We start from the raw sequence: 250,949 nt of genomic DNA, 5'->3' as shown, positions 1-250,949 counted from the left end.
TAAACTGAAGACATTAGCCCTTGTCCTATCACTGCACTCCCAGATAAGTAGTCCTTTCCTAGCTTTAGAATCATAGAATCACCAAGGTTGGAACAGACCTAAAAGCTCATCCAGTCCAACTGTTCACCTATTCCCAATAGCTCCCACTAAACCATGTCCCTCAACACAACATCCAGTCTTTCCTTGAACACCCCCAGGCTCGGTGACTCCACCACCTCCCTGGGCAGTCCATTCCAGTGCCTGACCACCCTTTCTGAACAGTAATACTTCCTAATGTATTATAGCTAATAGTTTAATACTAATAGCTTTCCTGTAGGTCTACCTTTAGGCACAGGAAGGCTGCAGTAAGGTCTCCCCGAAACCTTCTGTGCTGAACGAACCCAGCTCTTGAATTGTCCTTACAGCAGAGGTGCTCCAGCCCTCAGAATATATGTATATTTTTTTCTTAAAAATGATGTTGTATCTTCATGTATCTGTTCCGCTTCTCACCTAGAAAATTATTTTATGCAACATTTCTCATGTTTGATGTGGTTATAAGGAAAGCGATTTTCTTTGATGTTCTGCATCTTTTGAATGTTCCACGAGGTACTTGAAATACTCAACATAGAGGAAACATTTTCATGTGGACTGTGGAGGTGAGAAATTACTTGTACTTGTGGCTGGGCCCTATGGGGACCATTAGAAGACATGCCTTCTTATAAAATAGTAGTAAAATGTTAATGGGATAAATTGCCTTTTAAAGACCAATGGCAGTCCTTCTATGTATTTTTAAAGAAAAAATAGTTTGTTAAAATATTTTTACAAGAAGTAGTCTAACAAACATTGAAAAGTGTTTGGATTTTCACAAGTGCATTTTTAAAAATTACAGCGTTTACAAGATAAGTAAAATGGAGGAAGTCACTTGAACTTAAGTGGGTTTACTGAAATAATGACAAGATATTAATAAAGATACTGAATGTAACTTAAAGAATCAGATAAACTGTCTTGAAGGAGTAACTTTTGACTGACAGTTGATTTGTTTCCAAATTATGCCCACTGATGTCTTAAGAACAGTAACTTCAATGTGATCAGTGGTGCTTACATATTAAATAGAATTCGCAAGCTCTTACCTTGATTTCTCTTGGCATTCCATCCTGTTTAGACAGCCCATGTCGGCCACTGGCAGCTGCTGTGAAACCTGAAAGGAAAGAATACAGGTGGAAGTGAAATACTGTGGCAATAAGAAATATGGCATGAAAAAAAAATAAAATACAGGCTATTCAATTAGAACATACCCAGTTCTTCTAGAACCAGTAGCCCTGAGCCAGGTACAATGTACATTTGTAGATGAAGATAGTCTGTGGATGTATTTATAAGGGATGTTTTTAGATTCAACAGAAACAAAAAGCAAACAAAATTTATCATTCTTATGGTTTCTGTGCAAATTATCCATCAAGATATGCCCAGTAATGACAGAAAGACTGGATTTATTTTTCCAGTGCTGAAATAATAATCACAAACGTCCATTGCCATGAAAGCATCCTTCAGTAATAATTATCTTATTCGGTTAGAAATTTAATAGCCTTAGTAATAGGATTTAAGTTTAAATTGCTCCTACTGCTGCCTACAAAATGACTTTGAAAATATAATTATATATTAATATTGTATCACTGTAATATCACTCTATGTTCTAACTTTAAAAACAAACAAACATAAAGGGCTTTTGTATCTCCTTGTTAATTACATGTGTATGAAAATGGGTGAAGGAGAAAAAGATGTGTGACTTTTCAAACTAACTGATGTTTCCAATGGGAAGGTGATAGTAATCATGAAACTGCAAAATGAACTCGTAAGTTTTTTGGCTGCTGTATATATGAAGTAACAGCTCATCAGAGGTGGGTTCTGAAGAGCATAATTAACCTAACAATGACTTCAGTCATACAGCAGGCTTGATAAATAGCTAACCAATTTAATTACTGTTTACAGCTTTTATTACAGTTCTTGTTTACCAGTGAGTGAACAAGAAATTATATCCCTAGATCTTACTCTTAAGTTAGACTCTTTGGTTCTATCTGAAATGATAAAATTCTCTTTGAAACAGATAAGCAAATATTGAAAAACAAATAAATACCGTGGGGAAAAAAAAAAAGAAAAATGTAAGATCTTGATGACTTTACACTCAAAACTAGTGATTTTCATTTAAAATTCTGGTTTTATAGGGGGGAAAAAAGCATACAGCATAAGTTCTAGCAGTACTCTTTTATCTAGAAAACTTCAATATTACTGTGCATGTTTTATATGGATGTTATTGACTTCATAGGGAGTTACAAAACTGAAACATCTAAATTCATGCCTTGACCACCAGACCAGTTCACATACTATTAATATAGATGTGTTAAATAAGGAAATACTGGGACTGAAGGAGAAAATCAAGCCAAACTTGAAAGCTGTACTGGCCAGCGGTATTTCTACTGGCCTTAAGCTGTTTCCAAATGCTGCATGGAAAAGAAAAGCGGATAATGCTTTTCACTGGAACAGGCTGCCCAGGGAGGTGGTGGAGTCTCTTTCTCTGGAGATGTTCAAGACCTGCCTGGATGCCGGCCTGTGCGACCTGCTGTAGGGAACCTGCTTTGGTAGGGGGTTGGACTCGATGATCTCTGGAGGTCCCTTCCAACCCCTACAATTCTGTGATTCTGTGATAATGCACGTTTTCCTAAAGAGTAAACAATTGTTATTGTAGAGAGTAATGCTGTTTTGATATTTCTCACCCTTTGGCAGTAAGTATGTTTCCAGTTATGGTAAGAAAAGGAAAAAATCAGATGTCTTCTTTCTGCGCACAACTTCCCTTATTCCATCTTGTTGCCGTTGCTTCTTAAAGGAGATAAATTACTTTGTCCTTGCCTTGCACATGACTGTTATCTCAAGCAATGGCATGCATGGGACTGCCCATGAAAGTAAAGACTGCTCTGCTTGTATCAGGTAGTAGAAGTGGAATTCCTTCATCTTAAAATGAGGCTTACTCAGAAGAATGAATATATAAACAAGCCGATATGAGAGACAGAAGACGACCAAAGTTGAGACAATGAGTAGCAAACATCAGAAACTTAATGCAGCACTTCTGTAGGTTGATACTGCTTTTCAAGGTATCTTTTTTTCTGTTGTTTTTTTAATCTTGATATAGCACACCTTATGAGCTGCCTGACTGTTCAGGCAAGAAACTATTGAAAGACAAGTCTGCCCGTGATCTTATGAGGAGACTCATGGAAAGAAGGCTAAAGGCTAAACCTTTTTGCTATGCTTGAGTACTTCTGGAGATTTGTCATTTTTCAGCTCTATTAGGTCAAATCTGGGAAGATCACTTAAAGCGTCTTGATCTGAGAAATGGATTGAAGGTCTGGTGTTTTGGCACTGGCACATTTTAGAGGAGTGTGTTTAGCACAACTTCTCTGGGAGATGAAAAAGCAGCTTAGTTCTGCTAATCAAAAGTTGTTTGAGACCAATGCCTTCAGGCAGAAGTTGAACAAAAGACCGATGCTTTGGTGCCCCTCAGTTTGGGAAACCCGGAGTCACTCAATCTGCTTGCAGTACAAGTGGTTTTCTCAAGCATCCTTGAGAGTCCTTGGTCATCCTTGGTCTATGACTTTTCAACAGCCATACTACATTCTCTAGGGATGGGGCAGACACTAGACACTCTTTCTTTTCTTAAGTTTTCCTTTTGTTTTCTTGAGGGTGAATTTATGATGAGCAGTGAATGTGGTTTTTGCTTAAATTTTTTTGCACAAAATAATACCTGGAGGAAACTGGCTAAAAATGTTCTGCCATTCTGTGTGAAATTTGTCAAAACCAGAACTAACAATGTTCACTATATGGGCTGCACGAATTCTCCATTAAAGAGAAGACGTTCCCATTGCTAATAACATGGTTAGCTATGCTACAGATCTATTAATTTAGGCTTTAGAAATAGCCCTGTTTCCTTGGGATCCGTGAAACAATTGTACTTGCATTTCAAGTGGCCTACAAAGCTGATGAGTGCTCGTTGTCACTACTTGAATTCCAGCTTCTATTGTCTTCTAAGGAGCACATTTGCACAGGAGACTGCGAGACTTGCATGCTTAGCATTGTGTTGCTGCAATGTAATGGCACTACTTGCATTCTTACTGCACTGATATAGGAGGGAAATGAGGTGCTGGGAAGAGATTCAGATGCAAATACAGGCCAACGCACACAAAAAAAAACTGGTACTGAGATGAGAATGCCTGTTGCTGTTAGAACTGACTGCCACCCTTCCCTTAGCTTCTCAAAGAACAGCAGTCCTAAAACTCATGAGCATCATACTGGAGTGCTAGAAGAGCTTTAGGTAACTCTAAGGGCACAATTTCTAACATCTGCAAGGTTTCCAGGAGCAAGATTTTTACAGGTATTACAGTGCAAGAAACTAAGAGAAACACCCATTGTCAAGTGCTATCCACTGTAAGAATTAATAGCTTAAGTAGAAGCAGAATGGAAACACCAATGTTAGGACACAGTGCAAGTCTAGGAATGGAGTTTTAGAGCTGCAAGCTGAGTTATTACATCTTGACTGATCTCAAAAAAAAAAATAATAATTCAGACATCACTAGGGGGCACTGCTCTCCTAAATACATTAGGAAAAAGGAACTTGAAGTGCAATCGTATCAGGTTTTCTCAGTGTTAGGGACATGCCCGTGGGTCTGCTTGGAGTTCTCTGTTTCTTGAAGTAAATACTGAAAAGGTAAAAGACACTGGTAACTGCCTGCGTGTCACATTCCCCTGACTGTTTGATCTGAATGAGTTCTATTTAAAATTGATTTTAGAAATTCTGGTTTCTCCTTTAAAAAAAAAAAAGTTTTTCTTGAGGAAATTGGATGTTTAATATCTTCTTCTTGATTTCTTGTCAGTCCAGGAAGGTTGTTATTAAAAATCTTATTCCTGCTTAGAGTTCTGTGATGCCCTAGGCCTGCCACATTCTTACTCTTCATCGTCAGAATTAATAATTAATTTTAGTCAATCCTTGTCGAATTTATTATCCATATCTTTTTGAAGAAAATTATGTACTATTCTTTGACTTAAAGAAACAAAGTATAAAACTGTTGCAAATATTCAATGTACGTTCATTGCTAACTCTTCAGATCCTAACTCAAACATGTACTTTAATTCTCTGCAAGGACCTTGGCACTCTTTGTAGGTCAAAATATTCTTAGTTTATAGTCCATAAAGCAATTGGGAAGGCAGTTCACATAGGGTTAGGGAAAGGGAGGAGTGAAGAAGGGGGGAGTGTTGACACTACAAAGCACGAAATGATATTGTAAGTCAAAAGTAGTTGATTGCAGTATTCATGTTTCGGTTTAGTTTGCTATCACCTCTTAGCAAAACTCATCCTATAACACAACATAGGATTAGAACAACTATCACTTCAGTCAATATACTCATGCTTTTTCAGGCTGGGAAAAACACAGAGAACAAGTTATATTTCGACTACCAAGTTCTGTTACAAGAAAAGCATTAACTGTGTGTTCTATAGCTGCCTGTTTCTTTATACCTGTTCTGCACATGGCCTAGGATCAGGGATAATCAGATTCAAAAATAATTCAAGTCCTTAATGATTAGTGCAGGCTGCTAGCATATTTAACATAGCCTGGCATACATCAATCGATGTACCAGTTCCTTTAATGTTCTATGTGGAAGTTCTAATTTGATTCAGTTACTCCAATTCTATGAACTCTTTTCAGAACAATTTCTGGACAGGAAATGTCAAGATGAAAATTTTATACGCACGAGCTCTATGACACTGTCTGAAAATGTCTGCACGGTGTCCATCAAAATATTTCCTATCACCCTGGCTTCCATTTCGGTCTGAGAACCGATGTCAATTAAAAAACCGTGCAGCTAATTTTCATGCTCCTGAGATAGTTTCAGCAAAATGTCAAAAATTAGAAAGCTCTATGTCATTCCCCCTGCCAAGAGCACTTCAGATGACAGCATGGTTGTTTGAGTCTCTCACAAAAAGGAAAGGACGGGCTCATCTCAGCATCGGCACCCTGTTGACCACACACAGTGCTGGTTCATGTCAGTGTAACGTGATGGAAGTGACCAAAAGTGGGGCTGTTCCTCATTCTTGGTTAAAACGAGGTCTTGTGTCTTGTGACCAAACTGTTCCTATCCTGTAATTCTTGAAAATAACCTTGTTGTTAGGAGCAGAAGGCTCTTTGATAGAGTGCTCATAAACACAAGGCTAGATGCTATGCAGTATTTTGGAAAAACCAGGTGTTTTCTTAGAGTTTGGCAGTATTTGTATAATTTAATAAATGTAGCATAATCCCTCCTTCAAGGATGTTCATAACTCGGGGGTTGGATTCTCAAAGATGCAGACAATTATTAAACTCCTAAGTTCTTAAGTCTTCCTTCTGCTATGAGTCAGAGTTGCATGTGAATACTGAATATCCACAGAAACCAGAGCTGTGCGTGTACCAGCCAGTGAAAAAGCCTTGGAGAATCATTGTGGGTTTTTTTTCTCCCTCTCTTATAGTTCCATTTTAACTTTTGGTATTTGGAGGGACTGGGCTGCGTATCTTAAATCTCTCTGAAACACCAGCAGCCTCCTGGAGGTGCACACTGGACCTTGTGGGAGGCCCTGTATGTTACAGATTGTAATTTCTATACAGGGAAGATCTGTGGCCTGTGCCAGGTCTGAAGATAGAAGTCTGAGATCCTTGGTATTTATTTTGTGACATGAAATACAGAAACTTAAAAAACAAATGCCCACATGTAATATTGAGGGATCAGCCTTACTACATGTGAGTTATAACAACTGATTTTGGTGACGTAGATATGGGAAAATTACAATTCAAGTAATTTAAATATTTGAAAGTGCTGTGTTGTTTATTAGCTAGTATTTTACAATAATAAAATAGAAAACTATTGGGCATTAAATAAAATATCCATACAAGAACACTTCCAGCTATTAATTGCTGATTAACCTACAGTCTGCTGTATAGCCTAACTGCATATGGAGGGAGAGGTCAACAGAGGAAGGAAGGTTTGTTGACTGGGTTCTTAAATATCTGCACTTCTGTTTAGTTTTGATAGTGTTTTTTGGAGGAAATGGGATCCTGTGGGTTGGGCTGTGCCTGCTGAATCTGGTCTGTGGCTCAGTGTATTACCAGAAATGTGACACAACTTCACTGCTGTTTGGGGCAACATCTCACCGTACAAAACATGCTGTGGAGAAACTATAGCATCCCTATTCTAGACCACAGACTTTAGCAGAAACATTAAACTTGTTAGCTTATTCATCTAGTCAAATCTACTTGGATTAAAGTCTGAATAAATTACTAACTTTGAAGGACTGTGCTCATTCACATGTATATGTGAAAGGGGGAGAGCTGAGTAATGCCTGCTAGTTTTTTACTGATTTTTTTTTTTTTTTTTTTTCCATTCATGACTATGGAATTTTTTAAAGGCAGCATTTATTTTTAACAACTTTGAACACTAAAGCAGAATTGAAACAGTACAATTGATTTATAAAATCAAGCCCAGAACAAGGACTTGAGCCAATTTTAAGTCTGTAGTCTTTTTTTTTTTTTTTTTTACTGACAAACAGCTTTAATCCACCTTTTTAAAGCACACATTTCACAAACATTTATTCACGAACTACATGTGCACAGCTATTTGGTATAGTATGGGTCTATGTTAAGAAGACATGGTTTCCTAAATATGTGGATAAGTCACTGCATTAGAAATATAGATTTGAGGTTGGATTTGTGGTAATTCTCCCCATAGTGTCTTGTGCCCTTTGAGCCATGTTACCCTGAAGGAAAATCAACATTATGTAAAGGGCGTGCAAGTTTCTAACAGATTTTAAACTGCCTTCCAGTCTCCTCATTATGTGTTTAAAAAAACAAACAAACAAAAAAAGCATTTCATTTATTACTTCATGTCTAATCTACATGGAAAGTCTGTGTCCTGACAGTTTCTGTAGGAATTTCTAGGTCTCTAGGCTCTGTGGCTGAACTACAGCTTCTACAATCCATCACGATCTTCTTTGAGGTATGGACGTACACCTGGACCATAGAGACTGGAAATCTGATTAGCTTGGTCTTTGAAATATAGCAACTATATATTGCAGACAATTAATTCTGACCAACCTGGAAACTTACTGCTCAGTTACTTTTTGACAAAATGGAATCTTTCAATTCGTTTAATTAAAGTGATTAATTTTTATTATGCTATATGAAAATCCACATGACATAAGCAGAACTAGTATCCCATAGGAGAAAAAAACAAGCAGATTTTACTGACAAAAAAGCCCTAGCAACATCTAACTGGATTGTCCATAGCATGTCCTGTAGCTAGGTCACCCTTTCCTAAATTCCCTATGTTTTATTTTTTTTCTCCTTTTGACTGTCATGTTTCAGACTTGTCCATGTATTGAAGGAGCTGAAAAAGTTGAAATAGTAACAAGAATGATCATATAGCAAAATATTGCCTTAGTTCCTAAGTGTCTGATTAAAAGATTAATTGTGAAACGCTGCTGCCTATTCAAGATGAGCAAAGGACAGGCTGGATACAGAGAGATTTGGCTGAATGCTGCAGTAATTTGCAAATGGGTGCCAATATGTTCCCTTTGGTTTTACCAACCCTGGTAATCTGGAAGAAGAGATCAGTCTACAGCAGTGTTGTTTGTGTTGTATCCTTCTCATTTCACAGCCATTTTCCACTTCTGAAATAGATCAAATACACGATTGATTATTTATTATGTTAAAGATACAGCCAGAGCAGTCAGCTGGGAAAAAAAAAAAAGGGAGGAAAGAAGAAATCAAAATAAATAAAAGAATGACCAGATATACAGAGGGCAATGAATTGGAATGATTTCACTATTTCTGAAAGACAAAAAGTGGCAAAGATGAGAAAGGAGTAAGTGGTTTTAATATGTGAGATTTCTGTAAGCAGGGCCCATGAGGCAATAAGTTATTGAGAAGGTTTTTGTCCTGCAGTGACATATTTTAAAAATATTTTAAGATCAGATGCAAGTGCCCAGAAATTTTTGAGTTATATCATAAAAATCCAAACTTAATATTTGCGATGATCCATTTCATCTAAAATCATGTCGTAAGTTAAAATGGTGCAGCACATACTTGTGGAAAAAAAAATAAGACAGCTTCAAAGACCTAGACTTTGTATCACAGTAGATAGATCCACAAGACAGACTTTGTATCACAGTAAAGGAATTGCACACAATAGCCCTGTCTTGACTCTAAATGATTTAGTATCAAGCTAAGATACACAGCATGTGCAATAGTGCCTACAGGACCAAAGCATAATAATGTAATGGATTCCAATGAGTACTCTCATCAAATTATGTGTTTTATTAGAAATGGACTTGGCTCCAACTGGTTTTGAAGAAGAAAAATAGGCCAGTAAAGTACAATCATGTAATTATGAAATATGTTCTGAAAATATAGAAGCAAAGCCAAAGAATAGATGTGGTTTGTGATCTGACTGTGAAAGTGAGTAGGATTCATCTTCCTCTGTTGCAGTACAAGTTCCTTTAATGCTTACGCTCGCTCTTAAGTATAATATAAAAGAAAATGGTGATTATTATTAAAATACGGTTGTATCATTTAATCTTCATAATAGAACTCCCTAAATTCCAGTAAATTTTAGAGCAGACATCTCTTGAATACATGTAGTCCTCCATACATGCATCAAGGTAAAGATTAGTTTTAAGTGGATGATGAATAGTGGGTTCAACCAGACTGTAAACTGCATCACCGTTGCTAGCTAATTCCAAAGTTTAACTAACCAGCCTACAGTTGATTAGTTAAATGGTTAGTCAAAATAAAGCATGTCAGGTCAACCCATCATCTTTACAATGCACAAGGTACTTGTTGGGGAAGGCCTCTGTGCTGTTGTTAGCACAAGGAAATGTGCTTTTGTTTGAGCAACTAACACTTTCTTTTCTCTTTTTTCATTACCTTAAATCTTCATGTTATTTAAATTTGGGAAGATTTCCTTCTTTCACGGGCACGAAGCTAGGACAAACTAGTATCTATTTTCTGTAGCTATTTTTGTTCTCCAAGAATATTTTCCTAGTTTATTTTATTTAAATACGTGTAACTTTCAGTTCATAAATAGAATCGTGCAGAATGTTGGAGAAAGACACGCTGCAATGTTAGAATTTTATTTGGCATTTAATCATTGCGGTGTTTGTCACCTCATGTGTAGGCTAGAGCCATTGTTAAGAGAGACATTTAAGGATTTTAAGAACCCAGTCTCTCCAAAATAAGATGTAAAAGCAGACAATGGCTTGTGGTCAGGGAGAGTAAACATTAGAGAGGAGATTAATTAGCATGCCAAAAGAACTTTGCTAAAATGAGGAGACTACAATGGGGCTGAAAATCTCCAGCTGTGAGAAACTATCAGGAAGGAGGAAAAAGTAGTAAATGCGGAATCCAAAAGGACCCCCACCTGTTTAACCAACCGCGGTGATTAGAATAATTCATGGCTTTTTCGAATTGTGTGATGAGCAGGCATGTCTTAAGAGATGCCAGTGAGATCCTTAGTGAGTAAGGAAAAGCAGGAGAGGTGGTTTTGGAGCAGATCAGAGGAGAGAAAACAGAGAAAAAAAGTTTTCTGCGGGTATGTCACGTGCATTTTCCATTTTTATTTTCACTGTTATTCAAAATTGGGAAGACCCAGCTTGTGTAGTAACTACTTGGCATGGGATTTGTCAAAAAGTGTTTCATTATATACTTTATCCTCAAGGTTTGGTTGTAATAGAAACAGTCACCCAGATAAGTTACAGAAGTGGATTTTCAGTAGCATTGCTCAACTCCATGCTTCATTTCCTAGCAATTTTATATTTCAGACCCAAACATCACAATTAAAGGACTTTTTTTTTTTTTTTTTTCCTAATGAATCTGGCAACAATTAACTTTTCATGTCATAGTTTCATCCACAGTATCAAATTATCATTTCCTATGTATTATTTCCTATTATGTCCTACCTCTGATTAGGAAAGGTTTCTGTTTTTTTACAGAACTACTGGAATGGATAGGTGAGAAGACTTCTCAGTTTATAATGAATAAACATCATCAAAAGAAATTTGACGTGCAAGATCAGTCTTGCCAGTGGGACACCATCTGTTACTATGCTCTAAATTCTAAAACACAATAAATTGTTTGCAGGATATGAAGAGCATTTTACATTTTTGAATATCTGGAAATAAAAAATGTCATTACAGATTTTTCTGTAGATTTAACCTTAGCTTTCACTGACAATAACTGAAAATACTCATTAGTTGAAGTAGAAAATGGAGATCCGGAGGAGATATTATCTTGAATAGGTTCTGGTCACAACTGCTAGGTTCTGGCTAGGTTGAATAGGTTCTAAACTAAATGCTGAAGTTAGTGTAGAAATTCAAGGATAAGTTAATGCATTTTGTATTATATAGAAAGTGAGATCCTTCTGTGTTTAAAAGCCCTGGATGTTGAACTCAAACTCGAAAACTCTTCTGTTTGTGTAAGCTTGAGTTCCATTCCAGTACGCAGCTATGTGAGGCACTAATTCATCCATTGATGGGGCTGTACAGAGTTGCAGAACGATGACATAAGATATCAGGCAGGGTTGACATGTCCATGAGCAGCTATTCTCCTTTCCATTTCTAAACTTGTGAGGAATTAGCCCAGCCATTCTTGAGATGGTCTTGTGCCCCTATCCTGGATAGCCTGTCCATCAGTGCCTTATTCTGATGGGTACATAAACTGTCAATAATACTGTATGGATGTGTACTTCTTGCTAATCACCTGAGTTCTTGTGGTGCCCGGATCCTCATTTGTGCTTTCTGACAGTAGTTGTGTCAGTAGAGGTGCACAGACGGTTAGTTTTCTAATTACATTCCTGAAGAATGGGGATCAGTGAGCATCTCAGAGCATTTACTCAAAAGGGTAAATATTAAGGATTAGTTTGCAATAAAAGCAAAAGGATAGGGGAAGTCATAGAAGTCTAAATGTATTAAATTCTTGAGGTCTGCCTCGGTCTGAAATTGAAGATGTAAGTCAAAGAATATTACTGGAGATGAATATTTCACACAGTTCGAGACAAGTATCACAAGCCAAGGTGAAGCTGAGGTGTAGCTGGTAACCTTGATTTCTCATCAAGGTTGATGAGAAATCATTATGAACACTGTATTAATACAAAAAGGGCCAAAGAATGAGAAGTGCCCTTTGTGCAGAAGGAACGAAGCAAGCAGAAAACTGAAGAAACAGTTATTTAAAACCTGGATACCGAAGGTCAAAGCCATGTGGCTGGTTAGCTCAGCTGTCACAGCAATGACAAGGAAAAAGGAGGAGTTTAAGGCTTTGTAACCATTCTGTTTTACTATTTTTTATTAAAATGTGATCATCTTTATCATTTTATGAACTCTTGCACTGATTGTTTACACAACTCTTTGGAAGAGTCTCAGATTTGCTAGCGTTTGCTTTTGAGAAGCTGTGGAGAACAAGTAGGGTACTGGACAACTGTCAAAAAAGCAAATTAAAAGGGTTCTTTAAAAAGTGCCTTCAAATGAGGCTGGGTCAAAAAGGGACAAGAAAATTCAACTCCTGTTTTCCAACTCTCAGTTTCTAGAAAACACAGGACCAGATAATTCAGTGCACCTCTTCTAAGCATTTGGATGATAACAAGAAGATGCGTAGCAGACTGCATAGATTTGACACAAGCAATCATATGAAGCCAAACTATGTTTAGGAAGCAATCCTTCTGCTGTAATCAACAGTGGGTAGGTGTAAGAGAGGTATTCCAGTCTTCAGAGCACCGATGACGAAGAAACAGGAAGGACTGATTTGAAAGGTGGAACAGAACAGTAGAGAAGTGAACAGAGATCTCAGTACCATGGCGTAAAATTGAAAGAATAGGGTAAAAATATGGTTTAATAAATAAATAAATACATTACAGGGAGGAGATGCTTGATGAGAATCAAATAGCTTCTAATATGGAAAAAAAATATGGAACAAAGGAAGATAGCAATTTGTTTTTCGTGTTTACAGTGAAGAGGATTCACTGTAAGAAATTACAAGCTTGAACTGCAATAAGAAAAGCTAATTTCAAGTATCGAAAACATGTCCTAAAGTTAGACTAGTAAAGTCACTGAGATAGATTAAGTGTGCAGTTTCCATCACTGACAGACTCTGCTGACGGTCTAAGAATGGATTTAGATCGACATATGCCAGGATTGACAAGTTAAAGTTGGTTTTGCTTGTGGGCTGTGGGATGGCTAGATGTTCCCTTGAGATTTTCTCCAGCAGGAGATTTTTACATCATTTTTATTGTCTGCAAGGGCCACATCATTATGTTTGCATGAGCTTCAGGCATTAGCACCTTTCATTTGCAGGAGGGGGGTCAAGCACTTCTGAAACAGTTTTCCAGGGTGCAGGTTTCTTTGCATTTCTTAATTTCTCAGCACGTTTCATGGAGATGTACATATAAACTTTTCTTCCAGTGCAGCTCTTGGCATCCCAATTACAGATTCCAGCACCCTTTTAGGTATTGTGTGTATTCTCCCCCTTTTTCCACTCTCCATCATTTTCCACATATGTTTATGACCATCACTGAATTTTGGATGTGTTCATTGCCAGTGACAGCGTCTCCCCTGCCATCCCTCCATAGACTCTACCAAGTAGCCAGCTTTAATATTTGAAAAATCTGTCTTTCTGAACACTAGGAAAATATATGTTGAATTTTGAAATTGAGAAGGCTTTTTTTTTTTTTTTTCTGATAACAGTGATATTTCTTAACAGTACAGTGATGAAAAGAGCTGTAACTCAGAGTTTCTATGATCTTAGCTTAACATTATGTAACTGTTACCATTAGTATGATTCTCTTATCGCTGCTGCAGAACTGGATTCCCTGTCATATCTTCAAGATACCATTGTTAGGCACATCAGTATGTAACAACGCAGATATACTTTCTGTGAGAATTGTACTTACATTTGAAGTACAGGAAAGAATAACTCTCGAGATACAAAAATTAGATCTTGGAAGAGCAGTGAAATTATTAAGAAGGAAACTTCTTAGTTCTGCATCTTCAAAATGCCATTTCAATCAAGCATCATTTTTTGTGCGCTCGAAGCAATGGAATTACCAACTTGTCTTAAGTCCTTGATCAGAATGAGGCTCTTAAACCAATTATGTGAAGATCAGAGTGCTTAAAATTGTAAGGAATACGTTTAGAATTATTAAAGGCTTCAAATATCTTGGTTCAGGCAAAATTACATATAATTGATCATTTAGTATGTGTCGTCAGGAGAAGCTGCAGTCATAGGTGTGGAAGAGCGCTTTCTAGATAAATCACAACTAAACTCTTGTAAAACCCAAACTGTATCAGAGCTTCCTCTTCTTAATGAAAATAAATCCCAACCACTTTTATTCCTGTTGTTCAAAAAGATCTACAGAAAGATGCACCGTAAGTTAAAGAACTGAATAACATTGCCCTAGCTGATGAAGTGGAATGCAGATGAAGGAAAACCAAAATGGATTACCTGGATTGCTAAGTAAATGAAGGCACAAAATAAGGGGTTGGGATCTTCTTTAAAAGTTTTAATAGTTAAAAAAAAATAAAAATGAGAGAGGATAAATCATCAGTAAAGAAATCTTTGCCAAAGGGCAAAGGGACTTACAGGAAATTAACATTAAGATTGACAAACACAAACTGGATTGTCAGAAAATGATTGTATAAGGGACTGACTCTATAACCCCCCTGAGAACAACACGACTGTTTTATTGATTCTTATTTAGCCTCTGTCCAGTCCTTCCATCCCTTTGCTTTGAACTTTATGATTCATTTATTAGAAAATATAATATTATTCTGGGTAGGTTGCATTTTCAGTCAGGCACATAAATCCTAATCTTGCAGTCATCCTCTGCATCTCTCCGGTGATAAGATTCTCATTGATTTCAGTGACACAGGTTTAGGAACGGAATGGTACGTATTACGTAGTGTAAGATGCATGCTAGTGGGTTCAATTCATACTTCACTACCAGATGAGGACCAAACTAAAAACTTGGTAGGCTCAATGACAATCTCATATTCACACCTCTTCACATAAAGTGGCATTATTTCTGCTTATCAAATCTAAGAATGTCTTGATGGACGTGGAGATAGTTTCAGGTCTGAAAGTAGCTACTTTTACTGTGAAGGATACTTTCAGATGCTGTGCTAGGAGTGCTGTGTTCCAGTCATGTAGCTCTAGCAGCCTTGACTTGCACCCAGTCTCTTATGCATCCCATCAGCAGGACCAGGAGGGAACAAGGATATGCAGGGATGAGACAGTTCCTGGATTAAGGCGAAGTCAGGGAGGCTTGCCAATTGCTTTTTGCAGACAAAAAAAGGCCTGAAGAAAAACAATTTGCTGCTAGTTAAAAATGTTAATTGCTAATCTGGATAGTGAGAAACAAGAAGATAAATGTTGGTAAGGATGTTTCTTTCTTCCCTTAGCTAGGCTCTACCTCATTGGAAACAAAGCCCCAACCAGCAGAATGGGAATGGAGAAGAGCGCAGTCAGTCGTGGTTTCTCCCCGTGGTTCTCACACAGCCCTTCTGATCCAGCATGGCTTCTCCAATGGCCACTGTTCTCCAGCAAGAGGTACTCTACCATGGGTTCTCCATAGGCCACAGTTCCTCTGGATATGACCTCTGTCATCTGTGGGCTGCAGTGAGTATCACAGTGCCTCCTCCTTTCTCTGCCCTCGCATTCACTCCTTCCTCACCCTGTTTCCACCTTTTGGTTCTATCCATGTGCTCCCAGACACCCCATCAGCGGCAGCTGGCTTGGTGCTGGGATGTGGGAAGGCCCAGACAGCCAGATACTGCTGCAGAACCCATTGCTGATGTGAAGAGAGGAGCTCTGCTTGGACCTGGGAATAGAACAAATGCGGGGAAGTCGGTGAAATAGGTCAACGGGCTGCAGATTGAACTCGAAATTAAACGTGGAGTGAGCCACACTGCGGAGGGAACTGAACTAGTTATGCAGCTGGCTCATTTCTAAATTAGGTTTAACTAGTTCGGGAAGAAAAAGAGACGTCCCTGCAGTCCAAGTCCAGGCACGGCTCCAGCGCGAAGTCCACGCGGGCAGGGAAGAACGCACAGAGGATAACAACACGGATAGCACAGGCAGCGCTCAGAGTCGACCGGCGAGCCCCAACCACGGGAAGCGTTATCCCGAAATCACTTAAAGTTTATCATGACCGTAAGCCGTCCAAGGATTGTCGCAGCCTTAATTTGGGAAGCGAGGTACCGCCACAGCTGGAGAAAACTTCCAGCGGCGCAAACCCGAAGACGCCGACGGAGGACAGGGGGCCGGGCCCCCCTCAGGACCCCCCTCGGAGCCGGGAGCCGCGCGAGCCGCCCTGCTCAGCGCCCTCCCGCAGACCGTTAGCCCGGGCGCGGGGCGGGGAGGCGCGGGGCGGGGCCGGAGGCGGGCGGAGCGCGCGACGCGGCGCGGGGCTGCAGACGGCGGCGCGGGCAGGGAGCGGGGCCGCCTTTCCGGCCGCGGCGAGGAGCGCAGTTGCGGGGCTTGCGGCAAGGTGACGGGCTGGGCGGCTGCCGCGGCCTCTCCCTCCGTCTCTCCCGCTTCCCGGCGGATTCGGGCTCCCTTTCCCCGCTTCCCCTCCCGCATCTCTGCCCCTCTCGGGTGGGCGCGCCGTTCCCGTCCCCGCCGGCCGCCCGCGGGTGGCTAACCGACCGCTCCTCGTGTCTCCTCTCGCCCAGATGCTGAAGGCAGCGGCCCTGGTGTGCGTGTACGCGGCAGCCTGGTGCAGCCCGGCGCTGGCGGCGGCGGCGGCGGCCGGGGGCAGAGCGGACAACGGCAATTTTCTGGACGATAAACAATGGCTCACCACCATCTCCCAGTACGACAAGGAGGTCGGGCAGTGGAACAAATTCCGAGACGTAAGTTTAGCCTTTGCCGCGGCCCGAGGGCAGCGGCGAGGGCTGGGGACTACCGCAACTTTCTCCCCCCCAGTTCCCAGTGTTATTTTTGCGCCTTTAATTCCCGCTGATGCCCGGGCACGGGGGCGGTAGGGGGGAGCCCTGGCCGCCCAGCTCCGGGTGCGCCGCCGCCGCCGCTGCTGAGCGGGATGCGCCGTGCGGGGCGCCGCGCTCGGAACGGGGCTGCGTGCTGCGTTCGCCGCGTCCTCCGCCCCGTACCGGGGCTGCTCTCGGGCGGGGCTGACGCGAACCCCCTCCCGCCGCCGCCGTGCTCACCTTGCAGAGGAGCGCAGAGCCCCGCGGGCGACCCGGGGTGTGAGAACAGCGAAGTCCGGCGAGCGACTTGCTAGAATCGGTGTCCGGAGCGTGTGTGTGGAGCCTCTCTGACCCGCTGCTCCTCGGTTACGAAAGCCGGAGCCTGCAGGTGGCCGTCGTCCTTGAGGATGCCTCGCTGCCGTGCGTGGTTTGTGGCGAGTTTAGTAAAATGGAACGGATTTTCAAAAGTCCGTCTCTCTTTTTATGGTGAAAAACGTTTTCCCTTCCTCTTCCAGTGCTCTGTGCTCATGTCTGCTTTGGATATCCGAATTCCAAGTGGGAGAAGTAATTTTCTTCTCAGCCTCTCTGTGTTGCTTACTGGGATCCTTGGGTTTGGTTTGCAACTTCTGTGTCAACAGGTTTCTCGTGCTGCGGCTGCCGGTGGCCGCGGTTTGCTGCAGGGAACTGAAGGCAGCAGCTCTGAGAAGCAGCAGCTCTGCTCATAGGGCTGGAACACGCCTGTAGTGTTCTTGTTCGACAGCTCTGTAGGTATCCCACGTGTGGGATGCAAACTTGGCTATTTGTGTTAAGTAACAGGGGAAGAAGAGTTACTACTGGAGTTGTGGGAGAGCTATTTCCACAACAGTTCCCATTAAACAGAATAATTTCAGTGTTTGGGAACACTCGCGCTAGCTGTCTGATATTTCTGTTTACATCAAGTAGCTTAAAATCTGGAAATGCGTGTGAAAAATGGTCAGCACAGCATGCTTTGGGACCATCGTTTTTGGAAAGAAGGAAAAACTACGCAGCTACGTAAATATTTTAGGGCGAAACGGTGCTGCTGAAAAGCACCAAAATCAGTGCCTGAGTTACGTTTTATAATTGGGTGAAGTCATTGATGCAAGGACTGCCCTGCAAGGCTGAAGAGGCTAAGTGCTGTCTAATGCCTGTCTCCCGGGTGCCCGCTGAGGTACACTGTAATGCTGGATATTAGCCAGATAATTTATTCTGTGACAAGTAGGTGTCCCCAAGGGCTTTGGGAGTGACTGCTCTGAGGAAGTGCTGCATACTGATTCTTCGGAAGCCCCTTACAAATAGGCAGCCTTCTTTATTACTGCGCTGTGGAAGTTTTGTTAGGCTGGTGCTTCAGAGAGGAGTCAGCTGGTACTTAGCAGGATGCTTATATCCTATTGATTACTACTTGAGGTGGAATGTTTACAGGTGATCCTCATATTGCACGAGGTGATCCCTTTTACAGCATGGATGATTTTCAGTAATTCATAGCTGTAAAAAAATAAATGAAAATTATGAGTTAGTCTGCCTGCACAAGCATTTGCTCAAGAAAAAATGTATTTCAAGATGTGCCGATTAGTTATCATCTGTAGATATAAGATGGTGGAGACATTTTCTTAGTTCTCTGGTTTAGGCAGTTAGTAAATCTTCAAGTATGGCTGTAATTTGTTGGTTTTGAATTAGTGGGGAAGTAGCTGCCCTGCGGAGTTACAACAAATGTACGCCAGGCCCGTGTCCGTAATTTATTCTCTATTCGCTGAACAGGGTGTTTTGTGGGCTGTAAGTACCCTGCAGATGCATGGGTGAGATGGAATTCTGGTGTGAAAAGAAGTGTTTAACGGCTTAACTTCAGGCTTAGCTGACAAGACTGATTAATGTGGAAGATAATGACCCTGACTTCTGGCTCATTGGCTCAGTTTCTTAAGAGTTTTAGGTCACAATGAGAAAGAGTATAGTTATTGAGAAAGGGAATCCCTACAAAAACTAAGCCGCAGTATGATTACTTATTATGTTAAATTTAGAGCAAAACTAGAACCCAACAGCCTTAACATTCCATAAAATGTCAGACTTGCCAGCGAAGTTTGGTATTAACGTGATGCTAATATTAGCAGACATCTCTTCAGTACTTTGTTCAGGCGAAACTGTAATGACTCTTCAGCTCTTTTGAAAGATCTTGATCATTCTGACAAATCTTTTGAAAATAATAGAACAAATCTAGGCAAGGATTTTGCTTTGCTTTGCCTAAATATGGATCAGTGGGAAGCTGGGCGCTCGTTAGAGACTGTCTTTTCACATCTTGAGACTTGGTGGGATGAGCACAGGGGAAGTGTATTCATCATGTCAGAGATCGGCTCCTCCAACTTGTACCTGTGAAGTTAACGCTTTGAGTCACGAGTCCTGCTCATTTTTTGCCCATAGGTGCTCGGTAGGAAGATAATTTAACCCTATCTGCTTGTTCCTGTAGTGCAGTTGCTGAGTACCAGCAGCTCTTTAGTCTGTCACTAAGTGAGTAAGTCTCGGAGTTGATGGATTTTCTTTATGACTTTTCAGACTGCCTGGTAAGGCTGCCTCAGCTGCCAGTAGGATGTCCTGCCTACCCCCTGTGCTTACGTTCCTTGTTGGGATTTGAGGTTCTGTAATAAATGCTGTGGTGAGGGAGTCTGATTTCACATTTTGTTGTATCGGTAGTTCTTTGTGGCCTCATCTACGAAGGCTGGACTAGATACATGTTTTATATTGAAAAACTGTGGTTTTTCTAAAGTGAAGATTATTTCTCCTATTTTAATACAACTGGTTAATGGTGTCACGTGGTCCTGTTCATGTGTTCTTTAGGAAGATTGCATAATAAATGTCTTATGTACTAGACTTCACTTGCTGCTGAAGAGCACCATTCTTTTTTATTTGGCGGGCTTATTAGTGATTTATTTGCTCGTTTCAGTGGGGTGATAATTTAAACTTGTGAATCAAAGATGTGCGAGGTATTTTGAAAGGCAACGTGCTTGTCAGATACAAACTCCAAAGAAATCCACCATGGCACAGTTACACAGGGTGACTGGTACATGCTTTGTTATTTATTTGACCGGTGAAAACTGGAAGCTTATTTACGTTTATCCCTTAAAGAAATTGCTTTTCTTTCATAGTAATGAATGAAGAAAAGCTTATTAGGAAATTTGTGATTCTTGTGGCTGTGGTAAAATTCTTTTCTCTTGTGTAATCCAGAGGTCTCCAATCTGGCTGAATGCTGGCCCTCAGTTTTCTTCTATTGTGGACAGTATTTACTGTTTCTTACATATTACTTAGTGATTCTTTATATATTACTTGTGAGTATTGACCTCATTTGCTGCCTGTGCTTTTGTGCAGGTCTGTTTTTTGTCTATGTTTTTTTTTCTTTTCTTATTGATCTTTTCCAGTCTGTCTATGAGAAGGTAATGGTCTGTTAGCTTTTGATGCCAGTATGCAATTAGTGCAAAAGGGGTTATGTCATGATATAGAAATGTTAGTTTCTTTAAAGGTACAAACTGCTGAACTTAGTTGTGAAACTAGCTGCTCTACAATCTGTTCACTGATAGGCTTTTTTCTTTTTCAGTTGAAAGTAATTTCAGAAAGTAGTTTTGCTGCTTCTGTCATCTAGAACTAAAATATAGCCAGCAGCCAGTTGTAGTCTTAAAATGAGCTTTTGCTTGAAAATAAAAGGATTGCAGATAGTATGTAGGTCACTAATATGCACATGATAGAAGGGAAAGGAATGAAAAAGGGATCATGAAAGTATTTTAGAGAAGGTCAAACTTCAGGATTGGGTAGTACAGCACTCATCAGTCTTTCATTGCTAATGTTAACTTGTTCATTTGCTGTCGAAATTGGTTCATGAAGATATCTCTTCCTCGGTTAGTGGGGGGGTGAGCTCTTATGCTACATCTTATGCTGTATATTTATAGAAACATGGAAAAGAAATGAGTTGCAGAGCAGGAATGATCAACTTCTTCATTAAGTTGCCATAGAGTTAAGTTAGAGGAAGGGTAAAAGGATGAGCAGTAAAACACCTCAAATTCCTTTTTGTGTAAGGGCACTGAGTCTTAGTACCTATTTTTTTCTCCACAAGCCAGTTGGTTATTGGACAAGTGGTTATCAGCTATTCTGAAATGGTGTCCATCTTTGTGGGGTTTTGTTTTTTTATTTGCTTTCTCCTTGAATTGACTTGGTATAATCTTTTATTTTTATTAATGTGGCAAAGGATGAAAAACTTCAGCAACCTTAGCGATCTTATAGGAAGAATGAGTGTTTTATACCTTCAGCAATGATAGCTACTTTTGAAATGGAACTCATAGAGTAAGAATTGACCCTGGTTTTCTTAACGGTGAAATACAGGAACATACTAGGAATTTGCATGAAAGTTAAGGGAGTTTTAAGAAGCTTTATAATTGTTGACCACTTGTTAACCGAACGTGGAAAGTTGTATTGGAAATCTTAACTTTTGGTTCCTTAAGTATTTTGGATAAAGGCTTCTAATTTTTCTGTGTGTAGCTTTTGCTTGATTTCAAATACAGGTTGCTTTTTGTTTGTTTGTTCATTTTTTTCCTCTAGTCTTTTTTTGCTGCTTGTTTCTGGTAATGAGTGTTGTTTGTCTGTAGAGTTTGCTGGCCTCAAACTATTGCTAATACTGAGCTCTGTCTCTTGGAAGGCATTAGCTTGGAAGCTCTTTATATAGCTAACATGAGGAGTTAAGTAAACTGTAATGTGCTTTTCCTTAGACTGGCCTCATAATCTAAGGGAAAGCTGATAACATCGTTTCATCTTATCTTTATCTCCTTTCTGTGAAGAATAATCTTTATTTTATTTGCGATAGGTTGTTTAGTGGGTATGGATACCCACTGTTCTCTTGTCTTACCGTTAAATCTTATTGGGATTGACTGTATCCATCTGTGCTTATTATGGTGTAGTATAAATAGATTTGTAATACACTAATAGGTGGTAGCAGTAATAGCAACTGCCTTTGCTTTATAATCAGGATGGAAAGATGGCTGGAGCAAGAGGTATATTATTAGAGGAAGATGAATGTAGAAAACAGCAGAACCTGAGTGCAATTAGAGTATCTTTGCTTTTAGAAAACATCTATTCTTTATTTTTTTATGTTTTTCCATGTCCTGTTACTTCATAATCATGGAAGCATTTGAACCAACTAGCTGTGGAAGGGAAGAGTAATGTTTGGTTCAATTTCTTTGCAGTTCTTGGCCACTTCTCAAGTTTAACTCTTTCCTTTACTAGCTGCTTAAATTTAAACTAACACCCACCGAGAGCTGCTGGATACCTACAGTTCCCATTCATGAAATAAGGAAAGCAATCTCCTTCCAGTTAGTAGCTGGTTATTTTTTTCATAGGTAGTTTTAGAACGACTCCTGAATTTTCAAGCGTAAGGAGACTTGAATTCTAGGGAATATATATATTTTATTTTCCTTATCGGTACATGAAATACACTTTTTTGTTAAATAGTTTCAATTATGCTTTATGGATATCCTCCTATTGTAGGTATTTTTAAAAATACTGAGTTGACAAACGGGTCTGTGCCGTTGTATAGATATATGTTTTAATCTGATGTAACTACCCTCCTTGGAGATATTCAAAAGGTGCCTGGATGTGGTCCTGCTTGAGCTGGGGTTGGCTCAGGTGACTTCCATAGGGCCTTGCCTTATGAGCATGCATATCACACTTGTAACAATCTATGCCAGCGGAGGTGTTTCCACAGCTGCTATGACGCCCTCACTGCCCACCACCTCACTGTGGTAATATGGAATCCAGTTTTGGTCACCATAAATGTTCAGCAAGCATTGATGAGTGTCAGTGGGTGCAGTTTTTTCCTCGTTTCAAGTGTGCTTCCATGTCAGGCACGAATTTGTCAGACTGCCCCTTTGCTGCCATCTGTAACAGGGCAAGAAAATGGATTGGAATGCTATTGGGAAGGTTCAGCCTCTACTGCTGTACCACCAACATTCACCTCTGGCGTTGCAGGCCAGCGTAATAAATTAAGAGACATTCCTTTCAGAGCAGCCCTCATACTACATGGTATTTAAGTGTTGTTTTTGTACGTGTTTTGTATTAAATCTCTTGAAGAGAGACTTGTGCTAGTAATTTCGGTGATCAAACGCTCTACTGAACAGCCTTTAGTTACTTGTTAGATTTTTTTTTTGATGATTTTTTTGCTCTTGCTTTTTCATTTCTCTTCATTTCATACGGGTACCTTACAATAGTGAGAATTACTAGTAGAATCAATGGTTTACCTGAGAAAGGTGGTGCAGTGTGTGCTGGGAGTTAGGGACAGAACATGAAGGTCTGATGTGGAATTGCAACCTGTGACAAAACCTTTACATTTCAGTAAGAATATTTTCACTCTGTTGATAACTTCACAAGTTAAGAGAATGGGTTTAAAAGGTACCAGAAATTTTGGATGGCTTGCGTTTTCCTAAATTATGGAAAAACTTCTCTTGATACACTGTATACTGAAGGCTGTCCAGGCTTTGTTGATTTTTCTCTTGCAGAAAAAAAAGCTTTTTGTTTATTTTCTCAAGTGATGTGTAATCATTGATTCAAAGTGGACTGTTTATTTCAGTCTGTTCATCATCTCTCTAATAAAAGTCTGCAAGTCATCAAATAATTCTGTATATTGCACTTATCCTTAAGCTTGCCTGCAGCTGAAAGTAAACTCCTTTGACATTTGTTGAGTTTGCACTGATGGCGAATTTCATTCTGTTGCTAGACCTGTGTAGCAGTGATAAGGGCAGAACTTACTCCTCTGTGTATGCTTCTGAGCATGGAAAATACCCTGTGTTTTAACAGCTATTTGTTGAAATTGGGGAAATTTATCAATATGCAAAGTGTAGATGTATTTATTGATGCTTGTCTCTTTGAGGATTTGATGGTAGTGTTCATGACTATAAGATCACTGTTGCAGAAAACCCAAACAGTGGTTCTTGTAAACAGAATCAGTCCATTGGTATGCAAAGCTTCAACACCAGGAATCCACTGTATAATGTGCCCTTCCAGAAGAATACATTAGCCAATTTGGTCACCTTTAGGAAGCCAGTCTGGAACACTGAGAGCCCTTTTCATTCATAAAATGTAGGGCCGAAAGGGGCTATTGGATCTGATAACATGCTTATGTCTGAATATAGTAGCTCGTTAACTCATATCCAGACATTGTATTAAACCTGGAAATTCTAGTTGGGCGAAAGTGTTTTAGGCCTTAGGAGGCTGTGTGCCACTGGAATAGAATAAGAAAGACTTGACTTCTAAGGGAAGTAGTGATCTAAGCAGCATATCTATGATGTTTTACAGTAGGATAAGGGAGAATGACATTTAAATTCGTGCCAGTTGCATCTGAGGTGTTTCCTGCTTAGGCCCAAATATGACAGTGACTAGAAATGGTGCTTCATTTGTCGTTCTCACACTTCACTTTCCTACCACCTTCATGTCGTTATCTTGTGTATATTGTCAGTAATTGATGTGAAATGATGCTAGTGAAAAAAAATCACAAAAAATGGAGTACAAACTAGTTTAAATCCTAAGGAAGAAGGTGAAATTTCTATCAGATTGCTCAAGGTACTGCAAATGGGATGTGTTTTCTCATGTGAACTGGATTAAAGCACGCTAACTGCGTATCTGTTTTTCAAAACCTTAGTACATCTTGCATTTCCCTCCTAAGCTGTTAAACTTTTAAGTTTTTCATCTTTGTCCTTATTTCAATTTACTTTTGAAGTTGAATATATCTAACTTAACTCAGAAATTTTGGGCAGGAAGTTACAGTGTTGGTACTTGGGGAATGTGTGAACAGGATTACTTCACACTGTTAAGAAAAAGACTCAGTTTTGCTAGGAAAACAGAGTAAGGGATTCTACCTGCGGTGTGATATTCCAGGCCTGCTCAAAAGAAAACATTCTCTCAAAGAATGGCGAGATGTATGGCCTCAACTTCATTGAATTTGTCACAAGCAATGCCTCAATGAAGTTAAAACATAACATGATGGTGGGACTTTGCTCTCAGATTTACAGTTGTAGTCTCATAACAGAAGGAGAAATTACATCTGGAATTAGACTGATCTGTGTACTATGTTTTGTACTATGGACTAAAGTAATACAGATGTAGAAAACTTCAAAGCGTTTCCAAGTTGTTTGTTGGAACAGAATGTGACCTAATGTATATGATGGAACAGACTGGGATTCCATACTGCCTTAATCTCCAGGGACCTCCACATTGTGTTTAGACCAAAGCTGTGGCACCTTTCTGTCTCTTTTTTCATATTTTGAATGCTTACAGTTCTATTTTTAATGTTCCTGCATAAAGCTGATAGTTTCCTAGGGTGTGTGACGCTCTTGTTCCTTTTCCTCAGATTTCCTGGGTTAGAGTTGCAGTATGACTTCTGTAAGTTAAAGGCATGAGTAACATTTTTTCCCCAGAAGATTTCAAGTACAAACTTGAAATACGGAATATTTGGAGTTTAGCAAGTGGAGGATTGAGCTCTCATGTTTTTAAAAATAAATAGGAATGCATGCCTTGTGCTTGTTCACGTGCCCTCACATAAGCTCTCAGGCCAGATTGGTGACAATTGGTAGGAATTTTACTCTGTGTCTCATAGTTGAGGAGCAAAATACTCAATATTAGAAGTGTTTTGTAGATCAGCCTCATCGTGTCTGCTGTTCTTATCTTACTCTCAAGTTTTCTGTTGGTCATGGAGTATTTGCTGTACACTGAGAGTGATGTGTATTTAACTATGCTTGTGAAGGGCAGAATAAAATGGTAATTATTGGTTAATATCTTTGTTATGTGTCACAGTTGTCTGAAGTGACTTATTAGTTGGCGGGAAGAAATACTTGATTTCTTTACATGTCTTTATGTATCTCATAAGAACATGACAAGTATGACTGCAAATAGCTAGAGATTTACTAGAAAACGTTTGTGTCAAACTCCAGTTTTCACAGATAGGTAGTAGAAGGTATCAAATATGTCCTAAGGAAATTCATCACATTATTCTGTGAAGCAAAACTGGAGACACCAGCAGTGCTTACCTGTTGTAAAATGTGATACTGTCTTACATAGTTCCTGTGAAGCAGGTCGGCTTTTAATTTGAACGTGAGGGGATCTAAAAGTTTTAGGAAGAGTTAGACTGTGACTTTCCCTGTTCAGCTACAGTCAAACAATTCAACAGCATGAATGTCAGGAAGCATTTGTCTTAAAACATAGCAAGCTGCTATCATATGTTAATGGTAATAAAGTTCAACGTGCAAATAACACCCTTTTAAGATTTATTTTCACAACTATTTCTGCTTTAAAAATATTATTTTAGTGCAGGCAAAGGATAGTAACTCACACTCGTTTAAAGATCTGAAACGTTTCTAGTATACTTCTAGTGGCAGCTAAAATTCCTATGGATGTAAAGTTATGCACATCCTTTATACAACTGATTTGAAATATACCAGTGTTCAGCTTTTACTTATGCTGGTATAAAACATAACTGAGCTTGAAAATCAAGTAGATGTATTTTCAGTTTTGACAAGTGATTTTTTTCAGTTGCTTTAGCCAAACAGCTTGCTCATTAGACCAAAAAACCTGCCAAGAGTAATCAAGCATAGGGATGAAACAAAAGACATTGTGATTTACTGTTTTATGCTTGGCATTTATCAAGAGAAGTGCTTGAATGAAGGGAAGAAAAAAAAGGAGAAAAGCAGGAAAAAGTCTTCATAATGCAGAATTAATGACTATCATAAAATTTGAATACCTCAGCGACGTGCAGTCAGCTAACCATGTAGTTCATGAGTTGTTGTAGGAATTCTTTCAAATAGCATGTTTTTAAGGAATTTTGCAGAATGTCCTATTAAATTGGACTACAGTTTAGTTTGTGTGGAGTCTTTCCTTTTTCATTTGAGGTCACTGAGAAATCTCACCAGTGTTTGTGAGAGGTGGTGTATATCTTTCATTATGCCAGCGTGTTTGTTTAAAATCTTTGTATGCAAACTAAGGCTACAAAATAGACTTCTGAATATATTATGCCACTTTGAAAAATAGAAATTGAATCATAGAGTCGCAGAATAATCCGAGTTGGATGGGGTCCGTAAGGATCGTTGAGGCCAACTCCTGGCTCTGTCTAGGACCACCCAAAAAACAGGCCATATGGCCAAGAGCTTTGTCCAGATGCTTTTTGAGCTCCGGCAGCTTGGGGCTATGCCTGCTCCCCTGCAGAGCCTATTGCAGTGCCTGACCACCCTCTGATGAAGAACCTGTCAATCTGACCCTCCCTTGATACAGCTCTGTGCTGTTCTTCGGGCCCTGATGCTGTCACACAGAGCCGAGCTCTGTGGTGCTTTACTGTGGTGCCCTAAACTGCAAGCGGTATTGATGGTGAGGCCACACTAGTACACTGTAGATAGGAGCAATCCCTTCCTCAGCTGGCTGGCAGCGTTGTGCTTGATGCTCCTTCATGCTGTGGTTGGCCTTCCTGGCTGCCTGGGCACACTGGGAAGACTTAAATTTGTTGCTACTTCTTGGAGCACAGTGAAAACAGTCCCATTTTAATTCCTTAAGCTACTTTGTTTGACTGGGGATGCGGAGTTCTTTTTTTAAAGCAAATAACTTTCATGAATAAATTCCTCACTTGGTTGTTCATTTAATAGGAAACAATCCTTCGATTTCGCTGACCTGCATCAAAATATTTTGTTTGGGGGCAGTTTGTCTGATATGGTTTCTGCATGCGTGTTTATAGCCCGTGTCCACTGGTTTGCTGCCTTGCTTCCTGGAGGTGTAGGTATGTGCCTCTGCACTGCCTTATGCCTGGGTGCAGGCTTCTCCACTGAGATGCATATTGTATGACGCACTCTGCTTACCCCTCTAGCTGAATCATGTGCTGCAGTGTGCAAAACAGTGCCGAGATTCAATTAAATGAGAGGGTGGCAATTATTAAGGAGAAGGAAAATCAGACAAACTCCAAAAAAAAAAAAAAAAAGAAAAGAAAGCTCTGGCATGCTTTGCAAGATAATGTTACTGAGACTAGATTTTCAGGCTGGGTTAGGAAGACCATTTATATAGATAATATTATTAAAACTAAAGCTGAATAACCTATTTTGTGAGAGGTATTAAGGTATTTGCCGCATGGCTTAATTCTGTGGGAAATTAGTAGAGTTCATGGTAAAGCTAAGCAGTGGGAAGGATTTACCTACTTTTTTTTTTTTTAATCTGCAACAGATTTGTTTGAATTTTTTTTAGAGATCTGATTCTCGTTTAGATTAATCATCTAACATAGTAATTCTGAGATGCCTGAAGCAAGGCACAAAACTATGGGCAGTGCTTTATTATGGATTGAGGAGTGTATTACTTGTTGTGTCAAAAATCTCTTGTGAGCATGCTGGAATGTATCAAGAAATCAGAAGTCGAGATTCAAATTGGAACCTTGACTAAATAAGAAATATCATATTGTAATTCAGAGAGTTAAGTTCTTGGAAATCTGCAGTTTATTTGCTGTTCTTATGATGATGCGCTTAGTCCGCTTGTCTTACGAATTCTGAAGTTCTGTTATACTTGTCCTGGGTTTATTTTCATACAAAATAACTGGGTCTCTTGATGTTTCCAGTGTTTGTGGTTTAAACTTCAAGGAAGAATTCAGAACTGGAATATTTTTCTCCTTTCTGTCAGTAGAAAGTGTAAATCTTGAGGTCTTGTTTCTTGCCTCTGCAAGTTTAAGTTCCTTAAAGGACTTCAGTGAGCGTTGTGCTTAATTTAAGTCCAGCACCCATAAGAAGAAAGTGTTCTTTTCCATTGCTTGTGTGTATGTAGCCTTTTATGAAAAACAAACATTTTTGGCTTCTTTGTGTGTTTTTTCTTGTGGTTTTTTTTTGTTTGTTTGTTTGATTGTTTTTTTTAGGAGTTGAATTGTTACAAACTTCTGTTACAACATGCAGGGAAAACATCCTAAGGACAATGCAGGTTATTCAATGGGAAAAGGGTTTAAGAACTGATCCAGTTACATGGGATTAAGAAGGGGTTAAGGGCTCTGCTCCAGTGGTATAAAATTAGTTAAGGACCTAATAGTATGATTTAGCTGTGTGATGTTTAAATGATTTTGGCTTGAGCTACTTAGGAACAAGCGTTTGAAACGACTGACATCTCTGCTGCCACTAGATTTATGTGACCAGGGAGAATCCTCAGATGATCTGCAAATACTATGTCCTAGTTTTCTAAGAACAATGACGTGTTTTATTTGTTGAATATAAAATAGTTTTACCACACCTAAATAACCTTGGCTTTAAAGTTAAAAATAGATGCCACAAATATGAAGGAAGTAACCGGTGTTGCCGTTTGATGTACCGTTTCTCTACTGATCTGATACACATATTCAGTTTACTCTTTTTTTAATTTTTATTTTTTAATACAAACAGCAATTAAATCAACACACTGGGAAAAGACTTTGAGAATAGAGGTCTCTTAGAGGAAAAGGTCTGTGTGGTTTTACGATTACATGAGAAGAACAGAATACCATGTTTCAGGATTTCTTGCTGTGAGTATGCAACAGCACAGGTTTGTGAGAACAAGTTTACCCGAAGGCCTGTGGGTACCCTGAGTTCTTATCACATCTATGTCTGGTTTTCCTAACTAGACAAGCTACTGTGCGTGCTTATTTAGGGAAAGAAAATTTACTTGACAGATTTCAGGTTTGTTTCCAGGAGTCCATGAAAGCTTTTCCTTGAAAGCTTTGAGTAATCTAGTGAAAACCAGACTGAGATGTTCATAAACTCCAACTCTTAGTTTTTACAATGGTCATTAATGCATGATTGTCACATCCTTAGCCACGAAGGAAGAAGAGATCTAGATGATTGTTAATATAGCAGTTAAACATTAAGGTTCATTTGTAGTCCAGTGTCATTGATCTATGTAATTGATGTCAATCCTAGTTCTGCCACTTGGTTTTCTGAGATGAACCAAGCTATCAGTGTAATCATACTTGCTATTCTACACTACAAATTTGATTCTCTCATGTCCTGAGTAATCTGTTTTTCATCCAGCAAGAAGGCTAGGCTTGTGGTTATCGTAAGGTGTAGGGTTTGAAACCCGTTGCTGTGACTCCTTTTTGTCAAGACTTATTGTCTGGCCTGTGGTTTTGTTGTTGTTGACTTCATTTGCGTCTAGTATAGATAAAGCTGCTGTTGGTGATCTTCATATTTATGTCTTGTTACTTTCCATAAAGCCTTTAATGAAATCAACTTTTTTCAAGATAGATGATGTTTAATTAAAAAAAAAAGTATATTTTCAAGTGCCAACATATTATGAGAATACATGTGAATGTTTGCACATACTGTTGGAGAAAGATGTACTGAAGTGCTCATTAACTGAACACTTCTGTTAAGACTTGGGTAGTGAATTCTGTGCTTGGAAGCTGGAAAGAAGGTAATATTGTGTAGTCAGCAGCACTTAATTTTCCTATTGGTATTTTTAAGGGTTTGCTGGTTTTAGGTGGTATTCTCATCTCACAGCCGAAGGTTTTATTAGGTATTTTGGTGATACTACCAAGGTATGTGAAGTTTTGAAACTTGGTGTGATGACTAAAATCCAACCTTTTTAGTTTTCTGTTTTAGGTTAAAAATGTATCGTTTATTTTGGTCAGAGCATTGATTAGCAGAGCTCTGCGCAATATGTAATGACTTACTGTTTCTTATGTAAATATAATTTACTGTGAAGATTGAAACATTCTGTGACTTATGCTTATGGAAATATTTTAGAGTGATTTAGTTTGATTACTCACGTTTTGTGTTGTTGAACATAAATTTTAGAGCAGAAAGAAAACAAAAGTTGGAGGCAGTGATCATGAGGTTGTCAAGCAAGCTAAGCCATTCTATTTTGGTGGTAGCAAAGATTGGTGTATTGCTATATCTGTCCAATTATGCCACTACTTTAATGTAATCTACATGGTTTTGAAATAACTTTCCTGAGATCAGCTCTAAATTAGCATTTAGAAGAAATGGTTGCATTTCTTTGACTTCCACAGTAATTTCATTTACTGAAGAACAACTGGTTTTATCCGTAATTGTTAGTTGTGTGGGAAGTCAGATATTAAATTTAATTGAAGAAGCAGAAGTATTCAGAATTATGTTTTTGGTCTGATTTTGCAGGGCTTAAGATTATTTTTTTTTTCTGCACTGCTTGATGTGTATGTGTGCATAGTGTTATTTGTTACAAGATGACTCTGGACACTTCAGAAAGGTAAAATTTCCCTGCTTTGGAAAGATTAATTGTTGTGCCATTTTCTTTGACAACCTAGTTTATGGTTTAATATGCTACAATAAGGGAAATAAGCTACTTGAAAAGCAGTGTCTGAAATCAGTTTTTTTTTCCTTCTGGAAAATAATAGTATCACTGCTTGTGAGGATCAGTGGAACTTGCAAATTTCTTTTAGTTCAGTTATATATGTAATATAACTATCCCAAACGTGATTTGTGGAGGAATTTGCTGTGCAGGAAAAATATTGCTCCAGTGCTTGGTGATGTGTGATCAACTGTTTAGAAACTAGCAGATTAAATTATAGGTAACTATTTGTAGATATACTCTTCCTGGGCAAACAATAATTTTTCAATATTACAAACTTTATTCAAGAGGAATATACAAAAACAAACTGAAAACATATGCCTTTTCAGTAGTTGGTATGGTCGTCTTATTTGGGACAGCTTTGAGAATTTCATGTTTAAAAAGAAACCAGAAAGGAAGATGATATTCAATTTTTTTACATATGCTCCCCTCTCATATTTAACATAAAACAGCAATTTGTGGTTTAATACAGAAATCTTTAAGTTCTCTTAAAGCTTGCAGAACTGTATGGGAACAGCTGAGTCAGGGCCTGAACCTCTGATTGATCACCTGAGGCGAGCCATGAGTCAGCCAGAGGAGCACAGGTGATGGCAATTCCTAGACCTATTGAAGAGCTGGCTACCAGTGGGGAAAGATCTCTGCTGGAAATCTGCTCTGCTGGAGTTTTGTGAGTGAGCCCAGATAGGGGTAAGCTTTCTATCTAGTCTCTTTTTGTTATCCTTATCTGCTTCGTCCAACTCTCTACTTCATTTTGTAATTATGACATCTTAATATTCATGGATTATACAGTGGATGTTAGTTAATAGTTAAAAGCGATCTGATTGATCACCTGAGGCGAGCAACGAGTCAGGCAGAGGAGCACAGGTGAAGGCAATTCAGCTGTGCTGCCGGAACCTTCTAGACCTATTTAAGAGCTGGCTACCAGTGGGGAAGGTTCTCTTCTGGAGATCGCCGCTGCTTGTGTTTTGTGAGTGAGCCCAGGATAGGGGTAAGCTTTTTATTTATCCTTTTTTTGTTATTGTAGTCTGCTTTGCCTAACTTTCTTGTTTGTTTTGTGATTATAACATCCTAATATTCTTTGATTATGCAAGGAAATAAACTTTTAATAACTTCCCTTACTTATGAGCCAGCTTAAGCAGTTATTACTTTAGCAAGAGCTAGAGGTTCCTTAGACAGCATTAGCTGTCTGTTGATATATAAAGAGAGCAGGCATTCCTTGACCTTAGAAGAGTGTACTACTAATACAAAAATAATGCACAAAACCAGTCATTTGGGGAAAATCATAGTGGTTTTAAGTATGTGGGCCTCCTTGGAAAGAAGGTTCTTTCTATAGGGAGACTGGCTTGAAAGAACAGAATTAGAGACTTGTGCAATATTTGAATTAATTTTTTTTTAATCTTAAAACAGTATTTTTCTGCATAGTTTTTGGCATTTTAGAGAGAATGATGAAACGAAATGACGTCAAGGAACCATTCTTGGTGATGTGGTTGCTAACTTCTATTTGCAAGATGTGAAAGGAGAGCTGAGGTAGTTGTGGAATTGTGGTGTCAAAAACAGGTCTGCCTAGGAACGTAATGATAAGAATGAGAAACATAAGGGGGAAGTATTCCAATGAAAATTAGTTGGAAGAGACAGCTTCAGAATAATAGTGTTCCACAGACTGCAACTGTGCCCACCCAAAACCTGCACTTCCAGTGGAGGTGAGATGTTGTGGAATCTGGATGATTGACTGAGTTAGGGAGTTGTGTTCTGAATGCAGTCCTGCTGGGCATTCCCATCTGGAAGAAGAAAGAAATGGCTGAAACCCTTTTCAGTCTCTCTTTGTTTTCCTGCAAAAGGTGTTAAGGATACAAAAACGGTGCAAGTACAATGCAAACACAAATTTGACGCCTGTGTGCATTTGACGTCAGTGTGCATTTTTCAAGTCATGTATTCACCATGTGTTAAACTTTTGCTTTCCTAAAGGTAGACTTTGGTGTTTCTCATTCCTTAGGTCTATTGATGAATTCACCTGAAGATGAAAATTAACTTAAAGGCTTGTAGGAAACAGTTGGTTTTCAGAAAAGAAGCTTATCCTATAGGATTTGTTTTGTCTGGTTATTTTTATTTAAAAAAAAAAAGCCAGACGTGTGTGAAATCTGCACTGTAAAAAGGTGATCTACACAGAAATATTTGAGACTGTAAAGAGTCATTTATTTTATTGGTCATAAACAGTAGATATACTTGGTAGGAAAAGTTGCATGTTCAGAGGCTTAAGTGTGCAGCAGCATCTGGAAAAATATCATCAGATCCACTGTTTGTACCCTGAACGGTTGTCATGGGTCATGTGGTAAATTCAAGGCAGAATGGAAATGATGTGTTTGATCAACTGACTGAAAAAATAGTGAAAGATACACGATGAGAGCTGTTGAGTGAATACGACATGTGTGATATATAGCTATTTATGCTTCACTAGTGTTACGTGCTCCCAACTCTTACAGTTTTCTATTGAAGTTAAAATTTATTTGTAGTTGATGCATTTTGTAGTTGTTTCTGTCAGTGTGCTTGTTCCTCCACCCTTCCCCAAGTATCATTGATTCAGTGATAGTATATTTCTGGCTGCATTTTTGAAGTCAATATCATGTGCTAGATTTACTGAGGAGTGGAACAGGAATGCGAGCACGTGGCTGCAGCAGGAGCAGGGTGTATATGTGTGAACATGATGAATTTTTTTCAACATAGAGGTCCTGTGACTGCTAATTATAGAACTGGGTAATTATTATTCTTCTGTAAACTAGAAGAGAGAACAGATGAGACCAGCTGATTTACTTTTTCTTCAGTTCTCATTGTGGAGCTAAGTTTGAAGAAGGAATGTTCTGGATTCTCTTTATTGGATGGGAAGTATAGATGAAGCTTGTAGGAAAGTTAAAAGCATTTTTGATGTTATTTTTTCTTTTGCAGTTAAAATTCCTGTAACATGTTACTATAGATCTACTTATAAGGACTTTTGCTTATATAAATAATTCTTATTCCTTTAATTTGGGCAAGTTATTAATGCTTAAATGAGCTTGTGATAAATGGATGGTGCGTCATCTTTTCCATCTAATTTTTAGTAAGAGGAGAGAGAAGTTTGGAATGACTTGTCTCCTTAAATTAAAATGGAAGCTCTTATTACAAGTCTTTGTCATTTGCTCAGAGAAGTATTTGTCAGCAGAACATGAGTCACTCCTGTGGGTATTAATTTCTACTGAGCACTTCTGTTAGTGATGGACTTTTACTTCCAAGAGTGAAATGAGCAACTGATTGAGATAACATTTTGTTGGAATCACAAACCATCTACTGATTCAAATTGTGATGATAAAATGGCTGTCAACAGTATGTGTATGAGAACATTAGTGTAGAATAAGTAGTGATGAGGAGCGAAGTACAATGCTGTAGCAATTCCTTCTGATATCTTCCCTTTGGAAGGACTTACAGTGTATCTGTGCAGCAAATCTGTCAGGAGCTGGATTATGAATGGTGGTAAAAATGGAGATGTAGAAATGGTGTAGCTCTAGTAATGCAGAATTGTAAGCAGGCCAATTAATACTTCTGAGCAAAGCCTCCAAAAAGCACTGCATACCTACACCTTTGTGGCTGTGGTACTTGAACTTGTATGCAGAAATGAGATATCTGTGGTACTTTGCTTGAAATATGTGGTTGCATAACAGTATTTTATGTGCAATGGCATAATGTGAAGATAATGGTCAGTATCTCTTCTTGAGGTGTCCTTGCACAACAGTTAATGCACTTGCTTGTATGCAGCAGTTAGTTAATTCCACCACAGTCATTAAAGAAAAAGAACAGCTGTCTGTTATGCTGTCAGAACGTTTTTGATGTAGCTTCCTGAAACAAAAATTCCATGACAGTACTGTAAAAAATTGTTGGTGTTGAGTGACTGTGAGGCAAGACGCTGTTCTTATCTGTAAGGTGTGTAATTAGCTCATGAATTTTGAATCCCCAAACTTGAAAATTATTTCAGTTGCTCATGTACCTATTTTCTTTAGTTGGTAACTATGTTTCTTACTCAACTAAAGAAGACAGTGGTATTTTATTGAAAACAAAAAAAATACAACAAAGCAAAACAAACATGGCAAGTTTCATGAATTTCGCTTTCTCTTTCGAGAATGCTTCAGAGTGTCCGAATGCTTATGGCACCAGTGAAAGACCCCATGGAGATCAGTGTTCATAAATCAACTGTGCTGCTGTAGCATTTCTGTTGTTTCAGCTGAGACTCAATTCAGGACTCCCAAGGTTTAGAAGTGATTTTTATTCTTATTTCTCCTTTATTCCCTGAGTACATTCTTTCTTGAATTACTTTTTTTTATATATATAGACCAAGTAAATTAGATAAGAGAAAAAGGATCCATAGGACAAATTCCTTTCAGCCGTGGTTAACCTGAGTATTAACTTCAGGAGTAAGAACAATAAGAAGATTTAGATTGAGACAGGAAAATAAAAGAATATGTTAATTGAATGACAGAGCAGAGAGATGGGTTTTTTCTAATCCATTTCAGACCGCGACAAGAGACATGAGAAAACTTCAGACAAACTAAGGGGAGGCACTGTCTGAGTTGCTGCTTATGTCCTCTGCTATGTATGCATGTAGTATTTAAGTACCCATTAACAGCAAAGTGAGAGAAGCCTCTTTCCATCCATATGGTGCTTCAAGGTTTTCAAAGGAAAAAACAAACAATCTCTGGGAAATAAAGAGCTGAGTTAAAATTCCTTTCACAAGTATAATTTTTTTGTAACTACTGCGTCTTCTTTTTTCCTGTAGAGGCATTGACTCCAAAGTATTGAAACAAGATCATGCTCACTTGGAAATGCTTGTGACTGGACATACCTATCACTGCTGCATGACAGCTTTATGAAAATATTTAAGACAAGCTTCAGGTCTTTTAAGTATTTTATCATTCTTGTAATAGAATTACAGTAATAGGAATTACCCGTTAATGTTATAGTTATCTTTGTGTTTTGTTAAACATGCTTCTGGATGTTACTTTTTTCCTCCTTCTCCACTGTGGCACTGACTGGAAACTGAGAAATTAAGTAAGACATTTATCATTTGAGCCTTTCAACTTTGATTAATGTGACAATTGAAAAGGGAGAAATTTTTGCAGAAGTTTCTGTCTCCTGAAAGGTCATCCCTTTTCTACGTGATTTGCATTGTAATTAGAAGCAAGAGCTCTTTAAAAGGAGAGTGAGCTTAATGGGTACTACTCGTGATTAAAAGACTGATATCAGTACAAATTCTGCTACCCACATCTCGGCTTCCTTCTCAAGAGACCTTTTTCCTTTCTTCTTTCCTTTGTTTTTGTTTTGTTTTGTTTTTGTTTCCCTTCCCATTTGGGCCTTTTAGATCCTTGTGTAAGTTGCTTTTTCCTTCTATCCTAATTGACAATGCAATCCAGGCAGGGGTAGATTGCTAACATGATTGTCAGAGGAGTGAAAAGCCTTCAAGCTGTGTGGATGACCATGCTGGTTTTGCTGACCAGCTGTTACTCTATCTGTCTTAATTCAGAAGCTCTGGGTTTTGCAGGGTCTGTAGTAGCAGTGTTGTGTAAAAACTTTTCCCAGGCTGAATAACTGTAGGTAAGGTTTCCTACATTTTCACTGTAGGTTGTTGTTGAAATTCTAGAGTTTTCTGTTTTCATTTTAATTGTTTCAGTGGATAAATTTCTCTGTGATCTACACCTCAAGTACTTGCAAACTTCATTAGATGGCTCTGTGTTAGGAAGAAACTGTCGAGGGGTAGGGCAAGAGGAATTTTCTCTAAAGAATGTCAGGAAAGATGCCTTTTTATTCCTTGTGACATGTAAATCTATCGCCTTAAGAATCAGACAGCAGTGGAAGAAGTTTGAGGAAGGAGGAAGGATCTGTCTTGTACATTCCATGTATCTTTATATATTCATGGCTTTGACTAGACTGGGAAGACCTTTTAAGGCCAGAGCGTTTATTGTGATTCCTTTAAGCATCAGAAACTTCTTTCCCGTTATTTCCCTCACCCAATTCCTTTCATTACAATTTCAACATAGAATCACAGAATGGCCTGGGTTGGAAAGGACCACAATGACCTAGTTCCAACCCCCTGCTATGAGCAGGTCACCAGCCACCAGACCATTTTTGCTGCCCAGAGCCACATCCAGCCTGGCCTTGAATGCCTCCAGGGATGAGGCATCCACAGCCTCCTTGGGCAACCTGTTCCAGTGCCTCACCACCCTCTGGGTGAAAATTGGTTATTTCTCTTCTCTAAGGCTTCTAAGTTGAGTGACGTTTACACCAGACCAATGGAAAATAAACCTTTAATGCAGGATTTGAGACTAGATATGTAAACTGGCTTTCCTTAGGATCGGCGGGTAATTTGAATTAGCTCTTGCTGTATTGCAAGTGAATATGTTGATGTGTTTTGCCTTGATCACTCTTGTTTAAAACAAACTATTTTTGCAAAAATCTGATTCTGGTGGAGTTGGAATTACTGTGATACTGCTCACCCACCTCTGTTCTCCATGTACGTAGATTTGGAAAAGTTTGGTTCTCTTAGGGTAAATTTTGTAAGTGAAGAAAACCTTTACTGTTTTATTACTGTCATTACTTACTGTCATTACTGTCCGTCAAGAATTACTTGCTTTATGTATCTTGCGAATAATGAAGGCTGCATTTCTTAACTGAATAATTGGATGCAAAACAGAGATACCGAGAAAGTTGTAATTTTTTCTTTACCAGTAATGGTTGAGAAGTTAGAAGCTCAGCATAAACTGCTTTTCTTTATCCTTCTTCCGATATAAGTGGAGACAGATCTCTGATTTTAAAAGTTTGTTGTTCTGCTGTTGCGTTTGAGTTGCCCTTTTAAGGTGGCCCCCCCTTTTCCCATCAGGAAAGCTGTTTGCCCTAGATGCTCTGTTTAGATCAAACATGTTTAGATGACTTAAGTTATGTGTAGTTTTTCTGGGTTAGATTAGTTTATGCAAGAGACCAACATGGAGATTATAGATGTTTTATACAAGTTGAGGTAGAAATAACTTTGATTTTTTTGTGAATTAAGACTGTAATAAAGTATAGAACCTATGTGCTTATAGACTATTTTAGATATTGCAATGAGGCATGATACTTTAGGGGAAAAACTAAAAGCCTGGTATGTCATGTTATTCTGTACTTAGCTGACCTTTCTCTAAAGCCTGTTATTCCAGAGATCTACTGAGGCATGAAAGTAAAAACTGTTTGTTTGTTCCTCCACTAGGTGTAAGGTTTTTCACTAAGAATAAGGTAAACATTGAAAGTTAGACTCTGCAGGGCCATTTCAAAATTGGTATTTCTTTTCTGCTTTCTACTCTTGGTAAGATTACTGATAAACTGTACTCTTTTATGACCACATCTGTGTTGGAGAAGATGCGTTGTGTACTTCTGATTTAATGTTTTTTTCTAATTATTTAATAATTTGCAGATCTAAATGTGGAATGTTGCATCCTGTTTTCTGTTCAGTGTAGAATTGATAGAGGAAGAGTATTGCTTGAAATTCTTGGGAATCTGTGGGGTGCCTCTGCAGGCTTTAGATTGGACTTTGAAAATGAAGTGCTATTCAGCGCATGCAGTTGATAGGAAAGTCTCCTATTAAACCCCTCACTCCCCATGCTATTACAGTACTTTCTCTGAAGTATGTTTATGCATATATATGCATAGGCAAGAACTCTGTTCTTGTAGTATTGCTGCAATATCTGCTGACCTGGTGCTGCTTTCTCCAGGGAGATAAGCAGTGACATTTTCAGGGCAATATAATTTAGGGAAGTGTAGCTGTATAACCCTGAATTGTTCTCCTATTGCTCAGCTAACTACATCCATTCATCCATTCATGTACTGTAGTTTCAGGGAGTAACAGACTGCGAGATCAGATGTAAATTCTATAGAAAACAAGGCAATGAAAATAGATAATGAAGGGAAAATGACAAAAATAGTAGTAAGATGCGTGCATGTCCATGTATAGGTAAAGCTGTTCAGCAAAAACAAGAAGTTGAAGGTAAATTAAGCAAGCAAAACATTTTCTTATGACATATAAAATGCCATATTTGTTTATTTATGAATGCTGAGATATTTTTTAAAATAAAGTTGCTGCTCTGTATACAAATTAAAAATGTAAATCTCGTGACTTTGCACCAGAACTGTTTATTTTTGAGTGTGGAGGAAAAGACCCTGGCATTGTTTGTGCTCATGCCTGCATAGAGACAAGGGTTGGGAGTTCCCCAAATGCTTAAAAACACTGAGGAGATGAATGTGATGACTATTTTCAGCCTGTTTTCCAAAATGAACCATCTTTTATGCTAATAATACTTTTTTTTTTCCTTACATAACCTTTTGTGAGAGGCAGTGACAGTTGAAAAGGAAAAACGTTCTGACTGTAGGATGCTACCTAAAATGCTTTGTTGTGGAATGAAGCATTAGACTTGAAAGGGTTTTTGCTGACTCATCAACACCTGAAACTTCTGGACATTCTTTATCTGTCAGCCAGAAAGAAGAGGCAGCTCTCTCTGAGTGTAACTAAAGTTGTCATCCCAACATACATTGAATTTGTTTCTTCTAGTTGGTCAAAACGTATTTGATTACGCGCTATGAGAACCTGTCCTCACTTTCGAACACAGGATAGATTCGGGAAAATATTCTTAGAAATAAGAGTCATAGATGATTTTATATGAATGGTCTGTGTAAAACACCTTTTAAAAATCATTTAAGTACACTTAATGGAAGCTCTGTCTGATTTAATAGTTGATGAAACAGAGCAAGGAAAGAAATTTTGAGCAGTTGGGAATAACTAAGTGCTGGTGGGAATGAAAAACATTGCTGTGCTTTGTGCAGAGGAATTAAGGTAATGATTAGCACTTACTCAGAATTCCAAAGAATAACTGGTAGTGTACATTGGAAAAAAATTTTAGAGTTTAAATTGTTTTTTTCTTTAATATTCCTTCAGACAAGTCAGGCACCTTCCATTATTTTCAGTGTCCCAGCAACATTTTAGGTTCTACTGCACATTAACACCAGAAAGTGTTAAGTGTGTATGAGGTTCTATTGCAGCTGATAGTTTTAAGTTGCAACCAGCTTGCTTTTTAATGCTGTTGGAACATCACTTGTTGAGAACAAGTATAGAATAGGTTCTGAGTAGATTTATTCCCATCCTCCTATTCTTTCCAGACAAATTGAAAAACATGCTGTGTTGGTTGGCAGTGTTTCTTTCAGAACTCATGTTTATTGTTTTAAAAAACATCTGGTACATTTTCATAGTAATGTACAAATAATTGAAAGTGCAATTGTTTGATTTTTGGTATAGTTAACCCACCCTAACAAGAGGACTGTTCTTGTGTTTATCTGTTGTGTTCTAGAACTCTGCTGCAAAATAGTTCTACTCTCAAGTCTGACTACTGTGTATTGATTGCAACTTCGGGCCTTGGACTTAGACTTCACCTTTGTCAGCACAGTCTAATGTTAAGTTGGCTAACTTTTGACAAGCCTTCAGCTCTTCTTGCCGTCCATTTTGACACATAAAGCTCAGGCATTCTGTTTTTCCAGAAGTGTATTTTGTCCACTGAGGTTTTAATTATTCTCTAATGCTTTTGGAAGTGTTTAACTCTGTTCTGAAGACTTCTGGCAGTAACTTTTATCTGGAATGCTCGCATCCTCTTAACAGCAACCTGGAAAATGAAGTTTGCTTTGTTAAAATGGGAAGTTCTCCTTCCTTTCTGCATTCCGAACAGAAACTGCCTTTGTGTATTTCTGTTTTGTCTTCACTGCTTTGGATGAAAAACATATCCTGTATCCTCATTACAGCCAGAAGTCTAGTATGGTTACTTTGCTGCTCATGAAAGCTTTGTTCGAATTAAGCCACTTAGTACCAGTCTTCTTTTCTTTCTTGCTTTTCTAGGGAGCCTCTTGTAAAGACAATATAATTATGCAGAAAGTACGCTAATGACTGGGCTGGTATAAAACTATTAAAGGGCAACCTCAAATTTCTAAATGATCATAAACAGGACTAATTCCCTAATTATTCTAGACATAATTACTCCTCTGTAATGCAGAGCTAAATTATTTCTCTTCTTTGTAAATGTTTCAACTGTTGCTGCTTAGAAAGGACAAAGGGGTTCTGAAGTATCTCCAGTTTTATTGACACAGATTAGAAGTTTAATGATTAAGGACACGCAATGTGCCTGTACTGTTTACAGTTGTTTCATTATATTGAGATTTTTTGTTAGAGGATAATCTTTGTACGCATGCAGTGGCTTATCAGTTGAAGTAAGATCTTCACAGAATCCACCCGGGTTGGAAGGGACCTCAAGGATCATGTAGTTCCAACCCCCCTGCCTGGCAGGGCCACCAAACATAAACATTCAGATCAGATTGCCCAGGACCCCGTCCAACCTGGCCTTAAACACGTCCAAGGACGGGGCATCCACAACCTCCCTGGGCAGCCCGTTCCAGGGCCTAACCACTCTCCTTGTAAAGAACTTCCCCCTAACATCCAACCTAAATCTTCCCTCCTTCAACTTGGATCCATTTCCCCTAGTCCTGCTGTTGTCAGCCCTTTTGAAGAGTTTACTCCCCTCCTGGGTGTAGGTTCCCTTCAGGTATTGATAGGCTGCAATGAGGTCACCCCGCAGCCTTCTCTTCTCCAGGCTGAACAAGCCCAACTCCCTCAGCCTGTCCTCATAGGGGAGGTGCTCCAGCCCCCTGATCATCTTAGTCGCCCTCCTCTGGACCCTTTCCAAAATCTCAATGTCTTTCTTGTACTGAGGGCTCCACACCTGGACACAGTACTCCAGATGGGGCCTCACAAGAGCCGAGTAGAGAGGGACAATCACCTCCCTGTCCCTGCTGGCCACCCCTCTCCTGATGGAGCCCAGGATCCCATTTGCCTTTCGAGCTGCCAGAGCGCACTGCTGGCTCATATTCAGTCTCTCGTCCATCAGGACCCCCAGGTCCTTCTCTGCCGAGCTGCTCTCAAGGACCACTCCTCCCAGCCTGTACAGGTGCCTGGGGTTCTTCCGGCCCAAATGCACTTTGCCTTGCACTTTGCCGTGTTGAACCTCATCAGGTTCACCCGAGCCCAGCCCTCCAGCCTGTCGAGGTCCCTCTGAATGGCATCCCTTCCTTCCACCGTATCAACCGCGCCACTCGGCTTGGTGTCATCAGCAAACTTGCTGAGGGTGCACTCAATTCCCTCATCGATGTCATTAATAAAGATGTTCAAGAGCACCGGTCCCAAGACAGACCCTTGGGGGACACCACTTGTTACCAGCCTCCACCTGGACATAGAGCCATTGACCACCACCCTCTGTCTGCGGCCTTTCAACCAATTGCTTATCCATCGGGTCGTCCACCCATCAAATCCACTTCCCTCCAATTTGGAGATGAGGATGTGGTGGGGGACCATGTCAAAGGCCTTGCTCAGGTCCAGGTAAATGACATCGGTCGCCTTCCCTTCGTCCACCAGTGCCGTCACTCCATCATCTTGCTGGCATTAGTGGCTGCGTTTACTGTTAAACTGGACTTTTTACTTATGGGTAGCAGAATTGAGAGTGCTCCAACCATGTCAATATAATTTCTTCATATTTCTTTAATTACTGCAGAGAAGTTTTCTAGGGGGGAAACCTCTGAAATTTATGAAATAAATACTTGGGAAAATGCCTCTTTTGAGAAAATTTGCAGTGATGTGGGACTTAGTGCTTTGCACTCTTCTCTAAAATGTATGCAGATAATCAGTAATGCTAAGATGAACTCAGTACTACTTCTGTATCTCACATCATGGGCCTATTTACTACTCCATATTGTTGTGAATGAGTATGAATTTTAAAGAACAGATTACTTTTGGTTCTGTGTGGAGGTTTCGTTTATTTTCTTCAGAAATTTGTATCTGTTCAGGAAGAAAATTATTTTTTAAGACCATGACAAGCTCCTATGCAAAGGAAGGAAAACAGTGCTGAATTTCTCTTGAAGTCAGAGAAATGTACAGATATTTCAGCATGCAGTTTAAAAAATTCAATGCCAGAATTCATGGCACATTCAAAGAAGCCTTGAATTCAGGACTACTTGAACAGTCTGTCCACTGATCATCTGTTAGGCATTTACAGTATGGAGTTCTGTGTCTATAGATATGGGTATTTCCATACCTATAGATAATCTGTATCGATAGTATGGAATTCTGAAGAAGGAGTTGGTGATGTATTTATTTATTTATTTATTTTGGTTGTTTCCTTTTTTTGTTTGTCAGTTTTTCCTCTCGGTATCTTTTATACACATATTTTTGCTGCATGGATGCAAGATGCATTTTATGTATTAAAAAAATACTACATGGAAAAGAAAGGCACTGTCAAACTTTGGTATCCAAAATCTGTTTTTCTTATGACTAAAGACTGTTTATTTATTACAACATATACGAGGGGATCAAAACTTGTCGAAATAAAAAAGCAAAATCCACAAAGGCAATTCTCCTGTCATTTCAAAAATGAGAATAAGTCACATAAGCACAGCAGATTATATTACAGGCTTTATCAACATTGCATCAGTTCTTTCCTTTGTAAATATTTTAATCGAAATAATTGCACACTGGTAAAAGTGATATAAGTCAAAAGATGCTATTTATCTCCGATATACATGAGATGACTGCAGCTAAAGATAATTAGTTCACTGCTCTATTGACAATTCCCCAGTTCGTCTATAAAACATATTCAGGAAGACTTTTGGCAATATACTCATTGCAGGCTGTATTAAACTAAGTAATTGGCTCAGTGCAGTACTAGTCCTGTTGCACTTAAGTTGCTGCAAATCCTATTTTTTCACTTAGTTGCGTGGGAAGTCCCTTTCCTTGGCTATGTTATAAAGAATATAACAAGCAAATATTTAGAATTATGACTTCAGTTGGTAAGTGAACATTAGAGAGTTACAGACATTCTCATCTTGCTTTTAGTCTTTTTCAAAAGCTCAGGCAGCTGCCTCTGTGTATTTGCTTTGTGTGCCAGGCAGAATTGGCAGCTCGAGTGTTTGCAATCAGAATACTTTTTTTGTCAGACGTGGAAAGAATAGGGCTGTGGGATTGCTAGAATATTCGCTGGATAAACTGCTAAGGTTAATGTCATTTACTGAAAATACAAGCTTTATTTGCTGACTCTTGAAGTCTTGAGTCCTTTTCAGTTTTGCAGTACTAGGAACTCTCTGTACTGAAGAAAGCCCCTTTGAGACTGTGAAGCTAATTGGTCTCAAAAAGGGGCAGTGTGCTCATGGGTTTGAGGAGAAGTACCCAGTTGCTGCATATATTTGTTTTTTTACCTCTGGAGAAAATACATGTACATACATGCACGTCTTGTTGCATGCTGGTCAGCTTGATGTGCCATTTTTCTGTATCTGAGAACCGTATCATCAAATAATGCTTAGTAGACCGGTGAATGTCTAAAACAGAAAATGAGATTTGGTACTCTGTGTGGTGTTTCTGTGCAGCGCAGTATGACCTGATTCATTGTCGAGATACGAAAATGCTTCCTTCTTCATTTGATAATCCAGTAGCTATCGTTTTTAATCTTTGTTCTGTCCTGCTGTGTGTTTGTTCCATCAAACCCTACCAAAAAACAAAAACAAAAACAAAAAACAAACAAACAAAAAAAAAAAAACAGAAAAACCACAAACACCATACTGAATCAAGTTCTCTGCACTTAGAAATGTACAGGTGGAACAGTCTGCTTTGGAAAAGTAGCCATCAATTATTGGTACGAACAAGTACTTCTGAGAAATTCCAGGCATCTTCCTTGGAGTTGTGTTTTGCTTTGCTCTGACTTGCTGAAGTTCAGCGGTTAAAACCAGCCTGTTATGTCTTGCAAAACTGTCAGTCTTCCTTCCTCCTCCTTTTTTTTCTCTTTGTAGAATATTAAAGAAGTTACGTTCTTAGGGTTTGTAAAAGTGTCTTCCCTCTGGCCTAATTCTGGACCTGTTCCAGTGGTTTACAAAGATATTCTATGTAACTGTGGGAACAGCAACATGAGAACAGCTGTAGTTGTGTGTCACGATGTGTGTGAGGGATGAAGAACTGAAAAAATATTAGTAATGTGAACCTAATGTGTTTTAATTTTACTCATGGCCGTGTCTTCTTGTTCCGTCCTGTAAACATAGCTGAGGCTGGAGTTGACCACCAGGGGGCAAAACAAACATACTTACTCCCCTTTTTATGTTCTTGAAGATCAACTACAATTGCTCAACTTACTTCTTCCCGTTAGTAATTGAAAACAGGTTTTCAAAACAAATATTTATTTTTGCTGAGGAAGCTTAATTGTCTTTATTTATCATGTGGCCACAATAATCAGAAATACCCACTCTGAAACAGCAAATAATTGCTTTCAAGCAATAATACAAAATGTGAACAAGCTAGTTGTACATCTTAGTGCTTGCTGGGTTTCAGTGGCACTTGTAATCAAATCCATAATGTCTTACCTATTTCTTAAGGGGACAATTGGTGTAGTCACCATTTAGTAGTTTAAATTACCTCCTGTCATATTGTATTAACAGATATATTTTAATTTTTAACTTGGTTTTCCTTTAAAGAGATTATTTCCTATTTCCTAGAATCAGATGATCAAATGATGTGTGTAATATGTAATGAAACACCTTCAATGTTGGAATGGAAACTTACAGTGATATACAGTTTTCTGTATACCTATTATTTGCAGTAGGAATTTGTTAACAGTTTACATTCCTGTTTTAGAATACGTGCATCTACGTTCTTGTTCATGTTTATGTTTAACTTTGGGATTTTTGTATGTAGTCATTTTTTTTAATCAGACCTTCAGTATGGCCTGGATCAAACCACTGAGAATAGATTAGATGCTGCAGGAAATGTTTTGACAGGCTCTGTACTGAGTAACCTCTGACAAGCAGAAATCTTGGCATTGTAGTGCTTTCTGCAAAAAAATGATTAACGTAGTCAGTATTCTTGTCATACAATTTTTATGTCATTACTTGTCAACGTTTCTAAAATGATTATATCTCTTGTGTTTTCTTGGAGATTCATTTGATCTTGTAGAAAAATCTGAGCTGGGTTCATTTAGAATTACCATTTTTTAATAATGAAACCACTAAATTGAAACACTAAGTTGAAGAATGATCCTGACAGTAAACTAAGTATTAGACATCTTAAACTGGATGTATTCTATAGGCTCTTTGTTGTAACGTAACTATGTTTTCGTTCCATCTGGTGGAGGGAGACTTTGAACTTTTACATCAGAGGCTGTGAATTTTATTTTGAACGATATGTACATGTGCTTACTAATGAGGCTTATAAGACCATTTTTTGACCAATAACTTTGTATTTTAGGATTGGCAGTTGAATTAGAAGACCTTGAATGTCTGTTAATTTAAAGCAGATTGAATGCAAGCTTGAAAATTATATGCAATGCATTTATTACTGAGGTTTTTTTTGTGTGTTTTTGGGTTTTTTTGTTGTTTTTTTTGGTGGGAGTTTGATACTTTTTCATAACATCTTTACCGTATCATGTAAGTTTCACAAAGCTTTTATTTTGAAAGATTGAGCACGCTAAATGAATGTGTCATTTTGTGGAGATACAGTTCTGAGTAATTAAAAGAACATGGTGTCGTCTGCAGACTTACTGGAGAATGAGTGCACACTTAGTAAGTTAGCAGAAGGCGAAAGTTGGGAGGGAGTGTTGAGCCGTCAGAGGGGAGAAAAGCACAACAGAGGGACCTGGGTGACTGGACCAATGGGCCAAGGTAAACTGAGTGAGTTTCAGTAGAGCCAAGTGTCAGGTCCTGTATTTAGGCCATAACAACCCCAGGCAATCCTACAGGCTTGGGAAAGGGTGTCTGCAAAACTGCCTGATGGAGAGGGACCTTGGTGTACTGCTGGACAGTGGGCTGAATATGAGCCAGCAGTGTGCCCAGGTGGCTAAGAAGGCCAATGGCATCCTGGTTTGGATCAGCAATGGTGTGGTGAGCAGGACCAGGGAAGTCATCCTGCCCTGTACTCAGCACTGGTGAGGCCTCACCTCGAGTGCTGTGTTCAGTTTTGGGCACCTGAGTACAGAAAGGACATGGAGGTGCTGCAGCAGGTCCAGAGAAGGGCCAAAGGGCTGGTGAAGGGCTTGGAGAATATGGCCTGTGAGGAGAGAGTGGAGGAACTGGGGCTGTTCAGTCTGGGGAAGAGGAGGCTGAGGGGAGACATTTTGCTGTCTCCAAATACCTGAAAGGTGCCTACACTGAGAGTGGGATTGGTCTCTTCTCACTGGTGACAGGTGACAGGATGAGAGGAAATGGCCTTAAGTAGTGCCAGGGGAGGTTTAGGTTGAATGTCAGGAAACACTTTTCTTACAGAAAGAGTTGTGAAGCACTGGAATGGGCTGCCCAGGGAGGTGGTTGAGTCCCCATCCCTGGATGTGTTTAAGAACCGTTTGGATGTGGTGCTCAGGGACATGATTTAGCAGAGGGTTGTTAGAGTTAGGGTAGCATGGTTAGGTTATGGTTAGACTCGATGATCTTTAAGGTCTTTTCCAACCTGAGCGGTTCTGTAATTCTATGAAGAAATCCAGCAAAGCAAAATACTGAGATCCTTTTCAACAGGCAAAATTACAAGCTTCAAGAATTTATTTCATGAAGAAAAGATGTGTATTCTCATATGTTCAAAACTGACTCTAAGGCTATTTCAGATGCTCTTCTGCATTTCCTTTATTATGTGACTCAGGAGATTGACATGTGTTCTGGAGCAGGTCAATTTAATGCTCAGGGGAGGAACGCTGTGATAAGCCTATAAACCTTAAGCAGAGGAAAGAAAATAAAAATCTGTATTGTGTAACATTTATAGATTGGCTGCACTGCATCTTGTATGACAAATCTAATCAATAAGTGTAATTCAAGACTTAGTTACTGTTTGAAAGAAGTAGAATACTGCTCAGTCATTTGCTTTCCACTTTTTTCTTGGGAAGTCTGTCTGTTTACTGGCATGCAAGTGAGGTGAAGTTATCTTACAGATAACTACAGATACACTGTGCTTATCTAAGCACAGTGGCTTCACACTCATAAACAGCTGAAGTCTACCATACTGCTCTTCTACACTCCCTCCTCACCCCCCTTCCAACAGAGCAGAGGGAGAAAATGAGATGAGGAAAGGTTGACTGAAATAAGGACCAAAGGTCCATCACAAGTTACCATCTCAGGCCAGGCAGGCTTGGTGTGTTAAGTGTAATTAATTACCTACTGCTGTTAACAAACTAAAGCAGTGAGAAACGAGCAGCAAATTAAAAACACTTCACCCCATCCACTGGCCTTGCCAGGGCAGAGTAGAGGGGCAAGATCACCATCCTTGACTTGCTGGCCATGCTTCGTATGATATGGCCCAGGATATAGTTAGTATTCTGAGCTGTGAGGGCCCATTGCTGGCTCACATCCAACTTGTCATCCACAAGTACCCTAAGTTCTTTTCAGCAGGGTTGCGCTCAGTCCTTAGATCCCCCGGCATCCACTGACTGTGGAGGTTGCGGCACTTGGATTTGTGGAACCTCATGAGAGTCTCCTGGGCTTGGTGCTTGAGCTTGTCTAGATCTCTCTGGATGACATCCTGTCGGTCAGACATTTTGTCTGCACCACAGTTTAGTGTCATCTGCAAACTTGCTCAGGTTGCACGCAATCCCACTACCAGTGAAGATAATAAAGTAGACTGGTGCCAGTACTGACCCCTGAGGAACACCACTTGTAACTGATCTCCATCTGAACACTGAGACATTGACAACGACTCTCTGGGTATGATCTTGCAACCAATTCTTCATCCATCAAACACTGTACACATCTAAAACATATCTTTCCAATTCGGAAAGAAGAATGTTGTGGGGGACCATGTCAAAGGCCTTACTGAAGTCCAGATTGATGATGTCAATGGCTCCAATGCAGTTATACCAACGTAGAAGGCCACTAGGTTGGTCAAGCAAGACTTGCACTTGATGAAACCGTGCTGGTTGTCCCTTATCACCTCCCAGTCTTCCACATGCTTTAGCATAGCTTCCAGGAGAAGTAGGTGTCAGGATGGTTGAAGTTCCCCACCAGGATGAGAAACTGTGATCGTCTTGCCTCCCGTAGCTGGAAGAAGAAGGGTTCATCAACAGGCTTTGCTTGACCAGGCGGCCTCTAGTAGAAACCAACCGTAGTGCTCAGTTTGTTGCCTCAGTCTCTAACTCTCACCCTTAAGGTTTTGCCTTGCTTGTGGCCTTTCTTCAAAGGCAGCTCTTCACACACTGTTTCTTGATTTAGGAGGTAAGGCGTCTCCTGCACTCCTGCCTTGCTTGTCCCTTGTGAACAGCTTGCAACTTACAATAGCAACACTCCAGTCGTGGGAATCATCCCACCCAGTTTCAAATTTGGCAGCTGTATCATGGTTTTCTACTAGCATGATGTCTTTTAACTTCTCATTTGTTTTTCAACCTGTGTGTGTTGGTGTAGAGCCCCTTCAGCTGGGCAGCTGGCCTTCTTGCAGGATAACTCAATTCCTTTTAAGTTTCCCTGTTCCCTTCTCTTGCTGCCCTGTGGTAAATGGCAGATGTGGTAAATGGCAGTGGTAAATGTTCTGTTCACACACCATCAGAAGAATTGATGCAGATGGGTTTCTTATTCTATTCCAAATAAGAATTCTCACTGCAACTGGGTAAGGTAAATGGCTGCTCAAGGAGTGGGGCAGGAGGAAAAAGGCGAAAGCTTTTCAGTAATCTAATTCCTTGTGAGATTAGTCTAGTTTATAGCAAATCGAAACTGCTTTGAATATAATATTGACAACTTGACCCTGGATGACTCAGAATGTGTATTTTCTCTCTGTGGTAGAAATCTTTCAAAAACATGATATTTTCAGATAATTCTGAGCTATTTAGTCTTCTGTCATTATGAACATATGTTTATGTGACATGGCATTTCTTCTGAAGGTAGTTTGGTTTGTTTAACAAGCTGTCTTGTGTTCAGCGTTATTTTGGTAATAGGCAATTAGTGCATTATAGACTGCGCCTTAATGAATTATTATGGGGAAAAGAGTCTTCATTAAATTCACAACTGTCTTTTGCTTCTTAATGGAATTATATTTGCAGTTACACTTGTTCAGCTGTTGTCTCTACAGTCTTCAAAGTGGGTCGTTTGTCATAAAATCTGGTTGGCCTATTTGATCTCATAGATCAAACAGGGGATTTAAAGTTTCAGATCTTACAGAAGACAAAAAAAATCCCATCATTGATGGACAAACACATACATGGGGTTGCCTGTTAGTTTACAGTGCTGGCTATTGGCAGACTGTTTTGCAATTCTTCTACTCCAATCTGGACCTTTTCAAGAGTCACTTGCAACTCATCTTCTAATAAAATGCTATGGCACCCGATACTTATGCAGAATAGTAGCTAAAGTAACTGTAGTGATGTCTTTGGCAAATTTTCTCTAAAAGTAGCACAGAGTTGAGTGGAGAAGAAAGATTAATTTTGTATCCAGCCTTATTCTTGCCTGTTAAAGAAAGATATTCGATCCCAGTATTAAAGATTATGTCTATATGTAATGTTTACATTCTCATCAGATTGCTTGCAAGCTTTTGTATTTTGGTTTGTTCTTTCAGAATTATCTTCATTTTATAATCAAATTGTTAAGAGTTAGAAGAGGAGTGAGATAAAAGGCATTTAACAGATAAACTATGTGACTTACATATGTCATATTGAAGGGCTCTGGAAACATAGCAGTACAAGACATCAGTGTTGAGAAATGGCTTTACTTGATGTTCATTACATGCACCTTATAAAGCTGCTTACTGGTGTATATGTAAGAAGAAATTTATGTTAGGCAAACAGTATATGAATGCAGGTAAGATACTTAGCAATACTCAGCTAAGCACAAACATCTAGTTTCAGTTCAGTTGTGGTAAATTATTCTGTTCTATCTCACAGTGCAGGAGTAGAGAATTCCTTTAGATGCTCTGTCGTATGTGACAGTGCTGTGCAGATGTCTGGAATCTCCTAGGTAACACAGTGTTTAGGCAGCTACATCTCACCTCAAGTGCTAATGTGAACTTTTTAATAAGGAAAGCGACAGAAGTCTGAAAAGCAGTTTTTAAATAGCGGGGGGAAATCTGGGTATCGTTTGTGCTTCTGTATCTAATGCCAGATGTACAGACAGAATTAAAAATAGGTAGTCACTAGTACTTTTTCCTTGAAACGTTCTGACTGGTTAGAAATTTCTTGTATCTTAGGACACCATTAACTAACAGTCTTGTGGCTCGACTTACAGCCTTCGTTAGTCTGTTATTGAGTTTACAGAGGCATTTAATAGCCATCAGTCAGAGGTTTTTCTCCTTCCACGGTCCTCAAAATCAGCTCCTGGTATCAGTGGTGTAAAACAAATTACGAATCTTCTGTTGCTGCTTTGCTTATGGAATTTCTTCTGTTTTATCAATGTACTCCTGAATCTCAAGTCTGCTAGTTCTGTTGTTTTCTTATTACAAATGAACAAGTTATGTTGAGGCCTCTATCCTACAGTGTCATCTCCCTCTTGTTATATATTCATTGATAGCTATCCCATTTGACTAGAGGTGCACTTCTTGTTCATAGGTTCATGGCTTTGAATGTGACTTGATTGAACTAGACGCTGTCTGTTTGCACCCAGCTTACACTATTTCCATCTCTGTAGATGTGCATCACTGACTTGTCTTCTACATTAGTTCTGTCTTACTCTTGCTTCAGCTTCTTGTTTTATTGGTTTATAGATATTGAAAAGACAATAATTGTTTATGGACAGGAACATAATATCCATAACATCTTGCAAAAAAATTGGATGGCTTCCTGAACGTAATTCTATTTCTATATCATCGCTTCATTGTTTGCTGTGTCACTTCTGTTCTGTTGTAGTACCTCAATTAAAACTTTGTTTCTCATATCATGTGCGTTATAATAATTGAGATAATTGAGATTGTATGAAAAATGAGGAAATGATACATAAGTCAAGCCAAACATTTAACTATCTCAGCAACTTATTACAAAAGGCTGATAGTTACAACACCTAGAACAGTAGATATGTGCACAGAAGTAAGTAGAAATAGCTTTTCCATACTTTTGATTCATAAATTTTTAAAAAATGTATATTGTAGTAACTTTTCTATATTTGTATATCATAAATATAGATGCTTTTATGAAAACACACACACACACAAAGTAGGCTGTAGTAGATTGGACTGGATATAGTTTGCTCTTCTGCTTACAAGTCTCCTTTATGTTTTTTCTTGGTTCACTCTTGTTTGAATTGCTACTTACTATTGTAGCTATTGTAGCATTGTACTTGTACATTGTATTGTAGCATATTTCAGCTTACTGTTGTAGCTTTGTAGCTATTGCTGTTACAATGATCAGGATAGACATATGCAGTAAATCAGGTTAAAAAATGAGATGAATTCCTGTAGTACATTCTACATTGATCTTGTCCATTATACTCAAGGGTGTATTTCATTTTTTCCTTTCATGACCATAATTTGAGCTGAAATTTTAAACACTTGCATGTTTTTAAGTGTTTTACTGTAGCTAAATGCTGTTTGTTCTCTTCACAGTTTCGTGGCCTTCAAAAAAAAAACCAAAAATGAAGTGCTAGGAAACTTTCCGATAATGTTGGGAGGGAGCAGTGAACTCAGAAGGGAAAGAAAGATGAAAAAATGCCAAACGACTTAATTAAAACTGGAATTGTGATAGCTGTTCCTCCAGTTAACAGATTAACCTGCTGCTGCGTGTTTTTCACATTTAAGCGTGAAAACCAAATCTGAATTTGCCCCAATTTAGGCAGATGACGAAAGATTAAACCCCAGAGGCATACTCACAAATCAGTCATATGTCAGAGCTATCTTGGACTCTAGTCTATATTCACATACTTGGTCAGAGGTTGTTTGTGATAAATGTCAGTTTAACAACGTTGGAAAGGGAACCACCTGGTACACTGCCGGCTTTTCTCCCCTGCCTCCTCCCAGAAAGGGTACCATAGCTGGAAGTAGAGGGACAGCAAAGCAATACAGGTCACCCTCCTGCTTGTAATAATGCCACGAGAGGTAGAAGTATGACCAAAGTGGTGATACAGCATGCAAAGCGTTAATTCCACCTAATCTGGGCCACAGAACAACAAAATACCTCCTGGATGATAATTCAGTTGTTTCATAAGAACACTGAACAACAGAGGGAAACTCAAGTCCCTGAGCGGGCTACTACAATGATATTGTGCTTTGATATAGTTTAATTTTTAGCTAGTCCTGTGTGGAGCACGGAGTTGGGTTCAGTGATCCCTGTGGGTCCCTTCCAACTCTGTTTATGATTTTATGACTTTCCTCAACAACCCTGAGCTTAAGTGTGATCTTTTAAAAATGTCGTTATCCTTTTTCTGTTGCAAAATAAGCACTTGGATTTGGTAAAGTGGTGAAATGAAAATGTCTGAGTTGTGTTTTGAATTCCAGTGTGTCAAGATATGTAAAAAACCATTGTGAAGTAATGTGATTTGTAACAAGTATAGGAACTTGCTGAATTCTTGAAGATGCTGAATTGAGAACGGTTGTCTAAACTCTTCCAGAAGTTCTGAAATTATGCTGTTGGATAGGACCAGACATTTTTTCCTTCATTTTTTTGATAATTAATGTATAATTATACCACATTTACAATTAGGTTTCAATGCTCTTTACTGCACAGCAGAGTATAGGGGGAAACTTCACATTGTTTGCAGTACTTGGCAGATTCTTACTTGACATAAACTTTATCATTACAGAGCTTGAGCTATGAAACTTCCACCATGATGAATGGCGTGTTGCAGTCGTGTGTCTGACCAGGTTCAGGAATCCTTCCTTGCTGTGTATTTAGCTATTAAGGTTACTGTGCACCCGTGTTCTTTTGCCAGGAGTACAATCCTAGTAAAAATCCTGCAATTTTAGAGATGTCATTCTTTTCACTGTTAGTTGTGATTTAGGTATTTCTTTGTTTATTTCGATGCTGTGTATTCATAATTCTAGTTTCAGTTTCTGTTTGTCAGTGAACTGAAAACACTGGAGATTCAAGGCTTTTGTTTATAACTGCAATTGCAGTGTAATGCTGTTGAAATTACATCTGAGCATTCTCTTGTATTTGCACTCTTCTTTCTCTTGGTTATAACTTTGTGGGATAATTCCACTGAATGCGAAGAGAGGGCAAAATAATGGAACTGCTTATTGCTGTGAACAAAGTTTCAGTTCATTTTGTTGAATATGTTTTGTTTTTTTCCCTGCAAGTAGTCCAATTAACATGCATCCAAAATTCAGATTATGAGTTACAGAACATAGCCACTACTATCTCCTGCATCTCACGTGTTCATTGCATTGTTATGAAAGTAACTTGTCTCAAAGCTATGATGTTCTTAAAAAGTAAGCATAGGTACTGATTTCTATTTCTTCCCTTTAGAAAAAAACAAACAAGAAACTGTTTGACAAGCAAGATGTTAGTCTTTCAAGGGCACAGTGAAACTAGTTCTTTGTGAAGAGACTGTGATGCTGAAGTTGTTTATGAAGAGACTAATGTGATGCTGAAGATAAAAGTTTTACATTTTTTTTTCTCTGCTTCTTTTGTTGATTAGTGGTCCTGCTCCAAGTAAAAGAAAAGTAAAAGTTTTTCCACCAACTGTGGTTTTGGTATTGGGCAGGCATCTTCCAAAAGAAATAAATTAAGGTTGCTATAAAAATTTTATGTTAATTTACATCTTAGATGCTGGCCGACAGGAGAGAAAAAAGAAAAAAAAAAAAAAGTCAAATTATATGTTAGCAACTATTAAAAAGCAGGAAAAAAAAAGGTAGAAAATAAATTAAAACGCATAGTTTCTGTGTAATTCTATATGGTACCTTGTTCATATTGTCAGTCTTCTTTCCTCTCATCAAGATATAGTAGAAAGAGAAGAAATACTCAGAACAGAAAAATTAGTAGCCCACTATATGAAAAAGGTGGATTCTCAAAAGAAGCTGCTTAATATTTTAGGACTCTCCATCTGAAGGAAGAAACAGTGAAGAAGGGTCATTGGTCTGCCTTCTTTCACTTCTGAAAAACTGAGTGTGTATCTGTCTGTGTAGCTATCTGTTCTTGGGTCTGATTGGAGATGGAGCCAGAAAACCATGATTTTGTAAGGATGTCTTTTTGAAGTTTAATGTTACAGTCTTTATTTTATAATAATGATCATCCTCTGTAGAAACATGATCAGTTTCCAGTGCAAAGTATGCACGTTCTGCCCTTACAAGGACTGCATTGCCAGAGGAAGTTTGACCGACAGCCCTCAACTGTCAGCTATGGCAGTAAGGTGAATTCACTAAACCCACGTAGGATGGCAGAAAGGATCTCAGAGCATGGAGTGTTATGAGTTTTTATAAAGCAAGTTTTTATAAAGTGATAAGAAATAAAATGTAACCTTTCTTGTGGCTGTAAAAATTCCACAGTTGGTGGCGTATATTAAAAAATTACTATATAAATTAAGATGCGTATCAGAAAATTAATTAGGTTGGAAAAGACCCATAAGGTCGTCGAGTCCAAACATCATTGCCACTACCATGTCCACTACTGCAGCGTGTCTATAAATGCCACATCCACATCTCTTAAGTAACTCCATGGATGGGGTCTTCACCTCTTTCATGTGCAGCCTCTTTCAATGACTTAATATCTCTTTCTGTGAAGAAATTCCTCTTGACATCTAAACTAAACCTCTCCTGTTGCGACTTCAGGCCATTTCCTTGTGTGCTGTCACTTGTCACCAGAGAAAAGAGGCTGACACTCATCACTGCAACCTCCTTTAGCTTCCTTTTCTCCAAAGTTTTCTCAGCTTCTCCTATTTCTTGCTTTCTAGAAGAAATGTTATTATATACAGGTATTTTCAAGTAGCTTTATTTCTTTTGCTTTGAATAAGTTTGTGCTATATGTCACCAAAATTCCTCCTTTCTTTCTTTAATGCCCTTAGAGGATTTTGCAAAGAAATAATGAGTCTTTAATATATCTGGACTCTTGATTTGTTTCGATTTGTTGGTATATAGGAGAGCTGACACTATTCCATCATATTGGAAATGAATTGGAAAGTTTGGTGCCCGTTGGGTGACATAATTTTGTTGGTGTTTCTTACTATTTACTTTCTGAAATATTACTCTTACTATTCTGATCCTTCTCTGGTAAAACTGCAGAAAAGCATTCTGAATCAGGCCAGTAGAATTTTAAGTGTGCATTTTTTGCTCGTTTGTCTCCATAACTAAGATGACATCACAGTGTAGTGCTGCTAGGTAGACTCATGATAAAAGCATGAGGATTTGATTCGTAATTCTGTTAAGCAAGTAGTTTATTTCTGAAGTGACAGAGAAGGAAATACTGCACATTATTTCTGGAGGTTAGTTTTGTAGTAGATCAGATTTGACTAAGAAATGCCACCAGCATTGCTTCTGCTGCATTGAGCCATCATTTTCATCAAGGATATTAGTTTTTGCTACTGAAGTCCTGTTCTGTTATGTTCTTTATAATTGATAGCTATGAAAACTATGCTGTTTGTAAGATAAATTAAAATCAAATACTATGTCAACATTTCCAAAAAAGGTCCTGCAAAGAGGACTGACTGAAAAAGCCTGATTCTTTTACCTTGTATTTACTGTAGTTCTTGTAGAATCAAAGTAGAGTTAAACAAATAGAACGAGTTATCCATAGTATTTTTTATTCACTGAAAGCATTAGTATCTCTGTTAGTAACTGTGAGGCTGTAGCTGGTTTTTGCTTGAGCAGTCTTCTCAGCTCTGAGTTTTCCTTGGGCAGGGATTTTAGATTCGTACTGGCAATCAAATGTATGATATCTTATTGCCTTTGAAGTGCCATTTTAAATAACAGTTGTTTAGAAAAATGCTTCATTTCAGTAGTGAAAGCATTATAGAAAGAAAAGCTGAGAAACTGTGTTTCCAGTGACAGAAGTACAACCTAATTCTGAACTTCTTTTAATAAATTTTCTCCTCAGTGTTTCCTGAAGAATTAAGCTCTAGGTACAGATGGTCTGTGGTAAACAGTAACTGTCTTATTTCTTGCAGTAATAGATGAGTCAGTTTTTGTGTTAAAATTCAGAACAATATGAAAAATGTAACTAAACTTATGCTGAATGTGTGAAAAGCAACTTGGTATATTTAGTTGCACTTTCAAAGTCTCTTTTCCTGCATATATTGTGTGCAGTCATTAATATAAACTTTATTTGTAATATGAGTAAAGAAACTAATGGTGAAGTCTAGTCTGAAGGTCAGGATAATCTTTGGCAAACCTTTTATTGTATTTAGCATAATGCTTTAATGGTACTTAAAGTAATAGATGTGAGATAAATGTAGGCATTTGGTTTATAGGTCCTAAAAAAAGTGTGTTTAATTTGGTTTTTTTTTCCCTTTACCTTAGCTTAGACTTTAAAATAAGCTTCAGTAAAGAAAATTTTAGAACAGAAAAGACAAAACTGCTTGGAGAGGAAGAGCAGGTCAGCATAGAGCACTTATAACAGTGCTTAATTCAGAAGCTAACAGAGTGAAAGAATGACTAAGAAAAGGTCGAAGTTGACAAGTTGCCTTCTATTCGGAAAGATACCAAAATACATTGCACTGTAAGTTGTACAAATGAAATTGATCCCGTTCTCAGACAGATTTTAGTGCTCACTAATATAATTCTATTTCAAGGCAGATTGAAGGTACTCACTGTACTTGAAACATTGCAGAATCTCAAGAATACTGAATGTAATTTTCCAATTGAACATCAAAAAAGCTAATGTTCTATTTTTATATGGAAAGAGTTATTTCAGTTGTAATTATAGCTACCAAGAATTCAGTCAAACAGTCAAGTCTTTGGTATTAAGTCCCATAGAAGAAAAAAGCTTCTAGCAGCACGGTTCTTTCTAATACAGCATTTCTGCACGAGTTCAACACTGACTTTGTGTGTCACGTACTGAGGCATCAGCAGTTTCCTGCAGCAACTGGCATTATCCTTTGTCAGTCATCCTGGCAAGGACCAAATCTCCTCAGTTTGAGATTAAAGGCAATAATAACCTGCCGTAGGACCTGAGGAACTGAGATAACAGAATGCTTTTGTGGATTGGAAAGGAAATGTTAGGGTGCAATAAGGTTGTGAAAGTAGGACAACATAATTTCTTTAACTATTAGATATCCATTTATATTGTCTGGTGTTTCTAGAAAGAGTTCTAAGGTATCACCAGAAATTTCATATTCATAGAATCCTTTCTGTAAATATCTGAAGTGTGGGACTCAAAGACACATGGCCAACCTCTTTCCAGTGGTCTGTGGGGACAGGACAAGGGGAAGTGGCCATAAACTGGAGAATAGGAAGTTCCGCACCAGAACATGAAAGAATTTCTTCACAGTAAGGAGTGATGGAGCACTGGAGCAGGCTGCCCGAGGGAGGTTGTGGATTCTGTTTCTCTGGAGATATTCAAGAACTGCCTGGACGCCTTCCCTATGCAGCTTGCTGTAGGGAGCCTGCTTTGCAGAGGGGTTGGATTCAGTGATCTCTGAAGGTCCCTACCAGTCCCTAGAGTTGTGTGATTCTGTGACTTCTGAAGGCCATGCAGCCCAACTTGCCTAGCAGTGAGGAGGGACAGCGCAGCTACGTCAGGCTGCCCAGGGCTTTATCCTGCCTCACCTTGAAAGTCTCTAGGGACGGGGCATCAAGCACATCACTGGGCAACCTGTTCCAGTGCCTCAGCATCCTTGCTGTAAAAAATTGTTTCCTTATATCCAACATAAATCTACCCTCCCTGAGCTTGAAGCATTTCCCCCTTATTCTGTCCCCACAGACCCTGCTAAAGAGTCTGTCCCCTTCTTTCCTGTAGCTCCGCTTTGTATACTGATGAGCCACTCTGAGGTCACCTCTCAGCGTTTTTTTCTCCATGTTGAACAGCCCTAGCTCTCTCAGTCTGTCCTCACCTCAGAGAGGTGTTCCATTCCATGGATCATTTTTTGTGGCCCTTCTGTGGACACACTCCAACAGGTCTGCGTCCCTCCTGTGCTGAGGACTCCACATCTGGATGCAATACTCCAGGTGAGGCTTCACCAGCGCAGAGTAAAGGAGCAGGATCAGCTCCCTCACCCTGCTGGCCATGCTGCTTTTGATGCACCCCAGGATACAGTTGGCTTTCTGGGCTTGAGGGCACATTGCTGGCTCTTGTCCTGCTTTCCATCCGCCAATACCCCCAAGTCTTTTTCGGCGGGGCTGACCTCAGTCCTTTCATTGCCCAATTTGTGTTGGTAATGGGGGGCTGCCTTGACCAGGTGCAAGACTTCACACTTGTATTTGTTAATTTTTTTTTCGGTTTTACTTGATAATGATTTCGATACAGTAATAGTAAGCAGTTTTTCTTATTGATTAGACCATAGGACTTGCTGGATCCCCCGCTGTCTGGCCCTCATTTTCCTACCTCTGCTGTACACCTCTTTATTTGTAAGAGATAGGGTTGCATGTTTCTCATTTTCAGCTCCACCTGAATTAGCGTCCTTTATGAGATGTGTGTCTAGTCTTCTGCTCCTGTAAGGGCCCATGTGATTTAATTCTAAGTGTTCATACTTTAAGGAAATCAGATTTTTGGCAAAGGATCTGCAATAAAGGATACAAAATAATTTGGGCAGTACTGATTACTTGGAGTAACAGCCAAAATTGGTGTTTAAAGCTGGAAGTAGAAACTGCCGCATTTTATTGGAATAAAATTTGCTAATGGTGGTATTGTGCTTAACAGATTCGTAAGCATGTAGTTTTAGACAACCATCAAAAGGTATTAGCTTTTAAGGAAAATAAATACCAAGAAAGCAGGGAGTATGAAGAAAAGAAAAACCATAAGATTAATGGGGTAGTATGTCATAAAAATGAAATAAGCAAAATGTGCTTTTCAAATAAAAAAAATAAAAATGTCAAGGAAAATACATTAAATGAATAATAACTCAGAGACTAGGTGATTAGTACAGTAAATTCAGAGAATGTGGTAGTGTCCATTTAGTGTTAAGATGCTGCTGAAGCAGTGTTAATAGACTTCTTATCTTTCAGAAGACTGGATGTCAGTCTCAAATTTGTAATATCTTTTCCTTAGCAGTATTATGCTAACAAAAGGAAGGGGATTTTCTTTGCTCGCACCTGGTCTGCTGAGATTTCTCACTGCAGAACTTTGTCCTTTTGCACATTCAGAATGTCTGAAATGGGAGAGAATCCATTACAACTTTCAGGGAGCCATTTAGAAGTAGGCTCTTTCTTGCTCCCTCTTCCTGTTTTACAAGGGATGCATTGTGAAGCGTCTGACAGTACAAGCAGTTAAAGTTGATTGGCGTTTCCCTTACAAAGCAGGAGCTTAATATCAGACTGCATGTGCAGATGTCATATACTCTTTCAGAACAATGCAGTCACTAATGATCTAGAAGAAAGTGGCCAATTTGTTTGAGTTAAATTGCATGTAAGAGCAATTTCTTCAAGAAATTCAGCACTTGGTGACATGCTTGTGTATTACGAATTGATGAGGTACACATATTTCAAACTTGGTTTTGTGCTTGAAATTCCTCTGCTGAGCTGCCGTTGAACACATTCAGTTCTCTTTTTCTTCAGGCTTCATCGGTGAAAGTTTGTACTTAAAGGGGTTGACAGATTATATTCTCTTAGTGAGAGCTGCATGCTGGGTTGCTCTTCTTCTGAATAGCTGCTTTTCCCAGCAATGAGACTGAGGCCACAGTCTTTGCTGTTATCAGAAATGACCGTTTGCTCTTGTTTTCTTAAGAAACATTGGAAGACACAGCCTTTTTGGAGAAAATTCTTCGTTACTTTCCCTGAAGAAGGCTATTCATGTGCAGCAGCATTGACAATCAATATGCGATGATGAAAGAGATTAGTAAAAAGTACATGATACCAAAGTGTGTTTTTGCCCAGTCACCTCTACTCAATAGAGAGATGAAGAATGAAGTTAAGGGTAGGAGCTGTATTACGCATAAGAAAAAGAAACATCTGAGCAAATAGAGAGAAGAAAATAGGATGTGTATAAATAAACAGAGGAATGAAGGGGCCAAAACCGATACCTGGCTGACATACAGAAGCTGCTTTAGGGCTATTCCAAAATGCAGCTAAAATATGGGCTAGATTAGCTGCTATGGAAATGAAAGGACATAAGGGGAATCTGCATACATGGCGTAATGAAGATTGTAAGCTGTGCCTGGAAGTATTAATAGAGAAAAGAGGAAGCTGGATTTGAGCTTTTTCTGATATTAGTAAATCTACTCCTATCATTTGAAAGATCAAGTAAAGCCACTGTATCTCAGCTGTTTTATAGTTCCTGCTTATGTGTGTTAGGTGAAGGGTGTTTCCATTCCTTTATGTTTCACTGTGACATCCAGGTTTTCTTAGCTTTTTTTAGTTATTTCCTAATTAATGAAGTTAAAAATATATATATATATTTACTTAATGTGAGGTTTTATTTTCAGTGTTGTCTGTTATGTCTACATAAAAAAGAAATCCGCAAGTGTTTAGGATAGCCCGAGCACCTTAATTTTGCTTGGTGCTATAATGGTATATTAGAGAAGAAAACATCTGGATTTTCTTAAAAATTAATTTTCTTTCCCTTGGGATATCATCTGTCTTTGATCCTTTGATCTCTGGTTGTTTCGCGTGGGTTCAGTTTAAACTTCTTGTCTTGTTTATAGAAGTGGTATCATCACAATTCATTCTGTCTGAAACTATATGAATTATATTTAATTTCATTTTGAATAGTTACTGTCAATGCAAAAAGTAATTAGGCCGTACAGTGTTGTCAATGCTATTTATTTAATACCTGCAAGTAGGATGAAGGAAAGTCAGAAGACAAGTGTTCCTTAACGGATGAGTAAAAGCAATTAAATGAAAGTCATGCTACAACTAGCGTCTGAGAAACTGAAAAGCCAAAGAGATTTTTGAGATAGTATTATGATATTTTTTTCTATAGTAGTTTATTAGCTAATACAGAACTTTTATTGGGAAGAAAACTGATTAGGCAAAGTTTATTGTAGGGCAAGTAATTAGTGGTATTGTGAATTCTGTATTTCATTTTCCCTTTAAATATAAGTTGAATGAAAAAATCCAAATCTCTCTGGTACTTGTTGAAAGAGTGGCACGTTTTTAATGCTGTGGCTGTGAAGTGCATTTCCTGTGGTGATTAAAACTAAAGCCTACATTTCTTGTTTGGCACAGGGGACATAGTTAAGCTTGCAGATGTTTTCCTAAGAAATGATCTCTGGCTAAATTTTCTTTAAACAAACATACAGACAAAGGCAGGTATGAAATTCCTTTTCCAGCTGCAGGGTAACTACTTCTTTTCCATGAAGCCAGTGATCTCCAAACTTAGCTACCCAAATGATGGAACCCAATTCCAGTGGTGACGTGCAAGGTTAGAATACTGCTGTAGAATGCATGCTGCTCAAATTCAGTTTTCTTAAGCCACATCTTACATCATTCAGATTGTACTGAATAAGATACAGCTCATGCAGATCTCATGATAATATCTAAATTTGCTAATTTTTCAGCAAATTTAAAAATGGGAACAAATAAAAAAAGGGGACTTGTTAATTGTTTCATTTTTCTTGGACTCAAAAGTGATAGCAGTCTCGCTATTAAGTTGCTTATATGATGCATTTTTACTTTGTCATAAGCAGTAAGATTACTTAATGTTTTCAGATTCATCTAAATAGTGATGATCAGTTTTCTTTGGGGTGGAACACACACTCTCCGAGTCTTCTGTGGTACATCTGAACCAGAACGTAGAAGATGTAAAGTTGACTCTAGTTTCTACTCAGAGCTCTGACAGCTTCAGATATTGGAAAAGCAGTCTATAGAGTTGGTTTTCCGAGGAGCGTAGGGGTTTATTTGCAGAGAGAAGGAAGCAAAATAGTAGGGTGGTTTGTTGTTGTTGTTTTTTTTTCCCCTTCTTTTGCTGCCTGATGGTGTTTACTACTTTGCAGGAAACCAAACAAATATTAATCCAGGAGCTTTATGCTTGTATTCCAGCCGTCAAGGTCAGTTCCTAACTACATTACAGCACTGTGTACCTTGGAGGCAGCCCATCTTTCTCATCAAGAGCTCAAAAGATCTCAGGGTTTGAGCCAGTGGACTTAATAAGGGAGATCTTAATGCTGACTGCGGTTATTGATACATATACAGCCTTTAGCCCATTCTTGAACCTGTTTAGGGTGTTCTTCATTTTCTGTATCACCTGGGAACAGTGGCTGTTCCTTAATGAGCATGGTTGTTGCTCACCACATTAAATGTTATTTTATGACTCACTACAAGGGATGTATTTCTCCCTGTTCTGGCCTCTTTCTGGTAATGCCATTCTGCTACTGCGAGAAAAAAATCACTTTTCAGCCCAGAAGAAAACAGTTACTCATCAACTATACAAAATTTAGTCTCATGCTACTGAAATGAATGTACTTCGTGTAAGCAGTTCTGTCTGGGGGAATTTCTTGGTTCAACTACTGTGTATTTTCTTTTGACTTGTGGTGTTCCTCATACAAGCTTAGGCAGCCCAAAACTCCAGAAGTCTTCAGAGCAATACTTTCAGACATGTACAACAGAGGCATTTATCTGTTTATTTTGTTTCAATGCAAGCCATGTTTTCACAGTTCCTTGTGCTTTGCATTATACTTGCACATTCTACGCTCTCTCAAGTCTAAATGTTTTGATTAGGCAGAGTGATGTGATGTTTGAGTAATGCCTAATGTAATGACATACTGTCTTGATTTGAGTGCTGCAGGAGAAAAATAAATTTAAATTTCTAAATGCTAAACCATTTTAGTCCATCTTTTAAATACTCTTCTTTGAACCTGTTTCTCTGGACTGTAGTTATCAACACTGTGAGTCTCTGACAAGTTTCAGCTGACTAGCAGTTGGAGTCATTCAGATCTAACAAAACTGTCCGGCTCTTTGGATTTTCTTGCATTGTGGGATCTGTTAATCAATTAAAACAGGGCAAATGGTCTCTTTCATTCTGCAAATGGTTATTTATTGTATCAGTGTGTTCAATCTGTTTGACTGATATTTCTTAGTTCTATTGGATAATGATGCATCTTGTTTAATTCCCAGAGTAAGATGAAATAACACAGGTTCTTGTCATTGGGGATGTTTTATTTCAGATAATCCAATCCATAAGTAAACCTACAAGGTATCAAAGATTAGGTTCTATTGAGGAATATATGATCTTCCCTTGAACAGATAATGCCAAAACAGTTTTGAGGAAGCTTTTAAATTTTAGTAGTATTTTTTAAAGGTTTGGAGTAGCAGCATGCTTGACATCGTAGCTAAAGCAATTCAATTTAAAAATGCTCCAGTTCAGCGTTCTTACTCAATCTAAATATGAATTACAAACTCAAGTTTTTGGTTAAAGCTGCAGAGTGGAGGTAATCTTACAGTTGTTCTTGCCCTGTTGCCAAATTAGTATCCTGTTGTCTTTGTATGGAAATTAAGAAATCATTTCTAAAATGCACAAGCAAAATTTTATGCGCTTAGTGTTCATGCAGATATAGGTAGAGATTATTTCTAAAACCAGCAAAATATTAGAGGTAAATATTTTATTAATACTGATCTGTGGATAAAATAAGAGTGAGAAAATGTTAAATAGCATGTTTTGAATAAGCAAGTACCAACAAAGCTGTGTTTTGTTAGTTGTGGTTTCAGCAATGTACATATGTTCCACTGTTAAATAATTGAATCCTTATGTTTAACTTACAATTCTCTCTCAATGTTATGCATGTAGACATGTGTACATATCAACAATTCTGAGTTGAAGAAGAAAGAGTACACTTAGCATCCTGTTATGTCATGCAGTGTCTGTTAATCTGGGTTTGTGCCAGATTGGTGGAGCAGAAGATTTTAGGAAGTTGTGAAATGGCTGTAGAAGGGATTCACAGAAAATATACCATTAGTTTAAGCCCTTCCCAGCATGTCCTGGGATGGCAGGATGTTTTTCCAGCTACGGATGTTGTAGCTAAGTAACTCAACGTGGCGTTGAGAAATGCCATGTGTGCTAGTAGTTTAGAATGTCAGCAAGTATCTTCCCTCAATCTTAGGGTGAAATTTTGAACGATTCCATATATTAGTATTATTCCGTATTTAAACTATCTTGTGATTTCACATGAATGAATAGTATTTCCAGTATGATGCCTTGTTATCATGTTTGTGCTGTGGCTAGGAATTAGGAAAATTTGAATATCTGCCTCTATTTTTATGCAAGACTGACCAAAGGCAAAACACGGCTACCAGGTTATTCATTCACGTGTGTAAAGTATTTTGTATGCTTTATTCCTTGATTTGTAATTTCCCCAGAGCTCAGTAATAGGCTTTGTAACAAATGAGCTACAAACTGCTGCATTAGGTGTAAAATATTTGCATTATACATAAATAAATACTTCCTGTAGTGGGCAAAGATAGCAATGACATCCCAAGTTAAACTTGCTAAAGTGGGTTCCTCTTGCATTTTCATTGGCAACTATTAAGTTTGCATCTCTGTCTGAGAAAAGCAGCATTTGCAGACAGTGAAAAAATGTTTATATTCTGCTCATCTGTAAAGCAGTGCATGTATGTTACTCAGAACTAGATTCGTGCTGTGGGATCAGATCTGTTCTCTTTAGAAGTTCTCAGCCATTTGGGTAGCATGGCTTATCTGTCTTACTGATTCCTTATGTAGATGCTGTGTAAATAAGAAGAAAAAATGTAATGGTGAGGATACGATGGCTTCTTTGAGGATTGTTTCTTCACATTGAAATTTTTCTTGCTTTTCTCTACTTAATGACTACACTGAAACTGTGGTATTCAGAGTTTATTGATCGTGGGACTGTTGGTGGGAATATTAGCTCAAAGGTGCTAATGGTGCATGTATTCTAGGGCTCTATTATCTGATCCTCTTGAATTCCTTGTTTTACATATACAGCTACACCTGTCAGGAGCAGTTTCTCTTACTTAATTTAAAAATAAATTTGTTTCTTCAGTAACAAGCTAATGCACAAAAATTAATGAGGGAGGTGGTTCCAGAAAGAGAGGAACAAATACATTAATGAACAAAAACTTCTTTGTATTGTGAATTCCAAGCTCTGTTAAAGAGTGAAGAAAAAAATAGAGAAGATAATGATATTCCTTAGTTTGTCCTTAAAGTTGGAACCTTATTTCGTGTAACAGTTAGATTCTGTCTACCAGCAACTCTTAAGTATGTACGTACATCGAGAAGCTAATACTATTGTTCAGTTTCCTTTGGCATCTGTAGCTCAACTTCGGGGATGCAGAACTGGAATGTACTTACTTTGTACGTAGGGATGTGACCTCAGCCCTAGCATCTCAGGATACGCAGTGGCCTGCAGACAGGGCTGTGTGCTTTTACCTCACATTTCACAGGTCCCACACAGGATGGGGGAAGGCGGTAGCCTTTGACAGGTGAATTTTGTAAAGAAATACAAAGCAATACTAACTTTCAGTAAATGCAAACTTGTTCTTTCTTTTTTACCCACAGTAGAAACTTTGGGACCTGACTGAATATAGTGTCAAAAGTCAAAAATGATAAAGAGGTGCTCAGATACCTCGTTTTCTATTAGAGAGATTGGGTAATTTTTTACAGCTACATATTGGAAGACAAAATGATTTTCCTAAAGGCTTGGAGAAAGTATTTGTCTTTTAAAATAAGATATATCAGAATCTTATTTAGATTACCTTAGAATTACCCTTAGAATACCTATGGTAACATTTTCCAATAAGTGGAATTAGATAATTTAAGGATTACAATGGTATTTCAACCATCAAAATCGTGTTGCACTGTCAGTGATCAAAATTTATTGTTATGTATCTGATAATCTTGTGAAATGAGTTTATCTCCCTAAAATTCCCAGTGCACTTGCAGACATTGCTTTTTTTTTTCTTTTCTGTTTATTAAAAAATACCTTCTTAATGTTTTATCAAACATAAAATTCTGTTCTTATACATCTTATAAACGTATTGCCAGTAGAATCGGTGAAGCATGCTAATAGCTTCCATCAGAGAATACATCATTTCTGTATTATTAGTTTGATTGCATACAAACAAAGCCATGTAATGACTGTTGAAAAACAAGGTGTGTTTAATGTTCATACCGTTTTTCATAGTCAGTTGTGACTGCTTTTTTCTACACTTGTTTGTATGTAAATTAGCATCATATATTCATGAGACGTGCTGATTGATGGTATTTTTAAGCTTTTGTATCATTGAGGTGTCTTCACATAGCATAATTGGAAAAGGACCCGTAGAGGCAAGAGGGCACAGAAAGGCTTTGAACTTGATGGTTTTATTGATGAGTTAAAATCGTAACTCCTGAGAGTCCCTGTTTTGAATCAGAGAACAGTTTGCATATACTGTGAATAACCTTGAAGTATAAAAACAACAGCAATATATATGTGTGTGTGTGTGTGTGTGTGTGTGTGTGTGTGTGTATATATATATATATATATATATCTCTGTGTGTGTGTGTGTGTGTGTATATATATATGGGTAGGTAGGTAGGCAGGTCTATACTGAGTATTTCGTCTTGGAAGTCAAGTGCCTGGAAATGCATTCCAAGCAAATTTTTTTCATTGATCTTTACAGGGACTGAGATGAGATTGTGGCTTGTGGCTCCCTGGATCTACCTTCTTAAGTTTTATTTTTTAATAAGCTAGATTTTGTTTTCTTAAGAACACCCTGATGTAGTTCACCATAGGTGATAGCCTCACCGTAATCTTGGCCATTTCTTGCAGAACAGTGGGTCCATTGTCTTCACCCTAAAAGAAGTGATATGAGCTCTCTGTGTAGTCTGTTCTTTATTTTAATACCACTATCATTTGCCCTTCTCTTCTCCAGACTATGCCACTGCATACAGAACTCAGGAAATAAGTTTTTGCTCTTGTTACCAATGGTTTGTACGTTAATGAATAGGCATCTGTGTCATCTGTTTTCATCTATTGTCTCAACTCTGGACTTCATTCATGTAGTACAATTAACGTCCTCCTCACATATTGAATCTTGACAGCATAGCAGGACGAGTGCGACCAAAATTTGTTTATAAGGAAAAGGCAATTCTTGTTTATTTAATTTTTATGCATAGTAATCTCTAGGGTATGCACTTTTAAAGAAACAATGCTTTCTAATTTTTATAGGAATCTAGCAGATTCAGCTTTAGTATTAATTCACTCCTCTTCAAAAAGTTGTCCAATATTCTCTCAGTATTGGTGAATACAAGCTTTAGTGAGCATTTGGTATTTCCTGGCAAATGATTGCAAAGCTGTGCTGTTGAAACCTGCTGTTATTAACGCTGATAGTAGCAAATAGACAGCCTCCACAGAAATCTTTGTGAATGAGATCTGTGAAACAGAGGGGGCTGAAAAGTGGTGGCTCTTAGCCCAGCCTCATCAACAGTACGAGAAGTGTGAGGCAAAGAAAAGGGAGCGGGATGCACATTGAGCACAGGGAGGTTGGTGCCAGAGTTGCTAGAAGCAGTTTCTGATTCTAATTGTGTTGTGCCAGCCCCGTGAATGCAGGCCTTGCGGGTGGCATGGCCCTCAAGCCATGAGCAGCAAAGGAAGCTGACAGCAGCCTCTCTGGAGGCTGGCACTGAACGACTAACTAACATCCTTTCACTTGTCATTCCTGTGCTCTACTAGAGGCTAGATGCCAGAAAAATAGGAAGGGAATGTATAACAAGACTCAGTGTCACCTAATGGCATTCAGAGTTTGTTCCAAAGGAGCAGAGTCGTGGTTGATCGTTGTTTTGGAAATAGTTCTCTCATGCTGATTGTTTCATACATGGGGCTCATCCTTAGGATTACCTGATTCCAAGGTATAAATACTGGATATGAATTGCATTGCTATTATCTGTGTCTGAGGTGTTTTGTGCACTAAGCTGCTTCTTTTAGGTAAACTAACTGTATTTCTCATGGGCTACATAAGCTACAGAAAAAATGTCAAATCTGGCAATAGTCAGCTTTCTATGCCACCCTGTAAAAATCTTAAAAACTGTTGTTTTGTTAAGTCAAAGAATAATAGAATGGACTGGGTTGAAAAGGAGCACAATGCTCATTTAGTTCCAACCCCCTGCTGTGTGTAGGTCACCAACCAGCAGACCAGGCTGCCCAGAGCCACATCCAGCCTGGCCTGGAATGCCTCCAGGGATGGGGCATCCACAGCCTCCTTGGCAACCTGTTCCATTTCCTCTCCACCCTCTGTGTGGAAAAAATTCCTCCTAATATCTAATGTGTATCTCCCTCCCTCTCCTTGCTGGCCACCCCTTTTTTAATGCAGCCCAGAACACAGTTGGCTTTCGGGCTGCAAGCATGCACTGCTGGCTCATGTCTAGCTTCTCACCCACCAGGACCCCCAGTCCTTCTCAGGTCTGCTCTCAAGGGTTTTTTCTCCCAGTTTGTATGAAAACCTAGGATAAATCCAAGCAATACATATATTTTTCTTTAAACGTTGTAGCTCTGTCATTATCACCCTGACTTAGCATAATGCTTAAAAGTGCATAATTTTTAGACATGGCTATTAGCCCCATGATACATAGCTAATATTAGTGCAGTGTGTATGCTTTAGATAGAGACTTGAATTAATTTCATATAGTTTTAAGAAGAGCACTAAGGATGAATTTTCTATTTAAAATACCTAGCTATAATTACGTAGGTAACATTGGAAAAGCATTATGGATATTGTGACAAATTTGTGACTTCGTTGCATATTGCTTCAGTACCTTCAGGGCCTTGAATGTGCCCAGGACAAACCTAAGAAAGTCCCTGAAGAACATAAGAAGTTCGATTCTTTCCAGAGAGGTTTCTTTTTGCATTTATTCAAGGCTCAAGGATTGGCTAGATACTGTAATGCTATTTGTATTTCACTGCTAACTGTGTATTTGTTCATTCAGTTTTTAATACTAATCTTACCTTACAATAATGAAAAATGAGGCTTTGTAAATTCATATTATTCCTTTGATGATATCCTAAAAAGAATATTGAACATTTCTATGGTCTACGTTTTATTTACAGAAGGTCAGGAAAGGTCGGAATGTAACAGGAAACCACTTTTTTAGTGGGTTAAGTAGCACTAGGAATATTTGTAAAAGCATCAAACTGTGAAAGTTGTTGAACCTAGTGCCTTACTCAAGAATGAGAGTCAATTGACTATTCTCCCTGTTTATAGAGGTGTGTGAAGGTTTTGTTTTACTGTAGTAGACAAAGTAGTGGACTTCAAGTAATGGGTGATGTGAAAATTTTAAGTCTTCAGGAAAATCAGTGGAGGTATGTGATATTTTTGTGTAGTATATCGAAATAGATTTGTGTTGACATTTAATTCGATGTATTAAAAAAGACCTCAAATTCTCAAGTAGAAGCCATTTTTCTGAAGGCTTGAGTTCTGTCGGTTGATACAGGGCAGAGTGACACACTTGAATGACATGCTTAATTCACCTGTACAATAAAGAAGTGCTTGGATACACATATTGGATTTGTCAAGTTTTCTTCATTACACTTCACATTTTTTATTTTATTGTTGCTGAAAATCCTGTAGCAGCAGGAGTAATGGAAAAAGTCGGGGGGGAAAAAGTTGGGAAAGTGGGATAACAGGAATGGTATAGAATGCTTTTATAAACAGAAATGTGTCAGGTGGTCTCTTGGTTCTAAAACTAAAAACCTCCTACAGGTACATTGGCCAGAAGAGAGAGGCCAAAACAGGCGTACCTACTTTGGTAAATTTAAAAGGAGAACTGGCTTCAACAGATGAAGAGAAAGCTGAGGTGCTGAATGAGTTCTTCACCTCGGTCTTCACTGGTGGCCAGGATTCTAGTCTTTTTCACGTCCCTGAGCCCTGCATTCCCAAACCTCTACGTGGGGACCAAGGAGGTAAATCCCTCCCCACTGTAAGGGCAGAGCAAGTCCGAGAGTGCCTCCTTAGACTGAATGAATACAAGTCTATGGGGCCGGATGGCGTGCATCCCAGGGTCCTGAAGGAGCTGGCTGACGTGGTTGCCGAGCCGCTCTCCATCATATTTGAGAAGTCGTGGCTGTCAGGTGAGGTCCCAGATGACTGGAGGAAGGGTCACGTCACTCCCATATACAAGAAGGGGAGCAGGGAAGACCTGGGGAACTACAGGCCGGTGAGTCTCACCTCCGTGCCTGGGAAGATCATGGAACAGATCCTCCTGGACAACATGCTCGATCACATAAAGAATGAGCATGTGATCCGAGAGAGCCAGCACGGCTTCACCAAAGGAAGGTCATGCCTAACTAATCTTGTGGCCTTCTATGATGGAGTGACGGCATTGGTGGACGAAGGGAAGGCGACCGATGTCATTTACCTGGACCTGAGCAAGGCCGTTGACATGGTCCCCCACCACATCCTCATCTCCAAATTGGAGGGAAGTGGATTTGATGGGTGGACGACCCGATGGATAAGCAATTGGTTGAAAGGCCGCAGACAGAGGGTGGTAGTCAATGGCTCTATGTCCAGGTGGAGGCCGGTAACAAGTGGTGTCCCCCAAGGGTCTGTCTTGGGACCGGTGCTCTTGAACATCTTTATTAATGACATCGATGAGGGAATTGAGTGCACCCTCAGCAAGTTTGCTGATGACACCAAGCCGAGTGGCGCGGTTGATACGGTGGAAGGAAGGGATGCCATTCAGAGGGACCTCGACAGGCTGGAGGGCTGGGCTCGGGTGAACCTGATGAGGTTCAACACGGCAAAGTGCAGGGTTTTGCATTTGGGCCGGAAGAACCCCAGGCACCTGTACAGGCTGGGAGGAGCGGTCCTTGAGAGCAGCTCGGCAGAGAAGGACCTGGGGGTCCTGATGGACGAGAGACTGAACATGAGCCAGCAGTGCACTCTGGCAGCTCGAAAGGCAAATGGGATCCTGGGCTCCATCAGGAGAGGGGTGGCCAGCAGGGACAGGGAGGTGATTGTCCCTCTCTACTCGGCTCTTGTGAGGCCCCATCTGGAGTCCTGTGTCCAGGTGTGGAGCCCTCAGTACAAGAAAGACATAGAGATTTTGGAAAGGGTCCAGAGGAGGGCGACTAAGATGATCAGGGGGCTGGAGCACCTCCCCTATGAGGACAGGCTGAGGGAGTTGGGCTTGTTCAGCCTGGAGAAGAGAAGGCTGCGGGGTGACCTCATTGCAGCCTATCAATACCTGAAGGGAACCTACACCCAGGAGAGGAGTAAACTCTTCAAAAGGGCTGACAATAGCAGGACTAGGGGAAATGGATCCAAGTTGAAGGAGGGGAGATTTAGGTTGGATGTTAGGGGGAAGTTCTTTACAAGGAGAGTGGTTAGGCCCTGGAACGGGCTGCCCAGGGAGGTTGTGGATGCCCCGTCCTTGGACGTGTTTAAGGCCAGGTTGGACGGGGTCCTGGGCAACCTGATCTGAATGTGTATGTTTGGTGGCCCTGCCAGGCAGGGGGGTTGGAACTACATGATCCTTGGGGTCCCTTCCAACCCGGGTGATTCTGTGATTCTAGAAATATCTGAGATTATGTTTGGGATTTGTGAATTTGCCTGTGGTATGGAGAAGGTTAACAAGAATTGATTTATTGTCTTTTCCAATACAAAATGAAGGCTAGTAAAATGATCTGAGTGTGTTCCAAATCATGGGTGGAACCTCTGTCCTTTTAGTCTTATGTTCTACTTATAACTTTTCAGCTTTCTAATTGCAAGTAATATCTGAATAGGTTAATTTTGGGCAAACGTTACTGCTTTAGCAGAAATGGATGGAAGATCCAGCTCTTTCTGAATAAATCTTACAATAGCACTCTTTAGTCTAAATAAAGTTTATGAAGAAAAGATGATGAAAATGATGTATTTTACTGTTTCAATGGCATTTCCATCCTAACTTCTTTCTTTAAGATACACAAAAAAAAAAAAGTCTCTCTTTTTATTACTTCATTATTCGGGTAGATTGTATGTAACATAACAATTGTAGGAAGAAAACCTTTTCTTTGTAGAAAATCCCAATATGTTTGATGCAACAGAGAAGGGACTACGTGTGGCCATTTTGAGAAAAATGTGAGCTCCAGAGAATAAATGAGAAAGTGAAAATAATTATTAGATGCTTTGGAAAAATGCAGAAGGAAGGTAACAGAAAATTGAAGATTTTCTGTTCCTACCCGATATTCCTGTATAATGCAATTAAATGTAATGTATGTATTTTAAATTAAGTGAAAAAAAAAAAATAGAACAGTCCAGTAAAGACATTCACAAATTCTTTTTGCAAGGATTGGAAGCTTTACCAATACGATCTGATTCATGGAGGAGATGCCTCAATGTAGTTTACTACTAGGATGAATAAAAGTGGAAAACACTGTCATAATTGTGGTTTCTCCTCATCTCTTCCAGTGTTTTAAACTCGTTTTATTTGCAGTATTTATTTACATAGTAATTAAAAAGGCAGTTATCATTGTTCATCTGTGCAGCATTGAGTAAAAGAGTGCACAAGTATGCACTCCTATCTTAGATTCTACTCGGTACTTCCAGATGCTGCTCATTTGTCTCTTTGCGTTTCAAAGGAGGCGTTCCCATAAAAACAGTTTTTACTAATAAAACTTAATCAGTGAAAGACAGCTTAGGATGCAACCACTTTTTTTCCCTCTTTGAAGTAAAATTATTGTCCTACTAAAAACCAAAGAGCTTTTTGTTCTTGTGAATGTACTTGCTGTTTGATCATTCTTTTGGCTGTGATTATGTGGTTTTGACAACTGTGTGAGCTCACATTATCTCAGTGGTTCTAATTTTTCTAAATTGAGGTTTCTTGGTGATCTTTCAGCCAGTTGGATAAAACTCCTGGATAAAACACTTAAGCGATTCACTATAGTTAGTGAACTCAAATTTATTCATAAATTCAAATGAGTACAGTCTCACGTAATTAGAAGGATGTTTGATGTTTAGGAAAACGATTTGTAGGAAATCGAGTTAATTAGAATTATTTAATGGCAGATTTTACAGTCGAAAACTTTAAAACAATTTCTTTCTCAAATTCATTTAGGATTGTTTAGAATGTCATTGTATTGAATTAATAGTGACGTTGATGCTTTAGGTTTGAAAAATTAATCATGGAAGATGTAATTAAGATATTCAATATCTCAGAGTACAATAAAGCTACTGTAGTAATTTATAAGCAGAACTAGAAACATATATAAGTGCTTTGAGAAATACCTATTTTCAGTGTTAACAAGTAATATTGCTTGTGTAGCCTTTTCACTTGATGAGTGCAAATGACCTCTGAAAAACACTGTTTTATTCTATGTGTGTAATTTGTCCCATTATGATGACTGTAATCTTTTTCTCATTTGTTTTTCACTGCTTGCCTTTTCTAGGAAGTAGAGGTTGGTATATATCTTGTCTTCTACGATCAAATGACTTTTGGATGTACATGCTGATTTATTGTATCTTACTAAATGTAGGTTGTTTCTCCCTCTCCAGGATGATTATTTTCGCACATGGAGTCCGGGTAAACCATTTGATCAAGGTAAGATTCTGCTACTATTTTTTTGTTGTTTGGTTGAAGATTAAAATACTTACAAATGTGTTCCTGTTCTAGAATAACTCTGAAACTATGAGTTTGTTATCATCTCACTCTTCAAATGATTGTTACGAAAAGGGAGCAGAAGTTGATTTGTAGCCTAATTGTTTTACATCTATGACTTTTGCAAGCTTTTATTGATTAGAGGCTGAAAGAGGGCAGTAGCAGACATGCTTAAAGTTTTTCTTAGCTAAACAAGTTAATGGGATTTGGGTCTTGTTTTGTTTTACGAGTATACTTAAAGCCAGCCACCCCTTGTCTGATGGAGCCCAGGATACTGTTGGCCTTCTGAGATGCAAGAGCACACTGCTGGCTCACATTCAGTTTTTCATCCACCAGGACCCCCGGGTCCATCTCCCCAGGGCTGCTCTCAAAGAGTTCCTTCTCCTAGTCTGTATATGTATCTGGGATTACTCTGACCCAAGTGCAAAACCTTGCACTTTGCTATGCTGAACCTCATTAGGTTTACACAGGCCCACCATTTGAGCTTGCTGAGGTCCCTCTGGATGGCATCCCTTCCTTCTAACATGTCAGCTGCACTACTCAGCTTGGTATCACTGGCAGAATTGCTTAGGGTGCACTTGAGACCATTGTCAATGTAATTGATGGAGATGTTGAAGAGCACTGCTCCCAAGACACCCTGGGAGACACCACTCATCACCGGCTTCCATCTGGACACAGTGCCATTCACCACAACCCTCTGTCTATGGCCTTCCAACCTATTCCTTATCCACTGAATAGTCCACCCCTCAGATTTCTTATCTCTCCAATTTGGAGATAAGGATGTGGTGAGGGACCATGTAAAGTGCTTTGCACAAGTCCAGGTGGATGATATCGGTTGCCTTCCCAGTCACCAGACTGGTCAGGCACAAGTTTCCATTGGTAAAATGGAAATTGGTAAAACCATGCTGGCTGTCTCAGATCACCCGTGGTGAGGCTCCCCAGCCTGTAGTTATCTGGATCCTCCTTTCTTGCAAATGGGAATGATGTTACCTTTTTTTTTTTGGGGGGGGGGGGAGGGGGAGGGGAACTTCGCCCAACAGCTGTGACTTTTCAAATACAATGGAGAGCTGCTCAGCCTCCCACATCAGCCAGCTGCTTTAGGACTCTGGGATAATGCATGTCATCCAGACCCATAAACTTGTACACGTTCAGTTTTATGAGGCAGTCTCAGATTTGCTCTGCCCTTACAGCAAGGGGGATTTACTCCCCCAGTTCCAACCTAGAGGCTCAGGGATGTGAGCTTCAGGGACATGAGACATATATGAGAATCCTGGCTGCTAGTGAAGACCAAGGCAAAAAACTCATTTAGTACCTCAACCTTCTCCGTATCTGTCGTAGCCAGTTCTCCTTTCTCATTTACTGAAGGAGGTACCGAAGGCTCTCTGCTTCTACTGCCCAATGTACCTATAGAACTCTTTCTTGTTGTTTTTAACATCCCTAGCCAAGTTCACTTCCATCTTCCCCTTGGCTTTCCTAATCCTCTCTCTGCAAGTCTGGAAAGCATCCTGTGTTCTCCCCAGGTGGCATGCCCTTGTTCCCATAGTCAGTACAACCCCTTTTTTTCCCTCAGCCTGACCAGCAGATCTTTGCCAAGCCCTACTAGTTTTCTGCTTCCCTTGCCTGCTTTCTTATTCAGAGGGGGAGAGTGCTCTCAAAAAGGCATCTGTAAAGAGTGGCCAGCGTTCTTCGTCTCCTTTGTCTCTAAGGACAGCTTCCCAGGAGATCTCATCCAGCAATTCCTTCAGCAGCCTGAAGTTCACTCTCCCAAAGTTCAGGGTCCTGGCCCTACTCTTTGTCAGGCCCATGTTTCTTGAGATCACAAACTCAACTAGGACATAGTGGCTGTAGCCTAGGCTGCCTCCAATCTTTATTGCCTTCAATGATCTCCTCTGCATTAGTGAGTACTAGATCCAGCAGCACTTCACCTCTGGTCAGTCTATCCAGTACTTGAACCAGAAAGTTATCATCCATGGACTCCAGTAATTTCCTGAATTTATCCAGTAGATATCTGGATGATTTAAATCTCCCCATCAGGACAAGTACCTGGGAGTGGGATCCCTCCTGCCGCTGAAAGAAGGCCTTGTCAGCAGGCTCACCTTGATCAGTCCTATCCCTACGTTAGTCCTCTCCCTAATTCTGACCCACAGACTCTCAGTCTGCTCCTCACCATTTTTCACAGAGAGCTCCTCACATTCTATCCACTTGTTTAACACAGAGGGCAACTCCCCCACCTTTCTTACCTAGCCTATCCTTTCTAAAAAGGCAATACTCCCCTAAAAAGGCATACCCTCTACAGTGGTATTCCAGTTAAGGGAGTAGTCACACCATTCTTCTATGGTAGCAACTGGATTGTAATTTTCCAAGCACATCATGGTTTCCAACTCATCCTGCTTATTTCCCATGCTGCATGCATTAGTGTAAAGACACTTCAGCTGGGCTTTCTGACATGCTACCTTTCTAGAGGGCCTTCCCACAAACTTCTGGGAGGAATCTGAGATTTCCCCCAGCTGCTTCCTAGAGGAGCAAGAGAAGATTTCAGATGGGGGTTGGCAACATTACTTTTTCTGAGGAGTCTCTGCAAGATCTCACAGGACAGTTCAAAGGTTTTTCCCCATAATCTCCTGGTGTGACAGTAACGCAAGCCTTCCTGTGTCCTGCTCGGCTCTCTTCCCCTGTTGGATCTAATATAAAGCCCTGGACTACTCTCTCAACTCTAGTGAGCCTCATTGTATCCCTTTTCCTCTTCCTGCCTGCAGCCATTAGACCAGTGCCGAGTAAATTGTCCTGTGGTGGCACCAGCCTCTCTGCCACTTACTCATTACCTGGGTTTTCCTAGCCTGCTCCATATCCCTTTAAAACCAAGAAGCCAACAATAAAATCAAAACAACTGAAAAATTTGGAAGCCTTTCTAAAATGATAAGGACTACAGTTATGATATGTAATAGCAGGTATTGTAAAGAAACGGCATAGTAGCAAACTGTAAGTACTCTTCGTCCATGTTTAACTAAATCCCAGTACAAGTGATCGTAGCATTGCCCAGTAGTGAACAACCATAGTAAGGAAATGAAGCCCAAAGCTGACTTTCCACAGGGTGACTTAAAAAAGGAAGTTAAATTTTGACTGTATGAGAATAAGAGAGTGTTATTACTGCACAGACTTTGCTTGTCAGATCCTAGTTGGAGTGGCAGTACTCTTTTGTTGAGTTAGTGCCAATATGGTGAGAGAAAATAAAACCCTGAAAATGTATTGTTTGACTTGTTGAATAGTTCTCATCTTTTGTGGTTGGCATATTTCATTTATCTATTTATTTACTTATGTTACTTGTTTGGTAAATTATGACCGTGTCTCTTAGAGTAGGACTTCCCACCAGGTTTGTCACTTTTGAATTTGTCACTTTAATTGAGGTTTACCATTTGAATACAGCAGGCTTGTTTTGACAGCCTGTGTGGGAGAGGTAAGAGAGGAAGGGAGGACAAGTTTGTGTTATTTGTCACTGCTCTCTGAATTATGGTGATTTTTGTGTGGATTGGTGGAAATTTAGAAGTGTTAGTTCAGATCTATGGCAGACTGACAGTGCTGATTTCACAAACCATAGTTCTCTCTTCGTTGTATGCTAATACATTAGGAAAGTTCTTGATTTTGGTCCTCCCGACACCTCAAAGAAAGATTTGCTTTCCCTTGATCAGTGACTTCTTCTCATTGCAGGACATTCATTTCAGAAGCAGGCTTTTCATTTCACTAGAAAGTACCTTAGGGCTTTTTTCTTCTTTGGCTTTTGACAAGGAGGTGTGGTGTGTGGATTTGCTTTTTGTGTAAGAACAGTAATAAATAATACTTTGATTAATGATTTAATGGTAGCAGTGCCCTTGATCAGAAGATACTGAGTAGAATGCACTGTAAATTTTGCTAGTGATTTATTTAGTTATCACATACCTACTATTTTTTTTTTTCCCAACTGGCTGTTGGTTTTGCTGAAGATATTGAAGATAGAAGCTTCTACATGCTCAGGCTTGTTACATTACTCTGAGTTATTTGGGAATCCTGATGCTAATGTTTGTAGAATACTTGCCTGAATTGAGCAACAGACCAACCAGGTTAAGGTTACTTTCTAAGCTTTGTTAGCAAAACGCATTGTATATTGGGTGGTGAATATTTCAAAAGCGTGCCTACAGGTTTCAGATTTCTATTTTCATAGACTTGTTAACTGAAAATTAACACTGAAGAACAAAATGCAAATGCTGTTTTGTTCTTTCATCCGTGTTGTACTGCCTGATTTACAACTGAATAACAAGCAGCGCTAGCTGGGCACTGTTTTTAATAATAATAGGTATGCCACAATTCTGATATATAAGCAGTTTTGTCTTAATTTTTCAACCTTTTGCAAAAAGATTATCAGGTATTTTTACCTGCCGGCGCAGACCTTTTCAGTTTTAATAACATAATAGTTCTCCCACAGTTTTTGTCAGTGAATTAACCTCAGCGGGAAACGCTTAGCCTGAATTTAGCAATTATACTGAACTGAGCTATATGTTAAAAGATCTGCAGTTTCTCCCACTTTGCTGTACTCTGATTGACACACAGATATTCTTTATGATCAGTGGCTTGTGTGGTGGTGGTGGTTGGTTGTTGGTTATGAGAGTGACATGATGCCCTTGAGTAGAACTGGGAATAGTACTGAAAGATAGAAGGTTTCCCAGTCAGTATCTTGTTGTCTACGTTGTCAGAATTGGCTTCCCTGTACTTTCAGAAGTGTTTTTTGGAAACACAACAAAGCACAGAAAACCAAGTATGCAGTTACTATGTACATGTTTATATGTCTGAAGTTCTCTCTGTTTAGATGAGAAAAATCATAGAATCACCAAGGTTGGAAAAGACCTTCAAGCTCATCCAGTCCAACCATTCACCTATTCCCAGTAGCTCCCACTAAACCATGTCCCTCAACACAACATCCAGCCTTTCCTTGAACACCCCCAGGCTTGGTGACTCCACCACCTCCCTGGGCAGTCCAAATGACTGTGTGGTGTTTTGTGGGAAGAGCCATACGTACTTTGTAAGTGAGGGAACCTTATGAGTCAGTGGCTTAGGAGTGAATGTAATGTGATGGCTAAAGAAATCATGTCTCTCAGGATTCCCTGTGTTTGCCGATAAAGGAAATACAACAGTGATTCTCAGCACACGTCTTCTCTTTGACTTGTGTCATGAGGTAGGGAGACTGTCATAATGATAACTTTCTGTAGTCTACCAACACTCACTTCTTCCTAAGTATTATTCCAAGGCTGTGCCGTAAGCAAGACTTCACTTGTCTAAAGTTTAAAGTTGACAAAGTTTCAAGTCAAATAAGATCTAACTATAAATTCTGTTTTTCACCTCGAGAACCATGCACGTAGACTTGGGATTTTTCCATCTTTTGAATGGGGCATCGTGAGTGCCTGGCTGTGGAGTTGTGTGCTCTGCTGGGGCAGGCTGCAAGCCCTGCAGTTTATGGTACAGAATCTTCACGAGGGGTTTCCCCTTGATTCTGTTACGGCTGTGCCATTTTTTGCTCCTCTCCATCAAGTGGGAATATTCCATGGGAAAAGTATTCTCCCAAGTGAAAGCTCATGAATGCTTTTTATTTTTTCAAATGCAAACTTACAGTGAGAGAGTGGAATTGCAATAAAAAACCCCGTTGAAACAGGAGCATTAACAATTCCACTAAAAGTCTGCTGCATCACAGTGAAATAATAATGATAGAGATAGGTGATACAGGCAGTGTGTCAACGTGTTATGGGCAGACAGGTTCTCTGAGGTTAGAAATAGTTTCCTAACCTTCTCTGTTGGCTTTTGCTTCTTTTCATTGTATGGAGTCAGTATCTGGCTTTTCCGAAGCTTGCCTATAAGTCTGTGAAAGCATTGAATAAGCAGATCTTGAAATTGAAGCTCTGAACTCCAGCTCGGCTTTCTATTTTCTGTGGGGGAAAAAAAAATGGATTATAGGAACTACTGATGCTTCTACAGATTTTTTTTTTTTTTTTTTTTTTTTTGGCTGCATTAAGTTTTAGCAGTTTTACACAATGAAATTACAAGTCAAATTTAGTAATTGAAAAAGCCTGTCTGCAGAAGTATGAATACTTTCAAGCTGCATAAATCCCTGCTGCCCGTATGTAATAGGAATATTCAGCTTTGTATCTGTGTTTTCAAATTGTTACCTGTTATTTTTAAAAGTCATTTGATCTGTTATCTCTCAACCCCACCCTTGTCTTTCAGGCTTTGGTGTAAGTTCTTGGTACTCATGTGCCTCCTTGTCAGAGTCACCACTCATCATACAAGTGTCTTCTCATTAATCACTTACTGTGTTCTGTGTCTGTGTTCTTACCCAAAGCAACAGTATACTGGGACCCTTTGCAAATGGTATTCAGCCAACATTCATTAATTTGCTAGCAATATATTTTTTTAGTTTTTTTATTTTATGCACTTTTCGTGCATACACTCCTAGGTGCTCTGAAAGTAATGCCTCTGTTAGACTGCCCTTCTGCTGCAACCTGTCACACAGCAACAAAATGGGTCGGAATGTTGGTGGGAAGGTTCAGCCTCTACTGCCATAACATCATCATCTGCCTCTGGTGTCGTGCACCAGCATGATAACACAGGAGGCATCACATTTGGAAAAGCCATCCTAAGCTTTTCTAATATTCTCCTAGACTTCTGGTGTACGGAGTTTTTTGCAAAACACATCCTTAATCTGATCCCGGATTTCAGTGTTAGTGTGTTATGATGTTGAAAAGGATGCAGTTAAAGGAATCAATACAGTCCTGCATATGATAATGAAACGGCTGCCTTAACAGCACTGGGATTCATTCCTTTATAGTTTGGTATATGTTGAAAGGCGTTCTTACATTAATCTAAGATGTCAGAATTGCTCACGTAGACAAATGTGTAATTTTATGAGTATTAATAACTGGTTATTGGAAATATCCAAGTATTCCAGGACCTCTTGCTCTGAAAATGTGCACTGATACTCAACTTGTGTTGCTGCAAAGTCTAAGTTACCATAAAAGATGGGAAGAATGTTATTAGCTGTATTTCAATCCACCAATACCTTTCCTTAAAACATTATTAGACACTTACCCAAAGAGTACTTGTTCCCACTGAACTCTTGTGATTATATACGTATGCATGTAGATGTGTTTAAGTGTTTCAATTCTGAGTCTCATATTTATGTAAGTATTTGCATGAGTATAAAAATGTAACACTAGTTTAGAAAATAATATGGAACAGGTATTATCTTTGAAAACAATTGAAGTATTTTATTAATTGGGTTGCTGCTAAAAGGTGCATTTTGTCCTTACAATTATTTTAGAAACAAGCAGTTAGCAGTTATTTGGACTATTTGAAGCTGAGTAGTTTTAGTAGCTTTACGTATGTTTTATCAAAATAAATAAACCATATTTTCTTCATATTATGCCCTTACATCAGATAAAAATAGAACGTACTGTAGTACATTTCATTTTTAGACTGCAGATATAAGTAGCTTAGAGGCTGTGGTTGTTGAGCACAGTTGCATACTCATAGATGCTGGTTTGTGTGTGTGTGTGTGTGTGTGTTTGTGTATATATACTTTTTTTAAGTGCAGAGGATGTTTTCCTTTGCTCAATAGAAGTATTTGGTGGGAACAGTGGACAATTTCCATGTAATGGAGGAAACTTGAAATGACATTTCCGTGGAGGATGAACACCCTGAAGATGGTTTTATTTGCAACAACTGTAGCATTTCTTACAGACCATTTCGCTGAATAATTTTTGGCTTTTATTGTGTTAGTTTATATTGTTTACCTATTTACAGAAGTATTGTGTATACAGTAGTACAACAGAAAAGGATTTTGAAGCGATTTCAGCCAGGTATTTTTAGTTGTGTCTTTACCTTTTAGCTATTTCATCTACCTAGTTTTGTAGCAATTTGGGTAACCAAGGATATGCAAATGCATGCACACACATGTGTGTAATTCGTGAATACATTTCTGTACAGTGAATTGAAATCATTTAGAATCATGTTCAATAAAATTGTTCGATTTAGCTCATTTGCAAGCCCTGGGAAATCATAATGGATTTTAATGGAGATCCATTAGTTGAATGCTGTGACAACAATTATGTTGATCTAACTTATTTTGCTATAAAAACTGAAACATCAGCACGTGTAGCAAAGTTACTGATGTTTTAAAACTAGAAATCTACTAGTTACCTAGTATACACTAGTTAGAGCTAGATGATCTTAAAGGTCCCTTCTGACCCAAACCGTTCTATGATTGAATGGAGTCTGAATTCTTACAGCTGTTTTAAGAAAGGCTACATGATAGATTTTTAGTACCTAACTTGTGACGAGATCTTGCCTTCGATAGCAGTGCCAACTTAGTCCTGTTTTCCTGCCGACCTGCTTTATGTCCTGATGCAGAGTCCATAGTGCCACCAAATCCTGAATAATCATAAAACAAATTTTAAAAGCGTGTTATTTAGATTTCGTTTTAGCACAGCTAGATCAGGCATTCAGGTAGCCGTTCAGACCCACAAAATGCTTATATGGAGGTGAAAATGTGACAGAAGGCTGCAGTGACTTGCTAGTGGGAGAGAGCAGAACTTTCGAACTGGCAGTATATGGAGAAAAGGATATATGAAACTGGATCATTTTATTTGGCAAACCTGCATAACTTCTAGTCTGGTATGCCTCTTCTGAGGAAGATTGGTCTTTAAAGCCTTTCTTCAGAAAGAGATGCTTCAGAGCGTCCCAGTTCTCAATGCTAAACTGAGCTTAGTGGTGTAGAATGCCAGAAACAGTAGTGCACCTGAGCATATTCCTGATGAAAGGTTTTACACAGTTGAGCCTGCTTAATCAGGCTGGACTTTTCCTGAGCACTCTTATGAGAAGATGCTTCTTGAGTGGATGCAACCTTCATACATGCAGACAACTACTTATTGAATCATTTGTTCATGAGCTGAAACTTCTAAAGTGTTTGTAACCTCCAGAGGTTCTAATCCAAGCTCTTAATTACTTCACCACCAACAGAAACACCTTCTCTCTATGCTTCTTACTGAAGTTGCACGTTCATTGGATCAGATGAAAAAAATACATAGGAAGATTCTTTGCACTGAAGGTTCAGCTGTAGCTGCCCATTCTGCTTTTCATGTTACCTAGTGTATGATGCGAAATGCAATCCCAGGAAGAGGAAACAAAAATTCTAGGTTCTTCTTTTCAGACCACTCCTATCAAGTTACTGAGGAAGACTGTTTCTTATTATTTTCTTAAGTTTATTTGTGAATCTGAGACTGTTTATGTCCAGTGGTTCCTCTTCATATGGAAACATGATTACTCTCAGGTATATTGCATATCAAGATTGGGATCTCTCTTGGAGCGTGGCTGCACAGGTGGGCGTCCAGATGGGTCTTGAACACATCTGCAGAGAAGGAGAATCCACAATCTCTCTGGGCAGCCTGTTCCAGTGCTCCATCACCCTCACCACGAAGAAGTTATTTCATGTATTGGTGCAGATCTTCCTATGCTCTGATTTATGTCTGTTTCACCTTGTCCTGCCCCCACAGACCACCTCTTTTACCAGAAGTAAAAGCACTGATTAGGTTTCTTCAAGAATTAGGTAGTTTATCAAAGCAAGTAATATGAACATAAGTTCAGGTGTTCATAAGTAATATGAATAGCTCAGTTGTTTTTTTGCTTAGGGTTGTAGCTTAGACATGTGACTAATTTTTGGTATTCTAGTTGATTTTCAGTTTTCTCCCCTACCTCTTAAACTAGAGGAATTAAACCAATCAGTGGATGCTCAAAATATGTCTTAGGTTTTGGCAGATGTAGTTGATCATTTGTGCGGGTTTTTTTTCCTACCCATCAGAAATGAATCTAGAACTTTAGAGGGCGAAAGTAGAATTCAAATGTGAAAACTCTGCCCTTTAACCTTTCTTCCCTATTTGTTTTTGCTGGGTATGAAAGCTCCATCTGTCTGATTGCAAAATAATGGTCCTTTACTGTGATTTCTACCACAGAGCTTCTGTCAAGAGGATTACTGTGTTGTCTTGCTTTCACTCGATTTTCTTTTGTATTCCCAGTAAAAATGATCTGGCTAATGTCAGTTTCTGGCAGTGCTAGCTGTAAATTGACTTAAAGAAGAGATTATGAGCTTTCCTGCATTGCTGTTCCAAATCTGAAAAATAAATAGATCCATTAGTAATAATTGAATCAGTTTTTATGAGTATTAATTGCTTCCTCAGGATGTGAGGATAACAAATCCATATCCGTCTGTAAAAAGTCACCAAGCGAGCCTAATTCCATTCCAAATGTGCAAATTATTTTTAATTAATACTGCGAGTTCTTAGAGAAAGATTAGATGATACAAATCATTTTTTTATTTAATAATTCTTTTTGTAACCCCTATTTCAATTTTTCTGCTTACTGAAATTTAAGTAAGGCTGCATTTAGTGTTATGTTAGGGAAATGCATATTAAATATGTGTGTAACATCACAGAATGGTTTGGGTTGGAAGGGCACTTCAAGATCATCTAATTCCAATCCTCCTGCTATAGGCAGGGACCAGGGTGCTCACAGCCCCATCAGCCTGGCCTAAATAACACATGGCAAGCACTTTCTCTTTTTTATTATTTATTAGGAGCTAAGTGGAGTTGGGTATTATCAAATCAACAAAGCTAAGGTCAGTCAGACCTGTGTCTTTAGAAATTGGTTGAATCTGACTTCCTTGGAAGTCAGCTGATGTATTAGAGGCACTGATAAATGATGTCTTGTGGGCTGGTTTCCAGTATGAACGTAGTACTGTGTTGTAGGTGTCTGTTTTAGCAGAAAATGATAGCAGTGTGATTTGTTGCCAATGAAAGACTGCACGCTCAAAGTGGGAGTAATGCCAGCATTTTTGATCAGTGTTTACCAGAAGATACAGTGAAGAATTAGAGACTATTCTGTATCTTTCTTGAATTAGCTTGTTTGAGTTATAGACTTACATGGTATCAATAGTCAGATATGTCTCTAAGGTGTAAGGAGAGTCTAGTTCCTTCAGAGCATGAAAAGCTTTAAACTGGAATGGGGGGGGGGGGGGGGAGGGAAGAAGAGGGAGGGAGTGAAAGGCTTTCACTGTATTATTTATACGTCTAGTTGAGGTGTGTGATGGAGTTCCAAAGGTAAAAAGTCATGAAGAAACATTAGAAAAATATGAGGGCTGAAAGCAATGCCTGTGATTTTATGTTGGCCCACGACACCAGAGCTGGATGTTGATGTTATGGCCGTAGAGGCTGAATCTCCTCACCAATGTTCCGTTTGTTTTGTTGCTGTGAGATGGATGGCAGCACAGGGGCAGCCTGATAAAATGGTGTTTGATGTGGAAGCATGTATAAAGCAAAGCTGTGTCATTGAATTCTTCCACATGGGAAAAAAAAAGGAACGCGTTGACATTCATCAGCACTTGCTAAAAGTTTACAGAGACCAAACGTTACTTTGAGCAGCATTAATTTCTGAGCAATCTATGTATGCAGAAATATATTTCTGTTCAAAATGGAACGATGTATAAAAATATACAAAAGGAGAACATTAAGGAAAAAAGATTTAAACATTTTGATTATGTATTCTTCAAAATGAAGTATTCATTCTCTGATTATATGTCTGATACAGTCTGATATCTGTATGCGTACATATGTATTTCCATAGATGGTAGGAGGATGCTTGTTTCAAAGGACCTGAGGGTGAACTACTTTAATTTGAAGTTATTTACATTTTTCAAATGCAGAATATATGTAGAATGTGGTTCCATGTCCCTGCCAATTGTTGGTGGTGTTCCAGAAATGAATTTGTTTTTAGGATGTGTGTTACTAGACATTCTAGACAACTTCTTGTAATAGAAGTGCTTTCAAAAAAGTAGCTACAATGTATTTCTGTTTCTTATATTTATGTAACAACATTGGTTGATTTACCAACAAAAAAGTAGCCATTTCCCTGCAACTGTTACTGGTGTGAAAGCATGTAAGATACTTGGAAACCTATGTTTTTATTTATCAACAAAATTCTAATTACAGTGAGCTGTTAGTGGATGCGTATGCCAAGAGGAGCACAACAAAAAATTGAGGTTCCTAGGAAAAAAGAGGTTCATCAGGAAAAAGGAATTAAATGCAAAGATGCCCAAGCCTATGCGCATATAAAGACACAAATTTGCCCACAGAATGCATTTATCAGATTTACTCTCATAGTTAGCAATCTTGTAATAGATAGTAGTAAAATCATGGTCTGCAAACACAAAATAGAATTCAGGTGTAATGTTCTAGTTGGTGTGCTGTTTACTTGATACAGATTAGATTTTAAATTTTCACTGTGCTGATTTACAACTCTTCATTTGAAACTTAGAAGATGAAATTAGGATCAATGTATGAACTATCTGGATTTGAAACTGGTTTTCTGAATCATCTGGAATAGGTTGCAAATGTTGCAATAATTGATAATCGCTTTTGGTGATGATTTTTGCTTTTGTTGCCTGGATTTCTGGGATGCTCGTGTCCTGTCACAATTTAATAAAAGTCAATGACATTATCATTTGCTGACAGTGATATTTATCTGTTTTGTTACTACTTTGAAAGGTGCTAATTTAAGAAACCAGGATTATTCACTGGGAACAGCAGGTTGGAGGCCAAGAAAAATGGCTAAGATCTCACGCCCGTCCTGGTGTGATTGTTCTCTGTCTGAAACAATGTGCACTAATGTCATTTTGAGATGAGTTTCATCAAGCACACTGAACATCAAAAATGAAGAAATCTTTGTAGAAGGAGACAAATGGGAAGAGGGAACCAGCCTTCTGATGCCGTTTTTGACTGACGCCCAGTGTGGCTTTGGGCTTGCTGCTCTTTCCCCATCTGTACAATGGGAACATTGCAGATTTTATAAGCACTATGGTTGGTGTATGAGAATTATTGTCAGCTCATTGAAAGTGATGTGTGTCCATGTGTGTGGCAATTAATAAACTATCAGAATCTACTGAGGATGATAAATGCAAGAGTGTTTTACTTGCAATTGCCTTTGTTACAAATGCTGACCAGGAGAGAGTTGGATGGGGCACTCAGTGTTTTTATAAATAAGTGACAGTGGTAACATGTGAAAATATACATGAATACACGTGATTTGTGACGATCCATTTTCCTTGGTAAGGAACTTCACACAACTAACTTTCTTTGACCCTATTATTGAATATCCTGCCTTTTATGCTGATGGAAATCAGAGCCTTTCATTTCGGTGAGCTGTAAAAACAACAGGCCAACCCTCCCCCCATACTTGGTGGGTTTTGTGTGCGGTGTGTTTCTTTTCTTTAAGTGCCTGCTTCTAGGTAATCGTTAACAATTTTCTAAAATTGTTTTTAGCTTTAGATCCGGCTAAAGACCCGTGTTTAAAGATGAAATGTAGTCGTCATAAGGTCTGTGTTGCACAGGATCAACAAACTGCTGTTTGCATTAGCCACCGAAGGCTTACACACAGGTAAATACTTTAAAAGTTAATCCTATAGACTTTTTCAGTAGTATTCATGACTGACTGTAAACCATAAGTATGCTATAATTAGTTATGTAACAACATATAAGCAGTGGATTTTAGAAGTAATTATGCATGCATAATTTGATTAGACTGTTTAATATTTGATTTTTTTAATGGGCCGTTAAGCTGGAGGGTGTACATATTTAAAAAACACAAGCTGATGATCATCTGCATTTAAGCAAATACCAACCATACTAGTACCGAACCAATCTAATGATTGTGATAATGTCCTGCTGCTATTCATTCATCACTGCTTATATGAAACAAGAGGTCTTCAAAGCTGCACGTTATGTGGTGTAACTTTTTTCTTTTAGGCTACTTTGTTTTCCTTTTTTTTTTTTCTTTTTTTTCTTTTTCTTGCATTGGATTAATTAAATAGAAGGAGCAAACATATGAAAAAGTTATTCAGAATCAGAATGCAGATTTGTTTTATTGTATTGTATTTTATTTTTTTGTAGCAAACAATTCCAGGTCCTCTATTTATGTATGTCTCGGTGTGGCCAAATGTTAATGGCTTCATTTGGGGAAGACAATATGTAGGTAGGGGGCATGAAGCTTACTCTTAGTTGAATTGTGAGATTGTTGTTTGCTCAGGAGTTGGAGTCAGATTGACTTTTTGACTTGGAGTTGGTCAATTTGCTGCTCTTCATTGTGGGAAGCTTAGCATGGTAGAAAGAACAGAGCCCCACTAAACTTCAGTAACATGATTGAGCTCAGGATTTGATAAAGTTTCGTAATCATTAAACGCTGAAAAGGGTGAGGAAAAACAGTCTTGTGTAATGTAAAAAGATAATTTCAAGCTTTTTAGAAAGCCAGTACTGTGTAATGAATGATATAGAGAATGTTCTTCCTAGCATCTAGTTACATTTAAATACATCCATCTGTGTCTTTTTAAACAAGCAGAGTAGTACACAGTGAAAGGAAAAGTTTAAACTATCTAGATCTGCAGCTGCAGTTAATTAACAGAACCTTATTTGTAGAGGTTTGCTGTTCATATCAAATAATCTCAGACTACAGCTAATCATTTTGGTTTAATAAAATGTTACATATAAAAAGTTGAAAGAAATATTTTCAGACAAAGGCAGGTATGTTAGTTTCAGCTACATGTGAACATTTGGCAGTATGTCAGCATTGATAGTTCAGCATTTCTGGGGCTTTACACACGCTGTTGAAAGCAGTGGAGAAAGTGATATCTTAATTTTATGAATACTTGAAGATGTGCCTTTGTTTTAGATGAAATATTAGATGAATATTACATGAAAAATAGATTTATCTACCCTTCAGATTAGATGAAACTGGATATGATGGTTGAATTAGTAAATATATTGACATCTGCCTTCATACCCAGATTATTCCTCCCACAGTTCCTGGCATTCATTTTGAAAGGTATCTTAATATCTTAATGGGCAAAGCCTTTCTGAATATAGTACTGGATCTGTATGGGAACGGCTGAGTCATGGCCTGAACCTCTGATTGATCTCCTGAGGCGAGCCGTGAGTCAGCCAGAGGAGCACAGGTGAAGGCAATTCAGCTGTGCTGCCTCCTAGACCTATTTGAGAGCTGGCTACCAGGGGGGAAGGTTCTCTACTGGAGATCTGCTCTGCTGGTGTTTTGTGAGTGAGTCCAGGATAGGGGTAAGCTTCCTATCTGTTCTCTTCTTGTTATCATAATCTGCTTCGTCCAACTCTCTACTTCATTTTGTAATAATAACATCTTAATATTCATTGATTATACAGAGCCATAACAGGAAACATAGGCTCTGCAGATGTAGTCTTGTAAGCTAGATGAAGCAATTCACCACCTACTTGTCCTGAACCAGGACACAGATCTACAGGCATAGATGTCTGTTCCCACAGGTTATTAAGCTCAAGGAGAAATCAGTTGCTTTGTGCTTTCCTTCTAATGAGGTTTTCTTCCTGCAGTCTTTGACCTTTATGTGGTGTAGTAAGATAAGTGTCTGAGCAGCGTATTCACAGGCAGTCTTGTCTGCTGGTCTCTTAGTCTGTTAACTTCTTTAGCACAAGGTGATAATCCTTCACTAAAACCTATAACTTGCATATTGATTTTCATTGTCTGTTTTTCCAAGTTTTCCCAAAGAACTGGTCTGCACAGCTATGTGCTTTGGTAAAATATTAAATGAGAAAACAATGTATCACCAAAGCTATCAGTTTGCATTATCTACTTGTTCCCCTATATTCAGCACTCGTGAGGCCGCACCTCGAGTACTGTGTCCAGTTTTGGGCCCCTCACTGCAAGAAAGATATTGAGGCCCTGGAACGTGTTCAAAGAAGGGCAACGAAGCTGGTGAGGGGTCTGGAACACAGGCCATATGAGGAGAGGCTGAAGGAGCTGGGAATGTTCAGCCTGGAGAAGAGGAGGCTCAGGGGAGACCTTATTGCTCTCTATAACTTCCTGAAGGGAGGTTGTAGTGAGCTGGGGGTCGGCCTCTTCTCTCGTGTCATTAGGGATAGGACCAGGGGGAATGGTTTCAAGCTACGCCAGGGGAAATTCAGGCTGGACATGAGGAAGTATTACTTTTCAGAAAGGGTGGTCAGGCACTGGAATGGACTGCCCAGGGAGGTGGTGGAATCACCGAGCCTGGGGGTGTTCAAGGAAAGACTGGATGTTGCGTTGAGGGACATGGTTTAGTAGGAGCTATTGGGAATAGGTGAACGGTTGGACTGGGTGATCTTTTAGGTCTTTTCCAACCTTAGTGATTCTATGATTCTATGATACTTGTATTAATTTCTGATATATCAGCTGTTTGTGGTTGTTATGTGGTTAAACATTGACCGAACTTCATCTCAATAATTTGCCTCTTTCACTTTTTAATTAAAAAGAAAAAAAAAGGCAGCTGGAGACATCTTCTAGAAAATAATTGAAATATTTTGTATGGATTGTAGAGAACTCTTCAAAAAAAAAAGAGCCGATTGGATGTACTAAGCTATATTTGTTGTGTAGGTTGTAGATATTCCAGAGATTATTCTCAAGACATCTGCACATGAAAATTAGCTTTAAGCATGCGAGCTAATGGAGTGGCAAAGGTTATGTTCAAGAGACAGTCAGTAAAGAGGAGACTGCATACCTCCAAGACAAATGAAAGATTTATAAGCACCTTTGGGCCTGAGATGTGCTGGTATAGCAGAATAGATTACTGTGGAAAGTTATCTAGTTGAAACTTTCCGACTTGACTATTATTAGAAGCACTGCTTCCAAGCAGCAATCACAGAATCACCCGGGTTGGAAGGGACCCCAAGGATCATGTAGTTCCAACCCCCCTGCCTAGCAGGGCCGCCAAACATACACATTCAGATCAGGTTGCCCAGGACCCCGTCCAACCTGGCCTTAAACACGTCCAAGGACGGGGCATCCACAACCTCCCTGGGCAGCCTGTTCCAGGGCCTAACCACTCTCCTGGTAAAGAACTTCCCCCTAACATCCAACCTAAATCTTCCCTCCTTCAACTTAAAACCATTTCCCCTAGTCCTGCTGTTGTCAGCCCTTTTGAAGAGTTTACTCCCCTCCTGGGTGTAGGTTCCCTTCAGGTATTGATAGGCTGCAATGAGGTCGCCCCGCAGCCTTCTCTTCTCCAGGCTGAACAAGCCCAACTCCCTCAGCCTGTCCTCATAGGGGAGGTGCTCCAGCCCCCTGATCATCTTAGTCGCCCTCCTCTGGACCCTTTCCAAAATCTCAATGTCTTTCTTGTACTGAGGGCTCCACACCTGGACACAGTACTCCAGATGGGGCCTCACAAGAGCCGAGTAGAGAGGGACAATCACCTCCCTGTCCCTGCTGGTCACCCCTCTCCTGATGGAGCCCAGGATCCCATTTGCCTTTCGAGCTGCCAGAGCGCACTGCTGGCTCATGTTCAGTCTCTCGTCCATCAGGACCCCCAGGTCCTTCTCTGCCGAGCTGCTCTCAAGGACCGCTCCTCCCAGCCTGTACAGGTGCCTGGGGTTCTTCCGGCCCAAATGCAAAACCCTGCACTTTGCCGTGTTGAACCTCATCAGGTTCACCTGAGCCCAGCCCTCCAGCCTGTCGAGGTCCCTCTGAATGGCATCCCTTCCTTCCACCGTATCAACCGCACCACTCAGCTTGGTGTCGTCAGCAAACTTGCTGAGGGTGCACCCAATTCCCTCATCGATGTCATTAATAAAGATGTTCAAGAGCACCAGTCCCAAGACAGACCCTTGGGGGACACCACTTGTTACCGGCCTCCACCTGGACATAGAGCCATTGACCACCACCCTCTGTCTGCGGCCTTTCAACCAATTGCTTATCCATCGGGTCGTCCACCCATCAAATCCACTTCCCTCCAATTTGGAGATGAGGATGTGGTGGGGGACCATGTCAAAGGCCTTGCTCAGGTCCAGGTAAATGACATAGGTCGCCTTCCCAAGCAATATTACCTTGTTAACTTCATGTGTTAAAGTTTTGTCTCTCTTTGAGGTAATAACATAGGCAAAGACATCTGCTGTACCCTTGGGATCCATGAATTAATCTCATCAGATTCCGTGGACTTGGGCATTTTCCAGTTCCTTAGGTGGTCTTAAACCTGATCTTCTACAGTGGATAGTTTCTCATTTTTTTTCCCCAGTCCCTGCTTTAGCATACTACAGTGTGGCTAGAGCATTTGCTGGTGAAAACCAAGGCAAGAAGATTTGCTGAGTTCCTCAGCCTTCTCCATGTCCTGACTAGTCAGATCTCCCTTCTGAAGAGGGCTCACCTTCTCCCTGCTCTTGTGTTCATCGCACTGACATTTACTGATAAGCATTTCATGTCGCCTTCCACATCCCTGTCCAGATTTATTTCTACAGAGCTTTCACTTTCCTGGCTGCTTGGACAATTTCTCTGTATTTCCCCCCAGGCTACCTGTCTTTGCTTCTGCTCTTCACCCAAACCATCCTTTAGGACGTGCCGAAACTTAGTGTTTCCTCCCCATTCTCTTAGTTGGTGCTACGTGATTTTTTCAGTGAATATCTGTTATGGCTGAATTAGTGGTGTTAGTCCAGAACCTCTTCAAAAAGTGTCTTTTGAATTCACAAGCTTTGGTAAGATCCGGAGATTACCATGGCATTCTGAATTACATTGTTGTGCTGCAAAGTTTGTCCATTTCAGCTGTCGGTACATTTTTTTCAACGTTTTTATCAGATTTACTAAATTAATAAGGATGTGTACAGCACTGATTTCCACAAGGTGTTTTAAAAAAGAAGTTTGTTTCTTGAAGATGCCTAAGGCGAGATACTTTTCTTTCTGCAGTGCCAGAGTATTCAACTTGTGTGCTGATCCTGTTTAAACTGCCTGAGAAATTTTAGGAGTGATATATATGGGGTGTTGAAAGGCTTTTGTCTGGTAGAGAAGGTTGAACATTACCTGCTTGACATGACAGTGCTTTTATTGCTACAATACCTCTGAGGGAATGAGGCAGTCAGGAAAACACTGAGAACCTTGTGCCAGACAAATAAGGCTTACTCTTTTTCTGCTGAAGAGTTCTTTTAGATGCCTTGTTATTTGATTATTATAAAAGAAAATGTTCTTGCTGTATAGTTCTTGCTGTGATGAGTGTTTCATCACCCACTGAGTTTTGGGGAAGCTATTTTTAAATCAAGTGCCAGTGTTTTACTTCAAAAATTGCTCCTCTTTACGCTTTATGTAATCTTCACTTATATTTCATTGAAAAGAGGGAAGAATACTTAAAACATATTGTTAAATATTTAATAATCCTTTTAATGAAATGCCATAAAAATTAAGTACAAGTATTACACTTCGATATTTTAACTCATTTGTAAATGAAGTTTAATTATTCTTAATGACAAATTAAGATGTTAAATATATTATTTATAATAATCATAGAATCATAGAATCACCAAGGTTGGAACAGACCTAAAAGCTCATCCAGTCCAACCGTTCACCTATTCCCAATAGCTCCCACTAAACCATGTCCCTCAACACAACATCCAGTCTTTCCTTGAACACCCCCAGGCTCGGTGACTCCATCACTTCCCTGGGCATCCATTGCAGTGCCTGACCACCCTTTCTGAAAAGTAATACTTCCAAATGTCCAGCCTGAATCTCCCCTGCCGTAGCTTGAAGCCATTCCCCCTGGTCCTATCACTAATGACACGAGAGAAGAGGCCGACCCCCAGCTCACTACAACCTCCCTTCAGGAAGTTATAGAGAGCAATGAGGTCTCCCCTGAGCCTCCTCTTCTCCAGGCTGAACATTCCCAGCTCCTTCAGCCTCTCCTCATGCGGCCTGTGTTCCAGACCCCTCACCAGCTTTGTTGCCCTCCTTTGAACACGTTCCAGGGCCTCAATGTCATTCTTGCAGTGAGGGGGGAGAAGGCTGGGAGAAGAAATGATTTTTGCTCACAAACTTAGCAAAAGGGCAAATGTTTGAAGAGAAAATATTACAGATCAGTGAAATTTTGATAGGCAAACTGGAACTGAATAATCTTCTTCACAAAGTTCAGAAACATGCTAGCTCTGACCTTCCTGATCACAGCAGGATTTTTCTACAGGCTTTCTTCCTCTACCTTCTTGGTTATGTAATTGAAAGTGTTACTGAAAAGCCTCCGTATGGGTCTATAGAACTCACTTTCCTTAACTGTTGTGAGGGGTAGATGATGTTTGTTGAGATGTGATTGCTTTTGTAGGCTTCCAAAACTAGCCACTGCATCTCACTGTCCTTTTCATGGTGTTGTGTATTGGTCAAGCCCAGATTTACTGTTCATTCCTTGGCAGCAGAGATTGTTGTTTTCCCTCAGTTCTGAGTTACTGCATGTAGGTCTTGTTTCCATGAAAGTGGCAAATCCCCTTCTAGTGAGATTCTGCAGTACAGCATCATCTGATGCAAAAACTGTATGTACTCTACTGTGAAGACTGAACAGTTTTGGCAAAAAGGTCAAAATAAGTTTTGTATATCATTCATTATGAGAGTAGCTTGAAATATCAAAGCTTTAGAAATTGTTGAGGTGTGATTAGAGTTGTCAGGTGTTTGCTGATAGCATCTAATTCTATTTGCCTGTCAGCCAGTCAGAATTGTGTTGGAAGTGGTTTTCTATGCTCTTAGCTGTGTACTATGGGGAAAAAAAAAAAGGGGGGGAATATTTCAAAGGGGGAAACATGCAGGGTATATGTTAATATTATTCATTCAAATACTTCCATGTGAATTGCTGGGGAAAGAGAGTAGGTGCCTGCCCTAGAATGCCTGATAAGCAAGTAATTCAAAATCTGATGTGAAATCGAGTGTTTTTCATTCATTCTTTGAATTGCTGGGGATTGACATTAACTTCTGTCTTTTTGCCTAAGTGATGCTTTACCATCTCTTTTTACTTTCACACTTCTCTTTATTGGTTAAATGGTAAGCTTTGTGGGAGTGAAAAAATAAAATGTTTGCATTAATGAAATGCTCTGGAATGTACCTCATTCAGTTAGAAATCCAGCTTGTAGGATACCAGAATGCAATATTGCCAGTACTGTGAATATGATGATGAGAATTTTATGGTTACAAGCAGGATGTTCATAATGCTAGTATAAATTTGCCTGCTCATTCTGGTCTTCAATTACTTCAATTTTAGGAGATTTAATGATTTAAATCTGCTGTAGTGAGAATGGCTGGAAACTATGAGTTAAGCACTGTGACCGTAGGGGAGAAGAAACAAGTTGCTTAAACATTCAACCAGAAGAGGGTTGAGCAGGAAATAAAAAGGAACGAGTCAAAGTAGGAGGGCAGGTTATGTGGTAATGGATATTTCAGAACACCTATAGTGGAATATTGTTTTCTATTTACTCAGAGAAACAGGTGGTAAAGATAAATCCTTAAATCTTCATGTACTTGAGGTTGCCCCATTGAGCAAAAGAGTTTGCAGTGATATTGCAACATATAGGAGTGCATTAAGAAAGCTCTTACCTAACTGGCTCAGAAAAGCTGTAAAGCTAATCTAGCAGCACCTGTCATAGCTTTGCTGGTTCTGATAAATAGTCTGTGAACTTCATCTTAGATTTGAAAAAGACGTTTGTAACATCATGTAATTTTCTCAAGAAAAGGAATCCTGTGAATCATAGGCTATTGTACTAAACTAAGCAGTGTATAAGTCAAGTTCTAAGCAAACAAGTTAGTGGCAGGTAAAGACCAAGACTGCAGCACCTGTGGTCTCAAATTTTACTGAAAATCTTCTGCTGAAATTCGTTTTTGGTACTGTCTGTCAGAATGTTTAAGCCTAATGAGAGAAAGAGGAGAGGAAATACCCGTTTTCTTCAAACATTTCTCTGCTTTTTAGTCAATTTACAGGTGTGTTTAATTCACTTGAAACCTAATCATTGCACAGCCCTTCCCGAGATTTCACTGCTTAGTACAGCTCAATAATATTTAGAAATGCAATTTGTGTAGCTTTGGAAATGCAGAGAATTGCAAGACGGTTTTGGTCCAAAAATATGTTTCTAGTAATTGAGTGTCTTTGATGTGTTGGAGCCTGCTGACTGTCTTTGCACTGAGTGATCCTAATAGAATCTGATAAAACAGTATCTTTCTCTTCTTACATAAGGAATGCACTGTCTAAAATAGGCTGGATATATTTAATCTATCAGTTTTAATTCTACTTATTACACATAAGAAATCTCTAGAGAAATGCTTAGAAATAAGGGATCTTTCCTTGAGTAGCACGTTTGTTTATGATTGGCTTTCTCTCTGTTTGCATATTATGTCTTATATAATTCCTTCTTTGTCTTGTTTTTCCTTTTTTTTTTTTTCTTTTTTTCCTTTGTTTACTTCTATATGATAGCAGCTTTTGTGTATGTCATTTTACTAGAATAGGGAAGATGTGCATAAGACAACTAGGATTGCCTTATCATAAGGGAATGCAGTTATTTTTTTGTGAGTAACAGATAACCAACAAATACTAACGTAGTGATAGATTCTAGTCTTTCAATTTAGGTTGTTTTTAAAGCTTGACTGGTTTATAGTCAAGAGTTGTGGCAATTCACTAGAAATGGATAGGGAGTCATAACAAGTAAGCATTTTATAAAAGGTTAGCCAAAAAATTTTTAATTGCTCCTCTTGAATTATAGCTTTCCTCTAGGCATGTTTCAGAGAAATCTGCAGACTGGGCCTCTGTATAATTTGGATCTTGATAGGAGATGAGTGGTATGCAGGGCCTGATGATACAGAATTAATTGTTTCAAAAATTAAGGAGAAAGTGATGGGTGCTTTTGCGGTCAAACACTTCTCCTAGTGTTAAATAAGAATTCTACAAAGGAAGGTTAGCTCTAGGGAGAATTATTCCCTATTCCCAAGCTTCTGAAAGTATGCATGTAGTGATTAGCAGAAGGTTTCTAATATACCTGTCTTTCCACATGCTTTCACTATTAATGCCCATTAAAAAAACATCACTTCATTAGAGACTCACAGAAGTCAATGGTGTTTAAAAAAAAAAAAACTATCACTAAATCTAATTTACTAAATCAAAGCAGTTGGACAGTCTGATAGGTTTTGTGCTAATGCTTAATCTTATTACAACTTCCTTCAGGCTTTTGATGTAAATGACATTTCCAACTGCAGGTTCAGTTCAAGTCCATTATCTTTCCTTGGACTCCTGCCCTCTTATAGTATTTTTGAAGAATATTGGAAATGGGGATGATGAAAATTCAATCTAACTACTTCTTTATGCGAGTTCGATCACCAGAAGTTCATCTTCCCTGGCTGTGTTCACCTTAATGTTATAACATGAGGAAAATGTTCTTTCTCGACTTAGAAGTGATGAGTGTTGGGCCCTGAAGCATGAGATTGGTTAACCTTTCCCTGTGATGAATGACGTGACAGAAGCCCAGTGTAAATTTCAAGTGCTGCAGAACCGTAACACTGATTCTGTTGCAAAAGTGGAAGCGGAACTTCTGTTGCCACACTGTGGAGCTGCATGGCTGAGAAGATTCTGTCCCAGTCATAAAAAATGATCTAGTCCAAGGAGAGATACCCAGTTTGTAAGAAGAATGCACATGCCTCCAGGCATGCGTATGTGCACAGACATGCGTATGCATGTGTACGTGCATCTGCGTATTAGTAAATCTGCACTCACACGTTTTTCTCTTTTGTGCCATGTGCACATATCTCAGGTTTCCAGAGCACCATGCTTGGGATTTGTTTTACGACGAGTCTCATTTTACGGATCTGGAGATAATAGTTGTTCACAAGTGCTAATTTTTAAAGAAAAAGAATTCTTTAAAGGCTAGATTTGGCAGATGAGAATCCATCCTTTTGAAAAATACTAGGTGCTCCTGAAGATCAATACACCATATTTTATATAACACTTGCAGTATTTGAGTCGTGTGTAATGACACTGGAATTCTTGCAGTACTCTCTAGAGATGTTTTCTGTGTCCCCTCATCATAGCTGAAAGTGAATTAAATGGTGAAGAAAACATTTGTTATATTCAGAGCTACCCTGAAGAAGTAATAGTTTTTGCTGTTTGATTCATATGTGCTGATGCCTTTGTTAGCTCCAACAGTTCCTGTTAGATATGAATTCCAAAGAAAGGAGGTTTGAGTTTGGATTTAAAAAGTTTGGGATTTTAAAACAATAGCTGCAGTTCAAATCTGTAGTTGTTTCAAGCAGTTGTGAAAGAGTGTTAGGATGGGAAGGTAATGATGAGGAGGGTTTTTATTTTCATTTTTTCAAACTACGACTTAGAACAGTTCAGGTCTCTTTTAAATCAGAGAAAAATAGAAAAAAGTAAATCACAAGAAACAATACAACATAGTATAAGGAACAGTACAGCCTTATAGCTGCAGCATTTTTTTGTAACTACAAAAAAGGTCTAAAAAAAACCTGAAGCAAAGCAAAGGATTTGCTTTAGGCACATTGTGCAAAAGCTGCAACGCTTTTAGGATGTCATCATTTTACATTATAACGTTGCTGAAGAAAGCCAGCTGGTGTAGTTAAGTCTTTTAGTGGAAATTTTAGTCTGATTCATTACTGTGATTTGTGGTTGTACAAAGAAACGCTTAATCATTCTTATGCTCCAAGCTCTGTTGAATCTACTGAAGGTTTTCTGTTTCTTTGCATAATTTGAGTTGCCAGTCTGCCAGCTTGGCAGTGTTTCAAGCTTGTTGCGTTATCTGTGTTTGTTTGCTCAGGAAGTGAGGCTGTACGTAGGATGAATTTACAGTAATTCTTTTGTAATGGGTTAATGAGCAGCACTACTTCATTCACAGTGCTCATGCTCACATTATGTAGCTTTGATTGGTTCAGTAACTGTGCAGCTCTGCCATTGTGATCATACCGACACTGTGAAGTACTGAAAAGGAAATTTTCTTTGCTGTAGGTTAATTAAACTTGCTGAGAAAATAATTTGGATTTTATGTTCTTAAACAAGAGGTAAAAATATTTGTATTCTGGAGATTTTTATATGCTCCCTCATTTAATTCATTAAAGGAAGAAAGCTGCTTAGTTGCTAGCTGCTTCTTTGCTTTGGAACGGAAAAAGATGCTCTAACACTGTGTGTGATGTTTTGCATGTGTTGTGAGAGACTTCTCTTTTGTCCATTGATTTTGATGGGACACAGGGATACATAGAGAAAAACAGTACCCTCTGATGTTATTCTCCATTTATAAGTAACTTCTGTCAACAAGAACAAAAGATATGCTTGGAGATTTCAAGGATGTACGCTGCCTTACCTGTGTTTACCGCAATAGCATTACTGCTTACTAAGGTTGCTACTAAGCCATAAACTATTTATGCTTTCTTGAGCCAGACTTCTAAACTCAAAAATTGTTGTGCTTAAGAATAAACAAAGCAGCTCTCTAGAAATGTGAAATAAAACGTGCTTTGTAGGAGATCAAAGGGAACTTAAAGGAGATGTAGGCAGAACTTATTCTCTTTACTCGTAGAACTCCACCTTCTTAGAACACTTTTTCCTTTCAAAATCTGTAATACGCCTGTTTTTAAGAGAAATACAGATCTGACTCCACAATTACGCAGATGGACTTCAATTTAGTAAGTCCTGAGCCTATTCATGTTGTACCTCCTCCTTTAATCTTGTTCAGTTTCTCAGTAGCCTATGGGGGCATCGGATAACTGGTCGGAATTATGAGGTTTTCAGCGATCAGGAGTATCCCACTTCCCACTGCTGCAATGAGTTTATAACATAGGAATTTAGTTTTTTTGCTGACATCCTGGTGACAGTCATTGAAGGCACACTCAGCTGAATTACTTCCTAAATGCTGATAAATAAAGACTCTTTTCTTCAAAATACAGGAATGTGAAATCTGATCTGGAAAAGGATTACTGCTAGAAGAGCGTAGAGCTTGCTACCAGTGCAGAGTCCTATTAATCAGGAATGGTTTCTGATCTTTTGTTTTAATTTTCCTTCACAAAATTCCTGAAAATCTAAGCAGTCAAGAGATTGCCTTTTTTGATAAGAATAGTTAGGGAAAATAGTGCTTATAAAAGGTTTTTTCTTTAGAAATGAAATCATAATTTTATTTCATAGCAATAAGATTCACTGTAGACTTCCATGTAAACATGGAAATAACAGAAAGCAATAGAAGTAAAATCTTTCAACTTCATCAGAAAATACACGTAAAATGGATTGAAGAACTTGTCAGTATCCCTTCTTTTACCTAGCTAAAGAAAAGCACTTTTTCTGTGTGTGTGTAGTGGTTTATGGAGTAGTTGTCAGTATTAGTTTTGAGCTTGCTGTAGTAAAATACGTAATCAACTGTAAAATGTCTGCAGTAAATATTTTATAATCAGTTAGTACCTAATTTGGGATTTTTTTTTGTCCTTTGGTGTTAATGCAGTATCTTGCTATAATAGAAAATAATAAAATTGGGATGGTTGTGAATGGTTCTGTGAGAGGCTTAAATATTTTCTTGTGGATTTGGAACTGATTATACTTAGGTATTCTTATTATTGGCTAGCATCAGTAATAATGCATTTCATTTCATGTGAAGGTCTTTCTTCATAGGTTGTGTGTTTATAAACCTGTGGTGAAAAAGCTGCTAAATGTTTGAAATAGAGTAGGGAGAGCTGTGTTCTGATAACAGAAGTCATTCCACTAATTTCTATTTGAGTAAAACAGTGCTTCTGAGATGCCCAGTGGTTAAAAATAAATTACAGCTGGAAGTGTTTGTCATCATGGTGTGGTGTCTGTATGTATATTGAGGTTATTCATTGAAAAGTATACTGCTGCTTTTGGAAACCAAATAATTCAACATATTTTATGATAAATAAAGGCATGTCATGAGTTACTAAATGTTTATATTCAGTTTTTTATGTACTTTTTTTATTTAAAACATTAAGAACTATTTCATGTGTCCATATAATCAAAATTGGTGACAATGGTGTTGAGGAGACGGTTGGACTAGATGATCTTATAGGTCGTTTCCAACCTTGTAGTTCTATGATTCTATGAAAACTATGCTCTTTTTGTAAAAATGCTGTAGTCTTAAAGTAGAGAACAATAGTATTAAACTCACAGATGTCTCCTGGCACAAATGACAACACATTTGGTACCAGATACTTGTTGCCCGTAAATTTTGTTTGTCATTTTATAGTTTAACCAAAATGTTGGAACACTGGCACTATGACTTCTCCTATAACCACTCTGTAAAATCTCTTAATAGTAGTAGTAATAATAATAACTTCTTTGTAATCCCAGTATGTGATTATTTCAGTGGAGCTGTGAGTATACTGCACGTTTACAGACCTTCCACACAATGCATGAACCGATGCACGTCCCTGGAAATCTCAGAAAAAAATGCTGAAATTCCATATAGATGAACCTTCTGGGTGAAAGGAGAAAAAGGAAGTTACAGCTTAGGAAACCTGCACTCATAGGAGCCTTGACTCCACAGTGCTCTGTTTCAGTTCCTTTGAGGAAGGCTCTCAAAGACAGACCTTCGGTGTTACGGTTGAACATCCAAACAACATCTTCTACTGTAAGGTTAGATGGAAGGATGAGGCAAAGAACAGGAAAGATTATCTGAGAAGAGTTAATTAAGCTGGAGAAGAGAGGAATAAGCGTACCGCTCCAGGAAACATATCCTGAGGATGTGAATTGTTGATTATAAATCTTTTGGGCCTGCTAATGAAGTCTGTAAAAGGCATGAATATACAGGTAAGATGATTTGGATCAGAGCTAAGTCCCTTTTTCATAGTGGTTTTAAAACGAAGATTGGTGCTGTGAATTAGGATATAAAGGCTTGCTGTCCTGTCCCTTTATTGATTGCTCTTAAAGCTGAAGCTGTGGTCCCGTGTAGTTCTGACCCCTCAACTGGTCACGTCCTCTTTTATAGAGAAACGACATTATGAACAGTTCTGAGATGGCTCTCAAGTCTCTCCTGTCTCTCACAGACGTGAGGAAACTTGAATTGCCTTTTATATTTTAGAAATTTACTATCATCATATAACCAATTACTTCACAGTACAAATCCAGAACTTTTTTAACTACTGCAGTACTTCTGTCACACATGCTAATCTGTTTCTCCTGTCTTAAAGTTGTAAAACAAATGCATGGCACAATGAATAGTGCTTGTATGTTCTACTGAGAACCAAGCCCCAAGTAGTGTTACGAAGAACTCAGGGAAATGGTTTGGAGATGCAGTCGTTATAAAAGCAAACCAAAAAAATAGGAATGGTGAATTCAGTGGTGTGCAGATATTACAGAATCAATTTATGAGTGCAATCTTGCCATTCCTTCGTGTTAAGTTCTGGTCATTACTGGCCACATTGACAAACAGCACATAGCAGGAACAGAAACGCTGCAGAGCTGTTAAAAATATGGTCAAAGAGCTGGAGAGACTTCTGGATGAAAAGGCACTGAAAAAATTGGCATCGAGTAGAAAGGTAATTTAATAAGACTATGATGGCATTTTATTTCTGGAACTGTTGCTCGGTTGCTTTCGTTTACCCACTCAATTGCAGCAGATTCAAAACAAATTTTAGGAACCTGTTTAATTTTGACATGGCATTGCTCCCACCAGAGCTCTTGGTCAGCACTGTGGTTAAAATAAAGGTGTAGATATTAGTGTAGATAGCTGGAACAGGCCTTTAGGCCTTTAAGCTACTGCGCAGGTGAGACAACTGATTTTTCTGACATGCAGCAACCTCTTCTTGGCAGCAAAGAGCTGTTAAAATTTTCCCATGGCTTACGGTCACTTTCTGCTGTCTGAAAGGAGATGTCTGCTTCATTTCATCAGCATGCTGTGCTGTGTAATAGTTTAATTAAATACCGCAAATACTTCCTTTCTAAAGCCACCTAGGTATACAAATGAATCTGTATCTTTATATGCTTGAGGCTAGAGCAACAGCAGTGAAAATAGAAATTGAACTGGAAAGTACCACTGCTCTCAGAAGTTTTAAGAGAAAAAAAACAATTAGCATTTTTTTAATGACAACAGATGTTTTCCCAAACAAATTATGAAATCATTCCTTTCCCATACTGTTTGCATTTGTCATCTTTTAATAGATCTCTGTTTGCCTTTTGCAGTGTAACCATGGCCTCTTACTAATTCTTGCTATGCAGCAGTCTTTACACTTGAAAGTTGGATTTCTGGTTTTCCTTTTAAAGGAATATATTAGGAAATACATTTAACTTTGAAGATGAGAGTGAATTTATTGTTTTGCATAGTCATGCCTTTGAAGGTGAAATTAGGGAGATAACATAGGATACGTGTTATGCTTTGGTATGCATAATACCAGGGCCCCACAGTTGGGACACCAGCAGGGGCTCAAGGCAGAGGTAGAGTCTCTGTGAACAGCAGAGCAGAGCAAAAGTTGAGGCCTAAGGTATTTTATTTTCCTTCAAGAGCTTAAAACAATTTGCAAAATGTTTATGGAGAGTTTTCCAAATCCCAGATGATGCAGAATGAAATACGGCTTGGAACTACAGTCCAGCTTGAAAGAAAACACTAATATGTAAACTGCAGTTCTATGGTTTTGTTTCTTCCTGAGTTTGATCCCTAGACATTTTTCTTCTGGTTTTCCTTAATGTTTTTATCTCACTGAAAATTATTCTTCTTTGTTTTTTATCTATTACTGTGTCCTTTTCTTTAACAGTGCTTTCGCTTATAGCATGGATAAATTAGTTCACATTGTCACACTTTCAAATCTAAAGTAAGATCTGATATGAAATAGTTTATGGAGCCTAGTAGATTATGTATTGTCCTGCAGGTACCACTTTATTGACCCAACTTTATGACAGTAGGGAAGGAAGAAAAGAAACAAGAGTGGTGACTGAGGATGCATTCGTGCTCTAATGGAATAAAAATCAGAATAAAATAGCCTTAGCTTTCTTAACAATAGATGTGGCTACCAACATGCTTTGTGGAATTTTTCTTCCCCTAAGATATAGTGAGGAATGTAATGCCAGCATACGTAAGAGAATCTCTGTCATCTTAAACAGAATGTGAGACAACATTACAGTTTATAAAACATATTTTGGCAGTCATAGTGACAGTCAGTTTCTCTTTCATATTCTAGCACAGAAATTTTATCACAGGTCTGTTTTTCTGATTATTTCTAACGTTCATCTTTAAAACAACCTATTTTATGTATACATGTGAATTAGCAGACAAGAAAATGTCATACTCCTAATCCGTTTCATTTCCTCACCAAAAGCAGCAGCACTAATAATATTACATGTTTTAAAAATACCTTGATATATAGATACTCATAGAAGTAACAGGATTTTCTGGTGTTATCAGACACCATTTGTAAATTTTAAAATACCATACGGACATCAGGATGATAGGAAGTTGAGAAGAAAAGAGGTGTTGACATGTGACCCTCCATCTATATAGAGAGCACTTAAAGATGGCAGTGCAGTAAGCTGACAATTAGCTAGATCATCTTGGGGAATTCTGCTTTTCATGGGAATCCCATGGCTGTCAATGAGCGTCAGACTGTACAAGTTTAGTTTTTGTGAAGCTCTGTTGTGCGTTATACTTACAGAAACTTGTGAAGTGTTCATGTTTGGAGCTTGCAGCTGTTCTTTAACATCTTGTTAACGGCATCGTCTGAAAACATCATAGGCTTTGGCACAAATGAGTTCATCTAATCATGCTAGCAAAACCAGTTCAAATCGATACCATTCTGTTTTTTGTTTAAATATGATAGGGTTACTATCTGTAACCCTGAGGGCCATCACATAAGGCAGTTCTCTCTCCCAGTGTGTGCAGCTTCTTGTAATTTATAACTACAAGCATGATATTTTGGTATTTTTGAAATTATCTTACAAAGGTGAAGCATTTTGGCAGTAGAATTCAGTACAAGTAATGCTTGTGCAGGAATTACCAAGACAGCTGGTTCATTTCAAGCCCTATTGCTCCTCAGCACCAGACAGCAAATAATGTATGTATAGAGGCTTAGTTCTCTTTATTACGTGATTTTCTTGTTCAGCGGAATTACTTCTGATTTAAACTAGAATGAGAGTAGAGTAGAGTTCAAGGGTGTTTAATTAGAGCAGGTGCCCGGGGTACGTAGAATTGGTTAACAGAGTATTTGTAATATAGCAGGTTAATGTAAAAAACGTGATCGCTGTTTAAGTAAAGCAGGTATGATATTTCTTGTGGTGGGAGATCAGGTAATTAAAACTGCCAGGTGAAGTAGTAGAGCTGTCAAGTAGTGGGAGCAGCACCAGCCTGGCAATGGAACACAGCGATGAATGGACTTAAGTATCACAGAATTAGAAGCAAAGCAGGTTAGGAGCAAAAAAACAGGAAGGATTGCTTTAAAGCTGTTGTTTTGGAGTAAAGAACATCCAATAAAAGAAATGGTTGGCAATGCAGCGTGCTGTAAAGATTCTGAAGGAATCCCAATCCACTTGTGTTCAAGGGATATTCAGACCCATGAGCATGACTGTTCTGGATTTCTTCTTTAGAAAAGTTGTTTTTTTACTCCTCACAGACGTAATGGAACTGCTGAAAACAATCTAGAGTGAGTGCTCTCCTTGCATTTTGCAGTTTGCTCAAAATGGTGCTTACATACGCATCATAAGAAGATCACAGAAAAGCAGAATTGTAGGGGTTAGAAAATAAGCTACTAAGCTTGAAAGACACTGCTGTAGGTGGTGTTAGAAAAGAATTTCATGAAAAATTTGCCCTCTAAAAATGGGTTATTCTCTTTTTTCTGTTCTGTGTGGGTTGATGTGAGAAAGGACATGGCAATTGCATAAATATCATCAATATAAATGAACAAGAGAGACAGAGATACACAAACAGCTGTAGAGAATGTAGTAGAAATACATTTGAGTTCAGAACTATGAGGCTCTAATGGAGCCTGTTGATTTCTGGATTCTTCCAAAAGTCTTATTGTGCTTTCCCCGTTTTCTGTTGAAGTGCTGAAATTAAAGCTGATTCAGTTAAAACCAGTAAAAACACGTCAGAATGTATATATGCAGGAAAACATTCAAAGATAAGCTGTGCAGTGAATCAGTTTGCCAGTCGAACTATTAAAATGTGTTCTGTATTGCCTTCCTTTTTTTTTCCTTTCTACATGAAGACAACTGAAGAAATTTTTTGGTGGTTTCTGGCAACAGTATAGAAACAGAAGGCTCAAACAAACTGCATCCATTAGTATCAGACGTTCTATATTTGTTTTCATTTATTTTCCTTTAGTAGCATGATTTTGTCAGTTAAATATGGAATATGATAGAAAATAGTAAGCTTCTACTTGATCATAAATCATTGACCTGTCATTTATGCTGGGTATACAGACATAGTGTATTCAGCTCTTAATGTCAGAAATTGTCACTAGCTATGCACTAATAAATCAAGGCTACAGAACTCTGAGCGGGTTTACAGTGGATGTGTCCATGTGCTTGTATGTCAAAATGCATATTAATATAAACATTGGCATATATGATTCAAATTGTAAAGATAAGAAAGAAATGTGCCGTGTCAGAGAGGAGCAAATTGCCACATTGGGCAGTGCTTAAAAGCTACTTAAATAAGTTTGCAGCGTGACACTGGGATCTGCAATGTTAATGCCAGGTACATCATTGGACAAGTTAAGGATTTGTGAGTATTAGTAAAAATGAATGGTCATGATTTTGAGAGTTGTTGCAGTAATGTAGTCACGTTGAAGTGACCCAGTCTGTTCCTGGTTGTTTTAGAGCTCCTGTTTGGCAGAAAGCTGAATTAATGAAATCATGGGGCTGATGTAATGATCTTGTTCTATATCTAAATATTGCTTATAGTACTACAGTCAGCCTTGAGTTGGTTGTGACTGTAAAGACTGCTGGCTAGTGGGGGAATGCAGTAATCTTGAATTAAGTGTACAACAGCTGTCTTATTACAACTGTATCGCGGTACTGTGCCGTTAGAATATCCACAAATCAGGCAAAATATTGAGAGTTAGCATTCAGAAAAGAGCTACAAGAACAGTAGTATGTTTAAAAACGTATTTTCTCTTGAAAGGCAGGGGAGCATCATTTATATTTGTTTACCGTGGGAAAAAAGGCAGGTAGGCTCTGTAGTCACTGTTTGAGTGTTTATTTGGAGAGATACTTTCAACAAGCTTGCAAAGTAGCATTAAGATTTAGCATAGGAATCTAAATTGGATGGTGTAAGGGTACTTTCTTCTAGCCTTTTAATATGTGCTTCCTAGTATGTTTGGCAAAACCCTTCCTTGTTACAAAAGAAGTGATGATAGAAATGATATCAGTTCAGTCAGATATGGAAGTAGTCTTCTGTAAATAGTGTTGCACCTTTTTTCTGTACTTGCTTTGAACAAGACATAACATCAGTTGTATCGATACACTTTGATACACGATGTGCTGCATGCATACATTGATCATGAAATCTGAATTAAATATTGCCATAGGATTGTTTTTCTAGCTAGCAGTTCAGTAGGTATTCAATGTAAGTTTTCTCTCTGGCGGATGTAGTTGCATTCAGTTCAGATATCATATGAACAGTGCATCTTGATACCAGCAACAATCAGAAGAATCACAGAATCACAGAATTGTAGGGGTTGGAAGGGACCTCCAGAGATCGAGTCCAATCCCCCTGCCAAAGCAGGTTCCCTACACAAATGTTTGGTATGTAGTTGTACCCATTTACGTACATTGTGCTGAAACTAATAGGGTTGGATTTTAATTTGTTAATTTTTTTAATTTTTTTATTAGAAGTGAACACAACTGCAAAGGATCGTCTACGTTTCACATTTGTGTCTCATTCCTGTACCTAGGACTCGTAGTATTGTGGAAAAGTATGGCTAACCATGCTGACACGTAATGGCTGTTATTCCTGAATTGTCTTTGCTCTTTTAAAATAAAAACAGCAACAACAAAAACCACCATACTTATACCATATATCTATCTGTACCACAGTCCACTTCAGGCTGGAAAATATTAGTCTGAGTTTCTAGAGAGCTGTAGTACTTTACGTATCCTGGCTTGTGCCAGTATACATTTCATCCTGTTTCATCCTGTGCTAATAAATGAATTTGTATTAATAAATTTAAGAGTATTTTAAATGGCTCAGGCTGGTATTGTAAAGCCACTAATAACAAAGAGATGAATTAGTGAATCTAAAAGAAGGTTAAGATATTATTTACATTGGAGCATACTTGTGTTCTGTTTACTATTTTAATTTCTCACTGACCACTCAGAATATTGGATAGCATTCAGTATTCTGTTTTTCTTTCCTTTCAAAACTGAGTTTTATATAGATTTTGGGTAATATTATAGGTTATTTCTTATTCCAAGAGCTGAAAACAAAGCAGGCCATCCTGTCAGTAGACGCTTCTAACCTGTACCAGCTCTGACCAGCTCATGATAAAGTTGAGGTTAGCAGTGTGATTCGTGTGTTTTAACACGTAGTATATGATAAAAGCACAACAATATGTGTAGAGATAGTGGAGAGCTTTTTTAGCCTACTCACCATGGGAATATGTGGGGAAAAAGTTAATATCAATTCCATAAAAATTGGTAAAAGCTTATAGGAATATCTTAATTTTTGATATAGTTACTGTTTTTGAATATGTGATTAGAATGCAGTGTACATAAACCACTGCCAAAAGAAATCTTCAGTCATGTAGATGAGCCTTTGCAAATTTTATCACGGTTTGTCGCTATTTAAATGTAAAGCTGCCTCTTAGAACTGCATTAAGTATTCTAAGTTCTCTGAGAGCAGAAGACAAAGATTATGAAATATCTGCCATAGGATAACAAAATTCAACGGGCACAAATTCTAAGTTTTTGTTCTTTTTTTTTTTTTTTTTTTCTTTTTTGAACAAAAGTCAAGTTTTTGAGAGAGGGGAATGAAATCCCTTTATTTGACCTGCAGTGAAACCTAGGAAGTATTAGAGCTCAAAATCTGTTAAAACCTTTGAAAAAGGATGACTAGAGCATGCTACTTGATTTTTAGAGTATCATCATTTGTCCTTGCGTTTAAATGGGCTGTGCAAGAGGAGTCATTGGAAATTTGCTGAAATATCTTAAGATCACCTGGAAGTGAAATGAGATGCGTGTGGCATATCTGCATGTTGACACTGGTTAGTTTACGAAGAGGAATGAGAGCATGGAGCTTGGTCAGCAAGAGTGAAACTTGCACTTAGAAGGCAGTGAGAAAGATAGACTGCATGGCAATCTCTGTCTGTAGATTCTGAATGTTAGGAGTAAACTGTGATGGTAAAGATGAGTTTTGTAGCAGTTTTGAACCGATTTTTAGCTATTTTCTTGTTAGAAAGAAAGAAAATATCTGTTGTGCTAATTGGAACAATTCTGTAGTATGCTATGATCAAGGTCTATGTTGAATACTGCTGATTTACCACCAAATGTCTTAATAAACTTCAGAAATCTTTCCCTAGTTGCTATAGAAATGTGGCATTCTGAACTGCAGTTGTGACATGTGAAGTCTAACACAAAAATAACAAACTGTTATTTGTTGGCAGTCAACAGTTTTCATAATGAAACTGGATGAGAAAATTATTTCATCTGGTCTTTAAAACTTAACATATTCAATATGTGACGTATTTGTTCAGTGAGAAGTCTTTGATTGCTGCACTGTAGAAGTGGTGCAGTAAGAAATATTTGTGTGTGATCACAGAATGGCTTGAGTTAGAAGCAACCTCGAAGATCATTTGGTTCTAACACTTCCAGGTGTGTGATGCCCACAACTTCTCTGGGCAGTCTGTTGCAGTGCTTCACCATCCTTGCAGTGAAAAATTTGCTCCCGGTATCTAACTTCAGAATCTCTTGTTTAGTTTTAAATTATCTCCCTTTTCATATCATACAGACATGATGAGGAGTCTCTCCCCATCTTTACTGCAGGCTCTGCTTTAGAAGGCCACAGTGAGGTCTCCCCAGATGATTCTCTTTTTCAGACTGAACTACCTGAACTCTCATCTTATCTTTGTAGGAGAGGTGCTGCAGCCCTCTGGTCACCCTCACGGCCCTTCTTTGGACCCACTCTAATAGGTTGATGAACTTCTTGAGATTAGGGCACTAGGGCTGAATGCAGAGCAGAATGGAGGCCCTGCTGGCCGTGCTGCTTTTGGTGTTAGCATCTTGGAAATCAGGAAATCAGCTTATCTGCCAACATGTTTTGTATGTGTGTTTGTGTAATAGTCTTTGCTAAATAATGGTCTGGGATAAGGTTTCTTATTGTGGCCTCTAGATGGCAGAATGATTTGGACATACTGAAAATTCCTAAGGTGTCAAAGGGATGCCTGAATGGAAAACAGCTTTTAGAGAAATGAGATCCTTTCTGTAAAAAAGAAAAGGAAAATCTGATGTTTCATGCAATACTTTAGACTTACAGCAATGACTATCTCTTCTGTTCCAAAAGTTTTAATTTATTTTTTTGTTGTTGTTACCATTTTTGGAGTTCAAGGAATAGATCTGACCATTTGAGAATGGACTTGTACAGAGCTGTGTAGTTATGGTTAAGTCATGTAGTTCAGTATGTTTAAATGGTATGCTCTTTGCAAGCAGACTTTTTAGGATTGCAAGTTGCTGTAATGTAGTTGTGGTTCATGCTTTGCTCAGTTACAGAGAATTTGCAGCAGGAGGTTTTTAATAACTAGTATTTTGTACTTTTATACGTATTGCAGTGTTCTATAGATGCAAATTATTGCATTTAGGAAACAAGAACCTTTAAACCTGGGGCATTCAGAAAAATATTCTTTTTGTAGTTTAAATGTGTGTCCTGCATATTCTATCACCTGCAATGGGAAGTAAGATTATTGCTTTACATCAGCTGCGTGTGAAGTCTTTAAGTGGCATCGATACTGTTACTGCAGTGCTAACAGTACTTAAGAGGGAAGTTGGAAGAAGTGAGGGGTGTAAAAAAAAACCAACATCAAAAGAACTATAAAAAATATTCTTCAGATTAACCAATACGTAATTTAAATGTCTTCTGGGGTGATGGTGTTTTATACCATGTAGAAAAATGTGTCACACAACTATCTTAATCCTTTAACAAAGCTACATTCTACTACTGTCTCTAGGTAATATTTGAACATCTCTTTTGTGTCTTTGATCTTTAACTAAAAAAAGAAAGTTAAGCATAACTTTTAAAAGACTAGCTGCACCTGGGATGGGAGACTGGGAGATACTAAGCTCAGAAGAGTTACCATCTGTTACAGATTGGAAGGAATACTTAGAAATTTTTAAAGAGGTCAATTCTTCCTTGAGATTGCAACACAATTCTCTCACTAAGGAATGGCTTTTTTAATGCAGCATATGCATGCAGCCTACCATCTGGAAATTAAGGTCTTTATTTATTTGTAAGTCTTAGTCTCTAAGTCAGGCCTCTTTCTCTTTATTTTCCCATTATTTGCTCATTACCTTAAGTCTTGTTTTTTCTCCTCATTTTGGTATCTTGGATGTTCATTGTAATATTTGTGCATGCATATCTCCTGAAAAATCTGGCTGTGTGACAGTGGTGAACAGAAAACTAGCATAACATGTAATGATTATGATTCAAGTCTTTTAATATTATTTCTTTGTAAATCATATTGTAATGGAGAGGTAGGAAAATACACGCTCATCAGTGCTTGGATGTGTAAGTGACAAGAGGGGTATTTGGGGAGATTAAAGAGAAACATGTACAGTACTATCTGTAAATTAGGATCTTTGCGTGCTTCAACATCTGAAATCATTTTTTTTCTTAGCAAAAAAGCCATGAAAAAAAGCATCTAAGCTTTTAGTAGTTTACATAATCATGTGCAACACATTGCTTCTAGAAATGCCTGTATTGTTTGATTAAAAAAAGGAAAAAAGGTTGGTGCAAAATTCTTCATTCAGGTATTTGTATATTAAAATTCCTTTCACTTCTCATGCAACTACAGATAAGTTAAATAATGAAAACTCATTTTTGTGTTGCTGTGCATTTAGTGCTTTTCCATCTCATTAAAATGCTATACTAGCTAACTTCAGACAGTCAAAGTGGCACAGATAGAGGGCGAATTTCAGCAGTGTTACTTATAACTTTTTAAAAAATACACATGAATATTTTTAAGGTTTTAATTTTTTTTTTTATACGAGGGCTGCTCCAAAAGGAATGCCTCCTATTTTATTATACTGGCTCACAACACCAGATGTTGGTGGTATGGCAGTTCAAGTTAAGCGTTGCCGTGTGACAGATGGCATTTGATGTGCAAGCGTGTCTGAACCAAAGGTGTATCACTGAATTCCTCCATGCAGAAAAAATGGCACCCATTGACATTCATTGGTGCTTGATAGGTGTTGGTGGAAACCAAACAGTGGATGTGAGCACAGTGAGACAGTGGTGCATTTCAGCAGAGTGACAGGGGTGCCAAGCCATGTTCCAGACAGCCACGCACAGCTGTGACACCATGAGATGGAGAGGAAGTTGATCAGCTCATCCACAAAAATCAGCAGGTTGTGACCAGGGTACTGTGCACAGAGCTGCACATTGGCTTCAGTGCATTGGGAACGATGGTGGCAACGCTGGAATATCACAGAGTTTGTGCCAGGTGGGTCCCACGGATGTTGATACAGGAACAGAAGGAAGACTGTGTGCAAGTTTGTGAGTACCTATTGCAGGTAATAACCAGTAGGAGGCCGAAAGTAATAGCTTCCTGGATCACATCACTACTAGTGATGAGACGTGGTGGTGCTACTATGGGCCGGAGTCAAAATGGCAGTCCCTGAAGTGACAGCGCGTGAATTCCCCATTGAAGGGAATCTTCAAGACGCTGACCTCAGCAGATAAAGTGATGTGCACTGTCTTTTGGGATAGGAGAGGCATGATCCTTCTGGAACACAGATAAAACTTCAGCTGTGATCACTACATCATGATGCTGGCTGAGCTGAAGGCTAGAACTTACAGTCAGGCCAGAGAAGACAACAGCATTTCTCTTGAAACGCAATAGCATCTGGCTCTATATTAGTTTCAAGACCATGGAGCACACTGGCTATCCTGACCGGACTATCTGATCACACCCACCAGATAGTCTGGATTTGGCACCTTCTGACTTCTGCCTATTCAGACTAATGAAAGTTGGACTGAATAGACAACACTTCCTTAGCAGCGATGCTGGTGCAGGTTTTTTGCATTGCTCAGCATGCAGGCTCTTGTTCACTACTGGCAAAAATGCATAGCTAATCATGTTGACTGTGTTGAAAAATAGTGTTTTGTAGGTGAGAATTTGCTCTGTCAAATAGTAATATTGTCTTCTTTCTATCTGTTGTAGTTTCCAAGAAAACAAATAGAGGGCATTACTTCCGGAGTGACCTACATAGATATTTAGAATAAAATAATGACGTCTTTGCTTTGCAATAGTATACAGAATACTGCTGAAAGTAGTGAAACTATGTAACAAGGCAAGAAACTGTATTGAAGTAAGAACATAGTTTGTTATTACAAGTAGATGGAAGGCGATAGTAAGAGTTGAGACAAATTCTTCTTGAATGCATTACAAATAACGCAAAGTAATGAAAAAGTGAAAATAATGTAGAGACAAACACTCAAGAAATGGCTACGTGTTGTAATTTTAGCTGCCATTGAGTTAATTTTGTCTACTGCATTTGTTACCATGTTGTGTTTTGGACTTATGAGGAAAACAGTGTTGGTAACACACTGATGTTTTAGTTGGTGCTGAGCAGGTGCTGCACAGAGCTAAGGATATTTCAGCCAATGCAGGGTTGGAAGTAAACAGAGAGCTGGGAGGGGACAGAAAAACACCTGATCCAAACTGGACGAAGGGATATTCCATACCATGTGGCATCATGTGGTGTGATGAAACTGGGGGTGTTGGCTGGGACCACTACTGCTGCATGGGACTGTCTGGGCATCAGTTGCTGGGTGACAAGCAATTGCGTTGTGCAGCACTTACTTTCTGTGTTGTTTTATCATTGTTGTTATTTTCCCTTCCTTTTATGTCCCATGTCTTTATCTTAGCCTATGAGTTTTACTTGTTTCCCAGTTCTCTCCGTCGTCCCTCTGAGGGGAATGATTGAATATCAGTGTGGTACTGAGCTGCCTGCAGCTCATCACACCATATCATCTTGGTTGCTTTTGTCACTGGAGAGAAACACTGAGAGCTGTAGTTTTATTTTAGGATGCTTCCACACGAAAGAGGAATTTTGAAGGAAATTCAGTCAGGTCTAACAAAAACAAATTGGATTTGGCAACACAAGTGCTTTTTCTAATTATGTTAATGTGACACAGCCTGATTGTGTCTCTCAAAGGCCGCTGCAAAACGTAATCAGTCTCTAAATCAGAGTAATTCTAAGAATATCTAAGAAATTCAAATATAGCTGTCAGAGGAAAATTGCAAGCGTTCCTTGAAACATGAATTCTTTACTAACCCGAATTTGTTTCTATCAGTCTGCATTTGAAGATCTGTATCTGAGGATTCTCAAATCTAGCTTTTAGCTATCACGTTCATTCAAGTGAGTTGGACAGTAATGCATTTTATATGTCATTAAAAAAAAAGACATGTTATGAAAGAGTTAGTAGCATGCAGCAAAATATTCAGTGTTATTTTTAGCATTCTTGAAATATTTGGAGGCGTGATCAATGTATAAACGGAAAGGTAAGTTTATGTATGCAAACAGGTACATAGGCTTCAGTGATTGAGCAGATTGCCTAATTATGTTTCCTGACATGCAGTTGCATATGCAGTCTAAAAGCATATGTGCAATTTGGTTTATGCAAGTTAATGTAATCAGAAGTGTTGGTGAACTAAAACCCATAGATTGAATATAATCACTAGGTGTCAGCAGTATCAGAGGGGGCAGAGCTTCTGTATTTAGTACTTCATTGCTAGAGAGATCCCCAAGTGGTTTTTCAGGAAATCAAGAAGGACAAAATCTGTGAGTGGAAGAGATTGTCTTGTATATGGCTTCTTATTTTTGTTGTGGCAACCAACTAACAGGGGCAAGTAGTTTTTTAGTGAGTGCAGTGGAATCGCAAAATTAAATGGCAGAATTTTAGTAACTTCAAGTTGTGTTGCTCTGGATGTCCTTGCTTATCAAATGGAAAAAAAAACAACAACAAATACAAGGAGTGTTTTCTTACAGTGACATAAATGATTTGTTTACTGATCATCTTCCTCTAACATTTTAAAGTATAAAAATATATTGCTTTAAATGCATAGTTGTAACTGAAATTGTTTATGTTGTCTTTAAGCTGTTTTCCTGTATCCTTATATCACGTTCATACAACAGTGCTTTATAATTCAAGATGATTTTTATCATTATAATCATTTCTTAATTATTTGCATGTGGGCAATTTGTATGTATGGTCATTGACCAGGTTGGGGGAAAAAAAGCCCACATAAAAAAAAAAACAACCTGTGAAAGCACTAATGAATAGTCAAGGGAAACAAACTTGATAGAATTACATAAGGGAGAAATGAAATGTTAGGATATGTAAGTTTAAGTCAGTACTGATAGATTTTATGAAGTGTTTTGAACACCGTACCTGGTACTCAAAGTGTTTTGTACTGACTTGCTTATTTTCTTGCCAGGTTATCGACTGATGGTCCGATAGCTGAGCAGCTATAGTACAGAACCTTTTTTCTTACTAAGGCTTCCGAACATATGTCTGTCTAGAGCATTTACATGACTCAGAATCTCCAGACGAACATGATTTATAGTTTATTTATCTTGAAATCATTTATCTAGAGTTTGGAAAACACAGATGCTTCTGTTTTATAGGGAAGTTATACTAGTTACATGGAAGCTAAGATCTTGGGAGTGATTTGCTGAAGGTCTCAGGAGAGCTGTTTGTAGAAGAGGAAACTTTTCAGCCTTGAGTGAATGGCCTGGGATAGCTCGCATTTAAAATCTTATGTCTGAGGCTGGTTGAGAGAAGGTGATCTTTCTGGCTATGTTCTTCTCACCACTCTGCTTGTCTTCACAGACCTGTGATTTGTTTTCTCTGCTTGTTCCGGTGTCCAGCACTGTTGTGATCCTTTCTGAGACATCAAACTCTTTTCTTCCTTTAGATGATTTTACTCATCCCTTTTCCTCAGTTGGAAGTGCCTTTCTCCCACTCTATTGCCGTCTTTATTTGTTCTGTAAATTCCACTGAGGGTATTGATATGATTGTGAGGACAGATAAGCTAAAAATCTGTCATCTGTACTGGTCTTGAGAAACCATGCACAACAGCGGCCTCTGTGTAGCTCAGAAGTCCTGTTTCCAATTGCTGGCTCTTAAATAAAAATTCTTTCTGTTGATGTGTGGAATTTTTGCGATTGGTTTATGCAGTGTTTTACAGTTACCTTGGCTCAGATGAACAGAAATGACAGGGGGTTGATAGCTGGGACTCCCTAACCCTGTCAGTTATCTCAGGCTTCTGAGACGATTGTGGAAATTTGTAACTTAGAGAAGAAACAAGCAGTAAGAGGAAGATGCAGCCATCTCGTTAGGCTGGAAAAAGTCAAGTGAGAGGAGCCCCAGTAATAAGATGATTGCCACACATTATATATAACCAAAAGTGCTGCTCACCTGTACCTTACTTTAATTGAAATGAAATGGTGTGTGTTTAGCCTTTAAACAAAGCAATCCAGCAGAAAGTGTTGTTAGTTATTACTAATTAGCAATGTCTTTGAGTTTTTTCCCATTCTTGTACTTCCCATACAGATTTTTACCACTCATTATGCTACATGTAATTGAATCGGCTCGGAATATAGTCACTACAAAATCCAAATGTAAACATGTATATGTAAATCACCTGATCTTCTTAAAGACTGTGTTTGCAGACATAATTAAGGATAGCGTAAAAACATCAGCGTAACCAACAAATGGCGTTTTGTTTTTGATCATTATCAGTTTACCATCAAGCTATTTGCTTACGTTTACTCTGTGCATCATAAAAACAGAGGACAAGTTGTTTTTTTTTCTCATTCCGTTTCATTTTATTACTCTTGACATGTTCTTCTCCGGAGGTGGTTCATGACTAATTAGCAGAACAGTTGCTGATGATCTGTAGGTGAACTGAACTGAAAGAGTTCTGCTCCATTAAAGATTTGATTTTGAGTGTGAACACTTAACTGCTTTGTTGTATCCTGGTAAGTTACTGCTGAGTCCTAAGCATGATCATTTTTAGATTTTTGACTAAGATTCCAAGCAGGAAACAGAATGAAAATAATTATTGTTCTATTTTCTTATTTATATGGAAGCCATTAGTGTATAAGGTGTATTGTAGGTCAGTCTGTGAATTAGGCAGCTCTCGTAAAACAAGTGTTTCAGGGCAGAGTGGTTGTTATATGCTTTCACAGGTGCAAAAAGCATACAGAAGCATAGGGAAATATTAATTTAGAGCAACCAGAAGAAAACATTTTTCTTAGAGAGTAGCTGTATGATAGGAGCTACTGAAGGCTGGGAGAGTATTTTGATGAAGTGTCAAAACTTAGTTCGTATTTCAGTCTTTAAACTGGCCAGTATAGCTTTTTGTCTGTGTTAAAATCTGGTTTTGTATGTTTGCATATGGTTGGATGCATGCATGCAAGCACGTATGTACAAACACGTGCGGTTCAAATCTGTGTTCCAGCAAGCTGCCTCTATTTAACTTTGAACTCTACCTTTGATGGTGGAATCTGAATTTTGAGAAATGCGATCTGTGAAAGACAGTTGTCAAAGTAAGCTAAACAGTACTCTGAAGGACCACTTGTTTCTATTGAATTTCTTGTAGTAACATCTAATCGTATGTAAATGCTAACTCTTTAAACTCTAGATAAAATAATAGCTCTCTTCATACTATTCAATAAGAAAAAAATGAGCAAATACAGTACAAGTCAAGCATCATCTAAATTATCTTTTTTTACCAAGATGTCTTAGAAATTACATGCAGGTACCAAGTATAGCTACAGTGAATATGGTATGATAGCAAAAAAACATGTAGCGAAGAGTAAAGACTGCCAGCACTTTACTTAATGGCTGAAATAATATGTGGCTTATTGTTTATGAAGGCTCGTTAAAATACCCTGCTTATGTTCTATTTCTACTACTGCTTATCAGAATTACATACTTTTTGTTTACTTACAGTATGAAAGAGGCTGGTTTAGGCCATAAACAGTGGAGGGGTGGTCCCATTTCATCAAACTGCAAGCAGTGTCCAGTAGTTTATACCAATCCTGTTTGTGGATCAGATGGTCACACATATTCTTCTCAGGTAAGAATTAAATACAGAACTGAATTATACTTTCAATGTTCACTTCAATTCCAGCTCTTGGAATGTAAAATACTGTATAGTAAAACAAATCTACGTTTATTTGTTTTAAATATATTCCTCACTTCCTTCAGCAACACTAGCGCATCTTAAGACAAAAAGTCAAAATGGTGGCAAATCCCAAGCAGCACAGAACAGCAGTGCCCAAGGAAGCACAGTGCAGCAGTGCTGTGCAGCGTAGCAGAGCTCCTCTGAAATGTATTTGCTACAGACACCAAGGCATGGTTTTTGAAGAGGAAGAAAAGTCTTGTGTGTCCTCAGTCTGTGGCCAGGTAAACCTCGTAAATCAGATATTCCTGTTGGCCGCTGCCCAAAGGTATAGATGTGCAATATGCAGAGGAAAAAAAGTAGTATTTTAAATTAATTGTTGTCTGTCGTCGCTTCTTTCATCAGCACTTTGCCCATTTTAAGAGTTTTCTGTCATACCTATCTGGAGACAGAATAATTCAAAAAGGTTATGGTCAGTCTAACTTGTTTTTTGTAGAGAAAAGATTTTGGTCACACTGAAGCTCAAAAAGCCATGAGCCTGCTTTTGTACTGTGCTCAGCTCAAACTTGCAGATGTCACTAGGAAATTGGGAGACTTCAAAATGCTGGAAACAAATGGATTGTTTTAGCATCTTCCTTACAACTTTCAGTAGAAGAAAGAAAAAATCAGGATATAACTAATATTTTCTCCATCTTGACAGTTCTTGTGCTTTTATCTTGAACCTGATATTTTTATTTAACAACAACGCTTAAAGAACAGTGTACGTGAATCTTAATTTTAACTGAAAATTCTCTAAAAATTAAGGTAAATACTCTCTATACCAGGTATCTGAAGCCCACTGAATTTTGGACACCTTCTCTGGCTTAGCAGACATTCTGTCTTTTCAGAATCAATACGAGTGAGAGGTTTAATTTAAGTATTTGAAAATGGTCTTGTTTTAATTCACAGTGATTTCCTGTGTTCTGTCAAAAGCTTAAAATGTGCTTGCATCTTGTAACTAGACATCAGATTATATTTTTACCATTTTTTTTGCTGAATCATGTCATGATTCATGATCATGCCATTACACGAAGTACCAAGTCTAACCTTTACATAGCTATCAAAAAAAAAAAAGGCAGTCCCTGTGATTTTGTAGTTTAAGTACACAGGATTAGTAATATGGGATAATTAATATTGAAACTTAAGTGTTCTTTTTTTTTTAAGTGTTGTCAACTTTATCTATCACGATCTCTCCCTACAGTCTTCACAACTTAACACAAGCATCACAACTGTTTTTCCTGTTTATTGGGTAGTTTTGTATATTATCAATTTTATGTCTCACAGAGACCGTGGAGGAACTGTTGCTGTCTGAGGAGAACACAAGACAAGAATGAAAGCAGGCTTTAGTTATCATAATGTCGTGGGTTTCCTCGTCCTTGCCTTTGGGAGCTGGCATATTGTCTGAAGCAAGGAACAAAGCAGTTCTTTGTAACTTTTCTCTGACCACCATGCTGAGGCACAAGCAGTTGCTGATCACAGAAAGAAGTATTGTAAAGGAAGGAGTGTTTTCTCACAAATTAAGCTGAAACTGTAGAACTAATTTTAAAAATGTTAAGAGCAGTCATCATAAAATAAACAAAAAAAAAGGGGGGGAGGGTAAAAAAAAAAAAAAAAAAAGCAACCATGTGAGCATGAAAAGGCAAACCTGGATGTCCCCATTTCTTTTAATTGAAGAATGAGCTTCTCTAGCTGTATTTATTGTAGAGGAGGAAGAGAAGAAGCCAGCAGTTCTGTATTTGCACAGAAATTGTCTCTGTAGCTGTGAAGCAACCTGTAGTCATTTTTAGAATCAGTCTATTGCCCGTAATAAATTATTCTGAGATGTGCAGTATCTCATATTGTTAAACCATGTGTGAACAAACTCTGAAATGCTAGCAGAAGATCTCGAAATTAATTCATTCTTTTCAGGAAGTGTGGGAAAAACTAATCAGGAATAATTGATCCATTTAGAATCAGGTAACTTCATTAATGTTGCATTCTGAACAGTCCTGTGAGTGAAAAGTAACCTTTATGGCTTCTCTGTGTCTGGTCTGAAGGAGATACACAGAAGTCTATAAATAATGATGAGTTGCAGACATTTTTACTCAATTAATGTACTGAAGATAAGGTGAGGATGTGTTGCTTAAACAGAATGGTGAGAAAAGAATGGAATAAGTAGATGTACCCTGCTTCCCTTCCAGTGCATTGTCAGAGCTACAGTCATTCTAGTAGTACATATGATTCAATCTCTGTGCCCATTGAATGGATGTCAGACAAAGGTAACATGGCATCAGAGTGCGTTTGCAGGGCTCTTCCTTTCATATTTCACTACCACATAATGGTAGAGTCTAAATTTACAGCAGGAGAAAGCCTGAACAAAAAAACTGAAAAGTTAATGACAGCAGCTATGCATTATTATAAAGATTACATGGGGTTTTTTTTGGTGGTGTTATGTTCTGAAATCCAGGGGTGGAGTTGCATCTAAGTAGAGGTCTCTGCAAGGTTATTTCAAGGGCAGTCATTTTTCAAGTTGATGTTAATATGAATGTTTTACTCCAGGCAAAGTCTATTTTCATGGTGTCTGTCATCAAACTCCAGCAGGAGTTTATATATTAATTTTCTTTTGCTTATAATGCATTTGTCAGTGACCGTGTCAAAATGTGCAATATATTTTCTGAAAATAAGTCAGTAAATGGTAAGTCAGCCAGCAACTTGCATTTATCCGAGTGGGACACCATGTTCATATAATCTCCCTTTTCAGGCTGAACCCATGCAAATGATTTTATAAAATTATACAACTATGGATATTTCATGAATGTTGGGTTTTTTTGCTTTGGAATGGAAAAAAGAGACTATAGTGAGCAGGCATGAGTAAGGTCAACTTCTGAATTGAGCTTATCTGAGGTCAGGTAAGGTTGCTGTGTTTCACACTGATCTCTATCAGGCCATATTAAGGCTTTCCGTGCTCTCAGACCACAGTTATTCACCGGTAGTCAATATAGAGAAAAAAGAGCACTTAGGAAATACTAATTATTAACAGTACAGGAATGTTGAAATAAAACTTTCAGGCTAACATGTTGAGTTATCAAAGTGAACATTAATTATTACGTGTGAAGAAATTCAGCATAAAGAGACCCGACAGTTTTATTGCCAGGGTGGCATTAATACACAGCTTGTGGTTAATAGCTTTTAAAGAATACGTGTGTTTTAAGTTGCCTTAGTCTAGTTTTACATTCTGAGTTTCTCTATTCATGCACTGAATGAAGCTGGTGTATCTGTGGATAAGGTGATGGCTGAGATGCTTGAAGCAATTCACTAATGCTGTAGCATATTATAAGCAGGACTTTGGAAAATACCACAAGGAAAAAAAATAAAGATCACAGATCAGAATAATAGGCTGAAGCTATATTTCTTAGGCTAATGGTGATTTGCACGTAGCCCCGTTGTAACAAAACATATCCTTAAAAAAGATCTGTGAGCAATGATTTGAGCATTTTGAAAGGAAAATATCATGTAAGTCATTTCATTGGAATATGCTAGTTTCCCTATGATTTTATTATGGAATCATCTTGGCAGTAAGTTCTAGGTCTTCTGTCAACGACTTGCTTCAGTTGTTTTCATATTCACAATGAATTTTTTATGAAGTATTTTCTCTGCTTTATGTGAACACTTCTTAATATTGATGACAATGTTGTGGGTATAAGTAGCATAAAAAAAAATGTTATTTCACAAAAATAATGAATCTAAACTTTATTCTCAGACTAAGATAGAAAAGATACAGAAGAGCAAGCAAAAGGATACGAATCCTTAACTTGACAAAGTTGTGGATGTTTTATTCAAGTACTTCGGTCTCTCAAATTATGGTCCCTCTGTCTTTTAGAGGGGCGAAAGTGGATGAGAAATAGATTGTCTGCAAAAGAGGGAGTTTAGTACTGGTTCCTTAATGCTTGTTTGTTTGTTGTTTTTCATAAGCCTAAATTCTAAGGACATCCCATTTTTTATTTCTTTTTTTAAATTGGTGCTGTTTATATTGACTTCAGATGTGTTTAAGACTTTACTTGATCTGCACGTCGAAGCTGTGTGTTAGATACAAGAGCTTGTTTGGAGAGAACGTAAAAGTATCAACATTTCAAATCCTTGCTTTTACTTTAATCATTACCCTGTTAGGAACGTTAAATCTATTGATTTATTTGTTAGCTTTTCCTGAGTTTTCAGGACACATGCCTGCACTACTGGCAATTCCTTTCTGCTTCAGAAGCAGTTATTCTAAAACCGTAGGTACTCTTTGTCGATGACTTGTCTATGAATATTTTATTCAAATTACTCCCAGTTGTTATCTTATGTGATCAGAATGTTAGGAGTGATCAGATATTTTAGTGACTGATCTAATTTGTTATGGTAAATGGAAGTAATATTCACAAACCTGCGTGTTTGTCAGTTAGTGTACAGAGCTAATCTGATGCACTGGTTATTTCTTATGTGCATTGTTACTCAGCTGTAGACCTAAATGAAACACAGCCGAAATAAATAAGTTTTAAGGTTTACCTACTATCCTTAGAAACAAAATAACGTAATCTGAAATAAATCTCTTTATAACGTACTGGTCCACAGACTTGCAGTTGGAAAGAGAGAAAAAGACAATGTCTTGAATACGATTCACTACTAGTCAGCATGATAAAAGGTATATTGTCTGATTGATGCATCAAGTAAACTTTATGAGGTTAGACTGATTTTCACAGAAATGCTGGAAGCTCCATGTTTATTATTTAAATGTTTAAAAAGAAAGACTAATGCTAACAAACCAGATGGAGATTTGTGTGGTGTTCCAGTCTTTGTAATCAGTGCCTTTTGCCAGTAATGCTTGAAGTTTTGTTTGAAACCAGAAGTGATAGGATATGATATTTTAAGAAGTCAGTCAGTGTTAGAAGGGTTTGCTCACTTCATTTAGTCAGTTTTTCCAAATAGGTTCGTGTACTAAAAATCCCAAATTATCCATTAACTGATATCTTCTTATCAACTGCTTTCAAAATAAATAGCTGCCAAAGCTGTAGGAAATTGAGGTGACACCTTAAATGACACCTTAGATGATAAAATACTTAATAGAACGTTCAGTGTTCTGAAATTCTGAGTAGCTCAGTATTTCTTAGATGAAGATGACATGTTTATACTGCTAGTAATTGAATTTGGGCTCTTTTTTTCACTGCCAGGGTACTGTGTTAGTTTAGTATAGAACTATGTACTGCACATACATTACAGTGTACATAAACATTAATACTTCAGCTAAAAAAAAAGTTCTGCTTTATGGACTGAAAAAAAGAATTTAAGCCTTGACCTTTGTAATGCCTTGAAGTTATTTTTAAAAACAATATTGTTTTCTCTACTACAGAAACAATCTAGGCTATGAGCACAAAATAGTGAGAGTAGGATAAGTTGACAGGGAAAAGTGAAACCTCTGTGAGTGTTAAATATTTTTCATATCACAGCAGCAGTACACTGATAAAAATAATGAATCCAGAAGGAGCTCAGATTCACAAATTATTCATGAAAATCTAAATTTTTACATTTCTGTGTATACTGACAAAAAAGACCACCATTAAAACAAGAATAAGCAGATCAAGTGAAGATTAAATGATAGTTCAGTTTTCTGAATCTGCTAGATTGCATTGGAAACGTCCTGAGCAGCTTTTAACCAGCAGCAGTTCATCATTGGAAAATAGGATTCAAAATGGTGCAGTTGGAATTACAGCTGAAATAAACAGGGTAATTGTGCTCCAAGACCTAATTGGAAGAGAATCTATACATCTTACAGACATATGTGAATAGAGGCTGAATGTAGGAACTGCCCTTGGTGTTGTTACGCTGGTGTGGTATGTGATGGTGTGGAGCAGATAACAGTTTGGAAAGCAGACCAGTGGAAGGATGGATCTGGAGCATGAAGGTACAGTAAATAGTGTTTATATGGCCATTTGAAACATTCGTGCACCTGAAAAAGGAGTGGAGATGGCAGTGGTAAATTGTGTCAGTTACAAGAAGGGAATGGAAAGAGGGGGTTGTCTCCAATTTACCAAGCAACAGCTCATTAGTGGGCGTAGTTTCAGTGGAGAGAAGGGTATAGAATTGTAACTGGAGAGGGGGGATTAGAGGATTTTTGTGATCTTGGGACTGCTTTCTTCTTTTTCTTAAGGGAAAATAGGGAGCACTTCAGGGCACTGAGGATCAAGCAAGATGGTGTCAACCTAGGGCACAAATTTTGAGCATTAATGGTAGACAATTTGTGATAAGAATGGGATTAAAGTAAATGAGATGGAAAGTCGCAAATGACAAGTCAGAAAACCATCATAGGTCTCGGCCCAGTGAAATAGTTTAGGTATTACAGCAATAATTCTTTGAAAGAAGATCTCAAACAGTGTGCCCAGTGTAATAGAGGATACGTAAGTCACTCCAGAAAGGTAGCCTCCTATTTATTTACGTGGAAACGACAACAGATGCAAAAAGCACAATAACACCATTTGATAGAGCAACTTCTCAGCTACAAAAAACATCTTTCAACGTAGTCAACCAGTAACTATGCGTTTTTGCTAGTGATGAACAAGAACCTGCATGCCATGCTTGTGAATATCTGCATGGCCATCCAAAACGTGGCTTGTCTTTCACTGTTATCACTGGTGGAAATTGTCCTCTGAGATAATGCAGGTGCTGCAAATATGCAATGAAATTGAAGAGATTGTATCAACAAAGACATTTATCAGTTTGCTATGTGTTACAGAAATAAGTAAGTCTAGAGTTTAAAAGGTGTCATTTTCCAAATACTATCTTGCAGACACAGAGTAGAATCATTAAAAAAAACTGTCTTATATGAAGTCTAATAAGTGTTGATTGGCTGCAATTTATTTCGCTTTTTTGAGCGATCTTTAATTTTCTTAAGAATTAATCCTGTTTTTCCCTCAAAGAGTGGTTTTGTAGCCATGTGTGAGTAGCAGGTCCAAAAGAAGTTGTGCTAACTTAGTTGTATTGATTTTTCTCTGACAATTATCAGAACAGCAAGCATTCGAAAAGCTGCAGAACTGAAAAGTGAAAATGACTGGAGAAAGTGGAATTATTCAAATTAAAATTTACTAGGACTTCTAATTAAATTTAGTAATCAAACAGAACAAAGTGTTCAGCTTCTATCAGAAGTAATTATACACACTCTTCATGTAGGTCATTCTAACACTTAGCAAGAAACTGAAATAACTATGTGTAAAGCAATAACATCAGACAGCGTAAGTAAAATTTAGACCAGCAGTGCTGTCAACTAGTCATGCTGTGTCAGAGAAAAGACTTAGTCCTGCCAAGTTAGTGCATCTCAGTGAAGTACAGTATCAGCAATAGCCTACTTTTAAGGATCACTATTTTTGTATTTGTAATTTTGGAAAGCACGCCGTGTAATACTGCAGACACGAACCTATGTTTCTATTCCCTTGTTTGTTTTTCTACATTAATCTTGATCCAAGAGAGACCAAGTATTTCTTACTAAACAAATGCACTCTTGGGTGAAATCCCAAGTAAATCAGAAGGAAAATATGCAAGTAAAATAATTTAAAAAAATCAAAGAACGGATTTGAACACCACATGAAACTGAGAGATGGGGATCTGAAGAATGTGACTGAATATCAGTAGCGTATCCTCTGTATCAAAGGAGAGAATGGAAAATTCATAGATCACCATGGACTCATTGGGAGAGTGTGTTGGCTTAGAAAGACTTGCTGCTCTGTCTTTTCATTTGAATCATGACTTCAGGCTTTGTGTCCTAATTTTAATTTGTGTATTTGATGAAGTTAGAACATGGAAAATGTTGCGTATTTTATAAATGAAGTACTGACAGCAAGAAATAGAAAGATTTAAGTAGTTTTGTGTGGCTGTATGCAAGAAATATCTTCTTCAGTTCAAATGCAGATGCATGTCATGTAGAGCAAAGCTGCTGTGTTCTAGACAATCAGCTGCCACCTATACAACAAGGCTGTTTCTTCCTGGACTGGATGAAAAATAATAATGAACCATTATGGAATTTTATGAAGGAATTTCTTTTAATGAAAGCATTTGCAGCCTAATATTTCAGACTGAACTAAGTAGTATGAATTTTAGCGTACATTCTTAGGTGGTCAAAATGTAGAGAATGGAGATTTGAGTTGGCAGTATGACAAAAAGAAATCTGAGAATATCTAATTGAAAGCTATGATTGAAAGGGGATGATACTATAATGCACAGGATTTTGCCAGAATGTAAGTACACAGGGGTTTTTTTCTGTTGACCCAGTATAGTTTAAATGTCTTAGACTTGGACAGTATAGCCTAACATGGACTAAGTCTGTACATCTTAATTTAATTATATTTCCTGTAATTGAAGTCTAATGAGCATACTCTTCAGATGATATTTTAGCTCACATATAATTTTATAAATATTTCAACTTAGATATAATTAGATAAATTCAACTTGTTTAATTAGTAATGTAATCAGCCAGTATAGTAGGAAATATATGATATTAAAAATGAAGTGATTATGCATGCTAATGAACTATGAGCAGATTTTTTAAAATAAAAAGCAAAATCCATGCTTTCTCTGTATTCTTACTTAGTTATTGCTTTTACTCAGAAATCTGCACGTCACCTGAGGATTGCTGAAGGTCTTTCTTGGTAGGTTTTAAACCCAAATTTTCATTTGTTTCTACGATGATTTGGGAGAATTAACTTGCACTTTTATCTTTTCTTTGAATATTCATTTTCATTTGAAGTGGGAACTTGTAAATGTGAGGTTAGCTTTGTCAAAGCATTATTTTATTTTTTAGTCTCTCCAGAGATTTTTTCCAAGTCACAAAACTATGAATGCCAGCAAGAAGGTAGACCAAGAGTCTTCGGTACCTGTTGAGTGAGTTGAGTGAGACTCCATGGATCTGTAGCTTGTGTCTGTTAGAAATTATGGCGAATTTTCAAAAATGGAGCTCTTTAGATGTTGGAATTTGTACAGATAATATGGACGAAAGCAATTGAGATTAGAGATTGAAGTAAATAATAATTAGAAATAATTCAGAAAGTGAAATTTCTAATCTCAAGCGTGTTTACAGTAGGCTGTTAGTCTATTTTTAAGCTCTCAGAGTTTATATTAGAGATTAGGCCAATAACAGAAGAAGAAAATATAGGTGGGAGTAATATAGCTGTCTGATTTTGCCCCTTTTGTTAAAAATAAATAAAAACAAAACCACTACTCTAAGTATGTTCTAATACAAATTTGAAGAATCTTGTCTTTTGCAGAATTTGTCCTCAAGGGAATATTGAAATGCTAACGTGAAAATTAGGTAATATATTGTTTTAGATTGAAAATGATTGTAATGAATTGTGTGATTCTGATTCTGGGAATTATAATAAAACCTGTAAGTATATTTAGTGGAAATAGCATGTTTTAAATTGGGATATCATGTGGTTTTGCTGTTTAGCATTAAGCAAACTTTATGTTCTTTTTTTTGAAATCGTAAAATGATTGCAAAACATGTGAAACAAGGTGGTGAGGTATGTATAGGGACTGCTCCGAAAGTAATGCTTCCTATTTTATTAAGTTGGCCCACAAGATGAGAGGCAGATGTTGGTGGTATGGCAGTAAAGGCAAAACCTTCCCAACAACATCCCATTACATTTTGCTGCTGTGTGACAGATGGCAGCAGAGGGGCAGTCTGCCAAAATGATGTCTGGCATGGAACTGTGCATAAAACAAAGGTGTGTCATTTAAATAGCAAATTGATGCATAGAAGGATTTTCAAATGCTCCTGAGCAGCATATGCCTCAGAAGCATCTATGAAAGCAAAGGCAGGTAGGTATCTAATTTTAAATAATCACAGTAGGCATCTGTATGCTTCTTCCTGTGAATTAATATTTTTTAAGGAGTCCAATAAAGGATTGAGTGGTTAGTTGGCTTACTTCTACGCTTTTGTTTTTACACTGTTGCACTGGATAGTGCTGTAGAAAACAGGCAAATGCTTTAGAAATGCTATAGAAGAGTAAAGAATGAAAGCTATATACTGATTTTCATTTTGTTATCTGAATGGCTTTTTTGTAGTTCATAGCTTCAGAAGCAGTGCATCAACAGTTCTTTCAAACACAGAAGATTTCCTCTGCTCAGGGTCTTGGTTCAACAAATGTTTGTCCTTTGGTTCCCTGGCGAAAACACTAGTTGCGTGATTTCATAATTGGTGCTTCTCCTGTTAGTTTCATTTAAACAGTAATTTATTGGCTGGAAAAGTTTTTTTTTTACCCAAACTCCTATTACTTGGGTAAGTAACACACATAATTAACATCTTGTTATAGAAAGATCAGTTGCTGGCAAAACAATTTGAAAGCATTTGTAGATCTGTATGTGACACTTCACAAATAAGTTTACAGGTTAGTTTCTGGTTTCTTGAATTACTTGAAAATGTTGTATCTTAGCATTATGTCTAGCTGATTGTTTTTAGTTTAAAACTCTGTTGCAGTTATATCTTCTCAGCTGATCTTCCTAAGGAATTACAGATTTGCATAATAACAATTTCCACGTTGGACCTACCATTATAATATCAAAAAATCTGGACGTGTTGTTACTTACATCCTCAGTTCCCCTAATGTGTGATAACACAATAGAAAGAAGCGGTATCAGCTGTATTGCTTTGTATCTGCCACTTGAGTACTGAATTTCTTTACCCCTCTGCCAGATTTCATATCAAGTAACACTTCATATTGAACTGCATCTAGTACGTTACCTGACTAATATGCACTTTTTTATCCCTCTCACCCCATTTGAGATAGCAGTGACAAATCCAGTTACAGTACATTGTAGTTTCTTACCTATTTTACTTCAGGACATTGAAATCTGAGGCCATAATTCCACAATAGAGATTTGCACAAAATGCAATAAAAGCAAAATTCTGAGAAAGTGTAGTCTTCCTGAAATTGAGATAAAATCGGAAAATAGGACTCTGGGGGTGAAAAAATTGCACAAAATGAAGTTGAAATCATCAGTACTGCTTAGTGGTATGGAGTAATTATCTGCTCAACTGACAGAGACCTCATGTTCTAAAAATGGAGAGAAAACAGATCTCTGAAGGTGGAGTAATGTGGAGTTCTGTGGGATATTTCTATTAGTACGAGACATAATCATGCTGGAAGAAATATTTAACGTTTCATTCTTGAGTAGCCTTCTTTGTTGTATTCCAGCAAGAGATCTTTTCTCAGAGATCCTGTTGACTGCATCGTACCAAAAATCTCCTTCCTATCACCCATTCGTGTTCATCTAGAAAATATGGAAAGAAGAACTGTAAGCTTTTACTGTAGGAATGTGTAGATATTCTAAATTCACTCCTTTCAGCCACTCTATTTGTCTGTACTGTAACGGATACGTTTCTCTGCTTGACCCATGGATGTTCAGTTGATGGGTGTTGAGTGCTGCGGTCTACAGCTTGTAGACTACAGTATTAAGGTTCTGGAATTCTCCAGTCCCTATTGATAACCGTAGTTTCCCTTATTCTCTCCTGTTGTGCTCTACAAATCTTGGTTAGAGCTGAGGGAGAATGAGAGTGTGGAAAAGTTGAGGAGTCAGAAGTAGGGCCTCTTATGTTCTCTCAGTGGCTGGTGTCAGAGCAATAATCCCTGACCGTAATTGGTAGTAATAACAAAAAAAATCTGTCAACTGTTTTTTCCCTCTGTGAGTGTATGTACTCAGGTATTTCTAGCATATGAACTAACTAGTATCGTATGAGTTTGAATTTAATTATTCATCAGTGTATTTTTTTCTTAGATTGCACAACCTGTTTAATTTTAAACGTACAGAAGAGTCGTGGACTTCTAAAGAGCTCTTATTATTCATATAAGGTACAATTACAAGTGACAGCTGTCTTTCAAAGATGCAACATTTTTTACAGTTGTGTGAGTTAGAGGCTGTCAAAAAGGTAATTTACTAAGTGCTTGGTATTTAATGGAAGAGTATTGTAAAAAGCCTCTTTTTAAGTTATATGTGCCTCGTTGCATCAAAAAAGGCTTTATATCTTATTCTACACTGCAAATTTATGTTTGTATTCTAGAGAAGGGTGTGTTGACATATCTAACCTGACTTCAGGCTTTCAGTACTAAGGACTAATAGTGTTGCCATGGCTTGAAGCGTGTGATGGATGCAATAAGTATAGGTGACCGAGGTGAAAGCTCTGGCAGATGACATCAATGAGTTGGATCTTATGCTACCAGTGTGTCAGATCTGTCTCTAGTTGCCCAGTGTGTATAAGGTGAAGAAAAGGAGGAGTTGGTGGGAGTATCTGCAGACTGCTCAAGGGCATGAGTTGCTGTTCCTTGCTTTCCAGGGCAACTGTATGTATCTTTAATAGTTGGCATTAATTAGTTAAAAAGCTGATAGATATTCTTAAGTAAACAACGTTGTTGTGGAAAAATACATTATCTTGTCACTGAGGAAGTATTCTCAAGATGGATAGGATTAAATCTATGAGAAAAAGCTGCTTGATAGCAGACTGGGAAATGCCAAAGCTCATGTGCAAGCACTGCTTGTTTTTCTTCTCGGATAGACATACAGTGCAATCTTACCTTAAGTTGTTATTGTTTCTTTTTCAAGTCTTTCCCTCACTTAAAACAAAGAGTAGGCTTGTGTCTCATTATCTAATCAGTCATTTGTTAGCTCTGCTTTGTTCAGCACAGTCTAACATCTCTTATTACACAGTAGTTGCACAGTTAAACTACATTCCTTGTAATGTATCTCTATTCTCTGTGGTTTTTGAGAGTCTGCGAATAGCAACCAGCATACACTGTCTCATCATAGTCCCTCTATGTGATATGAGTGTTGTTTTACAGACAGAAGACTGTGTTGCAGATAAATTAAAGCCAGTTATTCATAAGATTAGGCTTCTTCACGTTTCACATCGAAAAGAATGTGTATATTCAACTATTATCTTTTCTAGTTGGATCTAAAAATATCTACTGTGTTCTCAAATCATATTTTGAGTTTCCAGAGAAAATTTTTCCATATTTTGAGTCCAGAAAAGCAAAAAATACGGGCTTAGTACTAAACAAATCAATTTTGCTGAATTAAATTATCAAACATCCTTGGACCAGAATAAATACTAATTTAATCTAATTTAATGCAGTCTCTCTGCTTCTTCTTTCTTTGCACATCATGCAAGTATGTCTCTCGATGCTGAGAGCAAACCTATCCTATGCTTTCTCATACAGCAAGCTTTGCGTTGCCTGGTTGATCCATTTTTTTCAAAGCAAGGTAAGCTACACAGGTGTCATTCGTGACAGACTTATCTAATCGTGGTTATAAAGATTCCAATGCTTAAGATTCAATAAGCTTTTCCAACAGAATATTTTAATATCTCATTACTTTATTATCAGAAAGTCTTCCTGGTATCTAATCTAAAACTCTGCTGCATCAATTTGAGGCAATTACTTCTTGTAACGTTTTTACCGTGCTACTCTTTTTGAATACCTTTCAGATACCTTTTATTTGACAGCTATTACATGGGTCCTCTTTTCTCAAGACTGAACGCCTTTATTGCTGGAGCTGGTTTCCCAGTTATGTTTTTTTCTATGCCTTTGGTTATAACTAGTTGATGTTTTTTTTGTGGGGGTTTTTTTCTGACTTTGGGGGGGAGGGGGGGGGGGGGGGGGGGGGGGAGGGGGGGGGGGAGGGGGGGTGGGGGGGGGGGGGGGGGGGGGGGGGGGGGGGGGGGGGGGGGGGGGGGGGGGGGTGGGGTGGGGGGCGGGTTGGGGGGGGGGGGGGGGGGGGGGGGGGGGGTGGGGGGGGGGGGGAGGGAGGGGGGGCTCATGACCTTTTTGAAATCTTGTCACGAAGCTGCAATAAGGTGCATTCTTTCAGTCTTTACCAGAGCTGTACAGAATTGTTTCACATTTTGTAGGCTACAGTCTTGTTGATACATTATAGTATGACATTTTTCTTAAAGACTGTGCAATTGTTGACAGTGATCACTTGATTCTTTTTTTTTCCCTTTGGAATGGAATTCTAGCCAGTTGCTCTTTAGTTTGAACGTTCAAGTTGATTACTATGTATGCTTGAAAGAGGAACAGCAATTTTCTGAATTACATTGTATTTTCAGCCTTTCTCAATATTATGAATATTTTTAATAAATTTGTGTATTCCAAAGTTACGAAAATGTATTGCATGTTTATAGGATACCTCCTAAGCCATTAAAGAAGGGACAAAATAGTTCTAGGGTTGTGATACACTCTTGTGAAAATCTGCTTCCAGTGCAGCCTTTCATGACTGCAAGTCATCGATTGCTTTATCTAAAAATCGCTTTCAACTAGTTTTGTCACCATCGTTCAGCACTATTATACAAATAGTGAGTGTGCTTTCTGGTGTGGCTTACAAGGTTGCAGTGCAAGAGAGCATGACAAGCACTGGCAAAATCAAACTACTTGAATTCTATTTTATCTTTGTTTTCTAGAAATACTTCCATAGAATGAGGCTGGATCTACTACTGTTTGTCTGACAAAACTCTGTAGCATTGTTCATCTCCTTTCATCTTCTGAGTGCTTACAAGTTATTTGAGTATTTATTTCAGTGTATTTCCCAGAAATCATATTGTAATTTCTGAAATAATCTTTCCTTATTTCTTTTTTTTCCTTCATTCATTTCTGCACTAATCGTGCATTTTCTACCCTTCACATTTTCTCAGCAACTTCAGGTTTGCTCAGTCAGTTCAAATTCTACTAAGTTTCAATGTTCTAAACTATAAAAATATCCTCAGAATATTCTTTTTTCACTGTACAGAGAGGTTTTACCTGTTCGTATTTGATATTGATTGATATAATGCTCCTTTCTGTGGAGATTTACTGCAATCGTTCAGTCAAAAAGTTTTCCCAAGTCACAGGTTTGATCACAGTCTTCCACGTATGTGTGCATGCATACTGTCATTCACATTTGAAAATTACATCATTTGGTCAGAGGAACTTGATTTGGGGGTATTTTAAGGTAAGTAAGTATGTATGGAAGTCTGTGATACCTACCTGGAACTTCTTTGACACACAAATACAAGAGAAGGTGGGATTCTTCAGTGAGCTCTCTGTAAAAAAAATAAATGTATGTCGTTCTTCTATTCATAACAATTGAATGTACACCAAAATATATGCTTCTTATTTTACTGTTTTTAAATTTCCATGTATATCCATGATTTTATAGTTTTGCCATGGAAAATACTTTTTTCCATCTTGAGGCAGAAGTAGTTTTTTAAACAGAATATACAGAGGTTGGTTTGGCAGCTGTTGACAGGTAGCTCTTTGGATTGGAAGGTAGCACAGCTTAATGAAATCTATTACTGTCATTTAATCTTTCCAACTCTATGAAAGTAGTTATAACAACAGAGCTGATGTATATCAAAATGAAGTACATAGTAATTGTTCCAGAAATATAACTGTTCTCATCTTTACTGTAATAACAGTAAAGCTGCATGAGTCGCGTCTAGAGATGACATACATTCTTTGATGTTCTTCCCACGGATCTTAATTGCTTGTCTCTAATTCACCAAACCACTACTTAAGGTAAATCTAAGAATGTTGGGTCCATTTACTACTGAGCAGGTTTTGAAACAGAATATAAGTAAACAAATTGCATCATCAAATGGGAAAGTTAAGAGTACAGATATGAGGAACTTTTCATCCTGAAATACACTGCCATGAGACCCTGACGTGGTACTTAGACTCTATCTGTTTTCAAAGCTGTATGCTGGTGTATAGTGCTTACGAGTAGGAAATAGCTAGCTATTCTTCTGTCTTGAAACAAGATATGCAAGAACTCAAACAGTTGAAACAGCCCTAAAATCAGACACACAGATGAGACATACTGAAACTCCCGTGCAGAGTATCAAGATAGAAAAATAAAAAGCTAGGTGTGTTACAATGTAAAATGGATTCTTTTCGTGCACGTGATGGATTGTGGTGAAAATAGTTCATGAAATCAAATTAAGTAATTCTACGGAAGATGAATTCCTTGAAAAATGCTCAGTGATATATTTTCCCCATATAAAAAGTCAATATTAAAGATGAATAAATTAAAATAATTTTGATTCTGTTTGTAATGTTACACTTCATGGTTTTGTTCCTGTGTTTCTCTGCTGTTTCATGTATTCAGATATTTTTCCCCAAAATCTCAAAACGATTTTGTCGTGTTCCTAATATTTCCTCTGCTGGTAGTGCACATCTATTTTTCACTGTGTGCTCATATTCTCTACGCCATAAATTTCTTCTGTGAAGTTTTTTAAGTGTGTTACCTGCTTTGCTGCCAGTTGATTGAGCTGAACATTGAGATATCTATCCTGCCTTTGGTTTCCTGAGCTGTCTTTGTGATATCCCAGTGCATTGTTGGTTTAGTGAGCAAAGACACGAATTTTGAGCTAGAATCATACTCCTGCAGTCATTAGCTGCTGCTGTTAAATTGTTGGAAAAGCCTATTGATTTATTTCTGGCTTGTGCAAGCACTTTGATTTTGCCTTGTTATTGGAGATGGAGAGTGTAACTCTGCTCACCTGTCCATAGAAAGAGTTCAGTGCATGGAAATTCTGGTATAACTGTGAATGGGAATGCTGAGTTAGAACTGGTGTGTATTGACCTTACACTCACTCAGGTATCGGTGTCCGTGACAGGTGCAAGGCACTATTTTTCCTTACATTTAAGAGGGCGATGTTATTTTCAAAATGAAATGAAGCAAGCACCTTTGAAGAAAATTAATTCAGAGGACTCAACTCATAGTTCATACCTATCATGTTGGCTGGGGTGATTTTGAAGTATTCATCAGTTTCTTCAGCAACACTTGAGTGAAACAAAGTGCAAATACTGGAGTCTTAAACAAAGGAGCATCGAAATGTATTTCTTTGTTTTATACTCCTCATGTTTGTTTGCCAGTATTTTAAATAAATAAACAGAATTTGTATGCCCAGTTTTAAATGGCCTCATTGAATTCAGTTGCTAACGGACTGAGTGCCTGATGCATTTTTTTGTAAGCATCCTGAAAGCAAAGTGTTTATAGACTTGACTCCCTAATCTACTAAGACAGGACTGTAAAATTCTCCAATCTTAAAGCAGGGAGCAGAAATATATATTGAATTCAGACTATGATCTGCTCTACTGACACTGCAGATTATTTCATGTATTAAAATATGGGTTTTGCATCATGTGCTGTCTGAAAGGAGCATCGTGGTACCTTCCAGTACTTCCAGGTACACAGTAGAGTAGCCAGTTTAGCCAGTCAGCTCCTGTAAGGAAGTACTTTCAACTGGAAGAGTTGCACATCTCAGCATCTTTTGATGCTGAGAGCAAACCTATCCTTGGCTTTCTCATACAGAGAAATCTGTATGAAAAAATACAAATCTGTTTTAGTGTTTTGTTTTGTCGAATTGAAGATTATTTTAGCCATGCTGTCTTTAGGTGTGCCTTTTTTTGAGTAAAGGTAGCAAATTCAGAACTGGGCTGCGATTATGGTTTTGTGTAGGTGCACAACATTTGAGATACTCTCAGTCTTCTAATACGTCCTCTCTTGGATACTGGGAATGGTGCAAAAAGATATTTCAGCGTGGTGAAGTTCAGATGGAGAATGGCATGGCAGTGTGACAAAATTAGAAGTGCAGCAGTGTTAAAAGTTGACAATATCTCAGGAATGAACTGTGTTCAAGTCATTCTGTCTGCATACTAGTGGAAACCTCATCAGACCTTTCAGCGATGTCTTATATATAGCTGCAGTGTGTGCCCCAACTCCTTCCTCATTTTTGTGCAGGAGAAACTTGGACTCGAGGATTTGCCAGAAATCCTGTTATTTGTATGGTATGATTGCATTAAACTGATGTTACATACCTAAACAGAACAGGGAATATAGGTCACAAGTTCTTAAATTATTTTTTTCTGGAATTTTGTGGTGCATAAAAAATAATTTCTTATTTTTATTTGTCACTTGAAATGTTTTTCTGAGTCCTCCAATTTTTTGTTATTTGTCTTCTATCTGACTAATGAGGCATCTTCAATCCTTTGTTCAAGGATGAAGTGTTCTACATAAGCACTTTGCTCTTTTCCTTTCCTTATCTATGAGCATTTTCAAATACTACATTTTTTTTGTTTGTTTTCATTTTTCTTGATAGTATGCTGGTAATCTTACAGACAGATCTGTATGTCAAGAACTTGTTTTGAAATAGAAGTGCAGTTTTTTGAGTAGACTGACAAAATATTATTTTCTATGTATGTGATCTTTACTATATTAGTTTTATTTATTTCAGACAATTCCATTTCCTCGTTAGATTTAGTTAATTTTTGCAAGGTTTGTGAATCAGAACTCTAAATCCACAGATCAGAACTGTACAGGTGAATCAGTTTCTATATTAGAAAAACTGCCACTAGAAAATCAGCCACAGTTTTCTGTTTTGCTTGTTATTTTTTTTTTTTACCATAATAATGCTGTTTTAGAAGTGCAAAATAAGTTGTAAACCCATAATAGATCTCTCTTAATTCCTTTCTATTGATAGTGAATGTTGATGCCTTGTTTATTTGCTCATGTAATATAAATAAAACCAATGCAGCCTAATTCTGTTTGGTACAGGTACTCAAATCACTCTAAAACCAGTAATGCATTAGTGCCTGGATTGAATTCGATATTGTAGGCAGCTTAAGGAGCAAAACCTGTACGTTTATCTACTCAGACTCTTTATGATATACTGCAAACATTTTTCCTTGCACTTGTGTCTACGGAAATTTAAGTGCTTTACAAAAAATCACTTCAAAATATCTAAGGAGCTGTACTTTTTACAGTAAAAGATGCTCGTATTAATGCCAGTCCTTCTCTCCTCTTGCAGTGCAAATTAGAATATCAAGCTTGTGTCTCAGGAAAACAGATCTCAGTGAAATGTGAAGGACGTTGCCCTTGCCCTTCTGACAAATCCACAAACGCAGGCAGAAGCGATAGGAGAGGTGAGTGATGACCAATTGTAATGACTCATGTCTAGAAGGAAATCAGGTTTTGTTTATAGATGAATACAAACATTGTGCATTTTTTAATAAAAAGTCTTATTTTATTCAAGGATCTTTTCTTTTGAAATTGCGCCTACTTCAGTGCGCCACTGTAATTTTCAAATGCGTTTATTTTAGTGTGAGTTATTGTTCTTTTGTTGCTTGTTAATATTCCTCATGATACCTGTGGCAGTACTTAAGACAAAGACAAAATTGTTCTCTGCTCCTTAATGTTTTCAACTGAATTTGCAAGAAAATGTGGTGTGATTGGGGAGGGAGGGGAAGAAACTTAAAAAGTCTTCATTAGAGCTCATGGGGAAAAGCAGTTGCACTTAAACTGTGGAACTTCTGGTAAAGACTGTCATGTAAAAATGAGCTCTTTGAAAAGTGTATTGAAATTTATCAACTTCTTTGGTTCGTGTGTGAGTACGGAAACGTTTGGTTGCTTTGCTCTGCTGCTGCTTAGCCACTGATGCAGCTGACGAAAAAAATTTGTGGCTAAGCATATTTGTATTTCAGTGACTCCCAGGTGACTTTGGAATGTTGTTAAACAAAACAAAAGTTGGTGATCCTGCAAGGAGAGCCATCGTAGCATGGTGTGTTAGGCAGCCATGGACCTGGATTTGCCAAGAGCAAAACTGGAGGTCAGCACTGAACTTCGCTAGGTGTATTTATTTTTTGCTCTTTATGTTTGGTCACGCTAGATTTGTGAAGCACAAGTATTCTGTATCCTAAATGGATGAATACCAGAATTAGTGTTTGAAGATGTGTTGCTTTTTTTTTTCCTATGGCAGTCTTTTGAATACAAAAGAATCCAGAACTATATTAATGACTTGTGTTAATATTGTTGGTTTTTTTTTTAAGTTTTTTTTATTAAACTTGATGCAGCATTGTAAATTTATTGAGAAATTCATTGTTATCACTTCTTTTACAAGCTCTGGCTGCTGCCAAAAATCGATTTTTTTTCTTCTTTTTTTTTTTTTTTCTCCTAGTTTAAAATAAAAAAAGGACATTCTTTGAACAGGGAATGAGGGTGTGAGCACTGTGAACACTGGGCTGTGTGCAGTCATCAAGCCAGTCAAAAAACTGCTCTGAAACATCCCTTTAGGACACTCATGGTATTCTGTAATACTACTGATTATGTAATTAAATATTACATTTTGTAAATGATTTTGTAAAGCATCTATTATAAAATTTCATGTGGCAATGGTAAAAAAAAAAAAAAAAAAAAAAAGCACATCTGTTATTTGCTCACATTGCCAGCACAAATGAAAACCATAATGGAAGAGACAGTCATACGTGGTTAATGCCATCCCATAGAGTATAGCATAAGTGAAGCTTGCACTAGCAGCGATTTCTGGCTTTCCAGCACAGATGTAAGGATATTAGCCTAACAGTGGGTAGGAAGTGAAATTCAGACAGTCGGTTGAGAAGCATCTCTCTGAGTAATAGGCCTGCCATTTTCTATGTTAGTTTTTGAATACATCACTGCCTCCATTAAAAAATAAAATAAATTAGCATTGTCTCTGTTTTAAATTGTTTCACCTGATAGTTTTGTTTTCTTTTTAAATTTATTTTAGTCTGTGTTTTCTCAAGTGAACTATTTTTTGTACTGCTCTACGTAAACGTTGAAAGCAACCTGTTTTATTTTTAATTAGAATTGTTTGTAATTAGTACTGGTAGGAATGAACTCTTCTTGAAGATCTGTGCTGCCAAGGGAACAAGATTACTTACGCTTAGTTATGTAAAAGAGAAGGCAGAAAGAGCCTATATGAGTACAGGAATTAGCACTAATCCTGTCCTGACAGATTGTCAGGGCAAGCAAAATCAGGGCTTTTCCACATGCTACATTTTACCAGAACATTGAAATTTGAATATAATTTCCTTACAAGGCCAAAGGCCAGGGGACGTGAGAAATACTGAAGTGAGTTGACTATCATTGCTGACATTTCAGCCACTATTATGACTTGAATACAAATTTTGTATTAAGTGCTGAAAAAGAATCCAATATTTTCTTTAAACTGAATTCCATTAAGTGTTAGCTGCATGTGCATCTGTGAATTGCTTAGAAATTTGACAAAGCCAGACAGAGGAAGATTAGCACTCCACTTTCAGCAATAACTTAAATGAAGACTTCCTAGAACATATTTCCTATCCGAAACATTTTTTCATTTATCATTTATTTCTATTCAAAGGTTCTGAGTATTTTCTTTATTTTTTTTTCCTCCCTTTTCGTGTATCTAGAAAGCAAGTACCTCTACGAACTTACCCGAAGTATTTTCAGTATGAAATGCCATGCTCCTTTGGGAAGCAAAACAAAATCAGTATTCGGGGGAAAAAAAATGTTTACTTTTCAGTGTGTATGCGAATCTATTCATAAAATCACACAAAACTCTTAGTTGGAAGAAAACTCTCAAGGTTATCTAGTCTCTCTCTCTGCTCTATGTATGAGGCAAGTGAGGGTGCCCTGTTCAAGCTTTTCTGAAAGCTTGCTCAACCCAGTGATGCATTCAGCTACAGCGAACCTGCCCTGTGTGCAGGGATTGTTAGCTTGAATCCAAACACAAAATGGCAGAAGATGAAGTCTTCTTGGCTTAGACTTCATCTTGGCTTAGAAGTACAAGTTGATGACAAAACAAGCAATAGAAAAGGGCAGGAAAATATCATCATGCTCATCTTTATTTTGTTGTGGTTATACTTTAGAGAAAGGAATCTGAGTATGATACAAGCTTAAAAAAAAAATAATAAAAGACTCTTAGTCTACGGCCATAAGAGTGGGGAAAGTGTGAAGTGTTGTTGGAAGGGTCACACACAGACATGTGGGTGTGAGATGTGGAATAGTGGGGTATGTTAGGGAGTCAAGAAAGAAAGGTAAACCAGAATGAAGGAGTGAAAGGATAAGACGCCATCTCTAGTGACAGAGGCGTTAATCGAGAGTAGCGAGGAACCATTTGCAGGGCTCATTCTTTTCCCGGTAGATCCATTGCCACATGTCCCACTTTCACCTTAATCCTACTGAAATACGTGCCAGGATTTGGGGCATTCAGGTCACAGTGGCTTGTGCAGATGTGCAGATAGGGATTTCACTGAGTTGGAATCTATTGGGCTTCATTTCTGCAAGCTCTTCAGGGTTTTTTCCCCAGCATTTACACAGGACTAGAAAACAGGAAGAAAGCAGACACACTCTGCTTTTTGTAATACTGAGGAGACTTATCCTCTTGGCTTTTTTTTTTTTTTTTTTTTTTTTTTCTTAAGAAAGCTACTTACTTTTGCTCTGGTGCAGTTTGAGGCCTTTCCTTTCTCATCATGGAAGACGAAGAGCTTTTTTGCTAGACCTTTAGTCTAGCAAAGAGAGAAGGAATGTAGGAGTCCATGCAAGAAAATTGTTTCGTGTTGATCTAGAAGTTGAGGTGTGGAGTGTTTACACAGAATTAAATGAAACCTCACTCATTTCATCAGTAGGAATTTTTTTATATAGTTAGATATTTCCTTCTGTTTCTCATTTATTTCTTTTGAAGATTATATGGAGGCCTACTGGTTAAATAAATTCAAAAAGAAAAAGAATACAAAAATAGTATTAAAAGCCTGCAGGAAGTCATACTTGTTACTGGTCTTCTTTTTTTGCCTGGACTAAATAGCTAAATACTAATCATGTTTTGAACGCCAAGGACAGCAGATAAGCATATGGATGACAGCTCTAACTCTGAACAAACTGCCTTTAAAGATGAAGGCAGTCCGTTGTCAGTTGGCTTGAAATTGCTGTACTGAAATTTGCTCTACAGATACTGGGGAAGGTTTAATAATCCTTAAATCCAAAAAGCTTGGAAACCAGAGACCTAGACAGAGTGCCTATCTTCCATGTCTCTGTTAGGCTACACTAACACTGATAAATGTGCCACAGAATGCTCAGGATCTTAGACTCCCAAAGAGTCTATATTAAGAATTTGACTGATGTGTGCTATAGGTTCTTCCTGGTTTCTTCTTTCTGGGAACAGGGTAGGGTTCTGTCCCAATAGACAAAGTCCAGAGATGAGGCAGATATATCCAGAAGCTCAGTATTAGTTGAAGGTCCTTCAGTTTAGACAGAAGAAGCTACAACGCTGTGGGTGATATATTCAATATCCATTTTTTACTAAAATAGATGAATTTGCTCTCAAATTTTTTTGTGAGGGATTTTCAAATAAATCCTGTAGTAAGAGATTACTTGTTATTTTCACTAAAATAAAAGAGGTAGACATAAATGTGAAAGAGTGGGCTTCTCTGTTTCTGGCCATCTAGAGAGTACAACATAGCTGATGTTGGAAGCTGCTATAAATGCCATGCTCTTCAAGTCTATACTTTTGCTGGAAGGAAGTAAAAAAGGCAGTGCTGCATGCTGAAAATATTTTTCATTTAGCATATTTCAAAGAATTTAATCTTAGAACGTAGCTGCTTTCTCAGCTGCATCCTATTTTACGCTGAATACCACGGAATTGTTCATTGCTGTGATGAGATGAGGGTAAATAGCAGTAGGATTAAAGACACTGTAGAATCTGTTAACGTTCTGTGTGCACCAATGCTTGAAAAACAAATAACAAGACTGCACCCCCCCCCAAATCCTCTTATTTTATTTACATACCACCATCTTCTCGATATATGACCTCAGCCATGCTTCATATAGTAAAGATGTAGGTGCCAAAAAGAGCTTTTGTTCTCTTTGCATTCCAGTGTTCACAAATTCAGAGATTTAGGGCCAAAAATAACATTTGTGTTAACTCCTTCACCTCTCCTTTTCACTTGCTGTCCTTGAAAGCTAAAAATATAATTTTTTTAATTGGCTTTTTTTTCTTCAACATTAACTCCAGGTTATCTATAGAGTAACATCTTTAACCAGAACACTGTATATTGGACCAGTTAGGCCTCCTATTATCGGTGCTCAGATATGGAGTAGCCAGAAGCCATTTATAAAAGACAATAAGCAAAATTGTCTCCAGAAAGGTGCAGAAGTTCATGCTGTGTGGTCAGGATTAAAATGTAACTTTCAGACTTCGAGTGTGAGAAAAACAACCTTCCTGAGAAATGGCTGACGGGTTAAAATGCACTGTAATGCTTTTTTGCTGATACGTTGCAGTGTTTGACATTTATTGAGAAATAAATTCATATGTTCTAAAATATTTCACAAAGCATCGAGTCGCAGCATCATACTTCACACCGCCTTACCTGTTTCAGAAAATAAAAACTAAATCTAATTCCTTATAAAAAGAAGTACTAAGAGAAGTGTGCTGTTCATAATGGACAAACTACTCTCAGTTGTTAACTGTCTTGGAAGCATATACACAAAAAATGGAAGGTTTTCTTACTAGTTTTGGGGTATACACTGTGGAAACATTACATACATGTTGATTAAATTTCTTTTAGGCAATGGTCAGATTTCTAGTCCACCCTTTTTAACTGCATTTTTATATAATTCAGTAAAATGCTGTGTTACGTAATTGCTACTACAATTCCCTAGAATGTGACATCAAATCAATGAAAACCTCTATACTTCTTCAGTTACTTGATTTTCATTAAACTTTGATTTTTCTCAAAGTGATTTTAAATGAATCCAGAAAGACAAGTGAACAGCTATTATTGGAGGCACTGAAAACCAGATATTTGTCTCATCTAGGCAGGCATTCACTGTTAGAGAGTGACGTGTTGCTTTGTAGTCTAACCACATATATGGAGTCCTGAGCTATTATTTCTGCTCTTGTCTTAACTACTGTCACCAGTGTGAATCTTACCACTAATTTAAATGTAAATAAGTTCTAGCACTGTATCCCAGTTTCCTTTTTACTGGAGAATATATTATTTGCGGGTGAGTATTCTTACTGTGCCAATGATCCTGAGTTCTTTGGTGATTTTAAACAGACTACGGAAGTAACGTGTTACTGCACATCCATTTTAGTCCTCTAGAAAGTACTGACTTAGCAGTAAATGTTCATTTTGCTTTTATTGCTTTTTACGGGCAGTACTCACTTTTAAATCTAAAAGCGGTTCATCTTAGACCTACGTTTGACTAGCTATGTGACCAAAAATACTATTTTTTGTTTTGCTTATTTCATCATATACATTTATAATAATTGTGAGCTGTAAGCGTATATTGTATACACAGCACAGCCATTAGAAAGTAAAGAGAAAATGGAGGTATTGTAGAGTTTTACACTGATACACTGGGTCATGCAAATTCGTTAAGAATATCCTTACTCTTACGTATATAAGCTGCATTGCAGACAATTTTCACTTGATCTGTAACAGGAGGTGTTACTGTTTAACCAGATTTTATTGCGTTAGTATCTTCGTAGTTTATAAGCGATTAGTTTTTTCTTAACAGAGTAATAATGTTAGTAGGAATTCATTTGTATCTAGAAATGGTTTACTTATTTGTGATATAAAATAGATGGAATTTCCTGGCACTGTGATACTGTATTACTTCATCTGTAAAAGACTTATTTCATATTCATTACCGTATTTGTGTAGTAACAGAAAATTATTGGTGCAGATTTTATTTCTTCAATGCTAAGATGAATATTCTGCATGAATCTTTTGGTGCTTTTTCAGTAGCATTTGTTTTTGCTTGGGTGACGTAGAACCAATTGTGAAATTGTCAGCAGTATCTTTTACTAACTCTGTATTAAGAGTTCTTAAAAAGAGGTATTTCTATCCCAATTAGTAGTAATGTAATTTAATGGGAATAGTAGCAGTGTTGTGTGGAAGGAGAGAGAATTTATTTGGAATGAAAAGGCGTTTCTCATCTGTAGGCTGACAGTCTCCTGACCACCTTACCTAGCTTGTGCCAGAGAACAGCACTTTCACAAAGTTCCTTCCCCTGTAATTCCCCTGTAACGTGTTAAAACCTGACAGTTAGAAGAAAGAAGAGAAGGATTAAGGGAAGACTGTCAGTTTGGGTTGGAAGAGACTTCTAAAGTACAACCTGCACTGGGACTTCTTAGACTATATAAGCGTTGCTCAGAGCTCTGTCCAGTCTCACTTTGAACACTATTGATGAGGCATCCACAAATTCTCTGGGTAGCACTAGTGACATGAAAAAAAATTCTTATATCCAGTCTAAATCTCTTTCAGTGTAAAACTGTTGCCTCTTGTCATGTCAATACAGTCCTGGGTAAAAAGACTTTATCCTGTCTCCTTTATAGGCCCCCTTTATATACTGGAAGTCCGCAGTGTAGTCTCCCTGCTGCTTTCTCTTTCTTCCAGCTGAAAACCCCCAGCTCTCTCGGCCTTTATAGAGAAGTATTCCATCTCTCTGATCATTTTCACTGACCTGTTCTAACATGTCCACATCTTTCTTGTGCTGGGGACCCCAAAACTAGATATAGTACTCCAGAGTATTCACCTCTTCTGACCTGCTGTCCGTGTTTCTTCTGATGTAGAGAAGGATGCAGTTTGCTTTCTGGGTTCCAAACATGCATCAGGCTGCTCGCAATCAATTCCTCACTCACTCTATACTTACATTGTGGGTTACCTCAATCCAGTTGTAGGGCCTTGCACCTGATTTTGTTATCTTCATGAGGTTCAAATGTGCACACTTCTCAAGGCTGTCAAGGTCCTTCTAGATGACATCCCTTCCCTCTGGTGTGTTGACTGCACCGCTCAGCTTGGTGTTGTCAGCAAACTTTCCGAAGATGCACTTTCCATTATCTGCATCATTGATAAAGATATTAAACAGTAATGGTCCCAATAATAGTAAAACTTGTATAAAAGAACAACAACAAAAACCCAACACCAAAAAGCAAGCCAGATTCCAAGATGTTTATTGTTGTATTTATGAAAATAACCCCCATTGCACTACAGAAAGTGAGAATGCTTTGAAAAAGAATACTTCATTGTTGCCAGGATTAAGTGAAATCCTTAGAAAAGAATGCTTGCTGCGTGCTTGTTGTCAGTATTTTAGCAAGCTAATACTAAAGGGAAAGCTGAGGTATTACATACCTACCACTGAAATAATTATTTGCTCACAGTTCGTAGCCTCTTTGCAACAGCAGCCTTCTTCAGAACATCTTCACTGTTGCTTTTCCTTAAGCTGCTTTGTTATTTGAGTCCCTCCACTCATTATGGTTGCTTTTGGCAACCCTTGATACTAGAACCTGCACAGCTTTGTCAACTCCGTATACATCAGGTTCTAAATTTACATATAGAATCACAAGGTTGGAAAGGACCTACAGGATCATCTAGTCCAACCATCCTGCCGTCAGCATTGCTACCACAAGCACTAAACCATATCCCATAGCTCCTCATCCAGACACAGCCTCACCAGTGCTGAGTACAGGCAGGTGATGACCTCCCTGCTCTGATGGCCACGCTATTTCTAATGCAGGCCAGGATGGTATTGGTCCTCAATTCAATTTAAATGGAAAGTTCCTCAGGTGTTGAAGCTGTGGAGAGCAATCCTGGGGAAAGGCTCTCTGTCTTTTGCTGCACATTGAGATACATCTTCTATTAAAAGCAAAAGGATATAACTTTGGATCTGGTGCTCTGTTAAAGGTTTTGGAATAGTATGCTTTTTTCCTTTCTGAGTGCCTCAAAGTTTTTGCGGCATCTCAGTTCACTATGTTGGTGTTTTAATTCCCAGGTGCCAACAGCTTGTGTGTGCTGTATCAATGGGGTTTTGGCAACAGATGCATGTGTTTGAGGACATAAGTATAGCTGGAGTTACTCTGTGCCTTGTCCATCCAAGGGAGCAATTTTGGACCTAAACTTTGCCTTAGTTGAAATGTTTGTCTTATTTCAAATGAGATTTAAAGTAGGTGAGAGTGAGCTAATACACTTGGAGTGGACAGTACACTTGTGGCTTAGGATTTATTGCCTTGTTTTCTTTTTGTGGACAGTTCAGACAGGACCATTTAGACACTCTGGTGCTTCTGAGGTAAAGACTTATTATGTGCAATATGAGTAATTAGTTGTTCAGAGTTGGTTTCTTCTTTACTTAAAGTAATCTATGTTCTGTTCATACACTTTTCACAAAGGAAAATATCTCTATAGTTTGCTTTAAAGTCATCTATAGAGTCTGGTTGATTATTTTTTTTTTTTAAACTTTCCTTCCTCTTTTTTCATTATATAAATTAAAAGGGGAAATCTCATGGTGAATGCCTTGAGGAAGACAAAGGTTGTAATTTCAGTGTGTTATTCTGCTGTAACCAAGTATATTGCTTGTGTGCGCTGCTGCAGTTCTAAGGAAGAGATAGGCAAGCCATCATAATGAAAGAAGATAATTAATGCTGTTTAATTTTTGTATAGGTCATTAAACATTTGATGAGTGATCTTGGTGTTAGAGGTCCCCCAAACATGCAAATTGTTAGGGAAGTTCAGGCTGTGCTGCGCAACAATCTCTATAAAACTATGTTAGGCAGTCATAAGAGCATGCTTTTTTTAGGATATGTTCCTTATCTTTTGTTCTATGCCAACCAGCATTTATGGATTATGAAGCTAGAAGCTTAAATATGGCTCAGACCATTAATATGGTGTTGCATTTAATTGTAATGGCTATAATTGCCTTAATTATGTAAATGAAGGGGCCGTGACAGTCTTATGATACATTAAAGGCTTTAGAAGTGTGTCACAATAATTCTATTGAGAATAAATAACCAAAGAGATGTAGATCATATGCTAAGCATCTGGATCAGCGTTATCTTTCTGTTCATGCAGCGCATGAATAAACTAACAACGTGCAGCTATGTTTGTCTCAATTACTGATGTGATTGTAACATTTTCTCACCGATACTATTTTTATACCATCAATATGCAGTTGCATTTAAAAGTGATTCATTGCACATCAATGAGAAATAACTGCCAGAGAAATGCTTTCTGTATAAGATAATTATTTTAAACTAGGTTATTTATCCCTCCTGCTTATTTTTGGAAGCTAAAACTTAGGCTAGCAATTGTGCAACCTTCTGCCAAGCTGTTTTGTGCTGTCATCATGTCAAAGCTTATTGGGTGATCAAGAGAGCATTAGGAAACTCAGGCATGGTGTGATGTATTGATAGTGTTCTGAGTGAAGGTTGGATCAGTGGAGTTCACTGGGTGGTCTTCAAGTCAGATGCAAACCCACTATTCACAGAATGTGTGACATCCTATTCGCAAATAGTTCTCAGGAAGGGGAATTCAGTCTTTAGTAGTTTCATTTCCTGCTTACTTCAGAACTTCAGTTGTATCATGCATGCTTTCTGTTAAGTTGCTGAAGTGATGGTTTTAGTAGCACTAATTTTGACATCGTCTAAATCTACTTTGAGATATATATATTTTTTTATATCTGCATGAGTTTCACTGTCATGAAGGCAAATTTTCTTTTTAGAAGAGGAAAAAAAACACCAAGGTGTGCTCTGATGAATCAGCACTATGAAAACATACATTAGTAAAATAATTAGGTATTTTGTGGCTCAATTATTGTAATTGCCCAACTGTGATGCTTTTTTCCTGCTTCATGAATTACAGCATTAGTTTTATTTTTCTTTCTTGCTATCTTAATTTTATATCCCAGACAGAGACTACCTCACATATCAGAAACCCAATCAATAAAACATTAAAGTCTTTGTGAAAAGTAAAAAAGCCAACTTCAGCCCCGAAGGCACAAAGATCCATGTAATTAACTGCAGTATCTGTTGTAACTGTTGCTCCTGCTGATACTGCAAGATCAAGTGCTATAGTCACCTTGTATGCAGCATCAGCAGTTGCTCAGTTGTATCAAACTGTAAGCTCTGGCTCATTAACATGGTGACACTGTTACGATGCCACTAGTATGATGAATGCTAATAAGAAGGACTCAGTGTTAAAATCATAAGGACCCCGTAAACTCAAGGGGCTTTGAAAAACGGGTTTGTATTGGGATTTATTAGTGCTTGTATGGGAACTGTTGAGTCACGACCTGAACCACTGATTGATCACTTGAGACAAGGGCTGAGTCAGCCCTGGGAGCACAGGTGAAGCTGTAGACCCCATTTAAGGGCTGACTGCCCTTAGGAAGGCTCTCTTTCTGGGGATCCCTCCTCTGTGGAGTCTTTCCTGTGAACCTGCATCTTTGGATACAGGTGAGCATTCCTGCCCTGTTTGTTTCTTTTCCTATTTTCACCACAGTAATCTTTCCAGCTGTAACACCATTAACAGTGCTGAAATATTGTTTGTAAGAAGTAATCATTAAAGAAAAAAAACCAACCCTTGTGTTTACCATTAATTAAGAAGTCAGAAGAGGTCAGGTATTTATACGTACTGGATAGTAATCTGTCAAAAATGTTAACGTTATTGTGTTTGTATCATGTTTGTAGTAGAGGTCTTTTGTAAACTCCTGTGATTTAAAAAGAGAAATGTAAACCTTGCTTTTGGTGAAACTGACTACTGAAGGGTGTTTGGTTTTTTTCTGTTTTGTCTTTTCAGTGACACTGTCCCCTTACCTGCGTCTAGATGTAGATGAAAGTTTTAAGTAGGTTTATAACCCAGTTTACTGTGTCTTAAAGGATTCTTTTTTCCTCTGCATTTTCTTTTAAGGTTAATATTTGAGGTTGTTCTCTTGCAGTACTTTGACGTGTGCTGTAAAACAATGCTAAAAGATGCTTCAGAGTCCATTAACATACTGTTATTTAGTTAACCTCTTTCAGATGAGTTAACCTCAGAAGTGAGAGGACAAAAGGCAGGTTGTTTGGCAAGTGAATAGGATATTGTGGTAGCTCAGAAAAACAAAATCAAATATACATTTCACTCTTTTATTTTAAAACAAAGAAAGCAGTGGGAAAGGGCATCAGAGTAAAGTTTCCAAACTATGGCATAAGGCCATGTAATATTTTTGTATCTGGCAATTGTAAGGATGGTATATTCTTCCTTTGACTAGAACACGAGTGAGAATGTACATTGGCCTTACTTTTTGTGGTCATGAATCGAGAAGCGTGTGACTTAGCATGTAACATAAAATGTAATCATAAAAATGTCACAGCTCTAAATGTATTTATCACAGAAAAATTGCTTGTAATCTTTTAAATGGTCGTGTGCATCTGTACCTTTCCTAGAAAGCTTGATATTTATGGCATTTAAGTCTTTCCAGGCTTTCTAGCCTACCAGGAGTGAATTTCAGAGGAGTACGTGTAGGCTTATGAGAATTAATGGAGTTAATTTTTAGCTGTAGGTATCCCTGTTCTTTGCTGGGAGTTGGACTAGATGGTCTTTAAGGTCCCTTCCAGATCAGATGATTCATGGGCAGCTCTTCCTTAGAGGATTTCTCATACAAAAATCCCAGTTACATCCATTTAAAGGGACCGGATTTGTAACTGTCTCTGAATAATGGAAGGATTTTAGATCTGTAGTGGAATAAAGCAAAGTATATTCATAAATGGGCTTTTAAAACTTGTTTTTAAGATGACGAAGAAACAATACTTGTTTACCAACTGGAGGAAAGTAACAGTATCTCCATTTTAATCACAGTTTGTTTATCAGAATCCTGTCTCAAAAATACATGCTGTTGCTAGGAAAGTCCACCCTGTAGTTGTAGCATTTGGGAGATAAGAAAAGCAAAATTATTTTCTGTGATTTAAAAATATTTTTAATCAGTCTTTAAAAGGAAACCCTATTATTGTACTATGTGAAGTTTAATGTATGTTTTATTTTTCTATTACTATACTATTTACAATTGCAAATGAAATGTTTCCAGTTCTTTATTCTTATTGTAAATTCCCATTTCAACTTGGAACTGTTATGATTCAGAACATCATACATATAATTTAAAGAAATCAGTAGTAAGTGAAGTTACTGGCTAGCTTCAAAAATTAAAGGTTGAAGTTCTATTGTGCTTTCTTACACAGGATGTTACACTAGGTCCTGGTAGTCACAGAATGGCCAGGGTTGGAAGGGACCTCAGGGATGATGAATCTCCAGTCCCCCTGCCACATGCAGGGCCACCAACCTCCCCATTTAATACCAGCCCAGGCTGCCCAGGGCCCCATCCAACCTGGCCTTGAACACCTCCAGGGATGGATGGGGCATCCACAGCCTCTGTGGGCAGCTGTTCCAGTGTTAATGGCAACTGTTGGCCATGCTTTGTTTTGTCCTGCAGCAGACTTCAGTCTTCCCTTCTCATTTTTCACGTGTTCATATGTGGTTATCAGTAGATGACACTTTCAGCTCTCTTTGATGTTTTAACAGGTCAGGGGTGGCAAAAACCTTAAAGTGCCTATAAGTGGTTTTGCCTGTAAGTGGTTCTATAGCACAGAAATAGTGGTAATGTTCTGAATATGTCTGCCTTCCATTACTGCTGCCAGGGGTGAGCCAACAGAATGAATGTTGTGCTCTTCAGCTAGGTTTTCACCTCGACTAAGAAACCAGATTACTTTTGCTAGCTATAGAAATTCATATCTGGCTTAAGAAAGGCCTTAAGCACAAGTGGTTAGAGATAAGACAAATGTTGTTACATGCTCACTATGTTGTACTTAGCTAGATGAACCTTTGTGACATACTGTTGCCACTGTCACATTCTTTCATAATTAGTCAGTTGTAAAGAAGTTGGTTCCAATATTTATAGGCCATATCCAGTTCACAAGAGGAAAATGATGGGTTCAGGTAAACAGCAGTGTCTTATAAATACTGATGTTTTATCCCTGGGTAGCGAAACACTTTCTTAATGGGATTTGCAACCTGTACACGGCAAGTTTACCCTTACGAAATAGTGAGTAAATAATGAATAGATTTCAGGAGGATCTTTATTGCACAAATACTTTTTTTTTTTCACTTACCCTTTCATGAAAATAAAGACTGTATTTGCTTAAAACATGAAACATGCTCATAGTCATAAATAGTCAGATTCTTCACTACTAACTTAAGTTAGGTGAACCCAATATGTCTATGAGCCATTGTAAGCTTTCATCCCCCTGCCTGATCCACAAAAATATTGCTCTGCTCTCTTTCCAGAGCAGTTGTGATAATTTGCTCTTGGAGATGTTAGACTTGATAGAGTTTGATCTGAAACTGATCTGAAGCCACTCGTGCTTACAGGCATAAAATTGGCATCCATAATGATGGAAAGCTGCTGTTTTACTGCAGTCAGAATTTCTCTTCTGCTTCTACAAAACTTTTTCTCCCTGCAAGCAGAGGTTAAAGAAGTATGTGCATTTGGAGCTTTGAAGTACTCTCCTTGCCATTGCAAACAATGAGCTCTTTAATGGCCTTGTGTATCAACTTCATTGTGTGCTTGCATTTTGTTAAATTTACATGGGATCTTTTGCTGCCAACACACAAGTCAATTTCTCTTTTTAGTGTCTCAGGTGACAAATTTTTACTCTCTATAAATGCTAAAGAAGCACCCTTTAAAAGAGTTGAGATTTATTCGACGCTGCAGGTCAAATGGCAAATGTCTTCTTATTTCTTCCCTTCTAGTCTTCATTCAGCTTGACTGGAAAGGCTATATAAACATCCTGTTTTGTTGCTTACAGACAGGATATGTAAGGGCAGGATATAAAGTTTCCTAAGAGCATGTGCTGTTGCTAGGTTCAACTTGACTGTAAGTACATGCATGGGCTCTGATCTGTGATGGGAAAACAGCAATGTTGTTAGAATCCAGTGTGCTCAGACAAAACCTATAGTTTCTTAGCCTACTAGGCAGAACAAATGGGGAAAAAATACGTATATATATATATTAATGAAAGAAGGAAACATTTAGTGGTGGTTTTTTTTCTTTTTTGTTAACTCCTTCTTAAAACTTCTGCTTTTGGAAAAAAGGTTTCCAGCCTCTGGAAGTCTCATTTTCTGTTCTGTAGAAAATTGTTTGCTTTGCTAAGGGAAAGCTTCTATGTATTTATTTCATAACTGGTAGATAATGAAGCAGTTGATTTTGATAGCCAGTTCAGATCAGTACCTCCCCTGAAGAATGATGTTAAATTTGTCCCTTAAAATCAGAGAGCACCCATAGGGAATATCTTTTATGAGTGCCTCGCTGTTAGCTTGTTCTGTAAGCATTTCTTACACTGAACGTGAGTGGTCTCCATTTCTGGGACACAGACTTGAGGTGAAGGAGCACTGGAGGTCACAGAAGGATGTATATGCACTGTCAGATATTGCAGCTCATTGGCTTTCTCCTCTGCTCTTCTCCTTGGTTTGCTGTGGGTTCATTGCCAGACTCCCTGTTTGCATGAACTATCTATTCCACTTTCAAGTGTGCCTCTGGGAATAGCTGTCTCCACGGTCTGCTTTCTGTACGCTGGGTGAAAAGCAATAGTTTTATAGTCCTTTATTTGGTTCCACTGTGGAATTACACTCTGCTAACGTTTTTCGTGTCTGCATGTGTGAGCCTTCTGAATATTTGTACACTAATATATTTTAAAAAATCATTGCTTTTTTCATTTCTCCTTCAACTTTTGAGTACTAAGTTTGTTTAAGTCAAAGCTGCAGATTACGTTTATTTAACTACAGTTCTGTTCTCAGTGAAGTGGTATAGTGTAGTAATTTTTGCATCTTGTGGTGCACATGATGGAAGTTGGCCCTACTGTTATATTGTCAGCATAAGGGATTCCTTTAATAGTAGGGCAGGAGCTTGTTTTATCTGCCTTTGAAGGCCTCAAACAACAAAATTGCTGCAATGGTAGCCTTAATCTGTCTGACATTAGTGAGGTGCAATGTGATATAAAATTCCTTTATGATAGAACAGAATTTAGTTAAGGTTTCTATTGTTGATAAAGTTGATTGTTTAGCCTCATGTTCACTTGTGCTGTCTTTACTTGCAAGAAGAATAGAGCAAACCAGTGGACAGTTCCATCAAAGTACACTGTCAATTTTCCATCCACTCCTTCTACCCAATGTGGTAGACATTTGAAGCCTCTTAAAGCACAGAATGCATCTGATTTCAGACAAATTCTGATTTTTCAGTGTAGGAATTTGTGTTTTCTCTATATAGTGTCGTCGTCCAGTCATTTCTTACCCTTGTCTATTGATTGGAATGACTTTATGTCAAATACAAAAATGTCATTATAAGACCCTGTCAGTCTTGCCCTTGAAAGGAAGAAAATGTCCTGACTTCTTCCCAGTGGTGTGTAATGCTTTGAGAGAGACTTGAAACTAAATTTTAAAAACCACATTACCGTTAGAGTAGTGTTGACTAGAAAGCTTTCACTACTAAGATGATTGATATTCTATCCTTTGAAACTTGTTATGCCTTAAATGATGAAAAATACTGGATTTGGGAATGAAAAGGTCTTAGAATATAGCATGTTATACTGGAGCATCTCCTGGCTGTCTGATGCTTTTTTGTTGTATAGCTACATAAACTGCAGATTAATAACATCGTCTTCGTCCTCAGAAATTACTTGTTCGAAATACCGGAGCATGATGATAACCAACACTTTAGGTTAGTGGCAGTTAGCAAAGGAGGCCACATGTAACAACTGTCTTCAGAAAGTAAATTGATAATGCAACAGAGCTATGATACTTGTGACAGATTATGAAAGTACTGTTGCCTTATTTGTGATGCTTTAGAAAGCTTGTATGTTTTAAGTGGAAAATAGTACCTTAATATGTAAATTCTGTATGTTACTACTGTTTTTCCTGCACTGTGAAGTGGTCATTATATTTCAATCTGTGGAGTCTTTAAAGCTGTGAGGAAACAGAAATGTAAGTTTTATTTTTTGAAAACGTAATTTAATTGAAATCATTTTAAATTTTACAAAACATTAATCATGAGCAGAATGTCTGTATGGAACATTAATTTGAGACAGTAGGACTAAGCAGCTGCAGTTCCCTGATACGGTATCTGCAGCATTTATATTAATTATCTCATAACACAGACTAAGTGAAGTAGAAAATTCATTATGTTTAGTTAAATAGTAAGGAAATCAGAATGCCTTTATTCGTTAATTTCAAGGTATCTTCTTAAAATCATGGGCCCTGGAGGTAACAGATGGCTAATAAACTCCATCGTCTTGTAAAAATAGAAGTATATATATATGAAGTTTTTCAATTTACATTATTTATAAAGTTCTGGTTATACATATGTGACTGTGAAGAGCTGGCCTAAATGCCTGTCCTGTTGTTCAGCCCTTGTTCGAAGGGCTTTTTGTCCTTCAGACAAATTGTTTTTAGTGAACACATCTATTTTTGCCATACGTAATGCTTCCCATTTGTGACAGGGCTAGAAATATTGCTGTTTATTGCAGGAATTGTTAGACCATTTGCATACCACTTTTAAAATGTATTCTTAGATGTTCGGTTACCTAGCCCTCAGTCTGAGCACAGTTTGAATGATCTGTTCTTTACGTTTAAATTCATAAACCTATGCAGAATGGCAGCCTCACAGAACACCAATTCCAGGTAGTTCTCCTTTATGTGATAATCCACTTTAATACATGCTGTGTTTAAAGGCAGCACTGCTCTGCAGTATTAGGGTTACTGTATTTTCTTGAGCGGCTCTCCTGAAAAGAAATACTCTTACAAGCACGTGCTGGATGTGCACTTAATTAGCGCAGCAAAGGTATTTCAGACTGACTGTGCAGCCATACAGTAGTATGACCAGGTAGTAGATAGAATATTGGACTCTCTAAGCACTGGATCCGAACTGTTCTAAATGAGCATTCTCACAATTGAATTGGAATGGCTGCTGTAGCCAGTAGCTGGATGTCCAGCGATCCTGGATGCATAGTAGCAGTCTTCCCTTGGAAAAATGGGAAGCCCTATAGCGTTATGAGATGGTCACATACTGTTGCTTTTAATGCAAGTTAGTCCTTCATAGAGTGAAGAACCTTCATGTGAATGGCACAGTGATCAGTCAGGACACTGCCCTGAGCTACCTGATGCAATCAGGCTTTTTGACTAAAGACATTTGGAGTTGCAGAAGTCTGAATGCTTCTGGAATTCACTTCCAATCTAAGTTATTCTGTAAGCATCTGTAATGATTCCAACTCACTGAAGAAGCTGAGATGGTAAGTCTTGCTTTAGTACACGGTTATTCTTAATTTAGCTATCTCAAGGAGTATTTTCTTGTTTGCTGGAGGAGGTGTTAGATGTTATCCTGCTTCTCAAGTTTTCTATAAACTGTGTATATTTACTTCTGATTATTTTTGTATGTATGTGATTCTCTAGTTACGATTCTGCTTGAATGCATAATTGATTGTATGAGCTTTTCTGCACTTCTAACTGTACCAGGAAATACGTGATGAAGTCACGTGGTGGACAGAACCACATCATGGGATATTCTAGGGCCACGTTGCATCTTGGAGGTCTGCCTTCTTGCAAGGCAGGGTCTTCGTGTCTCACTCTGAAATAAAACTTACTCTGTCTGCTACAACATAATTCCATTGACCAATAAAAACATTTGGTCAGTAAACCATAGCTTTTAAACTAACTGGCCAAATTTGGAAGTGGAAGAGAGTCGTATTATGTTGCATCATATAAAGTCTTCAGAAAAATTGTGTCTGTCGGTCTCTGAAGAAGACCGATCAGTAGATCAATTTTAAACTCAAATTGATATTAAACTATATGCTAATAATGCCTTCAATTTTGTATGGCTTCCTTCACAGCTGTCAGTTGATGTGTTCTTAGAACTGAGTTTGTAAGTAGTTATGCTATGTTGAAAATTCAGGTGAAAGTACATCTTCCTAAAGTAAATAGAGGCACAACTTCTGTCTCCAGGTTTATGGTTCCTTGTCCAATTGTGAATGATGCTAGTAGCGTGGGGTGTATGTATTCTATTTTTCTCCCAGATTGCTTTTGGACTCTTAACAGAAGTTTATCTGTAATATAACAGTATTTCAGTGTGCATTTTTCAATATGATAATGATTTACGTTTGTTGAATTCCAGGTAACTTTATATATGTATCTATTTATATGAAAAGTATGCACTGTTAAAATACCATTTTCTCTGCTGTGTCAGAAGGTCCCCTTCGACCCAAGCCATTCTATGATATTCGAGTTCAAACCAGTAAAATGCATTCAGATGTCCACACAAGTTGTAACATTTACCGTACGTGAAAATAAATGGAACAGTTGGTTCCAAGTGATGTTTAAATAATACTATAAAGATATTTCTGGACTGGGTATCTACAAGTTTTCAAATCCCTTCATGTTTTTGCTTAGCTATGTAAGTTGTTTTTAAAATTCAGTCAGTTTTTAATATTTCAGATGATAGGGAGCTCTAGTAACCCCTGAGCTGGTGGCTTCATTTTACCTCATACTAATTCTCTTAATGGCTGCTGGAATTGATTGGAATAGCAGAAGTGCCTTGCATTGACATTAGACAAAAACAGAAGTACTTCCTGGCAGGTTCCTGAGTGAATTTGTGTGATTTAATATGCATTTTCTGATTACTGTCTAACCTTCTACAACCTTTACTGTCTGTCTTTCGCCATTAAAGATTCATCTCCCAGTCTATCAGTTGAAATAATAGTCTGAATAAATCTGAGTTACCTCATCTTGACCTATTTTATATCAGTACATACCAGTGCGTATAGTAATTTCAGCAGCAGGTATCTCAGGACGCTGATCACTGGGACAGAAAGTCCCTAAGCATATTCTAGAAAGCATTAATTAATGAAACTTTTCATAGTATAGCCTAACCTTGAGCAGGCTTGTTTCATTGGCAGTGTTTCAGTGAATAAAGCATTAGGCTGATCCTCTCTTACAGAGGGAACAAGGTTTATTCACATTAATTGTTACGATTAAATTGGAGTTCTGTGGCTGGTACTGCACTGAGACAGGACACAAATAAAACCCCACACCAGTGTAGATGTTTTCAGCAACTATACCTGTTATTTTTAATTTTTATTACAAAACAACGATTTTAATTAAGCATAGCTTAGGATTACTTTGTGCAGCCCAACTTCTGTGACAAAGAATTGCAAATTTGTAATTGTGATGATGTCTCATGTTTGTTCTCCTCAGGACCTTCAGAAAGCTACTTCTTAGACTAATTTCTTTTTTCAAAGTGTGCTATTAATCTGAATGTTCTTGGGAAGCTAAAGAGAACTTCTTGATTTGATGCTGAGTGGGAATTTATTTTGCAGTTTTCAAGATGATCTTGCTGCTTTTTTTTACGTGTTAGAATCTTAGAATGGTTCTTATATGTCATACAATCATGGGATGTGGAAACAGGAACAAAATGTGATGAAGTGCTTTTAGAAATTAGTAAGAATCTTCAATTTGTCTGTCAGCCTGGGTGGCTAATATTCTTTCTCCTAAAGGGATTTATGATCTGTGCTACTCTAAGGATCTGTTTTCTCCACCTAGTACAGTGTGTTGGACCTGATGATCTTTCGTGGTTTCTCCCAACCTGTTCTGATTCTATTGATTTTATGTGTTCCTTACATACTTCTGTAAATCTGTTTTTTTTCTGCTCTGTCATTTTTTAGGAGAAAATGCCATTTTCTGATAAGGTTTTAAAAAAAATGTTATAATTCTCATGTTAGAGTAGCCTTGGCTTTTATTTTCCCCTAGTTTAGTATGATATAAGTGTATATATTTTCATAAGATTGTTTTATATTTCTGAAATGCTGAAGTAGTCTTCTGAGATGTTAGTAAATTAATGTTGGTTGATTAAAAAAGCACCTGTGATAATCAAATATTAAGATATGAGATATTTTTATAAGCTCGTGCTTGGTAAGAGCACACTTTGTCTATGTAAATTATTAATTGTCCATATCACTGTAGTTCTGCTGCATCTCTCATGTATATTTCACTTACAGAAGACATCTGGTTTTACTTGACATATTAGAAGTGTTATGAACCGAAAATTCACTGTGCATTTAAATTGATAATAGGGTAAATGTAATTACCTGCTGTGTTTGAGAGCTGATTCCAGCTCTTGAGTAGCTATGGGGTGTAAAATAATCAAATGACAGTTATAATCAGCTTGTTTTGCATTGCCTTGATTTTTGGGAATAATCTATGATCAAGATACCAAAATCTGTAAAATTAACAACAGCAACAAAAAGATTCTCATTTTCTCAGTCTTTATTTTGATCTAGAACTCGTAATTTAAAATTTCAAGCAAAGTTTGGGAAAAAGGTTGTAAGAAATTGAAGTTGAAAGAGTGCTTCCAGTCTGAGAACTGATACAGGATGTGTCTGATGCCCCAAATGTGCCATATGTACATTCCATTTTGAAAGGAAGGCAATTCACAAGAGCACAGAAAATGCCATTTTAGGTTATATTATAAACAACAGTGGCAAGTGTCAGGTGCTGAAACTGTGAGCAGTATCTTACACATAGCAGTCAAAGAAGCACTGTTGCCTTTTCCTAATGCTTCATTTTCACATCTAAATTGACTTATGAGATGGTTAGCTTAATGATGTCTATTTGACTGCTTCTAGAAAGTGGAGAAATTGTACATCTCTCCATCATGCAGTTGTCATGTGCTTCTTTCAGTTAACGTTACTGAGATAGAACTTTTTACTTAAATCCAGAGCTCCTTTATTAGACGTAGACCAAAATAGCCAGGCTCAAGTGCTGTTCCTTTGGTTCAATTCTGAAAGTTTTTCTGCTAAACCTCGGAAGGGTGGTTAGTGGAGACCATGTTATGATGTAATGGAAGGGAAAATTAAAGAAGTCAGTATTCCAAGTCAGATTCTTTATTCTGGCCTGTGAGCTGATGCGAGACTTAAAGGGGAAGATGGCATTATAGCAGTATGGAAATCCTACGAGCTTGACGTATGAGGTGGATCTTGGCTCAGGAGATCGTTTTCATCCGGATGTCACAGGATGACATCTTTGAATATATGGGCCATAGATCATTAACGATTCTTTCTCTAGTGCCCTGTTGAATTATCCAAGGGGAAAAAAAAAATACACAGGTAGGTGCTAATGCACAAGAAAAAAGCACAGCGTAAGTTTTAATAATCAATTTGCATATGTTCTGCACATATATTGCACCTAAATCTTTGGTGGAGAGAATCAAAGTCTTGAGATGTTTTAGGCAAATTAAAAATAAAGTGCAGCGGTGCCTTCTGTTGCTGGCATGGTGACTTGTTTCTATCTTAGTCAAATAAAATAGGTGTTGTTTAATTTTTTGAAGTGTGCTGAAAGTTATGTCACCAAGAACTATAGATTGCTACATAATTACAGCAGTTTAAAGAGATAATCATGCAATACTTCTCTCTTCCTCTCCTCCAGAGAAAGGAGGTGGAAGGAAGAGGAGGAAAAAAGTGAGATAGGAGAAGCTAATTTATTGACAGGAATGTGAGATAATACAGAATAAATAAGAGTTGTAAGTCGAAACACCCCAAAAATAAATTGCTCAGAATTGGAAATCATGGGGAGCCTCTTGGAAAACGCAGTACATTCCAGTGTATCTTCTCAGAGAGTCAGAACTTACATGAGGTTGCTAGAGAAACTTAGCTCTGCAGTGCACTGTGCCTTTACACCCAAACAGCCTGTTGCGTGATGTGCAATACTGACAAAACTGGGACAACAATAAAGGAAAGGCAAGCTGAACGAGAGATTTACTTTCAAGATCATTGCTGTGGAGCCTTGATGCCTCAGGTTGTAGCTTAGTCAGTTACTGGTGTTCAGTCTGAACTACCCCTTGCACGGGTTTGTGCTGATATCGCTTGGAAATTATACCTGTTGATGAGGGAAATGTATACCCAGTTATTGTCAAACAGTTGAAAATGGAAGGGCAGACTTCTGGAAGGGACATCTCCAAGCACACGTTCTCTTTGCCATCTTCTCCAGCAGCTTGATAGTGAAGGAACAGGTCTCATCCATGCAAAGCTGTGTTATCTGTTTCTTCTGCAGTCCTCAGTACTGCCATTACTGTACAGTCCTCAAGCCAGTCTGCTGCTTATCTCTTGCTCTCTGCTACGTTTGCTCTTGTTGCTGCAGATTGTCTCTTTAGTTTTGTGTGCTTTCTCTGTCTTTGCTGTTTCTCATCAAAGAAACCATCCTTTCAGTCACCAAGGTCTGTTGCCTTTTGCAGGTAAGTGTTCACGATCTTTTGCTTTTAAAACTGAATTCAATCACATAAGCTTTCAGGGCATTCTAGAAGCACCTTCTCTGTCAACACCGTTTCTTTTTCTTCATGTTTCAATGTAGAAAAGCGAGGGGAGTGTTCCTGCATTAACTGTATACATGTCCAACATCTTGTGGTAGGGCTTACTGTACCATTGCCCACTGAATGTAGAAATGGACCTCAGAAAGGCTGTCCTGGATTCATGACGCAGCCTTCTAGAGTAAGATGTGAGAATATCTTGCTAGGGCTGTTTCAGTTCTTCGCAGTAGATTGCAAATGACTTAATCAGTTTATAGATATATTTCATGCATCTTTACACACAAATATTTTTACACTTACGTAATAATTTTATTTCTCAGGCCCCTAATTGGGCTGTGAGGGCTGACCTAAGTAATGAAAGCGAGTTTTATGAAGGAAAGCAAACTCTGGAATGTATGTGTCTGTATTGTTCTACATGTTTTACTTTAAGTATAATTAATTTGAAGAGTTCTATTTAGCATGCAGGGGGAAAAAAAAAAAGTTGAACATTTCACATTTTGTTTTTCAGTTTGCAGTGACCTGGAATTTAGGGAGATCGCAAACAGGTTGAGAGACTGGTTTAAGGCACTTCATGAGAGCGGAATTCAGAACAAGAAGACTAGGATTGTTCAAAGGCCTGAAAGAACCAGTAAGAGATTTCTACTTGCCTTATTTGATGCTGTCTTTGGTGTTTGCTTGCAACACTTGCCTTATCATTGTGTTTTAAACCACGTGCATGAAGCCGTAACTTTGTGCTTTTCTAAAGTTAATTTCTTATTCCTGAAGCAGAGCTGTATGGCTTAGTTCAGATACATGTTGCTCACTTGAAACTTCAAAGCTGTTTGAGGAATGTTACTTCACTGATCCTGAGAAAAACATAACATATATTTCCAGTTGGTTCACATAACTGCTGTATGCTCTTAACTAGGAGTAAAAGCAATGGAGAAGAAAAAAAAAAGCTTCTATAAGCATTTATTGTATAGTAATACATGTACCTAATAATATAACTGGTGTAACCACATCACTCAGTTAAAGTTCAGCTCAAGCACCGCGTAGGGTTCTATGTTTTGCTGAATAATCACTTGAGTGAAGGGATAAAATGATGATGGGTAAAAAAAAGTCAAGAGGTCAAAAGTACAGCTAAACTGTTTAGGAGCCTTTCGTGGTTTTGGCTGGCATTGAGTTAATTTTCTTACTAGAGGCTTGTATAATGCTATGTTTTGGATTTTGTTTAAAATAGAGGTGACAGCACAGCAATATTTAGATGTTGCCAAGCATTGCTTGCACAGAGGCAAAAACATTTGTCTTCCTTGTGTTGCACTGCCAGCATGGGGCTGGGGAGTGCACAAGGAGCTGGGAAGGGACAAAACCAGCACAGTTGACACGGACTGACCAAAGGGATGTCCTGTATCACATGGTGTCATGCTCAGCACTAAAAGCTGCGGTGAAAAATGAGGAGGGAGAACATGGACAATGATGGCATGTGTTTCCCCAGGAAGCTCCTGACAAGTCCTGATCACCTGTATCCAGAGTGGTTGGTTTGCTTTTGAAATCAGGTGGTCACTTAATAGTTTGTAAGGAAATATTGTGCCTCTGTGTCCCTGTAGAAACACAAATAAGAAATACTGAATGATTTTTGTTCTTTTTCTGCTAATATACTTTCTGATGCTATTAAGAAATTCTTACATCTGTTCTTCAAGATGTAAGCTCTGGATAAGCTCTGATCAAGTCCCTCAGAAGTTGGTCTCGAAAGTCTTAGTAGGTTGAAAATATCAGGCATCTGAATTCCTAACGATGTCAGGATTAAAAAGTCCAGCCCTTTATTTCAGGGGTGTGTAACAGCTACGTCTAGAAACAAATCATGCAAAGAATTTGTTGATCGTATGTAGAGACGTTATACTTGTTGCCTGAGTTAAGGACCTATACATATCAACAGTAACAAAGAGAAAAAAAAAAAAGCTATTGAATGCATTCATAGTCCTAATTATTTCAGCAGAACCCTGGACTTGTTCACTGCCATTGAGGAGTTAAAAATCTGTCATGGCATGCTCTCCCTCAGGCTTTTATTCTTGTCAGTGTTCCTTCTTTGCTGAGAAACGATTCTGAATTTTAAACAGCAATTTGTGACATCCTTCCTGGATGTCTGTTTGCATTTAGGTTTTTTTTTTTTCACCTGTTTCAGTCTCTTTTCTGGCACTTGGGATAGGATTTATTTAAAGTCTTGGGCACAGTCCTTCCGACCAAGGTAGAGAGGGTGAAAGTTGATAACGCTGTTTGGAATTATTTCAGCTGTTAAAGTTCACATTGATGGTTACATTCATGGTTGCTGCTTCCTAACAGCCCTAACACTGGTGCTGAAATTACTGTTCCATTACAAGCTTCAATATTCTGATACTAAGCTAAAAACATAAAGCATCTACGATGTTGTGTTTTTACCAGGACTTACATAGTTTGTTTTTAACTGACACTTTTTTTGTTAGATTTGTATCATATTAGTTGTGCAAGCTAGAATGTTTGTAGTAATTGAATAAATTTCATTTCCAAAATCTGTTTTCTGCTCAAATGTATTCAGATAGTATGTCCCTAGAAGTATCATTATTATAAATGGTATATAAGAAGAAGATATTTTCCCTTTTCCCATTCATGGTCTGGTTAGATGATGTAAGCAGGAAAAGGGTGCTTTATCTGTACTGCACTGTCATAGTCATTATGTCCTTCCTTTGTGCATAGGGAGGTAAAGAGTTGATTTTCGATTTAAAGTTAGTCTATTTCTGTATTAATTTTGAGAGATAAAACTCTGCGGAATTAATGCAACAGATGTAAAGCATAAAAAATACCATAGTCCCATAAATATTTGCGTTAGCAGTCTGTTTCTGAGGAGTACTTGTACACCATGTAATGTTGGGAACTGAAAGACTAGAGGCCAGATGATAGAGAATATTCTTAGGAGTTGGTAATAATGTGGTTATTTGGTTAAAATACGCAAAATAAGTAACAACAACAAAAAAATCTGAAAGAGAACTGTAACTGGCTTGTCTAAAGCTGGTATGAAGAGATACTGTTACACTAAAATTGCCAAATACTCTACAAGCTCAAAGCAATATCTGACTGATTTCATATAGAATAATGCAAATAAGTAATTTCAGATATCTGTGTGGAGGTCTTTAGTTCATTTTAAGTATCTGAAGTTTCTTCTTGAAGAGACGTGATACAGTTGGCATACAGAGAAATTAAATTTCCCTGGACCTCCTTGCTGAAGTGTATTTCAGAACTTCAGTAAATAGGCAAAACTGGTAAGCAGACTGGTAAACCACTACTACTATGGTTGTCTCCCATACAGTTATTGTGTAGTTCTAAGAGATGGAGCTCTTAGTTTTAAACATTGTTTTAGATTTCTTGAAAATACTGACTTGACTGAAAGCTTGCCTGCTTTCTGATGTTATCTTTGACAGTATCCAATATCCTCTAACTGCAGAGCCGCTGAGGCTGGTGAGCTGAATCGAAGTTGCAGTTAAGTTTCCTGGAGGGAAAAGGTTCTTTCAAGGACTTTCTGCATTGTCAGATTAGCCTACTCAGAAGCTCATCTGAATTGGAATTTTAAATTAATGCATGTTCACCTAAAATCAAGACTCTAAATGAACTAAATTTGTACTGTTGGCTGGCATTTGTTTCAATCATGTACAGGCAAGATTATTCTTGTACACAGCGAAGCAGATATAGATGTTTTTTTGTAGCATTGTTCATTTTATTCCTCCCTCCTCAAGTACCTTTTCCTTAACAATCTATTTAAAATGCGGCCTTAGCAGAACTCATTTAATCTATGCCATCCACACAGGAGCATGTTTACAACTATCCATAATAGGCTTCAGCTTGAATTTTACCTTTTCCATGTAAAATTCTCTAAAACACTTTCTGGAAAAGGAGAGACTTCAGGATTTGAACTTTCACAAATGTTTAAGGGACTTTACAACAGTGCTCTATTTCTTTTCTATCCGCATTTTGTTGTAAAATGAATCAGTACCTTTGGTACCTTCCCAGTGTCTTTAATCCTGACTCTGCTCCCACCTGTGTAATTGTAGTCATCAGGAATACATTAAAATTTTAGGCTACAGGGAGCGCGTGCCTGATGCTACCACTTGGTGCCAGGTGAGTCTCAACTAGAGCAGCATTTTTTGTGAGCAGCAGACATGACAAAAAGCCTTCAAATCTGCTTAATTGTCCCCTGTAGGAGTTGGACAGATTACAATGGGAAAGGAGATAGAACAGAGGTGTGATGACAGAAGGACCGGCGTGATAAAAAGGTGCCATAAAGGAAGGGAAGATTGCTCACCTGTATCAGAAGGTTGTAGGTTTGCAGAGGGGAAAGCTCCGCTAAGAAGGCATCTCCAACCAGAGCACCTTCCACAGTTTGGCCTGTAATTACAACCTGTAATTCCAGCCTGTAATGAGGTCTAGGTTCAGCCAGGCTTCACCCCTTCTGGTCACACAGCTGAATTGCCTTTGCTTGCGCTCCCAAGGCTGACCCCATCCTTTCCCCAGGTACTCAATGAGTGGTTCAGGCCATGACTCAACAGTTCCCATACCTCTCTTAAGTTTAGTCCTTGCTCAGATCTGTTGTGGTAAAACTGACTGGGAAGGAAAAGTCATTCCCAGCTTGTGCAGTGTAGATTTCAGCTCTGAGGTACTGTTAACATAAACTTTTCTCATAGCCTGTATATGATAAAAAAAATTAAAATCACAAGTGCAGACCTTGCTATGCAGCTTGCTAGCTGAGCAAATAAAGACTGTGGTTTAGACAGTAGTTTGCTCTCAAGCATAGAGCACGTTGAGTTTATTCACTTGTGTGATTTGGCAGTGCTTTTTACTGTGCTGGACTGTGAGCTGGTAGCAGAAAGAATCACGCCTTTTGCTTCCCTTGGCATATAAGCAACTTTACATAATGCACTATGTGAGCTGTGTGTATGCTATTTTGATTTCCACATAAACAATTACAAAAGCTATCTTCCTCAACGTACACAAGGATTTATTTCTTATGAGCATAATAACCAAGCAAATAATATTTCTACATTGAAAAGCAGATTATGATTACCGTGAGTTGAAATTCTCTCCTGAAAAATAATCAGAAATGGATCATGTTTTTGTTGGTTTCTTTCAAAATAACATTTTGGATGCTGATGTTTAAGCCATGACCGAGGGGTACGTTTGTCAGTAGTGTTTCCCTTGGGATTGTTTTGGCTGGGGAAAGGAGCTTATGCTGGTACTTCCCATTTTTTTTTAAATCAAGTTCTTTTGCAGTATATGCATTAGATGAAATAAAGCTAAATCCTTAATACTTCTTTTGTTCACTTTTACTAGATTTACACAATGTTCAGAAATAGCTACATAAAAGCCCTCTTCATTATCATATCTGGAAATAGATTTCAAATAAGTGCTTAAAATGAGAGAGAGTTTTTCCACTAATTCAGGCATCTGAGCAGCAGTTTTGCTCTCTTCAACATGATATTCTGGAACATTAACAGGAAGAAATTACTATCCTTTTGCTATAGTAATTCTTCCCCTTTCTTCGGTTTGTTTTCTTCACAGCTGTGAAAAATGTGTAAGAGCAGCATTCCACTTGACTCGTGAAGTAAAAATATAGGTAGTCTGTGATTTGGAGCAATTTATTTCTCGTTCTGGGTCACTTAATGTTAATTTACCTTGCGTCAAACCACATCAGGTGTTCTTAAGTGCTTTGACTTCTTTTTTTCTGAAGTCTGTCACCTTTGAGAATAAGAGGTGTATTGATTTCTCAATATTACAGTAGAGGTAGAAAATCATTGCAGAATGAAATGATCATCCCAAGTTTTCCCAGTTGCTTACTTGACATCATAGTAATCTTTTAAGAGTAGATATTATGAACACCAAACTCGGGTAATGATCTTTGTGGGGTAGAACAGTTCTAGAGTAGGTGGACAGCTTGTTTTTAACTTGGTCATTTTTTTATCTCTGTCAACATGTGCCTACTCTACTTCTAGGTACTTCAGCCTTTTTTATTTATTTCACCTATACTAGTATTTGACATAGACTTCAAACATTTCTCTACAACACTGCAATGCAACCTGTTGCATTTAGCAAAATGAAAGCGAAGAGATATGATTTTTCTCTATTTAAAGTGCTACGTTTGTAAATACCAAAGAAAGGAAGAATTTTAAATAACAGTGTACAGCTACCTGGAGGGATTTTGTAACAAAGTAGAGGACAACTTCTCCTAGGTAATAGCGATAGGATGAGAGGTGATGGGTTCAGGTTGCACCAGGAGAGGGCACTGGAATGGGCTGCCTGGGAAGGTGGTGGAGTCACCATCCCTGGAGGTGTTGATGAAGAGGGGAGATGTGGCACTGAGTGATGTGATTCAGCAGGTGTGGTGAGTATGGGTTGATGGTTGGAAAAGATGATCTTGGAGGTCTTTTTCAACCAGATGCTAATGAATAGGTAGGTTATGACAGCTTTAATGTAAATAAACGTTATTTTTCAGGCTGTGAACTAACCTATGAAGTTTTGTTACACAGAATTATCTTGGAAAGCCAGAGGGATTTCACTACTGGACACTTTTTTAAAAAATATAAAAGCTGTATAGAAGAGAGAAAATTCTGAGGAATTGGAGTAGAGGATGAACGGAAATTGCTAGCTTATGGATAAAACCTCCCGAATACAACCTCTTGAAGTCATGTAATTTTATTCCACATCATAACTTAGTGATGCACGAAACCTTTGAAATTTTAAGTGGCCTTTCAACATACCTCAGACAAATTTATTTCCTTTTATGCTAAAAATTGAAATTGACTACTAGAAATGAAATAACCAGAGTGCTTGGTTGTTTTTGTTTTCCTTAGGAGCAAGTGTTATATAAGTAAAAGAACTCTTAGTATCCTCTAAGGCAGTATACTTAAGGATGTACTTGAGTGAATTTATTCTTCCAGCATGGACCACATATACTGCGTACTAAACTTGAGAATGATGACACTTTCACTAGACTGATGCTGGAAATTCCACATACTGATGTACTTTTCTGCACAGTTATCTAGTTTGACAACAACATTCAACCCTGAATACGCATTTGGAATGACTTCTGTCTTCTATTCTTGCCAGCATCTTATTGAATAAAAACTCTGTCTTCTCCTCATGGTTGCTCTTTTTCTGCAACTTTTCTTACAGTCTGGTGAGCTTGCAAGAATGCCAAAATAAGAAAAATTCTTGAGCACAAGAATAATTCCTCCCTACATACAGGTACACAAAAGGCAGCATAGGAAATGGTATGTTTCATATCAGGCACTTCCTTAATCCAATGTCTTGTGGAGGATCTCTAGCTGAAAGCAGGACTAGCGAAGGAAAGAGAAGTGTCTGGGAAGTGTTAAGAGGCCTTCAGGAACAGAGCCTGAGAGGTAAATAATATTATACTGAAAATTCATCCTTGGAAAAAAATGTTTTAAGGTGGAAGAACGTTCCAAAGTTCTTTTGGAACATTTGGAACACTTGTTAAATAATTTTGATGTCTTTCACAGGTGAAGGTGAATAACACATGTACTGGGATACCCTTGGACATGTGGTCTGGTCTTGTCTGTCTCTGCTCTCCATAGTCCACAGAAAAATTAAGTTGTTTTGTCAGAAGCTGGAGAGTAAGGAAGAGTGTCCTTTTCTTGGATGCTTCATAGTTGTTTTTATGTAGCGTTAAACATATCAATGTAATCAGTACCAAAAGGATTGTGATTTTTTTTTTTTTTCCTGTAAAGCAGAAATAACAGTGAATGCAACAAGCCAACAGGGAGCAAGATTAACTGAAGGAAAAAACATTTATTTAGAATTTTTAGGGAGAGGGAATTTGTGTTTGGGCGTTTTCCTTTCTGAAATGGTTGCTCTGCCACAGTCTGGATGTTCCCACATGCATGTATATCTAAAGAAATGTACATTGGTTTCTGAGTCAGGTTTCTGAATTCTCCAGTTTGACTTGTTTTAGAAGTATGCAACTATTTTTCAGATTTTATTGTTTTCAGAACAACAGCTCGATTTTTAACAATAGTAGAAGCTGGGAATTCCTGTATGCTAAGTGGAACTCTCGCATCAACTTCCCTGTAGCCACAGTCTCATCTCATCTTTTCATTGCTTGGTTTTAGCTGAAAAGCTATTCAGTAGAATCTTGTATTCAGCTAAATCTTGTTGTCTGTTAGGATGTACAGTCAAGTGCTTTACCATGTTCTCCATGGCAAGACCCGTGACACGTAAACAGGAAAAAATCTGTGTTAAATGCAGCTCACATCTAAGTGAGAGGCCTGTCAGCTCATGCATTTCCCTTCCATGTCCATATGCAAGTCTGCTTGTACTTCACAGCTGATGGAGTATGTGAAATCTGAGATCTGGCTGCAGGAGTAATTAATTCAACCTCTTCCTGGTGGCCTGGTTACCAGGGAGCAGTTTAAGCAAGATGTACAGGTAGATCTTACACTGGAAGCAGGCTGCTCTTAGTAGTCCCTTTTTGCATGCCTCCCCTGATACGTACAGTGCATCAGATAAAGTTAGTTACTGCACATACTACGCGTGCTATAGGTGTAATATTTGACAAGAAGGCTCATATTTCTAACTGTTTCGAGAATGATGACAGGATTTATTTTAAGCAGATTAACTTAATGATTTTTTAAAATGAAGATGAAGTGTAATTTACACATGGAATTTCAATGGTGCCCGCTGCTTGTGTACTGTATCCTCGTAGCACTGGAGCAATGTCTGTGATACAGCATGCTTTTGTGGTGGCTGAGCTCAGTACCTGCTTTATCTTTCCTGTTACCTGATTTATTTTTGGTTTTGGCTTCTAGGATTTGATACCAGCATTTTGCCAATTTGCAAAGACTCCCTCGGCTGGATGTTCAACAGGCTTGATACGAACTATGACCTGCTGTTGGACCAGTCAGAACTTGGAAGCATTTACCTTGACAAGAATGAGCCGTGCACAAGGGCGTTCTTCAATTCCTGTGACACATACAAGGATAGTTTGATATCTAACAATGAGTGGTGCTACTGCTTCCAAAGACAGCAAGGTAAAAGATGAGAACAGCCTGCATATTTGTATGACTGATCTTACTGTAGTGCTCCATCTTTTCTTTAACGTAGGAATATTATTATGGTGAACTACAAGCTTTTTAAATGCCTTGCTATCAATCTGTGTACAGCTTTTTGATCTATTGTGAATACCTAAAAAAAAAAGGGGGAGAAAAAGAAACTAAATGGAAGAGTTTGATGGAAATTCAAGGATAAAGTACAGAGGAGTGGCAAAAGCTTTTACAGCAGTATTGTTTTACCTGCTGATTTCTGGTATTCACACAGAGGAAGGAGACCAAAATAAAGAATAGAATCACTCACGTTAGTTCTTTCCCTATCTACTTTGCATGTGTTATAAAATAAACATTTCATTGCTAAACTAGGGCATCTTAGTGGGTTTTTTTTTGTAAGCCTATTACAATAACTACACTAACATCATGGATAAAGTTTTTTTTTCAGTCATTTGAACCTAAAACCAGTTGATTTTCACTGCCTGCAAGAATCTTTTTGTTTTTTTTTTTAAAGTCTTGATGTGATTTCTTTAAACAAATAAACATAGTGCGTAAGTATTGATTTTTAGATTTGGCTGAGTCATCACGTGAGTTATATTCAAACAAGTTGTGAGGAATTACAGAGTTCACTTAGTAAATATTGGCTGAAACTGGATAGAATTGCCCATTCCATTTTCTTGCTGATATGAGGGAGATTTTCAAAGGGATAAATAGCAACTCAGATCCAAATCTCTACAGATGTTGACTGTGCAGGAGGGAAGATTGATGATGCAGTGGAAAATTTCAGAAACTGTTCAATGCTTTTGAAATTTAATATCTCTCTTTTTTATATCTTACACTTTTAAAACTTCCATGATAAATTCGCATTAACACTCACTACGTATGGTTTGGCTCTGATTTCTGTGGAAATAAAGATCTATCAGGCAACGTTGAGCAGTTGAGTAGATTTGAGCAAAAATAAAACTACACTTCTTTAGATGTATAGTAACTTGCTTCGTTCCTTTGGTAGTCTTACCACTAAAAAGTTAACAATCTTTCAAGCACCTTGCTTTATTGTAGAATAATACTAATTTCTGTAAGTAGTCAGTGCTACCAAAATTAGTCAATCAAACATTACCCAAGCAAAGTAGTTCTTAAGTAAAGAACATAGAGTGTTTTGTTTGGTTGGCTTTTAAAATAAACAAAACCCCAAATGAGCCTAATAAATAAACGTCTTTATTCTTTGGAAGGCTACATAATTCTTCTAATTAACACTTAACAAAGTCTTTTTTTTCTAAAGGTGTAAGGAGAAAAAAGTGCTGAGTGCTTGTAGTCTTTTGTCATTTCTTGTCTCGCGCAACGTTAGAACTTGCAGTGTGCGTGACTTACTGAATTATCTAATCACTATTTGTTGTGTTGTAGCATCTTTTAATATGTTCAAGTTTAACTATCTTTTACCTCCACGAGTAGAATAGAAATAAGGCCCTTTACTAGGCCTTTGCTGCAGATAGTAAGGAAGTGGGTAGGTAGAGAAATTCAGTATTTTCTTTCTGATGTTCACTATAATAAGATGAAAGCTTCAGATCATGAAGGCAGCTGTCTTATTCATTGAACTTAATAGGTGTTTTCTGGGTACACTTAGAGTTTTACAGAAGTATTGATTAACCAAGTTTGAAGTGAATACAAAACTTAGTTAATGATACATATCATACTGGGATGGAAATTGTATTTTACTATTTTTGAATTCCATAATCTTTGCTGAAGTCATCATTTGAGAAGGCCTCTTACTGTGTCATTTAATTTATCAGTTCATGACTGTTTGGATCAGACAATTACTTGCAATTCTTTGTGCTTTCTTTTTGCTGGAGTTTTATTATGGTGAGTCAAAGTGCAGTAGCCCTATTACTGCACAGTACTCACATCTAGTCAATACAAGTTATTTTTTGCAGTACTCAAATCTCATCTGTCTTGCTCTTCCTGTAAAAGCTTTCCCACTTTGGCTGCTGCTTAATTTCCTATGTAAGGCCCAGCGATGCATATTGCTTTTTTTCTTGGCCTTGTCCCGCTGTAAATGCAGCTCAGCATTTCTGCAGTACTTCAGAATCTGGACTTCCTAGTGCTCTGCTGTCTTCCCACCTGTTTTGGTCCCTCTTGCCCTCTGGTTTCAACTAACACTGATGCAAGTGATTCAGAACTTTTTTTCTTTGGTCCTTGACATTAATTTAACACTTCTTTCTTAACTAAATGCTGAGGCACTTCACTGTTGGCCTCTTTACAGGTTGGTTATGTCTTCTAGTACTTTATCAGTATTACAAGTTTGTTTGTTTGTTTGTTTGTTTTCATTGCTCCTTGAAAATAGAGTAGGAGAGTAACCACTTTTACTGGGAGTATTAATGCTTGGAACATAGATATTTATTTACTGCAGGCCGCTGTGTGGGTCTGTTAGTCTGGCATTTATCTTGGATGTCTTTTTCCTACAGGCTCTTCTGCCTATCGGGAATAAAAAACTACTTTGTGACCTTCAAACTAGTTTGTCTTGCAGAATAGTGGTATATGTTGTGATTTTTATTTGTTGCATCAGTCTCTTGAGCCTGCAGGGTATTAAATACGAGTGTAGATGGTTAGAGAAGAAGGTATAATGTGGGCTGTATAAATGAGGTCTCCAGGAAGGTTTCTGGAAGTGCAGTATTGACCACTTCAAATCTCTATACCTAGAGCCTGAGTTGTCCATAATCAATTATATATACTTGACTGCAATTGGAGACAAGACACAACGTGACAACTTTCATGTCAAGAATTAGGGGATCTGCAAAATATTATCTACTTGATACTTGGAAAATCTGTTTTGTAATTGAATAAGATAGAGCATCTGAAAGCTGGAGGCTCACTATTTGAGCAGCAGCTCCTTGAGGCATTACTGTTAAGTATCCTAGATATTTTCTGTCACATCTATCAATTTTCCTCCCATTGCTTTGTGAACGTACCTCTTTTTGTAAACCAAAGCTTTATCATACAAGCCCTGCACCACCTTTTGACGTAGCTGAATATTGATGTCTCAAAGTCCAGCATTAACAACATGAGATACTCTGGTGTACATCAGTACTTGGATGACTGCATAAATGTGGGTGGCCAGTAAGTGGTTCATAAATCACTCAGAACAACGCAGTGATTTTGTCAGAAAATTCCTGTCACGTTGCTGGAAATAGGTTGAGGATGGAGATGGTGGGGTCTCTTGTTTGCATTCAGGCTATCAGAAAGGCTTTTCTGATGTCAGATTCATTTCAATTTCAAAGGAAGACTCAACAATAATTTTTGTACGGAATAAATCTTTTTTGGTCATGACTCCCAAGGCTGGTTTTCCACTGAATCTGTTTTGTATTGAATTAAGTTCAGAAACCTAGAAGAAAGCTTTTCCAAAAATCACGAACTAAGTGGAAGAAAATGAAGAGGGAAACATTATCGTTTGGGAAGGGTTGAAAAATTATGAGCTATGAACTGCAACAAACCAGTTGAGCTTCCAGCCTGCCGCTTTCTTGGCAGCTCTAAGCACAAGAGTGTTTTTAATATTAATTGCTAAGAATGTTTTGCCACTTTTATCCTGAGAAGCAAATCTTAAATGTGTATCTTGAAGACTTAGCTTCTATAAAGAATTTTGTGTAGGTAGCTTTGTCATGATGGCCTTGTTACCTTTTGATTAGTGGTATTTTTTTTTCTAATTCTCCCTGATCTGTAGCTGTAATTGAAGGGGTTTTGTAGGCATAGCCTGTCACTTTTATAAAATATATGAATGCATTTCTAATTTACATTTTTTTTTTTCCATAGAACACAGTAGATGTATCTTCTTGCTAGGCTAGTTGTTCATCTGCATGTTCCCATCTTCTTTCATAGATCCTTCTGATCTGTGGGACTTCTTTGTGTGAATGGCTGTAATCATTCGAGTTGAGGGCAGTCTAAAGTTGTATGTATCTTTTAGTGTATGAGATATGTAAAGAGCATTTAAAGTATAAAGCCAAGAAAAATTAACAAGTGGTTCTTAATGAGCGGTTTTTGATCTCTTGCAGTTTATATTTGTTCTGTTAGATAAGACATCATTAATAGTTTCAAAAGCCTATTGGTGTATCCAGGCTATGCTGATGATGAGACTCTGCGTTGACCATGAATTTATTTTTGATCCAGTTACTCTATGTAATTATCACTGATGTTTGAGCATTCCCGCCAGAAAGATTTCTTTGGATATTACATTTTTGTCAGTCCTTCACCCTTTTGTGAATCCTCTGCTTCTCCCAGCTGCGTTCCAAATTCTTTCTCTCTTGACTACATGATGAGAATACTTGTTTTCCTTTGGTGGAATTCAGGAAAGGCTGCTTTGGACTTGGACCACTGAAGTGGGTTTTTTTTAGCCTGCGCAGTGACTGATTTCTGCTCAGAATGTCCTTTGCTCGTGTGTCCAAAGCTAAGGTGATCTTACTGATCTTGAAGTAACTTAGATGTGTTTTCTGTATGCGTGGACAGAAGTTGTTTCACGAGGAAGCCTTGAGTAAATAACATGGAAAAGATATATTACAAATAACCAGAGTGTCTTCAAATGAAAAATGAACTTAATAGCATGTGAGATTCTAGTAGAGATGTTATCAGACTATAGTCTGGGAACACTTAGAGATGAAGACACACATGTGAGTAAACCTATGAATATTAATACTGTTTCAGAGTGAGAAATACCTTTGTGCTAGTGGTGCAATGTATGCAATATCTGGATTCAAAATTTATTCAGCAGTGATGGATGTGTGTTTGTGTCTTATTTCCTTCCCGTTCATGGAATGTACTCTGACTTTATAGAGAGCAGAAAATTAAATGATTCAGAGCTATCTCTCTGACTAATGGAAATCATATTACCTCTTCTGCCTCTTACCTGAAGTTTTGGGCACAGTTTTTAACTAGATTGCTAAACAAGGAGCTTCATGCCCATTGAATTGGTCTTTAATTGTTGCAATAGAACCCCAGTCTTGCAAATTTCAGTGAAGAACATTTTTACGTAGTTAACGCCGTATTTGAAGTTCAGAACTTGAACATGACTTGTAACAGAGATGAAAGGGTAAGATTGATTTCTGTATACTGATGAAGTAGGGTGTGGTAGATTTACTGTTTCGTTATAACATTTTGAAATGGTCAGTGCTAGTGACCAGATGTTCACTTACAGCTGGGTTAACTGGCAGTTGCTTTCTGCTCTAATTCGTGGCTGTGCTTAGTTTCCTAATTCCAGAGCTGTGGCAAGCTGGATTAATTCTTCTCTTTCAGAGCTGAGAATGTGACTGCTAAGGTAAGGGCTGTGTGTTTTTTAAGATCAGCAGTTAGAGAATGTAGCAAACTGAAAACTTAGCCATATGCTTTTCTTCCTAGATACCATGTAATATGTTCAACCTTTCTCATGTCCTTTTAGACCCACCTTGCCAGACAGAACTCAGCAACATTCAGAAGCAGCAAGGAGGAAAGAAGCTCCTAGGTGAGCCATAGATCATTCTTTTGAAGGTTTTATTGCTTACATAAATAATCCTGGTGAAACAGCAACATAAAATCAATATTAATCCAGCAAAGATAGAGAACAGTAAATTCTAGTAACAAAATTTATGACGTTTTTGAAAGCTATTAAACTTAGTTTTATTACCATACCTACTGAAAGATATAATGTCTGTTCTATTAACCTAATAGGAAGTATGTTTTTATGGTTATAGAGTGTCTCTGCTGATCCTTACTTGAATCCTTCTTTAAGCAATTGAAATCTTTCTTGTTAATCAGTATATATTGTATTAATATCGCTAAAATGCAAGATCTTCGTTTTGCTCTTAGCCTCAGTGTGAAAGCTGCAATAAAAGGCTTGACCCAAAGTAGTCAAAACTGTATTTCTGCTAAGGATGGTTTCAAGTAACTGTGTACTTCTAAGTGTTTTGTACAGTGTTGTTTGTCCATTTTTAAATTTTCTTTCAAAAAGATGTCTTTCCTTGTAAATTAAAAGCCATGACTTATACAGCCTTAGAGGATAAGTCCATGATCACGTCTCTACTTGTCACTGTTCTTGGGCTGGTTGGGCCCAATTCCTTAAGTAATGGGTTGGAGACCAACATCCTGGCAGAAGGGAAGGGAAAAAGGGAAGAAGATAGGGAGATTGGCCTAAAAAGAAAACAGCAGCAACGAGCTAAGGGAGAAAAGTAATTTACTAAATATGATAGTGGAATGTGAGATAACATAATAGAATACAGTATAATTGGAATTTAAGCTAATAAATAAAATGAGAGTGCCCAAAATGAAAGATTGTAGATGAGACTAAGCAGTTCAAAGCTGGTATCCACTGTACTCTGTTGCTTATCAGTCACTGCTGCATAACAGAATCTGGCAGAAGAAAGTGACCTTTTTTACATTGATCAAGGGGCATTTATGTCTGTATTTGATATTTATATATTCCAGGACAGTACATACCCTTATGTGATGAAGATGGATATTACAAACCAAGTCAGTGCCATGGAAGTGTAGGGCAGTGTTGGTGCGTTGACAGATATGGCAATGAAGTAACAGGATCCAGAACAAATGGTGTGGCAGAATGTGGTAAGTTAAGAAACTTCTGTGGACTTGATTTGGAGATGTTACGTGCTTTGATGGCCAACCAGGCTATAAAAAAAAATTTCTTCACAGAGAACAGGCATGGGATGCAACTACGTGGGTTTTGATGTAAATACAATTTGTGATTTTTATTTCTTTGGTCTTTGTAACTCCTATGACTGTGACATTTGTTAATAGACCTCGTGTCTGTGCTTTTCATGGTGTAGGTAAACTTAGGGAAAATTAACTACCTATAACAGTATTAGACAAATACCCTGAAATGCTTGGTGGCATCTCTTTGGGTAATCAGCATGCTGGATTTTTTGTTTTGCTGGAACGAATTCCAGAAGTTTTCAGTACATTAATTCTTCCCTTTTTCCTCTAAGAAGCCCTGCAACTTCTAGGAATTCCCATTCCACCTTTATTTCGTGTCCAAGACATCAAAAATGGCAATTAAAGCCTTGCATTTCTCCATTTCCCTTCCTTTGCAGAGGAGCGTAGCCTGAAATACTGGATAAATTAAACACATATCAGTGTTACAGCAATTGACATACCTGTTCAGGCCAATTTTCCATCTAATCCAGTTCTGGGTAGTTGTGCAGTTCCAGGTAGTTAAAGATGATATGTAAGAACTGAGAAACAAACTTTGTTTTGTCACTAGTCCTTATTTTGAACTGTAAGTAGGACTTAGATCCTTTTTTCTTTTCCTGGAGCTTATTATGTTTCTGCAAGTCCATGACATTCATCTCTATTTATTAAAATTGAGGAATTCATCCCTACTGATGTGGATTTCCTGTAAGACAAAAAAGAAAAAGATAGTGTTTATATTTTATTGTGTAATTATATTCTTTGTGAAAGTTTTTTTTTTTAAAGTAAGAGATTCTCCTGAAAGTAAGTAATTTGCATCTCTTTCGAATGCCTATGAATATTACTTGATAAATATGGTACATATTATTCTATGAATGCATGATAGAGTTTGTGTGTCTCTTGTGTAACTCTCATGCCTTTTCAGCTATTGATTTAGAGACGTCAGGGGATTTTGCTTCTGGTGATTTCCATGACTGGACAGATGATGAAGATGATGATGATGAAATAATGAATGATGAAGATGAAATTGATGACGATGATGAAGATGAAGGAGATGATGATGTGGATGACGACGATGATCACGATGGATATATTTGATGATATTAGGAGGGTGGATGAATTGTATCTTTCTAAAATTCACAGTACATTTCACAAAATCCCTTTGCTCTTCAAGATCAAAAGGATTCTAACAAATGTGTATATTTTGTATGATTATTTCGAACATTGCAGCTGGAGTCATAGACTTTTCTGTTTAAATAAGAGTAATTATATTATGTGCTTTTGAGTTTTTAAATGCCTTTGCGCTGAAGAAAACACATTGGAAGCGTAGCCTGAAGAAGAAAATGTTATGTGCTACTGAACATATAAATGATATAATGTAGAAAATACACTATTAAGACCAGTTCTTTTAAAACTTCTGTGAAAAGTTATTTCCCTTACCTGGACCCTGTGCATGTCCTCTTCAGGACACTTACTGTAACTTCAGTTCTGTCAGGCACAGCAGGCTTTGCAAGTTGCCTGCTTAACACAAGAAAAACACGGTGCAGGAGAAAAACTTTGATGCACAAGTAGCATCTTACCAGCCTTTAATTAACCAAAGGTAAGGAGAAAAATTAACAGGAGGGAAAAATGAACAAAGTCCTCATTTGTGTTTGCATTTGGAGTTGTTTTTTAATAGGACACGGCTAGGTTCTTGAAGGGATTTTTCAAAAGCAGTCTCACAGACGAGCACTAATTCTGTAAATTAAACATTTCCTTGACTTTCTTTTTCTTCATGTCGAGGTTGTCTAGGCTTTAAGGTTATTTACTCAAACATTAATTCACCCTTTGTTGTTTTTCAGTATGTCTCTCTAATCAGATTACCATAAAATAATTAACATGGGGAAAAAATTGAGTAAAATTATATTACCTTTATATATGACTGTGTTTCAGAGTATTGACAGTTGGCCCAACATAGTTTTTAAGAAGTGCATAATTATACCTTTTATTTTCTAAATTCAGGAAATAGTTTTGCATCTTTATCTTAACTCATGTTGTTTTCTGTTACTAGTGCAGAAACTTAGCGAAAGTATTGTAAAGGTGCCTTGCAAAAATAGAGATAGAGAGACTTGAGCATGCATACCAGTATAGGTTGTTAGGCAATAGCTGAGCACACCCAATTACCAAATTAATGCCAGTATAGGTACTGCTGCTGGAATGAAGAAAACGGGGTATTTTTTTTCCTACTGTTATGTAACTACCATGTGGATTAGATCATAATTATTGTGTAGAGTAGCACTTAAGATTTGACTGTAGAGAAAATTTCTTTAATCACTGTATTTATGTTAGCATGTTAATTAATTGTGTAGAAACTTTGGGACTCCACCATCTTCATATCACATCTATTGCTTTCTGCCCACAATAAAGTTGACTTGACCTGTATAATGTAATACTACAGGTTGTATGATTTCAAAACTGGATTACTGGTTTCCCGTCAGTAATTAAAAGGAAAATCAGTTTATTATTTGAATTAATTTTTACACATTAAATACAAAATTTAATGTTTATCCTATGTGATATTGAAAAGTATACTGCATTTTATTTTTTACTGTTTCTGTATAGTTTGCAAAATAAAGACTCTTGTAACCAACTTTTTTGCCAACACAGCCCATCATTTTGAATTTTTGCATAGTTTGAAATTATGAAACAGAAAAAATCATGTTTCAGATACATTTCATCTATAAAAACATGTATTTATTTATATTAATAAGCATTTTTTATTATTTTATTTCCAGTAAATAATTTTGGATTGAGGCAAAACCCATTATGGACTTCTATTTTTCTGTATTTTTTTTCTGAATTTTCTATAGATTTGTTATATACTTCTGTGGCATTGTCTTCATTATATAATTAAGAGAGACGTACTTTTGTTTAAACTCCGTCATAATTTGTGGGGCATAGGTGTATTATTTTCTTAAAATAAAAATAGCTAGGGGTTTGCCAGTCCAATACAACGGGATTTTATCAGAGAACAGTTTCTTATGGATGAAATTAACTGATATATAAATTGATTTTAAATAAAGAAGCTGAAGATAAGTTGTTGTCATTATTGGCTGATGTAGCAAATCCTGTTGTTTGTTGTTTGTTGTTTTTGTTGTCTTTTTTATTTTCCTGTTAGAACCAAACTTCATTAGATGGCAAAGCAAAAATCATTTCTTTAAATCCCGTTATGTGGGGAATTAAAGCATAAAAAGAAAATTTGTCGTTTATATAGCTAATGAAATTACGGTTTGAAGGCTTAAAATGAGCTGTTGCACAAAAGAGCGTGAAATAAGTTTGTGTCGTTTCTTCCCTGAAAATTCCACGTAGAAAAGGAAGAGATCAACCTGGATTTTAGTCCTTGAGTATCACAACTGCGTGTCATACAAATACGACTCAGTAAACTAAATTTACTAAAGAGCAGTGGAGATTGGGGAGTAATTTTTAAGAATTGTTGTGGTCCAAAACTTAGGGATTAACAACAAAAATCTGAATTTTCTCATTCACGGGGAAAGCTGTACAGTTCAAGACTTTATTTGAAGGCATCTTTCCTTGCAGGGCGGAAGGTAAATGAGTCTGTGCATTAATGTTACGACGTTGATTCTGCTCTTGTGAATTGTAAGCTGCCACATTGCATCATGAAAGGAACGCATGAAATCGAGAGCAGGTATAACAAATGAAGGCAGAGGGTTAAAATATGAAATGAAAAGCTAATCAAAAGCTGCTTCCTTCTATCGTATGCAAGTGCAGGCAGGCAGAAATAGGGAGCCCAGGATTTTTAAAACTTCATAAATGATTTTTATGGTGTCTTTTGCCGTTTCTTTTTTTCTTATGGTTGTGCACATTGTTATGTACATAGATATGCAAATATAAATATATAAATGTGGAGGATTTTCAGACGGTGATTAATCTTTCTGCTTTTCTTGGAATGTGTGAAAATATAATTCTCATCTTCATTGAAAAGGAATACTGAGTTCAATGAAATGATTACATAATCACCCAAGAGAATATTATTTTTTCAGGTCAAGCCAGAAATGTATGCTTAGTTTAGAAGCAAGGGAATTACTGTCATTAATTCACTTGTACAAAACCAGATTTCTGTGCAAGACTGAGAAGGTGAACCATGATGATAGTGTGAAATTTTTTACAAGAACTGGATTTCTTTAATAATTATTTAAGAATCAAGTGCCCTGGTGGAATAATAAAATTAGAGAGTTATTTTATGTTTCATAGGAAACTAAAAACATCTGTATTTGCAGTGTTTCTTCATTAGAATAACGCATATGTTTTCTTTTATTTCCAAATGCTGTTAAAAATTTCATTTAGAGCTGTGGTAGCTCAAGTTTACTTGAAATACAGTAATCATTTTTACTCTTTTTCTACCAACTTAAACATAGAATGGGCAAATAGTCCACAGTTTTGATTCAACTGGTTTAGTGGATGCTGCGTCATTTGTTTCCAAATTTCCATTTGAAGAAACAGATCTAAATAGAACTGAAGAACAGTCTAATGGATTGGAAGAACCTTCAGCTGAAACAGTTAACAGTTTTGTCATTTCTGATATCTGAAAAGTGAGCAAAACAACTGAGAATCCCACTCTTGAAGACAGTGACCAACCTGTGTGCTGAAGTAACAGGGTAACCTTCTGTCACGAGTAGAACTCCACTCTGATTGTACTGGTTGTACAGGAGTAGATGCGGTTTGCCAAGTTGTTAGTTGAGCTAGTAAAATGGCAGTAGAAAGAAATGACTCCTTGAGGTTATGGATCCAGAGCAAGAAGAGAAAAGGAACGTTCCCACACTAGAGGTGATCCCTCGCCTTGAAATCTTTGTTGTGTTCCAGATTGAACTGCTTCCTGAACAGACGACTTCACTACGCCATCTGTCTGATGTCTCAGAGGTGAGTTTTATGAATGAAATGCCCTATTTTTTAAAAAGTGTCCCAATTTTTAAGAAGAATCTCTATGCTTTATTAGTAGTAAAAAAACAGTTTTATATCTCTTCACCAGTTTCCCATACGGCCCCATAGAAAATGATGATTAAAACTTCAGAGAGTGGTATCCATTTTAGTTACCTGTCTGAAAGTAGGGCAAGTTAATTATTCTTTCCAAGACTGCAGAAAAGCCAACAGCACATCCTGCTATTGTATTGTTAATCAGGCAAATAACAACTTTAAAGCTCTGCCTATACCCATCAAGGCAAAGAGAGTGTGCACTGTAGGTCTTTTTATTAGCATGAGATACCCATTTTTAGGAGTACTCTCAGACACCTTTCCTATTTTGTTGTTTACCTCACCCGCTTACGTAAGGACGGGTTTTGGTGAGGTTGTGTTGTCTGCTGGGCTTAGTCTGTGTGAAGTAGAGAGGACTGGATCTCTTCCATGGGTCTGTGATTTTTGTGATGAGTTTCCAGTTGCCTGATGGGGCTGGAGGGCCAAGCTACAGTTTGCACAATTTTAAGCACTACTGAAGTAGTGTTGGACAGAACACTTAGTTGATCTTGTTTCAAAGCTAGCAGAGGTGGCTGATGTTTTCTTTCAAAACAGTCAAACAGAAATTGACAATAAAGCAGTAGCTGTAACTAAGAGCACAGTTTTACAGACGTAATGCTGAAATATTTTTCCTTCCTGGTGGAGAGTAATGTGGATATTTGGAAGTGCACTGTGAGTAAGAATCAATTGCGTTGAAGTATTATGTAAAACTTATTTGGGGCTCGCTCAGTTTTACACTTACATTTGTATTCCTTAGTGCTTCTTGGTGATAAGGAACTAAAACTGGCTTTAAGACAAAATCTGTGTTCTGCTTGTGTTGAAGTTCATCTGTTTTCTGGTGTAAATATGAGTTCTTGATGAAGACAGAATCTATAGTTAAATGTGTCACCATGATAATTTCAAGCCAAATCTCCCAAAGCAAAAAATGACTATAAAATTAATCTTGGTTCATAATCTTGGCATGCCTCTTCCTTTTTTTTTCCCCACCAAGTAAGAAGTGGTTAAAAACTAACAATCTTTAATACCTCATCTATGACAGCTGCCTGGCAAGTAGAGCTGTATGTTTAAGTTCATTTATTTGTTTTGGCTTGGGTGGCTTTCATGTTTGCTGAATGTGATGAAAAGATTTGTACAAAGCTGCAGTCACGAGTTACGATTGACTGATCAAATGGATTTTACAAGTTTGTATGTTAGTGCAAACTCAGATGAGAGGCTGGCTGCACTGTGTGAAATGGCATCTGCAGCAGCACAGGATGTTAATACCAGTTTGCTGATGTGCAAGCGAACTTGAGTGAAAAAGCACAGTAAAGCAAGCAAGGAGGTTTAAGGGTTCAAATAGTATAGTGACCAGCTTATGACTTTTAAGCTATGTACATAAATAAAACCACGTGGGCTATCTCACATAGGCAGCCAAGAGCTTGTGTGGCTTCATAGTCTGAGGAATGGAGGCCAACTAAAGGGGCATTAGCCTGGTCTGTTGAGCATACTTCACTTTGTTCTAATAAGGAGTAGAAATATCCAGAGGGGGTGTGACAGGTTTGCCTTCTCTCTGTTGGAACCTAGGTCTCTGAAGACTCCTAGTAAATGAGGGGTTTGTTGTTTTGCTAAGGGCCATTCAAATTTTGTAAGGCTTTGTAGCCCTGTAGCATGCCGTTCACGTCAGGAATAGCATGTGAGTGTTGACACCAATGCAGCTGCCACAGCAGCATCGTGGCACAAAGTACCTGTGGGCAGTTGCTGAAGATGTTACTGACACTTCAGGGAGTTCCTCAGAAGGAAAACATAGCAGACTTTTGCCCAGATGTAGCCTGGTGCATCCATTACAAATGTTTGCCCGACCGAGTGCAGGGAATGGCCCGGTGCTGTTTACATCAATGTCGATTTACTTAAATTCAGGAGGCAGAACTGAAATAATGCCGTTGAAAATCACGTATCGTGTACGTTAAGACAGATAATTACATAGTATAAATTCATCACTATTTTTTTCTTATCATAGTAATTTTCATTTCAACCAGCAGTAGCAGAAAAAAACATAGCCACATAAGTAAGTATCCTGTATTGGCTTTGTAAAGATAAAAGAAATGGTTCTGGCACATGGGATGTCTGAAAGTCAAGCAGCTGACAAATAGATCCTTCAGTTTACAGTTTTCTCTTTTGATTCATACATCTGACTTGTACCACAAGCACTGGCTGCCTGCTTAACTGTTCCCTGGTCATATTCAGATTCCAATTATAATGAAAAAGTGAGTGAAAGAAACTATTTTTACTCCCCTTTCCAAATCTGTAATATGTGTTTTTTACTGTTAATTAGAGGTCAGTTTATGTTAAATTCTCTTTCATTGTGTAGTTGGAATACCACTAAATAACAACTGGGAAAAGGCCTATAAATCTTGAGCAACAGGAATTAAAGCATGAAATTTCTATTGTTTGCTACACTACAAGGACAGGCCTTTTCCTCTGTGCTGATAGAAGCCTTGCCGTGCATCCCACATGTCCTTTGGTGTGCAGGGTGCAGCAGAGCGCAAGTCTTAGGAGGAGCAGCTGAGGGAGCTGGGATTGTTCAGTTTAGAGAAAAGGAGACTCAGGGGAGACCTCACTGCTCTCTACAGCTCCCTGAAGGGAGGTTGTGGCAAACTGGGGATCAGCTTCTTCACTCAGGTAGGATGAGAGAGATTCGCTTCAAGTTGTGCCAGGGGACACTCAGGTTGCGTATTAGGAGCAATTTCTTCTGAGGAAGTGTAGAGAGGCATTGGAACAGACTGCCCAGGGAGGTGGTGGCATCGCTGTCCCCAAAGATGTTCAAGAGCCGTGGAGATGTGGCACTGAGGGGTGTAGTTAGTGGGCACGGTGGCTATGGGTTGATGACTGGACCGGATGATCTTGGAGGTCTTTTCCAACCTTAATTTATTCTGTGTATATGGCCATTTAAGTCAGAGTTGCTCTGAATCAGAGTGAATGCCACGAAGGTGAGCAGTGTGGGCTTTCAGAACCCTGTTGAGCAGTATGTCCCATCTCTGTGCTGTGCTGCCCACTGCATCCCCACAGCCGCTTAACTGTGTTGTCACCTCTCTAAGGAGGGATCAGCTCTGTCACGGAGGAGGGATTTGCTGAGTGAGAGTTGCATGACCCCAGAGGCTTTGTGGTATTGCTGCTGCTATTACTTCCCTGGATCATGAGGAAAAAGGAATGTGCTGTAAACTGGATAGGCGTCCCACAGCTGTGGCATCTCTGTGTTCTTTATTTTCTTCAAAGACATTTACTCTGACAGGTGCACCAACTTAACATTTCTTGTGGTTGGTCAGTAGAAAAAGAATAAATTCGTTTTCCCCATCAGATTGTCTACCTCTAACAGAAACAAATGTTGTGCTTATAAGGCTGGCTTCTAATTTGACTGCTTCACTTTCAAAGTGTTCTTGGCCCAGATGTTAGAAAAAGGAAAAAAGTGACATAAAAGGGGAAAAAAAACAAGGCAGAAATCTGAAAAATAGTCCTCTAGTGAAGGTATGGAACCTGCACAGTGTTTTTCTTAAGGGCTCTGTTAGTCCTGTGATCTGTCTGCACCTGTCCATAGCCAATGCTTTATTTCTGGAATGCTGACTTTAGAGCTTGTCAACTACTCCCTCAGAAAGCTCTGATTTTCAGTAACTTCCACTGCTTGGATCCTGGAGCCAAAACGTTGATCTTGAGATGATTACTGCATCAAAACACTGCAGGAAAAACTTCCAGAGCTCTCTGAATGCCTTCATAGTTGTGTTGCTAAAATACGCACACTAACAAGGTGAATTTAAATTCAAAATTATCCCAACTGAAGCTTAAGGGATGTTTAGTAATAATATCTGCTGCGTTTATGTAGACATAAGTAAGAATCAATTCATATGAAAGAATCAGTTCTTTCATGCACTGACTTCACACTTGTGGCAAGATCTAAATTAAACATTTCTGATTCAGAACTGGATAATGAGTTAGATCTGTACACAGAATTCATTAGGAGTGTTATTTGAATGCTCAATGACAAAGAAGAACTATGAGGAATTATTTGGGAGGGAATGAAAAGACATGAGAGCAAAACCCAAAGAACAGTTTGTTACATACTGCTTCTTTGTGCTGATTTGCAACTCCTCCCTGTTACTGAAGGATAGAGTGGGTCTAAAAAAGTTACAGGTAAATTAGAGGCCATTCAAAGGTAGGAGGTGTTTGTAGAAGACAGAAACAAGCTAGCACGCTGAGTGCTGGTGTAAATGTATCCAAGTTGGAGTTGTGTTAGAGTGTGGTAAAGTCATTGGAGACTTAGAGAAAGTGGGTGTAAGATTTTCAGATCCACTTGAGTTTTGGAGTTGCAAATGCACTTGGCTCTTAGAATATTTCTGGGCATGCTGTAAGAATACCAGCATGCTTACGCTGGGACACAGCTGATCAAAGATACCAGTATTTACTGAGCTTTTTCATTACCTTATCAAAGGCTGTAAAAACAGCCATTTAATAACAGGCATAACAACTAGAGCAGTACTATCTAGCAGATACTGCCTTGCAAATAATAAAGAATGAAACAAACAAGAATGATTAATTTTTATGCAAATAGATCGTTTTTCTGTTTGTCTGGTGCAAAAGCATGTTATCCAGCATATGATCTAATTTTGGTGGTAATCTGAGCCTTTCCCTCTGAATTTTATAGACCAGATTCTGTTTTTAGAATAGACTTTGTTATTTATTCCCTAAAAGGAGTTCAGAAGGTCAATACATGGAATACAAACATGAAAAAATATGCATATTGAAAAGTAACAATCAAACAAGAGCAGAATCAGGCCGTTAGTGACAGTAACATTTCTGCCTCTTTTTGCAGAAAATGAATACTTACAGCTGTGCTGCTAGCCTCCAGTCAGGTGTCCTGCAGCAGTAAATGGCTTCCAATCTTTGAGCTATATAAGCCAATAGCAGATGCTAGCTGTTCCCCTTGAAGCTGTCTGAGAATCAAAGGAGAGCTCACGCGAATCCTTTCTATGCTAGGAGTCAACCTTTTGGTGGCATCTCCTCAGAAGTCTTGGGAAGCGATCAACACATTTTCAGAAGCAATAGTCTTGGCTACAGAGGGAGCAGGCATGATTTTCGGTTATATCTTTTCTAACTACGCCAAAATGTAACACATTTTTCCTTCTTCAGAAAGTGACTTTGCTGGTGAGGCTTATTTTTCATTGTGAGGACTACTCACCGTGCTTCTATTCTCTTATTATTCCTCATAACTTCTAGTCATCTACAGCACAAGTAAGTTTTCCACGCTTTGGGTTCTGCTCCCTCCCTTCCCCCTTGTTACATCTATTTTTCCACTGCTTATTTTCAATTTTTAAAGAATTACTACTGCTATCAGGAAACTCCTACGTTACTGTCAGTCCCATTATTTCATATGCACAACAGGTCTCTTTCTGCAATTCCCGTAAGACCCTTCACATAAGATTTGAGCAGCAACAGATGGCCAGCCACATCCTCAATGGGAACTTGCAGCTGACTTAAAAAGTAAGTGTTCTTACACTTCACACCTTATTTTTTACCTCTTACTTCATCTTTCCTTTGCTATCCTGCTTGTTCTTCTGGCTTGTTTCTTGAAAGTAGGCTTCCCTCCTGAAATTTGTCAGACATCCAAGTAATCAGGTCTTGCCACTGTTGACCCTCATTGCCAATTCTTGGAATTCAAACACAGAAGATCTCCCGGGAAGTTTCCTTGACCTTTTCTTTCTTTGGCTGAATATTAGGACTGAAAAGCCACATCTGGATTAAGAGGGAAAAAGAAAAGCATGACCTATTGGCTGGAATTTGTATTCTGTGTAAAATCTTACATAAGTGTTGCATCCATTGGTATTAAAAAACGTAGAAAATTGTAAGCTTTTCTTTCAATAAGTTATATGGCATGCGTAGCACTTGACAGACATAGAGGAATCCGTGGTAATTCATTCTATCATGCTTGTGAAGAGCAAAGCCTTTATAGTTGTTCAAATGAAATATATTCTTTTCATGAGTAATCATTCATGTCCTACTCCTTTTAAAATCTGGATTTTTATTTCAGCCTCAGTTAAATGTTACAAGTTTTGTTGAAACTTATTTACTTGACTTCTTATTACTAGTGGAAAAAATAAAAAATAAAAAAGAAGTTTCAGGCTTTTTAACCAAAGCAATCTTAAAAGATTTTATTGCTTTTTCTTTCTGCCACTTTTTTCCCCCATAAAGCAAATAGAGGCATACAAAAATGTAATACTTAATTTTGCTTTTTGGTTTTTTTTTTTTTTTTTAATTTAATTTGTGTGTAACTGGGCTTGCCACCATTTGCCTGGTCCCATAATTATATAAGTATTAATGAAGTATTATAATGCCATGGTGACTGTGCTGGCAAAGTTAGAAATATCTTTAGTTTACTGTTAGCCTTGCTAACAGTAGGAAGCGCTGCAGACCTCATCTGCAGTGAGGGAAACCTTCTTGTGCAATTTCCACACAAAACTTTTTGCCAAACTTTTTTAATTATTAGAGTCAAATCTTCACATTTCTTTCTTCGTTTGGCTCTTCAAATTCAGTGCATTTCTTTCTTTGGCATATACAGCATGTATCTATGGGCAGGGCAAGCTCAGCCAGGGTCGAATTCAGTTTGTATCTTCATGTTGGCCTTGAGGACACCTAGAACAAGTGTGAGCTTCAGTGCATGAGAGAAAAAAGAAATCAGTAGACCTTTTGCTTCTAACACAAGCAGTATGAGTTTGTTAATGTGTCTGTGCAATAGCTTGAAAAAGCCATGTTCTGTTGTATGTGAGAATGTATAGACCAGAAATCTTGTTAAAATCTTGGGCCTAGGAAACAAGTTATTAAATGCTGCGAAGACAACCAAACAACTGAAAACCTGACAGCAAAATTTGTTAAGAGATGGTTAAGGAAGTATTTGGGAAACATTTCCTTTCTAGAGCTCTTTGAGAATTAATCATTGCATGCTGTCAGCAGGGAAAGTTATTGTGGCTAAGCAGTAAAGAGAATCAGGGTGTGAGCAGCTTCACATTTCGGACACAAATATGGCTGTTAGTGATGGCTGGTGCTGCGATGCACTGGTGGTTCGTGGGATCTCTGATTGATGCTATAGGTCTATACAGTATAATGTGCCTTAAGGACAAAAGAATTCTGCAGAGTATGTCCACACACAGCTTCAAAGTTCACAACTTTTCTTGTGAAATAAGTACTGAATATTAACTTTGCTGTAAGATCTGAATCCTTCACCTGGCAGATTTTTAATGCCAGTCAAAACCTGAATCTTTTTCATGGCCACTTTATAAGTTGCTGTTGGACAGGTAATTTTTTTTCCCACTTGGGAAAAAAAAAGTCCCTTCCTAAGGAACTTGCATGTGATTTTCAGTAGAAATAATGAACATTTAAATAGATAAAGACAAATTAATGACAACACACATTAAACACCTCACAGGTTTGACGCTCCTTTGCATGTTGACTGTAATCCCCTGCACACACAAGAAATATCAAGTTCTCGCATCTTTACATCTGTATTTATGTTAAAGACAACAAACAAAAATCAGAAGGTGGCCCAGAAAGGATTTTGAAATCACTGTTCTCTACTTGTAAATGCCATCTAATTCAGTTATTAGCAAAGGAATCTAAGCTGGGCCATAATATATATATAGAGGAGCAATGTATGTCCATTCCAGGAAGATTTATATTCGTTCCTGCTGTGGCAAAGCGGCTGTGCTAGAAAATTATGTAAAAAAATGAACATTAACATATGTGATCCACATCTGTTATCACACACCACTTCTGGAGCCCATGGGCACACTGTGACCCTTGAGCAATAAATCAGTGCTGTGTCCTCAGCTGTGGTTAGCTAACAGGACTCACTTGTCTTTGTATCCCCCATGCTGCTCTGCTGCTGGATGATAGAGCTGCATGACATGGGGAGGTTGATCCTACTCCCCTTTGATGCTAACAGGAGGCTCAGGAAACTTTTCAGGCTTCCAAATTCTTCCTGTGAAACTGTGGACTGCATGGGGACGGTGGAGCAGCACATCTGGGACCGGGCAGTGATGTGGAAGGAAAGAAATTCAAGACAAAGAGGGTAATGGTGTGTTTGTTGTTGATATAGTAAAAAGTTTCAGATATACTGATGTAATTATAGTTAAATACCTAATGTGAGCAGGAAATCATTTAAATTCCCAAAGCCAGATGGTCGACTTCATCTCATTTAAAGCGCTTTGGTTTGAAAATTTTGACAGGGTCTAATGCTCCATTTTATAGAAAGGTGGGAGGGCAATGTATTTCACACTCAGGACTTCATGGTCTAGTTCTGTGAAGTGGAGACTGAACCACAAGGACAATGCCAGCATCTTGCTGTTCAAGCAGTAAGCTGGGCAAACTTGTGTTTGGGTATTTTTAGTGCTGGAGAAGCAGCAGATGAAAATCAGTAGGAAAGACAAATAGCTTTGCTATTTGCTAAGGAGGGCAGATGAGTAGCTGTCCTCTTTCTATGATGTATGGATCTGCTGCAGTGGTCCTGAGCGGTTTGGTTTTCTCTTTTTAAAACACGTGAAGTAAGAAGCCTCACTAAGACAAACTTGATGCATAGCTGAACTCTGGTGACTGGTTAACTGGCCTTCTCCAATGGCCAGGAGAGGTCTGGGACGGGTCACGTTTGAACACCCACCAGGCCTGTCCCCATTGGAGAGCTAAAAGCCTTCTACTTAGCACTGACCAGCCTTTTCTCTGATCGTTTTGTAGCGAGCAAAGTTTAAAGTCCATGGAGATTAAGGCTTTAATCTCAAGGCTGAGGCTTTTATGTTTTGGGTTTTTTTTCCCCAAGTGTGCTGTCGTTCACATATGCATTTGTTTGGAAAAAGAGCAAAAGAATTTTGTATTTTCTAGTTTACGAGGAAGTTTTACCAAGGACACCGGCAAAGGGGTTGCTTGAAACTGTTGAAATGAGTTTTCTATTGTCATTTATTTGCATCAATTTTATACGTATTATAAGCCCACAATGAAGAACTATCATTAGTTAATCAGATCTCTTCCACTTCCAATCAGAGGTAATGTATTATCTGAAAGAGATGGTGTATTCAGTTTTACACATTCTGAAGGAAGGAAAATCACGTCTGGTTCATGCATCTTTATTTTTCAGTTACTCAGACCCAGACTTTGGTACTGAGTATTTGTGCAGACCTGAGTTCCTTGCTTCTCAGTTGCTTTTCAATATGGTCGACTGTGCAGCTTTAAATTTTGTGCTATTATGACAAATTTATAAAGAGATGGGGACAATTTCACTGGATTTTTTTTTAAGAGTTACCTGACCTTGGTTTTTGGGCTTAACGCCTAATAATTTCTTTGATGGTCTCACTAAAAAGTTTCTAAACTTTTTTCTAGTGGACAGTCAGTGCTCCTCACTCAGATTTACTGTGGAGTTCAATAGGAGTGCTGCTTTCTGCTTAGCTTCCTCCTGTGACTGATTTGCTGGGGAGCTGCATTCATAATACCCTGCTGTCTCAGCTTGACAGGCTTAGCACCTTTTTCTCTTCCTCTGAACTTCCTTAACTGCCGTTCTGGCATATTTCAGGCTTAGATACTTATAACTCATTTTAAAGGCAAACTTATAATGACGTCCTGGGAAAAATAGTTCTCAGCAGAATTGTCAGAGCCGGTGGCTGGAAGAATATATGGATCCTTTTAGTAACAGGAAAGATGGCATCAATCTGAATGGGGCTGACAGGGGTAAAAATGAGTTTCGCACAGAGAGCTCTGCCCTCGTATTCACAAGTACTTTTCTCTGGATCTGTGCTTTGTCACTGATTTGTTACTGATCAGAATTATTTACTGTCGACGGCCCCTATCCTCAAGGGCATCAGCTTGGCTCAAACTACACTTCTTCCTGGTGTGTCTGTGAGAAATACTTACCTGGGCAGTGTAATGGAGAGCACAGGGAAGTGCATGGGGACGTCAAAATGAACCTTCAACTTACTGTGGTCCCTTACATTGGGGATTACTGTGCTGCTGATGCAAATACTTGAAAATTGTTTTAGAGAGAAGTAACAGAGCAACTGCTAGCCTGATTCTGTGGGCTGTTGTGAATGCCAGCTGAGAGGGCAATAATGAAAGTGGAGCCTTTAGCAAACAATTTTTTCACCAGCTTTAGTGTTCCATGTAAGAAGCAAAAAGCATTTAGACATTGTCCACCTGTGATATTACTGTCATGTGATTTCTACTTCTTTTCTAGTCTAGACATACTATCTGAAAGCAGAATAGACATTTGTAATCAAGATATCTATCCATAACATTAGCAGTGAACATATCCTTCAAGGCTGATTTGTAATGGTGTGTCTGGCCAGTGGTGAAATTACCTGGTGCCCTTCTCAGCAATCTTCTGCTAAAAGATCAGGATGATCTTCCAGTAAACACCCCAAGCCAGCATGCTGGGGGGGGCAAATTTGCTCCTCTTCTAAAACTAGAACTACATATATTGGACTATATGGCCTTAGGGTGCCCTTAGAAGAAAGGAGGCAGAAGGAAAGAGAGGTCTTTCTAGTATGTAGTTTTACAAAATATTTACCTTGTGGCTTTCAAAACAGTACTTGCAATACATTGGTAGTGACTCTTGAAAATGTCACTTTCTACAAAGACAATGAACACTGAGAGGCTGAAGTGGATTTGAAAGACAGCTAGACCATTTTCTTTAGAAGCACACCATTAACACAGTCTGGTAACAAACAGAAGAAGAGCAATCAGTTTTAGCCAGATGGTTTTTTTTTTCCTCCTAAAATAATTTACAATCTGCAATATAGTACAAGCTTTGGGTAAGAGACAGTGGGTAGAGAGGCAAAAAATCATTTGCAAATATCTTCCATTTGTTTTGCTATTTATGATGCGCCTCCTGTCGTACTTTAAATGTAGAATCAATTGTCCCTGCAGGCTGAGGTCAGCTGCTGTACTTCTCCAGAGAAGTCAGCCTACCTTTCCTCAACTAGATGAGGCATGTAATTGGTGATGGGTTTTATCACAAACCATGGAGCCTGAATTTTATTTTTATTGCTGGCTCAAGGCAGGATAGTGTCTGAATGTCAAAACAAGGAGTTTCCTACATTTGCAGGCACCTTTTTTTTTTTTTTTTTCTTTTTCCCCAGTTTTCCATATGCAGGCATAAAAAGAAAGGGGAGCTTTGTAAGCTTGAGGTCTCCTTGAGTATTTACTACTTAAACGTACAATATCTCTGACTCAAGAAGAGACTGGAGGAAGTTATGTTTTCTGTTTCTGGATTGCAAACAATCTGCTTTAGGAGATGCTCATTGAAAATAAATCCATCTGCATGGTAAACTCAGCTCCCTTCACAGGGTTTTGTTAATTCCACTTGATCTGCACTCCTTTGGGATTTACAGGTTCCCAATATTTACAGTGTCACAATATGCATCCTGGAGAGCATTGTGAAGTCCTAACTTGGTCTCTTGAGTGCCAGCTCTTTCCATGTTGTTCCTCTCTCTTTTTTAGCAATCAACCATACAGGCTACTCTTCTCTAACTACCTTTCACTTAGTAAATAATTTTTATAGCTTTTTTGTATTTGCATGCCCAGAAAGGAAACATGATATTCTGCTACCATCAGATCTTTTTCTTGTTGGCTGATGTGAGCATCTTGCATCTTCAAACAAAAATTCTTTCAGCTACTCTTTCATTCAACATTTGTGTTCTGTGACACTTGTGTTACTTTCATGGACTATGTTTTCCTGATTTATCTAAAAATTAAGTAGCTTGAATTTTTAAATATTCAATTTACTGGTTTGGTTTGTTTGTTTGTTTTCATATCACTGACCATAGTTCAGTTGTATTGTTTTGATTTTCTTTTGTTACATTTTGTCTCGCTTCCACTTGAGCTTAATCCTTGTATATCATTCCGTGCTGTTCATTACCTCACTGTAGTGATTAATGAAGATGGAGACCTACACAATATCCTTTATTGATTTCTGTGAACTATCCTGTCCTATCTAGATTAACTAGCTCATGATGCAGCCTTTCTTTGTAAGTATCAATCTGGAAGACTTTTGTTAAAGTTTAAACCTTTTATTAACAAATCAATCAGTTAATGCCAGTCTGCTTACAATGGTAGTAGAATATTTGGAGGTAGTAAAAGAGAAAAAGGTGAAAGCTTTAGTTGTATAACACTCACTCTGTAGGTAGGCTGGATGGCTTTTCTCTTTTTCAGTTCATTTCTCTTGTTACTGTTCAATTTCTGTAATACTTCTTAATAAGTCTCATAAGATGACCCAAGTGCTGACGCCCCATTCATTATCTTCCAGGAAGAGAAACTGGCTTCTGAGGGTGATGCAGAAACTTCTCCTTTCACAGAGTCATATACTAAATTACAACAGCCTCTTGCTAACGTTATTTCCTCACCCCTACGTAAATTATTTATTTCCTCAGCAGTTGTGGAAGGTTTGTTGGATGGCCAATGAAATCTGTTTTTCTTATGAATTGCCACCAACCTTAAATAGCCCTGTCAAACCACTGCTTACAGTACTGGAAAATGCCCACACGACTCGAAGAAAATGGCTGCAGAGAAAATAGTCTATAAAAGGTTAAAAAAATGACTACAGTAAAATAAAAGCAAACCTTCCCTGTTCAGCCTCAGTGGAAGGTAATCCTTGTTTCTCTCATAAAATATGTCATAATTTCTGTGAAATAAGAAATTATTTGCTGTAAGCTACAACAAGTATTCTGACACACAATTATCAGCTTTCACTAGCCCTCAGTCTTCCCTCCTGTTTGTCTATCTAGACTGGTAAGAATACAGTTTCTTCCCCTATAAGGAGTTTGGTGTTTGTGCAATGGTACCCACTCCTTGCTATGCTTCTCACCAGAATGCTTCTGTACTGCAAGAAATATGCTTTCATTGTAACACCAGAAAGCTCGTTTCTTTGTTAAACATAATGCTCCTTGGATCAGGACAATGATCCTGTTAATGCTTATGATCTTTGTTAAACACTGCTACATCCTTGGATAAGGATTGTAGCTTTGGTAGAACAAATACAACTGTTAAGACACATTTACTAAAATGACCTATCTGAAAAATGAGATGTTCTGTTGTAAAAGTGAGACTTGCTTAATCTCAAGGTGTTTCTTGTATTTTCTGTATTTTCTAGTTATAATTTGTTCTAAAAGAAACTTAGGAAAGTTGCTCATCTGTACACAAATACAGATGTTGGTTTGTGTGCATGGCCTGAAACTCAGGTCTTACTGACCACAGGATCTTTGTCTTATCACCCAGAAAAAAGACCCAGCACCTGAAAAATCTGATGTTCTTAGTGAGCCTGTAGCATATCACAGCAACCCATCAAGACTGAATCTGTTAGGAAGCTGATTGGAATAATCAAATTGACTTACTGATTACATAAGCTTTGATATCTTGTTCAGTTGTGAACTCTGTGGTACATTAGAAGCTGGAAATAATTCTCAGCTATTTGCTGTTTCACTAAAGGATGGTCTATTTGCCTGTGTGATCTAACATTTCAGATATCTGTAAAAATCCTTATCTTAACTGTATATCACTGTTTTTCTCCCTATCTGTTGAACCTGCATGGCATTTTTTCTACCCATTCTACACTTGCTGTTTTTGAGTGTTTAAAGCTGGTAAGCAAGGAATGTGACTTTTCACCTATCAAGTAGCTGACATTTCTTGCAAAGCAAATGGAGGGCTTTTAACAGATTTTACACATCTGCTTTTTGAACTGTGGTGCCGTATCTCAAAATAATGTACAATGAACACAGTGTACTGCAAAGGGTAAGGTTACGTTTCAGTCCTTACTACCAATATTGATAATCACATTATCCTCCATAAATCTGAAATTCTGTTGATGTTTTGCCATTTGTAACTTTACTCATTTCCCTGTGGTGTTTTACATTTGTTTTATAAACAGCATATGTGCAAAGCTATGCCATATTCTAGAAGAAGGGGGGGAGGGGAGGAAATCTAATATTAAGCCCTAAAGGCATCTGTTCAGTAACCTGTATCTGAGAGTAAGGCAACCATGCTGCCATCTGTTATATTTTCTGTGTGATGGCTGTTGCCCTCATTGTAGGTTATTGCAGGTCTCAAAGGGCTGCACTCACTTTGCCTTTGAGCTATTTTCTAGAAAATATAAAATATCTTGCATTTTCTCCTGTCACTGCACAAGCCGTATTGTAAAGATAGCTTCAATTACTAGATCACTTATGCTATTTCTAAGCAGAATTGATTTTGTTTTCATGTTATATAGATGAAAGTGAGCTCTGTAAAAGGCTTTTTAAGTGCTATGTTCTTGTACTTGCAAGTACCTGAATGCCATGCACAACTTTGCATAATGGTAATGACACTATTTACTACTTATTTCAGTTATTTAGTGGGGGAAAAAAATTCTTCTGAGAAGCCATCTGTGTACGACAAAAAGAAGACATTCCTTAGCGTTGAATGTTACAAAACAAAAACAGAATGCAACATATATAGCTATTTTTTCTTTCCTGCTCTCTTCCAGCCACTAATCTTCGTCAGATGTAGGAAAAAGTGACTCCCTGCAGTCGGTATTGCTCATGGTTCTTCTGAGCGTGAAAGGTGCAATGCACTGCTGCGATCCTTCTCAGATAGTCACTTCATTTCTTTGCCAAAACTAATGGGCAAGAAAGGAGCCCAACACCTTTTCACCTGCCAATACGTGGATTTAAAGCTTTGGCTTTTCTCTGCAGTGGAATTTTCCTTGCTTTTGTGGATGAAAGAAAAAAAAATACAGATCTGCAAGCATGTGACTTTTATTTTTGAGGAAAAAAAAGAGCACAGTCTTTTTGGATCTTTTCCATGGCCCCTAGCTCATAAATGGCAAAAAAAAAAAAAAAAAAAAAAAAAAAAAGTCATCTTTTCTTCCCCCTCCTTTTTTAGTTTATCTTTAAGAGAATAAAATCACATTTTCCCCATCATGAAAGAATTATCAAAACTAACAGATCTTTGAGAGAAAATAAGCTAGATCAAATAATAATGTTGAAAGAAGTTGGGGTGGGAGTAGGGTTGTGAGGGCAATGTATTAATAGTATTCTCAGTGAGGATTTTTTGGGAAAATCTTATCTGTTAAAATCTGAATTGTTTGGAAAGTTAATGGTAAACTGAATACATACAGCTCATTGATGTGTTTAGTAGGAGAGATGAGGAACAACAGGCTTTTTCAAATCAGAGTGCAATGGCAATCTTGTGACTGAGATTCTCTCTTATTTACCACCAAATGAATTCCTGCATCAATGACTGCATTTTGAAATGTCATAACGTGCAAGAACTCACTGCATTTTTTAGCATCTTTTCATGTGACTTAACAGCTGAAAACAAAGGGGATGGTCAGCATGCTATGAAGTAGCATTTGGCAGACTGGATTTATGTATGCTAACACTGGAAAATGCTCTCTGAAATGGAGCTTGCTACTAAGTAATGCAGGCTATCTCCTTGCATATTTCACTTTATGATCTCCCACATGAAGAAACGAGTTGTAAATATGCTGTAATACTTGCTGTTCCTTGAGTATGATTAAACAAAAGCAAGTGCAGTAAAGCCTGGCATTTCTGTAACCAAGATATGCAGTTCCTGTGAGTTGAACAATAGATTAGATTAACCAGCGTCTCGTTTCAGGCACAACCCTTATCTCTCCTCATTTCATTTGTTGCAAATGCTTTCCTGTAATTTGAAATCATATTTCAGGATGAATCTCTGTGACGAGCAAAGGAAAGGAAGAAGACTGGAGGGAGAAAAAGAAAGTAGAAAATCCCACAGTAGGGTTTTGAAAAGAGGAATGGATCCGAGAGCAATTGATTAAGGTGAGCCAGCCACCATTGTGCTTATTCTCAGCAAAGCTACGGAAAGTGTTGCACTTGTAATTAGCTGTAGATTTGATTTAGAGTAGTTACAGGGGCTGGTCTCTTCTGAGACGGAAAGAGGCAAAACTATGCTAGTCTAGATGTACTGAACAAAAAAAAATAGTCTGAAGGGTCTCAGTCACTTGAAGGAATGAAGTACGAACTGGGTTTCTGATATATTTCCCTGTGTTTTTCTCTGAGAAAATGGTGGATTTGGGTTCCAGTTTCATCTTAGCAAGTTGTAATGGTGAATCTTAATGTATCAAGATTTCTTCTATATCAAGAAATGATCTGTTGGTTCTGAGACTCGTATTTTTATTCATGGCTGTACAACTCAGTACCCAATGTAACAAATTTCTTTCTTGCTCATCCTTTCTTCTTTCATCTTAACAGAAGCAGGAGAGCATGTCCGTAGTATTTCAGTATTAGTGTTTGGAAAAATACTCTTCACAAGGTTCCCTTTAGTTTTTTTGTCTGCATTTATTCAAGAATAGGGTGTCTAGGCAGCTGCCACATGCTATCAAACCCTGTGCGCTTTCTGTCCCATTTTATACGTAAAAAAGAAAAATGTTTTCTAAATGTTACCAGATAAGATATAGAGCCCACTGTTATTACTTTAAAATGCCAGATGAAGAAAAAGAGTTTTACTAAAATTGGCTTTAATAATGTAAACTAGCAAGCATTGTCTTCTGCATTACAAACATCTTCCCCTCTGTTTAGCAAAGTCTTTCTAAAATAAAGTTCTTGAGAAGGGCTGAGAGTAATTCTGATCTATTTGGTGAAGTCTTCCAAGTCCACGTTTGGTAATTAATTTATTATAATTGTCCATCTGTTTATCCCCAAACTCATCTTTTGATGCATTCCTTCTCTTTTAGCCTCTTATATTTTGCTTCTAGAAGCTTTTTCCTGGTTCTTTTTGCTATGCCTGCAGTACTTGGGAATTTTTCTTCTGTTAATCCACCTGTGTTTTTCTCATTTTGCAGTAGTGTCAGAGGCTGTTGCTCTGAGGAAATATTTTAGCATTGAGACTGAAGAAGATATTTGCGAGGTATGGGAGAAGAGACCCCAAAGAGTCACCAAAACTGTAGCAAGCCAGAGAGAGAAAGCTAGATGCTTTATGTCCTCAACTCTTCCTCCAAGCTTATATAAAAACCCTTTGAAATATATTACTCCTTTTTCTGCCCTGTGGTGTCAATGAAGACGAGAAAACTTCTGCCCAAAGGATTATAGAAACCATGGTCCTTTTGTGAAATGGGCTGTGGAAATTGGTTACTATGACAACTCAGAAAAAAATGAAGTCAAGGTGAATACAGGTACGTAGATGTGTATCTCTGTGTTTATTGATTCAGTGCAGTTGCATATAGTTCTCTCTGAAGTACCAGCTGCCGTAACTGTGACACCATTTGAGTTGTTGCCACATTTCTTAACCAAACCATCTGTCACTGTAAGACAAACTCGAAGATTTTGGTTTTTTTTCTTGAGACAACAGAGAGCATCCAAAAATCAGCAGACCTGAGTATTCAGTGTGAGAAACCCAATGTAAATATCCTTGGGACAGGATGCTATTTGATATTACATAACAGAGGTCGAAGCACTAAGTGAAAAAAGAAATCTTCGTTGCTGCCTTCATAATCAGTTCCGAAGTTAAAAGCGTTTCAAGCAGTTGAAGATGGGAAAACAGAACCTTTGTCAGAGGGTGCTATTGTCTCCCTCGTCACTGTCAGGATTTGGGATCAAGTAGAATCAAATCTCAGAAGCTGAAAATGCTGACAGATAGTATGTGGTACACCAGTTGCTGTGACTCATGCTGGACATCTCATGTCTTTACTGAAGGAAAATCGCTTTTCTATAAAGCTTTTCTAGGACTCTCAGCCTCTTTTAGGTGTTTTTGAAGTTAATAAGAGATCACGAGCGGGTGCAGCATTCAGGAATTCAGGAAAACAGCAAACAGTGAAAAAGCAGTGATAGAAAAGAGTAATAGTGTAGTCCTTCAAACACTACCTAATGTCTTATTGTCTCACTACCTTAAACTTCCCTGTTGCCGTGATGATGATGAAGAAAATATCTAAAAATCCCTATCAGGTCTCTTCTGGATTTTTTTAATAGCTTGTACTTAATTTAAAGCTGCTAAACGACCTGAGTGTTTAAAATTACTTTGTGAATGGAAAAGTTTCTGCGGTGTTCTCGATTGCTCTGCAAAACTGTTAATCAGAAGATCTAGACCAAGAGCAGAATTGGAAGATTTCCTGATGATCCAGTAGTCTGCTGGAATCTTCAATTAATCGTAATTATAACTCATTTGAGCTGCTTTGCTGCTCTATTCAGTGGGTAAATGAACTCCATTGTTTTCTTAATGCCGTAGAAGACTTGGAAATGGCCTTCTCCAGTTAAAAGAGGGAGCCTGCCCCTTATTTCTCCTTTCAAACTGTACTGGAAAAAAAGTTACATTTCAGTTTTCATATATAAGTCTGCAGCCAGTCACTGGCATGCATTTCTATGCAGCCATTCGCTGCTAAACATTTTTCTTGCTCCTAGCTCTGTCAATACTCTTGGTCTTTCTATTGTTTGTATCTTGCCTTTCCATCTTGAAAAATCAAGGAGTCTCTCTTCATTCCCTTTTGTCTCCTATGTTGAAATGCTGAGATGCTACACTCTCAGCACTTCTATCTTTCAGTAGAAGGCTTGTATTGGTTCTAAACAGGTACTGTGAATACGCTGTTCCTGGAATTCAATTCATCCAGTAGGATTCATTAGCTATCCAGCAGCAGAATAAGAGGACATTCATTCTTAAATCAGAAGACACCATATCATCTTTAACTTCTTCTGTGCTAGGAGAATGACACTGGAGTGCCCTTTTTATTACATAATACATATGTGAGAATAAAAGGCATGAGAAAAGAGGAGATAGACTTATGGATTTAAATGTTATCATAATAGCAGACACTGAGATACTCCATAAAATATACCATAACCAAGGCTAGAGGAAAAACAAAGAATTCCTTTTATTATATACACATATATTTATCTGTAACAGTGAAGACTTTACAATGCTGCATGCTCTTTTCAAAGTTAGGGAAAGGGTCTTTGCCATTCTTTAAGAATTAGGAACTATCAGATGTATTCTAAACTATGAAGCGTCATGTTGTTCGGGCCATTCTTTTTCTGGCTTATTGCAGACACTTAGATGCACCATCCAGAACTTCTCTACAGGTTTTCCTTTGAGTGTCTCAAAGCAGATTTAAGAAAAGACAATGCTAAACAATAAGGCTGACCTGTAGAGCTTATGCCAGATGTGTCATCATATGCATCTGTACGCATTCGCTTCTCTACTTTGTGTCCCCAGTAGTAGTTCTACCTTGCGCAGAAAGATATTTAGACATCTCATCCAATAGCTGTATTAGTCTTCAGGTGCAGATGTTATCCAATTTTGTAGGTGAAAATTTGTCACCTTTTAATTATTCTCTATAGCTTGTCTTTGTCAGCAATTGGAAGCTCAGGAGCTTGGAAATAATGGATTTCTCAGCTGAAATGACATTGGCCTATACTGAAGTTTCTGTGCCTCTTCTTGCATTATAAGCTTCACAAATGTGTATCAGGAAAACCTCTTAATTCTGTAAATGAGGCTCTAGCAACAGTCCTTGTGTTCTGGAAATAGTAACAGGAATTAGTAGGTGCTACACTGAAGGAGTCCGTAAATGTGGAATAGGTCATAGACAAAACATCTAAACAGGACTGAATGAGAACCGAGCCTCAGATACAAATACTCTGAAATGTTGAGATTGGTGGCTAGGAAGGTGCTTACTACACATATTTACAGCTTCTGCATGCAACACCTACACAGATGACATAATAAAAAATTCTCCATTAATGATTAGGAAATTAATAATGATAAGCAAAGTGTTGTGGCTATCATTAGTGATATTTTTGTGTAATGTCTTTCTAAATGCTTTCTTGCACACTGTCTTTATTTAACACTGCATATATTGCAGTGACATATCTTTCAGTAATTAGAATGGGCAAATGACCTCCTTGCTTTCCCAATTTTATTTTTTGCAAATCCTTCAATTCCTGTTGGATATTCAGTGACTATACTCTGAGGCATTATGTTGAACGAGTGTTTGTTTCTTCAGTGATAACTTTCAAGCTCCAGAAGTGTTAAGTGTCCCTAAAGCTCATAAACAGAACTCTTTCTAGAAGGAGTGAAGAAGTAATTGTTTTGGCAACCGCATCTTGGCTGTAAGATACTGGAAATTATTCCAAATCCCAATGAAGTTGGTGGAAATATTTTCACTCTGAGTTTAAGATCAAGCAAATTAAAAGCTGTCAGACTCAAATTCTCTCCACAGTATAAGTAGTGCTTAATATCTGCTCACTAGAAACTACCTCTGTTTCTCTCTTCTCTAAGCTTTCTTCCAGATGTTGCTATGAGCGCATGCTGTGTTTCTTCCCTCTGAAAACTGAAATTTCCTGAAATGTTAACCAATTTCTATGCAGTACTTGCTTTGACTCCAGGAGACTACAAGGGATGCAGGGAACCAAGAGAACTTTGCATTTTTGAATTACCTTAAGGTTAATTCTTGTTAATTAAATTAATTTTTCAAAATATTCCTTAGTCCTACTACTGTGGCTGGAAAAAAAATCAAGCGTTATTATTTTTTTGTACTAGATTTCTTTACCTGACCATGTTTTATTGTCTCATATGCAGAGGAAGAGATTATTTCCTATGGAGCTTCACTGTTGGAAAGCAGAGATTAGCTTTCATTGCAATAACATAAGCAGGGAAACACTCTAGGGATTTTTTTTTTCCCGTAATGATCGTGTATTCCTTTGTAATGTTCACAGTACTTTGTTAATAATCTGTTTAGACACAAGTAAGTTAGTTGAACTAGTTCTTAATGTAATTAATATATTAAATTATTTTGATCATCAGCTTTGCTGCTGAGATGCTCATCCTTTCTAAACTGCAGAAATGAGAGATGAGTCACAGCTGCAAAATTCTGTTATGTTTCCCCATTTCTGCAGTAATTCTTGCCTCAAATAAAATTACAAATGTCTGGATCCAATTATCTCCCTTCTGTCAGGGGTAGAATCCTTATTTTTTATGTAATATTAGGGATTCGGCTTTTTTATCTTAAAAATCTTTCAGAGGAAAGACTGACTGGTGTTGACAACTTCATTTCGCTTAAAAAAAGAAACGTATATATTGATGTGCGCCATGGTTATTGTGTTTTGTTTTGCCTTGTCAAGGAGTTTTGCTTAACTGGCAGATTTTTCTTGTCCACTGATGATCCTATAAAAACGAGCAAGCTATGCTTACATCTTGAAATCTTGAGTTTAAAAAAAAAAAAGATAAATATTTTTATTTTAATTATTTTAAAGTAAAGTAAAACTTAAAATCAAGTGCAGCGTGAAATGGGGAGTGGAAGCTCGAATTGCTCTTATAACAGAGATCTTTTCACAGGTAAGCCAAAATGATACAGATTCAGAGACGTCTTCACTAATAATGAGAGCAGCCTCATGATAAAATTTTGCTATCATTTTTCACTGTTATACTGAAGTAAGAAATGTTGTTTATTTTCTACTGACTCTACCAGCGTTTTGAATGGACCACAAGTACAAACACTATTTTTGCAGATGATCTATGTCCAGTTGTACATATCATGTTGTATCACAAAGGAGTTTTTGCTAACAATTGGGAAGATAAATTCACTCATTCTGAATGTTTCCATATTTTTAAGGTATTCTGGGTTTTTTTTTGGAGAACAATTTGGAAAACCAACTTTAAACTGTAATTCTGTGACTGGTTGCTTGATGTTTCCAACCTGTATCTAATAAATTTTTCTTAATCCACACTATGTCTCTCCTGCTCTTGTTCTTTCTCTCCTCATTCTCACTCTCTTTGTCTCTCAGTGGTCAGCACTTAGTGGTGCAGTTTTGTTCCTTGCTCTTCTTTCAGGTTATGGGCATTTGCCCAGCTTGTAGCTTAGTACAAAAATAATTAAACTTTATTACTTTGGCTACAGGTTCTTCTTGCTGTTGATGGCAACTTCACTGCATCTGCAGTGAGTGTGTTCTGCCTGATGCTGCCAGCTCCTGTCCTACCTGCTCAGTGGATGAGTACTGGAGGAAAGAGAGATGTATGGAGTTCACCAGAGGGTTTGTGGCAAGGATTTGAGTAAGGACTATAGTTTGACCTTGTCTGTTTGAGATTTCACAAAACCCTGGTGTAAGCTGGAGTCATCCTGGGCTAGGTTGAAACAGGGAGAAAATGCAGAAGATGTTTAACTGTAATTCTGAAAAGAAATTAATTTGATACTTTTGCATAGTTCTATTAAATCATCAGTGCAAAAAATGAAGCAAACCATTACTATTTCCACTTGTTTCAGCTGTATCATTAATCTTTATTCGAACATTTACTAACTCAGTGGTTCATTTACTCCTTTACTAACTTGAGCTTTTCTTACTAGACAATTGAGTAAATTTCCTCTAGCAGCATCTGAAAGGAGGCTGGGTCTTTACACAGAATTATTGACTTGTGACATTTATCATAAGGAAGCTTTACAGAAAAGTGAATAATTGCATAGGATGGCACAGGTCCTTCTAACAAGATGGCAAACTTTGGGGAAAATACTGGGAACAGTTTTAAACTGGGGCTGTGTTATGAATAGGATTTGCTCTGAGGTGCTTAGGAGATTAACAGGTAGTCAAGAGTATGACATTGCAAGAGTGAGTTTGAATAAAAGTTTATAACCCTTTGCCTCCTTTAAGTTTGGCTTCTTGGTCAGAAAATAATGCTTATGATACATGACCCTTATTGTCAGATGTTTGATGTTTTCAAATGTAACTCATCTTTTATTAACAAAACTTCATTTTAAAGGAATAAATGGTCAAACAGTAACCTGGGACCTCAATACTGCACCATCTTTTTGCAATCTTTTGAGGTCCACATATGAGCTCCCAACAAAGCCATTCAGTCTTTGACTTGTGGATGTATATCAAGCCTAGAAGAGTTGTGGAACCAGCGAGCTACTGAAATACATGCCACGTTAAGCAGAATGTTTCAAAGGAAAAGGTAAGTTTGAAAAACCTGAAAAAACAGGATCTTAAATAGTAATTCAGTAACTTGGTTTTTCGGAGTGTAGGAGACAAGGAAGTCACTGACATTTATGGAGAAAAGGAGGATTGGTATTTTGTGATATTCTGTTCTATACCTACAGCCTTTCTTTGACGTTCAGGCAGCATCTTGACAAGTGGAGGCCCGGTATGTAGCCAGAATGACCAACTTTCTGCTTCCTGTTCTGGTCATAGATAGCTCTACTTTAATGATACTTTGAAGTATTCATGGCGTCAAATTGTTTCAAGTCACTTTTTCTCTGACCCATTTAATTTTGTCTTTAGGAAATGTCAGGTCTGCCTGCTAAAAACAAAGCCACGTTCCAGCAAGTTTTATACACCATGAGATGAGGAAAAATATCCCCAAAGCCAGCATTATTTCACATCATTGTGTGGCTGTAGTTAATGTTAATGGGTGCAAGGTGGAATATAGGAGGTTCCATATAAACATGAGAAAAAAATTTCTTCACAGTAAGGGTAACAGGACTGGAACAGGCTGCCCAGAGAGGCTGTGGGGCCTCCTTCTCTGAAGACATTGAAAACCCAGCTGGACACGTTCCTGGGTGACCTAATGTAGGTGTTCCTGCTCTGGCAGAGGGATTGGACTAGGTGCTCTTTCAAGGACAATCCCTGACCTTCTGTGATTCTGTGGTTTTGGCACAGATGCATAATATTAATACCCTCAGCACTTACTGAATGGCTATGGTTATTGTTGTTATCTTCAGGTTCTTAACTTTGCTAACATTTCTTACTGCCATCAGAGGGACAATTTTAAGGTTGCTTTGAAGGAGAATGAGTAACAATCTTGGATCTTCAATGAAGTGACAGAAGGAAACAATTGCTGGAAATATTATCCTATGTGTATTGACGTGTGTTCATTGCCATAACAATTTTTGCATTTCTCCTTTTGCAATTCAATTTTAAAATTATACTAGAAACCTAAAACCTCACAATTCCTCATGTATTGAGTAAATATATATACAAAATAATAGGAAACAGCTGCATCTGTATAGGAGGCTGTGAATGCATAGATTCTGCTGGCTAGAGGAAGAGTATCAGTAATTAGAGAATGGCTTCTGCTTGTGGTTTTCTTCAGCATTTGTGGCTGTTTACCCTTAGTTTCTGTATGAAATCCCAGACTATCTTAATTCATCTCTATTGTGGTATTAAAGAATCAGATTTGCAGTGGTAGTCACAAATCATGTAGATTTTTGAAAAGGGCAAAGTTTCAATTTAATCCTGCTGCTAATGATATCAATTACCAGTAAAGAATTTTTGGAATCCCACCTAAATCTCTCATAAAATGTGAAATTCAGATTTTGAAGTCTTTTTACTTTTTTTTCTTTCTTTTCATGTCATTATAGACCTTTTGGGAGCGTGGGGAGAAAATAGTACCCATAAGAAAAATGAGCCTACAAAAATCTTGTAATTATGGTGCCAAAAAAGAATTCCGAAAACTCACTGCATAATGAGGAAAGAAATAATACAGATGTGTTTTAAAATGAAAGTTGAACATTAAAGCAAAACAATTTTACGTTTACCTTCACTGTGCAGTTCTTTGAGGCGTGGCACCATGGCCATTGGTTAGGTTTTGGCAGCAGCACAATCACTTTGGTCTGAGTTAATCAAGGCAAAGAAGCACTTCATTCCCACTAATTGGCTTTAACAGTTTCCTCCCGTGGGCACAACATAAGTCAGTAGATTTGCAACCATTACAGAGGGATAACTTAGCTTAATAAAAGCTAACAAATGTTTTCACTGAAGTGCCAGGCAGCTCAGTACTTGCTTCTCTTTACTGCAAATGTTTCGAATGAGTGAGGTCACGTTAAGCTATTTTGGCTAGTTAGGCAGGGAACCCAGGATGATACTATAAGGTAATGTCACAAAAAAATGCAAGTACCAGGAACAAATTAGAGCTTGGCACTAATTTCTATGTGAGTCCATTAATCACATCGAGGGACACTGCCACTCTTAATGGCATTGTAATGAGAAAAAGTGTAGTATTCAAGTAACTTTAGCAATTGATAATGCTTGTGAAGAATTTTTAATGCATTGCAAATGCAACATTAATTGCTGGAAATACAAACATACAGTAGTCAATTGAGATTTGATTTTTCTGGTTTCTAATTTTATTAGCTACAAAATTTTCAACTGTGATAGTAAGAAAGGCCAGAAATAGGTTCTTCAAGAGTCATTAGGAATATGTATTTTACTAGTATACCTTGACTTGCTGCTGCAAGATTTGCTGGGTAATTAAGAGATTCTGCTTTAGCATTATTCTGCTTTTGCTGCTTTGCTGACTTGGACGAAGTCTGATTTTTCAGGCAGTGGTCTCCAACTTTCATATGCTAACAGGGTGCTCTGAGCAACATCATGCTATCTTTCTAGTCAGCCTAAGGGATCACATACTTCTGGGAAGGAATGTACAAGCAATATTAGAGGATCCTGTGGGCAAAAAACTGCTTGTGAGTCATAGCTTGGGAATCACAGATGTAAACCGGGCAACCATATTATTGTGATGTTGAACCGCTACTCTGAATTAACGAAGTCCTTTGATATCACTGCGTGCATCTGTCTTTATTGCAAGAGTGAAGATGTTGAAAAAGTCTGTGACGCTCTTTTCATTTGTAAAGCTATTTAAAATACCCACGTAATTTTAATTAGAAGTGGCTTTTTACTGAAAATTCTGGGGCAGAATTGGCTTGCTGATCTGAAAAATTGCTTCATTTGGTTTAAACTATTTGACTTAGTCTGTCAACAGTTAATCATCAGCAAAGACCTAGTGCTGAATATGCTATAAAAATACTATTCTCTTGCTGCGTACTTGAGGGAAGAGTACTTTGTAGGGATTATTAATGAAGTTCAGTAAAAACATGAAAGAAAATCCTTCAGTTACCATTTGGCAAGTGACAAACTGGTTCTTTGTTTGCTTTTCTTTTGTACAACAATGTGACTTCTTATGCATTTTGGCAGGTAGAAACTTAGTACAAATAGATGTTTTGTTCTGCATCTGAGCTGAATGTGTTTGTAAACCCAACCTCATTATGCCTAGAGAGCAGAAGATTAGATATGATGCAGTATCTTTGCTCAACTCAACCCAGAGCTAATACAGAAACCCTAAGGTTGGTTTAAACAAAGACCATGAGCCAAGTGTCATAATTTCTCATTAAGACCGAAGAAGCAAATGTTTGATCATTACATGTTCTTTCTGTAATACTCATAAACATCATGGTATGAAAAACCCCAAAATGGTTAACAGATGTAAAAGGTGCCATCTTGGGAAAAATCTGCATAAAGCTCTTTCTTAAATCTGCTTGTTACAGCTCAAAGCAGCTAATGAATGAATATTTCCCAAGACATAATGCTCTATGCCCTTGATCAAATATCTTTTATAGCAACCATTGGCATTGCTATGATCCCAGTTTCCCAGTTCCTTACAAGTACTTTATGAAATTGCTCAGTATGACAAACTCCTCCTTAAGTTATTACTTTTGAATAATATCAAAACATCCTCCTTTTCCCCTCCTTTTCCCCTCCTTTTCCCCTCCTTTTCCCCTCCTTTTCCCCTCCTTTTCCCCTCCTTTTCCCCTCCTTTTCCCCTCCTTTTCCCCTCCTTTTCCCCTCTTTTTCCCCTCCTTTTCCCCTCCTTTTTCCCTTTTTTCTCTTCCTTTTTTCTCTTCCTTTTTTCTCTTCATTTTTTCTCTTCCTTTTTTCTTATTACCCATGTAACACCAAAACTGCAGGATATCTGTGGGTATGTCTTTAGACACTCTCTATTTTCATGATATTTAGAAGTGAGAAAAAATGTTTACATTAAGAATGTGCAATGTGGCTGAATTAAAAACATCCCTCACTTAGCTTGTATTTTAATGTTCTGTTGCCTGCTGGAGCTTAACTTAGGATTCTCCACATGAACAGTGCATATGAAACATTGGTTAGAGCATTTCTGTCTGGAATACAGGGACTAAATTACTTTGCATGGGAAATGCATAGGGAGGAAGATTGAGTGAGATATGCATAGTGGATATGTAATTGAAATGCATTATTGGCAACAGTGACCCAAAAAAGAATAGATACAGCTTTCTCTGCTCTTCTCTGTAGTGAAGAGAAACACATGGAACAAAGCGTTGTTTAAACAGCTTTGAAGGCACAGAAGTTGAAAACTGAAAAACTTCATGCATATTAAGTATAAAGCAAGTTTGATCTAGGCAACTCAGAGCATGTGAAGATGAGATTCTTAAGAAAATCTTACTCTTGTAAATGCTAAAAAAACTCACTGAGAGATTGTCAGATGTTTTTATTAGGGATTATTTATTAGGGATAGATGTTTTATTAGGGATTAAATAGATGAAGTTTAAAAATATTGCTTGACTTCAAAATCATTTGTTTGTATCTAATTTCCTTGGAAATATTTACTTTAGAAATAGTTAAAATTTTATTTTGCTAGAAACAATCATGAAACTGTTTTGTTCTATTTTGTTTTTACAGTTAACAGAGGTTTTTAGACGTACTGAAGATCTGAAGTTAGATGTCTCTAAAAATCAGTGTTAGCAGTATTATGAAGTAGTTCTACCTGATGTCTGACCAAGACATCTTTTAGGGGAATTGTTCTTTGCTGACAATGGAAATATTTCTTTCAATCCACAAGCCTTTGTGAATGGTTTCTTTCAACATGAAAACGGTACCATTTTTGTCATTTTTAGCGCAGGAGCATGGAGGTGGATCTACATCCTGCCTCACCACAGAGGGTTGTGCTACAGCTGAGGTTGAAGGCAGCATGGGGCAGACATGAATGAGGGCAGAATGAAAAGGATTGCTCTCTGCCTCCCCGTGACATAAGCAAACATAGATTTGTGATGTCTTTAACACAGTTGAGCATGAACATTTCTCAATTGCCAAAATCACACAAAAATGAAATGGATTTGCCACTGGCACAACACTGTGTATAACGTGCAAACTAACATTTCCCCATTGTGCAAACAGTTTTACAGTCTATCTTTCTCAGTAAGTCTTGCACGGGGGAAGCTTTCTTGAATGAGAAATCACAGCAGTGCAGCATTATTTATGGGATTGTTTATACTCTACGCATGCTACAGAAAGAAAAATGCTACTGTTCCTGTTATAATATGCAGTTATATTTTTAATAATGTGCGTAACTCCCAGGGTAAAGTCCAGAAACAGGTATTCTTCATCTCTTTTCCAATCTGAAACTTCATAGACTTTGTTTACTTTGAAACGCAGAGCTCCCCTCAAGTTTAAAAAGATTGAAGTATATTTATTGTGCAACTTAGTGTTCTTAAGAACATGCATGACATTTATTCTGACAGCTTGTATACCTGCCTTGTCTGAGTAATTCCTCATAAAAAAGAACGGATCACAAGTTTTAGTAGAATAATTATTCAAGATCAAATAATTTCTTCAGTCTGTTATGCAATTGTGCAATGGAAACATGAATCTAAGTCTCATTTTTTAAAAGCTTGGACTGTAGAAAGACCCTGAAGTGCTATAATGGAAATAGTAAAATACCTTTTAAGAGGCCAACATTTTACTTAAAGGGGAGACTAGCTTTATATTAATAATAGAGGCTGTCAGGAGAATTGAGAAACATTAGAGATTTCAACTTGTCACCAGACACTTTCCCAGCAGGGCATGTTTTAGGAGATGGAATTTTTAAGAAGATCCTATACATCACATCCTGAAGCTTGGAACTCTCCTGTGTTGCAGAACCTAGAAAGAATGAATCTTATGGTAAGATTACAAGCTGCGAAACTTGTGCATCAGGTACTGAAAGTGACTCCAGTTAACATTTGTAGCTAACAACACGGAATAGAGACACCCAAAAAAAGACATGCACTAGCTGTCTTTGGAGGCGCTGAGAGTTTTCTATAATGGACTGCCTGTTCCAGTAAATGAAGGTAAGTTCCAGGTGTCTCTTCATTATTGCACTCGCCAGACTGCAGAAAAATGCAGCAAGGTATTTGAATAGCAAATGATGTAGTGGTAGGAAGCACCTGATCATTTTTCTTCAACAAAACAGGAAGATGACAAGGGGACGTTCAGACTTAATGGCCTGTGCCGTTAGCTTTGTGGAGTGCTAGCAATTTCAAATTCCATTATTCCCAATAAACAAGAGGTATAAAAATTATTTGAAATAGATTTTGTATATATTCTTCCTACAGGTCTACATCAGTTTCAAGAGAAATCAATGAGTTATCAGATTATCAATAATTTCTAAGGTTATACAATTATAAGATTATCAATACTGTGTACACTGCTTTCTGGCTGTGACTGTTTTTATTATTGATTTTTTTATTTAAGATATTACTTTATAAAAGATTGACTTATAGAATTTATTTTTTTTTTTAATGAAGACTATAAAAATGCATATGTAACTTCTCAGCTTCATTTGCATGACTGTTCTGATAAGAAACATTTAATTGCTCTTGGCTTGTCAGGTTTTGGACCTGTATCTGTTTGATGACTTGCCTCAACAGAACAAAGAAGTTATGAGATGAAAGATAAAAAAACGAGCATTTCCTTGCATGATTTTTATTTGCTTTAATTTAATATATATATATATATGTATGTATATACTCATTTCTCATTTTCCAATAATTCTGTTTTTGAAATCTCATATCAGCCTGTATGGATAACAACTTGATGAAACTGGATGATCTGAGGTTATTTTCTAGGAAGATCTTTCAGAGATTGAAGATGGGAGTTTCATGCAATGTTGCTGAAAACTGATTGTCCAGTAAGAGCAGCCAGAGCTGAGAGCTTTGCATATGGAGAAATATTGCCAGAATAACATCTGAGAATCTTCAGCTCCTTTTTCTGCTGCATGATTGTATGTACAAGCCCCTGGCTTTTGTGTCATGACTCAGTGTGTCTGTCGTATGCAGTGCCACAAACAGCTCTCCGCTGGACTTGCTCCACAGCTCTTCACATACTCTTGCAAAGCAGTGACAAATCAGACTGGTTCATCTTTCCTTTTACTTCATAGTCTTTTTCTTTATTAACATGACAGTTTTTTTAGGACATTCCATGGAGTTCAGTACCGTGATCAGAGAGATGGCAGACATTTCCCCCAGTATGTTTATGCCTCACTTAAGTCTTTCACTCACCCACAGGCTGAAGCAAGCAATGAACTGGGGGCATAGTTCTTAACCTCCTTAGCGAGTGAAGCATTTGCATGTTTTATGCAACACCAGCATCTAACGCAGCCATTTTTCTGTGACTACAATTTACTGGAAGTTCTGTTTGGCAATGCAAATATTCACAGCTAGTTTGGAAAGGTGTTAAATATTTCCTAGACAATATCAGAAGGCAGAAAGAACTTAAGTGGATGTGTCTTTCTGAAGTATGGATAATTATCGATGTAATTCCTGATGAGGCTGAAATGGCGATAGTTTCTAATTTAAGGGGAGAGTCCACTCCATACACTGACAATTTTGAAAGCTTTAGCATTGCTGTGGAAAAACTGGTGAATGAAGATTCCTTCCATTTTATGTTGGAACAGATATACTAGCACATATTAGACAAAGCTAACTAAATCAATATTTTCTAAGAAAAAAATAGTGTCTTTGATTTTCTAAAGCCTTATTAAAATTAATTAAATATTCAGGACCTGTTTTATGAGGAAATCATGAAGATGACAGATTAAAGTTTTTATATTAGTATTCTGTATTTTAATGAAAACATGATAGTTATTCCTATAAAATATTCCCTTAGGAAACAACTGATACTGCAGTCAATATAGCTGTGACTATAGTGCCAACAGTTTGACAGCTGCCTTATTTTATCTATGCACATCATAGATATACGTACTGACTGTACTTAGGTTTGTAACAAACGCTAGACATGGACATGCTATTCCTGAGTATCAATTGCTAGAGTTTTTAAAACTTTGTTTCCTACTAGACTAAATGTTGAGACTTGTCTGCAGTTTTGGAGATGGAGACTTTTATCATGGTTTAGACAAAAGACACAAAAGCTCTTGCAGACTTGTGCCAGGTCTCTGGAAATAGATTTGTTTCTGCTTTGGGCAATTATGTGATTATTGTCTTGTCTATACAGGTGCTGGCTGGTTTTGCAAAACTTAAAATGTTTGTGTGACGTGACAGCAGGCAAATAGAATGGCTGGTTATCAAAATCCACCTTGCAAAAGAAATGAGAAAACAAATAGATTTGGGTCCTGAAACTGCTTGCTCAAGGATTTTTGTTATGTAGATGATAATCATAGAATGGTCTGGGTTGAAAAGGAGCACAGTGCTCATCCAGTTCCAACCCCCTGCTATGTGCAGGGTCACCACCCAGCAGACCAGGCTGCCCAGAGCCACATGCAGCCTGGCCTTGAATGCCTGCAGGGATGGGGCATCCACAGCCTCCTTGGGCAACCTGTTCCAGTGCCTCACCACCCTCTGAGTGAAAACTTCTTCCTAATATCCAACCTAAACCTTCTCTGTATCAGTTTAAAACCATTCCCCCTTTCCTATCACTACACACCCTCATAAACAGCCATTCCCCCTCCTACTTATGTGCTCCCTGTTACCTTCTAACTTGAGTTGAAAGTTTGAGTTATGTTATATTTGACACAACAATGTATATGTAGCAGATGCTAAAAATAATGCGAGAATGTAGTGAGTACTGAAAGGTATATATTTTTTAAGTCTGACATCAGTATGGAGAGATAGGCACAATTATTCTCTCACTGAATTTCCTGCTTACTGCTAACTTAAGCTGTAAACCTTTAGAGTGATGCAAACTGATTTAGTAATGCTGCTCCCACTTAACACTAATAAGACATTTACAGATAATTTCCTGTGCACCAGCTGGAAAATCTGCCACTTAATATAATCTAAACATTTATTTATAGCTTAATTATTCTCTGCCATTAGACAAAACGCAATATTGCATAGTTCTGTAAATTTTATATGATATTCTGTAATAATATGTAATTGCTCTTCTTGGGGAAAAAAAAAACAAAAAGCATTCAAAATGTTTTGATGTTGGATCTTTCGCATTAAGATAAACCAGGCCAGGTTGTGTTTATGTAATTCATAAAAAAGTAACAACGAAAACAAAGGAAAAATGCAAGGAAGGCATGACTCAAGTTTCAAGTCTTCCCCAGGGTGTGCTTGATCAACCAAAGTGAAAGGAAGGAAAGAGAAAATTGCAAACTCATGAAGTGGCCTTTGAGATTGAAAGAAAAATGTTCAACTATTGAGGCTGTGTTTAAGACCATAAAGGCTTGCAAATTACTTAGAGGAAAACCAGTATACAAGAATTCCCAGTATTTGTGCAATGGTTTCATTTGATGCAGTATATTGGTTTTCAAAATATTTTCACACCAGAGGAAAAAAAGGTAATGCTCAACTCGAGAAATCATTGAGAATCTGTAGGCCTGTTACATTGCATACTACTGTTGATTAGAAAAGGTAGTTGCTATGAGCTGCTAGAGGTTGCTAAAAATGAGAATATTTTAAGTAGGCTGAACTTTCAGTTGCTTAAAGAAATATGAAGATTTCTGCAAGTCAGGAAAGAAATGATCTTCCAAATGTCAAGTGGCACGACTATTAGTGTTAGGAATACCAAATGAATCTGGTATCCACCTAGTGCAAACATTAGAAGAACGTTGTATGCTGAAAGAACCAAGGAAATGACAGTGAGAAACACACATACTAAGACTGAAGGAGCCAATGTTATTCAATGAATATGATTCATAAAGGTGATTAAATTTCTTTTTCTGTACTCAAACATACTGTACTGTAAGTCCTTATTATCATAGCAAGAAAAGTGATTAATTAGATGAGTGATTGTTTTCAGTATTTTACTAAGTATAATATTGATGCAACATCTTCAGTGATCTATGTTGCTTAACACATTGCAAGCATTTCTAACACTGGATACTGAAGTCTGGTCATATAGGCTTTTATACTTTCATTTGTGTTTGTTAAGATGACTTAAATACGTTGATTTCATTTCAGGTTTGAACAAATACCTTTTATGTTTTGGATTAATTACTTCTATTTTTAATCAGAACTTTCACATTTCCTGCTTTTTTAGCCACAGAAGACCAACCCAAATCCTCCTTACCTCTTCTTGAGGCTCTCTTTGTGTTCAGTTTTCACACAGTGATGCATCAGAAGGGTAATATTCTTCTCAGTCATTTTGAATGCATTTTCTAGACATTCTTTATAATGTCTAAAAAATTGGCTAAAGATATGTATACCAAAACTTTTCTATTTCCCATTCCTGAAGAAATAGATATCTTCTGCCTCTTATAAATCAGTTCTACCTGAAATAGGGAGACTCTATATGATGACTTAAACCTAAATGTTTTTCCAGTACAACTCTTGATTCTTTATGGCTTATAACATCCTTCACTGGGGAGAACTATGGAGTTTTAATATTTATAATACATAGATCTGTATTTATTATCACTTCTGAGTTCTAACAGCAACTGTTACTGATATGAGACCTTATTTGCCTTGGTTCAGCTGTCCTATTCTGCATTTTAGTTTTCTGTATCATTTATTTTGGCAATGGAAGATTTACACGTAGAATCACACCTCAGAAAAGAAATTTATGAAGCAAAAATACAACCGTAAGAGTCCTCAATTAATGAGTTCTGGGTCTGTAAATGACCAACATGTAGAGCTGGGGTCTATTTGAAAACCTTTCCCTCAGAAGTTAATCACACTTGCCTTTCTTAAAAGTATTTACAGATGCATACAGAATTCAGGATGCTGCTGGATCCGCTGCTGTTTCCTGATACTCTTCAGTAAAATCAGCAAGCACTGAGGTATCCAAAGAAATATATTTAAAACAAGTTTTTTTAGTTTAGTGTCTGGTTATTTTCTAAAACACTTAGCCCAGTTTGGAGAGACATTCTGAATTACAACATCTTCCTCCTTGTGTGTGTGTGTGTGTGTGTGTAAATCTAATTGTATTTGAGTGTGACTGTGACTTGTGCAGCTGAATATATCTGCCTCAGTCTTAATGAAAACACAGCTGATGATATAATGAGGAAACAATACTCAATAAAAATGGACCTAGAGAGTTTCTTACAGCTTCTATAGTAGATGGGGGTGGAGGAGGCTGAGAAGTCTGCCATAGTTAGGTCACCAAACAAAGGCAGTCTTCAGATATTGCTTTGATCCCTACAATTTATCTGATTTTAGCTTTTCTTAGGAGGTTGCATGATGGCTGGAGAGAAAAAGTCTATTACAACTGTGAGTAATTAGAGTGCCATCTGCTTGAGGGACATAAACTTACAATATAGCACATACGGTTAACATACTTTACAACAGTTAAATCTGTATGCCTCCAAAAAAGTTGATCCTGTTTTTCTGGCAGAATGCTGACTTCTAGTAATCTATCTTGATATTCTATTTATATAAGAGCTGCAACCTTAAGCATACAAGGTTAATGAATGTTGATCTGACTGCCCTTTTTACTTCCTGTGCTTTGCACAGCATTGAAAAGGTGGCAGATTGCTAATCGGGAGTGCTTGACACTTTGTCCAAACCCAGAGGTGAGAAACCTCTGTTTCACAGAAATGATAATTACATGTAATTGCAGCCATGGACTATTTAACTATGAGTCACAGTTAAAGCATTCATCTTTTCTGCACATCTTCCTTGCAAAATGAGACAGCAATGTACTATGTAGCATTTCATTATTCACAGGACCTTCTTCACTGTTTTAGCTATGACACTTCTTCAGTAGATTGTCAAGCTGCAGATGGCAATAGTTCACAGTGACACTGTCTTTATGCTTATGTACTAGATAGGATACTAGTTTTTTGTATTTTTTTTTAAGCAAGATTTCTTGTCTTTTTTATTACGAGTTTTATATTCATACATTGTACTGAAGTGGTGTTTTGCACTTGGAGCTCAAGCATCCTGATTTAGATCATATCCACTGAACATATTTTCTTCTAAGTTTTTAGAAGAATCTTACGTTATTAGAAGACCATGCCTCTTAAGCAGGTGCTAGCTATTCTGAACCAGTGTAATGCTGATGTGTTGTGAATTGTGATACTTAAGCAACTGAGTAACTGGAAAAGCAGTCCAAATATCTTCTGTGTCTGAATCGCTGCAAAAAACTGATAAATTACATTACTTTTGCTGTCTCTGGTCACTGCATGGAAGATGCTGCTGGCTGTTTCAGGCACAAGAATATGGGAATCTGGACTGTGGCACATAAATGGGTGTGCTGGATCCAGATGGGATGGAGTGCATTTTTCTCCTAGCAGCCCATATTGCACTATGCTCTGGATTTGTGCCTAAAGTAGTATTGATAATTCCTCTGTGTTTTGGCTACTGCTGAGCAATATTTGCACAGCTCTGAGGTTTAATTATTTTTCTTTATTTTTCTTTTTTCCAGTCTCCTGTGCCAGTGAGTAGACTGAAATCGACAAGGCGCAGAGAGAGGACACAGCCAGGAGAGCTGACACAAACTGACCAAAGGGACGTTCCTATTGTATGACTTAGTGTTTGGCCTGAAAATCCAAGGAAAAGGAGAAGAAAAGGGAGGACAACTTGTTCTGGATACCCTCTCTAAACAATTGGTAGAGAAGAAGGTTAAGAAGGTTATGAGGAGTAGTCAGCATGAATTCTCCAAGGAAAAATCATGCTTGATTAACCTGGTAGCCTTCTACGATGTTGTCACTGGCTGAGTAGAAGGGGGGAGAGCAGTGGATGTTGTCTACCTTGACTTCAGCAAGTTTTTTAACACCATCTCCCAAGACATCCTTGTTACAAAACTTAGAAAAATGTGGGAGAGATGAGCGGATGGTGAGGTAGATTGAGAATTGGCTGGTTGGTAGAGGTGACCCTCTTCCTCTACTCTGCCTTGGTGAGAGCACATATGGACTACTGTGTCCAGTTCAGGGATCCCCAGATCACAAAAGATAGGAATCTCCTAGAAGGAGGCCACTAAGATGATTAAGGGCCTTGAGCGTCTCCCCTGTGAGGAAAGACTAAGAAACCTGGGTCTGTTCAGCCTGGGGAAAAGAAGACTGGAGGGGATCTGATAAATATCTCTAAGTATCTAAAGGGAGGTGGGAGGCAAATGGATGAGGCCAGACTCTTTGGTGGCATATAGTGGTAACAAAAAGGAGCAGTAGCCTAGAATTTGAACATTGTTCCACACTAACATGTTTGTAGTGAAAATGCTAAGTCACAGTCTGAAAACATAATTGAGCACCTGGTGGGAAAGCAGGGCTAACCCACAAGAGCTCAGGTGTATGCAGTGCATCTCTGTGAATAAAAGGGGTGAAGCCAGAATCCACCCAATCCCAGATCTTATTTAAAGATTGGCAGTAGAGGCAAAGGTATCTTGCTGGAGATTCCTGCATGCTAGAGACCTTCCAAAGGTAAGCAGATTCTTTTCTTTGTTTCTGTGTATAAATGGCTGCTGCGTTTGAGCTTAACCTTATTTGCTGTAGCCTAGGGTTTTGTTACTATGTTGTCATATTGCTGAGTTTTCCATCATGTTGCAGTGTTATACATGTGGATAGAGCTCTTTATGGTAAGGATGCCTGAGTACTGGCACAAATTGCTCGAGGGGGTTGTGGAATCTGCTATGAAGATATCCCAGATCTCCCAGATGATCATCTGTGTGACCTATTGTAGGAAACCTACTTTAGCAGGGGGTGAGACTCAACGATCTCTTGAGGTCCCTTCCAACCTCTGTTATTCTGTGATTCTGACAGTTCTAGTTGTGATACCTGTCCTTTCAAGTAACCGTTATGTGTGCTGAGGCTCTGCATTCCAGGACATCTGCCTGTAAGTGTAGAACAGTGAGTGAATTACTTAATTCACTTTGCTTATATGTTCGGCATTGCTTCACCCATTTATCTAAACCTGCAGACTTTTAGCTTCTGCTCTTCTGCTTCTCTCTCCCATCACACTGTAGGGAAATTAAATAAGGGGCAGGTTGAAGTTTTATCTGCTGATTGAGGTAAGTACATTTACTTGATCTTTTTTTATCATGGACTATTTCATAATTATTATAAATTAAGATGCTGGGTTTTTTTTTTATTATTATTTTGAAGTTCAGTTTTTCTGTTTGTTGGTTGGTTTTATAAAACCAAGTCTTCATCTCTTCAGCTATGCAAGAGATTTCTTCAACGCTCACTAGGGTACGGTTTGTTGTGATTACTAAAAGCCATGATGCTCTTTCATTTTCCATGAAAAGGAAAATGGCAAATTAGAAGTCACCCAATTATTTAGATTAGTGTAAGCCTAACAGGATTTTTTTTTTTCATAGTTGAAAGGACCTGGCAAGACTAGTCAACTTGACAGAGGAAAGTAAAAGCCATGAAGATTAGATATGCATTGGAAGTTACAATAAATAAATAAATTAGCTGTAGCTAACTAGAGAAGGATATGCTCATTAGTATTACAGTCTACACTATAATATATATAGTATATAATATATATAGTATTCTGTAGTGCCATGGAAACATTTGTTTTAACCATAACACCTCTTTATTTCAAGTTTTCAATTCATGACAATTGCTGTCATTAAAACAGGAGTATTTTAATGTTCCTCTTTTTTCTTTTTTAAAAAAAAACCTTTTTCACAAATGTAAAGTGAGAAGCAGGAAAGTATCTTGTTTGAATAGTTTTTTGTTGTTCATTTGTCACCATCTATGATGTCCTGTAATTCAGTAGAAGATCTATACTCTGAAGGGTCATTCAGAATTAAGGACAAACAGGCAAAGGTTACCGGAAGCAGATATTGGTGAAAACAGATCAATGTGTAGTAAGAAGAAGATTAAAATATAGATGTTCAAGTCACTAAAGATGGGATTGGCATACACAAAAACTTGGTATCATGGGGCTTTTTTTCTTCTTCTTAAAAGAAGGTCAGGATCTCTGTGGCGTCTCCAATGGTATTTCAGGATGTTCTCATTTGCAAATGACATTTTGCTGTTGCCAGAATACCTCTGTTTTCTTCTTGATACCTTTGCTTTCCTTACCAGCTTGCCAGCTTTATAGGCACTTAAATACTGATTACATATGTGCTATGAAAGGGCTTCTGTTTCTATCCATACTGCAGAAAAAAATCTTAAAAAGAGGAATTAAAAAATAAAAAGTGAATATTGCTGGTTAAATAATAGCTGCATAATATTTCTTACTTGAAAGTAGTTTTAAAATCAGGATGACTTACTTGAAAGTAGTTTTAAAATCAGGATGACTTAATTTGGCGTTACTTCTATCTTCTTTCTGTCCTGGCATGTGAATACTTCAGGTTGATTACTTTAATACCATGCGTTTCCAGTTCTCTTCGTTGACCTCGTTGACAATGTGTGTGGGTTGTTGCGACACTAGGTCCACCATGGAAGATAGATTTCTCAGTCTGTGCAGAATATCCTACTAAACACTGATGATTTGCTGCTATTATAAAACTAACAAGATCATTAATATGAAAACTGTGCCAAAGATTGATTGAGAAACAATAAGAATAGAAGTTCTAGTTCTAGTTCTAAAAAATGTTTAGCCTATGTAATCAATATCCTGTGCTTATATAAACATAAGGAGGGAAGTGTCAAAATATCAAAGTAATTATGGTATTTTCTCCTCCTGGGAAGGGTAATTTATTCTGGGAAGGCTGGTAGATGTATTATAACTTAAAAAAAAAAAAAATTAAAAATCTCATACACTGTCAATTTCTCTTTAAGATGCCCTTCTCCACAAAGCTTTCAGTACATCTCATTCTCCAAGGAGTAATTAACTTTCACACCTTTCTGCTGTGTGTGTGTGCCACGTGTTTGTGAAACAGGCGGCAGAATAATGGCCATGAACAGAGAAAACTCCTTCCTACAGAACATTAAATGCATTTGGTGGTAGCTCATCATGTATTCTGACAAGAACAAAGTAATACCTTGTGATGAAAATAGGACATATGGGTCATCTGAGTCCCACTATTTATATCTCTAGACTTTCTATCTAGTAATATTCCTTTTCTTCTAAGTGCTTGTGTAATTGATTTCGAATAAGTTTATGGCTACCTCTTTTGTGGCTGCTGTTGGCGGTCCATTTCACATACTAATCACCATCTGTGCCAAGATGTTTCCTGAATGCCTTTCATGCTTAGTCCTTTCCCAACTTTATTTTATGTGTTCTTACTTTACAGTCTGCAATATCTCACTGAACGCCACCAGCACCAGCCCTTCTCAGTACTGGTCTTCCAGTGCTCCAGAGCCCCACTGGAGTCTTTTTGTTTAAATTCAAATTTACCTGTTTCTGTTAAATTCAAATTTATCAGATATAAATGACCTTCTCTTAATCCATTTGATATTAACATCTAAATATTTCTCTCATTCTTGCAGTTTCTTCCACGTTGCAAAGCATGCTTCATAGAAGTCTAAGATTGGAGAAATGAAAAAGAATGATTGTTTCAATATTTGTCTTCATTTCTCTTATATACTAATTGATGTTCTTCAATCAACTTAGTAGATGTCAGAGTTTAATAACCTGATTGCTGAAGTACTACAAGAACACAGGTAATATTTTTGGACTGTCTCAGAACATCATTTAAAAATTGAATTAAATTTATTTTGAGGGTTTATGGAGTCTTTTGCATGAAGATTTTGGTATGAAATTTTAACAGGGGAGATGATAATCAAATTCCTTCTTCATATGAAGCAGGAATTAACATTCTGCTTGTACGCAAGTATCTTTTTCAAATTTAATTACTTGATCTGTCTCCAGCTTATATTCTCGTTTTGCTCTTTATTTCTCTGTGTCACCCTGGCATATAGGAACCAGTCAGTCGACTTCATCTAGTGCTTTCTATGTGTAGATCCAGCTGAATGTTATTACTTTTGGTTCCTTTCCAGATTTAGGAGTGTACAGATTATGGTCAGGAAAATCTGCAATCATAAGCAGTAGGTATTTGATCAAGAATAATAGAGACAACAACATAGGTAAAACAGAGGCTAAAAAGACACACTCAAAACACTGAAGATCTCCAGAATTGACTGAGAGCTACAAAGAGAAAACAGGAGAGGTTTGTTGCTGTTTCCCACAATCCATTCAGAAATAGGAAATACTTCATATAAATCTAAAAGCTTTTTGGTTACTGAACCATACAATGATTATAAAGGGATAACAAACCACCAGAAACATTCCACCACTGAAACAGAGCAAGAAAAAAAAAATTCAAACAAAAAAAAGACATGCAGAACAGCGATTCCTTTATATTTAAGCTGAGAAGATGTTTTTTCCTGATGGCAGAGGTATTGATCATTTTGTCACTGAGTACTAGTGTCAGCAAAACTATTGTGTGATGACAAATTTTCCAAATTTATGTAGACAATCCAGAACAAATAAGAGTATAAAACAAATTCTCCTTTCCTCTGTTAAACACGCGTGTGATTTTCAGTATACTATTCACTCTTATTTATGTTGCTATGTTGCTGCTCAGTTACTACTGAAAAATATCACTTTTGAATTTTTAAATCATGACTGGATTTTAATTTGGCATGGAGATAAAGGCAAGTTTTTCGCTTCATCTTGCATTGAGAACTTGAACTACAAATAGTAAACTTGCTTTTGCTTGCACTCTAAAGAACTTCTTTATGAAGAATAACTTGTTTTTTGCTTTCTAAATATGACGCATACAAATACGGCGTGAGCGGCACAAAAATCCTTGAGTGAAATGCATTTACATTAAATGGACTTAGTATACTGGAGTAGCTTTATTCTTATTAAGCTTGGTGCAAGACACAAGTACTATGTGTTCCTTTGCAATAAGTTTCAAGTATCTTCAAAGGTCAAGAATAACCTTAGTTTTGAAATGGAAGAAAGCAGAATGACGCTTTGATTTTTCAAACTTCAGAATGTATTTATGTAATTGTAGTTTCTATACAAGTGTTTACATAGGATTTACTCATTGAAATCACCATGAATGTTTCTTGCCCTTGATCTCGTTTTAGCAGTGGAGTATTCCTTAAAGTCTCTTTTTATTCCCATGACTGTTCTATGACTGTCATTCTAGCACTGAAAACACTTATTCAAGTGTTTGTATTTATTCAAGTATGTATATTCAAGTATGTATTTATTCAAGTCTTCAGCATTTATTCAAGTATGGTGATTTCAGGTTGAAATCTATGCTCTGTCCAAATTAAAGAAGAGATCTGAATTAAGGGATCCCATACCCATAGAATGTCACATCCACAGCATTGTTAGAGTTGGTGTCTTTGGTTGTTTTTTGTTCTGTTTTTGTTTCCATTATATCACCAAAGTTAGTATCAACTAAACAAATGGATCAGAAAGGTCATTAAAGACATCCCTTAATTATTTTCATTTTGCATTTACTTCCTAAGTAGCTCAATCTACTTTTCAGTCAGCTATTTTTGTCTCATTTTCTCTTAAGTTAACTAATTTCTAGCACCATTAAGCAAGTCAGATCACCTATCATAATGCTACTAATGCTCCTTTGAGTCCAACTTCAACTGACGTCCAGTAACTTTCTTGGGAGTCTCTGTCTGTGTTTTGTACTTCAGGTTCTTATTTCTCAGAAAGTATCTATGTCTATTATCTACGGTAATATTTTAACATCCTCCTCCTGGCACCAAAATTTTAATTGTGATTTATAGCTGGAGAAAATACACAAAAACAAAACAAAACTGGTTTTTTTCTTAAGGCAACTTTAAGTCAGACAGCATTTATTTGCCCACATTTAGTTGCAGCTGAAAGCCCTGAGCCAGATATTTGAAGGAAAATTCTGTGCATTACTGATAATTGTTTTTGTTTTTTTGCTTTTGAAATAGTTTTGTATATCGATAAGACCACTGAACTAAAACACTTTTGACTGAGATGAATCTTCCTGAAATAAATACCTCAAGTCACCAGAGAAGAGAAATGAAGGAGAATTGGCTGGAAGTTTTTAAGGATGCAGTAACCCTCAATCTTCTATATGAATCTGTGCTTCTGATTCTACCATGTAGTTTGCTGGCACTACTACATATTCCAACAGGGAAACTGTTCACCATGCTCCAAAAATGACAAAGTAATGTAACTTTTGTTTCCTTCTAAGAGAAGTCCCTAATCATGCAAGGGGTTGAATACATAATTATTTCAGAAAAGCAAAAAGTGAAGAATGAAACAGACTCCTCAGATTTGATCTTCAGTAAAGGAAGGCATTTTGTGAGGTAAAATGGCCTTCAGGAATATTAGCTGCCTGCTCATGAAACAAAATAAAGCTTTTTACTGGTCCCTAACTGCATAGTGAGCTCTAAGATGTACCCGTAAATAGTATTATGTATTTACTTTTTGTTCTATCTTTGTTGCTATCAACATATTCTGTCATTGAAACATATTTTAGAAATGTTGCAGGAAGGTTTTTGAGAGCTGTCGCTGATCAGTCTGTTCAAGTTTGAATGCTTTAGGAATTAACAGTTCTCTCTGTTGTCAGTTGTATTTTCTTTAAGCAACTTCTTAAGTTATGTGTTATTTACATCTGTGTTGCTGTTTTACATGCTCCAACAGCTACATGTTTATATATTCCTGAAGTTCATACGGTGGGCAGAGTGAGAAGAAGGATGATCAACCACTTCCTGTAGATGTGAAAAGGAGGCATTGCAGAGCATATTCTTCCCCTGAGTTTTCAGAGAACCACAGAAAGAGGTGCAAATGGGTGCAGGGAATTACAGGTATATCAGTGCCATGAGATTTGATACAGCTCAGTGAGAACGAAGATACTCCTGATAATTTAATTTCATGACTTTAAAGCATCTTCAGATGCAAAATAATTTTAGATGTGAAGTCTTTTCTAGCCAAGACAATATCTGAAAACCATCCAACCTGTTCCCTTTCTTTATGGTAAGGAAGTCCATAGTTGATAAGAAAGGTTAGAATGTTGTAATTCGTATTTCTACTGATAGTGACTAAGTTCTAAATTCTTTACATTTTTAAATTTTCTTACTGGTACATGGTCTTTTAAATACTTCCTATGAAATAAAATTGTTCGGAACTTCGAAAAGCAGAACTTGTTCTTATTTTTTTTTCATTGTATAGCGAAATTCAGAATTATGCGTAATTGTCTTGACAGTTTATTTCAGTTTATCAGCTTCTGATGATGAATGGAACTCTACAGTGGATATGAGTTTGAAAGAAAAGGAATTAAGCAATCCCAGTCTTTATCTGGATGTTACTGAACTCCTGTATTATTTTAACTGGGACAGAAAAAGTTCTCAGTGGCCATCTTTCCCTGAACCTAAACAGATGTGACATTTATGGTACAGTTAGTTTATATATGAAGCAAATAATACGGGTATTTTAAAAAATTATCATTCCTTTCTAAATTCAAGTTCCTGTCTATTTTCATTTGGTGGTTTAAAAAGAAAAAAAAAACAAAAACCAATACAAACTAATTTGATTTTCAGCAGCATAACTTTGCACTCTCCGTTTACCACAAATCTCTAAATTCTTCTAATTCTTCAAAATTATTTTATTGAATCTTATAGACGCAAATTTTTGGATCTTTCTCCAGCCGTGGAAAACTAAGCTGTTATTCACTGCGGCTTTTTCAACTTCTGTACTTCTGTAGTCTGTCAATAAACAGGTATGTTATTGAACATCCTCTGCAAACAGATTCAGCAACTCAGAACAATAGTAGGCACATTGTTATTGTTTTTGAACACTCACAGCTCACAGATTCAGCAACACTGTTGGAACATTCTTAGCATTCAAAGTGAGGTCAGCTCTTGTTTTCACTTGCAACTTGGACTCATGGGATCTAAAACAATCTGAGACTCTTCAGAAATTTTTCATCTGTGATTCTGCTGAATTTGTTTTGCTATTTCTTGGGAAGGATGAGAGCTGTTATCTATTTGTTCAATCAAAAATCATTATTTCTACCTGTGTGATATGGCTGGCTGTGATACTGAACATCATGCTTTTTATTTTCTAGCATTCAGTTTTCTTGATGAATGAGAAGCAGAACTCCAGCTTGCTTTTTGTTAACGTATAAAAGGACTCCAACAGTTACTTTGAGTCTAAAAGTAATTGGGTGAGTACATCTTTACCAATGCTGTAAAAACAGTAATTTTCTTAGCCTGGACTCCTAGGTATCTGGACCCAGTCCAACTCTACTCTGAAAGCAACGTAACATAAAATCATAGAATGGTGTAGGTTTAAAGGAACCTTAAGACTATCTAGTTCCAATCTCCCTGCCATAAGCAGGGATACTTTCCACTAGACCAGTTAGCCCAGCCTGGCTTTGATTGTCTCCAGGGTTGGAGTGCTAACAGCTTCTCTGGACAGCCTGATCCTCATCACTCATTGAGTAAAGAATTTCTTCCTAAAATCTGATCTAATCTAAATCTTCCCACTTTTAGTTCCCCTTGTGCCACTGTTCGTGTACTGCTGTTTTTGTCAGGGCTAATTAACACAAAGACAGGTCACCCGAATACCCTCTCAGAGCTTTAGTGGAAAGCAGATATGCTGGTATACGGAATGTTCATATGTCTTTCCCTGAGCAACCCAGTCACTGCTTTCCCCCACTGCAAAAGTAACTGTGGTATTAAAACACAAGCAAAAGAACATTTTCACCTGAGAGACAACATTTTTTTCCAAGACATGAGAGAGATGAAGCTCTGAATAATCAACTCTTCATCTTCCCTGTAGAGATAAGTATTCATTAGCAGTTGATTACAAAGAACACAGTCTAGATAACCAGTATCTATCCATGCAATGCATCAGTGCAACCTTTATTAGCACAGATAATAGTATTCTTTGGTGACTACTGGGACACGTGAGACAAAATTGGTCTTGTCCAAAAGGGAAGAAATTGGAAGGCAAATGGTTTATCATTCCTCTGCCTGCTGAGACTTTGTGCATAGGGAAGATGATGAAAAAATATTTGCCGTAAGACAAGAAGTTCAACAGGTAAATAAGCTATTTTTCTTGGCTGCTATTTCTTGCACATTTTCTCCTATTTATTCTTTTCCAAATGAGAGCAGAGGTAAATTCAGAGGAGTAGATTTTGTAAATAATCATTTGTGAGGGAAAGACAAGTTGGGTAGTAGCTTTCTCCATCATAAAGAACTAAGGCGTGATATGGCTACACTTGTAACAGTGTTACTTCAGAGGCACACAAGCCTAACTGCACAAGAAGACGCAAAGCTTGTAGTGTTCAACTCCTTCAGTGTCAAAGTTTTGCCTGAATATAGTACTTCATTTGGCTGTGTTCTTTAATATAAGAGGCCAATACTGAATTTTTGAGCTGTTCGATGTATGTTGAATATAATGTGTCTTTCAGTAATTAGGGACAGAGGCATTCAAGTAGAAAACTGCTTTCAAGTAAGTGCTTGAAATGCAAAGAATACTGTGGTGTGGCACTGCTCACAGGCAGCTTGTGTTCATTTTACTTCAGTTCTGTGCCAGCTCCCTTGGTGCAGTCAGGGCCTGCTCTCATCCATCCACTCGAAGATCTTTTTACCCCCCCATGATTAAACTCCTGCAGAGCTACGCAGGTTTGCTAGTGAATATGAGAACTGAGAACTTCTGTCCTACATGTGCAGCTGCTTTGGAAGCTAAAGTACAGTGCAGAAGCATCTGACGTCTGAGTCCAATTGTGCCCAGGCTGTGTGCCATCGCTTATGTCTCTGAATCCTGCTTTTCAATACTTCAATTTCACAGAACATGAGGTAAGAAGTTTACAGTGAACGTGACTAACTGGGCTCTTTTGGTCTAATTTGTTCTGGTTCTGCACAAGTGATTAACCTTATTCTGTATGTGGGGTGACCTGGACTCAGCACAGTACATTTGCTGCACTGTACCTGCCCTAAGAAGCTCAGCTGATCTGAACTGGCTCTACACTGAGCCAGCCCTGACTCTTCCTATCCAGGGCATGATTAATCCACCTGGATTTGATTACAAATGGTTAATCCGCCTTGGATAAACCACGGATGATGGGAACTGACTAAGCCCTAACTGCAAAAGAAATATCATTATTCGTTGACTTTAATAGCAGCTCGTGTGATCTAAATAGAATAGCTTGTTTTACCAGAAAAATAAACAACTGAAAAAATAAAATGCAATTGGGTTTTTATCTCAGCCAAGGATTACATTTGGAAGGATTTTAAAAAGTGGATTTTAAAAGATTAATTTAAAATAATCTCTACAGTTCAATGAGTTTTTAAATTGCATTAATTTATTTTAAAATATATTTAAAGCCCTTTCTAAAAAGTAATTTTCTTTCTTTCCCTGTTGCATAAAAAGTTACCTTTCAGTTTTTATCATGCTGCTAGCCTAGCATTGTGATAGATGATTAATTTTCACTTTAATTAGTATTGATTCATAATGCTCTAATTACCATTACAGTCAGTCTTGTAACTCAGTAAATGTGAAGTTTGAGGAAAAACCCCAAATACTAGTTTCTGATCTGAGACTTGGTGGAATTAGAAATCTATCTTCATAAAATTATTTGTATATCACTTTTTACAGTGAGAGAATTCAACATGGAATCATTTAAAATATGTAGAATACTGTGAGAAAGGCCATTTTGATTGTTTTAGCAGTCCTATTATTTGAAGAAAAGCACTGAAAATGTTTCAAACAGAAGTGTTCTTACAGTCTTATTTGTGAGGTCAGAAATGTTCGCAAAATGCACTTGAAGATGATAGCTGGAATAAAATGTTGGTAAGAATGCACTCTGGATCCTCTAAAGTCAGATATCTTGAAGTATTCCTTTTGAATGTGCTCAATAAGAGCCAAATGTGCTCCTTGTACTTGGGAATGCGTACTTTTAAAAAATTTATATCACATCAAGCTACTCACCTGTTTGATTTTGTTGTTGTTGTTGTGTTTTCTTTTGCTTTGCTTGATGTTAGAAAGACTGAAAATGTCTTTGTCAGAGATGTAATTGGGGAGTTTTTTTCTCTCATTATAAAGGCACAATCAACAGGAAGCCCTCTCAGGGACCACAAAGCAACACATTTCTTTCTGCCATGTGAATGGTTATTTTCAGCCATAGGAAGAGGACAGAAGAGGGAGGAAGCTGCAGCTGACCATGCTCAAAATCCCTTTTACATCCTTGTGTGTGCGACGTTGGGAGTCCCCTGCCCAGAAACTGGTCTGTACTTCTTATGCTACAGGTAAAGACTGTCTCAGGTGGCCGGCGTTAGAAGCGGGGCTGTCGAGAGGGGATTAAACTACTGGAGAATCAGTTACTGTGGGCAGGAACAGCAAGCAAGATAGCTGTGGACAATGGCTATGGCTTGGAGCTGGGAGCATAACCACCGTGTCAGCCCCAAATGCCTCTCAACCACGATGCTTGCACCAAGCTACTCTTGGTCTCCGAATGCTTTCTCTTGGTTACGGTATGATGTCTGATTAGATCGGCCACATACGTATCACGGGATAAATAGCTTATATTCAGCTTTGCACACATTTTTCTGTTTACACTTTTTCTTCCTTTTGATTCTCCCAAACTTCCATAGTCTTGAGGAAGTAAATGTTTTGCATGTAACTATTTGAAAATCTTGTCCTTTTTCCTGCAGTGATAATAATTATTTTGTGATTGCCAGTCTCTTGGCAAGCACTTATCCTTGGATTAAACAGTGTTTACCTTTAGCTGGGGAAGGAGATTGTTATAGAAATATCCCATACTGCGTACAACTTCATCTTTGCTGAGTTATCTATAAGTTGCATTCAGAGATGGGAAGCCTGCTCTGTGTAAATGGCCAGACTTTGCAGTGCCTGATAGAAAGTATTCAGATGTTTTTCAGTGCCTGCACTGGAACTTTTGAGGCCTCTGGGATCACAGATTATCTGACATGTAGAGTTAACAAAGTTGTTTCAACTTAAATTGAAACAATTAAAAATGAAATAACAAAATAGAAATTGGTTGTCTGAATGAAAAGTATGCAGTAAAAATTCCTTGCTTATGAGTGAATCTTTTCCATCTAACCCACCTAAAACTTTGGACTTGGCACATTTTGTCTGCACTGTGTGTTCTTGAAGCCTACAGTAATGTATACTTCAACACGCATTGAGGTTTTTAGAAATGGGACTTTAGAAGATGTTCATGGTGTATAGCTGTAATACTGATGAAATATTCCGAACAACATATAACGATTTGTTTTCCATTAGCTTTGGGCTTATGGTAGCAGATTTTTAAAGCTTTATTTCAGCTATTTCTCAATTCCTCCATTAGAAGCAATTTAGTTATGCATTTTCTCATGAAAGCACTAATTAAATCATCACACTTTTTTAATTTAAATTGAATTATTGTCATGACTGCTTAGTGGCAAAGTGAAATACTGAGGTTGTTTAATCAGTGTTTATAATTCCTGACACAGCGTGCTAAGTTGCTTGTGTTTTTTCTTAGAAATTACACAAAACAAGAAAGCCATAGCATGAAGAAAATGTCCTTAATTTTTACTTCCTTCATGCACTTACAAAGTAAGAAATAGTAAATATATATTAAATATATATTGATGAGAGTAAATTTCTGAGAAATTTGTCTGTAAATGTGAATTTTAGGTTTGCTTGAGGGATATGTAAACCATATTGTTTATTGTAAAGCAAATTTAATATCTGGACAATTTTCATTGAAACATCTTTACACCTTCAGACTGGTTTTTGAATGCATGAAGAATATTGCTGGGAAAGTAATTGACTTCTGCCTTTAAAAATTAATTTATAATACATAAAGAAGTCTGGTCATGATTATGAGTATGCAGTACTCTCTTAGACCAGATTTGCTTTTCAGTTTAAGAAAATGCTCAGAGTATGAAGCGATGAATCATTTTGCTTCTTGTAGTGACATCCTGTATGTTAATAATAACGGTGAGACCTTTGCAATGGCTAAGAAATGGGAGTCTATTTCTGGGTGTTCTGAAACTGAAATTGTAAAAATAGCAGAATTTGTGTTAGGAAGGGAACGTTATAAAGCATAAACAAGAAAAAAATAGTTATTATTGAATGCTTTGTGTGGTGGTGGGGAAGTCTAACAGCATTGAAATACAAGATTTGAAACAATGATATGTTATAAAAATGATGTAAAATAATAGAGGAAACCTGAGTATTTGATTTGTGAGAAGCCAAAGTCTAGAAGGCCTTACAGCACAAAGAAGATGAAGCAAATGTTTAAAATTAATCCACCTTTTACAGACTTTTCCTTTCTGTTGTATTCACTCTTTAGAAAGGTTTGGGGAAAAAAAACAAACAGTGATGTATGGGTGTATAGTGGTTTTTAAGAGAAGGGGACGTAGAATCAATTAAACCTTCATTATATGTGTTCTGGTTTAATTAAACACAGATCTCTTCACAGCTCTAATTAGGAACAGAATGTCTTTTAAAAGTTCAGGTTACCACTGAAGTAGTGGGTAGAAATTGTTTTCTGCCAAAATTAAGCCCCTAACTCAATTTTCTGTATTACTTTAAAACCTTAGTGAAGTGGTTTTCTTCATAACAACAAAAGCCCAAAGCTGTAGGTCACACGTAGAACTGAAATGCATGTACGTGTTATCTCCATTACCTTTAGAACATCTGGCCCATGCTAATTGTGGCGTTATATGTAGACAGCAAGGTATGTAATTGCATTTGATGAAAAGCTAGTCATTTTAATAAATGATTAAGAAATGTAATTCATTAGCAGGTGTAAATATATGAAGAGTAATGGTATAATATGCACCCCATCAAAGGGCAATGCTTTCCTAAATATGAGAGATTTGAGTTCCATAGCCTTTTTTGCAGTTTCTTTATGTTGTGTAATAGTTTCCTGATTGCCAAGCAGACGACTGAATTCACAAACTCTCTTATTAAAACTCAGTTTGATAGGTTCGAACTGCAGCAAATCATAAACTAATCTTCATTTGTTTTAAATTATTCAAGAGGAAATGAGACCCAGTAGAGTGCTTCTGTCTTGAGCCTGGAATAAAAGCAATGAAAAAGCACTGTTTAGTTCAAAATGGTCTTGAAACTGATTTACGCTATCAAATGAAGTGTGCTTCTCACTTATTGTTGATTAGATATTAACATATATCATGAACACGGCTAGGTTTATATCTGCACAGATACACTCCATTCAACAACAAAAAAAGATGGGCATTTCTGTAAAAGTGTCAGAAAAACTAACCCGTTACCAATAAAAATACATGCAGCACTGTGAATGCTTTATTTTAATGAATTTATTGCTTTGCTTATCCCAAGCTGTGAGGCAGAAGATAATGATTTATAACTCACAGAGCAAAAGCTCTGATAGGATGATGGAGGACTGTTTCTCCTCATTATGCCAGCAGAGCTTCTTTTCATCTCTTCTTTTATTCTCTGTTCATTGTTTGCCCTTGGCATCATCAGTCAACAGGCAGCACAGTTTACAAATACTGTTTTGGCTGACAGAAAATAAATTGTTTGGCCACTGATGTAAAATCTATCAAATTCCTACCAAGCAGCATCTTGAATCCCCCATTCAAGCTCTTGTCTGAGACTGATCCATAGCTTAGGTAACATTTTACTTCTAAGAGATAGATTACTTCCCTTCTTAGTTGTTACTCAGAGTAAGATGCATTTCCTTTAATCTTTCTGCAGGCAATGGCTGACCAACTTCTAAGAGCTGTAGGAACTAAGTCATTTGTCTCTGGAAAGCTGTTGTTGTTGTTGTTCTTGATAGTTCTTTACAAAACCTGCTAAGATAACTTTATGGAGAAATAGCATAGCAGTATTTGCCATTTCCAGTAAGCAAATAAGAATGACACCCAATATGATACTGAGTGGCTGGACTTTGCTGTTGAAAAGAAAATGCACACTTCAGAGATGTACTAGGAATAGGTTTGAAAAAGAAACCATGTTTTGTGTTTATCTATCTGCTTTGCAATGCTCACACAAAGTCATTTAAACTATAAAGCTGTGTTTGAATAGCTTTCTGTGATCCCCATGCAAATCAGTTGGCTACAAATGACTGAAGCTTCTAAGTGGAGAATTATGTACTGATATTTTTTGTATATTTAGTCTAAGAAAATAAGTCTGGCTTACAAATTTGAACAAAACACCCTGGTACACTCTTCTGTACGTAATCCAGCTATACAAGCGTGGTTGTTACTGCAGTATGACTACAGACAGTCTGGAATGCAGGAGTAAATAAGACAATTTGCAAAGTACGAAGACTGAAGAAGAGGCATCTTTCAGTGCCAGACAAACCCACATGTTAAACTCGTGGGTCAAAGACTTGAAAAATATCCCTTAATAGTCATTATTGAGAACAATGGACATTACATACTGAGACTGAGAAAAGAGTAATTTACTCTGTTAGCCTAGTAAATCTGTATCTTTACATTTATTCAAATAATTTGAAACGCAAGATATCTTATCTTGCCCTGTTTTTTTCTATAATAGCTCTCATAAGACTATAAACCTGAAATTAATCCTGGGAATAAGTTTGAAGTTAAATATGAAAACGAAATGTTTCTTTGATGTTCTGACCTAGTCTACATTCCTGGTAACCAGATTTACTCTATGGGCCACATGGTGGTGACAGCAAAGATAAAATCTTCTCCAGAATGAAACTGAGGAATAGAACAAGTATTTTTACAGGAGTTTTGTTCTGACCACATTTCTTGCAGGTGTCAGCAATTATTCTTCATCACAAAATGGAAGAAAAATTTGCATAAAGTAGCCAGGTGTTAAGAGTTGCAAGCCTCTGAGAGTTTTAACCCTCTCAAGTGCGTGTTCCTCGTGTTCCTTTACTTATCCACGCTAGTAGAGACTGCAGAACTTCCTGAAGGCTGAGGTGACAGGCATATCAGGGACCATTTTCATTTCGCTGTCATATGTATCACACTATTCAGTCTTGCCCTGTGTCAAACAACAGTGCTTCATCCCTGCAGAGAACTGAATGCCATTTCAGACTTGAGAAGACTAAGCTGCGAGGCGCTGAAGGGTCAGCACAAGAAACTGCAGTGCTACCTGAGGTTAGGAGAGAGATCTCAAGCAGCAAACAAATCTGAGGTGGGGAAAAATTAAAATGAACTTCCTGATACCAACTTCAGCACTAACTTGGATTCCTTTTGCGATCAATGTACAGCAGTCAAGTATCTAAGTACCAGAGTCTCAAATACCAGTGAAGAGTTTGACTGGCTGAGTTGTCTGGAAGTTTTGAACCTGCTGTTGATTTAAATGAGATGAGGCTCAGTCCAACCCACCCCAATTACTTCATCTGGTTTGCTTTTCAGAAATGCATCAGCAGCCAATGCTTGTAGTCTAGTTTTACTTTCTATTACAATGTGCATTCACAGAAGGAAAGCCTGGGCAGATTGTGGCCCCCGGTTCAGGATAAGAAGCACATTATGTGCCATAGAAAAAATCTGAGGGAGTTTGTAATGCTGTTAAGCAACAAAGGAGGGAAGTGTGTTTTAGTTCTGGTAAGTTTTATTGAGTGCCATATAAAATCTATCATTTCATTCCTTCGTGCTTCAGTCCTTGGATTGTCAATGCTGTCACAAGTCTAGCTATCAAGCTGTCTAAAGTATTTGTTTCATCAATTTGTGCCTTGGCAGCTGCCTCATACATGAAGTCAGTGGATTTTTAAATTACTGATGCTTTTGAGATTGGCTGCTGATGCCCATTCAATTTTCTTTTTATCTTTCTGAGAGCACAGTAATTTTTTAATTTTTTTTTTTTTATTATTGTTTCTGCTCATTTTGGAGAAAACTATAAACTGTCCTTCCAAAGAAGGACACGAGCGGTCGCCGAGGTAACAGAGCAGCGGCGTTGGCATCGCCTGGGCAATGGCGGGAGATTTAAACGGGCGCAAGCGCTGAAGAAGCCCTCGATCGCCATGGTTAGCCCTTGATCGCCGATGTTAGCAGATTCGGAGCTGTCCCGGCCAGAACCGCAGCGGCTGATAGCGAGGTACAGGTGTGTTTCGGTGCGCTCCTTCATCCAGGGAACCCTGAGATGAACAGAGCGGCCCGGCCGGTCTCGTGAGGGCGGTTGACGTGGCGTGGACGTTGCCTGGGCAACTGCTCTGCATCCACACAGCCCCTGCCTCGGAAAGGCAACGGTGCATCGCCGCCCGTCAGAGACGGCGAGGAGGAGTCAAGGCGTGCGAATCGCGTGGGTTTTAAAGAAGAGAAACTGTAAGGGTTCTAATTACTGTGAAAAGAGTGCTAAGTGCGGGGGCAGCCGTTAACGAGGTGAGGGCAGAGCCAGTACTACTGGCTGCAGGGCTGATCAGCCACAATGCGAATAGTGCTGGTGAGTCTGCTGGTTTGCCGTGCTTCTGCCGTCGGTGGAAAGGGGTCTTAAGACGGCGGTTGTGAAGGATCATTGGTAGAGCTTTAAACGAGGTACTGGTCTTGGTGAAGGAGGAGGACGGCTCGGCCTTTTGTAGGAAGAACACGAGGTGTGAGGCTGTGGAAACACCTAAGTGCGGTCATGAGGGTATTAGAGCTACTGCCGCTCAAAAGGAGGTCCAGCTCCAGTGCTTTTACAATCATGCACGCAGCATGGGTAACAAACAGCAGGAGCTGGAGGCCGTTGTGTGGTCGGAAAGCTATGATATAGTTGCTTTCGTGGAAAAATGGTGGAATGACTTGTGCAGTTGGAGTGCTGTGATGGATGGCTACTGAATTTTGAGAAGAGACAGGCTAGGCAGAAAAGGCAGTGGTGTATCCTTCTGTGCTAAGAAAGAATATGAATGCGTGGACATGAATGATGGCGATGAGAGGGTTGAGAGCTTATGGGTCAGAATTCAAGCAAAGGCCCATAAGACTGATGTTATCATGGGAATCTGCTACAGGCCACCCAACCAGGATGAAGAGGTGGACAAGACACTTCATAAACACTTGGGTAAGGTCTCAAGGTCCCTTCCCCTTGTTCTTCTGGGAGACTTCAACTTCCCATCTTTTTACGAAATAGATACTTGTCAAAACTTTTGTTCTGCCAAGGGAAATGGTGTTCTTCACCTCTACATATCTCAGTCTGAAAACTATGTAGCTCTTCTGCAGAGTTTCAGATTATTTAATCCGTAGTTATAATGCTGAATACACAAAAACAAACCAGGAGGGGAATGTAAACTTTGTTTTGTTACAATCACCCGCCTCTGCTAATGAGAATCTCTGCATGGTTGCTTGTATTTCTGGAAAGTTGAAGTCAACTGTTTCTCATACTAGATTCTTCAGTTTGCTATTTTGCTTTATTGTTCTGTTTTACAAATGCTGTATTCTTATCTATGCTAAGAGAATTTCCCATATGAAAACAACAATACATTCTTCCTTGGATTACTTTAATCTTTTTCCTTTGAGATGTAAAACGTTTAGCTAGGATTTTGGTTAGGCCTTGTTTCTAAAGACCCTAGGAAACAATTTATAAAAAGGCATTTTATGCCATAAATTTTCTGGTACACGTTATGATTTACGTCCTGTATTATGTTGGGGAAAAACATAAGTTTATGGGAATAATAGTTCCTCTCAATGATCTTATATGAGTAAAATAAAAACCTAATAATAAAGGCAGCATCAAAGTTAAATGCCTCTGGGTACATCTTTCAATTATCTTTCTTAAGTGAGGAAATTAATATGGGAATGTCATCAGTCTGGTAGTACTTGGGTGTTGCTCTCCTGAGTGCTTAACCTCTTTCTTGTTGAGTGTGCTGGTATCCCTGTGGCAGCTGTGATCTCACTCTCCTCCCTTATGCCTGTGTAGGCTGTTAACACAAAGTAGCCTTTTCCTTTGGAAATCACGACACTTGCTCAGGAGTGACTTTTATAAGTGCTTCAGTTATAAATGGAACTGCCAGCAGATGCTGTAGTTAAGTTTGTTGAGCACTCGTTTTATCCTCTCCATTAGATACCCCCTAATAAGTGTCTGAGAATCCACCTCCGAAAAGTTTCACTGGTGATTTTTCAAAATACTGCATGATTAACTCACAAAACTTAGTTACTGTGTTGAGAGTTGTCTCTTTGAGTTCAATTGCTTGCTTTACTTGGTTTGGCTGGCAAAACCTATCTGTGTTTAAAATCAGGCCCCTGGAGCCATCTGCCTGTTTCATTTTGGTTTCAGAGTAGCCATTCCCCCTTTTCAGAACTTGGACTCAAATACTTCAAGCTCAACTGGTAGAAGAAAGGATAGATAAGACTCCCAGGAAAACCAGCAGTTTTCTATTTTACTCCAGTACTTCCGCGTAGTCTGTACAAGTGTATGATTTATCCTTTAGTTTACAGCAGTCATGCAGATCCGTATCAGAAGCTAGAATGTTTTTGAATTTCATAATAAGTTCCTGTGTGAACACTTCTTCTAGAAGATTGCTTTCACAAATCTAGTACAAATCCTAGATTAAATAGATATGACTGACTCAAGGTTGTCTTCTGTGGACACAGTTTCAGAGATTAGTGGAAGTTTTTACACCGATCAAGTAGTTTTGAAACAAGCATTGTCTATGGTATTTTATGAGTGTGGTTGTTTGAGTTTATGATGTTGTGTTGTATGAGGTAGAAATTATGATAATTACTGTGTACTATGGAGGGAGCCAAAACTCATGCTATGGCCCTTTTCAGGCCATCCCTAGAGCGAACTGCTGGCTGCAGAGTACAAGCAGAAGCCAGAGGGCAAATCAATAGCTGGGTAGCAGGGTTGATTTTTAGTCTAGTACATAAGATTGCTCCCCTAACTTCCTTTCTTTATGGGTATATCCATTAGCAATATATATGGTAATATCTACTGCAGCTTCAATGTACCAATGCACAGCATGCAAAGTGCGGATACAGCTTGCACAAGCAAAACTATACTTATCCTGCTGTCAAATGGAACAAAGAGGCCATAATGGCATTAAACGCTAAGGCACTTCCTCATCCTGCCTTTGGCTTACAGAGATATGTCAGTAAAAGACTAAATCTAAAGTACTAAATGTTCAGCAAAATGAGCTCTTAACATCCCTTGAAAAAAAATTAAGATGCAATAATCTTATTTCTTTGTTAGATTTATTTGCTTCTCTTCTATACCAGTTCTTCTAGTGAAGGGCCTGCAGGTGGAAAAAAAGAAAAGAGGATATATATACTTGCAAGATCTGTGGGTAGAAAAAGCTATTTCAATTCGGTACTATTCGATCCCGTTTATTTAATATCCAGAGATCTTTGGGAAAGAGTCCCTACAATGCTTAGATCCACTATGTAGCTTTTCATACTGACAGCAAATTGCCAAGGCAGATAAAGAAACAAAGATAAGTTTGTTTGCTTCATGCTTTTCTCCATCTTCAAATAGTCACTGCTAGGTAAAACCAAGTCCTGAAGCCTTTATTCATTCGCTGTTCTGTTAAAAGTTCATTTATTACCAAAAGATCTTCACAAGAACGTTTTCTGGTAACTGGAATTTATGGATATGTTCTAGTGTAATTATTTCATAATGCATCTTCCTGTGGGATACGTGGCCCAGATGAATCCCACTCCACTATAGGTATAAGCATTAAAGACCTCACTGCTTCAGAGTCCTTCTGTCCTTCAGGCAACCGGGGGAGTTGCCTGTCTTTCACTACAGGCTCACAGGGAATTCAGGATGACAAAGCTCCTTTAGTCCTTGAATACAAGAGACTGAAAGGATGGTTGAACCCATGCTCGCTTTAAACAGTGGGGAAGAATACAGACTCCAATTGTAGAAAGTGGGACTTGGACTCTTATTCAATCTAGGATTTGTACTAGATTTTAAAAGCAATCTTCTAGAAGAAGTGTTCACACAAGAACTTATTATGAAATTCAAAAACGTTCTGTTTGTTTTTTTTTTTTTTTCCCAGAAAGTCTTCATCATTAGCAAGGAGATATTTTATAGGCCAGATGTCCAAGAAAATCCATTATCTTTCTCAGGATTTCAATGCAACAGAAATACCAAACTTAATAAGCTAAAATATCATGTTTTGATGAAATTGTGTAAAATCTTACTTGAAATTTTGAAGTGATATGTAGGTGTATTACATGTACTTGCTTTTTTTTAATCTTCATGTTTCCCAGAAAAATATTAGGAGCAGAGGTTTTTAGTTCTTACTGATTTCTATGAATATCTTGGCCTTCTTTTTCCTCTGTATATTTTTTAAAAATTGATGAATCTATTTTCACACTTGATAAAAGATTCTGATGAAATTATGTAACTCGAGGAGTTAACCTTCCAGCTCTCAAACTTCCGAACAGCTTCAAAAATTCAAAATCTTTCCAAGCATTTGGTAATTCAATCAAATTGCTTGAGCTGAAAATCAGTAAAGTGCTTTTGCAGATTAGGCTGCACACTTGTGCCTCTGACATCTAAGGCTGCATTGAGCAGAAGCTGATGTCTGGGTGCTCAGAGATGCTCTCTGCGCTGTGATGGCTGCTGTTCAGCAAAGGAACTTGTGTTTTTTTAACTGATTACCTTGCTCACGTCTTGGTCTTAGTTCTTATCATTCTTCTCAGTAATGGAGCCTGAGAAGTCCTTCCAAAGATAGCTGAATAAGCTAAAAGATTGCATATCATCAATGAGCAGAGGAACAAAAAATCATCTTTATTTCCTCTGAGCCAATCTGGATGTTAAATCAGCTAGACCCCCAACCGCTTCACATTTCTAACTTAAGAAATAGAAATGTGGTACATGCTGAGAAGCTCTGACTGCAGGAAGCTGTTAAAATAATGAGCAATTTATTTTGGGGGATAGTAAGTGTTTAGGTTTGACTATCCACAATGAGGAAAAACAAAAGTAAAACAATTAAAGTGTATGATATTAGAGTGGTGTGAAATCTGTGTGAATGAGGTCAGAAAAAAATCCAAATATATTTTCTGATGCAACTCTACTGAGAAATAAGATTTGAATTTTTCAGGTAACGCAAGCAGGTTTTATAATCATGTGTTTTATAAAGACCAAATCATCCTATTGCTTTTCTACACCTTGTGTTCCTCAGCTTTATTGTATTAATCCAAGGTCCGATGCTTTCACTACTGTTCATATTAAAATAGCCCCCTCATTCAAATGGCTCCATTAATGCCTGCAGGCTCACTGGGGTGGATCATGTTGGAAGATCTCATCCTTCAATTGATAAGAGCTGTTTTTGAAAAAGGCCTCTATTAGATTAAAAATCATAGTTATACCTTTATGGTTTAAAACAAAGCCCCTTCTCTTCCTAGTTGCAATTGATTCATGCAAAGCTTCAAGCATAAATACTTCCAAATTAGTATGCATCTAAATCCTGTTATAAAAATCTCGTACATCACAACACCCACAAATTTGGGTTTTCAGACATTTCAGAGAGTGCTTTGTCATCCTGCTGTTCTCTGGGGAGCAAGGAATGAAAATACTGGACCAAAGTATCCTCCTTTTATCTAGAAAAAGGTTAAAAGTCACAAAAACCTATAATGTACAGATCCAAACATTCTTCTTAGGTTTTATCAGGTCACATTGGTGGCAACTTGTTCTTCACTTCGTAATGTACTGTCATGTCACCTCAGACACAATAAGAAAGGATTTGGCATGGTGTCACCTGAGATCATTATGGTTTGGACAGACTACCTCTAGCTTAGAAAAAAAATACAGAACTGTTCAAGAAGTTTCTAAGGAGAAAAACCTCAAGTTGTGACAACTCTCATAGGGAAATATTTGGGAGAGTGTTCTAAAATAATTATGGTTGAATTAAGCCAATGTTTGCCAGCACAGTGCAGTTTTCACCTTTTGTTAGAAAGTTATAAGACGTAGTTAGATTTTGTTAAGAAAAAAGCTTGATTAAAACAATGAAGATTCTCTCCTACAATGTTTTGTCTGATGACAAGTAACCACGTATGTCTTTCCCAATATCCTTACAAGTTGGAAAAAAAAAAGAAAATAATTTCTTTTCTTGCTTCCCATCATCCCTTGGAGATGCTGCTTTTACTGAATATTCTAGATGGACTGTGGTAGTATGAGAACGTTGTTCTGATGGTCTTGTTCTTGCTTTCCTCCTCTTTAAAGCTTTTTAGCCATTATCTTTTGGGAGGGCTAGGAATCTGAATTGCATTTTAACATGTTTTGACATTCATTTCTGTATTTCTCTCATCCTGCTTGGTACTCTAGGTGTGTAGGTCAAATTATGTGATGTCCTGTGTTTCAGGTAATATAAATACAAAAATGAAAGTTGCTTTTATCTAGGAAGCAGTTTTCAAGCTCATTGTAAATGAAATAACTTGGCAAAACCAACACTCTGTTGTTGCAGGCTATTCTTACAAAATCAAACTAAGCTTGAAAATCGTCTGTTCCCAGGATGACAAAGAACTGGAAGATTTTCAGGTAAATTTGACATTGTTCTGACTTCCATTCAGCATTCTAGTTTCTGGCAAAGAAAAGATAAAAGCACACTAGGAAAGGGAATGGATTTTTTTTTCCTTATCTATTTGTACTAATACCAAATAAATCACTTTTAGAATACCAGCAAATCCTGAAGTCTAGAGAAGAAATTGAAAAGGATTTTTTTTTTTTGCCTTTTTACTGCACAGATGGTTCATGAGAAACACAGCAGGAGCAACAGCAAAACATTAATTTGTTCATTTCAAGAGATCTGCTGCTCTGCTGATAGTGTCACAAGCCATATTTGCAGCTGTACAGGTAGAAGGAGAATTGCTGAGACCTTCATGTTCAAATTTTCTCTAAGTTCTATATAATTCCAGCCCTAATTCATAAATGTTTAAATTTTAAATATGCTGCTTTGTGAAATTTTAATTATGTTGCACTCTTTCATGAATGACAAATGTTCTGTGCAGTGAAATCAAAAGCAATCTGACTGCCACACACACAGACTAATACATAAATGCAAGATGATTACTCTTTACGGATTTGTTTTTAACTCGGTCATCAATAGAATTTAAACCGTATAGATTCTTTGTATGTACTGTAACTTCTAATATTCACGAGGGCAGAAATGCTCCTTTCAGCCATGGGAATAAAAGGCATTCAACAAGGAGTCAGCCACCTGTGCACAAAGTCTGGGAAGGAAGGAGCACTCCTCCTCCTGCTGTACTATAGGGCACTGCTCCTCCTCCCTCTCATCACCTCCTGTCTGGCTCCAGGTGGAGATGGGAGAAAGGCAATGGCTGTGATCTTCATGATCACATGGCCCAAGTACCAAAGGGCACAAACTTAAGAACAACTCATTGCTTCCTTTATTAAATGGATGGTGGAAGGCAGCAGTCCCATCCCAGGTCTGAACCAGCCCTGCTACCTCATGGCCATGATAACAGGGGCAGCCACCAGCTGTAGGAAACAAAATAAAGCTGAAACACCCATGTGAAAAGGGAACAGCGCTGACGGTGGATGGGTACCAAAGCCAGGTTGGTGTCACAGCAGTATAGAATGCTGACCAGAAGGGCAGGGCCAACCAGTGTTCTCTGCCTAGCAACCAAGGGAGTGGAGGCTGTGATAGTCAGGAGCAGCCCGGGGAATGGGTGCTACCAGTTTATCCTTTATCTGAGAGACATAGAGAGGAATAAGGAATAAAAAGGATGACAGAAAGCTTCTGTTGTCCCCAGCATTTGCCTACGAACAGGAGGGAAGAGCAATAAAGAACATAGAAGGCATCCGAAAACTGCATCTCAACATGAACCTAAAAAACTCAAGAAGGTAATGAATGACCACATTTTTCGTGAAAAGAAAAATGATTAAGAAGAATAAGTATGAGAGGAGGGCTGTGCAGGGGAGGGCAGCACGGGGAAGAGGAGCAGGAGGCTGCTGCTCCTGTGCTTCCCATGAGACTTGCAGATGGAAACTCAACACCAATACAAACGGGATGCCAGCATCCTCAGCTCATTTGGAAGAACTGGTGTTCATGTCCTACAAAAACAGATAAGTCAGCCACAGAATGCAGCCTGTCTTGCTGCTGCAGGACTCTGGAATCTCGCCAGAATCCTCCTCAAGTACCCCAAAGCCTTTGCACTGCTTTGCTGACTCCGGACCTCTCAGCAGGTTCTGGCAGCACAGCACCCCGTCTGCTTGCAGTATTCTTGTCAATGTGGCGTTGCTGTCAGAATGAGATCCAAATGGCCATGGAATCCACTTGCAGTCCGGCAACCCGGTGAGCAGGGCTGTGCAGGGGTGGGCAGCCTGGGGAAGAGGAGCAGGAGGCTGCTCCTCCTGTGTTTCCCATCTGCCTTGCAGATGGTAGCCCAACACCAATGCGAACACGGGATCCGAAAGGCCTGAGCTCTGTTGTAAGTACTTGTGTAATGTCCTACAAAAAAAGATAAGTCAGCCCCAGAATGCAGCCTGTCTTGCTGCTGCAGGACTCTGGAATCTCCCCAGAATCCTCCTTTTGTACCCCAAAGCCTTTGCACTGCTTTGCTGACTCTTGACCTCTCAGCAGGTTCTGGCAGCACAGCACCCCGCCTGCTTGCAGTGTTCTTGTGAACGTGGCGTTGGTGTCAGAATGAGGTGCAAATGGCCATGGAATCCACTTGCAGTCCAGCAACCCGGTGAGCAGGGCTGTGCAGGGGAGGGCAGAATATGGACGAATAGCAGGAGGCTGCTCCTCCTGTGTTTCCCATCTGCCTTGCAGATGGATGCCCAACACCAATGGCAACAAGGGATCCCAAGGGCCTGATCTCAGCTGGAAGAACTGGTGTTGGTGTCCTACAAAAAAAGTTAAGTCGACCCCAAAATGCAGCCTGTCATGCTGCTGCAGGACCCTGGGATCTCCCCAAGATAGCCCTGTTGTACCCCAAAGCCTTTGCACTGCTTCACTGACTCCTGACCTCTCAGCAGGTTCTGGCAGCACAGCACCCCGCCTGCTTGCATTGTGCTTGTGAATGTGGCGTTGGTGTCAGAATGAGATCCAAATGGCCATGGAATCCACTTGCAGTCCAGCAACCCGGTGAGCAGGGCTGTGCAGGGGAGGGCAGCACATGGCAGAATAGCAGGAGTCTGCTCCTCCTGTGCTCTCCATCTGTCTTGCAGTTGGAAGCCCAACACCAGTGCCAACATGGGATCCGAAAGGCCTGAGCTCTGTTGTAAGTACTTGTGTAATGTCCTACAAAAAAAGATAAGTCAGCCCCAAAATGCAGCCTGTCTTGCTGATGCAGGGCCCTGGAATCTCCCCAAGATAGCACTGTTGTACCCCAAAGCCTTTGCACTGCTTTGCTGACTCCTGACCTCTCAGCAGGTTCTGGCACCACTGCGCCTGCTTGCAGTATTCTTGTCAATGTGGCGTTGCTGTCAGAATGAGATCCAAATGGCCATGGAATCCACTTGCTGTCCAGCAACCTGGTGAGCAGGGCTGTGCAGGGGTGGGCAGCCTGGGGAAGAGGAGTAGGAGGCTGCTCCTCCTGTGCTTCCGATGTGCCTTGCAGATGGAAGCCCAACACCAATGCCAACATGGGATCCCCAGGGCCTGAGCTCAGTTGGAAGAACTGGTGTTGGTGTCCTACACAAAACGTTATGTCATCCCCAGAATGCAGCCTGTCTTGCTGCTGCCGGACCCTGGGATCTCCCCAAGATAGCCCTGTTGTACCCCAAAGCCTTTGCACTGCTTTGCTGTCTCCTGACCTCTCAGCAGGTTCTGGCAGCACAGCACCCCGCCTGCTTGCAGTATTCTTGTCAATGTGGCGTTGGTGTCAGAATGAGATCCAAATGGCCATGGAATCCACTTGCAGTCCAGCAACCCGGTGAGCAGGGCTGTGCAGGGGTGGGCAGCCTGGGGAAGAGGAGCAGGAGGCTGCCCCTCCTGTGTTTCCCGTCTGCCTTGCAGATGGAAGCCCAACACCAATGGCAACATGGCATCCCAAGGGCCTGAGCTCTGTTGTAAGAACTGGTGTTGATGTCCTACAAAAAAAGATAAGTCAGCCCCAGAATGCAGCCTGTCTTGCTGCTGCAGGACTCTGGAATCTCCCCAGAATCCTCCTTTTGTACCCCAAAGCCTTTGCACTGCTTTGCTGACTCCTGACCTCTCAGCAGGTTCTGGCAGCACAGCACCCCGCCTGCTTGCATTGTGCTTGTGAATGTGGCGTTGGTGTCAGAATGAGATCCAAATGGCCATGGAATCCACTTCCTGACCAGCAACCCGGTGAGCAGGGCTGTGCAGGGGAGGGCAGCACATGGCAGAATAGCAGGAGTCTGCTCCTCCTGTGCTCTCCATCTGCCTTGCAGATGGAAGCCCAACACCAATGCCAACATGGGATTCGAAAGGCCTGAGCTCTGTTGTAAGTACTTGTGTAATGTCCTACAAAAAAAGATAAGTCTGCCCCAAAATGCAGCCTGTCTTGCTGCTGCAGGGCCCTGGAATCTCCCCAAGATAGCCCTGTTGTACCCCAAAGCCTTTGCTCTGCTTTGCTGACTCCTGACCTCTCAGCAGGTTCTGGCAGTACAGCACCCCGCCTGCTTGCAGTATTCTTGTCAATGTGGTGTTGGTGTCAGAATGAGATCCAAATGGCCATGGAATCCACTTGCTGTCCAGCAACCTGGTGAGCAGGGCTGTGCAGGGGTGGGCAGCCTGGGGAAGAGGAGCAGGAGGCTGCTCCTCCTGTGCTTCCGATGTGCCTTGCAGATGGAAGCCCAACACCAATGCCAACATGGGATTCCAAGGGCCTGAGCTCTGTTGTAAGAACTGGTGTTGATGTCCTACAAAAAAAGATAAGTCTGCCCCAGAATGCAGCCTGTCTTGCTGCTGCAGGACCCTGGAATCTCCCCAGAATTCTCCTTTTGTACCCCAAAGCCTTTGCACCGCTTTGCTGACTCTTGACCTCTCAGCAGGTTCTGGCAGCACAGCACCCTGCCTGCCTGCATTGTGCTTGTGAATGTGGCGTTGGTGTCAGAATGAGATCCAAATGGCCATGGAATCCACTTGCTGACCAGCAACCCGGTGAGCAGGGCTGTGCAGGGGTGGGCAGCCTGGGGAAGAGGAGCAGGAGGCTGCTCCTCCTGTGTTTCCCATCTGCCTTGCAGATGGTAGCCCAACACCTATGCCAACATGGGATCCGAAAGGCCTGAGGTCTGTTGTAAGTACTTGTGTAATGTCCTACAAAAAAAGATAAGTCAGCCCCAGAATGCAGCCTGTCTTGCTGCTGCAGGACCCTGGGATCTCTCCAAGATAGCCCTGTTGTACCCCAAAGCCTTTGCACTGCTTCGCTGACTCCTGACCTCTCAGCAGGTTCTGGCAGCACAGCACCCCGCCTGCTTGCATTGTGCTTGTGAATGTGGCGTTTGTGTCAGAATGAGATCCACATGGCCATGGAATCCACTTGCAGACCAGCAACCCGGTGAGCAGGGCTGTGCAGGGGAGGGCAGAATATGGACGAATAGCAGGAGGCTGCTCCTCCTGTGTTTCCCATCTGCCTTGCAGATGGATGCCCAACACCAATGGCAACAAGGGATCCCAAGGGCCTGATCTCAGCTGGAAGAACTGGTGTTGGTGTCCTACAAAAAAAGGTAAGTCGGCCCCAAAATGCAGCCTGTCATGCTGCTGCAGGGCCCTGGGATCTCCCCAAGATAGCCCTGTTGTACCCCAAAGCCTTTGCACTGCTTCACTGACTCCTGACCTCTCAGCAGGTTCTGGCAGCACAGCACCCCGCCTGCTTGCATTGTGCTTGTGAATGTGGCGTTGCTGTCAGAATGAGATCCAAATGGCCATGCAATCCACTTCCTGACCAGCAACCCGGTGAGCAGGGCTGTGCAGGGGAGGGCAGCACATGGCAGAATAGCAGGAGTCTGCTCCTCCTGTGCTCTCCATCTGCCTTGCAGATGGAAGCCCAACACCAATGCCAACATGGGATTCGAAAGGCCTGAGCTCTGTTGTAAGTACTTGTGTAATGTCCTACAAAAAAAGATAAGTCTGCCCCAAAATGCAGCCTGTCTTGCTGCTGCAGGGCCCTGGAATCTCCCCAAGGTAGCCCTGTTGTACCCCAAAGCCTTTGCTCTGCTTTGCTGACTCCTGACCTCTCAGCAGGTTCTGGCAGTACAGCACCCCGCCTGCTTGCAGTATTCTTGTCAATGTGGTGTTGGTGTCAGAATGAGATCCAAATGGCCATGGAATCCACTTGCTGTCCAGCAACCTGGTGAGCAGGGCTGTGCAGGGGTGGGCAGCCTGGGGAAGAGGAGCAGGAGGCTGCTCCTCCTGTGTTTCCCATCTGTCTTTCAGATGGAAGCCAAACACCAATGCCAACATGGGATCCCAAGGGCCTGAGCTCAGTTGGAAGAACTGGTGTTGGTGTCCTACACAAAACGTTATGTCATCCACAGAATGTAGCCTGTCTTGCTGCTACAGGGCCCTGGAATCTCCCCAAGATAGCCCTGTTGTACCCCAAAGCCTTTGCACTGCTTTGCTGTCTCCTGACCTCTCAGCAGGTTCTGGCACCGCTGCGCCTGCTTGCATTGTGCTTGTGAACGTGGCGTTGGTGTCAGAATGAGGTCCAAATGGCCATGGAATCCACTTGCAGTCCGGCAACCCGGTGAGCAGGGCTGTGCAGGGGTGGGCTGCCTGTGGAAGAGGAGCAGGAGGCTGCTCCTCCTGTGTTTCCCTTCTGCCTTGCAGATGGTAGCCCAACACCAATGCCAACATGGGATCCCAAGGGCCTGAGCTCTGTTGTAAGAACTGGTGTTGATGTCCTACAAAAAGAGATAAGTCTGCCCCAGGATGCAACCTGTCTTGCTGCTGCAGGACCCTGGAATCTCCCCAAGATAGCCCTGTTGTACCCCAAAGCCTTTGCACTGCTTCACTGACTCCTGACCTCTCAGCAGGTTCTGGCACCGCTGTGCCTGCTTGCATTGTGCTTGTGAACGTGGCGTTGCTGTCAGAATGAGATCCAAATGGCCATGGAATCCACTTGCAGTCCGGCAACCCGGTGAGCAGGGCTGTGCAGGGGAGGGCAGAATATGGACGAATAGCAGGAGGCTGCTCCTCCTGTGTTTCCCATCTGCCTTGCAGATGGATGCCCAACACCAATGGCAAGAAGGGATCCCAAGGGCCTGATCTCAGCTGGAAGAACTGGTGTTGGTGTCCTACAAAAAAAGTTAAGTCGGCCCCAAAATGCAGCCTGTCATGCTGCTGCAGGGCCCTGGGATCTCCCCAAGATAGCCCTGTTGTACCCCAAAGCCCTTGCACTGCTTCATTGACTCCTGACCTCTCAGCAGGTTCTGGCAGCACAGCACCCCGCCTGCTTGCATTGTGCTTGTGAATGTGGCGTTGGTGTCAGAATGAGATCCACATGGCCATGGAATCCACTTGCAGTCCAGCAACCCGGTGAGCAGGGCTGTGCAGGGGAGGGCAGCACATGGCAGAATAGCAGGAGTCTGCTCCTCCTGTGCTCTCCATCTGTCTTGCAGTTGGAAGCCCAACACCAGTGCCAACATGGGATCCGAAAGGCCTGAGCTCTGTTGTAAGTACTTGTGTAATGTCCTACAAAAAAAGATAAGTCAGCCCCAAAATGCAGCCTGTCTTGCTGCTGCAGGACTCTGGAATCTCCCCAGAATCCTCCTTTTGTACCCCAAAGCCTTTGCACTGCTTTGCTGACTCTTGACCTCTCAGCAGGTTCTGGCAGCACAGCACCCCGCCTGCTTGCAGTGTTCTTGTGAACGTGGCGTTGCTGTCAGAATGAGGTCCAAATGGCCATGGAAACCACTTGCAGACCAGCAACCTGGTGAGCAGGGCTGTGCAGGGGAGGGCAGCACATGGCAGAATAGCAGGAGGCTGCTCCTCCTGTGTTTCCCATCTGCCTTGGAGATGGATGCCCAACACCAATGGCAACATGAGATCCCAAGGGCCTGATCTCAGTTGGAAGAACTGGTGTTGGTGTCCTACAAAAAAATAAGTCAGCCCCAAAATGCAGCCTGTCATGCTGCTGCAGGACCCTGGAATCTCCCCAAGATAGCCCTGTTGTACCCCAAAGCCTTTGCACTGCTTTGCTGACTCCGGACCTCTCAGCAGGTTCTGGGACCACTGCGCCTGCTTGCAGTATTCTTGTCAATGTGGCGTTCCTGTCAGGATGAGATCCAAATGGCCATGGAATCCACTTGCAGTCCAGCAACCCGGTGAGCAGGGCTGTGCAGGGGTGGGCAGCCTGGGGAAGAAGAGCAGGAGGCTGCTCCTCCTGTGTTTCCCATCTGCCTTGCAGATGGTAGCCCAACACCAATGCCAACATGGGATCCCAAGGGCCTGAGCTCTGTTAGAAGAACTTCCGTTGGTGTCCTACAAAAAAGATAAGTCAGCTCCTGAATGCAGCCTTTCTTGCTGCTGCAGGACCCTGGAATCTCCCCAAGATAGCCCTGTTGTACCCCAAAGCCTTTGCACTGCTTTGCTGACTCCTGACCTCTCAGCAGGTTCTGGTAGCACAACACCCCGCCTGCTTGCATTGTGCTTGTGAACGTGTCGTTGCTGTCAGAATGAGATCCAAATGGCCATGGAATCCACTTGCAGTCCGGCAACCCGGTGAGCAGGGCTGTGCAGGGGAGGGCAGCCTGGGGAAGAGGAGCATGAGGCTGCTCCTCCTGTGCTTCCGATGTGCCTTGCAGATGGAAGCCCAACACCAATGCCAACATGGGATCCCAAGGGCCTGAGCTCTGTTGTAAGAACTGGTGTTGATGTCCTACAAATAAGATAAGTCTGCCCCAGAATGCAGCCTGTCTTGCTGCTGCAGGACTCTGGAATATCCCCAGAATCCTCCTTTTTTACCCCAAAGCCTTTGCACTGCTTTGCTGACTCCTGACCTCTCAGCAGGTTCTGGCAGCACAGCACCCTGCCTGCTTGCAGTGCGCTTGTGAATGTGGCGTTGCTGTCAGAATGAGATTCAAAAGGCCATGGAATCCACTTGCAGATCAGCAACCCGGTGAGCAGGGCTGTGCAGGGGAGGGCAGCCCGGGGAAGAGGAGCGGGAGGCTGCTCCTCCTGTGTTTCCCATCTGCCTTGTAGACGAAAGCCCAACACCAATGGCAACAGGGGATCCGAAGGGCCTGAGCTCTGTTGTAAGAACTGGTGTTGATGTCCTACAAATAAGATAAGTCATCCCCAGAATGCAGCCTGTCTTGCTGCTGCAGGACTCTGGAATCTCCCCAGAATCCTCCTTTTGTACCCCAAAGCCTTTGCACTGCTTTGCTGTCTCCTGAACTCTCAGCAGGTTCTGGCAGCAGAGCACCCCGCCTGCTTGCATTGTGCTTGTGAATGTGGTGTTGCTGTCAGAATGAGATCCAAATGGCCATGGAATCCACGTGCAGTCCAGCAACCCGGTGAGCAGGGCTGTGCAGGGGTGGGCAGCCTGGGGAAGAGGAGCAGGAGGCTGCTCCTCCTGTGTTTCCCATCTGCCTTGCTGATGGTAGCCCAACACCAATGCCAACATGGGATCCCAAGGGCGTGAGCTCTGTTGTAAGAACTGGTGTTGATGTCCTACAGAAAAAGATAAGTCTGCCCCAGAATGCAGCCTGTCTTGCTGCTGCAGGACCCTGGGATCTCCCCAAGATAGCCCTGTTGTACCCCAAAGCCTTTGCACTGCTTCACTGACTCCTGACCTCTCAGCAGGTTCTGGCACCGCTGTGCCTGCTTGCATTGTGCTTGTGAACGTGGCGTTGCTGTCAGAATGAGATCCAAATGGCCATGGAATCCACTTGCAGTCCGGCAACCCGGTGAGCAGGGCTGTGCAGGGGAGGGCAGCCTTGGGAAGAGGAGCAGGAGGCTGCTCCTCCTGTGCTTCCGATGTGCCTTGCAGATGGAAGCCCAACACCAATGCCAACATGGGATCCCAAGGGCCTGAGCTCTGTTGTAAGAACTGGTGTTGATGTCCTACAAATAAGATAAGTCTGCCCCAGAATGCAGCCTGTCTTGCTGCTGCAGGACTCTGGAATCTCGCCAGAATCCTCCTTTTTTACCCCAAAGCCTTTGCACTGCTTTGCTGACTCCTGACCTCTCAGCAGGTTCTGGCAGCACAGCACCCTGCCTGCTTGCAGTGCGCTTGTGAACGTGGCGTTGCTGTCAGAATGAGATTCAAAAGGCCATGGAATCCACTTGCAGATCAGCAACCCGGTGAGCAGGGCTGTGCAGGGGAGGGCAGCCTGGGGAAGAGGAGTGGGAGGCTGCTCCTCCTGTGTTTCCTATCTGCCTTGTAGACGAAAGCCCAACACCAATGGCAACAGGGGATCCGAAGGGCCTGAGCTCTGTTGTAAGAACTGGTGTTGAT

The 250,949-nt window shown here is 38.5% G+C and overlaps 1 protein-coding gene across 4 annotated transcripts; it reads left to right on the top strand.

Annotated features, from left to right (window-relative positions):
* The first annotated feature begins 15,595 nt into the window (after positions 1-15,595).
* Positions 15,596-178,008, top strand: SPOCK3 (SPARC (osteonectin), cwcv and kazal like domains proteoglycan 3). 4 transcript variants are annotated; one of them, XM_048941099.1, is made up of 11 exons: positions 15,604-15,707; positions 16,763-16,942; positions 74,856-74,901; positions 88,344-88,458; positions 118,974-119,100; positions 138,020-138,134; positions 161,660-161,779; positions 169,977-170,198; positions 175,627-175,689; positions 176,649-176,786; positions 177,793-178,008. In XM_048941099.1, the coding sequence occupies exons 1-11, from the start codon at positions 15,615-15,617 to the stop codon at positions 177,963-177,965; spliced, it is 1,392 nt and encodes a 463-aa protein (XP_048797056.1). In that variant the 5' UTR covers positions 15,604-15,614; the 3' UTR covers positions 177,966-178,008. The 4 variants fall into 4 exon arrangements, with proteins under 4 accessions (XP_048797058.1, XP_048797056.1, XP_048797057.1 ...); XM_048941100.1 differs by lacking the exon at positions 15,604-15,707 and adding an exon at positions 16,478-16,578; XM_048941102.1 differs by lacking the exons at positions 15,604-15,707; positions 16,763-16,942 and adding an exon at positions 32,303-32,351.
* The last annotated feature ends 72,941 nt before the right edge of the window (positions 178,009-250,949 follow it).

This window comes from Lagopus muta, chromosome 4 (assembly GCF_023343835.1).
Source record: "Lagopus muta isolate bLagMut1 chromosome 4, bLagMut1 primary, whole genome shotgun sequence".
Taxonomy (NCBI): Eukaryota; Metazoa; Chordata; class Aves; order Galliformes; family Phasianidae; genus Lagopus; species Lagopus muta.
The sequence above is the reverse complement of the archived record's forward strand: the minus strand, read 5'-3'. Positions and strand labels throughout refer to the sequence as shown.

What these genes read in the sequence shown, in the direction of transcription:
- SPOCK3 (XM_048941099.1), top strand. Translation starts at nt 15,615, where the DNA reads ATGGCCACTGTTCTCCAGCAAGAGGTACTCTACCATGGGTTCTCCATA. An exon ending in GTCACACATATTCTTCTCAG is followed by an intron (nt 119,101 to 138,019) that starts GTAAGAATTAAA and finishes CTCCTCTTGCAG; the next exon opens with TGCAAATTAGAATATCAAGC. An exon ending in TCAAAGGCCTGAAAGAACCA is followed by an intron (nt 161,780 to 169,976) that starts GTAAGAGATTTC and finishes TTTGGCTTCTAG; the next exon opens with GATTTGATACCAGCATTTTG.